The sequence below is a fragment of the Stenella coeruleoalba genome (genome assembly GCF_951394435.1).
Source record: "Stenella coeruleoalba genome assembly, chromosome: 17".
In the NCBI taxonomy this organism is placed as follows: Eukaryota; Metazoa; Chordata; class Mammalia; order Artiodactyla; family Delphinidae; genus Stenella; species Stenella coeruleoalba.
Window position 1 is genome coordinate 56,891,352 of NC_137163.1, and position 288,358 is coordinate 57,179,709.

General features: G+C 41.5%; 1 protein-coding gene across 1 annotated transcript; it reads left to right on the forward strand.

Annotated features, from left to right (window-relative positions):
- The first annotated feature begins 17,708 nt into the window (after window positions 1-17,708).
- ZNF704 (zinc finger protein 704) lies at window positions 17,709-231,594 on the forward strand. The gene is made up of 9 exons (XM_079902202.1): window positions 17,709-18,329; window positions 62,458-62,699; window positions 186,618-186,721; window positions 191,512-191,744; window positions 204,922-205,022; window positions 212,577-212,844; window positions 215,020-215,124; window positions 222,730-222,827; window positions 223,540-231,594. The coding sequence occupies exons 1-9, from the start codon at window positions 17,826-17,828 to the stop codon at window positions 223,649-223,651; spliced, it is 1,767 nt and encodes a 588-aa protein (XP_079758328.1). The 5' UTR covers window positions 17,709-17,825; the 3' UTR covers window positions 223,652-231,594.
- Window positions 231,595-288,358: the final 56,764 nt, after the last annotated feature.

Below are 288,358 nucleotides of genomic sequence, written 5' to 3' on the forward strand. Positions count from 1 at the left end.
AGAAAGCGCACAAAAAATGAATGTGTTTATTTGATGCCAATGTATAATGGAGACTTTTCCACAGATAATGATAGGATGATAGGCACATTCTTCCGCATGAAGAAAAAAGCATTTAGGGCAGTATACCTGGCACGTATGAGCACCCACTTATTGTTGGTGACGCTGCTGCTGAAATCAGACAGATCCTAGCTCTGCCTGGCTCTGCCAGTGCCTTAATTTTCTCATCTGTAATGTGGATGTGATAATAGTACCAATCTCATAGGACCACTGAGAGGATCAAGTGAGATAACTCATGAAACTGACACCTGGCAACACTCAGTAAGTGTCAGCTATTATTACTATCTTCAGCATCTGATGGGTGATCATTCTAGAAATTATGGCTTGGTGCTAGACTATATTTTCCTTGTAGTATAATTTAAGGACAGGAGGAGAATGAAGTTTTCCTTAGGAACATGTCCCATCATGTCTGTGCCCCTCTTCCCTTTAGATCTGGGTCCTCTCTTTTTCTCTAGGCTCCTACTGCCCTTTCGATGCCCCAGCTGCCCAGGACTCTGCATTCTGACATCAACCAGACCTTTCCTCTCTGTAGCACTTCTTTTTTAAATGCTTATTTTGAGATCATTGTAGATTCACATGCAGCTGTAAGAAATCACAGAGAGACCCTGTGTACCCTTCACCCAGTTTCCCCCAATGGTAGCATCTAGTACAATAGTATAATATTACAACCAGGATATCATCATTGATACAATACACCTTATTCAGATCTTACCAGTTTTACATGCAGTTGTGTGTGTGTGTGTGTGTGTGTGTGTGTGTGTGTAGTTAGTTCTATGCAATTCTGTCATATGTGTAGATTTGTATGATCACCACAACAGTCAAGATTCAGAACAATTCTGTCACAAGGGTCCCTTGTCTGCCACTCTTTTTACCCTAGACCTTCTCTGATCCCACCTCCCCACCATTTTCACAAAACTTTTCTCTCCTGAAGTCAAAGACCTGCTAAGAGTGTGTGTAACCCATCACAGATAAATTCTGGCTAGGGGATTATTGGATGATAACTGTTGAATGGAGCATACCCCCAAGATCATTGTATTCTCAGAGAGAGCTTCAATAATTTTGCTCTGAGCAGTAGGAGAATATCAAGGGAGAAAGCAGAAGGAAAATGGGGTTCAGAATTATCAATCGACTTTTAATGTGCATGAAAAAGGTTGGGGTGGGGAAGAAACATAGAAGTCTCTTATAGGACCAGAAGTGTACTAGAATGATCCATCTAAATGGAAGCTAACACACACACACACACACACACACACACACACACACACACACACACACAGTCTTAGTCTGTTTGGGTTTCTACAACAAAGTACCATAGATTGGGTGGCTTACAAATGGCAAACATTTGCTTTTCACAGTTCTGCAAGCTGGAAAGCACAAGATCATGACACTGGCAAATTCAGTGTCTGCTGAGGACCCACTTCCTCATAGACAGAGGTCTTCTCATTGCAACCTCACATAGTAGGAAGGGTGAAGGAGCTCTCTCAGCCCTCTTTTATTAGGGCACTAATCCCATTCATGAGGAGCCTGTCCTCATGACCTATTCACCTCCCAAAGCCCCCACCTCCTAATACCATCCCCTTGGGGGTTAGGTTTCAACATATAAACTTTGGGAAGGACATGAACATTCAGACCATAGCATACATCTTTAAAATGAGGTGTCTTGGGCTTCCCTGGTGGTGCAGTGGTTGAGAATCTGCCTGCTAATGCAGGGGACACGGGTTCGAGCCCTTTTCTGGGAGGATCCCATATGCCACGGAGCAACTAGGCCGGTGAGCCACAACTACTGAGCCTGCGCGTCTGGAGCCTGTGCTCCGTAACAAGAGAGGCCGCGATAGTCAGAGGCCCGCGCACCGCGATCAAGAGTGGTCCCTGCTTGCCACAACTAGAGAAAGCCCTCACACAGAAACGAAGACCCAACACAGCAAAAATAAATAAATAAATTACTAAACTCCTACCCCCAACATCTTCTAAAAAAAAAAAAAAATGAGGTGGCTTTCAGAAACTTCTCCCCTTCACCACCACCCTCATTACCTATTGGAACAAATAAGAAGTCTATTTGCTGCAGCTCAAGAACTGAATCTCTTTCCTGTTCCCTCTGAATAGCACGGGTCAGAAGTTAAACAACCAGTCAATGCCTAGACTTGCAATCTCCACCGCAGAGCCCTGTTTGATTGCCTATGGCCAACCACAGCCTTTAAGTGCTGGTGACCCTGACATATTCTACAAGGCACAGAAAGCACTGGCTTAAAGCCTGACAGAGTGTGAGGGTGAAAAGCATTCCCTTTACAAATTTTGACATAATTAGAATGCATAATTTTCTACAAGTATTTTTTTTTGTCCCACAGACTTCTTTCAGAATCTGACTACAGCGCAAAACCCGGAGAGTGAGAAGTGGAGGCCTTGGGCTTCGTATCACAAAGATGCCCTTCTATCGAGGAGCAGAGCCCAGGCACAAATCCTCCTGGCTTTCTGTGATGCTACTGGCAATTGCAGAAAGGGTAGTGGGGTTGGGAGAGACAGGTGAGAAGGAGGGACACCGCTGGAGGGGATGTCTGGCGCAGATGTCTCTTATGTTCTGAAACTGTGGTACCTGTATCAGCACCACCCCCATCTGCGGAATCAGAGACTTTGAGGCTGTGTGCCATTAACCTGTGGGGTTTTTTTTTCATTTCCTTCCCTGGTGGCGCAGTGGTTGAGAGTCCGCCTGCCAATGCGGGGGACATGGGTTCGTGCCCCGGTCCGGGCAGATCCCACATGCCGCAGAGCGGCTGGGCCCGTGAGCCATGGCCACTGAGCCTGCGCGTCCGGAGCCTGTGCTCCGCAACGGGAGAGGTCACAGCAGTGAGAGGCCCGCGTACCGCAAAAAAAAATAAATAAAATAAAATAAATTAAAATAAATAAATAAATAAAATTTTATTTTAAAGAAAACTCAAGCATTAAATCACAGTTCATACTTTATATGGAGATTCAAAGATATACAAAATTCCAAGTATAATTAAGTACTGGTTTTACTAATCTCAACTCCTACTTATTACTAACCCATTATGTTTGTTTGAACCTGTGTTTTAATAAACGCTCCGGGTGCTTCTGAGGCACGGCTGAAGTTTGAGAACCACTGAAGCTTACCACAAAAAGATGCAAAAATCAGTTTGTCAGCTCACTAGATTGGATAATCGTTCTTCTAGGGATGGAGATGGAAGAGTCGAGTATGACTTTAAATTCAGGAAAGAAATGTTTGAGCATCTACAAATGCTAGGTGCTATTCTAGCAAGATTGATGATGTCTTAACCTCACGGAGCTTGTCTTCTAGCTGCTGGTAATAAGTGCTCTAAAGAAAAAAAAAAGCATCAGATTTGGAGGGCGGTTTTAGCAGGGGGGTGAGGAAAGGCCTCTTTAAGGACATGACATTTGAGCAGACGCCTGAGTGGAGTGCAGGAGCCAGTAGCCAAGCTAAGATCTGAAGGAAGGGCACTCTGGCAGAAGGGACTAGAAGAGTGGACAGCCTGACATGAACATGAGTCTGGTGTGATCAAGAAAGACTGAGAAGGCTCTGTGGACAGAAGGGAAGGAGAGGAGAGCAGGTGAGTGAGAGGTGGGATTCTACAGGGTGTTCTAGGCCTTTCAAGGATGTTTCTATTTCTTCTGAGTCTGATGGGAAATTATCGGAGGTTCTTGGATAGGAGAGAAGCGTACTTTGTTTTCTGTACTTAAGACCATTTGGCTGCTATGTGAAACCCTTTCCCTCACCTGGGTACACATTAGGGTGCCCTTAGCCACACTGAGTGGAGAAAAGAGATTGTCAAATGTTTCCAAATATGAGTATTCACATTTCTCTGTGGCACTGAAATCATGGTTCCCGGATTGAGAAGAGGAGAGGATGTGGCAATGGAGGGGTTCCTCCGCAGACCATCTAACACGTCTTGATTTCCCCGCTCTGGACCGTTGGTCCTTGTGTGAAGTGAATGATGGCAGTGCCGCTGCCACTGCTGAAGGCTTCCATCGGGCAGCTGAGCCACAAACCTGCACGGAAAGAGTTGTGCTCAAAAGTAAGACGACATAGACTTTGGAGGGGAAACATCAAAAAGAACTGTTATTTTAATGAGATGTGTCCTGGCATTGCCAAACATGTATTCCCATCCCCTGGGTGGAGTTCCTGAATTTTCTGTGCTGCCCCTGTGCCTCTGCCTCCATGCTGCCTCTCCCTGGAATGTCCTTCCTGCCACTTCATCATCTGGTGGATCCCCACTCACCTTGTAACACTTGGCTTCAGCAGGACCTCATTCCACAAGCCTTCTCTGACCTACCCTGCCCAGACTGGCTTCCTCCTTCTCCATCATCCCCAAATACCCTTGTAGACCATGCTTATGTCTTTACCAGAGGCACTGTACTAATGTGATCCCGTGGCTGTGTCCTCCGTTAGACCAGGAGCTCCTGAGTGCAGTAACTGGGTAATGGTCTGGGCATCTCAGAGTCCAGCAAAGACCTTGGCACACACAGGAGACACTCAATAGCCTTTTTTAAAGGATTGGCCTTCATGGCTGCATTTGGTTCGATTTGGTTTCATATTTTCAAATCTTGGTCTCGTGTAATCCATGGAAGGAGACAGAATGTGTACTATGTGGTGTCATTTGAAATGTGTGGGTATATGGTGTCAGGCAGGGTTCTTAGCCTCCCAATGTGACATGTCCCCTACCATCTAAACTGAACCTGAAATTACTCCATTAAAAGTCACCCCTTAATTTAAACTCCACTGGCTAATCTATAAATACCCCTCGAGAGCATAAACTTCCAAGTTCAGTGCTTCTTAACGAAACGTGCTTACAAACTACCTGGGGATCTTGTTAAAACCCAGATTCTGATTCTGGGGGCAGGAAGGTTAAGATTCTGCATTTCAAATTAGTTGCTTGTCTGCAGATCACACCGTGGTGGCCATGGTCTAGGCAGTGGTTCTCAAACCTTAGAGTGTATCAGAATCACCTGGGGGGCTTCTTAAACCCTGCCCCCAGATTTTCTGATTCATTAGGTCTAGGGCATAGCTTAAGATTTTGCGTCTAAGAGGTTTCCGGGTAATGCTGCTGGTCAATGGAGAACCACAGCACACGTCAAATGTGTTTGCCTTCTTCACTCTTACACCAGCTCTGAGAGAAACTGGAGAACTTCCCACAGTTCAACAGTGGAAACACCATTTGTGGGAGCCAATTTCAGCTGCTGCTTCCTCATGCCATGATTTGACCCTGACCTGTATCTGCTATTTCTCCCATTCTCCTGAGGGACCAGTGCTGATTTCCACCACTCTTTGGAAACCCACCAGCACAGAGAAAATAGAAGCCCTTGGGTTTGAACTAAATCAAATTCTTATCTGGCCTCCTACTTACAAAAATATCTGCAATCTATATCATTCTTGAGGTTCTTTCTCTCGTATGAGACAAATAAGTAACCCTCTACTAATGCAGTCAGTTTATCCACTGGGCTCTTAGGGTCTTTTGTCTTCAGTTACTCCTCTTAATTCCTATTTCTTTTCTATTTTATTCTAATCATATCCAAGTCTTTCTCATCTTCAAAAAATCCTCTTTATCCTATCTCCTTCCCTCCTTCCTTTAAGAGTTAAATTTCTAGAAAACAATAAAAACCTGAAATGTACACTAATTACTTCCTTAATTCTCAGCCATTTTTTAAATCCACTGCAATCTGACTTTCATTTTTAGGAGTCCCCTGAAAAATGCTCTTGTTAATATCACCAACTTGTTACCAAACTCAATTGGCAATTTTCAGTCCTCATCTGCCATCACAAAACATGTTCAATTACATTAGCAAACATCTACATATGCTAATGAGTCCTGTACCAGGCAGGATGCAAGCAGGGAAAGAGAAAACACTCTAAATTTTAATATAGAAGGAATTTCATCCCCCCTGGTGATGGAAGAGCTGAGCAAACAAACAAGAGTTGTTGAGACAACCCAGAAAGTAGTGACTGGAAGCTGCTATCCCCTAGGCTTGAGGGATGACAGGAAGAGGTGGGGCCATACCGTGGTCAATGGTTCTAGTGATCTGGTGAAAACTGGAGCCGCTGGTCTATGTGGGGCAACTGGAGCCTTGGAGGAGACGAGCCCAGCGGGAGGACACCTCTAGAGCAGAGACGGGGGAGGCATTTCCTGGCTTCTGCCTTCTCTCTAATCTCCCATCAATGCCTCTCTTTGGCTAAACCCAGTTAGCAGCCCCTGCAAAGAGTGTCTGAGAGAAACAGCTTGCAGAGATTGACAACCTACAATAAAGAGCAAATTGGGGGAAGAGTGAGGAATGGATCCAATGGCAAATTGGCCAAGGATCAGCAAAGCTCCTAAGTCAATATACCCAAAACATGATCACACAACTTGCCCTGGATGCCCATGAGCACCTCAAACTCAACATTTCCCCAAATGGTACTATCTTCCCCACTAAGCCTGCTTCCCTCTGCTCCCCTACCCACTGTGACTCTCACTAGGCTCAACCTAGTCCCATGCGTTGGAAACAAACAATTTTTCTTTGTTCCTTCTTCTCCCGTGTTGACCAATCCTATTGGTCAAGAGGTTTTGTTGATTTCTGTTTTGCATATTTCTTAAAGCTACCCTCTCCTCGCTTTACCCTGTGGTGCAGCTTTAGTTCCAACTGTCTTTGTTTCTCACTGGACTAAGGAAGAACTCCCTGCCTCTACGACCATTCCCTTCCAGTTTATGTTCTGGGCTGCTGCCGGAATAACCTTCCTAACATGCACATTGAACTGCATTCCTCCTCTGCTCAAAAATTCTTCAGTGTCCCCAACAAGCTCCCAAGTCCTCCTAGAACAGGTAGGTTCTGAATCTCCCACAGGCCCAAGCACAAGATAGCTCTCAGTTCCTAACGCAGAATTCTCCTTCGCCAAGGAAAGAGAAGAAACTGGAGAACAGGAAGTGGAAGAAACCATAAGTGTATTGTACCCACCCCTCCCAGTGTCACAGGACTAACCTGGAAATGGGGCTCACTTCATGCACTTGCCGACTGTCACCCAGGGCCCCATGCTTAGAAGATGCCACGTTTGGTTTAGTGCTCTGCTGTCTGTCTTGAAATTTATGGTCATTTTGAGCAAGGAGCCCTGCATATGTATCTTTCATTAGGCTCCGCAAATTATGTAGCTAATCCCGGCCAGGAATATCTACAGTCCTAAGTAACACAAGCTAAATGCTCTTCTAAAAGGTGACAGCTCATATACCCAGGGTGATATCTGATTTTAGATTCTAGAAGATAGGGAATGAGTGATGATTTTCAAGGTATTAAAAGGAATACAGAGGTCATTGAGAACAAGAAATTGAACATGAAGTGAGAATGGGAGAGAGGTATTTAAAGCTAACAAGAAAACAGTATCACTAACAGAATAATACAGAAGTAGTGAAAAAAAAAAACCTCATGAAACAACTTGGGTGAAATGACTATGGCATCATGACTGAAACTCTGTATTGAAAACCCATAGGGAAAGATTTTAAAACTAGTAAAGATCATTATTTTTATTTTTATTTTTTTTGCGGTACACGGGCCTCTCACTGTTGTGGCCTCTCCCGTTGCAGAGCACAGGTTCCGGACGCGCAGGCTCAGCGGCCATGGCTCACGGGTCCAGCCGCTCCGTGGCACGTGGGATCCTCCCAGACCGGGACACGAACCCGCGTCCCCTGCATCGGCAGGCGGACTCTCAACCACTGCGCCACCAGGGAAGCCCATGATCATTATTTTTATATCCAAGGTCCCAACTAGCAGTTTTTTCTTTTCAGTGAGAATTGAATAAGGGAAATTAGCCCTAATTTTCTGAAGGACACACTTAGGCTAAATAGAAGAAAAACTTTTATGTGTGGATTTTTATATATAACATAGTAAATTACCAAAGATCCAAGACTATTCTCATAGTTTTTGCTGCTCACCCTTCTTGTCCCTGCCTCTTTTTTCTCCTTCCTTTTCTGTTTCTCTTCATTTTTCTTCTCTTCCCTTCCCTTAACTTCTGGAAAGGAGCAAGAAACAACAGTATTTATACCAGGTTTTGTTTGAAATTTCAGTTTAGGCCAAAGGTCTTGGAATCAGCTTTGTCGTGTGGAAGTAACATATCAAGTGGCAGTTACTGGCTGTGACTAGGTAAGGATGAAGTTACTGGGGGCATGCGGATAGCGGGGTTTATATATAGAAGGTGGTGGGACAAGAAGTTTTGCCATCGCTTTTAAAGAAATGACAGAAAAAACTTGCAAGTAATCTCTGCATCCCTAATGAAAGAAATTGAAGACGATAAAGGCTGATACTCCCCACCCCCTGCCCTCCTTCACTCCAGGCATGTGGGCCAGATGGACAGTCTCTATATCTACACTGGTTTAGGGAAAATTCTAGACCTAGTATTGAGGGTATAGAGCACCTAGGAATTTTTAGACAGTTTGCAAAATTCTGTCTTTTATTTTTCATATTAACAGGCATGATATTACCAACAACAAAAAGAAATTTACAACTAGCTTTTAAGAAATCCCAGGGGCATTTATATCAACACGTGTTAATGTCTCATTATATTTTATGGCTTTCAAGACTCTTATAATAGGTTACTGGGGTTAATTCAGGTACTTCTTTCCTTGGAATAGCTTGAGAATAAAATAACAAACATAGGAACTAAAATGGTGTAGATAAAAATAATTCTGGAAGCAGTGGGGATACATTAGGTGCTTTTGATAGCTCACCACCCTTCAACCTGAAAATAGCCTAATTGGAAGCCTGATGAAGGTAATAAATGAGAATTGTTAAATATAAGCTAACAGTTCAAAAACATTAGGTTTTTTTTCCCTTCTCTTTTCTTGCGGTACGCGGGCCTCTCACTGTTGTGGCCTCTCCCGCTGCAGAGCACAGGCTCCGGACAGGCAGGCTCAGCGGCCATGGCTCACGGGCCCAGCCGCTCCGTGGCATGTGGGATCCTCCCGGACCGGGGCACGAACCCGTGTCCCCTGCATTGGCAGGCGGACTCTCAACCACTGCGCCACCAGGGAAGCCCAAAACATTAGCTTTTTAAAATTAGGTAAGTAGATGAGAAAACACAGTTTGGATTTTAGACTTGCAGCAAAGTTTCATGAGCGTAATTTGTTTCCTTCATTAGCTCAGTCACATTCACCTAAAAATGGATCTGTAAAGTAGAAAATGACCCTTGAAAGGTCTGAGCCTGCACTATCCAACCCCATAGCCACTAGCTACATGTGGCTATTTAAACTTAATGAAAATTAAATGCAATTTAAAATTTAGTTCTTATTTGTACTAGCCACATTTCAAGTGCTCCATTGCTACATGTGGCTAGTGGCTACCATATTGGACAGTGCAGATATAAACCAATTCCATTTTTATAGAATGTGCTAGCAGATGAACCAATTGTATGCTCACATTTATATTCATGTTGAATACTTTAAAGAGGTTAAGTTTAGTATTTTAAAAAACATTACTTATTAGAGATATTATTGTTTGGATGATAATTATTTAAACTTAAAAATATTTCTATTAAAATGAAGGATTGGGTTTCCCTGGTGGCGCAGTGGTTGAGAGTCCGCCTGCCGATGCAGGGAACACGGGTTCGTGCCCTGGCCCGGGAAGACCCCACATGCCGCGGAGCGGCTGGGTCCGTGAGCCATGGCCACTGAGCCTGCGCGTCCGGAGCCTGTGCTCCGCAATGGGAGAGGCCACAACAGTGAGAGGCCCATGTACCGCAAAAAAAAAAAAAAAAAAGAAGGATTAAGCAAGAGTTATTAACTTAAAATACAGACAGGAAGGCATGTAATCAATACTAAGTAAATGAGAATCAAATTTGAAAACTTAATTTTAAGAATAATCAATTAGCACATTCTGTAGTATAAGGAAGTTAGTATGTTGGATAACATATAAACAAAATTGAAATGAAGACTTGCAGCAAAAATAAATAAATAAATTAAAAGAATTGAAGGAAAATGACAAAGGATGAAGTCTAGCAGAGGTTATTAGTACAAACCTCAGGGGAAAACAGTGATAGGAATTTGTAAATAAAATCAGCAAAGAAGGAAAAAGAAAGGCCCATAGATACATCTAAAGCTTTGGGGAAGAAAACATGAAGAAATTTAAAGAGAAAGAGCAAAGCTAGGGAAGTATCTGCAAAAACTATGACGAGAGGACTTTTAATGTGGAGCACTTATACCAGTGGAGCGGAAAACCCAGACTCTTATAGGAATATGGGCAAAGGATAAGAAAAGAATTTGCAGAAGAGGAAATAAAACTTGAACACATGGGGAAATACTTTGTTAATGATCAAAGGAAGAAATTAAACCAAAATGAGATTTGATGGAACATTTATCAAAGTAGCAAAGAGAGGGAAAGATGGAAAGAATGAGATATGATATGATCAAAGCAAGGGAGAGTGCAGAAAATCGGCCACTTTCCCATGGTTGTCAGAATGTCAATTGTGGTAACTCCTTTGGAAAGCCATCTAGTGAAATGTATCAAGAAAATGTGCACACCCTGGGACCACTGATTCCACTTCTGGCTCTGATCCTAAGGAAGGAATCCAGAAGATGTATAATGTTTTCTGTACAAAAGTTGGCAGTGCCCTGTTGAAAATAGCAAGACATGGTGAAATCATAGCACAACAGCTGGACAGAATATTCTGTAGTAAAAATTATGCTATGAAGAGTTTTTACTCTTTATTTTAAAGTGACCTATATAATATCTGAACACAAATTCAAGTTTATAAAAAATCCAAAAATACAGAAAGTAGGAGGCCTCCTTTACCTCTTCCCTCAGTCCCGTTCACCTCTCCCAGGGCTGGGAGGTAACTTTCAGTCACTTTCCCATCTATCTATCTACTTTTCCATCTGAAATCACATTATGTAGAGTGTACATTATACTCTGTGGGATTTTGCTTTAAACACAAATGAGATCATGTATAAATATAATTTTACATCTTGCCTTTTCCATTTAAAACTTTGAGCCTCTTCCCTTTTAGTACAGAGAGACCTCCCTCACTTTTTTTAGCTGCTGCATAGTGGTTCCCTTGTTGTCAAAGGCTTCTTTTTAAACCCTTCTCCTTTTGATGAGTATTTACGCTGCTTTCAATATTCTATTAAAACCAGTGCCCTAACAAGGACCCCCTCTGTGCTCCTTTGTGCTCATGTACCAATATTGCTCTAGGGTCCACAGCTAGAAGTGAAATCACTGGTTTCCAATGGTAAGTGCATTTTAGAATTATGGTAAATACTGCAACAGTATCCATGAGGCCCCATTTCTCCATACTGTCAGTCACACTGAATATTATCAAAGCTTTAACATTTCTACCAGTCTGATAGGTGAATATTATACTTAATTGTTTTAATGAAACTGAATTGTTTGTACTTGGCTGTATATTAATCCTTGATTTTATGTTGAAAACCAACGATCTTTTGCCTTTTAAAACTCTTTAATGGTACTTTTGCCATAAAGTTTAAAGTTTTTTGTGTGTGTGTGATCAAATTTATCAGCCTTTTGCTATGGCTCTGACTTGACATCCTGTTTATAATGGCTGTCATTCCCCAGGGTTTATAAAAATATTCATGCACATTTTCTTGTAATATTTTCACAATTTATTTTTTCCTACTAGCTCACAATCCATCTACAAGTTATATTGCCATATGTGAGCAAAAGCTTAAATTATAAAACCAGGTGGAAAAACAAAACAAAAAAAACATGCATAGAAAATTTTTAAAAAAATACCAAAACAATACCAGTAGTTGTCTTTTGGTAGGGAGATTAGATTAGATGTGTTGTTTTTCCTTTGACTCATTTTTACGTTTCAGATTTTAGATAATATTGGTTATATTTATAAGACATGGTGGCCTTTTATGTTCTTTTTCTGCCCAGGACAGTAACCATCCTTCTTCCCTTTAACCATGTGGTTTGGTGAAGGCTGCCAATCACAGCACTCCACCCTTGGCCACAGACACGGACTCATAACCCAGAGGGCCACCCAGGGTCCTTTGCAGGGATTTCCTTAACTACTGCAGGCAGCAAAGAACTCCTCTCCTCCTGGTCACAAGGCTGATAGGTGTATGGCCAGAGCTGCCTATGACTTGGGTCTAGTCGACCAGATAACGAAACAAGTCACACAGACACACACACACACAGACACACACACACACACAGAAAGATAGAGGACCACACATCACATAAGCCCCGAATCTAATTTTCCCCAAACTGAGGCCCATCTGTGGTTGAGTTATCCAAACTGATAAACCCCTTCCCTCCTTTTTATTTTGGGTGAGTGGGGATTTCGGTTACTTGTACCAGAAGGATCTTAGATGAAAAAAAGCGATAGGAAAAGAAAGATGAGAGCAAAACTGCAGAGATATGAAAATACCATTAGTAGGAAGTAAATATACATCTTGGGTGGAGGCAATCCTCAGTTTCTAGAAAGAGATGTTAATACAAATAATACAAAATAGCAACTACTTGGTTTGTAGTCATTAGGGCAACTTATCACCAAAGAGATAACTAGTAAAATAAGATGGTAGCAAGTGTTTGCACAGTTTCAAAATTTTGCATTCCCAGCAAAGCAGCGAGGGCCAATGAAATTAAGGGTGAGGTTGATAGGAACAGAGACGGCAGTCCTAAAATACAGCATGTCACATTGGGTTAGAGGGGATGTCTATATGAGATCCTACATACATTTGTAGGTATACATGTTAGACTCCATTCGTGGATTTTAATAATGGGCATTTGGCTTAATCTCAAACTTAAATCATACTCCGGGTCCATATCTTACATAATGGATCGCGAAAGCTGAAAGACCTTAAAGACTACAACTCGTTAATCTTACAGTGGTGAACCCTGCCAAGATTAGGGGACTTAACTATTCATATGGCAAGTAATCCTCAGATCTGGATTCAAACTCACGTCTCTGGGATCCCAGTCCAGTGTTCTTTCCATTGCCTTTCAAGTGCCAATATGAGATGACTAAAATGATCAGGAAACAAACAAAATCACTCTCTCGTCTACACACACACACACACACACACACACACACACACACACTCCACACCACCTCAAAATAGCAAATGTGTCACATAAAAAAGAAAGTAATTCTATCAGTTTTATGCTCACTAAAAAAAATAATAAATTGAAAAAACAATCCAAGTCTCTGGGAGCTATTTTAAAGAACTGTGTAGAAAGTACATTGTATTGTTAAAGAGGGTTTGAGTTAATTGCTCATGGAAGAAACATTTATCTGGGTGGAGGTTTATGCTTGACTTACACAGGCTTTCAGCCTGAAGGGTGTAATAGCTGAATGATTCTCTAAACCTTAATCTATTTTTCATACGGTGCGATGACAGTCATCATCTGAAATCATTTTTACGTTTCCCAGAAGTGTGGAAAAGCTAACTTAATCTTACTTTTATAACTTGTTTAAAGGGCACCTTTTTACTTTTAGTTTTAAAATAATTTTTGAAAGGAGCTGCCACTCTCAAGGAATCCATCTATTTAAGGTTCTCAAGGACATAAATGAGCTCTTGTGGAAGGGTAGACATTTGTTATATTTCTGCCGCGGTTATGGTTATCCTTGATGATTTGGGGAGTGTGATTATTCTTTTTCTGACTCTCGAATTTTTTTTTTTTTTTTTTGCGGTACGCGGGCCTCTCACTGTTGTGGCCTCTCCCGTTGCGGAGCATAGGCTCCGGACGCGCAGGCTCAGCGGCCACGGCTCACGGGCCCAGCCGCTCCGCGGCATGTGGGATCTTCCCGGACCAGGGCACGAACCCGTGTCCCCTGCATCGGCAGGCGGACTCTCAACCACTGCGCCACCAGGGAAGCCCCTCAACCAACTTTTACATTATGATCCGTACTGTTCGTAGGTTTGTTTTAATATATTTATTTATATTAAATATAATATGAAATATATATTCGAGAAATACATAATAAATTTTAATAAATATAATTATAGATCATTATCAATAAATATAATAAATTACAAATAAGAAATTAAATAAATATTAAATATAAATATTTACTTCTTTATATTAAACTTCCAGCACTCTCTACCCCTCTTGTGCTTTATTTTCCTCTATAGCACTTATGGCATCTATGAAATCATAGAGTTCACTTATGTTCTTTGGTGGTGTCTACTCTCCTCCCAGTGAGGGTTATTTTGTTCACTGCTGCACACCAGTGCCAAGAACAATGCGTGGCATTTAGCAGGGCTCAATAAATACATATTGAATGAATTGGTGGCGTGTTGTAAATGATGTTAAACCAGATTCTCTGGAAGACGTGCCTTCTGTGTCCCATGACTTAGAGGCACACCTCATCCTCAGTGACAATTGTTCCCAGTACTAGAAGTAAAAACATGTTACGTTTGGAGAACAGAGGAGAGGGAAGCAACACTGGCTCCTCCCCACGTGCCTGGCATCACGAGATATTTCTTGATTTCTGAGCCATGAGTTCCATAAGCAGTGCTCCACGAGCCCATGTAATGACATATTTCTTGATTCCTGATGAATCAGGTAATTTGAGTTTATTTCTCGCTATACGTGCTCTGATTTCATGAGGTTGGTCTGCAGTGGCCTGAATTTGCCTGGATAATACTGGTCTCCCTGCCCATCTAGATCCTTCTCTTCTCTCAAAGCCCAGCTTGCACCAAACCTCTTTTGTGACATTAGCCTTAACTTAGTGGTCCCAATATCAAGGTCAGTCTTTTTCTCCTGCTCAGAGGGCAGCATCTTGGGCCCAGTGAAGCCAGGGAATGGATGTGTGTGGGCTCCACTGAGGTGGCCTGAGAGAAAGAACAAGTTGATTTCAAAGTACACGTAGCAATTTTGAAAGAAAGTACAATGGTGTAAATTAGTACCTCCTCCACTAAACCACAAACACCAATCAGGAACTCATTTTACTCCTCTGTCTTTCCTCTCAGTTTTCAGGAAAACACTTACTTTCCATCATCTATGACAGTTTTAGACATAAAAAGCTTACCTTTGGCCTGCCCATAGCCCCTTGATAAGATGTAGTCAGGCTTTAAATGCAGGTTCTTGTAGTCACTGACAGTTCTGAGCTCGCTAAAAGACAGCTACCTTGTTATTCTTTGACAGCACCCCAAAATACCTTGTTTATACACCACCATCAATACATTTAATGTAACAAGCCCTTATATAGATCTTCCTTGTGCCAGGCACTCTTCTAAGATGATTACACATATTAACTCATTATCCTACAAAACAACTTTACTATTAGGAAGGTTCTACTATTATCCCCATTTTACAGATGAGGAAACTGAGGCACAGAGAGGGTGAGTAAAGCCATATAGCTGGTAAATCCAGAACTGGGATTCAGACCCAGGTACTCTGGCTCCTGAGACCACGTGTTTAACCATTAGTCCACTTGTCTCACCTTTGTTCTTCTCCACCAGCCTCCCTGTACCTATCAGCCAACCCGTTGCCACTGATCTTTTCTTTGCGGTACACGGGCCTCTCACTGTTGTGGCCTCTCCCGTCGCGGAGCAACAGGCTCCGGATGCGCAGGCTCAGCGGCCATGGCTCATGGGCCCAGCCGCTCCGCGGCACGTGGGATCTTCCCGGAGCGGGGCACGAACCCGTGTCCCCTGCATCGGCAGGCGGACTCTCAACCACTGCGCCACCAGGGAAGCCCCTTTGCCTCTGATCTTTATTCTTCCTGGTCAGAGAAAGACCCTGCGGCCTTTTTCTAAAATCATCCCTCAAATGGACCAAGGTAAATTTCTTGCAATTGAAATCATTTCAGTGACCTTCATTCTTCACAAACACTCACCGATGCTGATTAGTTTACTTCTTGGCTGACCCCTGCTTTTCCATGCTTTGATCAAACACAACCATCTCTTAAAATGCTCAGACCATTTTCTTTTCTCTCTCTGCATTCTCCAATGAAATGTTGGCAAATGGAAAGTTCAACCGGAAAATGCCTTGATCTGAATGAAGTTTGGGGAAGATGAATCCAGTGCTGATGGTTGGAGGGGGTCAGGGCAGGGTGTGTTATTGAGAAACTGGGTGTAGAAAGCTTGTTAGATAGAAACTTTAACTTTTGTGGTCATGAAATTCTGTAGGAGCTTTGGGAATGGAAAGGAAGGGGTGGATTCAAGAGGCATTTCAGAAAGAACAATGGATTGGACTTGTGGGCAACTGCCTCTAGGAATAAGGTGGAGAAGGGAGTGAACATGATACCGCTATTTTGGGCCTGAATGATTATAATGAGAGTGTCGTTACTTGAAATAGGTCTATCAGGAAGCTACTCTGATTCAGGAAGAAGAAAAAGTTCATTTTAGAATTTTTGTCATCATCCCACTGGAAATGTTCAACAGTTGGAAGACACCATAAGTGAGCATTTAATGAGCTGCCTTCAAGTGTCTAACAGGGCACATGATGTTAAATCTCTTACAGTAATTACCATGAAGGGGAGCTGAGGGTGAGGTCACCTTTTACACTGGCCTCATGGAGGCACTTGCCAGAGTGTGTGGTGAGTGAGATCCTCTCCAGCTCTCAGCTACAGAGGTGGAATTTGGCTTATGATTTGAATGTAAAGGACACGGCTTACCATACAGCCTAACCCCAAACAGTAGCAAATGACTTTTCTTTGTCACACCTAAAAATCCTTAGAAAGTGACAGTGCCATTAGTTATGTGGCAAACTGGTTCTGTGTTTGATCTTACTTCGTATTAATTTTTACAATAACAAACTCAAGTGATCTTGAGCCCTCGCCCCGGTTTGTTTCTCCAAAGGCCCGGACAGTGCCAGCAGTCTACACATTGAATGGTGAGAACCGAAGGCTTCTTGAAATTTAGCCTTATAATCAGGCACTCAAGGTAAAAATGCAGAAATAAAAGCTGCAAGTCTTAGCATAGCGCCAAAAGAGCTCAATAGGAAGGGCCTAGAATGGTGTGTTCAAGGAGACGGAGAGATTGGCGGGCAATGTCCTGAAACAGTACCTCAACAATCCAAAGGAGTCTGATGATTCAGGTTAGGAATTAACGCCAAATCTCGGGTTGGTACACCCTCCCCGATTTCATATAAGCTCAAGAGTAGTCGCCTTGCCCGGCAGAGACCATTAAATGACTTGCGGCAAATCTCTTCCTTCAAAAGTCTGACTTTGACCGCCAACCTTACTTCCAGCCAAGTCGATCCTCCTCCCTCCAAAGGGGATAAGCGGCCACGGGTTAGCGTGGGCCCTCGCGGCTGGGCCGACTGTTCGGAAGCACCCGATTTTCGGAGGCTGTGGGACGGAAAAATAAATCCAGTCCGGGTTTTGTCTGCGCGGGGCGACCGGAGGGCTGCGAGGAATGGCTCGAGAAGAGGGGGGCGGTAGTGGAAAATACACAACACAAACAGCTCGCGCCGGGGCACGGCAGCTGCAGGCCCGGAGCGCGCGGGCCCGGTAGCCGGCCGCATGGAGCGAAGCGCGGCCCGCGGCTCCGGGGCGGCGGCGGCGGCGAAGGCGGCAGCGCGCCGCTCGCTCACACCCACCCCCGCCCGCGGCCGCCGCGCCGCCCCGCCGTAGCCGCCGGCCGCCGGCGTCCCCACGGGCCGGTCCAGCGAAGGCGGCGCCCGCGCCTCTGCAGCCAGTGGCAGCCGGCGGCCCGGGGAGGCGGCCCCCGCAGCCCCCCGCAGCCCCGCGCCCCGGGCGCCTGCGACCACAGCGGCCGCCCGGGGAGGAAGAGGAGGAGGAGGAGGAGGACGAGGGGGAAGGTGACAAACTCCGGCTCGGCGCGGCGGCAAGCAGCCCGCGGTCAGGCATGCAGGCGCGGCGTCTAGCCAAGCGCTCCAGCCTGGGCAGCCGCCGGGGGAACGCCGCGCTGCAGCCGCCAGGCCCCGCGCCCGCCCGGGAAGGCGCGCTGCCCGGGCTCCCGCTTCCCGCCCCGGCCCCGGCCCCGGCGCCGGCCCCAGCCCCGGTCCCGGAGAGCTGGAGGCCGCCACTGCCGCCGCCGCGCAGCGCCGGGACCGGCCCCCCTCGGGCCGCCGGGGCCGCCGCCGCCGCCTCGTCTCCGGTGCTGCTGCTTCTGGGGGAGGAAGACGAGGACGAAGAGGGCGGGAGCAGGCGGCGGAGGGGGCTCGGGCGGGTGCAGCCGAAGCCCCGAGGGGGCGCGGAGGAGGAGGATGACGACGAGGAAGACGAGGACGAGGAGGTGGTCGTCGAGGTGGTGGACGGCGACGACGACGACGAGGACGGCGAGGAGCGCTTCGTGGCCCTCGGCCCCGGCCGCCAGCTCCCCAAGGGCCCGGGCCGGGGAGCATTGAAGGTGTGTGCGGGTTGCGGGGACTAGCGCGCGCGGGACCCTCCTGCGCGGTGAGGGGACGGGCCCGGGGGCCCGGTGCGGAGCGGGTTGAGGCCGGTACCGGGGACCGCAGAGGCCGGGCCGGGAGGGGTGTGTCCGGCGGCTCGGGTGGCCGCGCGGGCAGAGCCAGGGGGCTGATGAGCTCACCGCTCGGGCCCCAGCACCTTCACCGGGCGGCCGCTCCCTCTTTCCTCCAAGGCCGAGGCCGGCGTGCTGTCTGATGTGGGTGCGGGCAAAGGACGCTTCTCCCGAGCGAGGCGGGGAACTTGGCGATGGGACGAGGTAGGCGCCGGTCTGCGCCCGGTGGGGACGGGCGAGGTAGGGAGGCAGTGAGGTTGTAGTCCTTCCCGAGGAAGCACGAGTGGCCCCCTTCCCCTTATTCTGAGGACTAGTCAAGCTCATAGGAACTAGCAAACAGCTTGTCTTCTCAATCTCTCAACCCCTCCTGCCTCCAAGAACAATTGTGGATGAGTTTCCGTCAAAAGCGCCTGTGAGGGAACCGGTAAACCCAGAAGAGCAAAAAACCAAGTCCCGGTGTATACATGCATTTTGCTGGCAGCTTTTGGCAATGCCGCCCCGCCCACCCCGTACCCGCGGCTTAAAACTCGACATTGTTTGGCATTGGGGTTTTTTTCCCCTCCTCAACATAGCAAATGGGAAAAAAAAATAGGAAACCAGAGAAAGTGGGGGGGAATTTGCCATTTAAAATAGACGTGAGTTTCTGCGAGAATTCAAGCAAAGGCCCTTGTGTACTGAAGCACCGAGAGATCTTTCCGTTTGTATATCTTCAGGAGATAAGGGCTTTATTATTACACAACTGACTGGCTGGGCTTTCAGGCATGTGATTGGCCAACGCAAACCACGTTGAGGTTCTTGCACAGTGTATGTTGCTAAGAAGTTTTGAGGGCAGCAAGTGGGAAGCAATGGAGAGAGTGATTTTTCTGAAGAGTGGTGCTTAAAATCAACTGGATAAAACTATTGATCGGAGTTTTCAGAAGATATTGGTATTTCAGGAAGAAAAACACATAAACAAATGAGCTTACTAGTTAGAGACTATGAAAAAAAAATCTTCAGGGGCTTGCAGAAAAAAGTCAGCTCCTCAAAGCATGAAATTGCAGTTCCAAAGAAATATTAAACGTCAGCATTTAGAATAGCCCCAGAGTAGACATGGGCACAGACTTCTTTCCTAGACCACCCTGGAAATACCAACTCTGGGAGTGAGAAATTTTCAGCAAGTAGTCGTTTGGGATGATAGTTTTTGACAGTTGCTTGTTGGAATTCAGACCATGACCACCATCATTACCGTGGTCTAATAAAAAGCCTGCATCGTATGGCTACAGGATATAGCTGGGTTTGGAATTAAATCACATGACATCAGTGACATTAAGGAACAAAAGTAGGACTTCTTAGCATTTTTGTCCAGAAATACTGAAAAGATGTCTTGTGGTTTGGACGGTGGTTGCACAGCTTGTGATAGAAAAGTTGATTATAATTTATGGTCCGTGCTCAAAGCAAACTCAATGTAGAAAAAAAAATCAAATATATAAGAATAAAAGAACTAGGGTGTGATCATTCACACTATCAGAAAAGATTTTTCACATCTCCGAGCAAATTTCTGCTTAATTCTTTCAAAAGGGGCTTCATTTTATACTGTTGTTGTTTGCCCACAACTTTTCAGGAATTTATATATTGAGTAGCTTGAGGTATAATTTTTATAATCTTTTCCTGCTTTAAAGCCATCTTGACACTGCATCTGAAGAGGTTTTTCTGATGAATAAAATAGTATCATCTTATTCGAATGCATAGATGAATGTCAATATCTTATATATATTTAGGCATTCATTTATTCGCATATTTATCGAGCACCTAATATGTGTCAAGGACTATTCTAGAACACAGCAGTAAGCACCTTCCAGATGCCCACATCCAGCAAGAGAAGCTGGAAGCAGAGCAAGAAGCAACCAAACAGACAAATAAATAAGCATGGTGCTTGAGATTGTGATGCATGCCATGAGGGAAATAATGATACCTCAGTGTCTAGGAGGAAGGAGACAGCTTGTAGGGAGAAGGCCTCTCTGAGGAGGGGACATTTGATCTGAGATTTGAGACATGCAACTTGGGAAGATCCTTCCGGAATAACAGTTGCAAAAGTCTTGAGGTGGGAAGGAGAAGAGGATGAGTATGGCTGGATCTTGCTGGAGATATGTCAGGGAGGCAGGTAAAGGCCAGCGACGTAGAGCCTGGTGGACCTTTTTAAAGTAGAGTAAGAAGTCTTTGGAATGTTTTAAACATGCAAAATGTTTTGTATTTTTAATAAGGTCACGCTGTGTGGAGTATAGAGGACAGCAGGGAGGAGCAGGGGTCCAGTTCGATGGCGATCGTTGAAGTCCACGTGAGAGGCGAGGGCACTTTGGACTAGGAGTGGTGTTAGAGAGGAGGGAACAAATTCAGGATCGATCGTGAAGATCCACCTGCAATAACTTGCTGATGGATTATGTGGCGGGGCGGGAGGGTGACAGAAAGAAGGGAATGCAGGATGAGGCCCCAGCGTAAAGGTTGGCCAAATGTGCCATTTGCTGAGATTGGGCAAACTGGGAGAACAACAGGTTTTTGCGAAGAGAAAAATCAAGTCTTCTCTTTGGGGCCTGTTAAGTCCGAGATGACGCTTAGACACCGGCATGGAAACTTCAAGTAGGCGGATGGCTGTAAGGTGTGGAGCTGAGGGGAGAGGCCACGGCTAGAGAGAGAAATTTGGGAGATGTGTTGATGTCATTTAAAGCTGGGGATGAGAAGGAGAGTACAGCAGGCCAGAGGAGAGTACAGCCTTGGGCCGGACTCTGGGGCACAGCACTGTTTAAGTTTGGGTGTGGGAGGAGAAGCCAGCAAAGACGATTGAGAAGCAGCAGCTAAACATGTCAAAGGAAAACTAGAAAATGGAAAGTCCATTTAGTTCCAGAAGTAGGGAGTAATGAACTGTGTTGAATACCACTGGGATATGCGTAGGATAAGGACAGAGACATGTTCATGTGGATTCGATAATATGGAACGTATGGGTATCCGTAACCAAAGAATGTGAAGTCAGGGATGCGACCCAAGTGGGCTGAGCAGTGAGTAGAGGCAAGGACATAGTGAAAAACTCTCTTGTTGGAAAGGAGAACAGAGAGAAGGGGGAGAGAGCATATGGTTTAGATTGTTTTGAAGATAGGATACTGTAGACTCTAATGTGACTACAGCATGTTGGGAATGATCTGTTGTGTGTGTAGGAAGTGTATTTGTTTTCTGTCGCTGTGTAACAAAGCACCACAAACCTCTTGGCTCACAACCATCCTCCCGGTATCTGTGGGTTAGGAGTCGGGGCCAGGCTTGGCTGGGTCTGCTGATGAGTCTCACAGGGCTGCAGTCAAAATGTTGGGTGGGCTGTGGTCTCTTTGGGAGGCTTGACTGGGGAAGAATTCACTTCTCAGCTCCCTCAGGTTGTTAGCAGAATTCATTCCCTTGCATCTGTTAGGTGTGAGGATCCAGCTTCTTGCTGCCTGTTACCTGTAGGCTGCCCTCAGCTCCTAGAGCCCCTCTCCCCCAGCCACTCTCCCCCACCCCACCTCTACTCCTGCAGTACTTTATTACATGGTTTCCTCAACATGGCCTCTTACTTCATCAAGTCAGCAAGGAGAATCTTAGCCCCTGTCTGCTGGCAAGATGGAGACTCATATAAGGCACTGTAATCACAGGAGCAGTACTCCATCATCTTTGCCATATTCTATTGGTTAGAAGTGAATCATGGGTTCCACCCACACTTAAGCGGGGGAGATATGCAAGGGCATGAATACCAAGAGGTGAGGGTCGTCAGGGGTTACCGTGGGGAGGAACCGAAGATGCAGAGAAAAGAGGGATAAGTTCAGGAGGAAGGTCCTTAGAAAAGTCATAGGGCAGGGGACCTGGAACCCAAGTATAGGGATTGGTCTTTGACAGAAGCAAAGACCCTTCTTCCATTAGGGAGAAGGTAGAGAAAGTAAATCCAGATGTGGGTAGTTGTATATTGGATGGTGGTCAGAGGAAGTAGTATTCACCTGATGGCTTCTGTTTTCCCCCTGCAGCAGGAGGGAAGGCCATCAGCTGAGAGCAAAAGAGATTTGGGATAAGAGCTAAAGAGATAGTGTTGTGGGAGAGTGGGAGAGCAAATGTACCAGGGAAATCAGATAGAGTTGCTAGACGGTATCAAGGGCCCATCTGATGTTTGTGGTTCTACTTGTACAGTGTAAGCAGTCTGTCTGGGTATGTGATTTTCCCCACCTTCATTCCATTAGCTCAAGCATAGAGTGATAATAACAAACAGAATGCCAGCTAACGTTTATTAAGTTATTTAATTACCATGCTAGTGCAAGTCTAAGTGTACGGTCTCATTTAAACTTCATTACCTATCCCTGAGTCAGGCATTGTTATAGCATCCTCATTTTACTGAAGTGATAAGCAGTTTACTTAAAGATACACAGGTGTGAGGTGGCAGAGCAAGGTTTTGAGCCCTGGGCAGTCTCACTCCAGAGCTAGTACCATGAGGCCTTACACTTCACTGTCTCTTGGAGACAAAGCAGAGAGCTGGATTCAGCAGAGATGCAGTTTAGCCAGGTGGGTGAGCAATGACAAGAGAGAGAACACACTGTTGACGAAGTTGGCACTGCTGTGACTATAACGATGGACTATGGGATCTAAGAAAAGTAAGGACAGGAAGGGGCCATGGGCTGGTAAAAAAGTCAGGGGTCAGTGGATTGGAGAAAACAAAGAGGAATCAATAAAATCATTAAAAGAATGGGAATGAAATGCAGGACAACTTGGGTTCCAAGGTAATGTTAATATGAATGAATATTTGCTGAATACTTATAAGCCAAGAGCTGCACTAAATGCTTTCTATGAAGGAGGATCTATGAGAAATTATGGTTTGGGAATCAATATTCTCCAGCTGAGTATACTGACTTGGATGTGAATTAGCACACCTGAGGCTGTATGGGCACAAGCAGAGCCCTGGTTCACATCCATAGCCTGTGCTTTTAATCTCCCTCTATTTATTTGTGATGTTTATGCCCACTTATATCCAGGAGTATTTGGGAAGGCTGAAGAAATAGAGGAATAGATGCTACTAAGTATCTGAGATGCTTGATTACTGTAATGGCTGCTAATTTGGGCTTTAAATGAGACAAGAAGACAAACTGGGTATTACACAGTTTTCAATTTCTGATCGAGGAAGCTTACATATTTATGGGCAGTGATAAGATTCCACACACCCCCAAAAAACAAAAAAATAGCCTCCTGGGCCCTTGAATGAGGAACACCAGGTAAATAATGTCTCCAACCAGAGCTTAATAATAAAATTTTAAAAAAAATACAAGGACACTGTCAAACGGAGGAAGGATTCTAAAATAAGTTGCTACTCAGTGGGCAAAACAGTAGGGGGCTGAGATAACTAGGCTCAGAGCTGTGCTCTGCGATGCTGTGTATTAGTTATGGACAAGAGCCAGAGAGTCTGAAGGGATTGATAGTGTAGTGTCATAATAAGGTTAGGAGACACCTGGACCTGAAAGACCGCTATTAGTTCTATCAAGAGTACATCTGTTGGAAAACTGGGAAGAAAGTTTGTTTTTTTTTTAATTTTTAAATTTTTAAAACAAATTTAGTTATTTATTTATTTTGGCTGTATTGGGTCTTCGTTGCTGCGCGCGGGCTTTCTCTGGTTGTGGTGAGCAGGGGCTACTCTTCTTTATGGTGCGCGGGCTTCTCATTGCAGTGGCTTCTCTTGTTGCGGAGCGTGGGCTCTAGGCACCCAGGCTTCAGTAGTTGTGGCACATGGGCTCAGTAGCTGTGGCGCACGGGCTTAGTTGCTCCGTGCGGCATGTGAGATCTTCCTGGACCAGGGCTCGAACCCATGTCCCCTGCATTGGCAGGCAGATTCTTAACCACTGCGCCACCAGAGAAGTCCAAGGGAAGAAAGGTGGTTGTTTTTTTTTGCGGTACGCGGGCCTCTCACCGTTGTGGCCTCTCCCGTTGCGGAGCACAGGCTCCGGACGCGCAGGCTCAGCGGCCATGGCTCACGGGCCCATCCGATCCGCGGCATGTGGGATCTTCCCGGGCCGGGGCACGAAGCCGTGTCCCTTGCATCGGCAGGCGGACTCTCAACCACTGTGCCACCAGGGAAGCCCGGAAGAAAGGTTTTTAAGTGAGATAATATATGTCAGAGTGCCCACCTTCAGTGCTTAATAAATATTAACGGAGAGGAATCTGTTTCATGTGTGCCAGCTCTTTGGGGTGGTTAGCACATCTATTAGACTGTCTCTGGGCTATCAGATGGCTTTAAGAAGCCTTTGGCAGGGACCCGTGCAGCAAGCACTGAATTCCAGTTTGCTGATAAGTATGTGTGTTGCAAATGGTCTGCGTTGGCTCGAGGGGAAGGCATGTGCATCTGATACCAGGCAAAGTTGTCATTCACTGAATTGTCGACTGCCAGACTTGGAAGGGAAACAGAGATTATCTGGTAACCTGACACCCCCTTTAGACTGCTCAGGACACCGGGACTAGGGAAGGTGAAATGCCTTGTCTGGCTAGGGCTGCTTAGCCACTTAGGTGGGACCAGGATTAGCACCCTGGTCTGCCCAACCCCAAGTTCTCGCCCTCCTTGCTGGGTTAGTCCTTTGTGCCTGGAATGATCTGCGGTTAGTTCACTGCCTTAGAGTTGTGGTGAGAGAAATCACAGTTTCCTGAAGTCATCTACCACTCACTGCTTATCAACTTCTATTTTCGGAATGCTCTTCCTTCCTAAAGTACCTCAGGGAGAGGTGGTCTCATTTCTGGCTGTGGGAGGTGGGCAGGACCCTCTGTGAATCCTGTCCAGGTCAGTCCCCCTCCCTGTGCAGTTCCCAGGGGACACGTGTGCCCAGAGGATGATAGAGAATGGCAAATGAGCCCCATTTCATCGTGAACCGAGTTCCCTTCATCTCTGGCTTGGTGTGCCTGGTAGACTGGCCTGGAAGACGTAGTTTATACTCAGCCCTTAACTAGGGCCTCTCCTCCACCAGATTTGACTGCTGGTTGGGCCTGCAGTGCCCCGTAGCACAAGGGTTAGAAAAGGAGGAAAAGCGAGAAGTCAACCCTGCCTGGAATCCCCTCACCTGAGCTTAGTGAGGAGGCGCCAGGGAGCTACCGCTGGGATGTCCTTGATCTCTGAGACCCCCCGGAGCCTATTCACTGGTAAATGGGCCCTGGTCACATTACCCTGTCTTCCTGCTCATGGGTGCTCAAAGGGAAGAAGAGTGGGAGCCTCTCCCTGCCCACTGCAGTGTGCGCAGTCAGAACTTCTGGTCTGCACACAACAACCAGTCTTGTACCATGGCTTGATACAATGTCTGCTAAAGCTGAGGAAACTTGACCTTTAATTGTCCTGTCCCATCTCTATGAAGGTAAATGCACGGTTTCCATTAGACTTTCTGAAATATTTGAGAATACTTAGAGACCCTTATAGCCAACCTTCCAGCCTAGTCGAATCTCTGAAATAAGAATGATTTTCTTTGGGTTTGCTCTCCATGTTTCTGGTCATTCCCTCAGGAGATGTTTATTATGGGCCATGGCTTGCCATGTTCCTGATATGCATGTGGGAAACAGCAGTCAATAAGGCCGACTTCCACTTCCGGGGAGCCTACAGCCTGGCAAATTCCTGCCAGATTGTCGATAAAGAAGTTCAAAGCCCCTTTTCCTCTTTATCCCCAAGATGAAGGTTACATCTGCCAAGAGACCTTGCTAGGCTACCACAGTTTGGGATGTAATTTTGATGCATATCCTAAAACATTTGTAGCCAGTCTATATGAAGAAGATTATATGGGCTGGCCAGGAGGTAATTCCTGAATAGCTAGTCAAAGGATGAGTTTAGATCACCAAATCTGGCACATAACTTCAGTTGGTCTCATTTACTGGATGAAGTGGAACGGAATATAACTCTGAGATTCGTGTAGTGGAATTAGAGTGATTCAGTTCTCACACTTCATTGAAGATACTATTTGGAAAACCCAGTGTTATAATTTATACATAGGGGAAATAGGCTTGGCTCTAGAGGTTTGAAGGAGAGTCTGTAGTTTTAGGGTAAGAACTTTGCAGTAACATACAAGAGGGGATTTCATCTTGCAGAAGACCATGGAGCCTTGAGGTGCAAAGAATTAAAAGGATTCTGCCTGTCCATGGCTCCATGAGGACTAAGAGTGTATAGTCTCCATGCTACACGTGGCAATTTCCAGTGACACACTTGCTTTCCTTACGTTCTTGTCATAATGGAAGGCTGAGCGAAAGTAAAGCCTCACTGATGCGAACTAATTGGGGATGGCTGGTCTCTCCTTGTGGTGATGGAAGTGTTCTGTATTTTGCCTGTGGTGGTGGATACACATACCTACATATGATAAAATTGCATAGAACTAAATAATATGCACTTGCACACATACACAAGTGAATACACGTAAAACTGGAAAAATCTGAATAAGGTTGGTAGATTATATCAATGTCAATTTCCTGGTTGTAATATTGTACTATTATTTTGCAAGAGTTACCACTGGAGGAAAAAAAAAAAAGTGCTCCAACATTTTAAATTAAATCCAATTTTTTCAAGGCAATGTGCCTTGAAATATCATTTAATAAAACGTACAGACAGGATAATTTTAGTCCATTAATATGACCTGTGTAGTGGGCTTGTTAGTAAGATGGGAGGGAACATGGTTGAGTCAAAGCAGATGATTCCTCTATCTGGCCCCCTCCCCACTATTTCCTCTGTGAGGTAACAGGCCCTGGGTTCAAATTCTGGCTTCTCCCCTTGCTAGTTGCATGGCCTTATCAAGTAACTTGATGTCTCAGTGCTTTAGTGTTAGCAAAGGAAATTGGTATAATATTGTTCTGTCTTTGCCTATTGTTATTAAATATGGCCCACAGACCTCCTGCAATTAGACATGGATGGCAATTTATCGCCTTTATGGTTCCAGAAAAGAATCCTTTGTAAAACTTCGTTCAAGGCTTCAAAATCCTACAGTTAGTTTGACCGTTACAACCGCCTGCTTGTTCCACACTACCAAGGTATTTCAGAGAGCTGCTTCCTGAAGTGACTTCGTTCATCTGAACTCTGGGGTGTTCCATTGTATCGGTGGTGAGCTTGAATCTTCCCTTTCATCTCAGGAAGCTGTGAGTCATTTATCTACTTGTGCGAAGAGGACAGAAACATTCTCGCTCTCAGGCTCATCAGTCTGTTCAGATCTATAGCTCTTATATTGGAAAAAACCTGGCTAGTAGCCATACAGGTGGGAAAAGGCTTACCACGCACGTTGAATTATGTGTCTATGTGTCGTTGAAGCCTGCGATGGAAATACAGTGATGTCACCTTTCACCTCTAACTTGCATGTGGCTGAGAACCCCTGAGGTGTGAATTCGCCCTTTCCATCCTCCTCTGCACTGGTGTCTACGACCTGTTGTGCTTTTGTTTGGTGAAGAACTCACTGTTCTTTGGGTAGATGGGGATGCAGAGCCCAAAGTATACTTCTAAACTCTTGTAAATACTTGCTTCTACTATTGGAAGATATCTAGATGGAGGAGAAATGGACTCTGGTTAAACAGCATGGGGAAATTCCAGTCAAAAAGAGAGATACAGATTTTTTTTTAAGTTATAAAATGTTTTAAACATAGAGGAAATTGAATGAGTAGTACAACACCCATATACCTATGAAGAAGTTATTGACTATAGATGCCAAGGGCCATTTTGAATTTCTAAGAAGGTGAATATAGATTGTGGCATTCATGTATTTATTGGACTACAGAGACTTTTTTTTTTTTCCTAGAACGTCTTTCCCTTGGGATACATTTTGGGAAATACCAGTTTAAAATTATTTTTCTAAATGGGAAACCCATGGATAAGTGGCTTGTACTTGGGATAACTTACTAAAACTACATGATTAAAGAAATAAATTGTCATACGCACAGAGAAAGGTTAAAATATTGTTAGTGGGTCCAGCAAGCTTTGAAATATTCTTTCTCATAAAGCTGCTAATTTCTTCAGTATCAAGTTTCTAAAAAAAAAAAAAAAAAGGAGTATTTTATGTGGTGAATTTTCACTTGTGTATCCGTGAATACCATTCCTGTGGGTGAAATTTAAAAACCGGTAGCAAACCCTACTTCTCTTGGCAAATCAGGCTCCATGATGGGTCTAGTGGAGGAGATAGGAGGTATGGGAAGTGCTATCATGACAGAATTACAAGGTTCCCAGGGAGCAGAAAAACACACGGTGCTGATACTCAGGCAGGTATATTTAATAATATGTTTTCCACATTCTAGAAGAAAAAAGATTGAAAGTATCACAATTGTTTAAATGAAGAGAATGTATAAATTCAGTAGGAGACTAGGATTGACACATTTTCTGTCAACAACAGTATGACTACTGCAAATAAAGGGGTTAAGCATTTGTGAACACAGTACCTTGTGTAAGGACTCTTTACTAGCTATTGTTCAACATTTATTTCAGTATTACCCAACATTTAATGCATTATAATTTTTAGGGGGCTCTCATAGCTAACTTGGTAATCTTGGAAGGTGGATTTTATTATCTCCATGCTATACATGTGGAAAATAAGTGTTGGAGAAGAATGGAGCAGTTTCTGTGGACAAAAAAATAGAGAGAGAATTTTTTTTTTTTTACCAAATGACATATTTGTCAAACATTTCAGAAAACATTTGGGGCCAACAGATTTAAAAAATAATTGGAATTGTTACCTAAGCAACAATGGAAATTTAAGGAAAGAAGGGCTTTATTTTGCAGTAAATTTTAAATTAAAAGAACATGAAATACAATTTTCGTAGGTTGCCATAATCACTTTCATGTAGCTTATTTATTCTTTGAAAGTCGCTACAAGTGCTTGCTGAAGAACAAACCTCACTAATATGTATCAGTTTGGGTTAGGATCCAAAGTTTAACCTAAAGAACATTTTTTTTTTTAAATGTAAGCTTTTGACAGTGTTTCAGTGAACAAGTTCGTATACTTACAACTCAAAACTAGTTTAACAAAATGTTAGAAAAATAGTAGAAATATTAGCATAAGGATCTTACGACTTACAAAAAAATGAATATGTGGAGAGTATCTGAAGGAAAAATTGTCTTTTTCATCAGATATTACTTGCAATAAAAATTATCTCAGAAAAAGGAGGAAAATGGGCCTCTGAGCCTATGTAAGCATCCACCGCACACTATAGCATCTTAGAGTGGGAAAGAGGAGGTGGACAGTATGGGAGGAGCCACTAGAAGGTTTGAAATGACCCAAGGTAGGGTTTATGGAAAGGGAAGAGGAACTGCCATGCCTGGTGGATGTTTATGAGGTTCTGAAAATGTGCTCTTAGCCATCTGTTGGGTGACAGCAATATTCTTCAGCTCTTTATTCTTATTCTAAAAGAGAGTTCTATTCAAATAGGTCTCTCAACTCTCTGTATTGATTTTGTCACTTGAAATTTTCTTGCAATCTAGCACAGAGGTTATAAGAGAAAATTCTTTTTACTTTAAAAACTATCATAGAAATAATGTAGTTTTCACTGCTTGTGAACTATGGCTATCTTTATGTGTTAAAATTGAGTTATCTCAGAGATCTTCTTTAAATTCAGTGACAAGTTAATGGTTTGATTGTTTAAAAAATTTGCGTGGCAGGTGGTTGCTACTTCATTCAATCCCATGGTTATTTCATTCAACAACTATTCACTGAGCTCCTACTCTTTGTCAGCTCCAAGGACACAGGAGAGAAGAGACGTCGGAAGGGTTCCCGTTCACATTCTAGCTGGAGAGACAGACAGTAAACTTTGCGGACGGTTGTGCGTTGCTAAGCTCGGAACGCATGGAGGAAGAGAAGAGTTGGGTTGGAAAGGGGAATCGAGTTCTGTCTTAACTATGTTAAGTGTGAGATGCCTGTAAGACCCCCATGTGGAGATGTCAGGTAGGCTGGAGGTAGGTGGAGAAGACAGAACTAATGATAAAAATCAGAAGTCATGGGCACATGGACAATATTTAAAGTGATGGGATTGGGTGAGAATACCTACAGCGCAGGTAGAAAGAGAAGGTGCCAAGGACTGGGCCCCGGAACGCTTCAAATGTAATTCTCCATCTCTCTATTTCTCTCTCTCAACACCTTTCTTATGATTTAATTCAGGTAACATACCATATAATGCTCCCTTTTAAAATACACAAGTCAATGTTTTCTAGTACAGTCAAAGAGCTGTACAGCCATCACCACAATCAAATTTTGGAATATTTTGTCACCCCAAAAAGAAACACTGTACCCATTAGCAGTCACTACTCCGTACTGCTTTGTATGCACCTATACTTGTGTTGTTTTACTTTATTTTTCAGTGCCAGTAAGTCTTTATTCATTCATTGTGCTTCTTCAGGAAGAAAAGAAAGCAGGAGGGAGAGAAGGGTTAACATGCGTTAGAAAACAGTAAGAGGAGGGAGAGAAAAGAAAAATCCAGTACAGCAAACTCAACCATTTAATGAATAAACCCCAATGATGGGGTCACCACAGCCCAAGGGAGTCTAGTCTACTGCAGTTCAGGAAAAAGGGGAAAGGAATCAGAGAAAGGACACAGACAGGTCCTCATTTTCCTCCCCCACTCTCTTCCTTCTTGTAAATTCCGGATAAAACTTTGGTTTCTAGCAGTAAACATGGAGTTGAATTACATCCAGTCTACATCCTATTAGATGATCTTGCATTCACTTTGACATCGGATTCTTGCATCAGCAGAGGAGTCCCTGAGTGCATTGGATAGACTTTCTTTCCCTTCTCAGTCTCCCACTCTGAGTTTCTATGGGGAAGCCCCTTGCTATGGGTTGGAAATGAGGGCTAAAGAATTCCTAGTTTATTCAGGTTTTATGCAAGTCTTTTAGGGTTTAGAGTCATCCCGAGAATTAAATATGTATGTGTGTCTTGTTGTTTGTTTTGGCTAAAGGTGGGACAGGAGGCAAGTTTTCAGGACAGCAGAACTTGTCCAAAATAGGAAGTAAGGGAAGGAGAAGGATGAGAAAATGGGCAAGGAAGTCCTGCTTTGTGAAAAGTGGCACTGAGCTTATAGTTCACATCTTCTGGCCTGGTGCAGACTCTTTTGACAAAAATGCTTGGATTATTTTTCTTTCAATACAAAAAGAAATGTGTAAACAAGAAAACCCCAAAACAACATAAGAAAGACCAACATATTATATTTACACAAACTAGATCACATAGCAGTCACCAAACCAGCCACTGGTGATGTCCTACAAAGCTTGGATAAATCCAGAAACTGGAGAGAGCTCGATTTTGGAAGACTGCACCCAGGATGATACACCTCGCCCACTGTTTTCTATTACATTTGCCATATTTCAGCACACAGTGCTCGGCGAGGTAGGTCTGTGCTGCTCTCCCGATTTGTCAGTAGAGTTCTCTTTTCTCCATTAGCTACCCGGGCACTGTTGTTACCCCTGCAGCAGGGGACACTGGCCCTGGAACCACAAAGAAGCTCTTGTTTAGAGGACCATCTGGAAGCCACACAGAAGTACAGAGTTTTGAAAGGTTAAGGATTCTAAATTTTGTTCCAGGCATACATCCCAGGCAGCATGGGAGAGTACAGAAGTTTCATTCTTAAAATCTTGCTTACCTAACACTATCTTGAGATTTTTATACATGCAAGAGTGCGTGTGCTTACACACACACACACACACACACACACACACACACACACACACCCCTACACACACCTTTGTGTAGTGTAGACTTAGCTTAATCCAACGGAAGATAAGATCTCATGTGGAAAGTGAGCCAGTGTCCCAGAATTAAAGGTTTGGTCAGGAATCCTTAAAAAAATAATACACACACACACACACACACACACACACACACACACACACACAGGCCTTACTCTTTGTTTTCACTCAGACCCTTTGGTCAACTCTGACCTGTTTTAACCTCTCTGTGTCACCTTCCTGTTCAGGGCTGATTTACAGTCATCCGGTTGTGAGGTAAGTCAAAGTCGTTCTTTAGAGTAAAGTTATTCCTGCTCTGGAGCCCTGAGATTCCTCCTATACCTGAGAACACAGTGTGCAAATGAGGGCCTCTCAGAATAGTGTATTCAAAAATACAAAGCCAAAAGAGTTATGTTAAGAAAAATAAAGAAAAAGATTTAAGTACACAACAAATGTCATTCCTACATAGCTAGTACTTTGGCATCCTGAGGGGAAGCATGACCCAAGTTAGAGTTATGAGCAAAGAAAATTGTAATAGATCAGAATGGCAGGGGAGTGAACCCTCGTGGCAGCAGGCCTTCAGGTGGTCCCCCAACACCCTTTTTTCTACTATCATAACCCGTGGCTTAGGATAGTTCCTAGAACCCTGTACCAACAGTGGGTCATAGAGGAGACAAGACACGGAAGAACCCTGCCCTACCCCGAGAGAGTCCCTATCACACAAAGTAGTAGCTTCTTGAACCTATTAACCTGGTCTTAACGTTTTATCTTTTTATTGACACTTTAGCATAGGACATAGATCCCTCTTCAAAAGGAAAACAGCTTCCCTATCTAGGCCATTTTCTAGCCTAGAACCTAAAACCTATGATCAGAGATAAAGGAGAATATCTCATAAAGTTAAAAGAGTCAATTTATCAAGAAGACATAAAACCCTAAATATTTATACACCTAATACAGCTTCAAAATATGTGAAGCAAAAGCCTACAGAACCAAAGGGAGAAATAGACAAATCTACAGTTATAGCTGAATATTTTAATTACACTCAATTATTGATGGTTGGTAGCAAGAAAATATAAGAATATAGAATATTTGAACAATATTGTCAGCCAACTTAACCTAATTAACATTTATAGAACACTACACTGAATAATTGAAAAATACTGCTTTTAATTGTATAATAAATATTTACAGAGATATACTGTATACTGGAGGGAAAGCCAAGTCTCAGTAAATTTCAAAGGATTGAATTAAACAGAGTAAATTCTTTAACCACAACGGAATTAAATTTAAAAATCATTTAAAAAGTCACTAGAGGGCTTCCCGGGTGGCGCAGTGGTTGAGAGTCCGCCTGCCGATGCGGGGGACACGGGTTCATGCCCCGGTCCGGGAGGATCCCACATGTCACAGAGCAGCTGGGCCCGTGAGCCATGGCTGCTGAGCCTGCGCGTCCGGAGCCTGTGCTCCGCAACGGGAGAGGCCACAACAGTGAGAGGCCCGCATACCGCAAAAAAAAAAAAAAAAAGGTCACTAGAAAATCTCCAAATATATGAAAGTTGGTCAGTATTCTTCTAAATAATCACTTGGAAGAAAGAAGAAATCACAGTGGTAATTAGAGCTTTAACTGAAAATTAAAATGCATCCTATCAAAGTTTGCAGAAGTTAAATCACAGCTTAGAGGGAAATATATAGCTTTAATTCAGTGATCTAATCTGCCATCCAAAGAAGCTAGAAAAAGGAGAGGAAAGAAATAAAAAAAGGTACGGTGGGAAATCAATGAAATAAGAAATAAAAAACAATAGGGAAAATATATGAAACCAAAAGCTGATTCTTTGAGAAGGTCAAATCCTAGTTATACCGATTTTATAAAGAGAGAAAGCACAAACTGCCAAAATCCAGAATGAAAGAGAGGATGTCTTACAGATCTACAGACTTTAAAAGCTTAATTAGGACATATTACTTTATGTTAGTAGAGGACTTTATGCCAGTATGTTTGACAGCTTGGATGAAATGGGAAAATTCCTTGAAAAACCTAAATTAACAAAACTGACCACCAGAAGTAACAGGATGTTTGAATAACCTACCATCTGTTAAAGAAATGGAATTTATAATTGAGAACCTTTGCACGTGGAAAACTCCAGGCCTGGATGCTTCACTAATGAACTCTATCAAATACTTAAGGAAGACATACGTAATACTAATCTTACAAAACCCTTTACCAAAAAAAAGGAAGATGGTATATTCCCAATAAATTTTATGAGGCCAACATAACCCTAATACTAAAAACATACAATGACATTACATATAAAGAACATTATAGAACTTTAATATACATAGATACAAAAATACTAAACAAAATATTAGCAAATCAAATCTAGCCATATAAAAATGGATAATACATTATGACCAAAGTTTCTTTTTTTTCTTCCAGGAATATAATTTTTGTTAAATACTTGAAAATCAATTGGTGTAATTAACTATATTAATTAGATAGAAAGGAAAAAGCCACATGATCATGTCAATAGATGTAGAGAAAACAAAGTTCAACACCTATTCGTGATTTAAAAAAACAAAAACCTCTCAACAAATTAGAAGTAGGATGGAAATTCTCGAATTGATAAAGAGCATATATAAGAAACCTATAACATCACACTTAACAGCAAAAGACAATTTCCTCCACCAATATTAGGAACAAGACAAGGATGTATGCTCTAACTCCTTTGTTCAACATAGTGCTAGAGGTTTAGCCAGTGTGATAAGGCAAGAAAAATAAATGAAAGGCATAAAGATTAGGAAAAAAAGAAAGTAAAACTGTCTCTATGTGCAGATGATATGATCATCTATGGAGAAAATCCTAAGGAATAACAAAACTACCAGAAATGATGAGTGAACTTAGAAAGGTCACAGTATACAAGGTCAGTTTAGAAAAATCAGTTTCATGTACCGCATTGAAAAAATGAAATTTAAAAAAATGTGTATAATGGCATCAAAATCTAAACATTCATGGATAAAATTAATGAAAATATACAAAAAATATGTGTGAAATCTATTAGACAGTGATGGGAGTAGTTAAAGAAGACCTAAACAAATGAATTGACCTACCATGTTCAATTAGTAAGCTCAATATGGTTAAGATGTCAGTTCTTCACAAATTGATGTATAGATTCAGTGCCATTTCCAGTGAAAATCTCAGCAGGACTTTTTGTAGTAATTCACAAGCTAATAGAAAATGTCTGTGGAAATACAAAATATCAATATATAATAGAAAAATAAGAACAAAATTACAAGACTTACTCTACTTGATTTCAGGACTTACTATAAAGTGAGAGTTATCCAGACATTGTGCAACTGGTGCTACAGGATAGAAAGGTAGAGTCATGCAACAGAATAGAGAGGCCAAATACAGACTGACATAGAAATGGCTTAACAAAGTCACCAAAGAAATTCAGTGGAGAAGTCTTTTCAACTAACGGTCATAGAGAGAAAAGAAAAAACCTCTATCCCCACCTTGCACCATACACAAAAATTACTTCAAAATGAATCATATATATAAATATAAAAGCTAAAACTTATAAACTTCTTGAAGAAAATAGAGGAGAAATCTTTTCAACCTCAGGGTAGGTGAAGAATTTCTAGACAAGAAAGCACTAACTATAAAAGAGAAAAAATTAATGAATTAGATGTTATCAAATTTAAATATGTATGACCATCAAAGGACACAATTAAGAAAATAGATTAATAATTAAATAGATTTCCTCTCTTATTACTTTTACCTGGGAATATCCAAACATTGCATTGATTTTTTGCTTACTCTGTACCAGTCCCTTTGCTGGATGCAGAGGATATACTGTTGGACAAGAAAGATGTGGTCCTCATGGAACATTCAGTTTAGTGGGAGAAATAGACAACCAAATAAATAATTACAATATGAAATGACAACTGCAAGGATGGGAAAAGTATAAGACTCATATTATGGTTTTCATTTTACAAATGTAGAAACCTGGCAGTGGTTAAGAATTTACTAAGTTGCAAAGGCAGTCTTAGCTCATACTTGCTGACTCCTATTCTCCCCCTTGCCCTCCACCTTTTTTTTTTTTCTTTCCATTCTAAGCAAAGGGAGCAGAATTTTAAACTTAAGCTTAGTGGCCAGGATCAAGTAGCAAATGGTATTCACGCTTTTAGTATACTAGGAAGAGAAATGGAATTGTAGCTATTTAAAGAAATTCCATTTCAATGTTGCTGTTTTAAAGCCTTGTTTTAAAGTTAGTTTTTCAGACTATGACGTCGACATCAAAGTTAGGCAAGTTTCTCAAAGGATATTCTCTTGCTGTATAGTGCCCAGTGAGTTGCAAAGGAGAGCTCTGTGCAGGCAGCCCGTCTGATCTTTGCTTTGGTAACTAGTTTTGGTGTATCCTTTTTTTAAAAGTTGGCGAAGTTAACAGGAAGGTGCTGGGAAGCAGAAGTAGAGAAAAATATAGGACTTGGAGCATCTCACTTGGGAGAGAAGACTTTACGTTTTAAAGTAAATGTGTAATGGGAAATGCATGCTTTTGTCCTTCTTTTTACCCTTGCATTTGTGACAACAAAATATTTATTGTGTCTTGTGCTCTTACAGTGCTTTGTACTCTTTAGAATCATTTCACATACAGTACCTTTTGTATTTCTTATGTTTTTGACAGTCACCATCATTTCAGTTTAATCATGAGGCAACCCTGGGCAGAGGTTAAATGGCTATTTCAGGATGACTTCATAAACAACTTTGAATCCTTTCTTTCTGATTTTCCCCCTGTTTTTGTCTCATCTGCCATATATTTGTAGATTTTCATGTTTCATTATGACTCATTCTTGCTTTAGTCTTCTGTTTTCCCATGTCGAACTAGTGATACTTATCTTGTCTCCCAGTGACTTCCAAGCCATCATCGTCTTTCCTTCCTCCAAAAAGTCGTATTATTCTGACTTTCTCCATTGTTAGTGGTACCAGACCCCATTAAAGATACTTGAGTAGGAGTGATTGCTCAATAAACGTTTATATGCGTAGAAAATGAAAGAACAAGCATGCCATTGTACATTTTCTGTTGATTTTCCTCTACCACCTTCCTTCTCTGTATCTCATTTATTACCAAGCCATATTTATGTTTTCTACCATGTTTTTTTCTTCCCTAATAATTACTCTCTTTATTCCTATAGTATCCTCATTGCGTACTTTCTGCTTCCATTCCCTCCTCATTAAAGTCTGTTTTCCACAAACCTGCTAAAATAATCTTGGGTTTTATGTAACTTTTTCATATCATAGAAGTAATATTTGTCCTTATAATTCACAAGTCCCCATAAGAAGAAGGAAGGAATTAATAATCACCTAGAATTCCACTCAACTTTCACCTTGCTGTGTATATTCTTCCGGACCACAAAAATGATATCATTTATAGGGAGATCACTTATCTGGCAACCTCTATTCTTGGTGACCTACCTTAAAAGAAAATTAAGCTAACAATGCCTGAGGAACTGAAATAGATGTAAAAATACAGCTCATATGTGTTTAATTCAAATCGGAAAACATTTATTTAGGGCCATGGTATACAAAACACCATGCTAGGCACTTTGAGGGCTCAAAGGTAGCAACGATTATTTATTTTCTAGGAATAGTCAGTCCAGTGAGAAGTGCCAGCCTGTTGCCTTATTCACGCTTAACACTCAGTCCCAACAAATGTGGTTATGTGGTTTCTTGGCCCACAGCAAATGAAAAGTTGGGAATGAGCAGAAAGAGAATACATCTCTCCATTAACCGTCAGTGTCCTGAGAGCAGCAAGCGTAAAACTGATGTTGATGGAGCATATGGAACCTATATTAAAAACACTGTGCAAGAGATCATATGAAATAAAAAGTTTTAAAACTCTGGATCCGTTTAACATAGTGGCAAGGAGTTCCTGAGGGCATATCACTCTATGTTACAGTTTAATAACCTTTCTATAACATTGTACCATCAAGCGAAGTTTGTTATGCTCAGTAGAGAAGCAAGAAAGCAACTAATACATTTCTGAGACATTTACAACAAAAATTATTAAAATTTATCAGCCAAAGCAGTAGAAACTTCCTCTATTAAAAATTGATTTATGTGGCATAAGTGTACTAACATTGTTAGGCTTCTCATTTTTACCATGAGTACATCAGTATGGAGGTACGTCCCCAAATAATTTCATTCATCCCCAACAGTTGTCTAAGGGTCCTTGTCACCAAAGCCCCATGTTGTTTCCCTGCCCTTCCTTTCCAGGTGCAGATCTTAAAGATACAAGAGGTGATATTCTAACCTTAGTGTCCAGAGTACACTGGACATATAACATGGAGTGCGTTTTTTCAAGAGGATCCCTATTGACTGAGGGCACTGGATTTCTTTCTTAGCTATTGCTTCCCAAGTTGTATTGCCTTCTAGATTCACCTACCAGAAAAGTAAGTCCCACCCTACATAGCTACTAGCATACAGGATTCTGAACAAGCATGGCTTTTCTCTCTCAGCTCTTACTTCTAAATGGGAGTCCTGACAGATCCCTGCCTGGGTCAGCTGGAAAAAAACAAAAATGTCCCAGCCTGTGTACTTGGCGCATGCCTTTTTCCTAGATCATGAGAATAAACTTGCCCCTGTTTTCCAAAAACGAAACAATAGCCTAATCCATCAGGCCAATGGTTGGGGCCAATCAGGAAGCAAGCCTGCTCAGTGTGTCACCTGCTTTATGTCAGGCGCTTTCCCACGGTCCCCACCTGAGGTGTTTCTGTCAAATAGGGGAAACAAACATGTTTGCGATATTCACAGTCCAGCCTTTTGAGTTCTGTAAGAACAAGCTCAGAAGCGTTCTGGGAACACAGAAAGGGGGAAATGACTACTCACGGGAGTCCATGAGGGCTTTGGAGTAAATGATGTTAGAACTGAGTCTAAAGGGTGAGAAAGAGATTGTAAAGTGAGAAGGGGGAGAATGCCACTCTAGGCGAAAAGCAAAGCAAAATAAAACAACAGCGGGAAGCACAGAGCAAGTGCAGAGACCAGGGGACAGGAAGGAGCCTGGTGGAAGGACAGGGTGAGGGTGGCAGGCCTTAGAGCCAGACTGCATCCGTTTTGCTGACTTTACCGGTGACATGCCATCATCTAAGAAGCATTTTGAGGTTATAGGGAGATTTTTTTTTTTTTTAAATTTTGGAGGGAGGGGGATGCTTAAGTACTTTTTATCCCATGCATGTATTATACATGATTTTTAAGTTGTGTTTCTATAAATACAGAAATAATGAGCCGTGGAAAGATTGTGATAGCCTGTCAATTCTGAAAAAAAAAAAAACCCAACAATGTGCAAACAGTGAAGTTTCTATGTTAGAGGATACAAACAGAAAACAAACAAACAAACAAAAAAACCCTCATGGTGTGGTGAGTTTAATCCCATACCATGCATGTGATATAAAGCAAATAATGGGGCTGTAATTTAAAAGCAAGCCACAATAATAGTCAAGATTAAGAATGAATTTCTATCCAGTACATGATTGAAAAGCAAATATAAAGGTACAAAGTCAGCAAAGTTACCAAAAAAATGAGTAGGAACCTGAAAGTTACCATTGAATATGAATGCAAAAAAATATTTCCGAAAAAAAATATTTCAGGAAAAACTGATGTGAAACACAGCAAAACAAACTGAATGGAATCCTGGTATGTGATGCTCATGGAACAATAAAAACACATATTTTATCGGGCAAGAAAAATTGATTTCTAAAAAGAAACATATTTCAGTGAACTTTAAAGCTATATAACAAGCTCCTAAAATGGTAACAGAACTATCATAAAAGTTTTAATCTTCATCCTCAGAGCTGAAAAGTCCATCATCTTCAGAGCCAGGTAAACAGAGCCTGAAAATCCACCATCATTACCAAAATCCAAATCATTATTGGAACTCACTGCAGTGCAAAATTAGTCAGCCCCCTATGCAGGTTACCACTCTCCAGTTCCTTATAGTGTTTTGTTGCAAAGTTTCTACTGTTAAGATGGAACTGAGTATTATAGTAATGCCTTTGTCATCATCTTTGGGCCACAGATTACAATAGTAATAAATTTAAATCTTAAGTGTGAGGGAAGTAATTAATTCCACCTCAGATGAGCTGGACTTATTTGTTGCATGTGGCTTATTTCTGTGAAGAAAAGGACCGACCTGTGTCTTTCCTAGGATGTTTTGTGTTGCTGGGCTTGCCACTGAGGAGGGCAGGGGCAGGGTAGTGCAGTGGTGTCTGGTAACCAGTAGCTGGTGATTACCATCTCCTGTGGCGGTCCACCTTCTGCCCATAACATGGTATCCTAAGCATAGAACATATTTGGAGGTAAATCTGGGCATCTGAATAGAAGTCTCTTTCATACGTGTTATTGCATATAAATGAGGTTACTTGCCTTGAATTTGTTCAGATTTGCAGAATTGTGTGACAAATATAAGTCTGTACCTTTTTTCTCTGAGTTATTATATTCTTCTTATTATATATATTCTTATTATATTTAAGATAGAACCGTATAATACTTAAATGTAGTACTCACTTATCCCCTTAATATTATTCCATGTATCCTCGACTACAGTTTTAGCTGCTTGAAGGTACCTTTATTATTTTAATCCCCCAGTATGGGGTGGGACAGTAGTGATTGATTATTTTATTATTTGTGTTAAGGACTGTGGCATAGTGGGAAATTCAGAGGCCTAAATCTTATTTTTAACCTAGCTCTTAACTAAAAGATTACACTGTAATCTTGAGTAAATTTCTTTACTGCTTGTTCCTTTGTTCACCTGTAAAATGGGAGTAGACTATATATTTTTCTTTCTTACATTTTTTAACTTTAAAAAAAGCTTTAAAAGATAATTGTAAATTCACCCACAGTAGTTCTAAGAAATAATACAGAGAGATCCTGTATATACTTCACCCAGTTGCCTCCAGTGGGACCATCTTGCATAATTCCAGTGCAATATCACAACCAGGAAATTGACATTGATAACAGTTCACTGACCTTATTCACATTTTACCAGTTTACATGCATCTGTGTGTGTGCGCAACATTGTCACGTGTGTAGATTCATGTGACCGATACCACAGTGAACATAAGGAGCAGTCCCATCACAAGGATCCCTCTTGTTGCCATTTATTTATTGATTTATTTAGGCCATGTGTGGTCTTAGTTGCGGCACGTGGGATCTTCATTTGTGGCATGTGGGATCTTTAGTTGTGGCATGTTGCCCTTTTATAGCCACAGCTACCTCTTTCTCACCTCTAAATCCCTAACCCCTAGAAACCACTAATCTGTTTTCCATGTCTATAACTTTATCACTCAAGAATGTTATATAAATAGAATTGTATAGTCTGTAACCTTTTGAGATTGGCTTTTTTCATGCAACATAATTCCCTTGCGATCCACCCAAGTGTTGGAGGAGGTCATTGAGAGGATGTGACCACCGGTTGACCCCAGAGTTGGACCTGGGCCATTGGAGGCTCCTCACCCCCGCCCCTGTCCTTGGGATGTACATTCTGCCCACTGTTTGCACACTAGGAGCTGTTTCAAGAATGCAGCCTTAAGAGAGAAAGGTGTTGCTGAGACCACCTGGACTAGATAGTGGCTGAACCCAGTTAAGGCCTCTGTACAAGCTCTTAAGATTCTGGTGGGTGTGTGGAGATTTAGTCATCTTGCAGTCGCCCAAGGGAAGCCTCCTGTGTAAGTTTCCTCGCTTATTAAAACCACCACCCAACAATCTGGAGTGGCTGCCTCTTTCTTCTGTCTCTCCCTGCCCTCTGTATATGGGGACCAGTTCCAGATTTTACCTGGGAAGCCCCCAAGGTTTTGAACGAACCCCAAGTAGTTGCATGTATCAGTAGTTTGTTCCTTTTAATTACTGAGTGGTATTCCATGGTACGGATGTATCACAGTTTGTTTAATTGAAAGACATTTGGTTTGTTTCCTGTTTTGGGCTATTATGTATAAAGCTACTGTGAACATTCATGTACACATTGAATTTGGTGTACACTTTGCTGTATACCTGAAACTAACACAACATTGTAAATAAACTATACTTCAATTTAAAAAAAATTAGGGACTTCCCTGCTGGCGCAGTGGTTAAGAATCTGCCTGCCAATGCAGGGGACACGGGTTCAATGCCTGGTCTGGGAAGATCCCACATGCCGTGGAGCAACTAAGTCCATGCGCCACAACTACTGAGCCTGCGCTCTAGAGCCTGTGAGCCACAACTACTGAAGTCCGTGCGCCTGGAGCCCACGCTCTGCAACAAGAGATGCCACTGCAATGAGAAGCCCATGCACCACAATGAAGAGTAGCCCCCGCTGGCCACAACTAGAGAAAGCCCACACGCAGCAACGAAGACCCAACGCAGCCATAAATAAATAAATTAATTAATTTAAAAAATTAAAAAAAAAAACTTTGCTGGGATTTTGATAAACCTACATTGACAACTTTACTAGGTTGGGTCTTCCAATCCACTGCCTCAATATGTCTCTGCATATATTTATGTCTTCCTTCATTTCTTTCAGCAGTGCTTTTGAATTTTCAGGAAACAGATTATTCTGTATATGTTTTTGCTAGATTTATATCTAAGTATTTCGTTTTGAGTGATTGTAAGTGTAACTGTGTTTTAAATTTCAGTTTCCATGTGTTTGTTCTAAGTATATAGAAATGTGATTGTTTCTTGCATTGTTAATCTTGTATCCTATGATCTTGGTGAGCTAGATTTGGAGTCCTTTTAGCTCTGAAAATCTAAAAGTACACTGACTAATTATTCTTCATCTCCAATGAAGATGGAATGAGTGGAAACCAAGTTGAGTTTCTCTGGAGTGGAAACCAGGTTAAGTCCAACCAAAGAAGAACTTATTAACCAAAAACAGGACCACTTCAATAGACCACCTAGAAAATGCCTCCTTCTCTGAGAGTTTTGACAGCGCTATAGTTAGCTTTTCATGGAAGACATACTGCTTGGCTTTAGATAATCTATTTAGTTCCCCAGTAAACCCCAAAGATCTCTTGATTCCTTTAAAAATGGTCTGGTAACAGTATCCTCAAAGTAGGAGAATTAAGACTTGAATATGTATGTGTGTGTGTGTGTGTGTGTGTGTGTGTGTGTGTGTGTGTGTGTGTGTGTGTATTAGGTCTCTTTACTTTAAAATCTGGGTTACTCAGTAAGTCTGGAATGTTTTTTAGTTGTACCCTCCAAAATAAATATCAATTATATTTTAAAGTTTCTGCTTAGGAAATAAATAGTTGCTGCTGGAAACTACATGCACGTTTCACTCACAAGCACCTGCTAAAAAACACCAGTGAAGAGTATGTAAGTCGTTGTCCATGAAACGAGTCCCTCAGTATGGCCCTGGATTACTTTGGTAGGGATGCAGATCTCTGCAAAACCAAAAGGCTGAGCTAGTCATGCATGATTCATGAACAGCGTTTCCTGATAACAGTCCAAGGTAGCTTCGTCCTGTCCTTCAAAAGCTTGAACATCCAACACATAAACCCAGCAATATAGAAATCAACAAGACATTCTTTATTTCATTTATTTAGTATTACTATAAACGAATAGTGCAACACAGTTTTTGGTGTCGCAGAGGTTAGGGGTTCAGGCATTTGACTTTAGCAATTAAAAAAAAATCTTCTAAAATTAAAGCACATACTTCCCTCCCCACTGAGAATGAACATGCTGACTTAGGAATATCAGGTACTGGGGTTTTAATGTGGAGACTCTTATGTCATTCAGAGTTATTAACATCTGAGTGAAATGGCCCCTAATTGCTAAATTTTGCAGATTTTTTTTTGTGTGTTCTTCCTTTGGGGGTATTTGGTTGTGCCTCTTCTGCTTCAAAATCTTACTTGATAATCAAGTCTAAATTCATGATTCTGAGGATGGTTTCTTATCATCTTACTAACAGTAAAGCCCACAGTCTTGAAGACTGATGGTTCCTTTCTCAATGCTGAGAGACCTTCCAAATTCTTGGTGATGTTTGTAGAAGTCTGTGTCTAGACGTGTGGCGTACTTCTGTCCTTAAAAGAGGAACGCAGAGTATTGGAGTATACCAGCTCTTTTTTGTTCTGATATAAGCTAGGCAATTAGTGAGAGAGACGCAAACAGCACAAGTCACATCAGCACCACTTTTAATCATCAAGTGCTTGAACTTCCTAAGTGTAGCCAAGACCCTTCTTATCAGCAGGGTCAGCTTCCGGTGTGAGGAAATTGAAGTGCAAGTGCAGGAAATGACCTGCATTAGATTTGGCATCGAGAAGGCCCTACTGATGACTGTGTTTGCCTAGAGCTCAGTGGGATCAGAGTCACTGCAAAAGCGAGGAAGGGTGTGGCATAGGTGCTGTAGGGCTATATATTATGAAGTAATATGTGTTCTTCTATGTATATTAGGTTTCGGTGGTCTTAAGAGGCTAAAAGTTTATTGAGGAGAGCATAAATATATGATAAGCAAATAGAACAGAAGAGAAGAATATAGGTCCTCTGTAGATTCCATTTGTAAATCTTTATGGTAAGCACCTCAGGGGCTCCAGGCTTTCTTGAAATCAAAGTCAAGAAATATTTCACATGCAGAAATAATTTTTAAACTGAGGGTTTTGATCGTCTCCACATAAAATTTTAATAGCCTATTTAGCTTGGAGGTAGCATTTTAAAATTTAAACTCCAAGATGAAGTAAAATGAGAAAAACAGCTTTTGTTTCCTGCCTTCAGATCTTTAAATGCCTTGTCAGATCCCTGACTCCCAAAGTGGGATGGTAGAGCCACCGCTCTGCCCGTATTTGGAGGTTGTAGGAGGGAAGTAAAGAACACAAACGCTTCTCACTGGTTCCCTCTCCTTCACTTCTCCCCCAAATCAAACCCGGCACCCACTCCTGTTGATTTTACTTCCTGAGTATTTCTCAAGTCAGTCTCCTCGCCATCCGTGCCATCACTATCCAAGCATCTCTCCACTAGGCTGTTGCCTACAGCCCCCTGGCTGATCTCCCTGTGTATTAGGGTTCTGCTGCCATTGTAAGAGGTTACTGGACCACAAGTTTAGTGGCTTAAACCAACACAGATGTATTCTGATTTGGAGGTCAGAGGTCCACAGTGGCTCTGACTTGGGTAAAGTCAAGGTGTTGTCAGGGGTGGTTCCTTCTGGAGGCTGTAGGGGTTGCAAGATCCTTAATCCCATCTGCAGTTACTTTTGCCGTATAAGGTAACATTCACAGGTTCCTGGCATTAGCATGTGGATGTCTTTGGGGGCCATTATTCAGCCTACCGTATCTTGCATCCACTTCGCCTCTCTGCTGTTCACCTTGACACTGCAGCCAGAGCAAATGGCACATCTGATCTATAACCCTTCCTCTTCCCAGTTTAAACCCCATCCATGAATTCCATGATCTTAGGATCAAGACCATAGTTTTTACCATTCCTTGCTAAGGCTGCCATAACCAAATGCCATAGACTCTGGTACTTAGGCAACAGAAATTTCTATTCTCACACTTCTGGGGGCTCGAAATCCACGATCAAGGTTCTGGCAGGTTGGGTTTCTTCTGAGCTCTGTCTCTCCTTGGCTTGAAGATGGCCACCTTCTCTCTGTGTCCTCACATGTTCATCCTTTGGTCTGCATGTTTTCTCTGTCCCAATCTCCTTTTCTTAGGAGGACACCAGTCATATTGGATTGGGGCCCACCTATAAGACCTCATTTTGTATTAATTACCTCTTGAAAGGCCCTGTCTCCAAATACAGCTACATTCTGAGGTACTAGGAATGAGGATTTCAACATATGAATTTGGGGCATGGGGGGACACAATTCAGCTCCTAACACATGGTCTAGCCCCCTCTCTCTCGTGTCCTCATCTCATACTCCACACCATGCTTTACTCTGGTCTCCAGCCTTACTGACTCTCTTTCAAGTTCTTAAGCTCGCCGTGCTTTCCTGACACAACCACCCATCACCTGGTAGCTCCACCTCTCATCAGACCTCAGTCCATCCGTCACTTCCTGCTATGGACTGAGTGTTTGTGTCCTCCGCCCCCAGCCCCAAATTCATATGTTGAAGTCTAATACCCAATGTGATGGTGTTTGGAGATGGGACCTTAGGGAGGTATTCGATTTGGATGAGGCCTTGGGGTAGAGCCCCATGATGGAAATGATGTCCTTATAAAGTCCGGCGCTCTCTCTCTCTCTGCCACAGAGGACACAGCTGTCTATGAACCAGGAAGCTAGCCCTCACCAGGTAGCAAACCTTCCAGGGACTGGATCTTGGACTTGTCAACCTCCAGAACTGTGAAGAATAAATGTTTGTTGTTTAAGCCATCCAGTCCATGGTATTTTTGTTATAGCAGCACAAACCGACAAAGACGCTTTCTCAGAGTTGTCTTCCCAGACCTCTCTGATTTTTCACCTTTCATGTGCTCATAGCTCATATACTTCTCTATCAGAGCATTTGTTGCAGTTGTAATATTATTTATGTTTGTGTGGTTCATTTATTTCTGACCCCCCTTCCCACTGATCTCAAGCTCCATGGGTATAGCGACCTTTGTACTTTTTTAATGTATGGATATGTGTATTTATCACTCTTATCTCTTGTGCCTACAGTACCTGGTAAAAATATGTGTTAAATGAATGCCTACTTTTCAAGCAAACACTCTTCTCAAAGGTCTACTAAAATACCTTTCTTTCTTATTATCACTAGGAAAAAGGAGATGGATTTATGTGTGGGTTGGAATAAATATTCAAGCTTTCGAATTTTTATCTCCTTTAAAATCTTTTATACAACCTCTTTTAGAAAGTGTTCCAGGAAAATGATCTTTAAATAAGAAAATTAAGAGATGTTTTAGTTGGGAATTAATGTATTAACATATACTTTAAAATTGTGTGTTATACAGAGATACAGAAGGTGTTTATATAGTGTCTATCACTGGTCTGCTGTTTTCCTGGAAGAATGTACATGCTTCTGGCTGTAAACAACTTATTTGCCTTTTGAAGCTAGAGAATAAATTGTGGCTTATTCATATTTTACCTTTTTCCTTTAACAGAGTATCCTATAAATAGCTAACATATGAACAAAAGAGTTCAACTTTTAAAAACCTGAATGTGTGCTCTTTGACATTTATAAACATATGACATATGAATCATTTGCTCTGTGTAGGGTCCTGTGATAAGTAGTATTTGGCTGCCAGCCAAGTTTCATTTCTTCTACTAGGGGTGTCAGGGCCACATGGTTGTGTTTATCAGGTGAATTTTAGTATACCACGCCTGTCAAACTACTTACAGAATCCCACCGTCTACAAAGTCTGTCTTTGAAAGTAGTAAATTAGATGCCACCATTCTAGAATATACGTTCCTCTTTCATTAACTTAGTAAAGTTTATACTAACACAAAGCTCCTGTTTTTTAAAAAAAAAAACTATAAATTGAATTAATCCATAGGCTAAATATTTTTAAAAAATTTTCTTCCATATGATTTGCAGCAGTAAACAGCCATGGATACGTTTTAATATACGAGATACGTTTTAGCAACAGCCAAAGTAGAGTTGTCTTTTTGCTCATTTCTTGAGTTGAAGATGAAAGCAGATGTCTGCAGGTGAGAAGTGAACCTCTATTTGGCATGTTTTCTAGCTTGTAGGCTTGCCCTCTGTGTCTGTTAGGGAGACTCGTGCAGGATCCTGTTGATGTGAAGAAGATTGCTACTGTTGTTGAACAAGGTTTGGGATGTAGAGCAGAGCAAGGGATGATGTGCTATCACTGAACACTTCCTCTTCCTTCTTCCTGCCCTTCCTGTGCGTTCCTGAGTAAGGTTAGAGTTGAGGAAGTGGGATGGTTTGGACCATATGGTCAGAGACACTGATGGCACCCCACTGGGCTCACTCCAGGCAAAAACTTTTAACGGAGAGATGGGTTTCGTTATCTCTTCCTGGGTTGTTTTTTTTTTTTGCTATTTCTATTTTTCTTATGACCCGTTTCCCACTCAAGGCTCCCAGAAGCCTTACCTACCTCTAGCTGCCCCTGGTGACCCAAACTCTTCTCTCTGAGCAGAGCCCCATCTCCCCCACCGGAACCTCCTGTTTTTGTATGTTTGCGTGTCCTCTGATGCACTAAACCTGTGTCAGATTGCTACAGTACTTTGTCTTTCACTTCCCAGCACACTGGATATTAACTAGTCTCACAAACTAATTCTCAGTAAGGTATTGCCAGAGAGAAATGATGTCTATTTACCGTGCATCAGTCACTTTACTAGATATTCCCCTTTGGTCCTTTCTACCAACCTATCATCCCTGTGTTATAGGTGAACACCAGACCTTGAAGTGCAGACAGGTTAATAAACTTTCCCCAGATCAACTACCTAGCAAGTGGCAGGACTGGGATTTGATTTCAGTTGTACATGATTTCACAACAAACGTAGACTCCTTTTCCTGGTTTAGTTATAGTTTAACCAAGGATGCTGGGTTAATGATATAATGAACCCTATGATTTAACCCTATTGATAATATTTCTGGCATTCTTAGCCATTGGAACGTATATCTCAACCAGGTATCTTTATGGCATCTTCAAGTTGTATCACATAGGTAGTTGCCTAATTAAATGATGTTTTTAAAAGTTTTATAGCTATAATTAAGAACACTAGCTTATTAGCATTAATTTTTAAATGGTATGTTAAAATTATGAAATCTTCTTTCTTATTTTATTCTCTCAATAACATTCTGAGGAGCTAAGAGTAGAAGTGGGTAGATTAGACCAGAAGTTATTGTAGTAGTCCAAAAAAAAAAATGATGGTGGCAATAAAAACAGAGAAAAGTACATAGATTAAAAATATGTGTTGGGGGTAGCAGATAGAGGCGGCTGCAAAGAAAAAAAAGAAAGAAATCCGGAAACGTGTGGTGGCATGGCAATACTGTACATTGGCTCGTTCAACACCTCTGTATCCCCTTCGTATATTATTTTTCTGTGCTGCTGTGGCTGGAACTTCCCAGATACCTTGCAGCTAGAATTCTGTGTGACTTAGGTTCTGTCAAAGCAATGCACCCACCTGAGGCATGTGACTAGGCACAAATAAGGCAGTGAGGGGTAGCCATGTACAGAATCGACCTTCTGGCAAAACACAGTGTCAGAGTTTCCTGGCGCTGCAGAAGCATCTGTTGTGGAAGTTGTAGCTTTCGGTACCTGTTGTCGCGTGGTACTTCTGCTAGTTCAGACTTGGGATGTGGTCAGACCTTCCTCCCGGCTCTGTGCAGTTGAACATCCCAGCCTGACTCTCCAGGGTTCTTAAAGAGTCTGTTGTCTTGCTCTGCAAATAAGAATTGGCACTGGGGCTTCCCTGGTGGCACAGTGGTTGAGCGTCCGCCTGCCGATGCAGGGGACACGGGTTCGTGCCCCGGTCCGGGAAGATCCCACATGCCGCGGAGCGGCTGGGCCCGTGAGCCATGGCCGCTGAGCCTGCGCGTCCGGAGCCTGTGCTCCTCGACGGGAGAGGCCGCAACAGTGAGAGTCCCGCGTATCGAAAAAAAAAAAAGAATTGGCACTGGTCCTGCTATCATAAAGCCAAGAGAAGATGATGCTTCAGGGAGGCTAGTTGTGTTTAGTACTGAGAGAATGGAAATTTTAAAGTATGTATTTATTACATTTAGTGATGTACTCTGTATAGTTCACTGTGACTCTAGCAAAAGCATGCTTTCTTCTTGTTTTGGAGGAAGTAGAAATCAATGACAATAAGCTGAAGAGTAAATAGGAGGCAGGGAGTGAAGACAGCTCATGTACACATCTCTACTGATAACTCGACTTCAACAGGGCATACAGCAGAGGTGCAGTCGTTGAGGAGGATCAGAGGTCCAAATAAGGTGGGTTCTTTTTTTAAAGATAGGGGATACTGGAGAATGGTTGACTGCTGATGGGAAGTATCCAGGAGAGAGGAGAGAGCAATGAGGGCAAAGACCTGTGAGACCTCGAGTCAGTTACGTAGTAATTTTAGTTTTAGTTTTCTTATCTATAGTTTTCTTACCTATAAAGTTTGGTTAATAAGATCTTCCTCTTAGGATATTTTGGGACTGGAATGAAATAATGTATATGAAGAAATTTTAATGCAGTGTCTTGTACTTAGTAAGGGTTTAATAAATGTGGCCATTGTTATTATTCCTACTACTTTTGCTGTTGTTATTGTCTTCTGTATACTTCAGAGTATTGTGAGTATGGAATCACTTCTGTCTCCAGATTTTACAAGTCTTCCTTTCGGCTCCTATAGGCTGGCCCCATTGCTGTCTTATCATCACGTAATTACATTAGTTAAGCAAACATTTACCAAGCACCTTGAATGTGCCAAGTGTGCATACATCAGGTGTCTGGGATACAAAACTGAGCAAAACTTGTTCTCTGCATCCAAGTAGCATCTGGACCACTAGAGGAGAGGTCTAGGGGAAGCATGACTACCTTATACAAGTTTTATATTGTATCAGTCAGGGTTCTAACAGGAGCAGAACTGCCAGGAGGTATGTGTGGGTGTGTGTATGTGTGTTGTATTTTTTCATTTGTACGTACATGCATGCACACACACATACAGGCACACATTTGCTTATTTATTATAGCTGGCTAAGCAAGCCTGAAGTCCACGGCCAGCAAGGCAGGAAGGAAGGATCGTGACCAGACTGAAACCCCACGAGCACACCTTTCTATCTTAAGGTCTTCCTAAAGCTCATTGTCATGGGTTAGCCCAGCTCTTCCGTTGAGCCATCTACCTTCTTATGAAGGACTGTGTTGAAGTGGAACGTATTTCTCTCTCATGTTCCCATCTACCCTCTCATACACCTGTTGGACCTTTATTCTAAAGAATTAAATTTATGATAAGCAGATTTACAGATTTATTCTAATATGTACTGTTTAATTTCTTGAATACACTCTAGCTGCATTTATTAGCAGATTTTATTTAGTCATCTGTGCAGCTAGTAGAAGTAATTGGCTGTCTGTGAATTAAGAGCCACATGCAATCTAAAATGTGAATTCATTAGCTTTCAACTTGAGTTCTTAATTTCACCTGCTGTTTACTGCGCAAAGGAATGACAAATTGTATTTAAATAAAATGTATATTTAAGGAAGAACACTTAGCAACTGACAATTCTTTTTTACTTAAAAGCTGCTTCTTAATCTGCTCTGAAAATTAAAGAGGTTGTGTTAGCCTGTGGCAACCACCGATGAACTGGAAATGCTGCATTTATAGTTCTTATTGCCAGAGGAATTCAAGGCATTGGGTTAGTTAGTCCAACTCTTTTTGTTGCAAGAAGTTGAAACCAGCTCAGGTTTTGCAAAAAAAGAAAGGTGGGGTGGGGGGGGGGCGGAGATTCTGATAATGAGGTGGGAGATGCAGGTGTCCAGGCACAGAGGCGACCTACAGACAGTCCACTCAGGCTCAGGGTGGACAAGGACTTGGGGGGCGGGGGGATGAGGCAGCTGTCAGACGCCTGGTCTGTCTGAGGACCTTCCTGCCCTCTGTTCCTATTTCTCTCCAAAGTGTTCCTCACTCTTTCCTGGTTTCCTCTACTTTCTCACATGCCCGTGGCCTGACCTGGTCACCCATGCTGTCACTCCCAGCCACTAGTACTAATTGACATCAGTTTCTGGTCTCTCAGATTAGGTTCTTGAAAGAAAGGATTTTCTTGGTCCTGTTTGTGCCCAGAGAAATTGTGCATTGTCCTTTTCGAGAACTGATTTGTCCTTTAATTTATACGTATCAGGAGTACATTCTCCAACTTACCAAAAAGTTCTGTTCCTACCACTTCTGGGAAATGTGTGGTTTGGTCAGAAAAATCATGTTTTAAAGTCTCATTTGATTCCCAGGTCAATGGCAAACAACCATATAAACCCATGAAGAAAATGAACTCAAACACATTGCTTGAATTGCCAAGAATCTCTTCTTTTTTGCTGTGTATGTTTGTGCCTAGGATTCAGGCCAGGTGGGGACAAGGTTGCTCAGAGACCCTCAGTAGGGGAGGAGAGGAGACTTCAGGGAGATGGGGATGGGCTCCAGTAGGCGGCCACAGAAGAGGCTCTGTGAAGTATACAGTCTCCAGAGTAGCTCTCTGTTTCGTGTGATGGGCAGAGGAAGGTTCCAGTGAGAGGAGACTGTGAGATTCGCCTGGGGCGAAATTACAAAGAGGAAAGGTCAGAGACAGTGATGCCTATTTTGTGCCCAGGGGCCCCGGTCCTCCTGGCAGTGGTGGTGGGCAGTGGCAATCGTGGGCTCTATGTGGCAGTCATAGCAATTGATATGGACAAGTCTTCCGTAGGTTAGCTGCCCCTCAGCAAAACAGCTGTCTGTTCTCCTTCAGAAAGAAACTTCTAAGAAAATACTTCAGGTGGGACCCAAACCCTATCAGCAGAAATAGTTACTATGAACCAAATGTGGAAGAAATGAAAGATGACATTGAATTTCATATTGTTATTCTTTTTATTTTTATTATTTTTTTTGCCGTACGCGGGCCTCTCACTGTTGTGGCCTCTCCCATTGCGGAGCACAGCCTCCGGACACGCAGGCTCAGCGGCCATGGCTCACAGGCTCAGCTGCTCCGCGGCGTGTGGGATCTTCCCGGACCAGGGCACGAACCCGTGTCCCCTGCATCGGCAGGCGGACCCTCAACCACTGCGCCACCAGGGAAGCCCCATATTGTTATTCTTGACTATAAATGTTAGAATTGACTGGGAGAATAAGTGGCCTGGATTTGCTATGAGCCTCAGATAGGTGTGGGAAGTGTTTCTGGGCATCCCTGGGGACCAGACTGCTCCATGTCCTGCCCCTTATAGGAATCTCCACTCCCCAGGAGTTTTGAAAATTATAGAACTTTCTAACTGTGACTTGGTTGTGAAATTCTGCCTTATCTCTCTACAGGTTTGTCCTGGATTAACTGGGCGATATTTGTAGAAGGAAAGTTCAGAGTCCCTTAATTTAAAAGTAAAACAAACCCTATTTTCTTTATAGATTTTATTATACAATAAAGATCGCATTCCTGGAGATAAAATCCTCCATGAAATAAAATTCAACACTTGATAAGGAAAGGAGTAATATAGGCCATCCTGTAATTACTTCTCACCTCTTCTCCAAATTATAGCACAATTCACTCTTTCCTTCTTGGTAGCTTAGGAAATTTCTATTGAATATGACCCCACTCTTTGCAGGTCCAGGAACTTGGCATCCATCCTCCTCAGATTTTATTAGTAGGTGCTACCCTATAGCACATATAATCACCTAAAAATGCATTCATTTATTGACTCCCTAAATGCCTATTGAGGGCACCCTCTGTTTCAGATACTCTTCCAGGTACTGGAAACATCAGTACACAAAATAAAACTACCCTCGTAGAGCAAGATTCTGGCAATGCAGCCTGGACAATAAACATAATAGATAATAAATTATGCAGTTTGTTGTAAGTGCTGTAGAACAACAGTAGAATAGAATATGGGAGATGAAGAGTGGGAGATGCACACTGCAATTTAAATAGGAGGGTCAGAGTTGGCTTCACTGAGAAAGAGATGTTTGAACAAAGGCTGAAAGGGTGAGGAAGCCAGCAGTGTGGATGTATTGATACGAAGGAAGAACAGTCCTGGGAGATGGGGCAGCCAGTGAGAAGGCCTGAGGCAGGGGTGTGCCTGGCCTGCTCAAGGCCAGCAAGGGTCGAGGGAGAGGTAAGAGGGGAGGCAGGAAGTAGGAGAGGGTAAAAAGAAGGATTTGGGGGGGCCAAACCAAATGGGGCCTTGGAGGCCATCGCCAGGACCTTGGCTTTTATTCTTTGTCAAATGGGGAGCCACTGGAGGGTGCATGATCTGACTCTGGTTGGTAAGGGACAAGGTGGCTACTGTTATTCAGAAGGAACTGGGGGGTGGGAAAGGCATGGCAAGGAAGGAGACAGGGATCCAGGGAGGAGACTATTGTACACATTCAGGCAAGAGATAATGGTGGCTTGACCAAGATGGTAACTGTGGAGGTGATAAGAAGTGACTGGATTCTGTATATATTCTGAAGGTAAAGGCCACAGGGTTTTCACATGATTGGGTGTGATTGGTTGAATTAAACTCTGACTTATGTAAAATAAATGGAATACCTAATTACTGTATTAAGTTCAAAATTCTCTATACTAAAGTTAAATCCAGTGAGGTAGATCCCTATTGATATTTCCTCTCTCTCCTTACACCTGGTTGGAAAAAATACACAGGTGACTTTAGCCCGGCTTGAAGTTAATATTGAACTTTATAGAAATAGGTATTTCCATTCAGGATTGTAGAAAGGATTTTTTAAAATACGCAGTTTGTTCTCACTTGCATCATGTTAATAGAAGGCTTGAAACTTCAGCCAAGTAGTCGTCCACCAAAAATGTTTGCAATAACTTTCCTAAATGTGTGTCTGACTCATCTGCCATTAGGCAAACCAAGTCATGCTTTGTTGAATATTAAACTGTCAAGATATTAGAGGTGAAACGTGCTGTAGTAAACCCGGCGTTAACAACACTGATCGCTGCGGTAGTGTAGCTGTGTGGCTGCCATCACGGTGAGGGTCTCGGCACTGTCGTGCTGAGTTTTACTTCTCGCACCATCATCACACCAGCAAACCAGAATGATTTTCACCAGCTAGTTACTCTGTCTTGGTATAGAGAGATAATAAACTTGAGGGTAAAGCAGTCAAAAAACACTTCATTGTTTTCAGAGGGCTAAGGGAATAATATAATCAAGGGACTAGCAATTGGAAGCAATTATTTTTAAAGTGTTTCTACTACAGCTATTCATTAGGACTGGATAGATTTGCCATCCAACTTATTTTTCTGTGTACATAGCATGAAATTTGAAGCATTTAATTTGAAGTGATGAGTAAAGTTCTGTTGACTGTTTTTGGACACAGTCTTTGTCAGTCGACTCAAGAGTCTGGTCTTTCTTTGACCATGACCCTTAGTAGTAATATTTTAAATTAACTTAAAAATCAATTATTCCTATTATTAACATAACCTTTGCTGCTTTTGTAGCATGTTTCGAATTCTGGGAGTCTGATTACGTGCTCCACACTGTAGTTGGCGTTTCATTGTCATCTGTTACTAAATATGTATATTTATGTGTTTTGAAAGCAAGTTTAAAAAATAAATCCTAAGGTGGGGAAACACAATCTGAAATAGGGAAAATTCTCTTATAGTTTGTCAGCTGGGACTGTGTGGTTGCCTGGTGAATGCAAGAGTCTTAAAGCGTTGCTTGGCCAAATGGACCATTCACTTGCCTCCCGTGGCTCGCTCTCCGAGAGTGGTTTTTGCTGTGGCCTGAATTTCATTTCCTTTTCCAAAATTTCTATACTACTTTCTTACTATTCAGAAAGCCCCAGAAGGCAAATGGGTTGACTTTTTGCAGATTATTCCTGGAAATCCAGTTAATCTCCAGAGCCAATTCCTCAAATCTTATTGGGTTGAGATGAGTAAGTGAGGACAGTTTCCAAGAGTGAGTGTTGACACATGCGTTTTGGCATCTTATTACCGTATATTCATGGGGAGGGTGTTGGGATTAAGGTAGCCTGGAATGCACTTGAGTGTAGACAGAAGGAAGGATTGACCAAGCAAGTGGACTGATGCTAGAAGCCATTCTGTTTTCTGATGTGCTGTTAGAATCCTCCTATGGAAACCAGATGTTTTTGTATTGAGAAAAGCTGACGAGCTTCAGTCCAGTTTACAAAGGACACCATTTAGAGAAATTCAGGATTGAAATAGATACTGTTAACTTCTTGTTTAAAAAATTGCAATTTTCCCCAGTATATCATATTTACAGTTAGGCTGTTTATCTTCATTTAGGAAAACAAAAGCTGTTCGTTGGAATAAAAATTTTGAGTTTTATTTGTCAGTTAGCTCAAGCTTTGTCCCCTTGCAGGAAATTACACTGGATAAAGCGTGTGTCTGTGATGTGCTATTGAAGGGCTTCTGTGTTGGGTAGGAAGAAGGAATTCAATGGTAGTGCTTGTAATACAGGATAGCTGAGAGGTGCTGGTAAGCAAGGAAAGTAATAGTGCAGTTGGATGGATCATTTTAAGTAATTCATTTTTCCCCTTTAGTATGTGCATATATACTAGTAACTGAAAGCTAAGTAGAAGAAAAAGGTATTAGTTATATAAATGCCAGATTCTTGAGAAACTTAATTATGTAAAAATGATGTGTATTTTTTTTAGAACAGAATAACTTTATAAATTTTAAAATACCAAACTATACACGAACATTGTAAAAATTGCAAAATTGGACTGTAATTCTGCTTCCAAGGAGAACCATTCTTAACATTTTGGAATGTCCTTTCAGAATTGTTTTCCTCTTTATATATATACATCCCTCCGCCCCGAGATTATATTGCATAAACTCATTTGGATTTCCTTTTTTCAATTAATGTATTAAATGTCTTTCCATTTCAATAAATAAAGAAATATATCTTTGTTTTTAACTATACATTTTATTTGTTCATATTTAACCCCAAATTTATTGATGGATGTTTAGGGAATTTGCATTTTTTTAATATTGTAAGAAATTCTGTGCTAAATATTCTTGTGTGCTTTTCTAGGTAATTTTTTTCCCCTTAGATGTAGAATTGCTAAATCAGAGGGGTGCACCATTAAATTCGCTGCCTTTTGCCATGCTGTCCTCCTTCAACATGTATATCCCTACCAACAGGTGTTGAGAGTGCCAGTTCCCTCATATGTTGACCAGCACGGAGGATTATTCCTCCTACTTTTTGTGAACCTCTAAAAAATTCTCTTTGTATTAATTTTTAAAATTTGAAAACCTTAAAAAAGTAAAAAAATCCCCCATAATCTCACCACTTGGAAGTTGTGTGTGTGTCTGTATGTGTGTACGCGTGTATCTAATTATACAAGAAAAGAAGTAGAAGAACCTTCTTGGCCCAGAAGGTGTGTAGCTTTTTAGCAAACTACTTTGTTTTTGAAAAGCAGTGAAATCACGCCTAACATGCTAGTCTGCAACTTACCTGTTTCTCTTAGTAGATCATGAGCAAAAGTGTTCCTCTTAATAGATTGTGGATTTATTCTGATGCCCTTCTTTTTAGTGACTTCATGGTTAAGTCCATTGTATGGGCGTTCCATAGTTTGTTCCCCCATAAAGAAAATTTTGGTTGGTTGAGTCAGCAATTCGAACCTCCACGTTTTCCTACAAAAATGCTTGCACAAGTATAAAGGTACATGCATACATACAACAAGGATATTCATTGTGGCATTATGTTTAACGATGAAAAATTGAAAAATACCTCAATGTCTGTGAGGAAGGGATGGGTTAAAAAATATGATCCTGTGAAATGTTATAGTATTCAAAAATTTTTAATATAGTACAACTAACATGAAAAGATGCCCATGATTTATTGTGTATTGCAGAGCAATACATGCAGTATAAGCACATTCATGTTTAGACACTCCAGACAGTATATATACGCAGATAGGTATTTAATGCCTTTTAAGTAAGTTGAAGTTTTGCAGTAAATTGTTAAAAGCTATTCTTTCTAGGGGTTAGACCTGAGGGTGGGGAAGAATAGAAAACTGTCCCCATTTTATTTTATACACATTTTTACTGAAATTTTAACAACAAGCATATATTTTGTAGTAAATGAACATTTGAAAAAATGAAAAGTGCATTCAGATTCTATAGGAATAGTGCAAAATAAAATGTTTATGTGAGACTAGGTAGTCTCTGAGATTCCACCTGCTTAACAGATTATGAGTCCATGAAATCACAGTCAAGTAAAAAGTAGTAAATCTTTCTTATAGATACAAAATGTCTCATTCACAGTGTGGTGGAAGAGTGAGAAGAAAAGAGGAAGAGAGAGTAAACCATAAGGTCAGAATGCGGTCAGCCAGAAGCAAGAGTGGGCACCACTGATCCTGGTTCCGGAGGAGCACGGAACTCAAATTCCTCTTCAAAAGGGCTCTAACACGTATTTAAGAGAAGCTATGGGGGCCTTAAACCTTCTGTTTTTTAGATGAAATATGCCCAGATTTCTCCCAATAAGATCCTTTGTCATCCTGATCACCCTGCTGTGTTTATTCCGATTTGTCAATGTCCATCTTGAAATTTGACAACCAGAATCATATTCTACTGCCTTCCAATTTACAGTCTTGTCACTGTGGGATACAGTCAGATTAACCCTTCCTCATGCAGGAGACACTTTAAAAAAAATCTAGACTAAGATTACTCCCAAACCTCTGCCTTGTATTTTCTCCTCGAAATTCCTGGTTAAGAGTTTTGCTGTTTTTTCTTCATTATTTGCCACCTAGGGCTTCTAGATTTGGGGCATTTGTTTGTTTTCTCTGGTTGTCTTCTATTGTTGAACCTTTGCCTCCCCTTGAGCTGTTTCACAAAGAGATTTCTCAGATTTCCCCAACTTTTCTTTTAACAAAAATATCAGCTCATGTGAGTCACATCATTAATTGATACCGGTTTCAAGGAAGGAAGCTAACTCGGCCCAGGCCCTGCAGATCACCAGAAGGGTTTCCTTTTGTCACCAGGGCATTGTGCAAGTTGGGAAAAAAATAAGTAAGAGTGCCCTCTCTGGGCAGATGAAGTACAAAAAGTTCTTCTCCGGGTGGATGAATTAGAAAAATGTCCCTTTTCCATGGGTGAAGAGGCCTGGGGACCTGGCTTGAGTGGGGACTGGATTTTAGCTGATCTTTCTTGTGTGCAGGGTATAACAGCACAGCTACTTGCAGCAGCCTGGGTTGTCAAGCACCTCGTGGCTGCCTCTTTGTGGCACCGTTTCCCAGTTTCTGGTCCAGGTGGTTCTTGGGGAATATACTTTCTACACCAGTTACTCCTGGTTTGGTTCTTTCCTCCTTTCCTTTTTTTTTTTTTAAATCAACAGTACTATCGAGGTATAATTTACATACCATAATATTCATCCCATTGTAAGAATACAGTTCAGGGATTTTTGATAAATTCATAGCATTGTACAAATCACTACAGTCTAGTTCCAGAACATTTCCATCATGGCAAAAAGTTCTCCGGTGCCCGTTTGCAATCAGTTCCTGCTCTCAACCCCAGCCCCAGGCAATCCCTGGTCTGCTTTGTGTCTTTATGGATTTGCCTTTTCCGGAAATCTCATATAAATGGGCTCATATCTTCCTTTATCTGCTTTCCTCAGCTGATCTGCTGGAGGTGCAATGGCTGCCCCCTTTTACTCCTCCTCCAAACCCTCACTCATCCCTTCCTTTCCATCCTGCCTCAGCATTCAAATGGGCTCTATTACCTCCCATCTTAGAGCATTCTCCTTTGTCCAGCATCCGACCCAGCCACCACCCTATTTCTCTGGGCCATTTCTGAGCCCATGTCTTAAGATTTGACTTCATATACTTGCTCCATTCTCTTCTCTCCGTGTACTCTCCTTTTAAAAAATATTTTTAAATATAATATCTGATATGAATAAAAGAACATTAAAAAGAAACTATAGGGGCTTCCCTGGTGGCGCAGTAGTTAAGAATCCGCCTGCCAATGCAGGGGACACAGGTTCGATTCCCTGGTCCGGGAAGATCCCACATGCCATGGAGCAAGTACACCTGTGCGCCACAGCTACTGAGCCTGCTCTCTAGGGCCCCAGTGACATAACTACTGACCCCGCATGCTGCAACTGCTGAGGCCCACGCGCCTAGAGCCCGTGCTCCGCAGCAAGAGAAGCCACCGCAATGAGAAGCCCGCGCACCACAACGAAGGGTATCCCCCGCTCACTGCAACTAGAGAAAGCCTGTGCACAGCAATAAAGACCCAACGCAGCCAAAAATAACTAAATAAAATAAATTTAAAAAAGAGAACATGTAATACACATACACATTTAAGGCATAGTGATATAATGAACATCTACACCTGTGACCCACTCCTTCCACCAGCCTTACAAACAGTGGAACCTATGACTCAAAGTATCTAAAGTCTCTTGCTCACCTCTACACTTTTTTCTCTTCTTTGATCATTTCTAACTCATTTTAATTCCACTTTTAAAAAGGAGTCTGGGCTAAGTAGTCTTTGAAATTCATTACATTGCTAAAATTTCCTGATTATTATTGAGAGATTAATTTTATGTTTAGAATGTATTATGGAAGATTTATAGCTTACATTGTTGAATATTACCATAATTTATTTTATTATGAAGTCTCAGCTAAGAGCATGACATACAATTATAATATCATTTCTATAGGAAGTTTATTCTACTTTGTATTAATTTGCTTTAGATGCTGGCTTTTTTCCCCAAATATTTGGAGCTAAAAGCTAAACTTTCTGTAATGTTCTCCCTCAACCCTCCTCTCTTTGGATTGAATTCATTTAACCAGTCCAGTTGACCCCAAGGGAGGTATGGATGTCAATTATTGCTACAACTTAATACTAATGACTACTTAAATATTTAATTACCGTAACACTTGACACTTAGGGAGAAACTATTTATAATCATCAAAACCACGCCTTTGTTTTCATCTTTCATGCCTGGCGTTTGGCATATTCCTGTTGTAACATCGCTGGGAATGAGCTGCTCTAGAGGTGGAAAAAATGCCTCCCTCTCTCTTCCACCTCCAGGCAGAAGAAGTTGCACTGAAAGTGATTAGTGATGGATATTTTAAAAATTTATAATTACATTAGTCAGTTTTCCAAACTACGTTTTTATTGAAAATTTATTGCATTTTAGAAGTGTGAAATATTTTCTTATTCCTTTCTATTGAGTATCGATGTCATTTAAACAGTTAGCTCTTAAAAGCACTCATTTTTCTTGGACTCTTACTTTGCTTCATTAACTAGTGCATTCTAAGAAATATGGTAACTCTTTAATGAGTTGCAAGTAGACCCAGGTGGCTGACCATTGTCCTGTGGAGCTGGGGCTCGGTCTGGCAGGAACACCATGGAAGATACTCTCTTTTTCCTGACAAGTGCAGGCCAAGGAGAGCAGGGAGCTCAGTTTAGGGCTCTGTGTTCTTGTGAAAGATACATTCCAGCCAAGGCAATCCTGAGGCACAAGTCATCCCTGGGCTCGGGAAGAATACATATGTGAGCAGGTCCTGTGACTCCCAACACACATATACTTCAGAGTTTTCCTTTAGTCTGAGAGTTTCTAGTCATTAATACCATACTTTGCCAGTCTCTGCTGTTACTGGGCCCACATATTCTCATTTTATTCTGAAGATGCTGTATGTTTATGGCTTTAGCTCCTATTATTCTAAATCTGTTTGATCACATGCTTTGTGCTTTTCCTCCTAACTAAAATTAAAAAGAAACAAATAAGCATATCCTCTATTTAAGTGGGCGAGTGAAGCTTTACTGACTATGTACACTGACTTCATGAAAGGGAGAGACTGTCTCTGGACCTGTGAAATGTCTTATAGATGCACATATTTTGAAACATACTCTGCTGATGAGTGAGGCTCTGGGTTGCCAGATAGTCTGGTTCTTCTTTGTATACTTAGAACTTTAACAAGTTCACTCCAGACCTCATTTACAGCACCAATGACATTACAAAATCCTTTTTCTTTTTTAACTTTAGTCTCCTTTTTCAGTCATCACAGTCCTAAAATCTGAAATGTTCCTTTTCTACCGATTCACTTTTTGTAATTAGAATTTCATTTCTTTTTTTATGAAATCAAAAGTATCTTCTCTAGAAAAATACATATTTTTCTATTCTTCTACCAAATTTGTCAAACTTTATAAAATTATAGGCCTCTTTATTTTCCTTAACCAGTTTTAATTCCTTGAGGTCTAAATTCATATTAGTCTTAAACTTTAATCACCATTGCATTTAGTAAAAAATCATAAGAAAAATTAATATGACTTTTTAATTGTCATACTAATGAAGGATTTCATTAAGATCTTAACTGCTATAAATAAAGGATAAAAAACAGTTCTTCACTAGATAAAGAGTGTGGTTAAGATCAGTATCATAATCAAAGATATAAGGCTTGATTTTATATATATAGCTCTCTTCATTAAACGTAATCAGCATGAAATATTTAAGAATTTATTTACTTAATTGAGTTTTCTCAGTTGTAGAAGAGAAAACAATAATGTTTTAAATTTTTAGATTTTTCTAAGTCTCACGCTTTCAAGCCTTCGAAGCTTTTGCACATCTGAAAGGCTTTTCTCGTGCTTGCGATGCTTCTTGTTTGCATTATGACAGGTGGTGCCTCAATTGTGCATTACTTTGTAATGTCAGTTATTTGATTTCTGTGTGACTTTTTTCCCATTTAAACTATAAAATCTTCAAGATGAACAGGGACAGCAGAGTCTGTGGTCTCCCGTCATGGCCATCTGCACATAGTCATGCAAAGCTGATATTTTGGGTGACTAAGAATTTTTGCATTTCATTTCACAGGTGGGGAGCATTAAGCGGGAAATGGCCTTCACATTTCAACCAGAGGACTTAAAACGTGACTCTAGTAAAAAACTGTCTCATCAACACTTGTTCCCCTTGGCCATGGAGGAGGATGTGAAAACAGCAGACACCAAAAAAGTCAACCGAGTCCTTGACCATGAAAAAGAAAACACTCGCTCCATCTGTCTCCTTGAACAAAAACGAAAAGTTGTTTCTTCCAATATTGACGTTCCTCCAGCAAGGTAAGGGACCGTTAGACCTTATATGTGTCTGCTCCAGGAAGTCAGTGGAGAGCATGTATAGTCTCCGCCGTATCTCTCTAAAGTATAGACTTAGGAAGGTTTTTCTGCCAAGAACATTTTTCTGTTGCTTGTGTGAAATAGAGCAGGTGGCCGTGCTCTTCAGAACTGACTCAGGCTGTAGTAGTTGGAACTACTGTGGCTCTAGAAAAGAATGTTTTATTAGATTTTGGCAAATGAACAACAAGAGCAAAAGAATAAATATAAAAAAATAAAAGAAACATGAAATGTATGACCGAGCGTAGCCACTTAAAAGCAAGAATACTCATATCTTTTGGTCAGGTGTTGGAGAGCTATGGCTGTAGGGCAGATTCAGCCCCTGGCCTGTTTTTGTTTGGCCTGCCAGATAAGAATAGTTTTACATTTTTAAAGGGAAAAGTAAGTGTAGAATATGGGATATAGATCATAGATGGCCTGCAAAGCCTAAAATATTTATGTGTGACTCATTATAGAAAAAGTTTGGTGATCCCAGGTTTATATCATGGTAATCCTTTTAAGACAGATCTAGCTTAGAACTGGGCCAAGAGGGTTTATCTGAAATATTAAAAGGCTTTTATTACATTGTAATTCTATTTAAACCACATCCAGCGCCATTGAACCAAAGGACAACATTATGGCAGAATGACAGTGGAATAGTAGTAGAATATACATGCTAGACCTTTTACTTATTTTCTTGCCTGTCATTTATCTCACCTAGAAAGTAAGTTCCATGTTGGCCGTGATTTTAGTCCATCTTGTTCAGTGGTGTAGCCCTGGTATTAAAACCATGTTGAATTATATATTAAGAGCTCAATAAATATTTGTTGAATGAAGAAAAGAAAGGAGATGCTGTAGCATGAAAGCTTGCTTATTTTTAATATGTGAAATATATTTTGTTACCAAAAAACATCTGTAATGAAACGTTATAAGCAATTGTTTGAGAAGTTCTGCGTTTGTTTGAGTGGTTTCTGATAGCTAACTAGGAAAATAGTATCTTTAGAAAAGGAATAAATGTTCCTTTTCTACTGATTCACTTTTTGTAATTAGAATTTCATTTCTTTTTATATGAAATCAAAAGTATCTTCTCTAGAAAAATACATATTTTTCTATTCTTCTACCAAATTTGTCAAACTTTATAAAATTATAGGCCTCTTTATTTTCCTTAACTTTTAATTGAAACTTTTCATATATTCATTACCTCTGTTTAACTACTTGGAATTATTTGCTTTTCTCATTTATTCATATAAAATACATGCTGAATTCTTTAGGATTAGTTCCTTTAACTGGGGGTTCATTATGAAATGTCTTATCATGCCCTGAACCTGGTAGGCACCTCAGTTCATATCCGTTATTTGGTTGACTCATAGGTAAAATGACATGTAATTTGAAATGTGAAGAGCTATGGTTTTATTTTTTTGCTAAGCCTGTAGGACAAGAATTAGACTTCCCAATATTACATAGTTTAGGGCCAACTTGCAATTCTGTAGAACTTACTCTACATAAAATTTTCATTAGACCATTTTATATGTTGAAAGACCTGGAATTCATAATTTTAACTTGTCATCGATGGTTTTAGGTATATCTTTAGTCGTTAATTTTTACCCACTTGCAGTAGTTTCTGGGGAAAATAATGAAGAGAGGAAGAAGAAAAATGTTTTCTGCCTTTTCTGGCTCTGTTGTGTGGAATATTCTTTCTTCCGTCTCAAATTCACTGAGTGCACTTAAAAGTCAAGCCAGTGTTATTATGGAGTTCTTTAAACAATATTGGGACATTAATTGGAAACCCAGTTAATGTGCAGCAACAATTCCCCAATGACAAGGTATAGCTTAGATGTGTTAATCTATTATGGGAAAGACTAGTTAAAGCTTCATTGTTTGAGATCTCCAGTGATACACTTATTTTCATTGCTGTAGTAAGAGTTTAATTATCACAAATATGCCAACAGTTGGTGAAATAAATTACTCTTTTTTAAAGTGATGATGAAGGAATCAGAAGTTGTGGAGTTCATCTAACTCTCCACTCTTTCTGTTCTATTTTCTTTTACTGTTATCAAGTTATTTTGTAAATGTAAACTTTCCACTGTCATCTAAATAGATCAATATTTTGTTTTAAAGAAACTCCTTTACTGGACATGTAGGAAGATACAGGATTTTTCTTTTTGTTTTTTTTAGAAGAAATCGTTATATCTGTTGGCAGTACGTAAATAATGAGACTTGAGTAAGTCTACGGGTATACGGGAATATTGGTATGAGTAAACCTTTATATCTATATCTTATATAGTATATCATATATAACACACGTGTATTATATATACCCCATATACATATTCTGTATCGCTATATCTAGCCACATGGTTATTGCAACTTATTACTCTTCTAAATCCAGACATTAGGTATTGGCCAGCTCTTAGAAGGGCAGGACAACGATTTTAGGTGAATAGAGTATGACTGGTGCAGAGCTCCTCATTGGTTTAAAATCAGTTCTCTATAATCTTTCTCACTTTATATTTTGCTTATTGCCACTGTAGCTAACAGGATTTTTGTTGAACTTCACTTTCTGTGGTTTGTAAGATGAAATATGAAGTTTTTTCTATGGTTTGTGTAATGAAAACAATGGGTATATTTTATATGTTTTTTCATATCCCTAGAAAGTTCTGAGAACCACGCCCCTCTTTAATCACTGTACCTCACTGCAATTAAGCATCACTGATTTCATCTCCATTCAATAGACATTTATTGAGTACCTGCTATGAACTCAGTACTCAGTAAAAAAGTGAATGAGGCAGCATGCTAACCCTCCAGGACCTTACCGTCAGAGAGCCAGACACCTAAGTGGTTAATATCAAATAACTTGCTCTCTTCTCATTAGAACTGGGTGAATTTGTATGTAATGGAGAATCTCTTAGTATTAGGAAAGTTGTTAGTGTGACACAACTATTTAAAAGCCTAATTTCCTTTTATTAATATCTTTTTCAAGATGGGGATAAAGGAACAGAGGAGGAACTCTGTATCTGAGATCTGCATTACAAAATCCGTTTCTTTACCCATTTTCTGAGGACGCACTTAAGAGCTGCTAGTTTCAGGAAAACATAAATTTAAGTAAGTTATTAATCCAGATGTGTCAGGCTGGGTCATCTGAGAAGCAAATGCCAAGATAGGATTGAACGTGCAAGTGTTTTATTAGGATAAACACCTGGGGTGGGTGGAGGCAGGGAAGGCAGGAGGTGCGAGTCAGACTAAGGTGCAGGTCTGAGCCCAGTGAGGGAGAGGGGTGAGGGAAGGCTGGATGGAAGTGTCTGAGACTGCCTCGCAAGGCCACCGGGACTCCTGCATTATATTAATTACATGAGTTATATTAATGCAAGAGAGTCCACTTACCCACGGGATGTTGCTTGATTGATTTCAGGAAGAAACAGTGTTTTTTTTCTTTTTTTGTTTCCCGGTGGGGGGCAGGCGGGGGGTGGTGCAGAGGGGTGAATGCATTATAAGGTGAGGTCCTCAAAATATCCCTTGAATTATTCCAGGTTCTTCAGGGGAGAAAACTAAATAGGAAGAGCACAAGAGTATGTAAAAGAGCATGCGAATGAGCAGTGTTCGTCTTTGGACCTAAAGATCTATCATTGATGGAAAAAAAATTCTTTCCAATTTTAAAGATGATGGAGGAGGAATAAGTTGGTGGGGCGTGAGGTGACCTGTACGAGGCGTGTCAGTGCTAACAGTGGGGACAGCAGCCTTTAAATGACTGATCCCTCTCTCTGAAGGTTTCATCACTTATTCATTTAGTAATGTCTGGTTATAAAAGATAACAGCTCCCTCCGAAAGAGACTGTGAATTGAAAATGAGGAGTTACTAATTATAAACATGTTATCTTAAGTATTTTTTAATCTTCAGGGAAAATACTAGCTTTAGTGATCTCTATGGTGAGTTAGGAAAATGAGCTTTAAGAGGATAAGGAGAGGAATACAAAGAGACGGGGGTGTGAAGAGTTGAGCCAGAATGAAAATCCAATACTGTAGTTTGGCCCAAGAAGTGAATAGGAGGCCAAGGTCAGTAAAGACAAAGGCCAGTCAGAGATTTCCTGTGGGCAGAGCTCAGTGGTCCATTAGCCAAGACAGTATTTTAGCCTTATTGGAAAAAGATGATGAGCCTGGGCCCAGATAATCAATGAAACATGCCCAGTTTAGTGGTGGAAATTTGGGGAAAAGAAAGAAAGATTTGAAATCCAGAGTAGGGAATTTAAAGATTTTTCCAGGGATGTAGGGCGTAGAACTAGTCGGAAGGAATTGTTCAATTCTTGGGATGTGTGCCAAGCTATTGCAGTAGCACGAGACTTCTGTGAATTGGCCTGACTGAATACCGTTGGTAACACCAAATTCTTTCAAAGTCCAAGTAATGCTCATTTCAGTGTTTGACCTGTCCTGATGGGTAAACTAGGCATGTTGGTAAAGCCTGTAAGTACCAGAAAATAAAACATAAAGGACTCAGGAGAGCCACTTTTGGAGGAGAAATTTTCTACTCATTTTAACTCTGCCTGGTTATAGGTAAGGATTGAGGTTTCTTTTTATTTTCCCATATGGATATCCAATTGTTACAGTTGTTGGACAGATTAGCCTTTCCCCATTGCATTACCTTGACATCTTTTTCAAAATCAACTGACCATATATGTGCGTGTCTAGCTCTGGACTCTCCTCTGTTCTGTATCTGTGTGTCTATCCTTATGCCAGTACTACAGTCTCTTTTTTTTTAACATCTTTATTGGAGTATAATTGCTTTACAATGTTGTGTTAGTTTCTGCCGTACAACAAAGTGAATCAGCTATAGGCATACATATATCCCCGTATCCCCTCCCTCTTGCGTCTCCCTCCCACCCTCCTTATCCCACCCCTCTAGGTGGTCACAAAGCACCGAGCTGATATTCCTGTGCTCTGCAGCTGCTTCGCACTAGCTATCTGTTTTACATTTGGTAGTGTATATATGTCAGTGTTACTCTCTCACTTCATCCCAGCTTACCCTTCCCCCTCCCCATGTCCTCAAGCCCATTCTCTATGTCTGTGTCTTTATTCCTGTCCTGCCCCTAGGTTCATCAGAACCATTTTTTTTTTTAGATTCCATATATATATGTGTTAGCATATGATATTTGTTTTTCTCTTTCTGACTTACTTCACTCTGTATGACAGACTCTAGGTCCCTCTTGATTGCTGTAGTAAGTCTTTTTTTTTTTTGTAGTAAGTCTTGATAGTAGGTAGTATGAGTATGCCAACCTTGTTCTGCTTTTTTAAACATATCTTTCTAGGTTTGCTGGATTTCCATATAGATTTTAGAATATTCTACCATTTTCTACCCTTCAAAAAAGCCTATTGGAATTTTAATTGTTATTACATTTGAATCTATAGGTCAGTTTAGGGTGAATTGATATCATAAAAACATCAAATCTTCCAATTTATAGACAGAATGTCTTTACATTCACCCAGTTCTTTTATTCTTCTCAGTAGCATTTGTAGTTTTCAGTGCTTAGATCTTGCATTATTTTGTTAACTTAATTTGTAAGTACTTTATGTTTTTAGATACTGTTCTAAATAATATTTAATTTTTTTTGGTAATCTTTTTTCTTCCAGTTTTATTAAGATATAATTGACATACAGCACTGTATAAGTTAAGATGTACAGCATAATGATTTGACTTACATCATGAAATGATTAGAAATCTAGTGATTAGCACAATAAGTTTAGAGAACATCCATCATCTCATATAGATACATTAAATAAATATAAAATTACCTTTCCTTGGGATGAGAACTCTTAGGGTTTGCTTTCTTAGCTTTCATATATAACATACAACAGTGTTAATTATATTTATCATGTTGTACATTACATCCCTAGCACTTATTTATCTTATACGTGGAAGTTTGTACCTTTTGATTGCCTTCATCTAATTCTCCCTCCCCAACTACCTGCCTCTGGGTAACCACAAATCTGATCTCTTTTTCTATGAGAGAGTTTGTTTTTGAAGTATAATTGACCTACAGCACAATGTTAGTTCTTACTACATGACAGAGTGATTGAATATTTCTGTACATTTCAAAATGATCACTGTGATAAGTCTGGTTATTATCTGTCACCATACTAAGACATTACATAGTTTTTGACTGTATTCCCTACACTGCATATTGAATATCTGTGACTCATTTATTTTGTAACTGGAAGTTTGTACCTCTTATTCTCCCTTACCTATTTCTTTCCTCTTCCCCCCGGCCCTGCTCTGGCAATCACCTGTTTTTTTCTCTGTATCTATAGCTATTTCTGTTTTGTGATATTTGTTCATTTGTTTTGTTTTCTAGATTTTACATATAAGTGAAATCATACAGTATTTTTCTTTCTCTGTGACTTATTTCACTTAGCATGATACCCTCTAGGCCCATCCATGTTGTCACAAATGGCAAGATTCCATTCTTTTTTTATGGCTGTGTAATATTCCAGTGTGTGTGTGTGTGTGTGTGTGTGTGTGTGTGATCTTCTTTATCCATCTATCTATTGATGGGCACTTATGTTGCTTCCATATCCTGGCTAGTGTAAACAATGCTGCAATGCACACAGGGTGCATATATCTTTTTGAATTAGTGTTTGTTTTCTCATCAGAAAAATACCCAGGAGTGGAATTACTGGATCTTATGGCAGTTCTATTTTTAATTTTTTGAGGAATTTCCATACTGTCCTCCATAGTGGCTGTAACAGTTTACATTCCCACCAACACTGCACAAGGGTTTCCTTTTCTCCACATCCTTACCAACACTTGTTATTTCTTGCCTTTTTGATAATAGCCGTTCTGACAGGTATGAAGTGATATCTCATTGTGGTTTTGATTTGCATTTTCCTGATGATCTCTGATGTTGAGCATCATTTCATATGTATGTTGGCCATCCGTATGTCTTCTTTGGAAAAATGTGTAATCAGTTCCTCTGCCCAATTTTTAATAGGGTTGTTGGGCAACTTTTGATACTGAGTTCAATGAGTTCTTTGTTTATTTTGGATATTAACCCCTTGTTGGATATATCATTTGCAAATATTTTATTGGCATATAATTGTTCATGGTAATCTATTATGATCTTTTGTACTTCTGTGGTGTCAGTTGTAACTTCTCCTTTTTAATTTCTGATTTTATTGACTTGGGCCCTGTCTCCTTTTTTCTTGATGAATCTGAGTAAAGGTTTATTAATTTTGTTTATCTGTTCAAAGAACCAGCTCTTAGTTTTTTTGTCTCTATTTCATTTATTTCTGCTCTGATCTTTATCATTTCTTTCCTTCTACTAACTGGGTTTTGTTTGTTTTTCTAATTCCTTTAAGTGTAAGGTTAGGTTGTTTCTTTGAGGTTTTCTTGTTCCTGAGGTGGGCTTGTATCACTGTAAACTTCCCTCTTAGAACTGTTTTTGCTGCTTCGCATAGATTTGGGATCATTATGTTTTCATTTTCATTTGCCTCCAGGTATTTTTAAATTTTCTTTGATTTCTTTAGTGATCCGTTGGTTGTTTAGTCGCATATTGTTTAGCCTTCATGTGTTTGTGTTCTTGCGGTTTTTTCCTTGTAGTTGATTTCTAGTCTCATGGCATTGTGGTCAGAAAAGATTCTGGATATGATTTTTATTTTCTTAAGTTTACTCTGTGTGGCCAGGGCCCAGAGGGTGTTGGGGCTGATGCCTTGTCCACTGGTGGGTGAGGCTGGTCCCAGGGCTAGTGCCAGCCCATTAGTAGGTGGAGCCAGGTTGTGGGTCCATTGTGGAGCCAGGGCCCTGTGAGTCCAGGGGTTGGTATCAGCCTGCCAGTGGGCAGGGCCAGCTGTGGAGATGGCTGGCTGTGGGACCCTGGGGGATTCTAGGCCTAGTTTCAGGTCTTGGGCCCTCTGGTGGACAGGGCTGGGTCCTGGGGCAGCTGTGGGTTCGGGGGTCTTAAAGAAGCCCGCCTGCTTGTGGGTGGGGCTCTGTCCCTGCCCAGCTAGCTACTTGGCCTGAGGTGTCCCAGTACTGATGCCTGCAGGCTGGTGGGTGAGGCAAGCAAGGTCCTGGTGCTAACATGCTCGAGGGAGGATTCCAAAGTGACACTTGCCAGCCCCAATGTCCTTTTGGTAGAATGAGCTCTCAGAATGGTTGCTACCAGTGTCTGTGTCCCCACGCTGAGCTCTAGATGCCTCCTGCCTCTCAGGGAGTCTCTCCAAGATCAGCAGGTAGGTCTGACTCAGGCTTCTTTCAAACTACTGCTTCTGCTCCGGGTCCCAGAACGTGTGAGATTTTGTGTGCGCCCTTTAAGAGTGGAGTCTCTATTTCTCCAGCCCTCTGGCTCTCCTGAAAGTAAGCCCTGCTGGCCATCAAAGCCAAATGTTCTGGGAGCTCATCTTGCTGGTACCGGAAACCCAGGGTGGGGAGCCCGGTGTGAGGCCTGGACCCCTTCCGCCTTGGGGAGAACCTCTGCAGTTGTAATTATCCTATCATGTGTGGGTTGCCTACCCGGGGTTATGGCCTCTTGACTGTACCACATCTTTGCCCTGCTTACCCATCTCACTGTGGTTCCTTCTTTATATCTTTAGTTGTAGCAGATCTTTTCCTCTTTTCTTCTGGTCATTCGCATCAATAGTTGCTCTGTAAATAGTTGTCATTTCGGTGTGCCCGTGGCAAGAGGTGAACTCAGGGTCTTCCTGCTCTGCCGTCTTGGCCACTCCCCCACCAAATGATATTATTATTATTATTATTTTTTTTTTTTGCGGTACGCGGCCTCTCCCGCCGCAGAGCACAGGCCCCGGATGCACAGGCTCAGCGGCCAAGGCCCACGGGCCTAGCCGCCCCGCGGCATGCGGGACTCTCCTGGACCGGGGCACAAACCTGCGTCCCCTGAATCGGCAGGCGGACCCGCAACCACTGCGCCACCAGGGAAGCCTGATGATATTATTTTAAATGTCAACTTCAAGTTATTCATTGCTGATACAGAGAAATACAATTTATATTTTGACCAACTATACTGAAAACTTACTAAACTCAGGCATTAGGTTTTTTAGTTTTTTTGGTAGATTTGTTTTTAGGAGGGTCTACAAAATGATCATGCTGCCTGCAAATAAAGACAACTCATTACTCTTCCTCTCCCGTATGTATACCTTTCATTTATGTTTTGTCTTTTTGCACTGGCTTGCACCTCCAACGTAAGACTGAATATAAGTGGCAAAAATGGGTATCCTTATCTTGTTCTTCAAGGGGAAAGCACTCAGTATATTTCACTGTTAAGAATGATGATAGCTGCAGGATTGTTTTCTTTCTTTATGAGAGCATGGAAGTACTCTTCCATTTCTAATTAGCTGATGAGAGTTTTTATCATCAATAAATGTTGAATATTGTAAAAAAAAATGCATCTATCTACGTGAGCATACTTAACAATTATTTTAATGTGTCGAGTTACATTGATTGGTCTTCGACCATTGAGTCAGCTTTGGATTCCGGAGCTAAAACCCCCTTAAATATCAAAGGATCAATTTTTGCTAAAATTCTATTAAGGATTCATTCATTTCCATCCACTGACCTATCATTTTATTTACTTGGATATTGTTGTGTGGTTTTGATATCAGTTTAATGATGGCCTCATAAAATGGGTTAGGAAGTGTTCCCTCCTCCTTGTTTTCTGAATTTGTTTTAGGACTGGTATTACTTCTTCCTTAAAGGGTAGGTCTACTGATGAAGCCATCTGGACCTGGAGTTTTCTTTATGGGAGTGTTTTTCATTACAGATTCAATTTTTAAGATTGATATACAGTTGACCCTTGCACAGCACAGGTTTGAACTGTGCGGGTCCACTTATACACAGATCTTTTCAATAGTAAATACTATAGTACTACATGGTCCACAGTTGGTTAGATCTGTAGATGTGGAGGAACCGTGAAAACGGAAGGCCGACTATATTATATGCAGGTTAACCCCCTCGTTGTTCAAGGGTCGACTGTAGTGCTATTCAGCTTTCATGTTTCTTTTTGAATCAGTTTTGGTAATTTGTGTCTTTCAAGGAATTTATCCATTACATATAAATTGTCAAATTTGTTAGCATGGAGTTGTTCATAATATTGCCTTTTTAAAAAAGATAGAGAATCTACAGTAATGTTCCCTCTCCCATTTCTGATATTGGTCAGTGTGTCATCTTTTTTTTTTAACCAGTCTAACTAGCAGTTTATCAGTGTTATAGCTGTTGTCAAGGAGCCAGCTTTCACATATATTGATTTTCTCTATTGTTTGTCCATTTTCTATTTCATTGATTTCTTCTTTTATTATTTCCTTCCTTCTGCTTATTTTGAGTGTAAATTCCTCCTCTTTTTCTAGTTTTTTAAGGTAGAATTTTAGACTGTTAATTGTAGACTTTTCTTCTTTTATGTTATAAGGATTTAATGGTATAACTCCTAAGCACTTCTTTATATGCACCTCCCAATTTTTGTTAGGTTGATATTTTAATATTAGATTTTTTAATATTAGATTTTTAATATTTTTATTAGATTATTAATATTTTTTAATATTTAATCTTTTTATATTAGATTGTTAGATTTAATATTTTTTATTATTAGATTATTTAATATTTTTAATATTAGATTATTATAATTAGATTTTATTTTAAAAAGTAAGAGATACAAAACATTTTTCATCTTATTTATAATTGAGAAAATAATCCAGAGAATAGAAATATAGAGTATATTCTTGAAATAGGATATTTTACTCACTGTATTCATTATAGTTACTGATATGTTTAGAATTTTTCACCATCTTAATTTTTTTTTTCCCCCCGATACGCGGGCCTCTCACTGTTGTGGCCTCTCCCGTTGCGGAGCACAGGCTCCGGACGCACAGGCTCAGCGGCCATGGCTCACGGGCCCAGCCGCTCCACGGCATGTGGGATCTTCCCAGACCGAGGCACGAACCCGTGTCCCCTGCATCGGCAGGCGGACTCTCAACCAGTGTGCTACCAGGGAAGTCCTTTATTTCTTTTTTTTTTTTTTTTGCGGTACGCGGACCTCTCACTGTTGTGGCCTCTCCCGTTGCAGAGCACAGGCTCCGGACGCACAGGCTCAGCGGCCATGGCTCACGGGCCTAGCCGCTCCGCGGCATGTGGGATCTTCCCAGACCGGGGCACGAACCCGTGTCCCCTGCATCAGCAGGTGGACTCTCAACCACTGCGCCACCAGGGAAGCCCTCTTTTTTTCTTTTTTAAACCATGCTTTACTATGTTTTCTTTTTCCTACCTTTTGTTTTATTGATCTAGCTTGATTAGAAAGTTACATATTCTGTTTCTTTTTTCTTTTTTTTAAGATTTGTTCCTCAATACCTTATTTTTTAAAAGACTTTATTTTTCAGAGCAGTTCTAGGTTCACAACAAAATTGAGACGCAGTTACAGAGATTTCCCATATACCCTCTGTCCCCACACACGCAGAGCACCCCTCCTGTTATCAACATCTGTCATCGTTTTTGTCCTCAAGTTTACTTCCCTAAATGTTAGTGTTGTATATTAAATGGGTTTGGACAAATATATAAGGACATGTATCCCTCATTATAGTACCATCCAGGGTATTTTCACTGCCCTAAAAAATTCTCTGTGCCCTGCTTATTGATCCCTTCCCCTACCCTGAACTCCTGGAAACCACTAATCTTTTTACTGTCTCCATAGTTTTGCCTTTTTCAGAATGTCTATAGTTGGAATAATATAATATGCAGCTTTTTCAGATTGGCTTCTTTCACTGAGTAATGTGCATTTTTTTAATTTATTCAACATCTTTATTAATTAAGTGGATTTTATGTGCCAGCTACTGGAATACAAGGTAAAATAAATAGACATATTTCCTGCCCTGGTAGAATTGAGGAGAGAGAGAGATTCTAAACAACACAAATATAAACACATAATTATACATTATAATAATTTTAATAGATGGAACGTACAGGGTATTATGAGGTCCATAAGTAGGAAGACTTATTTTAGAATGAGGCATAAGGAAAGGCCTCTTTAATGCAAGTACACTTTAGCTGAGACCTAAAGAATGAGGAGGTGTTAGACAGACTGACTAGAGAGGAAGGTATTCCAGGTAGGGGAGAGTATGCCTGCAAGCCTCAAGGTAAGAAAGAAGGCCAGTGTGGCTGAAGCACAGAGAATGGGGGAGAGCGGCAAGAGATGAGGTTGGAGAGGCACCCAGGAGGCAAATCATATTGAGCTATATTGATTGTGTTAAAGATTTTTAAAGTATATATTTAGATCAATTAGAAGAATTTTATGGAGAAGAATGATTAATGTTCCTTTTGTATTTAGGACTGATCACATTAACTGTTACATGTACATTGGGTTTGAGAAGGACAAGGTGGGTGCAGGGAGACTAGTCGGGAAGCTGCTCCTTTAGTGCAGAACAGATGTCATGGGAGTCTGGACTGCATAGAGTGGTGACAGCTGAGATGAAGACAAGTGGACAGACTTGAGATGCATTTTTGAAGTAGACGTGAGGCTTCTTGGTTGTAAGCAACAGAAAATGACTAGCTGATTTAACAAAGGATGGAGTTTTCTGAAAGACTTACAGAGTTTCTAGGGAGGCGGTTAGAAAGTGGGCAGGAGGGTGGGGAGCTAGAAACACAGTTATGTTCATTCATTCTACCAGGGCCTGCAACTGAGCTTTTTGGCTTCTAAAGCAAGATGTGTATGTGTTTGGAAATTCTCCGGGCACTGGAAATAAATTCAGGCATTGGAGCACAAATTTAACAAACGACAGACCTAAGACTGGGAGGTTTCTGACCCCAAGTGAATTTTTGTTTCTTATTACCATCATTAGTGTTTATCAGAGAACATTAATTTATTGTCAGTTGCAAATGTGATGCCTTAAAATACATTGATAATTCTAATATCACTTGCTGTCCAGACTCTAAAAAACAATAAAAACTCAACTGTTAGGAAAACATTATTAGATAACCTGGATCATTAGAGCATGGCATTTGTTATCCTCTTTTTGCCAGACATTGTTTTTTTGGAAGTACTGATGCTTAAACGGGTTGGATTTCACCCAAACAGCAATTACAATTTGATTACGCAAAGTAGAAACTGTCTTCTAATTATAACTCTAAAGCTAAAGAAATCTATTAGCAAACCAGTTGTAACAAGGGAAAAAGAAAAGTTTGGCCAAAAATATTCCTAACAACAATTTATTAGAATACTCCAGATTGTTAGTTTGCTGTTGGAAAAAAATTGAACCATACGGCACTGTTTGTTTTGCAGGGTTTTAAAATATAGTGATGTCATATATATCACTTGCTGGGTAAAATGAAGTCATCTTCTCCTTATAGAATGCCTCTTTGGGAACTGTATCGTTTAGAAAGAACTTGAGAAACTCATTAACCTTTGAGTTCAAAGTTAGGAAATGACCCGAGCTTCAAGCAATATCTCATGTTGACAATGGAAAATTGTGAACTTATTTGGGCTACCATTTTCAGTGGTCTCTACATTTTCTCCTTTGTCTTTTATGTACTATATATTACTTATAGAAAAGTCTTTTATGTCAGACTTGGAATTAAGTGAGAGATAAGGCAAAATTGGTATCATTATTTCTGAATCTCCAGAAGCATAGCAGTTTCTGGAGCAAATGTTTAATGTTTAAATGTATTAAAAACTTTTTAGGTCACAAACTCTGTAACCAATATGAAACTACTGAAAAGACGGAAAAGTTTAAAAGGTCTCTAAGCTTATCTCATTGAACATTTTCTTTTTAAAAAAATATATTGGGGGCTTCCCTGGCGGCGCAGTGGTTGGGAGTCCGCCTGCTGATGCAGGGGACACGGGTTCGTGCCCCGGTCCGGGAGGATCCCACATGCCGCAGAGCGGCTGGGCCCGTGGGCCATGGCCGCTGGGCCTGCAGGTCCAGGGCCTGTGCTCCGCAACAGGAGAGGCCACAGCAGTGAGAGGCCCGCATACCACAAAACAAAACAAAATTGGGAGGGCAATATATATGTACCTACCCGTGTTGGAGAAAGACTAATACTATGTAATTGTTAAGAACCAAAGCAATCTCCTCAAAGTAGCTATGAAGACCATCTTTTCCAGGAAACTTTTTATTTTATTTTATTTATTTATTTTTTGGCTGTGTTGTGTCTTCGTTGCTGCATGCGGGCTTTCTCTAGTTGTAGTGAGCAGGGGCTTCTCTTCGTTGCGGTGCATGGGCTTCTCATTGCGGTGGCTTCTCTTGTTGCGGAGCACAGGCTCTAGGTATGCGGGCTTCAGTAGTTGTGGCTCGCAGGCTGTAGAGCGCAGTCTCAGTAGTTGTGGTGCACAGGCTTAGTTGTTCCGCGGCATGTGGGATCTTCTCAGACCAGGGCTCGAACCTGTGTCCCCTGCATTGGCAGGTGGATTCTTAACCACTGTGCCATGAGGGAAGTCCCCTCCAGGAAACCTTTATCCACTTCCATCCCTTCCCATCCTTTTAGTAATTCAGGTCAGCAAGTAACTGTTGTTCCTGTTTTCTTGCTTCAGTCTGTCTGTTTGTTACACAGCAGCCAAAATGATCTTCCCAAAGCACAAGTATAATCATGTGGATAGAGGGACGGAAACAGGAAATTGCTAGGAACCGACATAATTGACATTATGACTTAATGAAACACATTGTGCCATCAGAACACAATCAAGTCACCTCTTGCTGGGGATTTGATTCTAAAGTCAACAAATAAATCAAGATTCAGTAGAAACAAAATTATTATTTACAACGTCTTTGATCACCTGTGAGTCCAGAACCCACTATGAAAGACTTGAGATTGGAAACCAATTGAAAAAAAGACAATTATTCTCCCCCTTCCTACTCAGAATTTCATTGAACGGAATGGTGGAATTTATGCCTTTTTTTTTTTTTTTAGTAAAAGAATAGATTCATTTATTAGCATCTGTAAAAGAGACGTACAACTTGAATAAAAGAAGGATGAAACCATGTAACATGATGTTCCGAAGTATTTGAAGCTTGCTAATTTCTTTTCTACTTCTAGAGGCAAGAACCATGAAGTTCTAGATTAGAAATGGTCTCTCTTCTAATGTTCTGTCCATTGTAAGTCTGAGCTAAGAATGAGAAGACATGGTAGGATGCTGATGAAGTTGATCGTTTTTATGCTGTCTCTTCAACTTACTATCATATGAACTTCTAGTTCTTGGCAGAATCTGGGGCAGCCTTGAGCCATAGGTCTCTGGGGATGAGGTTCAGTCTAAGATTTCCCTCGGATTGTTTCACTCCTCTAATATCTCCTCAATTTAAATCTTGTATACCCTGTTACAGCCCCTGAACTAAACATCTTAGTGAAGTTCTAGCAAATAATACTCATAACCCTCGCTCTGAAAACAGTCCAGGACTGAATAAGATCTCAGATGAAGACACGATCTTAGCTCTGCCACCCACACCCCACCTCTGCTTATGGAGACAGTTATACGGGGGGCCCGGGGAAAGCACCAGGGAGGAGAGGCGGCATACCATCAGTGCTGACCAAGAGTTCACAACAGGAAGTGGACGATCAGAGCACCTTTAGTTTACCTGTGTTTTCAAACAATTAATAACGTAACGTAAGGAAGAAGTGAATTAGGGGGAAAACTTGTAAATATCCGTGAGACTGACAAGGCCCATGTTCTCCAAAGGATGTTTGGGGCCATAAAGCTGAGAATAATTATTAAAGCTTTTTAAAAAATATATAGGTATCTGGTGTTGAGGTAGGGGAAATTTTCCCCTTGACCTCTCTTGAGTTTTTGTGACTGAACTAATATTAAAATTTACACAAGACAAATTAACAAGAGAAAAAGAAATAATTTTTAATTAATGTGCACAGAGGTCTCATAGAAATGGGACCTAAGAAGTGGTCAAAGCAGGGAGCTTTTATACTTTTTAGACAAAGAAACGATACATTTGAGAGGAATTGATAGGACAAAGAAGCTTAGGTTTGGGGTGCTGGATTCGTGAAGAATCTAAACAGAGTTTGGGCCTGAGGTGGTAAATAAAATAAGTAACAAGGTTTGTTTATATAGGCTTCTAAGCCCCGAATTCCCTCTCTCTGGCAAAAAGGGTGTCCTTCTACCTCCAGATGCAAGGAGTATACCTCTCATGTGCGAGATTTATTTCCTACTTTCAGGAAGACAGAAATATACATGGAAAAGAATATGAAAAAATATGAATAAGGATATATCCTTATTCATATTTTTTTCCATTATGGTTTATCACAGGATATTGAATATAGTTCCCTGTGCTCTACAGTAGGACCTTGTTGTTTATCCATTCTATATATAATAGTTTGCATCTGCTAACCCCAAACTCCCAATCCTTCCATCGCTGATTCTTAAGTAACTTTAATTCAAAATAATCAATATGCCATTGTGGCATATTTAGGGGCAGCCCCCCGAAGCCCTAACACTGGTATGAACCTCCTTAACAGTGTCCCTTTTCTTAAAATCATTTCAGAGAGATGGGAAATGACCAGATTCTCAGGGAACAGCCTTGGCATTTGGCTTTGTGTAAAGAAGTCTGGTGAGTGGAGAAGAGATTTTTCCTGCAACCATAGGCCAGGAAAAGTCCCTACAGGAAGCTCCTTGGTGTTGTTCCTGGACGCCTCCCTACCTTTAAGGAAAGACAGGAGGTCTGTTATGAGTTATAGCCTTGAGACCACAGTCTTACAGAACATTCATTAACAACATCTTGTCTCACAATGTTTTACACACAGCTATGCATCAGGCTAGAGAGCAAGTTACTTACTCCTTTATTTGGTCTGAGGCCAAGTGACCCAGAGTTAAGAATTGAGAGAGACTGAACATGGATAGAAAGTCGAATCCCTGTTGTTTTTTTAAAGTTCTCTCTTCCTGCCAAATGCTTATAGTTGAATTTCTATAATTTAAATGCACATATGCTACAACTCTACTCTCATAATATTCTACAAAATTATTAAGGAAGTTGGGGGGGATGGGAGGGAGATCCAAGAGGGAGGGGATATATGTATACATATAACTGATTCAATTCGTTGTACAGCAGAAACTAACACAACATTGTAAAGCAATTATACTCCAATTAAAAAAAAATGATTCAAAAATTATGAAGGAAGTTAATAAGGTGAGTCAGAGAACCAGCAGTTCTAAACCAGCAGTTCTCTTTCCCGTACTGACACCTATAGCATTGACTGACATTATCTTTATTTTCTTAGTGATAACTTAGGAAAGCTTGTGTTTTGTGACATAAATTTGGCTCAGTTAGTTTATGTGTGTGTGTTTGAGAGAAAACTTTACACACTTGTTTGTGTTGACTTTATTTTTTTTATTGGAGTATAATTGCTTTACAATGTTGTGTTAGTTTCTACTGTACAATTAAGTGAATCAGCTATATGTATACATATATCCCCTCCCTCTTGGATGTCCCTCCCCCCTCCATCCCACCCATCTAGGTCATCATCACAGAGCACCAAGCTCCCTGTACTATACAGTAGGTTCCCACTAGCTATCTATTTTACACATGGTAGTGTATTTATGTCCAATTCATCCCACCCTCCTCTTCCCCCCACTGTGTCCACATGTCCATTCTCTATGTCTACGTCTCTATTCCTATCCTGCAAACAGTTTCATCTGTACCATTTTTCTAGATTCCACATATATGCGTTAATATACGATATTTGTTTTTCTCTTTCTGGCTTACTTCACTCCTTGTGACAGACTCTAGGTCCATCCACATCTCTACAAATGACCCAATTTCATTCCTTTTATGGTTGAGTAATATTCCATTGTATATATGTGCCACATCTTCTTTATCCATTCGTCTGTTGTTGGACATTTAGGTTGTTTCCATGACCTGGCTATTGTAAATAGTGCTGCAATGAACACTGGGGTGCATGTGTCTTTTTCAGTTATGGTTTTCTCTGGGTATATGCCCAGTAGTGGTATTGCTGGGTCGTATGGTAATTCTATTTTAGTTTTTTAAGGAACCTCCATACTGTTCTCCATAGTGGCTGTATCATTTATATTCCCACCAACAGTGCAAGAGGGTTCCCTTTTCTCCACACCCTCTCCAGCATTTATTGTTTGTAGGTTTTTTGATGATGGCCATTCTGACTGGTGCAAGGTGATACTTCATTGTAGTTTTGATTTGCATTTCTCTAATAATTAGTGATGTTGAGCATCTTTTCATGTGCCTTTTGGCCACCTGTATGTCTTCTTTGGTGAAATGTCTATTTAGGTCTTCTGCCCATGTTTTAAATGGGTTGTTTGTTTTTTTGATATTGATCTCCATGAGCTGTTTGTATAGTTTGGAGATTAATCCTTTGTCCGTTGCTTCATTTGCAAATATTTTCTCCCATTCTGAGGGTTGTCTTTTTGTCTTGTTCATGGTTTCCTTTGCTGTGCAAAAGCTTTTAAGTTTCATTAGGTCCCATTTGTTTATTTTTATTTTCATTACTCTAGGAGGTGAGTCAAAAAAGATCTTGCCGTGGTTTATGTCAAAGAGTGTCTTTCCTATGTTTTCCTCCAAGAGTTTTATAGTATCCAGTCCTACATTTAGGTCTTTAATCCATTTTGAGTTTATTTTTGTGTATGGTGTTAGGGAGTGTTCTAATTTCATTCTTTTACGTGTAGCTGTCCAGTTTTCCCCGCACCACTTACTGAAGAGGCTGTCCTTTCTCCATTGTATATTCTTGCCTCGACATTTAAAATTCACCTATTTCCAATCATTTTGTTTTATATCCCTTTATTATAAGCACACATTAGTACCAAACTAGAATGTACCACCTGTTTATAATTGCATTTTGAATTTTGGTTATTAATATGGATTTTTAAAATAATAATTTATGTCACTTTGCTATTAATAAAGGATATGCTCTCTGCTTCAATTGGGTAGTATTGAATAAAATACTGAAAGTGTAACCCAGAGTATATTATGCTTACTGAAATAAGTCAGACAGAGAAAGACAAATACTGTATGATATCATTTATATGTGGAATCCAAAAAATAATACAAATGAATCTATATGCAAACCAGAAACAGACTCACAGACATAGAAAACAAATCTATGGTTACCAAAGGGGAGAGGGGAGGGGGATAAATTAGGGGTGTAGGATTAACAGATACAAACTACTATACATAAAATGGATATAAAACAAGGATTTACTCTATAGCACAGGGAATCATACCCTATACCTTATAATAATCTATCATGGAGTATACTCCTAAAAGAACAAAAACAAAAAACAAACAGAATCACTATGCTGAACATATGAAACTAATCCTGTATTGTATATCAACTATACTTCAGTTTTTAAAAAGTGTGACATTCAGGCATTTGCAGGCATCACTTTCAGAGAGTCTTTGGATAGTTAATAAATGCTCTTCCGTCTAAATCATTTATGGCAGCAAAATGGAGAAAATTTAACCCCCGAAACTTCAGGTGGACCAGTAGCTCTGTTGTGCTACAGTGGACCGCTGACTTTGTTGCACAGGTTGGGTATATGGGGATATTCCAGAATGCTTAGGAGTGCCATTATTCTGCCTTCCCGACGCCACTGGTTGCCTCTGAAGAATTGGTTTATGTTTAGATTTTACACATCTTTTTTTCTCTCTACTTCTGTTCAAAATTTAAACAGGTAGTAGAAATAATTGGATTTCCACTACCTTCCACTCCCCACCTCCTCCTGCCAGTATAAATTCTATATTCTGCTTTTATCACAGTAAGGCAAATAATAAACAAGATGTTTGTCATTCACTTATTTCAAAAGAATCACGTTTGAGCAGCGTTTTACAATACAAATTTAATGAGCTATATATGTAATTTTAAAATTTCCAATAGCTGCTTTAAAAACAGGGTAAAGGGCTTCCCTGGTGGTGCAGTAGTTGAGAATCTGCCTGCCAATGCAGGGGACACGGGTTCGAGCCCCGGTCTGGGAAGATCCCACATGCCGCGGAGCAACTGGGCCCGTGAGCCATGGCCGCTGAGCCTGCGCGTCCGGAGCCTGTGCTCCGCAACAAGAGAGGCCGCGATAGTGAGAGGCCCGTGCTCTGTGATGAAGAGTGTCCCCCGCTTGCCACAACTAGAGAAAGCCCTCACACAGAAACGAAGACCCAACACAGCCATAAATAAATAAATTAATTAATTAATTAAAATAACAGGGTAAAGAAACAGGTGAAAATAATTTTAATACTGTATATTATTTAACTCAACATATCCCAAATATCATTATTTCAGTTAATCAGTATAAGGTAGCCAGAATGGTTAGTGACGACTGTTGAATGGTGCAGGTTCAGAGTAAAGCATCGGTTAATTATACATTTCAGTCCAGCTTATCATTTATCCCTAAGACGATGCTTTCTCTTTTTTTCTGCTCTGACGACACACGTGAAGAAAATGCCTCACTCACACTGATAGGGTGGAATAGTAGCTTTCTAAGGCAGTGTTTCTTAAGGGTTAGGGAGGGAGGAAGGAGTATCCCATGTAAGGAGAGAGACATTTCAGCATCTGTGGGTCAGGAAAAAATCTACAGCACAATTCCAGGATGTGTCCTAAAAGGAAAGTCAGTCCCACTTGTGAATAACTGATGTTTTTGTACAATTATAATTACTATGAAGATGTTTAAATTTCATCTAAATAAAAGAAAGGTTAAAGTGATATAGCCACAGTTCTCGTTTTTAAAAAATATGAAAGCAGCTTCATTTCCAGAATTTGAAAGGGCCTCTTTACTTGTTACCAGATACTCTGACATTCCTTACGGTAGCAACTGTTACCAGTTTTAACAGGCCAAGTCAAGGACTTTAGGCTTGGACGTGGGTTGTCACACTTAATGCATTTCTTATGTTTTTTTATATAGTAACAAAACAGTTAATGAATACATGCTACTTGTAAAGTAGGAAATGCAACAGATAAAACATTTTTTAGAAAGACTCCTAGGAACAATGGGTTTACTTTGTTTCTAGCTTAAACTGTTATTGATTCTTCTTCTAAATATTAACCTATGTTCTTCCCCACTCCACACCCCAGCCTAAATAGAGTTTAGAGTAGAGGGTGGGGAAGTGTTAAGGGATAAGCCTGGAGAGTTAGGCTTAACTTGGAATACTTTCAGAATTTGATTTTTATCTGTTAGGTTATGGAGAGCTATTCAAGTGATAACTTAGACTGACATTTCAGAAAAGTCTTCTGGTATCTGTGGAGATGAGGAGGTAGGGAGGATGTGTATATCAGTTTTGACACCAAAGGCAGAAAGAAGAAGAGGCAGATGTAGAAATCTGAGAGAGATCATTGTGAAACCTTTAACTAGTACAGAAGCATCACAGAAGAGGGCTGTGTTCAAGAGAGTGTGAAGTGCAGATTCTACAGAACTTGGGGGAATAAAGCAGATGGGAAGCTCAGTAAGTACTCGGGATGGTTCCAGAATTTCTGGCATGGGCATCTGGATGGATAAAGTGGTTGGTAATGCTGTTAAAAAAAAGAAGTAATTCAGAAGTAATACAAAAGAAAATAGATTGGGTGGAGGGAAGGGGTTTGGTTTTAGACATGCTAAATCCAAGTTGCCTTTAGAAATAAAACTGTAGTAACAAAGACTTGCACGCTTTAAGCAAAAGTCATATGCATAATAAATGTGTTTATGAATAATGGTATATAGACCAACTTAAATAGTCAAAACATAATCATAATGTAAACACATTACTAAAAGTGCTTGCTAGTTTAAGAAATTTTGTTTTAAAATAAATACTACCTCCCTACATTTTGATTTATATATATTGGCTTTTCTTGAGGCGAGCTTTAATTGTACAGCTTAATCCCTAAATGATGAAAAGATTTTTTATTAATTTATTTATTTATTTTTGGCTGCATTGGGTCTTTGTTGCTGCGCGCAGGCTTCTACTCTTTGTTGCAGTGCACAGGCTTCTCATTGTGGTGGCTTCTCTTGTTGTGGAGCATGGGTTCTAAGTATGCGGACTTCAGTAGTTGTGGCATGCGGGCTCAGTAGTTGTGGCCCATGGGCTTAGTTGCTCCGCGGCATGTGGAATCTTCCCAGACCAGGGCTCAAACCCGTGTTGCCTGCATTGGCAGGCGGATTCTTAACCACTGCGCCATGAGGAAAGTCCTGATGAAAAGATTTTTTTTTTTTTTTTTTGGCAGTACACGGGCCTCTCACTGTTGTGGCCTCTCCCATTGCAGAGCACAGGCTCCGGACGCTCAGGCTCAGCGGCCATGGCTCATGGGCCTAGCCGCTCCACAACATGTGGGATCTTCCTGGACCGGGGCACGAACCTGTGTCCCCTGCGGTGGCAGGTGGACTCTCAACCACTGCGCCACCAGGGAAGCCCCTGATGAAAAGATTTTGATGGCTCTCCCCCACTCAGGATTTGTTTTGACTTGATTTGGCAAACGTTCACTTCTTCAGTGGAGCGCATGAACTCCCCTTTCCTAAATGAACCCTCAAGTTCAGTCACATGATAGATTTGCCTAATTTCACTGCCCCTTGGTAAGAAGAATATCTCATAAGGTCATCTGCTATTTTCTATATCCAATTTGCGACCACATACTAAAAATTAAATAAAATGTGTCTTTCATCTTCAGAAAGTGAGATTTCATCAAATCACATTAGAAACTTTCATTTTTGTTCCCTGGGATTGATTACATCAGGATAACTCTCATCTTTAATGTTACTTGGATGTGACCAGACTGTTCCAAGTTCTGCGAAAGCCACTGAATAAAACACAACACTGAATCTTAGACACTGGTAATTGTGAGCTGTTTTTGGAAAAACTGTATTCTCTAACCACAGTTGGTAAATACATTAACCATGTGGTTTTCAAAAATATCACCTCAGTTCTTTGCACATGCAATGTAATTTCACAAATACTAAGCAGGTAGCGTTAATGATCATACAGAACTATCACTGGCAAAAGTGCCAGACAGCTGCACCACATTTATAAGGAGGGCTGGGGGCATGGGGAGCATGGCATTTAGCCTGTATTGTGCCTCGTAACCTTCATAGAAAGTATTACCCCCATTGAAAGCTATATTTAAGAGTTGTGTTCCTCACATGTTTAATTTTCAGGGCTAATAAGCTTCCCTTTTGATTCGTTCCTAACAACTAAACTGTGCCATCATATTTTCCACATATCTGCAGATAATGACACAGAGTGAAAATTAACATTTGCATTTGTAGAGGAACTGCTACAAACCTAAGAAGAAATGAATTTTTGTGATTTGCCACCAGTATTTTATCTCAAATCCATCTTCACATTCAATTAATAACTCTCCCTGTCTCTGTAGGCCATTTAAACAAAATAAAGTAAAATTCTCAAAAAAAAAAAATCTGCCGTAACTTTCAGATCACTTTGGGAAGAGTATAATTTTAAGGAATAAGAGAGTTCTTGAAGAGCATACCTCAACATAGTAAAGGCCACATATGACAAACCTACAGCCAACATCATACTCAGTGGTGAAAAGATGAAAGCATTTCCTCTAAGATCAGAAGCAAGAGAAGAGTGTCCACTCTTGCCACTTTTATTCAACATTGTATTGGAAGTTCTAGCCACAGCAATCAGAGAAGAAAAAGAAATAAAATAAATTCAAATTGGAAAGGAAGAAGTAAAACTGTCACTGTTTGCAGGTGACATGATACTTTATATATAGAAAAACTTAACACCACCAAAAAAACTATTAGAACTAATAAATGAGTTCAATAAAGTTGAAGAAATATGTTGTGCTTCTGTACACTAACTAATGAGTTATCAAAGAGAGAAATGAAAAAAAAAATCCCATTTACAATTGCATCAAAGAGAATAAAATACCTAGGAATAAATCTAACCAAAGAGGTGAAAGATTTGTACTCGGAAAACTAAAAGACATTGATGAAACAAATTGAAGACGACAAAAACATTGGAAAGATATACCTTGCTCATGAATTGCAAGAATTAATATTGTTAAAATGGCCATACTCCCCAAGGCAAGCTACAGATTCAGTGCAATCCCTATGAAAATACTAATGGCATTTTCCACAGAATTAGAACAAATAATTCTAAAATTTGCATGGAAACACAAAAGACCCTGAATACCCAAGGTGATCTTGAGAAAAAAAAAAGCTGGTCGTATCATGAGCCCTGATATCAAAATATACTACAAAGCTACACCAATCAAAACGTATGGTAACATGGTCAAAAGGCACATGAAAAGATGCTCAACATTGCTAATTATCAGAGAAATGCAAATCAAAACTACAAGAGGTATTATCTCACACCAAATCAGAATGGCCATCATCAAAAAGTCTACAAATAATAAATGCTGGAGAGAGTGTGAGGAAAAGGGAACCCTCCTACACTGTTGTTGGAAATGTAAATTGGTACAACCACTATGGAGAACAGTATGGAGGTTCCTCAAAAAACTAAAAATAGAGCTACCGTATGATCCTGCAGTCCCACTCCTGGGCATGTTCCCAGAGGAAACCATAATTCGAAAAGATACATGAGTTCCAATGTTCATACCAGCACTATTTATACAATAGCCAAGACAAGGAAACAACTTAAATGTCCATTGACAGACGAATGGATAAAGAAGATGTGGTGTATGTATACAATGGAATGCCATGCAGCCTTAAAAAAAAGAATGAAATAATGCCATTTGCAGCTACATGGTTGGACCTAGAGATTATCATACAACTAAGTCAGAGAAAGGCAAATATCATATGATATCACTTATATGTGGAATCTTAAAAAATGATACAAATGAACTTATTTACAAAACAGAAACAGACTCACAGATATAGAAAACAACCTTATGGTTACCAAAGGGGTAAGGTGGGAAGATGGATAAATTAGGATTTGGGGAATAACATATACACATTACTATATATAAAACAGATAAACAACAAGGACCCACTGTATAGCACAGGGAGCTATACTCAATATTTTATAATAACCTCTACGGGAAAAGAATCTGAAAAAGAATGTGTGTGTGTGTGTGTGTGTGTGTGTGTGTGTGTGTGTATGTAGGTATGTATAACTGAATCACTTTGCTGAACACTTGAAACTAATACAACATTGTAAATCAACTATACATCAATAAAAAAATTAATGAGTTTTTTAAACTACAAAAAAACCCACAACAGTATGGTACTGGTACAAAAACAGACACATAGTTCAATGGAACAGAACAGAGAACCCACAAAAGAACTCATACTCTATGGACAGTTAATCCGTGACAAAGGAGGTAAGGATATACAATGGGGAAAAGACAGCTTTTTCAATAATGGTTTTGGGAAAACTGTACAGCTACATGCAAAAGAATCAAACTGGACTACGTTATCACACTGTGTACAAAAAATAACTCAACATGGATTAAAGAGCTAAGTCTAAGATGTGAAACCGTTAAACTTCTAGAAGAAAACACAGGCAATATGCTCTTTAACATCGGTCTTAGTAATATTTTTTTGGATCTGTCTCCTCAGGCAAGGGAAACAAAAGCAAAAATAAACAAATGTGATTACATAATGCTAAAAATGTTTTGCATAGCAAAGCAAACTCTAAACAAAACAAAAATCCACCTACTGAATGGGAGAAGATATTTGCAAACAACATAACTGATAAAGGGTTAATATCCAAAATATACAAATAGCTCATACAACTCAACATCAAAAAACAAACAAACCCAAACAACCCAATTAAAAAATGGGCAAAGGACCTGAAAAGACGTTTAAGAAGATATACAGATGGCCAGCAGGCATACGAAAAGATGCACATCACTAATCATCAGGGAAATGCAAATCAAAACCACAATGAGATAGTACCTCACACCTGTCAGAATGGCTGTCATCAAAAAACAAAAAATGACAAGTGTTGGCAAGGATGTGGAGAAAAGGGAACCCTTGTGCACTGTTGGTGGGAATGTAAATTGGTGCAGCTACTATGGAAAACAGTATGGAGATTCCTCAAAAAGTTAAAAATAGGGCTACCGTATGATCCAGCAATCCCACTTACGGGTTTTTACCCAAAGGAAACAAAAGCAGTATTTGAAAAGATATGTGCACCCCAGTGTTTACTGCAGCATTATTTACAATAGCCAACATATGGAAGCAACCTAAGTGTCCATCAGTCGGTGAATGGATAAAGAAGATGTGGCATATATACACAGTGGAATTTTGTCAGCCATAAAAAAAAATGAAATTTTGCCTTTTGCGACAACATGGGTGGATCTAGAAGTTATTACGCTAAGTGAAATGTCAGACAGAGAAAGACAAATACCACATAATCTCACTTATATGTTGTATCTAAACAAACAAACAAAACAAAACATAAACAGAGTCATAGATACAGAGAACAAATGCCTGGCTGCCAGAAGGGAGGGGTAGGAGAGTAGGGAAAATAGGTGAAGGGGATTAAGAAACACAAACCTCCAGTTATAAAATAAATGAGTCACAGGTTTGTACTATACAGTATAAGGAATATGGTCAATAATATTGTAATAACTTTGGGGATAGATGGTTACTAGACTTACCATGGTGATCATTTCATAATATATGCAAATGTCTAATCATCAAGTATTACACCTAAAATTAACATAATATTATACATCAATTAATATATTTCAATTTTTTTAAAAAAACACACTTTTCTGCACTGAATAGGTGTTCTGTAGGAATCTGATTAAGTGGGCTCTTATCCATTGCTCTTGGCCATGAGGGCTCCCTGGTCATTCATCACATCATGGCAAACTCTACTTAGCAGTGGCAAAGAGTAGCAGCCACTGAACCCACCTGAATGTGCCACCCAGGGACAAGGTTATTGCCTACTCTCTGGACAAGTAGGAGGCCAGGGCAACACATCCAGTAAGGAACAGGTTTCCACAGCTTTTCATTGATGTTTTTGAAGTTTCCGGACTCAGCATTTTCTATATGTACTGAATCATTCCTTCTGTTACCACCCTTGTAAATAGAGGGAGGCACTCTTACGCTGGAATTATAAAGCTGCTTGCATTTCCTTCGGAATCATGCCCCGCGGAGCTGACTGAGTCTAATGTTGGCTTCCTTTGATCTCAAATGTGAATCCACCAGTTTGCAAATTTGCTCCAGCATCCATGGCAAAAAAAATGTAACTTCTGCTTCAGCCATTCCTTCAGTGTATGGTGAAACTATGTGCAAACATGGAAAACAATTTCTTTGTGTGTCTATGGCATCAAGCTGATGACAGCATGGCCCTCGGTAGCAGTTGTCACATCTGGAAGTTACCCAATGGCAGAGGTGTTTGCCGAGAAGGGCATCACTCTACTTGGTGTCAGTCTTCTTCTTTCTTAGCCCCAGTCAAAACTGGCAGAATTCCCTGCATTTGCAGGGATCTGTTGGTGGCAGAGGGACAGTTCCCACTCTTGGTTATGGTGTTTTGTCTTCACATTATTGAAAGTTCACGTGTCCTATTTGGCTTCAGAGAAACTGACCTTAATAGGGGGAAAAAAACCTTCTTTCAAGAACAGAAATGAAAAAACACTAAGTTTTTCTGAGTCTATAGCTGAAACTTCAAAGTCCAAATATGATTGTTGCTTGCTCTTTATTTCCCAGACTCTGAGTACTTTAATTATATAAATTCTAATTATCCACAGAAAGCGAAAACACAAGCCCTTTATTCTGCCTTCCTGGGCTAGAAATGAAATAGGCTATTTCGTCTGGATGATACCTCTAAAACGTGTCAGGCATCTGCACTGTATGTGCCAGAGTAGTGCTGTGTGTGATGGTCATCATGGTATGCCAGGATGTTGTCACAAATGTCAGGTTTTCTATCTCACAGAGCAAAAAGATGTATGCGCATCTTGAAAATCATCTGGTCTCTCCACATTATTTGAAAGATGGGAAAACCGGTTAAAAAAAAAAAAGCTCAGAGGTTGGGTTTGAAAAATGGACTGAAACACTTTCTAAAAGCTGATTTTTCAGATTTTGCCACATTTTCATTTGTGAGGCAGCACTTAAAATTCATCGAGCATGACTTTATTTGCTGATGTGCTAATAGTCTTCCTTCTTGTTTGAAAGGAAGAGATACTACTTTCTGCTCCATCCTCTGAAACACACCACCTGCTTTACCAAGCTGGAATGTGGTATTTTTCCACTGAGGAGGGCACTTGTTTTTGCAGTTAGAACACAGCAGTGCTGTTTGAAGACTACACTGTTGATGGCAAAGGATCAAAGGTGGGAGGCGATAGCAGGTGGCAGCTTAAGGGGTGATCAATGCAAGCAGTGTGATGCATTGCAGCATGCAGATGCACGGGAGCCCAGCGAGAATCCTAGAGTAAAGGAGAAAAGCTGAAAATCAAAGGCAGGCTATAGTTTCACGTAAATCTGATCATTCTAGGTAATATTAAAAAGGCCACTGTTACTCTACTTAGAATTATGATCCATCTCTTGGAAAACGGATTGTTTAAGTCAATGGATAGAACACTTATCTTTGTTCTCTTATTCCTGTACCTTTGGACACTAAAAACAAGTGAAACAAATTTTAAAAATTCAGTGAGAAAGAAAAAAATTTGTAAACCTATAGGGAGAGAGATGGAGTATCTAGGTTTTTTTGGTTTTATTTTGTTTTTTTTAATTGAAGTTTTAAAAATTGATTTACAGTGTTAGTTTCAGGTATACAGCAACGTGATTCAGTTATACATACATATATACCTGTTCTTTTTTTTTTCTTTCTTTCTTTTTTGCGGTACGCGGGCCTCTCACTGCTGTGGCCTGTCCCGCTGCGGAGCACAGGCTCCGGACGCGCAGGCCTAGCGGCCATGGCTCACGGGCCCAGCCGCTCCGCGGCATGTGGGATCTTCCCGGACCGGGGCACGAACCGGTGTCCCCTGCATCGGCAGACGGACTCTCAACCACTGCACCACCAAGGAAGCCCTATACCTGTTCTTTTTCAGATTCCTTTTCCTTATAGGTTATTACAAAATATTGAGTATAGTTTCCTGTACTATACAGTAAGCCCTTGTTGGTTATCTATTTTATATATAGTAGTGTGTTTATGTTAATTCCAAACTCTAGTTTTAACGTTCATTCCTTTTCTCTCGGGGACTTTCTTTCTCTTAGTTAACTGAAATTACTCCCAAGAAACATTTCCTGTGTTATCTAAGAGGAGATGTTAGATCAAGGCTAGGTCCCCCATGATTCCACTAAAGACTCTGCTGTTGAGTTGGTGTTGGTCCCAGGTTGTAGACTCAGGAACGCAGGGCAGTGTCTTTTCAGAGAGCGGGGAGTTCCTAGCTCCACTTTGTTTTCCACGTTCGCCAGAGCTGCACATCACAAGCCAAAAGTGCTGAGGAAAAGCATGGGATGACTGCTTCAAAGGCAATGATAATTTAGTTAAATGACAAGGTAGATCCCCAAGCTTGAAACTTCCACAGCAGGCAACTGGTCTGTTGAGGAAGAATGAAATTTTATATACCTAGACTTGGCCTTCTTCAGTGGTAAGATATTTAATTTTTATTTGGTCACGTACCGATAGTTACATCCCAGTAGCATTTTTAAAAGAAGACCTAATAAACCTTAGTGGTCATTGACTGAATGCCTGCAATGGGGATCAGAAATAAGGAACTGGTAAAATAATCAAGTGGTATATTGGAGCCTATACACACTAGTCCATGATGAAGTTTTCAGCCTAATGGGCAGTCTTTTGTGTAGCTGCTACATTTTTTGGTGTTAGAATGGCTTTTCTTTTATGAAGTCATCATGATAGGTGACAGGGTGTTTTTCATCTTTAAACTGTGGACAACTTAGTGACCTCTTGTTAGTTTTCAATTTTTTTAAATATCGTGAGGTCTTGAAATCCCAAAATTTGCAAACGAAAGGAAAGAACTCCCCTAAAAGTCAAGAGACTTGGATTCTTCCGTTTTGTTGATTGCATACCCTTGGCTTATAAGAACCTCCACTTTGTCACCTGTTTTTACAGATGTCTTAGGCAGTTGGACCAGTTGAGCTCTTAAAATCCCTTCCAGCATGGAGAGTCAAGAAACATCAGGATTCCTTATTAAATACTGTCTTGTTTCAGGAGAAATCAGCCTTTACCTTATGGTTCAGGCCTATAAATTAAAAGATAAATCCAATTAAACTCTAAAACATTTTATGATTGAATACTTCAGCATAATGCATTATTATAATTATTCCTTGCAAATTTTATACGTATTATTAGAAGCCTACAATTTGGAATGTTAACAGTATTTCCAGGTTTTATTTGGTTTCTAAATATGGATCCACTTTTCAAAGAAGCAAATGGTTATGCCAGTTAAAGAACACAGATATCACAACAGTCAAAATCAATTGTTTTCGATAGGTGATTATTGTCATCCCTACCACAAAACCTCATTCCACTCAGGAAACATTTAGAAATGTTTAGGAGGCAGTTTTGGTTGTGCAAAATAGTCCGGCACAAGGAGGAATTCTCTTGCCCCAAATACCAGCCCACCCTCACTGAGGAACATTGGTTGCTTTCATATTTATGACGAAATGGTAGAATAACAGCTGAATATAATTTGATTATGAAATTAACTGCACAAAATACTGAGCATAAAGGGTAGTTTATTGTCAGGTGAGCCTTGCTGTGAATCAGAACACAGATGCAGTCTTTTGAGACATTTCATTTTTTAGCTTAACATAACGTAAAACTGTGCTTTCCATGTTCCAGTCAGTCCTAGATATATTTGGCTGATAGTTTGAAGAAATAAAATCTTCCTGCAGCCTTCAGTTATTAAAATAGAACCAACCACCCACTCATTTTATTACATTCTGTGGAATGTTTTTGAATGACAGTCTAAGTATTTTAATTGGTCTCCCGCTGATTTATAACCCCTTGTTTTCTGTTTCACATTTTATATCTCAAAATTACAAGTTACAGTGCCATTTTTATACTGTACCATTTAAACAGAGCGAACAGCATTTTTTAGAAAGAAAAAGTTTCATTCAGAAACCCAAGGGTCATTCATTTGCATTGTCTGTCTTTTCTGGTGCTGGTGCTTCTTGGCTGTCCCAGCTGCTTATCTCTGGCTGCTATTCATGTAGGTTCTCCGTGTGTGTTGGGGGTTAGGGGAAAGACAGCTGGATCCTCTCTACATCCGGGAAGTAAGATATGTCACTCATTTCCCGGTTTTGAATGCAGACTCGCTCAGTTCTGTGTTCACCCTCTGCAGTTCTGTCCCCATGCGATGCTTCATGTGCCATACATTTATGCCGTGGTTCCTCACTTCTGTTTTCATAAACTTGCATGAAAAAAGTTCCTTAGAATTCTACTCATTGGACCATAGAAACCAGGCAGGGAAAATAATCCTAAAAATTTTCCTCCAGCCCTAAGCCTTAGTTACAGTTTCATCATTTTACATGTTTACCATCAATGGTTCACTTATTCAAAACTTATTCACATCCACTTGTTGGTTTGTACCCAGACACAGCTTTGTGTGTGTCTAAACAGAAGCAGAATCTGTAATTAACTCTGCATTTGTTTGCAAAGACCTTGGTAGTTTTAGTGTTTGAGTTCCTTGGTCTAGGAGCTGTTGTTTCAGGTTCATAGCTTTCTCCCTGAGAATAAGGGAGACAGGTTGGGAAATTAAAATTACTTTTTATACTCAGCCATAAAAAAGAATGAAATAATTCCATTTGCAGCAACATAGATGGACCTAGAGATTATCCCACAAGTGAAGCAAGTCAGACAAAGACAGATATCATATGATATTACTTATATGTGGAATCTAAAAAAATGATACAAATGAACTTATTTACAAAAGGGAAATAGACAGAAGACAAAGGGGAGAGAAGGGGGAGGGATAAATTAGGAGTTTGGGCTTAACAGATAGCTACACACTACTATATATAAAATAGATAAACAACAGGACTTACTGTATAGCACAGGGATCTATATTCAGTATCTGTAATAACCTATAATGGAAAAGAATTTGAAAAAAAGAATATATAGATACACACATATATATATATATGTATGTATAACTGTACATAGTTTGCTGTACACCTGAAACATTGTAAATCAACTGTACTTCAATTTTTTTAATGCAAAAAAAAAAATAACATTTTAGTTTTTTTCAGTGTGATATCTTGCTGCCCCAAAGAGTTGATTTGTCTCCTGAAGAGTTTTTTATAAATTTATTTTATTTATTTATTTATTTGGCTGTGTTGGGTCTTCGTTTCTGTGCGAGGGCTTTCTCTAGTTGCGGCGAGCGGGGGCCACTCTTCATCGCGGTGCGCGGGCCTCTCACTGTCGCGGGCTCTCTTGTTGCGGAGCGCGGGCTCTCTTGTTGCGGAGCACGGGCTCCAGACACCACAGGCTCAGTAGTTGTGGCTCATGGGCCCCGTTGCTCCGCAGCATGTGGGATCTTCCCAGACCAGGGCTCGAACCTGTGTCCCCTGCATTGGCAGGTGGATTCCTAACCACAGTGCCACCAGGGAAGCCCCTGAAGAGTATTTTTATATTGGGTGGTGGTCTTTTTTATGGGCTGTTTCCTAGAAAAATTTTTGAAATGTTGAGCTACAAAATGAACAACAGTTTTCTTTGATAGTTAACTTGATCTAATACTTTTCTTACATAATTATCATTAGAATCAAACTTTGAATGATTACTGTATGGATATATTTTTTAATAAGGCCAATAGAATGGAAGAAACTCAAGTTCCTGCCCTAAAATTACCTGTATTCTGAAGAAAGAGATCAGCCAGGCCCCCCCAAAAAAAAAAAATCAAAACAGTATTAAGATTTCCTTAGCAACAACACATTTCTCTTCCTCTGTGGTGTGTACACATCTTGTCTATTTGTATTTGCACTGCCTGGTTCCTCTCATTTTTGTAACTTTGTTACCTCTGTTTTGTCCAATTGATGTCAATTTTCTTATTATTTATACCATGTATCAATTTTAGATGTTGTCCATGTAATCCTATCCATTTGTAGCAATTATGATGTCTCTGTAATATTCTTTGAAATTCTTCTATTTCTTTGTTTATATTATATACCATCAAGTACATCCAGCCAGTAGGAACTAATCACTTACCCTTCTTCCACTGATTAAGAGATGATGCCACATTGTCTTAGTTAACCAGTTGTTTCTTTCCGGCCAAATCAAATCAAATAACTCTTCTCAGTTTTCACCGTGGCACATAGAAGGCAATCAATAAAAAGAATGAATGAAACGTCCTTAATTTATCATGGTATTCTATGTTTTTGATGATCCCCATTTATTGTTCTTTTCCTCTTACTCATACATTTAATTGTGCTTTTTATTATCATGCAGTCCACAGTCATTTTAAACAATTTGTGAGTATAGATAAGCAGAAGAAAGACAACCAAAAAACCCAAAACACGCTTAAGGCAATGATTTGATGATAACTACTATTAACACCTTTCTATGTATAATTCTACTCACTCCTTTATATTTGCACATATATAAAACATTTATTCCAAATAATGGTTTTGTGGCACAGAATATTTTGGACTTTTAAAAAATATAATGAATACACTGCAGACATATTTCATAAGTATTTATATTCGTCTATAGCATAATTTTAATAGGTGAATTATACCATATTTGTATACTTTTTTATTCAACCAATACCTGGTCATTTTGGTTTATTTCCATTTATTTCTTATTACAAATAGCACTGTAGTTAACTCAGTTATCTATTGCTGCATAAAACATTACTCTAAAACCTATTGGTTTAAGGGAACCCACAGTTTCTGTGGGTCAAGAATCTGGGCATGGCTTAGCTGAGCCCTCTGCTTCAGGATGTCTTACAAGTCTGCAATTAAGGTGTTATTAGAACTGAGTCTTATCTGAAGGCTCAACCAAGGACCCATGCACTTCTAAGCTCATGTGATTGTTGCACAGTTCACTTCCTCAAAGGCTGCTGGACTGAGGACCTCAGTTCCTAGCTGGCTGTGGGCTGGAGGTGGTTCTCAGTTCCTTGCCGTATGGGTCTTCCCAGCATGCCACTTTGCTTTAGCAAAGCCAGCAAGAGGAATCCTTCTTTACCCTGGACGTGTTCAAATGATAGCATGCACTTACTGTGCTGGGGAGAGTGAGAGCAAGATAGAAGTCACAGTCTTACGTAGCCTAATCAAAGAAGTGATATCCCATCCCCTTTGCCGCATTCTCTTTGTTAGAAGCAAGTCACTAGTGCAGCCCCGAACTCAAGGGAAAGAAAGGTATTTTAAGGGTGTGAATACCAGGAGGCGGAGATCATTGGGATTCATCTTAGAGCATCCCAGCCACGTTAACTATTCTGTAGCTAAGTCTTGTGCATGTTCTTTCATACTTCCAAATGAAAAACTCAAGAAAAAATATGCCTGAGTAAAAGCTGTGCATACGTTGGGAAGGTTTTGATGTCTGTTGCCAGATGGCTTTGTAAACGCTGTTCAGGCTTACATCCCCGGCAGCCATTGCACTCCCCAAAAACCTGAGCGGTTCTCCCTAGTGACAATCTTTATCAATCTAATAAGTGAAAATGGGACTACCCAGAATTACTCCCCTTGACTTTCATGGTGTTGAACTTTCCAGAAGTCCCACCCACTGACCATCTCCTTTCCATCTCTTTTCTTTAACTCTTCTTTCTACTCCCCCGCCCCCCGCCCCCATTAGAGGTGCCCCGAGGCTCATCTGCTCCAGTCATTCAGCAGATGTTTGAGGGCCCACAGTGTGCTGTGCCTGTAGTAAGCTCACCCACTCATGGGACAGGGAGCCCCCATTGAGAGCAGATTCCCAAGCAGAAGTCCAGCCTGGCCCTTCTCCTGAGCTCTGCGCCTATTATTCCGACCACCTACAGCTGTGCCTGCCTGGATGTTCTGGACATACCTGGCCTGTCCCCTGCTGCCTTGCTGACAGGGCTGTCACCATTCTTCCAGCCCAGGTAACTGCACACAGAAGACAGCAACAGGGTGGGGGTCGGGGGGCCTCAGCAGATTTTCCCTGCAAAGAGTAAGGAAGTGTTTTGAGGTTTAGGTAGGAGTCCCTCTTGGGGTAGGGGAGTTCAGTGAGCCTTGTAGGCCTGTGAATCAGTCTGCTAATAAGACAGTAATGGGCTCCTGTGGCTGAGGTTTCGTGGTCACCTCCCCACTAAGAACGCCCATGGGTGAGCCACCAAGCGCCCTATCATTTCCTGCCCCTGGAGTGGCCTTCACCTCAGATAATTTGTACTCTGCATCTCGCACTTATCACCTGCTCTGGCTGGAGATGAAAATCTCTTTACCCTTTTCAGGGAAGATTCTGTATTTATTTCTTCTTAAGGATCTCCAGGGACAGGGATTGCACTAACTAATGACACACTAATTTCCCGCTTCACCCCTATACATGCTCCTCTCTCACAAGGGCCGAGCATGAACAGAAGGTCCTTGTTATCTATCTCCTTCCACCCCAAAGTGCAAGTAAGTTTGCACATGGAAAATATTCTTTTACATCCCGTACTCTCATCTTGATTCCATTTCACCTGTATATATTGGGCAGAGCAATCGTTTTTCACTCTCCATGAGCTGTAAGATCTCATGCATTTACCAAACCAGCTCCACTCCAACCTGTAATTCTTTGCTGGAGTGCCCACTTTTCCCTTCCCACCCCCAACCTCATACAGCATCTTTAAATACTGTGTGGGCTCTGTTCCTTCATTCACCCTCCCTCCCCGCTGAGACAGGGTCCTTGCAATGTACAGTTTCTTTTTCCCTTTTCACAGGGTTCTCTCAACCTGGATTTTTGGTTCCCTCTTTCTTAGTTGTCTGCAGCTCCTTCAATGGCTCTTTTCATTTTGTTCCTCCCCCTTTTCCTTTGGTGTCCCCAGCATCCTCCAGTGATCTTGGTTCCGTGCCCCCAAAGGTTCTTTTCTCCAGGTTACCCACTCTGCCTAGTTTGCCCCCGCTCAAGTCATTCCACCTGGGACGCTGCTCTTCCTGCTACTGTATCTCTGCACTGGCCCTAATCCATTATGCTCCTCGCCCTACTATTGTTGTCACCTGGTCACTTCCTTTCCCAGAATTTTCCATTTCCTACCACTGTGGTTTTTTTGTGTTTTTTTTTGCGGTACGCGGGCCTCTCACTGCTGTGGCCTCTTCCGTCATGGAGCACAGGCTCCGGACGCGCAGGCTCCACAGCCATGGCTCACGAGCCCAGCCGCTCCGCGGCATGTGGGATCTTCCCGGACCAGGGCACGAACCCACGTCCCCCACATCGGCAGGCAGACTCCCAACCACTGCGCCAACAGGGAAGCCCCCTACCACTGTTTTTAAAAATGTCTATGAACTGGTCCCATCTTACATATGTATGTATCATATGTATTTTTTATTTCCCAGAACTTTCTAATACACTCTCTCCACTGTTCATCACTGTTTTTTGCCCTTGGTCATTCCTTCCTCCATCCCTTTTCTATTTCCCCTTCTAGAATACTCATCTTCCTTCTCCCCACTGATCTATTGTGCTGCCCATCCCCAAGGTCCAGCTCAAGGCCCATCCCCTAACACTCCAGCCCAGGGAATCTCAACCCTAACTGACATCAGAATCACCTGAGGTGTTTTTTTAAATAATATTTTACCTGGACTGGGTCCTGGAACAGTTGAAACCTGAACTCTTGTGTGGGATGCAGGCATCTTTGTTTTTGTTCTACATCCCCCCCCAGGTGATGCTGACGCATGCTCAGGAATGAGAACAGCAGCTTCCAGCTGATACAACACGCTGGCAGTGCTGTGGCATTTATACGCAGCTCCACGCAGCCCCACACTGATTTTTTTCCCCACCTATTTACCTTTATTCTCCGACCAGATGCTGAAGTGCCTACTTGTCAGTAAATATCTGTTGATCGACATGTTGATTTTAACATACAGATAACACATTTGTGAATATCTAGCCTTCCTCTGACTATTTCTTCTCAACCATGTTTGTTGAGTCTAATAATCTTTATCCCCATCAAACAGAAGCACAACCTTGGGAGAACGGCAGAAGCTTGGAGGACACTTCATTGTATTCGTCCAGCATTAATTGTTGAACCTGAACCCCAGGGCTTGGTTTTGGTTATTATATATGATCTTTGTAGTGTTCTTGGTGTTTGCCATCTTTAACAATCAATTTAATTTAGCCCGTTACAGTACTTCATCTAAATTTACAGTATATTCTATCTTTGTTGATACGCCAATCTAAGTATGATAACTAAAATTAGACGGGATAATCAATAGCTAGTTCCTGTCCCACCAAGAACCTGACGCAGTTTCGCTGAGACCCTCTCAGAAGCACGTGTTGATAGACACACAGTGTAACTCCCCACAAAGTTAGGCCAGTTTTTAATTGTCTCTTCACTTTAAAATGCTCATCAAAAATGCTGTGAAACACAGCATTTTCTTTCACAGACTCATTCTGGTTTCTCCCTAATGAGTGTTTTTGGAGTATGTTTACTGATGTTTTCTCTTGGGTTTAGCATCGTGTCATTGTATAGGAAAAGCTCAATAACTGAAACTAATTACTGCACACATAACAGTATTTCATTTTACTTGAAATACACAGCATTTCACTGTGTAATGCTTTGGCACACATCATCCCTCAAACAATGACAATTTTAATTTTAAAATATTCTTAATGGAAACAGTACATTACTTTCAGGAGCACATATTTATTCAAACTCAGCCAGCAATATTTCAGAGTAGAGGTCCTCAGGAGATCTGCTGTGAGAACAGTTGGGTAGTGGTTAGTCTATTAGCTGCTTTCAAGTGGGTATTTTTAAATTACTTGAGGGTGCTCGGCATTAGCTTTATAGTTAAAATTGGTTTGGCAACATGCAGTAGAAATCTCACTAAGAGTGGCTTAAACAAATTAGTTTTTTCCCCCTTTCATGTAATAAGACATCTTAAAGAACCACTACATGGTTTATACAATAGCTCAGGATGTCATAGGAGACCCTTGCTTCTTGACGTCGCTCTCCACCTTCCTTCCTAGGTGGCTATCATCCTCCTAGACTCAAGATCCTTTCTGTAGTTTCCAACATTGAACTTTTTTCCAGGCAGAGACAAGGGGAAAGGCAGAGAGCAAAAGGTGAAAAGTTGAGCTTGCTCTTTTAAACAACTTTCCCTGAATTTCCCTTCCCTGAAGGCTACCCTGTGCCTTCCAATTACATCTCATTGGACAGAATTGTCACTTGGCCACTTCCACAGCCTGGGAAATGTAATTGTTTAGCTGAAAACATTGCCGTCTCAAATAAGCCAAACATCCTGGTAGTAAGAAAGAAGGGCAGACTGATTATAGAATTGGTAGCTGGCAGTGTCTTCTATTTCATTGATTATTTTAATTTTTCTATCATAATTTGTTGCTAAAAGTTATGAACTTTATCATCTTAAAAGAGTTATTAACTCAAGACTGGCATTTGCTAGATTTTTATAAATTATAAATGAGTTGGGTTCAACTGCGTAGAGTTTTACTCTATTCGTTTTCCTTTTTTCTATGTTTATAGAAGTATCCAAATACTTTAATTGTTCCAAAACTTTTTAAAAATCATGTCAACTGCATTTGTACATAATTCTGATTATCGTCATGCATGGAATTTTATTAATAAAAATAAAATGTGTCATTAAATTCATAGTGCCTGGTGTTTTGATTTTGAGATTTGAAAATATTCTTGAAATCCCTGCTAATATGGGAAAATAGGAACCTGCTGAATCGTTATGGCTACAATACGGCAAAGAAACTGTTTCTCTCCTTTCAACAGAGTGGGCATTTTTAGATGGAAATCTATTGTAGTTAAGATTTTATAAAAGATCATTTTTTAAAGAAATAAATTTCTTTATAGTTTTTTTCTTCTCTCATTACAACATACTGGTGGTACCCATGGGCCATTTTCAGTCGCAAGCTCCATTGTGGCCCTTGGACCCCAGTTATTGGAAAGATGGAGAGTGGAACTGAGTTTGTCACCACAAAATATACTGGGAAGGGATGAACACGAGGCAATAAAAATTTGCCTTGCTGTTAAAAAATTTAAAAAGAAGGAAAATTAGATGAGTCAGCCATTCTCATTGACTCAGTTGAAGTACTTTTTTTTTTTTTTCATTTAAATTCCTGACGACTTCATCCTGCATAGTTCATAAGGACATAGGTACCTGTGTAAATACAGTTACCCTCTACATGATGCCATGGCCGTGTTTACTGAAAGCTTACCTTAGGAAGCTCTTTCATCTCCTGTTGTAGGGTTTGTGTTATTCTTTTCCTGAATAGGAACATCTGGGTTGCTAGTGATGTGTTGGTGACATGATTAGATCTTTATCACTTACTTAAGGAGAGTGAAAGTGTATGTGTGTGCCTGCGCCTACACGTGCTCCCATATGCGTAATTTTTGAGGAGGAGGAGAGGTAAAGAGAATAAAAAAACCTGGCAGCATTTCTGGAAAAGGTGTTCAGAATTACCTGATTTCCTTGGATGCTCTCCCAGAAGCTTCTCATCAGATGAACTAGCACACAGCGTACAGCAGATGTAAAATAACGCTTGAAATCTTTTCTCTGCATGAGGTTATTGCAATGGTTCAAATATTTGCTGTAATCTTAGCAATTAAAGTACATACTATCCACCTCTACTTCAGTCACACTTATTCAATAAAAACAAGCCTCTTCTGTTCTTTAGCATATTTTACTTCCATATTTAACAACTAAAGGAGACTTACTAAAATATGGGGGGTTTTTTGTATAATAATAATCAGGAGTTTCATTTATTCATTTCTTGATAATAAATCTCAATCTTTGGGGATTAGATTTTGGTCTTAGAATTTAACACCATTTTTATAAAAGCAGCTCTTATTTTAAGACTCATGGCTCTCAGTGAGTCCAGTATATGCCCAGTACCAGAATCTCCACCATAACGTCCAGGACAAGCTAGTGGTGATCCAGCCTCTGAGCACATCTATTTATACAGAGTTTATGACTTTCAAGACCAGCTCATTCCTTTTTAAAATAACGTTCTGATTTGTACATATTTTTTCTTAATGTTAACTTCAAATTGTCTTCCATGAAAAGCTTAATGGTTGGTTCTGGTTCTGTCCTATGGAGCTACCCCACATGATCTCTCTTTTATGCAACACTTACTCAGATATTTGAATGCAACTATTATATCTTTCTAAATATTTTCTTCTCCAGACTGAAAATCCCCATGGTGTTTGAAGCAAGGGAGGAGTAGCGTGTAGCAGGGCATTTTTTCAAGTAAAGGCCAGTAGGCTTAAGGCAGACACAGAAGCTGGATCTCTTTAGAATTGACCAGGTAATTGCATGTGACGCAGCACCTAGGCAGCTCACATGAGAAGGCGGTTTAAATGCAGATGCCACATTTATAGATATGTCTGTATACGTGAGTGAGTAGACACACATATATTTCCTTCTTCTGTCAGCTGAGATGGCCGAGAGGCAACAACACTCCTGCAGCAGCAAGCACACCGCACACTCGGATCTTGGTTTTCAATACTGTTCTCTCCTAAAAGGAACAGAGGATTGGAAAAATGACCAATGCTAGGACTGAGGCAAGAAATATACCAGATGAGCCTGGAGCCTCTCATCATGCAAGAAGGTAAGAAGTAAAAAAGAAGCAAACAAAAAACCACATTGCTAGGTACACGTTGAAGAGCCCAGATGCAACAGAACGTACTTCCAACGTCCAAAGCGGGGCTTCCCTGGTGGTGCAGTGGTTGAGGATCCGCCTGCCGATGCAGGGGACACGGGTTTGTGCCCCGGTCCGGGAAGATCCCACGTGCTGCAGAGTGGCTGGGCCCGTGATCCATGGCCGCTGAGCCTGCGCGTCCGGAGGCTGTGCTCCGCAACAGGAGAGGCCACAACAGTGAGAGGCCTGCGTACCGCAAAAAAAAAAAAAAAAAAAAGCGGAAACAATTTAAACAGCAAAATAAAGCAGAGTCAGATGATAACCCAAAGTATTGGCTAAATATCCATGAGCCTATATATATATAGAAACAATTTGATAAATAAATTACAGGGGAGAAATTAAACAAATCTCTTGGCAGAAGAATTCCAAAGAATTTATGTAAATACTCCCACCTCAAGGACATAGAGCATAATATACTCTTCCATTCCTTCCGTATAAACTGCTTAGAAGGTGACTTCCTTGTAAAGAGTACAGTATAGAAAGGAGGAAAAAGAGGTAATTGGTGGAGAAGACTAACAAATACAGTTCAGCCAGGTTATCAAGGTCATCGTCAACAGGGATAAGTCATGTTATGCATACTGTACACTTGATATGATGTGACGAAAACGGCATTTTATACTTCTGTGGTCTTCTTCCCCCAAACCAATAACCCCACTATAATCATGCAAAAAACATCATACAAATCCCAGATGAGGACATTCTATAATGTACTTGACCTGTATGCCTCAAAACTGCAAGGTCACCAAGAACAAGGAAAGTCTGAGAAACTATCACAGCCAAGGGGAGCCTAAGGAGACGAGACTGTATTCAGTGTTGGTATCCTGGATAGGATCCAGAAAAGAGAAAGGACATTAGACAAACTAAGGAAATCTGAATAAGAATTATGGACTTCAGTAAATAATAATGTATCAATACTAGTTTATGAATTGTTCCAAAAGTATAATACTAATGTAAGTAGTTAGTAATAGGAGAAACTGGATGAGGCGGTTTAGAGGAGCTCTGTACTATCTTTTCAATTTTTCTGTAAATCTCAAATTGTTCTAAAAGGTAAAGTTTACTTAAAAAAATATTAAAAGATTCCTAGGAGAAAACCTGGAAGATCTTAGGTATGGTGAAGCCTTTTTAGATACAACATCAAAGGCATAGTACGTGAAAGAGATCATTGATAAGCTGGACCTCATTAAAATTGAAAACTTCTGCTCTGTGAAAGACAGTGACAAGAGAATGAGAAGACAAGCCACAGACTGGGAGAAAATATTTGCAAAAGGCACATCTGATAAAGGACTTTTATCCAAAATATACAAAGAACCCTTAAAACTCAATAATAAGAAAACAAACAACCCGATTTAAAAATGGACAAAAGACCTTAGCTGACCCCTCGCTAAAGAAGATATATAGATGGAAAATAAGCATATGAAAAGATATTCAACGTCATATGTCACTGGGAAATTGCAAATTAAAACAACAATAAGATACCACTACACATCTATTAGAATGGCCAAAATCTGGGACACTGGCGACACCAAATGCTGGCGGGGTATGGAGCAACAGGAACTCTCGTTCATTGCTTGGAATGCAAACTGATACAGCCACTTCAAAGACAGTTTAGCAGTTTCTTACAGAACTAAACATACGCTTACCATATGATCCAGCAAACACACTCCTTGGTATTTACCCAAAGAAGTTAAAAACTTGTGTTCACCCAAAAACATGCACACAGATGTTTATAGCAGCTTTATTCATAATTTCCAAAACTTGGAAGCAACCAAGATGTCGTTCAGTAGGTGAATGGATAAATGAACTGGGATTCATCCAGACAATGGAATATTATTCAGCACTAAAAAGAAATGAGCTCTCAAGCCATGACAAGATATCACACATACTGTGTGATTCTGACTATAGGACATTCTGGAAAAGGCAAAACTGTGGAGACAGTAAGAAGATCAGTGGTCTCCAAGAGTAAGGGAAGGATGAATAAGCAAAGCACGGAGGATTTGTAGAACAAATCTGTACTGTATGATACTACAGGGGTGCATACGGGTCATCATGCAGTTGTGAAAACCCATGAGGAATGTACAACACCAAGTGTGAACCCTAATATAAACTGTGGACTTTGGGTGATAATGATGTGTCAGTGTAGGTTCATCGATTGTAACAAACGTACCACTGTAACAGGGGATGCCAGTAGTGGGTGAGGTTGTCCGTGTGGTAGGATGTGGGGTGGAGGGTATATGGGAACTTTCTGTGCTTTCCACTTGGTTTTGCTGTGAGCCTAAAACCATTCTAAAAAATAAAGTTTATTCATTTTTCAAATAAGCAGTGTATTACATTCTCTCCTGGTAGGCAAGCTGAATCAAGGTCATATCATCCCCGGCTTAACCAGGTTGCTAGAACATGGAATAAGGACAAGAAGAGACTTAAGTTGTATGATTTAAATTGTGAAATGACTTCAAACCCCAATAATAGAATGTTCTCATCTTTCTCTGACGGACAGACCTTCTCTCCCTGTGCAGTGCAGGATGGGCAAGACGAGTGTCTGCTTCTGTGGCTCCCTTTTGCTCCTGCCTCCTGGTAGACAGCCACACCTCTGCTGGAGCACACATTATGTTCTACCTTGTACCTTCAGGTCTGCTTTCCAGGAGCCAAATGGATAGACTTTATGCATTTATGGCTTTGACCCATTATGCTTTGATTGTGTAGTTTAACTTTCAAAATGTGATGTTTCTTTTGTTTCCAAATATTTCCAAGTGCTTCCTCAAAAGCACTGCTGACAGCTCCAACCCCTTCAAATATTCTCAATGAAATATATTTTTCAGTTTCTCTCTTACCCTATTCTTCCTCCTTTGTTTACACTCCTATTACTAAATACCTTTCCTACTATTTTATTTTAATGTTCCTTTTAAAACCTAATGCCCAGCATTGCCAAAGGACTCTACACGTCATCTGATTACTTCAGAGTACAGTGGACTCTTGTATTCATCTGGACATTGTAATTGCATTAATGCAGCCAAAAATTATATTAAGTACTTTAGCAGCCCCATCTCACTAGCTCTTGTTGAGACTGCAGTTAAAAACATCCCTGAGGCCTTTATCCTGTGAACTGGTGCATCACACAGCTGCTCATAAAGTCTCTCCTCCAACTTGTGCTTTTATAATCAAATCTCTTTAAATGTAAATGCAGACAATTACATTGGTCCTAGTTAAATTTCATCTTATTATTTTGAGCCGGGAGTTTCAGCCTGTTGAGATCTTACTGAATCTTCGTTCGGTCATGGATTTCTGTTCTGTTTACTTGCTTCTGTCTACAACCCGTATAGAGGAAGTTTGCAAAGAAATCTATGCAGCTGGACTAACTCAAAGCCAGAGGAACAGAGAGGAGACAGCAGTGATGATTGCCCAGGAAGGGAGAAGACAACCTGCCTTCTCTAACAAAGTAGCAGTTCTCTAATATTTTTAGTGACAGGTTACAATTCGACATTGTGAAATATATTGAAAGTCGTTTGTTGCTAATTGCATTTAACAAATTGAAATTTATAAAGGACTTAAAAATTAGAGTGAACTTGGGACCATCTCTGTCATCCCTCCTACTCCCTTGCATTCTCCAAGACATTCTTCAATGGGAGAGAAAGGTGGAATGAAACCATTGGAAACCAAGCTTTCTCATGTAGGCTCCAGCCTGTGCGCTGGGTTTGCCCATCACTGCTCCAGCACAATGGCCCTCAGTCTATTTTTAAGTCCATGGCACGCCTGGAGGATCATGTTCGCATGAGTGGCACCCTTTCTCAGTGTGATTGCACATCACGGCTGCTGCTTTAGCATAGGCTGCCAACATGCTGGGGATGATCCTGGTGCATCAGATGTTCACCTCTCCTCTCTCTCCTGCTGCTTCGTGACATGCCACTGGCTAGAAAAATCTCAGCTCTAACATTTAAAGCAGCAATTTGCCAACTACAGCATGTTAAAGCTGGGATTGGCAAGCTGTGGCCCATGGACCAAATCTGGCTCACCACCAGTTTTCGTAGATTGTTAAATGGTTGAGGGGGAAAAAAAATTAAAGAATAATATTTCATGACACATGAACATTATATGAAATTCAAATTTCAGTGTGCATAATAAAATTCGATTGGAATGCAGCCCCTGTCATTTGTTATATATTGTCAGTGGCTGCTTTTGAACCACAGTAGCAGATTCAGGTACTTGCGACAGAGACGTTATGGCCCATAAATGCTAAAATATTTACTATCTGGCCCTTCATAGAAAAAGTTTGCTGACTTCTATGTTAAAGGATCATTTGCGTCAGACTCACATGGGATGCTTTTGAAACTGTATTTCTGAGCCCACCCCTGACCAAAGGGATCAGAATCTGGAGATATGGGGTCCAAGAATGTGCCTTTAAAGCAAGCTCATGTATTGCACAGCTAGACGAACACTAAGGCAAAACTAATGATAATGAACTAGGATATGGGGAAGGAAGAGATTCTGCCCTGCTTTTTCTGCCCAACTTACTGTCTCATCCTATGGGCCATATTTTTTCTACAAACTGTGTAAATCATATTGGTCAGTTTTTAAGCACTTCTCAAAATCAGCTCTCTTCCAGACTTTTCTATCTTATAGTAAGAATGCTTTTATTCATCTCCTAGGGCCACCATACAAATTACCACAAATCGGATGACTTAAAACTACAGAAATATATTCTCTCACAGTTCTAGAGGCCAGAGTTCCAAATATCCAGCAGACCTGTGTTCCCTCTGGGGGGCCTCAGGGGAGAGTCCATCCTTTGCCTCTAACAGAGTCTGGTGGCTGTTGGCATTCCTTGACTTGTGGCCTCATCACTCCAATCTCTGCCTTCATGGCCACCTTGCCTCCTCTTCTTCTCTACATCTTTTCTCTCTGTCTCAAATCTTGCCCTGCCTTGCTCTTATAAGGGCACTTATTGTTGGGTATACGGCCCACACAGATAATCCAAAATGATCTCATCTCAAGATCCTCAACTTAATTGCATCTACAAAGACATTTTTTTCCAAATAAGGTCAGGGATTAGGACATGGATGTATTTTGTGGGGACGCCACCATTCAACCCAGTACAGGTGCCATTGTCCTCCCCTCCCCCCAACAACCATTCAATTTCCAAATCTTGAAGATTCCGTCCCACCTTCTCCAGTACCATTATGATTCCATTCTGTCAACAGGAATTCCTGACTTCAAAGTTTATAATGGTGTCCTACTGTTTGCAAAATTCCAGATACATTTCTGAGCCTGGAATTAGGAGCTTTCTGCAGTCATGTTGCCAGCGGTATTTTCCATTTCCTTCTCCCTCTTTTTCCCTATGTGTCCCTTAACTGCCAGCCACACTGTGCTATTTGCTGTCACCCTCCCTGCTCCCGCCCTCTTCCTGAACTCACCCACACTGTTCCTTCCTCCTAGAAGACTGGGAGACCGGCTCTTCCTCCATCATCATCACCACCCTTGCATCACCTAAGACCTAAGCATCTTTTAAAGTCCATTTGAGGTCCTGATTCCCCATGGGAGCGTCACTGCTTCTTCGCACTGGATGTGAATCTCAGAGCCTTCTGCACCTTTTATAGTATTTAGCTTATCCCGCCTTATGTCATAGTGTCTGTACTTGCATTGTCATGGCTTTAGATGTAAACTTCCTCTAGATTAAACTCCTTAGGTCAGTGACTGTGAGAGACAGTCTTACTCAGTGGTTAAGAACTAGGGCTCTGAGTCAGACTGCCTGATAGACCTCCAGTCATTTACCGCCATGTATCCTTGGGCAGGTTTTTTAAGGTCTTCTTGCTATAGTTTTTTCATCATAAATGGGGATAATAATAATAACTCCTTCCTGGGATTATTGTAAGGATTAAATGAGAAAATGCATTGTAGAGTACCTGGAATACAGTAAACATGCAAAATTTAGCTGTCATTATTGTCTTATCTCTATTTCCTGATGCTAATACAAGGACTTCTCTAAGTAGGTACTGAATAAATGCTTATAGAGTTTAACTGATAAAATTCAAACCTGAGACCAGAAACAGTGACCTGAGTTCTTCTGTTTGAACCCCATCTCTAGGTATGACATGTCTTTAGCAAGAACCAACATAAATAAACCAACTTTCTGTCTTTTGCTGGATATGAGTATTCTTAAAATTCTGTTACGATGTTCTTTTTGATGCTCTTTCTTTTCAACAAATGGATAGTTGGTGGTTAAATATGGTTTTCATTTTTTAGTGATCTCTATCATACAGCCTAGTTTGTAGCCAAACAACAAATAGCCTGAAGTAACCAAAGGGTAGAGACTTTCATTTTTATGAAGTTCTTTGATGGGAGCAAGTGCCTGGGAAAAGGAAAGGGACTGTGGGCCTATGATACCTGCCAGTTACTAGTAATGTATAGATTTCTTTTCAGCCTTGTAGTGATACTCATAAGGAAGAGTGCCCTTGTAGCAAGTCCCACTAAATATGGCCCTCGAATACTGCACTTGCTTCATGATTCATGATCTAACAAGCTCTTCTGTAGGACAGGGGTTCCAGGTAGAGGACACTCCTGGTGGCTGCAGGGGGTGCCCAGCTCTGGCAAACCCTGGGGCCGGATGAGTTTAGAAGGTGGCTGGTCTTTAAGACTTTTAGCCTAGTTGATGACCATGGTTACAAAGAGGATTTAAAATTTGTTTTTCAAAACATCAGTTCTGGGTGTCATGGTCGGAAGTAGTAAAGGAATGTGGGCAGAGCTGTGGCTTAGAACCAAATTTTGAACACATTTTGGAGGAGTTGCTCTGATTATAGAACTTGGCAATACAGTTGGATTGCCAAGGTCAATCTGCCCCAATACGAGACTGCAGTTTATAAAGAAAGGACCTGATTAAGCTGATACTGGGTTCTGGTGTTGGGCTTTCTGGTTTCACAGGATTTTGCTCTTTGAAAGTTCTCTGGAATTTTACTGAACAATCCTATTGCAGGCCCTTTTAGATATTATTAAACTTCTTTCAGACATACATAAATTCCCCAACAAATGGATTGTCCTTATTTATGAATCATTTATTATGGAATTCAATGTATGTTTTTCCCATGGAAGCAAAGTTATTAAGGTCACTTCAAAGGATAATAAAAAAAAACAAAACCATGTTTAACCCATAATGTAGCCAAAATGTAATACACTGGCAATAAAATGTATCCTTAAAAACATACTATTGGACTTCCCTGGTGGCGCAGTGGTTGGGGGTCCGCCTGCCGATGCAGGGGACGCGGGTTCGTGACCCGGTCTGGGAGGATCCCGCGTGCCGCGGAGTGGCTGGGCCCGTGAGCCATGGCCGCTGAGCCTGTGCGTCCGGAGCCTGTGCTCCGCAAGGGGAGAGGCCACAGCAGTGAGAAGCCCGTGTACCGCAAAAAAAAAGAAAAAAACATACTATTTGTCAGTCTTTCCCCACCCTACCTATCCACAGGGAGGATCTTGCCTCTTGGCAGGAATCTCACCCCTCAGAAACCAGGGAAGAATAGACAAGTAGATAATTTTCAGCTTTCTCTCCAACTCTCTCCTTGTACTGGGCTCTGGAAAGTCTGTTGGTTAAAAACTAAAGCTGTCGAGATTTTAGGGACAATGTCCCTAAAATAGTAGCTTCGTTTGCACAGTTTGTGCCCAGGTCTGATATATGGCGTTTCTCATTCAACCTGGAAACTCTGTGCCTAAAGAATAACTATTATATGATTTTAGAAATAATAACTAATACACATATAGCACTTACTCTACACCAAGCATGGTTCCAAACACTTTACATATGTCTCTATGAGATTCATTTAGTCTCTACAACTCTATGAGATTTGTTTTCACCATTTTCTGGATATGGGAAACCAAAGCACTAGAGAAGTTAAGAAAGATGCTAAGATCAAACAGCTAACAAAACCAGATCCAGGATTCCAACTGAGGCCATCCATCCCCACTGTCCAAGCTCTAGACACTGTCTGACCATCACTCATTCCTCTAGGCAACCTTAGATGCTTTTTTCTAGTTACTGCTGTACTCTGCATATAACACTCTGACCTCAGGAAATGAGCTGTACACATGTTCCGTTCCCGGGGATGCCCCACTGCCCTCCACTGCATTACCTGGAGCTGCCATTGGCCTTTGCATTGCCCTGCCCCTTGTTTGTACGTGACTGGTGATGTTGCCCCTTTCCCAGAGCCGCTGCTTTTGCCATGGACTTTCCAAAACTCCAGCTTCTCCTATTTGTCCCTCGTCCATGTCCATTTTCCTCCCCTCCAGGCCTGTGTCATGCAGGTGATGATGTGGTGTCCCCTAGCCCTTCTGATACCCAAAGCTGGACCAGTTTAATACCACTTATTCAAAGAAAGCAAAACAGCACAAAGAGCTAAGAAGATGAACTTTCCTACTCTTTTTTTTGGCTGTACCGTGCAGCATGCAGGATCTTAGTTCCCCGACCAGGGATCAAACCCATGTCCCCTGCATTGGGAGCACAAAGTCTTAACCACTGGACCACCAGGGAAGTCCTGAACGTTCCTACTCTTGATGCTAATAAGGAAAGAAAAACGAGTTTAACCAGAGGAACATGTAGGGTGAGAATGTAGGGAGGGATTTGTGAGAGTCAACAGGAAACTTAGTTTTTTTCAATGACATAAAGCTTCAAAGAACTGAAGCTTTATTAGATCTCATTTCACTTCATTTCTTATAGTGCAGTCTTCTCAGTACTTGTCTTAGTGAGCTGAGGAGTGATTTTCGTGAGATACATAGGAAAGCGTGGAAGCAGAACCTGTGTGAAGCCCTTATGCCCTGAGTAACAGCCTCTTGTGATGACTTTGATGCTTTGTGTTTGTTGGAAGGGAAAACATGGCTTGTATATGATCTTTTTAAGGTAGAAAAAATGGTGACGTAAGGAAGAGAGGTGTTGTGGCTTGTGTGGGATTCTGGGGCAGCAGTGCTGACAGGAGAGGTAGGGCTGGGGTAGAGCAGGGATGGGGGTAGAGATGGCCGTGTGCCAGGCAGCTGCTAACACTTGTTTTGTCAGCAACTTGACTTACACCCTGGGCATTGTCTATAAGTACGTACATCTGATTATAGACACAAAGTAATACAAAATACTTTGTTTTCTCAGTGCATGCATTACTTTTATTTTAAAAGTTCTTTGAAAAAAATGTGCTGGATTGCGGCTAAAATAGACATATGAAGTGTATCCAAAATTAAACGTTTAAACAAAAAAATACAAGAATTTATTCCATCAAAGGAGAGTTGTAAATTAAAATACTGGTATGGTTATTAAGTAATTGTAATTCCTGGCTTTCAGAAAGGCTGCTTTTGTTCAAAATGTTTTTCGAATTCTTTTAGAGGCATCTTTTCTCAGTGTCTTTAAGAGAGAAGAACGATCACTATCATATTCATATTTAATACTGTTTTAGAAAATTTTGGTCACATAGATAATATGTATATGAGAAAGAAGAGATAACATTATTGTTATTGTAAACAGATATTTTGATTGCATACCTAGAAAAATTTAAATAATAAGAAATTAATAGAAGTAATTCTAGAGTTTAGTAAAGTGCCTGCAAATAAGATAAATATAAAGAAGAAAGCAGTCGCCCTCTAGTTAGAGGGTGACTCCAGTTCATAACTAGTAAGAAAATATAACTTTAAAAAATTCTCAATAGCCAAATCATGTAACTAATGTTACAAAATAATACTACTAAGTATGTGATCTATATGAAGAATTTTAAAAATTTTTTGAGTTACAAAAGAAGATGTAGAAGAAGACTTTTAAATTATATAAAAATACCCATTCTTCATAAATTTGTTGTTAAGAGTCAGTGCAGTTTTCTCTGGACTACTTCAAAATTTTATTTATATAATTACAGTAGGATCCAAATTCCAATAGGATTTTGAAGGTAGAATTGCACATGAAGAGAGGAAAAGATGAGACTGGAGCTTAGAATAATTCCAAAATTTATTAAAAATAATACTCAAGTGAGGACATTGTCAGAGAAATCCAAAGTTTAAAATATTCTGTGAAACAGCTGGCCTGGACCTTTAAAAAATGTCATATTATGAAAGTTAAAGAGAGAGAGAGAGAGAGATGGAGAGAAAGAGTGAGAGAGAGAAGAAGGTAGAAGAGAAGAGGAGAAGGGAGGGAGGGGGAAAAGAGTGAGGCAAAGAGAGAAAGAGAAGAAAGATGGTCAGAGGACCTGTATTAAAAGAGATTAAAGAGACATGACATCAACTAAATGTAATGGATGATTCTTGGTCAGATTTTTTTTAAGCTGTAAAGTTACCTGTGGATGAATTGAGGGAATTTAAATATTGACTGTTTAGTGGATAATGATATTGAATATAATAATGTATTGTGGTTATAAAGGAGAATGGCTTTGTTCTTAAGAGATGTATACTGAAATATTTAGAGATGAGGTGTCATGATGTCTCCAGGTTACTTTCAAAGAGTTCAGAAAAATAAAAAGTGTATTTACATGTACTGTTGTATACAAATATGTAGAGAGAAAATAAAATGTGACAAAATGTTATTAATTGTTGAATCCAGATAAAGGGTATACAGGTGTTCATTGTAGCCTTCTTTCAACTTCTCTGTAGATTTGAAATTGTTCAAAATAAAATGTTGGGGAGGGTGGAGACTAACACACATGAGAGAGAATATTAGGGAAAATTCTTAAACATTAGTGATGAGGGCTACTAGCCCTGTCAGATTCTATATTCATTGAACAAGTAGTCAGTGACTGCATGCTATGTTCTGTATTGCTGCAGTAGTTAAAACAGTAATGGCTCAAGGTTAAATAGGGATCAGTGGGCCGAAATAGACAGGCAGAGGACTTGGCAGAACTAAGAATTTCTCACATGATAAATCAAGAATGAAGGGCAGGATTATTCATGAAATCATAGTGAGATAAATTCTTAGCAATTTTCAAAAAACACTCCATCAGCTTTGCCCTTCCATTCAAAACAAACACTTAACTAGATTATATTGGATAGAAAGTTTAAAACATACATAAATATAAAAAGAAAAAGAAGAGCAGAATTATAGTGAATGACATTCTAAGCCTAGAATAAACTGAACAAATCGCAAAGAAAAGAATCAGAAATTTTAACTTTATAGAAATGAAAACCTTATTACATTAAGAAATATTAAAGACTGATTTGGAAAACAATTTTCAGGTTAATATTTTAAGTATTATAAAGAATTCATTCAAATCGATTTAATATAATCCCCAAATCCGAGGAGATGAATGGCAAAGGCCAACCACAGATATTACACAGAAGAAATAAAACTAGTAAACAACTGCCAACTCAAGCATTACAAATTAAGCAATTAATATTTCAACTCTAAAGTCACTTTCTGTTTTTCAATAACAGTGACTTGCTGGAAAGGATGCAGACAAGCTCCTCTTCTCTTAACATTGTTGGTGGTGTTACAAAGCCATTCAAGTCTGTTGGGAAATAATTTAGCAGTTCTTATTATGAGTCATAAGAACCATCATACCATCAGTTCAGTAATACTATTTCATGGGCTCTAGCTTAAGAAAGTAATCCAAAGTAGTGGGTAGGGTGAAAACTATGTACAAAAACTTGCCACTCATTTTATTATTTATAAAAGTAAAATGTTGCAAGTGAGTTAAATGTTTAGCAATAATGGACTATTTAATGAATTATGATACGCTGCCCAAAGGAATATTGTGCAGCTATTAAAAATAATGATTATACAGATTGCATGAAAAAATTATTTTGAAATGTGAAGTTTTAAAATGTTGAAAAATTACATGTATAATACAAATGATATTTTTAAAGCCAACTTTATGAACTGCTCTTTATCATTAAGATAAATCTTCATTCAGCTTACCAAAGTTTTTCCCTAAAGGTATATCTTTTTCCCCAATCAAGGAAGAAAAATAATTCAATGAAATCTCCCACGTAAGTCATTTATCTATATATTAGAGCAAATTTTTATCACTTGCCATTTCACGCTAGAATTGTCCAGAAAGATAAGTGTTCAAACGACTATATTTTACTGTCACTCTTGCTGTATAATTTTCTCATCTTTCCACCCTATCATTTTTACCACACTCTGAGTAAATCAACAAGCAGACTGAGGGAAGATATTCCCAGAGAATGATATATTTGGAATATTCCACTAAATAAGGGTTACTATTCTAACATTTTTGCCTACCATAGATTTGGCCCCATCTGTGTACAGACTACACAGGTCTACCTATACAGCTGAGTATAGTCTGTACCAAGCTACTCTGTAAACTGAAAAATAACTTGTTGAAAACAACTTTATGATTTATTTTGCCTTCAAGCTCTTTTTGTGGCTTCTCAGGTGCCACTACTATACATTTAGAAAGGCAGAATGATAGAACACCCAAATCATTAGCATCCATGCTTTTATCTAACTGTAGGTAGAGAAGTTTATATTCTAATTTAAAAACTATTCTATGTCATGTAAATAGAGAATGAAGCAAAGATCACAAAACCCAAAATCTTCTCTACAGATATTGTCAGTAAATTCTTTGCAGTTAATCTAAGAAAAATCATGTTTTTATAAGCAAACTATTTGATGCTTCATAATTATGGCAAGAATATCAACTGATTTGTTGGGATCCAGTGGTGGGTTTTTTTGTTTTTATTTTTTGGGGGGTTTTGTTTTTTGTTTTTTATTCCTAAGGTGACAAAGTAGTTAAAAAAAAAAAATAGCTGAGTGGGAGTCCAGCTTTCCAGAAGATGGGGTAAATATACTTTTGCCTATTCCTTCTCCTAAGAACAGCTAAAACTTCTGGACATTTTATATAAAACTAACATAAAGGTGAACAATGGAGACAAGGCAGACTGGCTAGAGACCTCTGGACCAGAGGAATAATGGGGGTGAATTCCCTGGGTTTTCTTTTTGCTTCATATACCCCAGACTTGCTGCTGAAGAAGCTGGCAAACAGGAGATGCCAACGGCACAGACAAAAAAAGCTCTAGCAAACAACAAAAAAGCCGCTCTCTCTTAGCCCAAAGACAGGAAAGGGACAACCTAGGAAGACAGAAAACTTTTAGACAATAACCATTCTACTTCAGCCGAACACCACAGAAAAAACTGTGGGCCCAGCCCCACCCACACCAACACAAGGACAGTGGGGAGTCTAGACCTCCACCCTCGTGAAGCTATGAGGGCCCCACCGGGGTGTTCCAGAGAAGACCAGGTAGGGGGCCTAGATTTTCATCCCACTGGGCAGTAATGACCCCCCGCAGTGGAGCCCAAGTGGAGAACTGAAACTCCCACCCCCAACCAGCAGGAGCCTCCACCTCAGATGTCAACAGGCCCTTTGGGGGACCTTGACTTCTGCCTCCACTTTGCAGTAACCAGACAGGACCTCCCCACTTCCCTCGCCAGAGGCATGCCAAGAAAAGCCAGTTAAAACAGGAGGGTTAAATGACATCCAGAGTTTCATCACACAATACAAAAATGTCCAGGTTTCAATTGAAAGTCACGCATACTACAAAAAAAAACAAGATCTCAAACTGAATGAAAAAGGCAATCAGTAGAGGCTAACACCAAGGCAACAGAGATGTTAGGATTATCTGACAAAGATTTAAAAGGAGTCATGATAAAAATGATTCAGTGAAAAATTATGAACATGCTTGAAACAAAAGAAAAATAGAAAGCCTCAGCAAAGACATAGAAGATATAAAAAAGAACCAAGTGGAAATTTCAGAGCTGAAAAATACAATAACCTAAATAAAAAGCTCAGTGTATGGACAGAAGAGCAGACTGGAGGGGTCAGAGGAAAGAATTAGTGAACTGGAAGGTAGAACAATAGAAATTACTGAGCCTGAACAACAGAGAGGAAATAGGCTAAAAAGAAATGAACAGAGCCTCAGAGACCTGTGGTCCTATAGGAAAAGATCTAGCATCTGTGTCATCAGATCACTGGAAGGAGAGAAGAGAGAGAGGCTGAATAATGGCTAAAAACCATTATTGGCAAGAGACTTAGCCCTACAGCTTTAAGATACTCACCGAACCTCAAATAGAATAAATCTAAAAAAATCCATGCCAAATGTATTAGTTAAGGTTCTCCCTCCCTCCCTCCCTCCCTCCCTCTCTCTCCCTCCCTCCCTCCCTCTCTCTCCCTCCCTCTCTCCGCTTCTCTCTCTCTCTCTCTCTCTCTCTCTCTCACACGCACACACACACACACATCCTATTGGTTCTGTCTACCTTGCAGATTTTGGACTTGACAATATCCACAATAATGTAAGCCAATTCCTTAAAATAAATCTCTCTCTCTCTCTCTCTTTCTCAGAGCTACAGAACTAATAGAATGTGTGTGCATTTATATATATATATATTTTTACATATATGTGTGTTATATATACAAGTATATATAACACAAATATATATGTGTAACCTATATGCATGCATGTATATGTGTGTATTATATATGTAACACACACATATATACACATACAAATACATATGTATATATAATACACACACATAGAGAGAATACATATACAACATATACACATACACCCGTACACACACATCCTGTTGGTTCTGTCTCTCGGAGAGATTTATTTTAAGGAATTAGCTCACATGACTGTGGAGGCTGACAGGTCCAAAATTGGCACAGTAGGCCAGTAGGCTGTAGACCTAGGGAAAAGTGGATGTTGTAGTTCAAGTCTGAAGGCAGTCTGCTGGCAGAATTTCCTCTGCCTCAGGGGAGGTCAGTCCTTTTTCTATTAAGGCCTTCAACTGATTGGATAAGGTCTACCCATCCAATCAGGATTATGGAGGATTATGGAGGCTCATGTGCTTTACTCAAAGTCTACTGATATAAATATTAATCTCATCTAGAAAAATATCTTCACAGAAACATCTAGAATAATATTTGACCAACTGTCTGAGTAATGTGGCCTAGCCAAGTTGACAGATACAATTAACTGTCACATCAAGATATACCATAATTACACATCTGAAAGTTTTCTTTGTCTGAGACAAATCTTGGAAGTAGCCAGAGAAAAATAATTCCTTACCTATAGGGGAAAAACAACCTGAGTGACAGTAGGTTTCTCAGCAGAAACCAGTAAGAAAAAAATGACAATATATTCCATCTCTTGAAAGAAAAGAGCTATCAACCCAGCATTTATACTTAGCAAAAATACCCTTCAGTAATGAACTGAAAATCAAGGCATTCTTAAGTGGAAGAAAACTAAGAGAATATGCTGTGAGCAGATCTACCCTAAAATAATGGCTAAAAGAAGTTCTCTAAACAATAAATGAAGGAATCTTGAAACATCAGGAAAGAAGAAAGCACATGGTGAGCAAAAATATGTGTAAATACAATAGGCTTTTCTGCTCTTGAAGTTAATATTACCCAGATACCAAAACCAGACAAAGACAGTACAAAAAAAGAAAACTACCAAGCAATATCTCTCATGAATATAAAATTGAAAGTCCTTAGCACAATATTAGCAAATAGAATTCAGCAATATATAAAACAAGTTTTACATTATGGCTAAATGGCATTTATTTTAGGGATGCAAGGATGATTCAATGTTTGAAAATCAGTCACTGCAATCTACCACATTGACAGTCTAAAGAAGAAAAATCATATCATATCAATGCAGAAAAAGCATTTGACAAAATTCAGCACTCATTCATGAAAAAACTCTAAGAAAAATAGGAATAGAGGCACCTTCCCAAACCTGATAAATAGCAACTAATATTATATATAATGGTGAGAAACTGCTTTCCCTGTAAAATTGGAAACAAGACAAGGATGTCTGTTCTCAACACTCTTATTCCACATACTGCTGGAAGTTCTAGCCAATGCAATATGGCAAGAAAATGAACTAAAGACATACATGTTGGAAAGGAAAAGAACTGGCCTTATTTGCAGATGACATAATTGCCTATGTAGTACATTCCAAGGAATCTACACACACACACACACACACACACACACACACACACACACACAAACCCTCCTAGAACTAACAGGTGAGTTAAGTGCAATCACAGGATACAAGATAAACATACAATTGTATTTCTGTATGCTAGCAATGGACCCTGAAATTAAAAATACAGTATCACTTACAATTGCTCAAAGCAGAACATGTATACTTAAGTGTAAATCTAACAAAACATGCATAGAACTTATGTCCTAAAAACTACAAAACTAATGAAATAAATCAAAGAATATCTGAATAAATGAAGAGATCAATTCTCCCAAATTGAGATACAGGTTTAACATTACTGTCAAAATCCCAACAAGATATTTTGTAGTTGTACATAATAGTATTCTAAAATTAAATGGAAAGGCAAAGGAACTAGAATAGCTAAAACAATTTTGGAAAAAAAAAGGATCAAGTAGAAGAATAAATTTCAAGTCATATAGTAATCCATATGTGTCTATTTGCAGAGAGATGGTCACATAGATCAATAGAACAGAATAGAGAACCTAGAAATAGACATACACAAAAATGCTTGATTTTTGAAAAAGGTGTAAAAGCAATTCAATGTAGGAAAAGATAACATTTTCAACAAACAGTGGTGGAGCAATTGGACATCCAAAGGAAAAAAAAAAAAAGGACCTTAGCCTAAGTCTCATATAAAAATTAACTTAAAATGTCTCATGAATTTAAATGTAAAATATACAACTAGAAAAAAATAGGGGAAAAACTTTGCAATGTAGGGCTAGGCAAAGAGGTCTCAGATTTGGCCCAAAAGTACAGTTAATAAAAGAAAAATTGTAAATTAGACTTTATTAAAATTAAAAACTTTTATTTGCAAAGGACTCTGTTAAGAGGATATAAAGGCAAGCTAAAGAGTGGGAGAAAATATTTGCAAACCACATACCCAACAAAAGGCTAATATCTAAAATATATAAAAGTTTTCAGCACTCAACAGTAGGAAAAAAACAAGTGATCAGAGTAAAACATGGGCAAAAGACATGAACAGACCTCCTTTCATTGAGGATATACAGATAGTCAAATAAACACATGGAAAGATACTCAAAATCATTAGCCATCAGGGAAATGCAAATTAAGACTGCAATAAGATACTACTATGTCTATCAGAATGGCTAAAATAAAAAATAGTGACAACACTGAATGCTGGAGAAGATGCAGAGAAACTGGATCATTCATATATTTGCAGATGGAAATGTAAAATGTTGCAGCCACTCTGTAAAACAATTTCTTAAAAAACTAAACATGTGGGACTTCCCTGGTGGTGCAGTGGATAAGATTCTGTGCTCCCAGTGCAGGGGCCCAGGTTCGTTCCCTGGTCAGGGAACTAGATCCCACATGCATGCTGCATCTAAGAGTTCTCATGCCACAACTAAGGAGCCTGCAAGCCATAACTAAGGAGCCCACCTGCAGCAACTAAGACCCGGCTGAACCAAATAAATAAAAATAAATATTTAAACAAACAAACAAACAAAAAACTAAACATGCAGCTACCATGTGACCCAGCAATTGTACTAAGAGGCATTCATCCCAGAGAAATGAAGACTTATATTGACCCAAAAAGCTATACATGAATGTTTTATAGCGGTTTTATTCATAATAGCCAAAAACTGGAAGCAGCCAAATAGCCTTCAGTAGATGAATGATTAAATAAGCTGTGGAACATCCATACCATGGAATACTACTCAGCAACAAAAAGGACTTGCCAGTGAATTATGCTGGGTGAAAAAAAACGCCAATTCCCAAATGTTACACACTGTACAATTCCATTTATTTAACATTTTTGAGATGACAGTACTACAGAAATGAAAAACAGACTACGTAGTAGTTGCCGGGGGTTAAGGAGAGGGTCAGGGTAGGAGGTGAGGGGGTGTGGCTGTAATAGGTCAACATGAGGGACTTGAAGTGATGGAAATGTTGTGTTTCTTGATTGTATCAGTGTCAACATCCTGGCAGTGATATTGTGCTATAGTTTTGCAAAGTATGATAAAGTAGTAAAGGGCAGTGAATAAAGGATACATGGAGTCTCTCTGTATTCTCTCTTACAACTTCATGTGACTCTACAGTTATCTCCAAATAAAAGTTTAATTTAAAAAATAGCTGAGTGAGTGTGCCACGCTATTGTTAAATCACCAAATCAAATATTTCAACAGTTAGTCTTTATACTTTCAAAAAAAAGGGCATATTTTTTTGGATTCCATTTCATTGTCTAATAGAGTTTTTTAGAATCTGTCAAGATTCTGACACCATCAAGGACTATCTAACTCAGCTGGGATAGACTAGAATTTTAACTGGTCCATACATTTTAGTAAACTAAGCTATAAGCTGTTTTATGGCACAGACTGTAGGTTGTCTTTGTACCCTCAAAGTTTATCACAAGATCTAGCTTGCACACATTAGACTTCAATAAAAACTTGTTAGATGGATGGATGAATGGATGAAAGCCGTGTTTTGTTGGTAAATGTTTAATAATTAGCACTCCAGAAGAAAAAGAAAGCCCTGATTTGCATCATTTGCTGATTTCTCTGGTGTAAATACTCCTACTTGGCCATTTTCAGCCAACTCACAATCTCTAAACACGAAGTCAGGAAGAGGTGTTAATGATCGCCCTTCATGAGCCAGTATGAACTGGGTGGAACCGAGTTGGATAGTGTGTGATGCTAAGTGCCCTTATTTTCTGATGTCAGCCTTGTGTCGTCCAGTTAAAATTACAGAGAAAACTGGGTGTCAGGTTATTGTCTAGTCTCTTCCACAAGGATATTACGTTGGTTTAAGAGATCCAATGAGAATTAGTAAGTAGTTGGCTCAAAGTAAACCTATGATCTCCACCTAGCAAATAAAAATAGAAAAGAACATGGCTTATTGTTGGTGAATACAGACCTTTTCATGATGGATAGGATGTTTGAGTGGAGAGCTGAGAAAGGTGTGAATTACAGCGATTTACACTAGTCCAGCTACGGTGGAAGCAGGCTAACTTTTCCTGCTTAGCCTTTTGATTTCTTCTTGGGGGTGATTACTTATGGATGATGTACTTAAAAGGACATACAATATAAAGCTTTCTGTTTTTAAGGAGTCTAAAAAGGAGAAATCTCCTGTCGGCTCTGTACTGTCGGTTTGTTTCTCAGTATTAAAGCCTTACTTCTAATATTAAAGCCTTACTTCTAACATCTGAGTAATCGCACTTACCTTCTGCTTGTTTTCAGTCTTGTTGAATGTTTCGGAAAAGTGTTTCAGAAACAGTATTTTCTCTTCACTCTGTCCTGCAGCTGCTACCTAATCTACACTCAAAGCTTGTGTTGCATCACACATGCCCTTGGGCCACAGTCTCTGCTTGCTTTGGCATGGTTTATCTATTCCAAAGGTATCTGTACATTGGGGTTGTTATAGAGACTTCAAGTCAGCTAAACTGTCCAAGAAAACCTCAGAGAAGGCAGTTTAGTATCTTCTGAAACTCAAGGTGATTAACAGACCTGGATACTAAAAATTGTGCTTAAAATTTGTGCTGCAAGCAAAGGAACCCATAGCAAGTGTGATTTACTGACACTGGCTTGAGAGGGCAATTTTGAAAGCAGCAAAACAGCTGAGTAGAGGGAAGTGGGAGAATTTCTTTGTAAACACGGTTATGAGAGAACACCCAGGGTGTTGATTAACATATTAAGGTCTGTTTCTTTGGGAGATTGGATTTTAACTGCTCAGTATTAAAAAGTGTATAAAAACTAGCCTAAGAATTACATAATTCAAGGTCATTGCTTATATCAACTTCAGACCTAAGACATGAGTCATTGTTTTCTTTCTGCCTTTCTGTATTTTCGTATTTCCTTTAATATGTAGTATCTTATGATTTAAAATCATACATGATTAGAAAATTAGAAACAGCATTATTGATTATTAAATAAATGTAATTATTCTTATTATTTGTGTAGCAAATATTACACAGTCTAGAAGTGAAATGGTTAAAGTAAACCAGAGTATAGATTAGTAAACACAGAGTCCCTTATATTTAATTAATTTGAAAACTGGTGACCATGTGTTTTTCATGTGGTTAGAATCAGGAATGAGTACTTTTATGGGTGAAATCAAATAAACTGTTCTTAAGTTTTATGTTATTTATTAATTAACCAAGTTAATTACAAGTCTTTGAAAGGTGACAGATTTGTGAGGGAGCTTTATAACAAAAGTCAAATTCTTTAAATTAAGCCTCTATAAAATCTTCAAAGTAATGCTATATGATAGACATCACTCACTGGAATGGGTACAGAAGGTCAAGTTTTAGGAAATTCTGGCATGAACTAACTTTTATCTTGGAAAGTAGCTTCACTATAAAGGAGGTGCAGTTTCCTCCTTTATAAATGGAAATCAGACCATATAACCCCTAATGTCTCTCTCACTTTAACATTCTGTGGTACAGCAATCAGCTGGGTGTGGTGTAATTTAGCAATAGAACAATTATTTTTAGACAAATATGAGGGGCCCAGATATTTGAAAACATCAATAACATAGATCAGGAAAGGACAGTCTGAAACAGTGAAAAATCTTCATCCATGTATTACCTAAGTCTTTTTCAGTGGAGGTGACTGAATCTCAGTGGATCCTTGCTAGGATCTTAGAGTGAGTTTACAGTTAGGTTTCTGTGACCTGGAGAAAGGGCAAGGGTGCAGCTGGACTTCGGGAACTCCATCAGCAAGGACTGGAAGGAACCAGGCTGTCCCTGCCTGTCTCTGCTTCTGAGTATCAGGCTGTTCTCTCCTCCTATAGAATGTTTTCCTGCAAATTGCAGGGAGCATGGCCATTGAGAATTCAAGCTGGTCTCTCACAGCTTTAGAACTCAAGAAGGACTCTCCGTTACTCTCTCTTGCCTCACATGAAAACAAAATCTCGGAGAAAGATTCTTGTTAGCCCATCCTTGGTTGATGAGGTGCCCAACCTTGGATCAGTCACTGTGATCGGTGAAATGAGTTAGATAAGATAAAGACCCACTAGAACAACGTGACTGGAGTTAGCGGAAGTAGCATTTTCTAGGAGGAAAGGTTACGTTTACCAAGAGAAGGGGAGTAGTTAGACAATAAAATGATAAAGTCCACTAACCTTTTTGAAAAATTGTCAAATGAAATGAATATTTAATATTTCTTGTATATGCAGTAACTATACTAATGAGTTCATTAGTATAGTTACTGCATATACAAGAAATATTAAATATTAGCTAATACCATGCTAGAATTTACCTAGTGGGTGCTCAATAAGTGGTAGTGGGTGCTCAGTAAGTGGTAGTGGGTGCTCAATAAGTAAGTGGTAGCTGTTATTTTTCAGATGTAACCAAGACATTAAAATCACAATTGGAATATTTTGGTATCAACTATTTGAGAACATCGTAAAGTTCCACGACACAAAGAAATTTACCTTTTCACCAAGTGTATTAGTTATTTATTACGGCAGAACAAATTACCACAGACTTGGCAGTGTAAAATAACACACATTTTTTATCTCATAGTTTCTGTGGGTCAGAAATCTGGGCACAGCTTAGCTGGGCCACCTGCTTGGGGACTCTCTCGTGAGGTTGCATTTGAGGTGTTGGCCAAGGCTAAGGTCTCATCTGGAAGCTCAATTAGGGAGGGATCCTCTCTCAAGCTCATCTAGGCGGTTATCGTCAGGATTCACTTCCTTTAGGGTTGCTGGATTGTGGACCTCAGTTCCTAGCTGGCTGTTGTCCAGAGGCAGCTCTCAGTTTCTTGCCATGTGCGCCTCCCCAGTATGGCAGATTGCTTCACTGAAGGCAGTAAAACGGAGAGTCTGCTGAAAAGATGGAATTCACAATCTTAAATAGGCTAATCACTAAGGTGACAGTCCATCACTCTTGCCATATTCTGTTGGTTACAAGTAAATCACAGGTTCTACCCACACTCATGGGGAGGGTGTTACACAGGGTGTGAATAGTAGGAGGGGAAGACCGTTGGCGGCCATCTCAGCATCTGTCTGTCCCACCAAAATGTTGATTTAAATAGTACTCACCCAGGGCTTCCCTGGTGGCGCAGTGGTTGAGAATCTGCCTGCTAATGCAGGGGACACGGGTTTGAGCCCTGGTCTGGGAGGATCCCACATGCCGCGGAGCAACTAGGCCCGAGAGCCACAACTGCTGAGCCTGCGTGTCTGGAGCCTGTGCTCTGCAACAAGAGAGGCAGCGACAGTGAGAGGCCCGCACACCACGATGAAGAGTGGCCCCCACTTGCCACAACTAGAGAAAGCCCTCACGCAGAAACGAAGACCCAACACAGCAAAAATAAATAAAATAAATTAATAAACTCCTACCCCCAACATCTTAAAAAAAAAATAGTACTCACCCAGTGTAAGGCTAGGAGTGAGATATTTAGCTAGTAAAAAAACAGTGCTTAGTGGAAAAAAAATAGCCCTGTAAAGGAAGTCCAGGCTTAGATCTGCTATTACTCTAGAGTCCATCAAAAAGGTACTAAGCTAAACATTCTAGTTAACGGCTCAGATACCCACAGTCCCTAGTTAGTCCTATGAAAAGCTGTCTTACTCATCTCTGTACCCCCAGCATTCCCAGCTTGGTGGCTAACTCATAGTGGATGCTAAGTGCTGAAAGAATAAATGTTTATTAAGCCTGCATTTCCATGTGGTGGGAAGCAGTATAGTGTACCAGTTCAGAGCACGAACTTCGGAGCCAGAAAAAGCTGGGATCACATCCTTGCTCTGCCATTTACTTGCTGTGTGAACTTGGGCCAGATGCTCAAATTCTCCAAGCCTCAGTTTCTTCATCTGTGAAATGGGGCTAATCATACCATATTTTTTTCATCTGAGGCACCATGGATTTTAGAATATAGCATCATTTTATGTGTAATTCATAAAGAAAAATTGCTACCAAGTAAACTATGATATAACTGTCTTTAAATTGAAGTATAGTTGATTTATAATGCTGTGTTCATTTCTGCTGTACAGCAAAGTGATTCAGTTATACATATATATACATTCTTTTTCATATTCTTTTCCATTATGGTTTATCACAGGATATTGAATATAGTTCCCTGTGCTATACAGTAGGACCTTGTTGTTTGTCCATTCTATATATAATAGTTTGTATCTGCTAACCCCAAACTCCCAATCCATTCCTCCCCTACCCTCCTCCCCCTTGGCAACCGCAAGTCTTTTCTCTATGTCCATGCGTCTTAAACTGTGATATAACTTGATTGATTATAAGATGTACCCTGTTTGCAAACACATTAGAATATGGAAAAACATGTGTGCTTTAGAATTGATGTATTGTGCTGGTGCTGACCTGATGTGGTTTTTATAAAGTTTAAATGAGATGGCATGCATCAAACACCTAGCAAATGGTACCTTTCATATAGTAAGAGCCTAATAAGTATTAGCTATTATCCTTAGCAATTATGGTCATCTTGCAAATCCTAAAACAAATCATTGTGTGTTGTTTTCTTTTTTAATATCTGAAATCAAGTTGCAGAACATATCTACAGAGCCAGTGTTGATTTTTGCAAATAAGGAGTGAGGTATCAGCAAAATGTCTGTATCAGACCTGTGATTCTGTCCAAAAAGCTTAAGTGTGACACTTGACAAAGGGCTTTTGGTGGGAAGTGTGCTTCCCATATTTCATGTCTTGAACAAAGGTAGAATAAAGGCCCAAATTATGCTTAGTAACTCAACAAGTTGAAAGCCAGCTTTTAATGCAGCTCTGCTCTGCTTGCCTGCTCCTGTGATAGCTGATAATTTGATGACTAGCTGAGCAGTTGCTCCACAGTAAACCACAGGAAGGCCTTTATGCCCAAAGCCAGCAATGCTTCAAATGACAATGAAGAGCTGTTTGAAGCAACATGATATTGATACCAGTTGCTCTGAAGGTAGAGCTATAAGACAGCACCAGAGAAGGACAAAGCCTGGACAGAGAGAGTGTATGTTAAATTGACTGCAGTTATAAGAAACAAAGCCCAATGCACTTCAAGTGTATGGAAGGACAGCTGACCATTCTTTGTCTCCATGGACACCTTGAAAGACTTCATAATACTTGTCCCATCATACCCCTAAGCACACAATTCTTGCTATTTAATTGCCTGTGTGTCTAGCTGGACTCTAAGCTCAGAGGGGGGTGTGATTGTGTCTCTCCTGCTCCCATTCTATCTGCAGTAACTAGCACTCAGAAGGTTCTAAAATCTTCACTGGATAATTGATTGAATACTGTTTAACCTTAAGCAGAGGAGTGAATAATGTATAATGATGCCAAACTCTGTCAAAACTTCAATTGAAAATAAATCCATTTGAATTTGAACAGAAAGGATTCGTCAACATGTATTTGTCAAAATTCTGCGTTATGGTCTACATTAAGGCATGTTCTTTCGATTAAAGCAAGTTCCTGGGAAATAGGTATTGTGACGATGGGAAGAGCAATAGAGAATTGTTGCAAACCACCTGTCCCTCAGCTTTACTCCAGGTGATGGGGCAGATTGTGAACACCTCTGTTCTCCTTGTTCTTCAGTGATGTTCATAGCCATGTGATGGTGGGCAGGTCACTTAAACTTGTAGTCTGAATCGCCTAGTCTCTAAAATGGAAATGATAATAATACCTCCTCATGGGGTTGATGTGAGGATAAAAGGAAACCATATCTTTAAAACACCTAATATTATTCCTGGTGCATAGTAAGCAGTGAGTGAATGGTAAATAACATATCATCATCACAGTGGAAACACATGCATTCATATATCTGGGTACAAAGAGACTTTGGATGTTCTTAGGGGGAGAGAGATTGTATGGTGCCCTTGAATATTCTCTCCTGGTATCCAAAAGACTTGGGTTTCTGATGTTCTTTGAGGGACTCCAATGATACTCTTGCTAACACACCCCATATATCTATAGTGTCCCTTAGCCCAGTTGACTTTCCACCCCGACCCTGAATCTGTACTGACCTTGTGCTCAGAGTGGGACCCCTGACTCCCTGACTGTTAAACAGTCACATACTGTAGTTTTATAGGAATTAGAACTACTGCTTCTGGTTACTCCAGGGATGGAATACTAACAGGATGAGATGACCAATGAACCATGGATTGGGAATGTGTTCTGCTGCTGGACTAGGGGAAAAGTGACAACCCCAGTACCTAAGGACACTCATTTCATGTAACATGAACATGCTAGTTAACGGCACTGTTGTTGGTGTATTTCCTTCTTTCCTGGAATATTTAATGTCCCAGGACTGAAAATAACCAGAGCCCAGAAATGTGAAGCCATGGTTCTCAAGCCGGGAGACCACAGGGGGAGACTGGGAAGAAGTACAGATGCCTGAATTCTAACTGGAACCAAGTAAATCTGAATCTTTGGAGCTGGGCCCAGATGAGCACTCAGTGTTGAGAACATTGGATTTAGAGATTCTAGGAATCACTTTGTTTCTCAGCATTCATGTCTGTTTTCCTTAGCTGGACCCTTTCTGTTTTGTTTTTTCTTAAGTGTTTTATTTGCTTTGAGTTGTTTTTTTTTTCTTTTTTTTTTTTTTTGCGGTACGCGGGCCTCTCACTGTTGTGGCCTCTCCCATTGCGGAGCGCAGGCTCAGCGGCCATGGCTCACGGGCCCAGCCGCTCCGCGGCATGTGGGATCTTCCCGGACCAGGACACGAACCCGCGTCCCCTGCATCGGCAGGCAGACTCTCAACCACTGCGCCACCAGGGAAGCCCTGCTTTGAGTTTCGATAGAGCTGCTAGGAGATATCATAGAAGTTGACTAGCTATGAATATTAAGCTGTGGTGGCTTGGGGGCCCTTGTAAGGATGGACTTGGGTGCCTTCTTGGTACCAGGACCTGTGACACAATTATCTTCTGCTAATTATTATTAATCGTTTCCTCATTTACTATATTGATCAGTTAGGCTTGGTTTGCTGTGGTAACAAGCAACCCCCAAATCTCGTTGGATTCCAACAAAGGTTTATTTCTGGCTTACATGCTTCATGTCCGTCTAGGACTCGGGTAAATGTAGCGAGGAAGAGAGCACAGAGGCCTGAGCACCGGTATTAGAAAGGTGACATGTGTCGCTGCCACTCACATTCCTCTGACCCAAGCAAATCATGTGCCGTGCCCAGCTTCAGGGGGGCAGGGCTTGAATTCCACCCTGGGCCTGGAGGAAGGAGGCCTTGTGAACAGTCCCAAAGACCCAGACACTGAGAGTGTCTTTTTGTTTGACAGCTAGTCAGTTTCCTTTGCATTTGTCCACTTATGAAATCCCAAAGTAGAAGAGGTTTTATATAAAGCTGTAACTTTCAGATGTGTTCACACTTCACATCCAGTGAGCCTATCTTGCATCCATATCATTTAGTATTTTTAAGAAATTGGGGGGAGAGTTTTTTTTAATTTAATACTTATTTTAGTTTTTTGTCATAATATTAATTTTAGGGTGGGAGAATGGCCGCAGAGCTGCAGATCTTCTTTCCTTTAGTATATTTGTTGAAGTCATTAGAGGTGATGGCCCACGCCAACGTGGAGGAAATACTCCCTCAAACCACTGAACGGCTGTGCTGCTTGACGCTGTGTTTATGGACGAGCTCGGCTGTCCTGCTACTACATTTCTAGGCAGCGAGTGCCATGGCAGGATATTGAGCAAAAGGAATTGTTGAAATTAACTCAGTAAATACGATTGTAAGAAAAAATACACTGGAAGAAAAAAGTCGGGAAGGGCCTTTAGGTTGGAGAGAGCTGTTTGCTTTGCTCATTTCTCATACGGCCTGGCATTCCACGGTTTGGAATGGGCGTGGGTAGGACTTGCAGCTACTAGCTCAGGCGGTGTGTATCAAGGCCTCTGCCCATGTCACTTCTCTTCCTGGTAAAGAACCCAGATGGTCCCAAATGCCAGATGTTCCTGTGGCAAAACAGCAGAATACTAGGGAGTGTTTCTCGCTGGGTCTGCATTTGAGGTCTGGAGAGGCCTGGCAAGTTAGCGCTGCATGTTCTTTTCCCATCAGCTCTGCAGCTAGCTTTGGCATGTAACTTTGTGCAGGGGCTAACACATCTTTGGGGAAGTCGACAATGCCAGCCTGGATGATATTACTTAAAAAATTTCAAAACATTCTGTCCTTTTTATAGAAATTTGCTTCACTGCTTCCTTTAGAGTGTAGGACACATTTTACCGATTAGAATTACGAGAAAAAAAGCATTCTTCAGGGCCACATCCAGTACTCACTGCTTTTGAAGAAGGAGTGATGTTTGACACAGAAATGCATCAGTGGGGAAGGGCACATTTAACGTTTGTTGTTTGGGTTCAGCGCTGGAACCAAACCAGTTTTTCTTGTCTCCCCCTTTTTTTTTTCCTGTCTGAGTGGCAGAAAGCCCAGAAATATAAGTTTGCATGCCAAGAGATGGCTCTAAATATAGTGCTGGGTGGGCAGGAAGATTGTTTCCTCATGAATGCAACTGGTGTGTGCTGAGTATTCCTCACTACCCTCCAGTGGGAAGGGGCTGCTTTAGTTGCGCTGCTCTCCAGACGCGGGCTCTTCTTCTGACTGCAGAGGACAGAAACGTGAGCCTGAACAGGTTTGCTTTGCACTCGCATCTCCAGCCAAGGGGTGTAGATCAAACAATCACCACCTAGCTGGCTTCTTTACTCTTCAGGATTGAGACAAGTAATTAAACACGTAACAATGGCCAGCTTTTAGAGACTGGGGAGAAGGTATTGTGGATGCCTTGTTTAAACACAGATTGTTTATAAGAGGTAGAAAAAATGTTGCTTTGCCTGTGTTTGCTTGGCAATACAGGAGGGTGTTGCTGGCTACTGTCTACCAGCCACCTGTGAAACTTGACTATTTTTCTCTTGTTCTCCAGGGTGGCTTTTTATCCTTCCTACCTATTTACTCTTGATGCAGTTGAAAGGAAATAGAGCTAGCAGGATTAGTAGACCAGCTTCAAAGTGCCAACTTTAAAAGATTGTTTTTCAGTTTTCCCCAAAAGCAGAGCAGGTCAGTACAATAAAGAGCTTAGCTCAAAAACACCTCCCGAGCTCTTGCCCTCAGCAATTAAATAAAATATAATTTAGAACCTCAGTTTATAAATCAGATTGCCCGGAGGGAATGGAGAAAACTGGTTTGATAACTGTTTGGGTCCAGTTTCTTGTTAAAGGTTTACTTTATCTCACATTGCTTTTTTCATTTTTCTCTTGGCAGTGGACATAAAATGACAGCTTTGCAGATTAACGTGGACTTGGTTTTTAAAATCAACGTTCATAAAATGACAGCTTGCAGATTAACGTTGATTTCGGTTTTGGTAAAAGCTTATTATGCCTAAGGAAATACTGCAAAGTAGCAGGTACATGTTATATAATGCAATCATCTATGTTGAATGTATTAGCATTGAGCAGTTAATCTCAGCATGCTGTTGTTCCTAAACCAGTGTTTCTTAACCAGAAACATGAACTCAATAACAAAGAAGCAGTGGGAGGTTCCCATCTCAGGAGAACCCTGGCTGACAATGAGCTGTACCACTTGAAGGAGAGCGAAACTGTGATCTGATGCGGACCAACTCGGTAAATAGTCGTTTGTGATGCCGCAAGGCCACACCTCAGCATCAGGCAATTTCACAAATCCTCACACATACTTTTAGATTCCATCAATTGCAGGAAATGCAAGGGAGAGATAACTGCTAGTAATTCATTAATACTTTTACATTAACTTTTATCTTACTCATTATAATATCTTCCATCTGTATTTGGGAAATAGTACAAATACGTGGGAGACAACGTGCAGCCCCTGAAACAGTGCTCACCTCATAATTAGCAGTCAGTAAATCGTTTTGACTGAAAATTGAACATTATACAGTCAAGGGACAATAGTTAGTGTCCAGGCAGACTCTAAACGCATCAGGGCCCACAGGTTGGAAACCAGGATGCAGTCTATTTCTGTGCCACTTTCTGGGGCTCTTGTCTTGCCACTATAAACAAAGATCCAGAAAGAAGCAGTGGGCAGGCTGACGGAATCATCCTTTGGTCAGGGCAGAATGCCCCAGCGCTGAGAAGCATCGTGCTGCCCACTTCACTTGGCAGTTGTGATCATTATTGTGCTTGCCAGCTGAAAGTTTAAAAAACGTCCTCAGCTTTGCCACTTCTCAAATGTGTCCAGATATTAAGATTTTAGTGGCTGAAAAGGCGCACAAGTTTCACAATAGCATTCTTTTGTCCAAATAAAGTTAGTAATCAATGTTGCAAAAAATAGTTTTCCACACGGAATTTATTAGAGCTATTATTTTGTAAACACTTTATTTTTCCTAAATTAATGTTTATACAAAAATTTATCTTTGAACAAGATGTCCTGAGAGATTTCACTAAACTCCTTAGAGCTGAGCTCTCCAGTACAGTTGCCATGGGCCTCAGTGGCTGTTGAGTTTTGAGACGTAGCTGGTCAGAACTGAGATGTGCTCACACAGTGGGTTCTGAAGACTTTGTAAGGGAAAAAGGATGAAAAATATCTCAGTAATTTTTATCTTAATTACATGTTGCAATGACAATATTTTACATATGTTATGCTAAATAAAATACATTATTAAAGTTAATTCCTCCTTTACCTTTTTTTTGTAATGTGACTGCTAGAAAATTCAAAATGATGTATGCAGCTTGTGTTGTTTTTCTATTGGACAGATGTTTACTGAATGCTGCCTGAGAATATGAGGAGACCCCCCACCCCAAGTCAGTGAGAGTGAGGAATAATAGCTGGCCCCCAATTCGACACCACTCAGCACTCGTTGCCTCTTCTAGGAGTAGACTGGGTGGATCTAAGTGACCCCAAGGGATCATTTCCTGTGCCAACCCTGATGAGTGTCACAGCTGCCTGAGGGGTGTGTTGGGGAGGAATATGGGGCCATACCTTGGTTGAGCGGGAAAGAGCGCTCTGAACTCCTAGCCTCAACTCACTTGCCCACCCAGGAGGAGTTCTTGATCCGCCTAAAGGATTTTTTTTTTTTTTTTTTTTTTTGCGGTACGCGGGCCTCTCACTGTTGTGGCCTCTCCCGTTGCAGAGCACAGGCTCCGGACGCGCAGGCTCAGCGGCCATGGCTCACGGGCCCAGCCGCTCCGCGGCATGTGGCATCTTCCCGGAGCGGGGCACGAACCCGGGTTCCCCGCATCGGCAGGCGGACTCTCAACCACTGCGCCACCAGGGAAGCCCGCATGTAAATTTTTTAGAGTATTCTGTGTACTAATATTATAAGTTTAAGGTATCGCCCTCATTTAAATAAACTTTGGCTGCCATGGGTGGTCGACATATTAAGATACTGGACATTATCAACACACAGTGTTATTTGTCCTGGAAGATTTTATGCCCATCTGTAGTTAGACTGCTCTTTAGAACAGTTTTCTGGTGCTGGAACTTAGCTGCATAATTGCCACAGCCCTATCAACCGTAACTAAGGAATTTCCCTCTGTGCTCAGGGGATTCTTTGAATTGAAATTTCTCTTTTTATCTTGATTGTCTTTGAAATTTAATACAGTAGATAATAACATTGAAGAAGTAAGGGATGCCATCAGAAATATAATGTTAACACCGCTTTAAAATTCCACAGGGGCTCAAAAGAAGTAAAATTATTTAGTTCCTTAATTATTAATTTGGGGATTTTAAATTTTTTATATTAAGTATGTTGAGATGGTGATACCTATACTTAAATTATATTATGGAAAAATCAGAAACAGAATACTACATGCTGTGATTGATAGGAATGGAAGAGATGGGTCTCCTTTAAAAAAAAAAAAACCCACAATTTTTATTCTAAACTTAGTTACACCTTTTAAAAGTTAACCATTCCAAATGTAAATGTTTTTCTTAAATGATTGACCATAGATTTCGTTAAAAGAGAGTTTGTCAATGCATACAGGGGCTGTTTCTTTTTGTCTGTTTGTTTTGTATTGTTTTGATTACTTTTTATAGCAATTTACTACCACAAGGGAATAAGTTAAAAGTTTAGGAGCTACTGAGTTTTGAGGGTCCCTCAAAAAGGGAGATGCATCTGTTTATCCTCTAGTTCAAATAAACCATGTAATTAGCTATGTGAATATTTAATATTGGTTAGTCCATGTGTGTCTGCCCATTACCTCTAGCCTCCCCAACAGTAAAAGGGACAGTCCCTTAGTTAAGCACATTATTTTAAGCAAAGATAACCCTTTCCCTGGCTCTGTGCATAAATAAGTGTATTTGTGTCAGTTGAGTGCATTTGTGGATTTTGATAAAAATGTCATGCATTAAATTGCAGCCAGATTAGATCAAGACAAATATAGCAGGGATGACAAGAACATTTCTTGAATGGATATTTGAAATTTTCCGTGATTTGAAAGTCCCTAAGCTCTTTGCTCTCATAAGTGATTACGCACTGCAACAGGGGAGACTATATTTAATGATTTGATAAGCAGTTTGTGCATATTTGGCTTCATGTTCCCTTGTAATTGAGTTACTTTCAAGCAGTATCTTAGGGAGATGCATTAACTCTTACATGGCCGAGGGTATAATTCATTGAAGTATTTCTCTCAATGCTATTTCAGTGTTCTAGAATGGCTCAGTCCAAAAATATATATTGCAAGACACATACGTAATTTTAAGTTTTCTGGTAGCCACATTTTAAAAAGTGAAAAGAAACAAGTGAAATTAACTTTAATAAATTCTATTTTATCTAACCCAACATGTCCAAAACATTATCATTTCAACATGTAATCAATATTTTTAAATTATTAATGGGATGTTTTAGATTTTTTTTTTTTCAAAATGAGTCTTCAAAATCCGGCATTTATTTTATACTTACAACACACCTCCGTTTAGGCTAGCCTCATTTCAAGTCTAGAAAGATCTCCCTATCCTGCTGCGTGGAAGCCACTCACTTGGTTTTGTCCTGAACATTCCTAACTTTTTTCCTTAATTTTCCACATTTCACTATCCTGAAGTCTTAAGATCATTAGAAAGGGACGTTTTGATAATTATACAAGCCATCACATACTGAACCATCCACTGTGCTAATAAGCATGTGTTGCATTAATTAGTTATCTCATTTACTCTCATGTGACCCTATGCAGTTAGGCACCGATATCGCTGTGTTACACACGAGGAAACTGAGATTCAGAGAGATTGATTCACCTGGCTAAGGTCACCTGGGTAGTAGGTGACAGGGTCAAGGTTGGAACCTCAGTATGCTGGGCCCTCCCCAGCTCACTGTGCTGACAACGATGGGCTGGAGAGGAGTCTCCGGGCTGATTGAGCTACCAGGAGCCCTCAGATATCCGCTAGAACGGAGAGGGTGCAGAATGGCACAGCACAGCTGAGCGAACTGCTAGGTCAGCTCTGAAACCTACCAGCTTTTCTGAACATCCCTGGGCCCATGCTTCTCTCTGTCCAGACCACGTTTTAGTTCGTATTTACTTAGTGGGACATGGAAGGACATTTACCCACTAACATCATAGAGACACGTCCTTAAGCATATTTATAAATTCTCCTCAGTCCTCACACCCCACATTGTTTGGTGGAGAGGCTTTTTCTCTTTCTCTGGAGTCTGTTAGTATGTAGACCTGAGAGTCTCTTAACTATAGACGTAGGCGAGGAAGTAACCTCCCCCTCCTTTTCTCCTGCTCCAGGAGAGAGAGAGAAACCAGACGTGGCTTCTGAACATACTTTCCTGCTAAAAGGCTGAAGAGAAGGAAAACATTTTGCAGTGTAACTGATCTGATGAACTTCCCTAAGTTCGTTAGCACGTTAACCATATCCGCAGCTGGCCCCTTCCTTTGGACTACTTCCGTTTGTCCATCTACACAGCAAACAGGACAAGGTCAGGAAGGATGGGGAGAGAAGATTGGAGCTTTGCTGCCTTCCTCTCCAGAGGAAAGGTTCGCTTCTGCATCCCAGGGAGACAGGGTGTTCCAATTAAACCGAAGTATGGGACACCCACCCACCTGAGCCATCTGGATACCTGCCATGTAAGAAAGGTTGACAGAAAGACTAATGGTTTCCTGGAATCTAGACTCCCAAATACCCAAGATTTGGAGAAAATGACTTATTATGTATGACCCAGAAACATGATTCCTAATCCTTGGTGGGATGAAAACAATGCCCTACTATAGAAACCCCAAAATTATACTCATAGCCTGAGTGGATCTCTGGGCTGAGCATTCGTTAAATAACCCAAATTGGTATCTGCTCTCATCATAATTGCTCATTAAAGTAGCAACAGAAAGAGGGAAAACTTTAACATTTGCGGCTTTTCCGACAGTTCTAGCCTGATCCCCAGGTTCTATTCAGTCCTTCTGGTGTGAACCTGTCGTATCTCGGCTCTTAGCCCTGGGTCTGGGCATGAAGGGATCAACCACTGTGAGTTTTGGTGTCTCCTGGTAGCCACTCAAGACAGTGTGGGAAACAGTGAGGAAAAGGAGTCACTTTCTTTTCAGGCAGGAAGTATTTCCTGAGTACCTGTGTATTAGGTGCTCAGGGGAGACAAAGTATATAAAACTATGTCCCTGCTTTCAAAGTCTGATTGAGAAAGTCAGACATACATCAGGGAAACAATATGCAACAAGATATAAGCAAGCAAGCCCTGTATTGCCCTTTCTAACAAGTTCTTGGGAATTTTGTAGAATATTAAAAATATGTTTGAATGGTACTAAAAACAAGTTCTTAGTAGTGCAAAGTTTAAGGGGCTCAGTAAAAGAACGTAGACTCTGCAGTCAAACCAACCTCATGTTAAAGGCCAGGTCTTACTAGCTTTGCACACCTGCATGTGCACACCTTTAAAATATGTCCACCCAAATGTTCTCTACAAAGAATCCCAAATAATTTAGGTAGATACCCCTCCTCCAGGAGGTAGATGTTAACTCCCCTCATTTTGAGTATGGGCTAGACGTAGTGATTCACTTCCAAAGGAGAGAGCATGGAAAAGGAAAAATAGTAAATTTACAGTGGAGAAGCCTGGTAGATACCCCTTTAACCAAATGATCAAGGCTGACATGATGAGAGAGACGTCATGTTGATATTATCTCCCTCCTGAAGGGGTGTGATGAGAAAAGCACTTTACCTCTGTGGTAATCCCTCCAAAAACGCATAACCGCAGTCTAATCATGAGAAAATACATCAGACGAACCTAAATTGAGGGACATTTTACAAAATAAATGACCAGTACCTCTTAAAACCAGTCAAGGTGTTGAAAAACTTGGAAAAATTGAGAAACCATCACAGGTCAGAGGAAACATGGCAACTAAATGCAATGTGGTATCCTGGATAGATCTTGGAAGAGAAAAAAGACATTCATGAAAAAAGTCGGGAAATCCAAATAAAGTCTGGAGTTTAGTTAGTAGTAATGTACTAATGTTGGTTTCTTAACTTTGACAAACATACCAGAGTACTGTGAGATGATAACATTACGGGTAAGTGAAACTAGGGGTGTACGGGAAACCTCTGTATTGTTTTTTTCAACTTTTCCATACATCTATTTGGAAAATTGTTCCAAATAAAAAGTTAATTTTAAAAAACATATGTCTGTTTATTTTATGCAAATATATAGAAAGGCCTCATATCATACATGGTGCTCATTGATAATAATGGTCACCTGGAGGGAAGGGCCTGGAAATTAAATGTGATGGTGAAGTAAGACTTAGTTTTATCATAATATTTGCATATTTTACAATGAGACTACATTTACATATTCACTATTATTTGTATAATAAAACAAAACTTTAACATATTTTGGCATGTTTAGACTCAGCTGGAATGGGTTTCAGGAGGTATCTCTATCCAGCAGCTTAGCTAGTGTGGCAGACAGAATAATGGTCCCCCCAAAATGTACATGCCCTAGTCCTTGAAACATGTGAATATGTTACCTTACATTGAAAATGGGACTTTACAGATGTGCTGATTTAAAGATACTGAGTTGTGAGGTTATCATGAAATATCTGGGTGGGCCCAATGTAGTCATAAAGGTCCTTATAAGAGGGATGCAGGAGGGTCAATCAGAAGCCGATGTGACAGTGGAAGTAGGGAGAGAGACTGGAAGATGCTACACTGGCTGCTGGCTTTGAAGATGGAGGAAAGAGCCACAAGCCAAGGAATGTAGGCTGCCCGTAGAAGCGGGAAAAGGAAAGGAACCGTGTTCTCCCCTAGCATCTCCAGGAGGAATGCAGCCCTGATGATGCGTTTTGAACTTCTGACTTCCAGAATTATTATAATTAACAAATTTGTGTTTGTTTTAAACGTATATATATCCACAAATTCTTGGATACCTCCGAGTTTGACTGCCTTCCCCTTGGGTGGACTGTATTTAGTGAGTCACTTCTAGCGAATAAAATGTGGCATAATTGATGATACGTAATTTCCAAGACTACGTCATAAAAGGCAAGTGACTTCCTCCTTGCTGTCTCTAGGATCACTTGCTTTGGGGAAAACCAGCTGCCATGTTGTGGAGTCACTCAAGCAGCTCTGTGAAGAGGCCCACCTGATAAGGAACTGAGCCCTCCTGCCAGCAGTCATGAAGGAACTACATTTTCCTGCCAACCCCCTTGCCACTGAGCCTTTCTATAAAAGGGCTGTCCAGCCCCAGTCAGGCCTTCAGATGACTGCAGTCATGGCTGATATCTTGCCTACAACCTCAAGAGAAACCTTGAACCAGAACACCAAGCTAAGTGACTCCCAAATTTCTGACCACAGAAACTGTGAGACACAAATGCTTGTTGTTTAAGCCATTAAGCTTTAGGGTCATCTGTTATGCAGCAATAGATAATTGATATAGTATGAAACATGGTTAACATGCTGCCTGGTATACATATATAAGTACTGAATAAATTATAGTTTTTATTCTTATTGTTAAGAAACTTATTTTTCTTCCCCTGTTATTCTAGTCTTCCCATTTTCTCTCCACTTGGAACAGTGATCCTTAACCATAACTGCACATTAAAATCAAAAAACAAAACAAAACAAACAAACAGAAAAAAAAACCAAAAACAAAAACAAAACTAAAAAAAGCCATAGGGCCCAAAGCCTTAGGCCAGATTAATTAAATGAAAAATTCTGGATGGGCTCACACATCAATATATTTTGAAAATTAACTGTAGCAGTTTTCATGGACAGGGAGGGTAAAGGGCCACTGCTATAGAAACAGTAACATTTAAATAAGGACTGCTAAAATTCTATGACCTCTGAACTTAAGAGCATAAAGTTGTATTTCTTGCTAATTCATCAAAATAGGCTTTACACACTGAGGAAAATGTGTTGCAAAAAAAAAAAAAAACAGTTTAAAAACTGTCCACTGAAATAACATGTGATCTTATAGCCAGCCTCCTTTGAAAGGAATGAAGCAATCTTTAACTAGAGGAGTTTATCAACTAGGCAGAGAGACCACAGGATAATTCTGTTGACTTTGCAGCAGCAAAATGGACTATTTGTGGATTGTATTCCAAAGGACAGTTAATGTTTTCCTTGGTTAATGTGCTGAACTGGAATTCCTTCTTTCCTGTTTATATTTTCTTTCTCTCTGTCAAGCATAAGTACCAAAGAAACATTTGCTGAATATGAATTATCTGCTTAAGGCATCTAGGAAAAAATTAATTACAAATTTGTTTAAATATCTTTTAGTTGATAAAAAAAAAAGGTCTGCATATTTCATACTGAAAATACGGAGCCACGAAATAGGGAATCTATAACATAGAAGAGTTTGTCATTTCATCCCCTTGCATAACCCAGGGAAAGAAATAATCCACCAGGAGTCAGGTCTCTACCAAAATGAGTTTTTACCTTTCTATCTTGTCATCTGGGTAGCTCATTGGCAAAGGAGTGAATCATATGGTAATTCCTGGGCTAAGCAGGCTCATTATGGTCCAATGAAAGTCTGTTACTAAGATTTGCACACTAAGTTGCATATATTTAAAGGCATTTTGTTGAATGTAGATTTTGTGGGTGGCGCTTTAGATTATGAAGATTCTGCCCCTGACTCAGCAGGTTTGCAACACCATTGACAAAATGAAAGTTGGTATGTAATGCACTTCAAGTTTTTGCATTTTAAACCATGAATAAAATATAATTTCAAAGAAAAGGATTACAAGCATGGATCAAATTTGATAGAGTAGGTAAGTAGGAGAAGGCAGTATTTGGTTCTAATAAGTAAGAGTGCTAGGTCCTTGGTATTTGATGACCAGATCATGATATAGTTGGAATAAATAAGGAGAAAGGAGAGCATCTAGGCTGGAAGAGAATCACAAAAGCAAAAATAAGCATCACGTGGGGAGTAGTGAAATGACTGACTTATATAAAGTAGAAGTTTAGTTGAAAAGGAGTAAGGAATAAGGAGACCAAGACCATATGATGTTGAAGCCTTGAAGACCAGGCTGAGTACCCAGAAGTCACTGAAGATTCTTGAACAGATTGAAATTGGGGGGATGTGTACAGAGAAGAGGGTAAGCGGAGTAATCAATATGCTGGATGATTTGGAAAGAGTAGAAAATTAGAGAGAGAGAGAGACAAATCTCAGACATGGTAGAGATGAATCAAGAAACTTGACTTGCTGATTAATTAGATAAATAGTCTCCCTTTAGTGGGTATGTTTTACTCTGAGGACCAGCTTCATGTGGCCAGTAGCCATCAATAGATAGTGATGGAGATAAAAATATAATCAACAAATAATTTACTTTGTACCACATCTTCATTATCCATTCCATTCTTTATCCATATCCATGGAAGCAACATGGTTGCTTCCATGTCTTGGCTACTGTAAGTTTTTTTTGGGGGGGTTGTTTGTTTTTTGGCCATGCTGCACAGCATATGGGATCTTAGTTCCCTGATGATCAACCAGGGATCGAACCCAGCCCCTTGTATTGGAAGTGTGGAGTCTTAACCACTGGACCATCAGGGAAGTCCCTGATGTCTTGGCTATTGTAAACAGTGCTGCAATGAACATTGGGGTGCATGTATCCTTTTGGAGCATGTTTTTCTCTGGATATGTGCCCACGAGTGGGATTGCAGGATCATATGGTAGCTCCATTTTTAGTTTTTTAAAGAACCTCCATACTGTTCTCCATAGTGGCTGTACCAATTTACATTCCCACCAACACTGCAAGAGGGTTCCCTTTTCTCCACACCCTCTCCAGCATTTATTGTTGGCAGATTTTTTGATGATAGCCATTTTGACTGGTGTGAGGTGATATCTCATTATAGTTTTGATTTGCATTTCTCTAAGAATTAGCGATGTTGAGCATCTTTTCATGTGCTTCTTGGCCATCTGTATGTCTTCTTTGGAGAAATATCTATTTAGGTCTTCTGCCCATTTTTTGATTGGTTGTTTGTTTTGATGATACTAAACCACATGAGCTGTTTGTAAATTTTTGGAGACTAATCCCTGTCGGTCACATCATTTGCAAATATTTTCTCCCATTCTGTGGGTTGTCTTTTCATTTTGTTTATGGTTTCCTTTGCTGTGCAAAAGCTTTTGAGTTTAATTAGGTCCCTTTTGTTTATATTTGTTTTTATTTCCATTACTCTGGGAGATGGATTGAAAACGATATTGCTGCGATTTATGACAGAAAGTGTTCTTTCTGCCTATGTTTTCCTCTAAGAGTTTTATAGTGTCCGGTCTCACATTTAGGTCTTTAATCTATCTTGAGCTTATTTTTGTGTATGGTGTTAAAGAATTTTCTAATGTCATTTTTTTACATATAGCTGTCCAGTTTTCCCAGCACTATTTATTGAAGAGACTGTCTTTCCACTATTGTATAGTCTTGCCTCCTTTGTCATAGATTAATTGACCATAGGGGCATGGGTTTATTTCTGGGCTTTATATCCTATTCCATTGATCTGTATTTCTATTCTATTACTCAGCCATTAAAAAGAATGAAATAATGCCATTTGCAGCAACATGGATGGACCTAGAGATTGTCATACTGAGTGAAGTAAGTCAGACAGAGAAAGAGAAATATAGTATGATATTGCTTATATGCGGAATCTATTGATAAAAAGAAATGATTCAAATGAATTTATTTACAAAACAGAAACAGACTCACAGATTTAGAGAATGAACTTATGGTTACCAGGGGCGGGGGTGGGGGGAAGGGTGGGGAGAAGCGATAGGGAGTTTGGAATTGACATGTACACACTGCTATATTTAAAATGGAGAACCAACAAGGACCTACTGTATAGCACAGGGAACTCTACTCAATATTACGTAACAACCTAAATGGGAAAAGAATTTGAAAAAGAATAGATACATGTATATGTATAACTGAATCACTTTGTTGTACACCTGAAACTAACACAACATTGTTAATCAACTGCACTACAATATAAAATAAAAAGTTAAAACAAAACAAAGAAAAACCAAATAACCTACTTTGAACATTTGAGTCACAAATCTATAAATCAGGAGTGTGATTCTGTAGTCCTGTAATTCTTGTAAAATCCTGTAATTCAGTTGGAATACATGGAAAAACTTCCAAAGACATTTTCAGTAAATGTCCATCTTTCTCTTTTAGATGAACTATATTTCAGCAGAAAAAAAGGTTTCGACTGTGATACATACTTAAAATATTCCTTTTAAAATGACATTGTTACATGTAGGAATTTGTTTCCTCCATTCCTAATCAAAAGTACCTGACATTTTAAGTTCTAGTTTATCTTGTTTGATCTTATACTAGACATCTAGTACTCTAAGTGGGAGGGTTGGTCTAAATTTTGTCCCTTACAAGAAGTGTATATTGTTATTAATAGTCATATTACTATAAAAATAAGATTTCCTTATGTGTTTGAAACATTTCTTTCTTGCTTTTGCTCAGTAACTAACTTTTAGGTAGGCTTTCTGATGTAATGATAGTATCAAATGATCCAGAAAACAGTGGGGAATATTCTCAGTGGCCTGTAGGCCTCTCCATAGTGCTGATTGAGTGTCCTCACAACATGGCTACTAGGTTCTCCACAGAGCTAGAGCCTATGCCCTTTTCTGAAGGCTAAATGTAAGGAGCAATGGCCTCCCTGTCTAGTGATTTGGCCTTGGAGGAATTTGCTTAACATTCTCTAGAAACGGTTTATTTCTATCAATAGGGTTTTTTTCATATTCTGTTCTGACCAGCTGACTTGTCATAAATGAGTGGATTGGCAGCGTTTACAACTTTATTTAAAGAATACTAGTTCCTGTAGTATGAAAGTGGTTTGACGAAGTAATGCTATTAGACCCTTAGCAAAACAAAGTACATCTTTTGTTTTTGTTTTCTGATGTAACTGTATCCTAGATTAGCTAATAAAACAATGCAAGAACTTCCACTTCTCGTAAGGGTCAAAATTTAGGCCAGTCCTCCTACTGAGAACAATAAAAGCTGGACAAAATATACTTGCTTGGAATTGCTTGGAGACATCAGAGATCTAACAAGGCAGAATTATGGGAAAGACATAGAAAATAAGAAAATCTAGAGAGGTGAGCCTGCCATAAGGGGCCACTTTTTCACTCAGATGTCTGCTGACCCCAGAAAACATACCTGAAAGGCTGAGAAACTGAACAGGGCTCCTGACAGCCCTATGAAATAGAGGAATAAAACTGGAGTCTAGAACCCTCCAAAGCTGGGGTGAGTCTGGTAAATACCCCAGGCTTTGGATTGAGACACTGCATAGCTACCCACTAGGAGTAAGAATGAACTGTAAGTAGACTGTCCTCTCAGAGCCTAAAGCTCAACTTCAAGTCAGTTTTAATCCTTGAAATTGAATCAAGCTGATCTCAGGTTGCTAGTTTCTAAACCTGCTGATAGCAAAGTCAAGTCTCTCTCAAGGAAGAGAATGTCATCAAGGTCTCAAATTATTTCTACAAATGTTCACATACCATGTCCACTATTTTAATAATAGTCAGGCTCATGAGGAGATAAAACAGGACGGATGAAAAAAACAATAAAAATAGAAGGTAGTGGAAACATGGGGCTCCACATAATAAATTTAGCACACACAGACTTTTAAAAAATACTCTTAACATGTTCTGTGAGATTTTTAAAAAGACTGGAAATTTGTGAAGAGAACTAGAAACGATACAAAATGAACCAACTGAAAAATTCAAGAACTGTATTTTAAAACTTGATTGATGGGTGGATTAGCTATTTATTGCTATGTAACAAATCATCACAAGACTTAGTAACTTAAAGCAGCAATAATCACCTAATCTTTCTCATAGTTTCTGTGAGTCAGAAATTCAGGAATTCTCTTATGAGGTTTCCATCAGTTATTGGCTGGGGGACAGTTATCTAAAGACATAACTGGGGCTGGAGCCATCTTGGGGGGGTTCACTTATATGGATCGGAAGTTGGTTCCTTTCAATGTGAGCTTCTCCAAGGAACTACTCGAGTGTCCTCATGACATGGTGGCTGGTTTTCCTCAGAACTAGAAATCCAATAGCATGAGGCAGAAGATGGAATGCTTTTGATGACCTAGCCTCAAAACTCTCACACCACCACTTCTGATATACCCTATGATATTCTATCATACCTATCTGGTCATATAGATCAGCACTGATCTAACGTAAGAGGAAGCTACCCACGGGTGTAAATACTAGATGGTGAGAGTTTTGGGGGTTGGAGGGCCCACTTGTTAACTGGCTACTGTGAGTAGACACAGCAGAAGAATTAGTAAACAGGGAAAGGGAATTAGTGAACAGACTAGAATACAAAGAAACAAAAGGATAGAAAATCCAGAAGAGGGGGTATGGATATGACATGTAATTGGATTTTCAGAGGAGAGGAGAGAGACTAAGGCGGAAGCAGTATTTGAAGAGATAACAACTGTGAATCTCCCAAAACTAATGAAAGATATGAAGGTACAAATTCAAGAAGCCCTATGAATTCCAAGCAGGATAAAAGTGCAAAACCATTGTCTCTCCCACACTATATGCACATATAATTGGTCTTTGCTTAAAATTTTTAGCCTCTATTTGAAAACATTATTGCTGGTTTGAATGCGTTGTTCATTTTTATAATTTTGGAAGAGTCCTGCCTTAATATGATGTGAGGGTTTGGTATTGTTTGTATTTCATTCTTAATTGTTCCTAGTCCTTGGTTATTAGCCTTTGGATCAGCCTGAAGCACTATATAAAGGGAAAATGTACATTATGACAAAGAATAAAACTCTCATTAACTTGATGTTATCTAGCTATCTAGCATTCAACTATTACTAACTGGTACTTTCATACATGTAGAAAGCGGTGACAGTTGAAATTTATGAAAATGATTTTGAAGTATTGAAATCCCATCAGAATCTTTCTTTTAACATTATGATGCATTTATTATATTTGGGAGGTTCAATACATCATCATGTAATCCAGTTGGTTAGAAATTGACCGTATGTATAACTTTAGTAACTGAGTATCTGAATAACCACAGACACCGTTCCTTGGCCATGCTGTATCAACAACAGTTAACTTGCTATATACCTGACTCTTTTGTTTAGAAACACTGCTACTCTTGCTTCTACTAGTTGTTTTCAAATGGCAATTATTTTAAGTGATGGCAAGAATTTAACAATAGAAATTGATTAACATCAAGCCCCCGAAATGTTGGGGGGATTGATACGGAGTGTCCATTTAGAGGATGCTGTCCATTTTGAGATGGCATCTGGTTCTTGTTCATGACAGGTAGGGATGGCTATTCCAGCTTAACGAGTAATTTGGTGGCTGTCATAAGGAAGCAACTACCTTAAAACAGATTGGATTTAGCCCATTATCTCCTAGACTGGCCTCTCTTTCATTCAAAAAAAAAAATCCTCAGATGAACTTGATTTTCTCTAAATATAAGAGCATTTAAAATAAGTGTCTTAAGAAGTCAGTTTCCGTTATCAAACTATATGATTCTATTTGTTTCTTCAAAGTTTAATAAAAAAACTTGGGCATATGAGGCATCCATATTACACCTTTCATTTCCCAATTTGTAACAAATTCCACTCATGTTGTTTGACGGCTTTCAATTTCATTACAAAGAATGACTTCATCCTAGTATAAACCACCAGCTTTACTGTACCAGGGCAAAGTTCAGAAGTAATGTTGTTTGTAAACATCCAGTTTAAAATAGTGGGGAAGGAGATGCTCCCACAGTTGGAGAAAATAAATCTAACCTTTGTAATTAGAAATTAAAGTACATTTTTTACTGTTGGTAATTATTATGCTTTATCATCTGAGACCACAAATAGCTAAATCCACAACTGTTATGAAGGACTGCCAAACCAATACAGCATGATTTCAGATATCATGAAGTGTACAAACAATATTTTCTGGAAGGGTGTGTACTTCTCCTTTTAAGTGTAAGAGAAGAAATGCTTTCATAGGAATTACATTTTTTAAGTCTACTTCCTCGCCATGTGACTGAAGTTTAAAGTTCCTTTCTTAGTGCATCTCCCCAGGAATGTTCTGTTTCTGGCACCCTGTGGCACAGATTTTGGTGCTGTTAAAAATCAAGCTGCCTAATTAGTTTAATAGGTGTTAGAAGTGGTCATGTAATTTTATAGACAGATATCTTAGGCACAGATAAGAAGTCGCCCTCCAGGTGATTCTGTGCTATAGGGCTGATCAGAAATTTGATCCTGGCTCTGGGTGGGTTCCCATAGTAATCAAAATCTATTCTCCATGCGTGAGATTTCATTATACCTAATCAGCCCAGATTTAATGAAATCTCACACATAGTGTATAAATTCTGTATTCCGTTGGAATCCCCCAGAGCCATGATTGCGCTTCTGATCAGTGATCAGCTCTACAGCTGAACTGAAGTGCTCAGTTACCTGCCAACTGGGTGATGCTTCCACACTGTAACCAGTGTTGGAACTAAAATGCTTGGAAGAGAGTGGGCTGGGAGTGAAAGTGTTTCTGGTGGAAAAAATCTTCCCCCAGATTCACAGAAAAGTGATCGGTTCCCACTTAATCCAGTGAAACATGGTTACTCTCTGCGAACCAAGAGGACACCAGGTTTCCAGCACCAAGAAGGGGATTCTAGGTTTCTACCCTTAGTCATCCTGCCCTGCTGTTTACTGAGCACACCAGGCACTAGGTTCAGAACTGTGCTTTATCTTTTTTGATCTTCACAATGACACAATGAGGAGTGTATTATCACCCCCATTTTACAGATAAGAAAACTGAGGCTCAAAGCCTTTGAGTCTATTGCACGAGGCCACCGAACTTTTGTAGTAGAGCTTGTACCCAAACCTAAATCCTCCAGACCCTCAAACCCTACACATAACCATTATGCCACATCGCATTTCCTCTCCTTTCAGTAGTTTTCATCCCACCTTCTCTGTCTACTCTTCCTTCTCCTCCACTGGCATCTGAAGTGAGGCAAGGGGCTCAGTCACCCAAGATCGCCCCCCTACTTCCAGCACCAATCACAAGTCTAGGTTTTACCTGTACTTCTAAGCAGTCAGCTACAAATCAAAGGTTCCCACAAGCCCTTCCTCAGGTTCCTTTAATTTGCTAGAGCAGTTCACAGTCCTTGGGGAAAACAGTTTACCTACTGTTTACCAGTTTATTATAAAAGGACCAGGGGAGGGGGTTGGAGGAGGGATGGAGTGGGAGGTCGAGGTCAGCAGAGGCAGGCTTTTACATATGAAATGGATAAGCAGCAAGGTCCTACTGTATGGCACAGAGAACTATGGTCAGTATCCTGTGATAAACCATAATGGAAAAGAGTAATTTTAAAAAGAATGTAGCTAAAAATAAATAAATAAAAGGATCAGATAAAGGATACGGATGGAAGGGATGCACAGGGCAAGGTGTGTGGGGAGGTGTGAGGAGCATCTCCATGTGTTCATGAACCTGGAAGCTCTCTGAACTTTGGGGGATTTTTATTTTTATTTTCACATAGGCATGATCAATTATTAACTCCGTTTCCAGCCCGTCCCCTCTCTGGACACTGGGGGGTAGGGCTGAAATTTTCAAGCCCCTAATCATCGCTCGGTCTTTCTGGTGACCGGAGCCCACCCAGGAGCCCACCAGGAGTTACCCCATTCGAGCAAAAGACACTCCTATCACCCAGAAAATTCCAAGGGATTTAGGAGCTCTGTGCTAGGAGCCAGGGGCAGAGATGAATATATATTTTTCCTACTATTTCACAGTAGGTTCTTAATAAATACTCCTCTCCCCGCCGTTCCCCTTTACAAGATGGGGTGTCTAATGAGGTGAGAAATGCCAAGCATGGCAGATACCTCAGCTTTGGCCTGTGATTTCTTGGGAGAAACAATCCTCTCTTCTCTATTTTATTGAGTTGTTATTACACAGACCTGTCCTGGGGCCTACAGAGCAAGGTAGCATAGTGATTAACAATATGGGCTTTGGACTGGAATCCCTTGGCTTTGCCAATTGCTGCTGTCTGACCTTGGCAAATTACCTACCTCTCCAGGCCTCCGTTTGCTCATGTTTAAAGTGTAGGGAGGGAGGGAATGGGGGATATGCCTACTTTGTAAGGTTGTAACAGGGACTAAATTAAATAACATATATAAAACATTTAGTACGGTTCCCAGTATACAGTGAGCTAAATAAATGATAATGATTATTACTATTATTTAATATTATTGCTATGGTTATTCTTTTTATACTCTTCGGCTAAAATAACTTTAAAGAAATGCCGAGACTATCTCTTGCCATTTTAATTGGACCCTGTTTTTGAAGAAAGCCGCTTACCTTCCTAGTCTGATAAGGGCAGTAATCAGTGACTTATTTACTGATAAGCTCTGTTTTCCTTTGGCACAGAAGCTGATCCTAACGCAGGCAGTGTGTTCTGTTTCCCACGACACCTTTGAATAAAATGCCATTTCCTCAGGAACAGCTAGAAATACCGATGCTAATTTTTCCTGAGCTCAGGAAAAGCAAGAGCGCTCCCACTGTGGTGGGCTGAAGGAGCTCTCCAGAAGCATTACGTCATCCTAATTTGCACTGCCAGGGGATGAGCTCATGGGGCGGGGTCTCACGGGGCTGCAGCTGTGCCGGTTCCTCACTTGCGGGATGTGCGTCCTCCAACTCGCCTCTCCCTGCTGCCCGCCCCACCCACCCACTGCCGCCTGCGCCACACAAGAGGCACTGCGTGATGAATGATTTAAAACGGGAGGTGAAGTCCTGCAAAATACACTCAGGCATCAGAAGGCACAAAAAAGGCAAACTGTGCATTTTCGTCATTTTGTATTACTTTAGAAAGAACACACACACAACTGCAGAACAGTTGTCAGTGAGAAGAGACTTGTGTTGGTTGTCTTTGCTTGTCTTTGTCTAGAGCAGCATCTTTCCGCTTTTCTGCTTCACGCAACAGCTTGATCTATGGCTGAACCCAGGCTGGATCTGAGAGGATCACAAGTCTGGCCCTGAGCCATAGCTGTGGCAAGGGTGAAACATGCGAGCCATTTCCCCTTCTTTTCATTATTATATGTATTGTGAGTATAGTTATACTCCTGCTAATCTACCTGGCAGTATAGGGAAGGGTTAAACACACAGACTTCAGAGTCAGGCAGCCTGAGCCGGGATCTCAATACAGACACATGCACTATCTTTAGGACAGTGAGAACTGTCACCTCTGCAAGCCTCAGTTTTCCACCTGCAAAATGGGGATAATAGTGAAGACTAGATCAAAAGACTGCTGCAGATATTAACTGAATATTGCATGGTAATCCCTAAGCACAGTGCCTGGTCCGTGGAATGTACTCAGTGAATTGTGAGTGATCATTAATAAGATAAACATGCTCAACTGCTCTATTAACTAGTCACTGCAAAAGTATATATATATGTACAAATATATATATTTAAAATATAGATTGGAAGGTGGATGTAAATGTATTACAAGATATACTTCCAAGGAAATTATTCATTCATGAAAAAGACCTGTTTTTTTACCTTTTATTATAGAAATTTTCAAACATACACTGAAATCGAATCATATACTCAACCCCTCACATACCCGTCACCCCAGTTCAAAAATCATCAACATTTTGGCAGCTTTGTTTCATCTACTCCCCACCCTTTCTTTTTTTAAAAAAACATTTTTTTAAATTTATTTATTTATTTATTTTTGGCATTGGGTCTTCGTTGCTGCACGCGGGCTTTCTCTAGTTGCAGAGAGGGGGCTACTCCTTGCTGTAGTTCGCAGGCTTCTCATTGCGGTGGTTTCTCTTGTTGCAGAGCACAGGCTCTAGGCTCACGGGCTTCAGTAGTTGTGGCACACAGGCTCAGTAGTTGTGGCTTATGGGCTCTAGAGCGCAGGCTCAGTAGTTGTGGCGCACGGGCGCAGTTGCTCTGCGGCATGTGGGATCTTCCGGGACCAGGGATCGAACCTGTGTCCCATGCATTGGCAGGCGGATTCTTAACCACTGCGCCACCAGGGAAGTCCCACACGCTTTCTTTTCAAGTGGAGTATTTTAAGGGCAAATCCCAGATATTATATCATTGTACCTATAATACTTGAGTGTGCGCCTCTAACAGAAAAGGATTTTATTTTTGATTTAACCCTACAACGTAAAATACTTCCTTGTTATCATCTAATGTCCGGTCCATATTCAAATTTCCACAATTATTCAAAAGTGTTTTCTTCTACCTTAAAAAAAATCACAGAAAATGTTCCTCAATGCGTTTCTAAATATGTGAATTCTTGGCTTTTTCAGAGCTATATTTCAAACATTAATAAACACAGATATTGATATTCATGCAGTAGGACCAAAACAGATTACTAATTTGCTTTTGTTAATTGTTAATCTGAATGATTTGTCTTAAAGTAAGAGGCTCTGTGTTGGTTAGAATGACTAAATAAATAATGAATATGTGTTAATTTTTTAGTCATTAATTTTATATCTGTGATTCAGACGGCCAGTATTTTAATGTGCTCGTTATCTAAGCATATGACTTTAAAATCTTACTTAAACCAACACTTAGTGTATAAACAAGATCATAATTTATTCTTTTTGCTGCAGATACTAGCTTGTTTCATCTTAATTTAATGTCTGTGAATCACTATACAGTAGAAATTTATTTGGAAGGTATTTTAACGTTCAGATTGCCAATAGCTGTTCTTGATTAAATGTAAACATTTAATTTAACTTTCAGAAAATACATCTTTTTCCATTTAAGGGGAAGCTCTGTATGACTCCTGATGTGTTTAAAATTCATATAGTCAGTGTTACAGTACATCTCCAGGGAGGCATGAGTTATGTCCACAAAAATTTATGTGTGTGCTCTATTTTTCATAAAGGATAGAGTCTCTCACTGCTGAACATAAGTTCCCAGGATGACATCATATTCTTTGACAAGTCAAGGTCACTCAAAGCCTCTGTGATCTGGCCTCATTCCTTCCCTAGCAGTCTCCCGCATAACTTCCGCTTTCCCCCATCCCCCATATACCTAAGGCTCCAGCTGTGTTGGACAACTGGCCTTTCTCTTTGTGCTTTTCCATCCCTGCTCTCTTCTCAAGCTATTCCACATACCTGAGGCAGAGTTACCAAATGTAGTAAATAAAAATACAGGAGGCCCAGTTAATTGTGAATCTCAGATAAACAATGAATACATTTTTAGTGTAAGTATATCCCCAGTATTGCATGGGACATACTAATACAAAAATGTTATTTGCTGTTTATCTGAAATTCAGATTTAACTGACAGAGTCCCGGGTTTTGTCTGGTGATGCTAACCTAAGGAAACTTTTCAAGGGCTGGCTTTTCTTCCAAGTAGCCTTCCTGAGTGCCACCCTGCTACCACAGCATTTTGCTGGAACCTCTAATTACATATAGAAGCACCCCAGTATTTTTTAACTAGTCGTATGTATGTGTGTCTCCTTACCACTTTATAACACAAACACCGTGTCTTAATCCTAGAGTTCTGGGATTTAGCATTTACACCCCACTCCCCCTTCCTGCTCCAGAGGTTGGATAACATTAACCCCTCACAGCATTTTTCCCAGAGCTTTTGGGGTTTTTTTGTTTTGTTTTGTTTTCTTCATGTAAATCTGTATGGCCTATATTCACCATTATTGATTCCTAACAATGTACCAGGCACTGTGATAAGCAGTGGACGTAAAGAGGCAAATTAGATAAGTTCTGACCATTAGAAACTCACAGTTCATGGTCTCAAGGTAGAAGCACATAACTAGATAGGTATTTTGGTAGGTATGATGTATTTGATAGATATTTATTAAAAACCCAGTATATGTCAGGCACTGTTCTAGGCACTGAGCGTGCAGCCAACACAAGGAAAGCCCATGTTCTCCTGGAGTTCATTTCCTGAAGAAGGACTATCCAATGGCTAGATGTGAGTGAGAGTTTCCAGGTAACCTTCCAAGACTTCTCATGAATAGCTGAGTCCTAAAGTAAAGTAGGAGTTTGCTAGACAGGTGAGGGGTGGGAAATGAGCACTTCAGGAAGAAAACTGGACAAATGCAAAGGAATGGACTAAAAAAGCCCAGAATAGAGCCTCTGTAAGGACAGGGACTTGGTCATGTCTGCACTGATATGTCCCCATGCATTGACTTGTGATGGGCACAGAGGAAGCACTTGATAAATAGTTGAAGGAATGAATGAAGGCAAGCATGGTGTACTCAGGGAAAAGAAAGGGGATTGGAATGACCCAGGGCTAAAAGCTGGGAAGTGTCACTGTAAAAGCAGACAATGGGCAGATGATGAAGGGCTTTATAAAACATACTTAGAAATGTGAATTCAAATTATAAACATTGGCAAGACACTGGAAAATTTTCAGACCTAGAGTGGCACGATTCCATTTAACTTCTGAAGAGGTTGCTTGGATGGCATTGGGGACAATAGGTTAAATGGCATGGAGACCAGGGAGACCAGCTAAGTGGCTATTGTTTTGGGAGGATGGACAAGGGCCAGTATTAGGCGGTGGTGGTGAAATATCAAAATGGGAGACAGATTTTAGGGTTATTTCTAAAGTAAAATCAACAAAAGGTTGGATCACTTGGGTCTAAGGGGTCAAGAAGGGGGACAAGGCCTGGACAGCTCCCACATTTCTGGCTTCTACAACTGACTGGACAAAAAGGTTCCATTAGGGCACAACAGGAGTACAGTTTTAGAACATCTGGACAGGAGATATTGGGGGAAATCATCAGTGACTATTGAGAGTTTAAGCCATGATGATGGATGAAGCCAGCCAGAGAGAGTATATAAAATTAAATTAGAAGGGGGCCTGGGGAATGCCATTTTGCAGATATGTATTTGTCATGTACACACACACACACACACACACACACACACACATATGTGTGTGTATATATATATATATATATATATATATATATATATATATATATTTATGTATTTGCATATGGTTGAATGAGCCCAAACCTAACATCAGCTTGGAAAGGGAATAGCAAGTCATTAATATGGCCTTGCTATTCTATATCCAGAATGTTTTTATAAATAGGAAGAGTCATTGGTTTTATTCGATTTACTGTTGACACCATCTTTGACTTCCTATGGAAAGATCACTTAACCCCTTTCTGACTACCTCCTACATATTTCATCAGGCTTTGTTAAAGACGGATTGAATACAGTCTACAAAGTACTTTGAATAGCACGGGAGAGAAAAAAATGAAAATTCCAAAATCATAAGATAATTATTGATGACGATAAAATATTATTTAAAAGCAATCCCTTCTACGAATCTTCAAAGCAGCCCTATTTTTATGTACATGCAAAATATAATACAGTTCCACCTAAAGGCTTGTAATGGCTTTGGAAGTGTAAAAGCTGATAAGAATCAGGGTGTGAGTCACCACCAAATAGCATTTCCCTCATTAATAACTAAGTAATGATGATAAAGGTCTTTTGAAACTTTAGAACTGTAGAATGTCTTTGAACTGACTCCCTGGATTAACCAGTGTTTTTCGTTCTGATACTGAAAACTCAAAGCTGACAGGCTACTCTCGGGATGATCGTCTACAAAAGTTCTTGCTCATGAATTCTGAGCAAAGTCTAGAGAATGTTGAAAACTGTGCACCCTTCACACATTTTAAAGGTGACGTCTTAAATTGTGCATAATAGATTTAAGTAGGAATTTAATTTCATTTCATTAGTAATTTAAATAATAATATGGATATTTTGATTAAAAAATGGTAGCATGACTTTTAAAATATCCAATAAAATCTAAATACCATAGAGATTTGATTCCACCATCATCCATTTTTCACAATACACGAATAAACTTTTTAACTGGCAGAAAGTCTACTTGTTCCTTTTCTTTTTAACTCAGTTTCCATTCCACCTTCTCCACAGAACTTTATCCTAATGTAATATATTTATGCTTTAAAGGTTTTTATTGATCACCCTACCATAATTCTCTGCAAAATATATATATATATATATTTATAAATTGAAATTGAAATAGTTTACATTTCGTGTGACTGTATGATTCTGAGTACTTAACATTTTGTCTGGTATAAGCTATACTTAAAATTATTAGTAGTGCACACTTGACCAACACAACACACTAAAATTTTGATAAGCAAGTGAATATAAAAAAAGTTTTATTAAAACTCTATCTCTAATGAGATACAGGATTTTTTTAAAAATTATTTATCTGCTTTTAAATATTACATATTACTAGAATGAGACACTATTCAGCATCATCTTTAGTCCCATTTTTCATTTTTAATGTGAACACTGAAAAAACGCTTGTACACACAGGTAGATGGGAAGAAAAAGGGTTTCATTATATCAGTGTCACTCAATGAATTGAATTGCTTTCAAGTGAGATAAGTGGCAAATATCACAGCACTGTATCATCAAAAACTATTTTTAATGATCTAACTTGATTAGGTTCTCCTTCAGTTCTCTTGAAACCAAAGAACTGGAAACCACTTGAATTGTAAAAGAACTTTTTAAATCCAATACACAGAGTCATTCACTTTTTCTGACACGGACGCTAATTTTTCTAATTGACTCGAGTCGCCACCTAGGAGGTCTTACCACACTGAAAACAGATGAAAAGTTGCCTTTTTTCATAAAGTGAGAGAAGGCGCTTTGGGGTACAGACAAAAAGAACTCACCCTTCCCAATAGCAAATATATTCTCAGACCAGCTGTAGAAGACGTACATACAAGTTAAGGATTGTAGTAACAAATCACTTCTATAAAAACGAAGTTGATTGCTTTGAAAAAGGCAAGTTGCTTTAAAAATTGATGACAAACCAGGTGCTACGAAACGTTATAGAAGACTGGAAAAATCTTTAAATTAGGCACTTCTCTTGCTTGGTAAATGTCTTTACATTCTTGTTTCCCTTTAAATCACAACAACATATTTTATACAATGCATGATTTATGCAACTATAATTAACACTTATTACGAGGTTACCATGTGCCAGGAACTGTCCTAGTTAATTTGTTTGTGTTCATTATGTAATCCTCACAACAAACCCATGAGGTAGATAGCTTTTCAGTCCCATTTTACAGGTAGGAAACTGAGATGGAGAGAAAGTCACTTGCTCAAGATCTCACAGCTAATAGTGATACAACCAGGCAGTCTTGCTCCAGAGTCTATGTTCTTAATCAGCAAGCCTCAGCGCAGAGATCTTGATTTTGAATTAAAAATAAAATGTATAAGGTCCATATATAGCACTTTTGTGATTTTCCCCCTTTTTTTTTTTTTTGTTTCTTGTTTTGTTTTGGGTTTTTTTTGGCGGTACGCGGGCCTCTCACTGTTGTGGCCTCTCCCGTTGTGGAGCACAGGCTCCGGACGCGCAGGCTCGGCGGCCATGGCTCACGGGCCCAGCCCCTCCGCGGCATGTGGGATCTTCCCGGACCGGGGCACGAACCCGTGTCCCCTGCATCAGCAGGCAGACTCTCAACCACTGCGCCACCAGGGAAGCCCGATTTTTCCCTTTAATAAGCTTTCTTGATTAACTGATCGAGCAAGCATGTTAAGTGGTTCTCCACTGGACCATAAATATTAAATAATAACCTATGGTTATTATTTTAGAAACTGCAAGTCAGGAATGATGCAGGGCATCTCTTAGTGTCCCAAAACTGCTTAGTCAGTTTGGTTACAACAGCATAATAAATCATTGTATACATGGTGAAAATGGATATTAAAGTATTTTCTGCAACTCTGAACAAGTTCTCCTAATTTTTGCCCAGAGTGATATCTATTCCTCTCATTTTAGTGTGCCTTTCGAAAAACTATTCTCAGGGTACCTTTAGGCACATCACAGAGTATGGTTGACACTGTAAATATCAATATATTTTAATTAAACAGACAAACCCCAGTGCAACTTCTAATACAAAGCATCTGAGACCACTTCTTTCCTCTTCTACTCCACCTTCCATGCCTTCCCTAATTCCCTGCTTTCATTTAGACTACGATATTCAGACTGTAACATCTGCATATTTCCTTCCTTTTTATATTAAGGAAGCTCAAGCTTCCTCCTCTTTCTATTTCCTTAAAGTTACATCATTCCAAGTAAATTTAGTTTCTGCAAAATTTAACACTTAATTTGCAACTCTCTATTCAAGCATTACCTACAGGCCAGACTCTGTTAGGTTCTGGATATAGAGCAAGGAACAAAAAAGAAAGTGCTTTGTCCTTCACAGAGCTTATAGTCAAGAAGGTGTGAGCAACTGAGCCACAATCAAATACATGAAAACTGGTACAAGATGGGTAGTGGGCATACCTTGCGAAAGGTGCCCTGGCAGGGCCTAGAAGATGAGGCATCGAATATCAGCCTTTGTGTTGTAAATGCCTGACCCCTGCCTGGCCCAGTAGCATCTGACTGCCTGGTTGACTGACTGATGAGTTCACTAACTCCCTTGTTGACTAGTTGGTTGACAGAGATTGATGAGACTAACCAAAGGGCAGTGGCTGATTAACCTTTGAATGGCTCGTTGCAGGATTTTGGTCCCAGCTTTTAAGTTTTCCCTTCTGGATGAGAACGTAGGGCTGACGGAAGCTGTCCTTCTACTTCCTACTTTGCCATTGAGGGGAATGAGAAGAGCTTTCTGCAGGTTCCTCTCCTCCCTCATGGCTTTGGCAGCTCTTACTGCCGCTGCTACGTGTGGCTGAAAGGAAAAGGCCACAGACAGCAGGAGAATGACTCCTTTCCTCACGCAGACACTTAGCCTCCTCCATGCTGAGTTACTGAAGTGGAACATTCTGAACTAATGCAGGAAGAAATTTATATAGAAAGTTCCTGTGGCCACAGCACAGAGACTATTAACTAGTCTTGAAAATGCACCTCGTACTTTAGCATTTCCTATGTACAAACATGTATAAAAAGGAAGTTCTCTCATAACCTGCATGATCTTGGCTGTGAAACTTTGAGAACTGGTAGGAAAAAGGAAGGAAAGACAAAGTGGCTTGGTGGCTGGGTCTGAAAGACTTAAGGGCTGATTTCCAGTGGAGGTGGAGCACAGAAATATACATGTCCTTGTAGGGGGCTTGAAAACCTCAGAGACAACCTGGGCTGAGGCTGCTATCCAAGGAGTCACATCTGGCGATAGAAGAAGGCACCAGGGATCACAATGGGAGGCAGTGGTGTCCTGGGAAGAGCGTGGGTTTTAGAGGCAGACAGACAGACTTGAATTCAAACCCAAGCTTTACCGTTTAATACTCATTCATCCTTGGATAAATTAGCATCTTTAAAGCTCTTCCTGGGGCTTCCCTGGCGGGCCATTGGTTAAGACTTCACCTTCCAATGCAGGGGATGCGGGTTCCATCCCTGGTCTGCGAGCTAAGATCCCATATGCCTCATGGCCAAAAAGCCAAAACATAAAACAGAAGCAGTATTGTAACAAATTCAGTAAAGACTTTAAAAATGGTCCACATCAAAACAAGAAAATCGAAAAAAAAATTAAAAAAATAAAGCTCTTCCCTTTTCCTATGGTATTAGGGTAAGGATGAAATGAGACGGTGTATATAGAATACTAGACCAATGACTGCATCCCATCAGTACTGGTTTCCTCCACATCAAGTAAGCTAAGAGATTTCCTGAGTCAGTTGGTTCTATGGAAGCCAGTCTGCGCTGGAAGGCAGACCCAGTTCTCAGTCTGGAGTCGGCTCATTGCTCAAGTACTCAGTAACCTACTTCTGTCAGCTGCAACGGTGACCTGCTTTCTCCCAGCCCTCAGCACCTAACACATTTCCTAAAAACAAAGTGGTAAACAGACCTCTTTTGAGTTAAACAGCCATGAACTAGCCAAAATCCTTGGTGAAAAGGAAGAAAATGCCCACCAAAAAAGATCTGTGGAAGCTAGAAACCCTTTTGAGCACATGTCAGAGACCCCCAAATCTGCAATTTATAAGACCAGTCGTGGCTTCTTTGTCCCAGCTCCTTAAAGCTTTGTGATAATTGACCTATGTCACACTGTGAAAAGAGTAACCCTGCCATTATTGGCCTAGCAACTAAGAGTTATTTGTGTACTAATCAGTAGTTATTGTTACTTTGATCTTTCCTGGAAGCGTTCCATGGAAGCTTGTCAGATTGTTTTGGTACCGCCATGCGGGGCACACTAGGTAGTCTTTGATGATAATCAAGACATCACTAACCAGTAGCTCCCTCTGTTGATTTTAAACCTTAATGAATTGTTTGTTCTCTAATTGAAACCGACAACAATGTATAGAATGCCCACTGGGTGCAAGAATCTGAGTCGCTAAAGAATACAAAGATGAAGAGTGTGGTTCCTGCCTACCGGAAGGAACAGACCTGTGTACATGAAAAGCTAAAATACAAAAACTATATCAGCTAGCTGTTGGCACAGCAATACCAAAGAGCAAAACACCCCAGAGTCAGTGGCTTGAAACAACAGTTGTATATCCTCACTCATTCGTATGTAAGTTGGCTGGGGGTCCGTTTGTCTAGACTGGATTTGGTAGGGCTGGGCGTCAGTGTGCAGGTTGAGTTCAGGTTTGTTTCACATGACTCTCATCCTCTTTGGACCAGCAAGTTAGCCAGAGCGTGTTCTTCTCACAGCGATGACAGAAGTGCCACAGAGGTGAATGGAAACGTGCGATGGCCCTTGAAGCCTAGGTTCAGAACTGACACACCCAAAACAATGGGGTGAGGAAGAATGCTCGACCTCTAGAGTAAGGAAAACAGGGTCAACTCAAAAAGGGCATGGACACAGGGAAAAGCGAGGGACTGGGAAGAATGTTGCAAACTATCACAATAATATAAATTAAGTTCAAAGTGTCAGGGGGCATAATAGAGAGAGTAATTAATTCTAACTGGGGAATCAGTTGTCACTTTCTGAGGAACATGGAATTTGAGATAACCTTACAGAGTGGGTAGGATCTAGATAAGCCAAGCTGGGGGTGTGTGCACTCCAGGTAGAGTGGACTCCATGGAGAACATCATAGGTTAACACTGACTTTAATAAGCAAATGAAAAATCTTTTGGGGGTGGCTAGAGCAAGGGATCATTGGAAGGTGAGAACAAAGACAAGGCAGGCACAGTTTAGCCATTTGTAAACATTCCAAAACCCAAGTTCATTTGAGAATTTGTTGTTCATTGGTCCCTACCATGTGCAACTTTGTGCATGCTCTGAAGCATTATACTAGAAAAATGCACATAATGCACTCTTAAACGTATGCAAGTTCAGCCCTATAAATATGTGAGAAAGAAGGAGACAGTTCTATAATGTGCAACAGGATATTTGAATCTCACAACGCTAAGTAATAGCCCTGCTGTTAAGGCAGGAATTATGGAATGATGGGTGGACTGTAGTTGGACTTAAGACATTGCACATGTATTTTTTTCTGCTTAAACCTTTCCCTGCCAAGGAGGCTTTCACATTAGCTAAAAGTATTCAGAGAGTCTTTAACTGCTGGAGTTATTTAAAGAGTATGGAATGCCTTTGCAACTTAAAAATGGATGTGTGATAAAGTTTAAGCAGTGTTTTAATTGGCCTTTCTTAGTTTTCCCTGAGGCAGATAAACCAAACCATCAGAAGAAGCTGACAGTGAATAACAGCAAGTAATAAATCTCGCTGATCTGGCACTTAGGTATTGCTCCTGACAGCACAGGCCTACCATGTAGAATTTAATATAAAGCTCCCTCAGTAGATAAAACTGATGAATATTGTAATCCCAGTTTGAATAGACTCTTGAGTTCTTTCTTGTTTTCAGATTTTAGGAACAGACGTGCAGTCTTAAGGATACAGAACAGAGACCAGTGCCAAAAATGTAGCTCTTTTGCTTGAAATTGCTAAGTTATGAGCAAAAACAGATTAAATGACTCAAAATGGATTAGTTGAAGTTTTCTGGACATGCAATTAGACATCTGTCCCAAAACTCCTCCTGTGAATCAGGTCCTGACATAGTAAGTTTCCTGAGAGCAGTCGGTATCAGCTGTAGTGTTTAAGGATGGTCAATGTCTTCTTGAATACTTTGGCTCCAGAGGTTAGAAGGCTAAGGGAAGACGTCTTTGGGTGATCCAAGGGTAGAGGGTCTCAGACGAACTAAGATGTCTTCTGTGAGTCACTGCTTTCTTTTTAATTGATCTGATTTCCTTTGACCCTATCAAGGGGAAGAAGTATTTTTTTTAGAAAGCAGGCTGGGCAGAAGGATATGGATACTGTTAAGTATTGGAGAGAATCCTAAAGTTTTTTGACCTATAAGCACCAACAAGGCCTTTGCAATTAAACTCCCATAATTCCAGTGTGTCACGTGACTTGGTTTAATGCTCCTATTCCTGTTTATAATGAAAGAGGAAAGAAATGATATCAAGAGAGTCCCTCTGCAAGGAGTTGGTAGAAGTCCCCAGCCCCTTGTCATGAGGATTTCCTCATCTGTTAACCCCTGAATCAGACTCAGTAGTTCTTAACCTAAGCCACACATTAGTCTCCTGGGAAGTTTTAAAAGTGTCAGTGCCCCAAGGCCCACCCTAGAGATTCTGATTTAATTAGTCTGGGATGGAGCTGGGCATCTAGACAAAGGAATCTAATGTGCATGAAGGTAAGGGGAATGCAGGATTAGATCAGTTTTATAAGCAAGACTCTGAAAGGTGGGCATGGATGAACCTCTGACCTCACCCCCTCCCTTGGGCCTTATGCTCCCCTGTAACCCCACATCCCCCAAAAACAGAAGCCTGAAGCCACAGTACCGAGGGCCTAGGAGTGTGCCACTTTAATCCAAAGAGCAAAATCACTGCCATAAATGAGCTGTTGCCTGGGGATATTGTCCCCAAAATACTGTGCCCACAGGAACCTGTTCTGAAGCCCACAGAGCCCTCCTATGGGGTCTCAGTGCCCCTGTCTTAGGGGAGCACAAAAACGTGCATCTCAGACAGTCTCATGGAAAACAAAGGACAAGGTCAAATTTAATTCACATCTTGTGTGGGCTTAATAAATTAATAGTGATCCTAGAAATGCATCCTGTACTGCTGCCCATGAGAGCAGGGGAGTGAATTCTTCTTTCGTGATATTATCTCATTCCCTGCCCTGATAGACATCAGTACCTGAATGCAGGGTATGCGTTTCTGGCCTGTATTTTAATGAGTGATTTAATTTGATGAGTCAGAATTTTGGTTTTCGCAGCCAAGAAGTATGATCAGCATGCATCCATAATTCTTTTTCATCTTAGAAATCACTATTGTTTCCATGGAATCCGTTGAATTGATGAATATTAAATCTGACTTCTCCTTGTGTGCATGGAGGCAAAATGGCAGAGAAGAAAGATCAGTGGCAATAGAGAGATTTTCTGTTAAACAAAATATATACTTACTGAAATATCACAGTCGTGGCTCTATCAGCCTCCTATTGCCATCCACTTTATGTGACCAATAGTGGGACCGGTATGTTATTCACAATTGCGCTTTATGAGATGACATCAATCAAATGGAAACCAGTGGTTGATAAGAGAAACTCAGTTCTGGAGCCCTCTTTTCTTGCAGAAAACTGCTGATGTAAATATGTGAAGCCAGGAAGAAAAAGCTCAGAGGTACCCAGAGGAGACCATTAAATAGCATCCAGTAATCTCACGGAAAGAGACTGTCTAAAGGTACCAAAAGCTCCCAGACAGTCACTAATACCCTCTTAGAGGCTTGGGAGTAGTCAATGGTCCATTAATCAAGAAGGAATTTAAAAACAAAATTGAAAAAAAAAAAAAAAAACAGAAAGCTTGATACTCAGATGAACTTTTAAAAAGTCTCATGCGGGGCTTCCCTGGTGGCGCAGTGGTTGAGAGTCCGCCTGCCGATGCAGGGGACACGGGTTCGTGCCCCGGTCCGGGAAGATCCCACATGCCACGGAGCGGCTGGGCCCGTGAGCCATGGCCGCTGAGCCTGCGCGTCCGGAGCCCGTGCTCCGCAACAGGAGAGGCCACGACAGTGAGAGGCCCGTGTACCGCAAAAAAAAAAAAAAAAAAAAAAAGTCTCATGGGAACCCTCCTACACTGTTGGTGGGAATGTAAATTAGTACAGCCACTATGGAGAACAGTATGGAGGTTTCCTGAAAAACTAAACACAGAGCTACCATATGATCCAGCAATCCCACTCCTGGGCATATATCCAGAGAAAACCATAATTTGAAAAGATACATGTACCCCAATGTTCATTGCAGCACTATTTACAATAGCCAGGACATGGAAGCAACCTAAATGTCCATGAACAGATGAATGGATAAAGAAGAGGTGATACATAATATACAGTGGAATACTACTCAGCCATAAAGAAGAATGAAATAATGCCATTTTCAGTGACATGGATGGATGTAGAGATGGTCATACTGAGTGAAGTAAGTCAGACAGAGAAAGACAAACATCATGTGTATCACTTATATGTGGAATCTAAAAAAATGGTACAAATGAACTTATTTACGAAACAAAAATAGAGTCATAGATGTAGAAAACAAACTTATGGTTACCAAGGGGGAACGGGGTGGGGTAATTGGGTTTGACATATACACACTACTGCCTATAAGATAGATAACTAATAAGAACCTACTGTATAGCACAGGAAACTCTACTCAATACTCTGTAATGACCTATATGGGAGAAGAGTCTAAAAAAGAGTGGATATATGTATATGTATAACTGATTACTTTGCTGTACAGCAGAAACTAACACAACATTGTAAATCAACTATACTCCAACAAAAATTAATTTAAAAAAGAAGTCACATGAACGAGAACCTACAGAAGAGGCCAAAGTTTTGAACCGTGCAGAAATTTTCCTTGATTCCCTCGCTTGTTCAACAAATATTTGTTGAATGCATCAGGTATTATTTTCAGCTCTAGGGACAAGGCTGTTACTCTTCAGTACTGATAGACTTTCATCCCAGACGTGAGAGAGGTTAGGAGTAGGTTTTCCCTCGGTATATCTCATTTGTATTAGCTTCAGTCGGACTTCCTCCTAAGTCGAATATTATTCTCTGTTGACTCTGCAAACTTCCCGCAAAGTGGTATTTTCAACAGAGAGGAAGAATATGCTTGTAGTGTTGTGGTTGCCTGTGAAAAAATTTGGACCAAAGCTCCAGTCGGCTAGTATCATTTATCCAGGAAAAAGTGGCAGCAGTGTTATCAGGCCCTCTCTAATATAACGATTTGAAGGAGTCATTTTAGGATTGCAGTGTATTCTTCTAGAATCTGAAACAAGACTCTGCTGAGTGAGGCTCGTGGACCAGCCATCCCTGCCATGTGCCCTTCTGAGTGATACCAGAGAGGATATTCTCCTTCATATCCGCATCAGATACAAGGAAGGCCTTCTCAAAGTGCACCACTCTCTGAAATGAATCTTAAGCAATGGCATTTAGACATGACTGTCTCCTAAGATGATAGCAGAGACATAATTGCAACCAAAAGCAATTGTAAATTAAAGAGATTCCCCTAAATGACCCCTTACGGAAGAAGCTCACTATTTGAAATTATCTTGTTAGTTTACTTCTGTGTTATCTGTCTTCTCTATGCCTCCTCCATGAGGGCAGGTACCTTGTCTTCTTCACCAACCTAGACCAGTTGCCTGGTAAGAACTTTATTAAATATTCCATGACTGAGCTGAATAACTGATGATATAGAGGATACAAACCTGGGAGGGACATCAGACTCCACATCGCAACGCTCTCAACTTAGTGGAATGACCAGCTGAAATGAAAAGGTGACATTTAAGAGCAATAAAGATGAAGTCTCTCATCTGGGCCCCAATTTCCATCTGCACAAGGGCAGCATGGGGGAAGCCTGGCTTAACAGCAGTACCTATGAAACACTTACAGGAATTAGTTGACAATAAACTCAGTATGAGTCAACAGCATGAAAAGCAAATGTCCAATATCGTTACTAGAAAATGAGCCCCCCACTGCAGTCAACTGATTTTCCACGAGGGGGCCAAGGTAATTCAAGAATCGTCTTTTCAACAAACGGTGCTGAGACAGAGTATCTACATGCAGAAGAATAAAGTTAGACCCATACCTCAACCATATAAAAAAATTAACTCAAAATGGTTAAAGACCAAATGTAAGAGGTCAAACTAGGAAACTCTTAGAAGAAAGCATAGGAGTAAAGTTCATGACCTTGAGTTAGGCAATGGTTTCTTAGGTGTGACACCAGAAACACACGTGACAAAAGGAAATTAGATGCATGGGGCTTCATCAAAGTTAAAAACTTTAGTGCTGCAGAAGACACTATCAAGAAAGTGAAAAGACAGCCCACAGAATGGGAGAAAATATTTGCAAATCATATATCTGATCCTGGTCTAATATTGAGAATTTATAAAAGCTCTTACAACTCAATAATAAAAATACAACCCAATTAAAAAGGGTAAAAGACTTAAATAGACATTTTCCAAGGAAGGTATACAAATGGAAAATGAGCACACATAAAGATGTTCGACATCATTAGTCACTTGGGACTAATCAAGGCAAATCAAAAGTGGTTTCACACCCACTATGATGGCTATTATCAAAAATATAGGGCTTCCCTGGTGGCGCAGTGGTTGAGGGTCTGCCTGCTGATGCAGGGGACATGGGTTCGTGCCCCGGTCCGGGAAGATCCCACATGCAGTGGAGCGGCTGGGCCCATGGGCCATGGCCGCTGAGCCTGCGCATCCGGAGCCTGTGCTCCGCAACGGGAGAGGCCACAACAGTGAGAGGCCCGCGTACAGGTAAAAATAAATAAATAAATAAATAAATAAAGATAATAACAAGTGTTGGGGAGGGTATGGAGGAATTGGAACCTTCATACATTGATGATAGAATTATAAAATGGTCCAGCCAGTGTGGAAAACATTGTCATTTCCATTTTGTCAGAAGGTTAAACATGGAGTTACCATACAACCCAGCAATTTCACTCCTAAGTACATACCAAAGAGAATCGAAAACATATGGCCACACAAACACTTGGATAGGAATATTCATAAAAATATTATTCATTATAGTCAAAAATTAGAAACAGCACAAAAGTCTATCAGCTGATGAATGGATAAATAAAACCTGATATATCCATACAATGGAATATTATTCAGCAATAAAGAGCAACAAAGTTCTGATACAGGTTGTAATGTGGATGAAGCTTGAAAATATTAGTCTGCTAAGTGAAAAAAGGCCGTCACCAAATATCACATGTTATATGAGCCCATTTATGTGAAACGTCCAGAAGAGACAAATCTATACAGAAAAGATTAGTGGTTGCCAGAGTGTGGGGAATAAGTTGTGACTGCTAATGGGTATGGGGCTTCTCTGGGAGGTGATGCAAATGTTCTGGAAGTGGTAATGGCTGCATAACTCTGTAGACATACTAAAAACCACAAAAAATACTGAATTTTACATTTTAAAAGCATGAATTTTGTGGCATATAAATTATATCTTAATAAAGCTGTTATACAAAAGAGAGTCCCCCGGAACAAGGTCCCCTTCATAGAGCACTTGTCACATCCTGCCTGAAATACTGAATTCAGTCCTGGGCATAGGACAGAAGCAAAGTAAAACTATCTGACCAATGGAAAAGCAGCTTCAATAATTAGGACATTTAGACTTGTTCCGAGCAAAACATTGAAGACATACCGGATGTTTAACCTGTTTAAAAAAGAAAAAAACAGCAGACACATGCTAGGTCTTCAAATTTGGGTGACATTTCTGTGGGAGAGGAATCAGAATTGCGCTCCGTTATGCTGGAACACTGAGCTACCTAAGGAAAAGGCTGGTGTTGCCTCAACACGAAGGAGAACTTTTGAAACATTGAATTGTCTGAATGAAGAAGGGGCTCCCTCTGGGCATGAGGAGTTCCTCACCGTGAGAGCAAGGGGTCAGAGTTCATGCGATCAGGATGCTATGGAAGGTGGCTGCGGCTTCAGATGACAGGTCGGACTGGCTGACCCCGAGATAATTTTCCTTTGAATGGATTCTATCATTTAATCCCAGGAAACTCTTGTGGGTTGTAACTGATCGCTCAGATCTCATGTGCCTGGAAGTTTGTGATACTTTTTTTTTCTGAATGCATTTATTACCTTGCAGTTTCTCACATTCACATGTACCAATGTTTTTGTCTATTTAACATAATCTTAAAATATCTTCTGAAATCCATCCTTGTCAACTAGAAGTCAGGATCATCAGCAAATCCAAACATTTTTCTGTGCCCTCATCCAGATCATTTATAAAATGGTCTAAGCAGCAGCTTCACAGGAACGTGGTTGTTAACATGTCTCCACGCAGAGAGGTGTCCATTCATTTCCACCTTGTTTCCTGTCTGTAAGCTGGTTCTCTGTTCATGACAAGGCTCCCTCAATCCCCTGATAACTCCACTTTTTAAAAATAGTCCGTGAGGTGGAATTGTACTAAAGGCTTTTTTTTTTTTTTTTTTTTGGTGGTACGCGGGCCTCTCACTGTTGTGGCCTCTCCCGTTGCGGAGCACAGGCTCCGGACGCGCAGGCTCAGCGGCCATGGCTCACGGGCCCAGCCGCTCCACGGCATGTGGGATCTTCCCGGACCGGGGCACGAACCCGTGTCCCCTGCATCGGCAGGCGGACTCTCAACCACTGCGCCACCAGGGAAGCCCTAAAGGCATTTTTAAAGACTGAAGGGGGGGTTACCTTCAGCATCTTTACTGCCGCCAACTTGAAGTGGTTTGGAAGCCGTGTGGGGTCTAACCCACTAGATACTATCGCTAAACATCAGTAGGGAAGATGGAGGGCTGTGAATTATTACCTTCACCGCCTCCCCTCTACCCATGTGCATATTCATCTCCTCAAGGATTTATAACAGGTGCATCAGGCATAATTTGCTTTTGCAGAAGTCATGTCATTTGCTTAGGGTTCTGTGGCCGTCCTCTTTTACTTTCACCAGCATAAAAGATAAAAAAGCTGACCCTCAGTAGTCGGTGGTTTCCACAACCCCCAGGACTCCTTCTTACAAAACAGTTATACTAGTATTCTGCCCTTTAGCACAGGGCCAGTTAAAGACAGGTTATATATCTTGAGCTCCATAGGTTCTCTCTTAAGTTTCTTTAAACAGTGAGTTTTTAACCTGCTGGAGGCTGTGGATCAATTTCAAGGAATCCATCGATTCACTGAAATAATATACAAAATCTTGTGCACATGTATATATCCCTTTTTCTTTCCTGATGCAGAGTGTACACCTGACCTGCCATTCACAGTGGATTTCTCTATTCTCATTTAGTCCCACTATCCACGAGACTGTGGCTGTTTGCCACTATTCTCTTCTGTTGCCACTGCTGCTACTATCAAAACTGTCACTGTCATCAGGACTGTTGTCAGTTTCCATCTTCCCAGTTGCTTATAGTCTCTGACATCCGTCACTAGCAGGCTAGAACATGCACAGCTCTCGAGGCAATTCAGATTGTGGCCAGAAGTACACTGGGAACCACCATTGGATGGTACCAGGAAGAGTTGTGTTTGCCCTGGCCTAAGATTCCAGGTGCCTGCCCTGCAGTGCTGCCGTGCACCCCGAGCTCATCAAGGTGAGCCCTTTCCCTCCCTGCTGCCAAGCTGGCCCAGCTTGTACAGTGAGTGGTCACTGGTCTCCAAATTGTGGCACACTGCACTCACATGTCTGGCACCCTATCCACTTGAGGTTTTGCCAACCCTTTCCCTAGCATACTGGGTAAAAACACTGTCTTAGCTCAGGCTGTGCAATATCGTAATTTATAAGAAATATACATATTTGGTCATTCAGATGACCAAATATATATGTTTCTCACATATATTCGGTCTTCACCTACTGTTCCTGACTCACAATGCCCAGAACCCTTGGAATTTCCTGAGCAGTAAGAGCAATGGAATAATATTTGGGCTGTCATCCTCACTTCCTGAAAATGCTTCAGGAAAGATGACTTTTGGATCCTAGCAAAGGATGGGGGCTGGCTTCCAGGAGAACCAATTGTGTGATTAGAGAGTTGAAACTTTCAGTCTCACCCTGTCCTTAGGGAGGGGAGAGGGCCTGGAGGTTGAACTAATCACCAAGGGTCAAAATTTAATCATTTGTGCTTATGTAATGAAGCCACTATAAAAACCCAGAAGAATGGGGGTTCAGAGAGCTTCCAGGTTGGTGAACACGTGGAAACTGGGGAAAGTGTCACACCTGGAGAGAGCATGGAAGCTCTGTGCCCTTTCCCCATGCCTTGCCCTATGTGTCTCTTCATCTGCTGATTCAGATCCTCTAATATCTTTGTAGAATAAATCAGTAATCTAGTGAGTGAAAGCCTTTTCCTGGGTTCTGTGAGCTGTTCTAGCAAATTAGTCAAACCGGAGGAGGGGGTCATGGGAGCCTCCAGTTTGTAGCAGGTTAGTCAGAAACACTTGGTTAGTCAGTAACTACCTGGACTTGCAGTGGGCATCCTGAGTTGGAGGGGTCTTGTGGGACTGAGCCCTTTACCTGTGGATGCTGATTCTAGCCCAGGTAGATAGTGTCAGAATTGAGTTGAATTCTCAGACACCCTGCTGGCACCTGAGAACTGCCTGCTGGTGTGGGGAAGCCTCCACCTTTACACATTGGAGTTGGGTCCAGAAACCCCTTTGCAGGCTGCTTTAACAAAATACCAGAGACTGGGTGGCTTAAACAACAGACATTTACTTCTCACGGTTCTGGAGGCTGGGAAATCCAAGCTCCAGAGGCCAACTCATTCAGTTCTTGGTGAGGGCCCTCTTCCTGGTTTGCAGATGGCTGCCTTCTTGCTCTTGTGTCTCTTTCTCTTATTATAAGGACGCTAATCCCATCATGGGGCTTCACCATCATAACCTCTTCTAAACCTAATTACCTCCCAAACGCTGTGCCTCCTAATACCATCACATCGAGGGTTAGGCCTTCAACATAAGAATTTGGGGAGGACACAAACATTCAGTCGGAAACACAGACGATGGTGTCCAACTGCCTAGATGGGAATGCAGTGTCCACCGCTTACTTTGCCTTTCCTCTCTGTGCCTCAGTTTCCTCATCCCTAAAAATGGGGGTAATAATAGTATTGACCTCATAGACTTATTATGAGGATTAATGGAGTTCATGAAAGTAAAACCTAGAGCAGTGGCTGGCATATAGCAACTGCTACATAAATGTTAAATATTATGATTTATTTAAGGAGGTAGGTTATACCCTGGGTTTGACCCTGTAGGGCCACAATCCAAAGGAGTTATAATAAAGGTAATTTTGGGGCAAATATCAGAGTGGTCTTTGGACAGTTCTGGAGACAGGAAATCCTCCCACATGCTTTATTTAACTTGAATGTCTTTTTCCTCTGTACCATGACAGCAAGTGTAACCCATGCCAGGTCAGGAAAAACACATAGGTAGACAGCTGGTCCTCAAGGAATGTATCTCAGGGAAGGTGTCCAACCTGGGGATTTTCGAGCTTTGTCTGAAAGCAACAAGATCCCTGTGTTAAATTGCATAATCACCAAAAAGAAATAGTACTTGTGGAGGGCATGGAAATACACCACTCAGATCTTCTTTCAAAATGAAGCTGCAGCTGCAGGGAGCACAGTTGCCGGCCAGCGTCTTGCTGCCACTACTTTGAATCCGCCGCACCTGGTAAGATCATGCCTCCCCCTGGGCTGCTCGTCTCCAAGGACCCGGCACAGCAGGGCTCCTAGAACTGGGTCATTCTGCCCGACACGGGGCTTCTCTACCGAGCAGCCTCTGCTCAGGGCGCCATCAGCTTGAGCTGAGACTTTCTTAGAACTGCTCCAAAGTACTTCCCAGCCAGTCCTTCTGTCCTCACTCCTTCCTGACAGGTGTCAGACCTGGCGGGTGGCCTGCAGGCTCCCCTGCCTTCTCGAGCTCCCACCCCCTCTCCCTTCATAGGCATCTTCCCTAGTAAGTCACTTACAGAACTGCTCTTGTCTCGGTGACCGCTTCTGGGAGGACTCAGACTGACAGAGCAGCTATTACTACCTCTCTGAACTTCTAGAAGATTTACCTGCCTACGAATGAAAGCGGGTGCTTATTTCTGTCTGTGCTGGTTGAACCTTCATAGAAATAGCATACCAAGTGAGAAAAGAAATGTCCATGAAGTAAGTGACGTGTCATACTGAAAGGGTTTTTCTCTACAATTTTATAATCATTTTAATTGGCTCATTTTCTCATCAGATTTCAAATAAACCCAGATTCTTAGTCCGTATGCATGTTAATTCCTTATCATAAGATTATTGGTTCATTTCAAGTATGTAGAAAAGCAAATGTATAAGCCTTCCTAATGATTCAAAAAAAAGGAAAAAAGACAGATAGGTAACCACTGAGCTGTTGACTAATAGGGGCCTATTTGTATGTGAAATATTTAGAACTTCATAATAACACAGAATTGAAAGATATATTGAATGGGTAATTCCACCGTAGTTTAATCAACATGCTATTACAGTAAGTGCACCTATAAACTGCTGCTGTGCTCGTATGACAATTTAAACGAGTGAAAAATTACCAGCAGAGGTGGAAATTATTATTTATACCTGATAGCTATACAATTGTTTTCAGTAATGCTCTTTACATTAAATATTAATTCCAGCATCCTAGGCTTATAAGCCATTTATATTGTTTTCAGAAGAAATGTGAAAGAGTAGCTACAATGCTTTGCTTCCCCTGCACTGTAGACTTCTCTTGGCTTTAGCCTAAGCCTTGTTTGGCATTACTAACCTGTATTCATCCACCTCTTATTACAGGAAACTGGATATGCCCTGGCCAGTAGCCATCCAGCCATGTTACTGATCTGCTGTTATGTCCAGCAGTAACCTTTGCATTGTGTTCCTGACTGTATCAGTTTCTCCTGCTTATTCCTTTGGGGAAGTCATGTTCCTTGTACACAGAGTAGACACAGCTGAATGTGCAGTTGTTCAGCCTTTGGGTGTTCAATAAATAGGTTTGATTTCATAGTGCTTAGATTGTACTGTTATAAACACTTTAAGAATGATAGAGTTACCATTTTCTAGGGACAAGATACCTAACTGACAGTTTGAATTGATCTGTCACCAAATAATAGCTGTATGAATTGACAGAAACATATAACCTTAAGATGGTTAAAATATAAACGAGAGAACACAGGAAACAGAGCCACTGATGTTGGGGTGTGTGTGTGTGTGTGTGTGTGTGTGTGTGTGAATGAGGATCCTCTGGAGGGCGGTGTAGGTGCTTCCACTCATCTCCCAGAATCTCAACATTCCAAGTGTCTCATGTAGAACATTGACAAGGTATGGGGCAAGGAATTCTGCCTAAAGCAGTACTTTGCACATAGTAGACATTGAATTGAAGCTTGTTTGAATTATATTAACAGGAGATTATCTTCAATAAAAGCCAACTCCAGAAATAAAATTACCCACAGTACATAACTCAGGAAAGAGAACCACTGTCTGGTTCATTGATCTGAAACAATCAATTTAAAAGGCTAGTTTCTAGCCTTGAAACTAAAGATAAATGTTTAATAAGAGCAAATATCAGATTGAACCATATGAAACTACCACTTTTGTAGATTAAATAAAGAGTGAATATCAGCAATTTCATATGGTTTAACCTAACAGTATAAAACAGGTATTTATTTGGGTAGGGGTTACAATTTGGGTAGATGAGTTGAATTGAAATTTAATCATTCAAAACATTTTAAGAATATTGTAAGAATTCTATTTAAAGAAAATCCATAGAGAATCTTTTTGAAAGCAAAACACTTTTTTTAATAGGAGTAAAAAGCTTAAATTCAATCTATTTTTGTCGACTTCAACTTTTATATTCTATGTTCTCATTAATGTGGAATCGCCCATGTATATAAAAGAAATCCTTTTCAAGGATTATCTTAAGATAATTTTTTTTTTTTTTTTTGCGGTACGCGGGCCTCTCACTGTCGTGGCGTCTCCCGTTGTGGAGCACAGGCTCCGGACACGCAGGCTCAGTGGCCATGGCTCACGGGCCCAGCTGCTCCGCGGCATGTGGGATCCTCCCGGACCGGGTCACGAACCCGCGTCCCCTGCATCGGCCGGCGGACTCTCAACCACTGCGCCACCAGGGAAGCCCAAGATAATTTCAAGTGTAATACAGAAAAAAAATGTATATTCTAAAACATACTGCATTAACTTCACAAATATATTTCAATTATAGAAGATGACAAGCATGTCTTGAATTTAAAACAAGGTTATAAAGAAGACCATGAAAATGGCATTAGTGTGGGGTGTGAAGACCCCACTGGGTCACTGGAATAAGGTAGGGCTAGCAGAATGGCCAAGTGCTCTTAGGAAATTACCAAAGTCTCCACATTTGTAAAATGGGGCAGTAGCATCAATAAATTTAAGTGACAAAATAATGTACCTACAGCATCTGGCGTTGGGAATGCTCAATAAATATTAGCTATTATTAGAAAGAAGATGCAGTTTTTTAAAAAAGTATTGATTACATGTTTTCTTTTTTTAAGCCAAATCTGGAACTTGAGCAGCTTAAAAAGGAGTTAATTCAGTTACACCCATACCAGTTGGTCCCCTCTTTATAGCATAAGACAGTGGAGGCACCAGTCCTGCCAAAGGTGTAGCCGAAGTCTGCAAGCAGGTCCCACACAGGCTAAACATGAAATAAACCAAAATTTTAAAATATAACAACAAGCCCTAAATTCCCCCTTAGCCTAGAGCAGGGGAGCAGATTAGCCCATTGACTTGCTAACAGCTCTCCTCTGCCTAGCTTGAGCAGCCGCCCCTGGAGGGCAGGGCACGTACCCCAGCGCCTGCAGTACGTGGGCAGTGATGGCTCCAGAGCTGCTTTCTCCCCACGAGGGGGCTCCCTCTCTCACTCCCAGGAAGCCTGCTGGGGCAGCTTGCTTGGGAACAATATGAACCTCTGTCTTTGGAAAAACAGGTAAGATGGCAACAGCGGTCACTCCTAGCCCACGTTTAGGCCTGTTGCCAACATAAAAATGTCACCATAGTAATGTCACCATAATAATGTCTCCATAATGAAAGAGGAGAAGTAACAGAAATAAGAAAGTCTTTTTTAACCTTATTTTTAAAAAAAAAATCTAGAGAAAAAAATCACCTCTTTTCCCCTTAACTGGCAAAGCAGAAAACACTAGATTTGTTTTCTCCCAACTGCCCTTGTGAAATAACTTTCATCACCATAAAGATAGCTAGAAGTTCTTTACATTATTGAGACCTAAATGGATTTCAGGCCTCAGAGCAATAATATAATTAAGCCCACCAGAAAGTCTGGTATGACCCGACTTGGACATAAAAGTAAGAGTGAGAGATGCAATTGTGATTACAGTTTTCTTCTTGAGGGCAGCTGTGACGTTTGACCTGCAGCCTGTTAACCTGCAGATGGCCCGAATGACTCGGGGCTTCAACTCCATTAGCCTGGGCCCCACTGCCTCTGCACACAGGGCAGGCCCCGCCCGACGAGTTGCTCCCCAGGGCTCAGGGACTGACCAGCTGACGGCCCACAGCAGCCCAACCAGAAGCTGGCTGAAACATCCATGAGCCCTTTCCAGACAGTCTGACTACCTTGCTTTGGCCATTGCTGAGTAGCAGGCAGGTGCTTCATGGGATGTAAAGGGTCGGCAAGGACCTTGCCATTCCGGAGGCCAGGAAGAAAGAGACCAGCAGGCCCTGGGCAGGAGACAGGGTCTGGGGCCATGGTCATCTGCAGCTCCCTGCATCTCCTCCTCTGTGCACAGAGTGCACATGAGTCCACATGTAGACACTCACACACAGACCCAGACACAAAGCTACACAAACACACACACACACACACACACACACACACACTCTCACAGACACACAGAAAGACACACACTGACCCACACAGGACATCAACCCAGGCAGACACAGACACGGAGATAAACACACACGCAGGACACATACACACACATTCACAGACACACAGAGATATTCACACAGAGACATGAAGATATACACAAATACACGTACACATTTGCAGACACGCAGAGACATTCACACACAGACCCACACAGGACATCAACCCACACAGACACGAAGATACACACACACATACACACACAGGTTCACAGATACTCACAGACACACAGAGAGACACTCACGCACAGACCCACACAGGACGTAAGCCCACATAGTCACACACACACACACATACACACAGGTTACAAGAGGGGATTTGATGTGTGCCTCTGGTCTTCTATCATCTGCTGCCTAAAGGGCCATCCCAGAAGGGCACTTCCATGTTCACAGAAGACTTTGTGTTCGGAGAAAACTGCGTGGATTTAAGACCAGACTCGTGGCTCCCGGGAGAACATGTTGGCTGCGATCAAAAGCGCCAAATCTACACAGAAAGAAGGCCAGCCAGGGATGTTCACGACGCTTCACAGAGCTACACTCCGCAGCTTACTCACATCCAGAAGTCCAGCTAATCCCACAGAATTGTTTTCAGGGGATTTGGAACTTATTATTTAATAATGTTATTGCTGCCGTTCCAGAGTTCACAGATGGGTCTGTGAGCCTTGGTGAATACAGGAGAATGAGCCCAGACACTGGAACCACATCAGTTCTGCAGAGATAGGCCAATATCTTGTTAGGACCAGTAAAAAAAAAAAGAAAGAAAATTCATGTGAATGATTTATTTAATAGCTGAATTTTTGAGAAATTGTTTTCCACACGAGGAACTGAATGCATTACCAGGTCTAATGAGCTGAGGGAGAGCGGACAGAAGAAATCTGCAGAAGTTCTTCAGATCTGCTTTCTGTGCTGCTCCCTGCCAACCCTCAGCCGCTGCCGACCGCCACTGCTTAACGCCAGTTTGTCCCAGAACCCTTCAAGAATTTACTTTAGGGCTTCCCTGGTGGCGCAGTGGTTGAGAGTCCGCCTGCCGATGCAGGGGACACGGGTTCGTGCCCCGGTCCGGGAAGATCCCACATGCCGCGGAGCGGCTGGGCCCGTGAGCCATGGCCGCTGAGCCTGCGCGTCCGGAGTCTGTGCTCCGCAACGGGAGAGGCCGCAACAGTGAGAGGCCCGCGTACTGAAAAAAAAAAAAAAAAAAAAGAATTTACTTTAAGCAAGGTTTCTGCTAGATGTTGGAAACAGATGCCAGACTGAGTCGTGATGCACGGGGGAGGAGCGAGCACAAGCAACTCAGACGACACAGCGGGGCACCTGGCATGGCTGGGTGGGTATCAGCAGGCTCCCCGGGAGTGGGACGGAGCTGCTGACGGCAGGGTGAGGAGAAACAGGCCAGGTGGAAAGGGGAGGAAGCTTGATCCAAAAGCAGAGGGCGTAGCTTGTGCACAGGTACGGAGAGGAAGGTGCGTCTTCTTGTGGAGAGCTGCTACGAGTGGGGAGCTGCTCTGCAGGGCACCTGTGCTGAAATGGGGGCAAGATGGGGAGACTCCGCTAGAGAGGGCCACGTGCTTCCTGTACAGGGCTTTGAATCTTATCCTGAAGGCTGTGGGAACCTCCCAAGAGCGTATGTCTCCACGTCGCCACTGCTGTCCGCAAGCTGTTACCTCCTGAACTCTCTTGTGAACCTCCTGCTGCCCCTCCACCTATCCCCTTCCTTGACTCTCCAGACATCCTGGTCATTCACCCTTTATTAAAAGCTTGAGCCACCTGCTCACAGCTTTCCTATCCTGGATGACATGAGTGACCGTTACATACGTGGCCTCACCATGCACGATGCAGTGACCTCCACCCCTCCCCCGCCTCTGCCCTCTCCTCCTGCGGCTGAGCCTTGGCCCTGCCATCTCCCAGGATTTTTCTGTCTCTGGAATTCCATCTCTGGGATTCCCTTCCTGCTCAGAACCTCCTGTTCTTCCAGCTCTTTCTCTCTTTTGCTCCCACCACACTTGTGTTCAGACCTCAATAAGATCTCTGGTTTCTCCCCATTTGCTCTCCCATCTTTTCATCCCCTCCAGCCTTCACTCATTTCCTAAGCCAGCCAAGATCCACGACACTCTCTCCAAATGCAGTTTTACCAAAACCTCCCACACCTCTTCGTTGTCCCCCAGGAAAAGCCAGCGGCTGCTCCCACGCATCCCAGCTCCAGCTCTCAGCCCCCCATCCTGCCTCCAGTCACCATCATGAGAGGATCAAGGTTTCCAACCTCAGCAGAGCCTTCCCTGCTGCCTGTCTTTGGGTGTCCCGTTCAGTTTTCTCTCCCGTTACCCCTAACAGCGATGTCAAACCTTCCGCCCTCCAGGGTCCCCTCCCCCACTCCCCACGGAGAAACGTGTCTGCTTCTGAGGAAGGAATTAAAGCAGAAACCTTCAAAAAGAGACATCGTCAAGTGCCCGAGCCCCACACCTACTCATGTGCCTACGCCCAGGCCACCTCTGTTCTCGTCGTTCCAGTTATAGGTGACTGATGCCCCTCCTTCTGTGTAAAGTGAATTCCACCTGAGCCCAGGACCCCGCTCTGGGCAGCCTCAGTAAAGACCTTGTCTGCTTATTGTCCATCCTCTCCTGGATCTTAAACCTCTCCGTGCCACTGGCTCTTTCCTGTCAGCATCTCAATGTACTAGAGTCCCATTCATTTGAAGAAAAAACAAAGACCGTCTAACTTCTCCAGGAAATACAGTCTTCTTTCCATCATGGCCAAGCTTCTTTAAAAAGTCGATTACGATCCCTGCCTCCAATTTCTCACCTCCTAGTAACCATTCACTCCTCAACCCACAGCAATGCCACTTCCTTTCCTGCTAAAGTTTCTGCTACTGCCCGGCGACCCGCTGGTCCTGATGGGCTTGGTGTCCACCTCCTTTGATACTGTGAGCCTGTCCCTCCTTGAGAGTCTCTTGTCTCTTGTGTTCTCCAACCACTGCCCTCACTCCTGTTCTACCCCTGTCCATTCCTGTTCAGTGTCCCTGAGCGCAGGTGGGAAGAAACACTTAAGCATGTTAGGGGACTGAGAAAAAGTGAAGTGGGCACAGGAGAAGGGGCAGGATGAAGAGGGGGATGAAGTTGGTACAGGTGGAGGCATGGCTTCAAGCAGGAAAAGCAACACTTGAACCACCTGTGAGGCCGAGGAAAGGAGGTGAAGAGGCAAAGTGTGAGAGAGGTCCTGCCTGTGGGCCTCAATTTGCTCTAAAATGTAGGAGGTTAGAGTATCTGCTGTTTACTAAAAACACTAATTCAAAAAGATACATGAAGCCCAGTATTCATGGCAGCATTATTTACCATAGCCGAGATATGGGAGCAACCTAACGGACCATCAGGAGATGAATGGATAGAGAAGATGTGGTACATAGATATGACGGAATATACTCAGCCATAAAAAAGAATGAGACTTTGCCATTCGCAGCAACATGGATGGACTTGGAGGGCATTATGCTAAGTGAAGTAAGTCAGACAGAGAAAGACAAATACTGTACGATATCATTTATATGTAGAATCTAAAAAATACAACAAACGAGTGAATATAACCGAAAAAAAAGAGCAGACTCAGATATGGAGAGCAAACTAGTGATTACCAGAGGGGGAAGGGGCAATATACAGGTGGAGGAGTGGGAGGTACAAACTGTTGGGTGTAAGATAGGCTCAAGGGGCTTCCCTGGTGGCGCAGTGGTTGAGATGCAGGGGACGCGGGTTCATGCCCCAGTCCAGGAAGATCCCACATGCTGCGGAGCGGCTGGGCCTGTGAGCCATGGCCACTGAGCCTGTGTGTCCGGAGCCTGTGCTCCGCAACGGGAGAGGCCACAACAGTGAGAGGCCCATGTACCGCAAAAAAAAAAAAAAAAAAAAAAGGAAAAAAAGTTAGGCTCAAGGATGTATTATAGAGCATGGGGAATATAGACAATATTTTGTAATAACTGTAAATGGAGTGTAACCTTTAAAAATTATATAAAAATTTTTAAAAACTTTTTAAACCGTGTAGTATTGGCAGAAAAAAGAGTATCTGCTATATGGGTTTGCAGGAGTTGAACCTTGAAGAGAGAGGTAAAGATAGAGGATAATCCTGGGTGTAGATGGAGCGTGTGCTGACCAAGGACAGATGAAGGGCCTGTTGAGGAGAAGCACAGGTGGGATCTATGCTGAGGCTGGACCCACTCAGCAGGGTCTCTGGTGGTTTCCATCAGCACTTGGCTGCCCCAGGGAGGGAGTAAAAAGCAGCCAGGGAGGATCCCACCAGGGTTTGGTTCTTCTGGGCCAGTGAAGCAAAAAGGCTAGAAAGGCCAGGGATTCAAGGATGCTGATGAAAGACGCGTCCAGGGCATCAACTAGTGAACCCAACCGTAGGGAAGGGGTAGACAGCGGCAAGCTGGTAACCTGGGGGAAATCGGAAGAAGCAAGAGACCGGCTGTCTCTGGGGGCAGAAGAGCAGGTGCGGTGGCAGTAAGGCAGTGTGAGCTAGAGAGCAGGGGAGTGTGAGGCTGGGGGAGAGAAATAACAAATCGTGGCCCAAATCCAGGTTTGTGTTCTCGTTTTTGATTTGTATTGTGGAAGTTTCAAATATGCATAGAAGTAGAGCGAATGGTCTAATGAATCCCTCAATACCCATCTCATAGCCTCAACAAGTACTAACATTTTGCCCGTCTTATATCACTTTTGGGGATGGGGGAGAGGGAGGCTGTAGTATATTAAAGCAAATCCTAGTTTCCGTGTTATTTCACCTATAAATACTTCAGTAGGTATAATTCAGGTTTTTAACCTGAGAAAAGTTCACTGAAATAAGAGTTTGGATAAAGGATAATGATAATAATAATTATTATTCACTGAGTGTTTAGTATATGTCAGGTATTTTACATAAGTTATTTAATTCTTCCAAAACGCTGTGAGGTCAGTATTATTATCATTCCCATCTTATACATGAGGAATGAAGCTACACAAAGCTACGAGATTTGCCTAAAATCACTCAGCTAGTAAATGGAGTTTCTGGGGATTAAACCTCAGTCTCTCTGACTGCAGTGTCTTTCCCTCAAGTTCAGCCAGCACTCTGCTGCATGTTTTGGGGGCTAAGGGGCCAGAAATTAGGATAGTGGGTGCTTTCAGTAGATCTCCTAGGATTGTAATTCCAGGCAAGGTAAAAATAATGGCTATAATTTATGTGCCAAAATATTCAATGACTGTTAGGTGACAGAGGTGCCGATGGAAAGGCTGGTGATGGCTAAAATAGGAAGAGGGAGAGAGAACTGCACAGCCGAGCCTCCGAAACCCAGGAGTTTTTGCGTGAGGATGAAGAGGGATGGTCTCCTAGGGGGCAGGTCAAAAGCCAGCATCCTCTCCTGACATCAGTAGGGGGTGACAGGAAAAGTAACCCCAACGGAAAAGAGGAGTAACTTCAGAGGAGAGCCCACGTACAGTACAGGGGAGAGGGTGAGGGATCATCGACAATGGGATGCGGGGCCCAGGGTGCAGAGTGACAACGGCCGAGAGAGAGAGAAGTCGGTGGTGGGAGGGGCCCAAGAGGAGCAGAGCGGCAAGTGGGGGACAGAGGGACAGGACTGGATGCCGTCTTTTCAGGCAAAGTGAGATGAACATCAAAGCAATTGCCTAGTTCCACGTACTCAACGTGCAGTCCATGGACCAGTGCCAGTCTGCACTCCGTTACCAGCCCGCAGTGAGCTGGGTACGGAAATCGAGAGGAAGCAGCAGTTTAGAAATGTACATAGAAATTTAACGTGGCCACATCTTCCACAGCCCATTTTTCCCTTGTATTTTACGGAAGTATTGATCCATGACAGATTAGAAATTTCTTAAAAATGATCCTTCCCCACAGGTCGTCTCAGAAGTACTGGCCTGTGTTGCCTTACCTATTATGATGTGTTTGCTCTCATTTTTCCATCTTGTTTAATCAAGGCCACTGGACACTTTAGTGCACTGGAGGCAGCTTCTCTGATCTTCCCTATAGTCTTAAAGGAAACAACAGCTGAAATGAAATTGGAGGAGGTAACACTGACCACTTTTGCTACAAGATCCCTTTAGAAAGAAAATGAAGTTTTTGTGCTTAATCACGTTTAACAGTTACTGAATCCAGTTTTCCAAACTCTCAGGAAAAGCTTTCCCAGAATTCCAAGATTGGGGATGTCACTGTGGCCTTTCTAGGGAGAGAGACTTTATTTTCAGACTTTACTCCTTGTTTGAAGGTTACCACAAGTTTTAAAAGTAGTTGAACTCGGTCTAGACAGCAGATTTTGGTAGTTACTAAGGAGCTGGATCGGTGCTAATCTAAGAAATGTATTCTTCATTTTTATTTCCGTTTATTACCACCACGCTTTAATTGCAGTTAAATGTCTTTTATGGCTCTCTTGGGTGTAAAACACTTCTCTCTTAGCTGGTGGGTTAGCCAGGGGAGACCGTATTTGTATGCACCCTGCAAGCAGATGGCATTCAGGCATGAAGTGTTATCAAAAGAAGAAAAATGCTTCTTGTGGCGTGAACAATAGCCGGGCTTCTCGGCGCAGGCCACGGCCGAGCGCTCGGGGCCACACCGGCAGCGCCCACCCATGCGGGAGACCCCGGGCCCGGGGCCGTGTCCCCTGCTGCTGCACACCCCCGCAACTGCCTCTTTATGTCACAAGTGATGTCCTTCTGCAACCTGCTGCCACAGTCACCAGGCAGTCAATTCTTCCGATAACAGATCGGTTGTCAAACCCCAGAAACTCATTTTCCACATGGCAACCAGAGTGAGCTTTTTGAAAAGCACATCTGATAGCATCACCCCAAGCTGACCTGACCTCTCCCAACCCCACCCCACTTGAAACAATTCAGTGCTTCCCAGGGCCTTTAAGATAAGGGCCTTACACAACTTCACAGGCCCTACCTGTGCAAGGGCCACCTCGCTCGGCCTTGTCATTCCTTTGACGGCAGCCTGGCCTGCACTCTCGCACTGCCCAGCCCCGGGCTCGTCCACGGCCTCAGCAAGGCAACACCAATGCCCCTTCGAGCCCCCCTGAGCCGGGAGTTCTCCCCTTAGCCAGGAGCACCGAATCCATCCACTCCTTCCTGGCATTTGTCACGTCTGTAAGTTTACATTTATTTGTGTGTATCCGATGAAAGTCTGGTTCTTCAACAGACTAGAGCTCCGGAGGGCAGAGACTCTGCCGAATTTTCTTGAGACTGTCTTTCCAGGAACTAAAGGAGCTCTGAGCACACAGCTACTACCGCAGGAGTGAGGGTTGAAAGCAGAAAGTTTTTCAAAATTAAATCCAAACGGGCACTCAAGGTTTTGGCAACTTGTGGACCGTCCTCAAGAGCCATGATGTCATGAGCTGTATCCTTGCCAAGGCTCCAGTGTGAAGCTCTAGCGAGGGACCCAGCAGCTGCTCTTCCCCGCGCCAGTGTTACCACCTCTTACTCTTGTGAAGTTTGTGTCTTTATGAAAAATAACACCACCAGCACAAGCCACCCTACCCTACCCCCGCAAAAAAAGAAAAGTAGGGCTTCCCTGGTGGCGCAGTGGTTGAGAGTCTGCCTGCCGATGCAGGGGACGCGGGTTTGTGCCCCGGTCCGGGAAGATCCCACATGCCGCGGAGCGGCTGGGCCCGTGAGCCATGGCCGCTGAGACTGCGCGTCCGGAGCCTGTGCTCCGCAACGGGAGAGGCCACAACAGTGAGAGGCCCGCGTACCGCAAAAAAAAAAAAAAAAGAAAAGAAAAGAAAAGAAAAGTAATAACTGCTAGTGTTGGTGGTGAATAGGAAGAGCAAGTGAAGTAACCTAACACTTTCCTCTTTGCTGTGGGGTTATGTGCTATGGGCGTATTCATGAACTTGAAGGTTAATAATAGCTAACATCCACGGAACCCTTACTGTAGTGAGGCTGTGTGCTTGTGCTTGCATACGTTTTCTCATTTAACCTTCTCGACAGATCTATTTTTATCTTCCTCTTTCTAATAAAGAAACAGAGACTCTGAGATGTTAAGTAATTTACTCAAGGTCACACAGCTAGTAATGGCAGAGTGGATTTGAAGCCACATGATCTAACTCATTCCAAAGTCTGTGCTCTTCACCATTACCATCACTGCCTCTCCCAGAGAAGCCCAGGACACCTCTTTAGCAGATATGTAGGGAGTCTGTCCTCAAAGACTAAATGCTATCTGTTCATCGAGCAACAGATGTCTCTTAGTCTATTACTTTGGGTTTGAATTACGGTTTAACTAAAAATAGCTGAACAGCCTACCTTTAGCTTCTTCCCTTTCCATTACATTTTCCATTTTGACCCTTCTCTAAAATACAGATTGATCATCTGTCTCTCCGCCAGTTTCATGAAGGTTCAATGGCTTCCCTCTGCTTACAAGAATACGACAAGCCACTTAGCCTGGCACATGAGGCCCCATGAACTGGCCCAGGCTCTGTGTTCTCATCTCCCATCCTTCAAATAGGACTCCTAAGTGGATTACAAGGCAAGGACTTGCCTAATTCCTTGCCTGAAATGTGATTCTCCCTTCTTGAAATCCTATTCATCCATCGAAGCCAGGTCAGCCTGAGGGGCAAATCACATATAGAGTAACAATGAATATTACTATTTTTAAAAAAAAATTCTAAATGTTATTAAGTCCTATATTACTCAACTAAGTCTGAGAGAAAAGATTAATTGAAAAAGGTCTCAACCTTTTGTAAACACGTGATTAGTAAGGTTTTCAACAGTAGATTCAGTTTCAAATTAGGAGAGAATATGTAGTATCACCTCCAGTGATTTTTTTTTTCCAGCCTCAACAACTCTAAATCTACCAGAAGGCCTTTGTAGCGATTCTCTCAAAGTGTAACAAATTCTACTTTGTATATCATCTATTTGTGTTCAATTATAAGGATTTGAATTTACAGCACCAATGAATCAGTAATTAGATAGTACTGTACCAAAAGAAATTAAAGATAAAAACAAAAACACAGCTCAGCACCAGGCCATATCATCCGGTAATGTTTCATGTAGCAGGATAAAAATACTTCCTGAGAAAGACAAGTTAACTGAATCATTAGCAATGTATTCCTTTGATTTGTTGTTGTTGGTAATAAACTCCAATGCCAATGGGAAACTTAAAGGTAATCCAAATTCAGAAACACTCTGATTATACTAATGTTTATTCCCCTTTCTACTCTTTTTTTTTTTTTTTTTTTTTTTTTGCTGTACGCGGGCCTCTCACTGTTGCGGCCTCTCCCGTTGCGGAGCACAGGCTCCGGACGCGCAGGCCCAGTGGCCATGGCTCACGGGCCCAGCCGCTCCACGGCATGTGGGATCTTCCCAGACCGGGGCACGAACCCATGTCCCCCGCATCGGCAGGTGGACTCTCAACCACTGCGCCACCAGGGAAGCCCTCCCCTTTCTGCTCTTCATCAGAAATACGCTCTATGACAGGCAATAATTATTTTGAAACTCCAGCTTTTGGAAATGCGAAATAAAAATGCATATTTTGTAATGCTATGTGCTCTATTGATCTCCATATTTAAAGAACACACAAATCAGCTTTTAAGTTAATTATCAGTGAGTCTAAAACAAAATGTGCATGTTAGATGGGAAAAATCAAAAAAGCTACAGAGCAGATTGAGGAAGGAAAAATGAAGGTCCCTGAAACCAAGAGAGGAAAACCATGACTGCATAGCAGGTCCCATTAGGGATCGGGGCAGGTGGCAAGGGGACCTTCTCCCTACAGAGTCATGCCATTTCCCTGTGCCAGGCTCATGGGCCTCTTTCCCAGGTTCTTACACCTTTTGTTAACAAAAGAGAAGGAGAAGACTGACAGTGGGAAAGAGAAGTCAGCAGCTCCTGTAATTCAGTCTTTGAAGAGATGGCAGGACAGCCTGTTCAGGTGCGTCCTCCCCCGCCCCCGCCAGCCTGGAGTGATCCTGACAGCTGGGCTCTGGGCCGGTGGCCGGTCAGAGGAGCCCCACCATCTACAGAACAGTCTCTGTAGCAAGCCTTTCTCCTTCAAGGCCCCCAAGTAACTCAGTCCCCCTGTGACCATGACTACATGGGAAGGTTGAGCCATAAAACACTCCAAGTTACCTTAAGGTGCTTTAAGTTCTTTCCCTGGCTGTTTCAGGAGCCCTCATTTCTGGGGGCAGGGGGGAAATGGCATCACTTTTACTCCCAAGTCCAAGGATCTTATAAATTGTGGGTACTGTAACATCCTTTCATGGTATGCCAAATGAGTGACTAGTTTCTTCCCTAAGTGTATGAAACTGTCTTGAAAACTTCTGTGCAATAAATTTCATTGTGTGCTCCCAAGCTCGCTTTCTAGAAGTATTTTTCTCTGAAACAAGTAATTTGTCTTTTGATGGATCCGTTGGCCAAGAGCGAGCATAAGTTACTTTGAGAAGAACTCTAGAAGAAAATTTCAAAGATTCCCATGTTTGGTACCTTAGACTGAAAGAGTATGCTTTGCTTAGTAATTCAGCACCTTGGTGAACATCCGAGAGCCAAACCGTAATAATTCTTGTAACTTCATGTTGAAATTAATCCAACCCACCTAAACTGGGAACCATTTGATTTTTCTCCGATTCGGGAATCTCTTTTCCCATTGTTGTTGTGAAGCAAGGCCATAAAGTTTCTCTGAGGGTTCGTCGCTTTTACAAATTGTACAGCACACCTGTGAATGAAAGCCACATTTGTCAAAGTGTCAATTCCTTTGTCGATATGCCTCATTAATCCTCTGGGGCTTCTTCAACTGTTCCCTTATTCGAAATGTTCATCTCTCAGGAAATGGTACAATTTATCTGATGTCAAGGTACTGCATACATTTTTGCCTCTCGATATTAACTTCTTTACTGAAATCAACTCCAGCTGGCTTCAGTTCACTGTGATCATTATCTGATGAACCTTTATTCGGGGTTAACTGGCCAAGATTAATGAACCAGAGTAACCTCTGCTTCTCAGCGGCTCTTCACTTTAACCACACGGTAACTACCCCCTGACCTAGCCTTTCTTTAGTAGAGTGTTGTGAAGCAGAGCACTGGAGTTTATACACCCCTAACTGCGTTTTCCTCCACTCTCTCCATCTCGGTAAATGGCTCTAGTTAATGCTCAAGCCAAAGACCTGGGTGCCTGCCCTTCTTCTCACCCCGCACACCAAGTACAGCAGCCGGTCCTGCCAGACCACCTGCTACTGCCCCCAACCTAGTCCCTGCCACTGTTTCCTCTTGTCTGGACTCCTAGCAATCATGTCCTAACTGGCCTCCCTGCTTCTATTCTGCCTTCCCTAAAATCCGCTCTCCGTGTAGCAGCTTGGGCCATGAACTTAAAAATATTAATCATTTTATGTCACTAGACCTGATTCAAGCCTTCTAGGGACTTCCTGTTGCACCTGGAATAAAACCGAAACACCTTCCATGGCCACACGACCCCACAAGACCAGCTTGGCACCACTCTCTCCTTCTCACACCAGTGGGTCTCTCTTGAGATCTCCGGTGCTGATTGCTGCTGCCTCGCCTTCACACAGCTGTCTCTGCTGCTTGGGGTCCATTTCCCCTTCCCCTCCTCTCTTCACACTTCACCTCAGACATCACCTTCTCGGAGAACCTTTCCTGACCCCAATAAGTGCAGCTGCCCACAGCCATCGTCATGTCAAAATGTCTGTGCCCTACATAGCACTTGTCACTCTCAGAAATTATTCTGTTCCTTTTTGGTTGTTTACTGATCACTGTGTCTCTTCCCACCAGCCTTGTGTGTGGTTTACCATGCATCACCTATGCCTAGAAGTGCCTAGCCCGGTACTGTACTCTCAGTAAACACCTGTTAGATGAATGACCAGTGAATGAAACCATCACTTCCTAATACTGTAGGATTTTTTTAATAAATCAGATTTTTTTAATTTAATTTAATTTTTTTTTTTTTGCCACGCCACGCAGCATGTGGGATCTTAGTTCCCTGACCAGGGATTGCGCCTGCGCCCCTTGCGGTGGAAGCGCAGAGTCTTAACCACGGGACCGCCACGGAAGTCCCCTGACACTACATGATTTTGACTTATGGAGTTCGGCTTCCTTACCTGCACAATAAAACCAACAAAACACTGGGTTTTCATTGGGACAAGCTAAAGGAGTAAATGTGTATGGTAGCCTGTGGTCCTTGGCGTGGTAGGTGCAGAATGAGCACAGTTAACAACGCCCCTCCCTGTTTTCCAGGAAATCCTCAGAGGAACTGGACATGGACAAGGTGACAGCAGCGATGGTACTAACCAGCTTGTCCACCAGCCCTTTGGTTCGGAGCCCTCCTGTGCGGCAGAACGGTGAGGCTGGGGTATGGGGCACAGGGAGGACCCTCTGACCCCGAGAGCAGAGCTTCTCTTTGAGGGGTCTCATTCCCGCCACACGCAGTGAACAATTAACGCTCACCCGTCCGTAGGAAGTGAGGAGAAATGCGGAAGAAGTGGACCCCAGAGCTATCAGCCTCCTCTCCGTCATCCCAAAGACCCCACTGCATCTCATTCATGCGTCCATCCTTTCACTACCCATTTATTGATCCCCATCACCTTTCCAGAACACGTCTTTGAGAACCTGTGTTCCTTTTCCCCCCAGGTAAATGGAGACTGGTCTAATGAAGTTACTTCCCCAGCTTTTTCTTTCTGTTTGGTTGGAGAGGGAGTTGGACCAAAGAGCTCTGAAGATTAAATATTTTGAAAAAGCATTATCCTAGGCTTCTTAATCTGTTCTTTCATTCAGTATATATTTATTAGGTACCATAATAGATGGTTTGAATACATCACTGAAACAGTGTCCATACTCCCAGGTAGTGTACAGTCTCTTTGCAGGGGTGGGGGGGGGGCGGGAAAGATGATCACAGCTGTATTAATGGCTAGCATTTATTGAGCACTTACTATGTGCCAAGTACTAAGTTTGCTTTATCTCATGTAATTCTCACAACAATTCTATGAGATGTTATCACTGTTTTACAGATGAGTGAACTGAGGCACTTGGGGATTAATTAACTTGTAAAGAGCAGAGCTGAAATTCTATTCTATCTTCCTGATTCCAGATCTCCTTAGTCATGATATAATATTGACTTGCATAATTCAATATGATGAATCAGGAGGGCAGTAGGAGATGAAGTTGGAGAGCCTGGCAGGAAATCAGGGGGCCATGTATGCCTGGTTATGAGTTTAGACATTAATCTGAGGCCATAGGAGAGCTATTAAATGATTTAGGCACTAGAAAGTTATAACTGGATTTACAGGGCAAAACAAAAAATAAACAAGAAAATCACATGTGGGTGTCCTGAATCTTGGTGGTCACAGTGTGGATACATATAGGGCATAACTGAGAAATGTGAAAAAGGCAGAATCAACAGGAGTTGGTGATGGACAGAGAGGATGAAGGAGGGGGAGTGATAAGGGTGACTTCTGTGAAGTTGCTGTGCTTCCGCAAGGAAGCGCATTCCCTGAGATGGGGAACAAAGGCAGAAGAAGACACCTGTTAGTGAATGTTTGGAGCAAGAAGTGGGGTTGCTGAAGAAGATGATAGGTCCAGCTTGAAACACGTTTAGTGCGGAGTACCTGAGGATCATTCATTCAAGAGGCAGCACCTGATGGGGATCTGGGCGCAGCCTGGGAGAGAGGTCTGGGCTGATGTGGAATTGGAAGGCAACATTTTGAAGCCATGAGCACAGATGAAATGACCCTGAGAGGGTTGTAGAGAAGTGGAGGGAGAAGAGAAGGTGGCTAAGAGGGAAGTCGTGAGCCTTCTCATCATGGAAGGAAAAGAACCCAGGGAGAGGCGGAGGGAGGGGTAACTGGAGAAGCAGAGATTAGGAGAGTGTGACTTCCTGAAAGTCAAGGGAAAAGCTTGTTTCAGGGAGCAACCTCTGATGCTTCAGAAGGTCAAGCATGAGAAGGACTCAGTTCTGCCTCACAAAGAATTTTGTGGCTTTGGCAAGAGCATTCACAGTGGATGGCCCATGGCAGAAGCCATACTGCACTCCAGTGAATGTAATGTACTGAGACCACCGGATGGAACTTAACTGTCAGGGAAGACCTTCTCTCAAAGACCAGCCTAGTCAATGATGAGCTAGCGCTAGGGTTCACCCGTAATCTGGTTGTAAGCAAGAGGTGTTAAAATAAATTTGTGGAACGTCCACTGAATCCTCACCAAAACTTACTCCAATCCATTTGTAAGTGGGAAGAATGGTCAAGATACTGGGAATTCAGATGAATACCAGAAATCAGGAGGGCCCACCGTCATTATTCACCTCAAGCTGGGGTGATGTCACCTCCTCACACAGAGTAGACACCGTGCTCTTGAGATGAGCAAGATTTCTCCTGATGTCCCTCTCAGCGTGGCAGAGCTGCTAAAGAAAGATGATAGGAAAAGCAAAAGTGAAGTCATCCCCAAAACCTATTCTAGGAAAAAGGAATTACAGAATTTCACGGAATCCTCAGGGGAAAACAGTAATTTTGATGTAATCGTTCTTTTTACCATTGAATATTTTTAATTTGAGAACATTTTTAATATTTCTTTGTATTGAAATGTTAGAATCAAAATAAACCTTTTGCTTCTTCAATACAAAGTTTTCTTAGCATAGTTATAAAGAAAGTGTTCATTATGACTTAAAAAATAACTATCCAAATAGTAATCCCAGATTTCTGATATCTCTCATTTATTCTGCAAAGGGGAGGAAATTCTTAAAAAGGGGAAGCAATTTATGATAATGAAGGCTTTTTTTTTTTTAGAAATAAAAATTATCTCCAGAATGATTGTATATCAGTGAATTTTTGGAAACTGTTGTGATCCTTTGCTGTGCTGGAAAAGGATCATTTTGTTAGGATGTGGGTCGGCAAAGAGGGTGAGATTCAGCGAAATGCCTGTCTGCATTTTTAGCAAACACATGTTTAAGATAAGGAGACACTGCTCCCTGAAAAATATTATGAATTGGTTCTGACTTTTTTCTGAAGAATTTTCTGAAAAATATATTTCTAGATTCCATTGTCCTTCTGATTAAATAGTGTTTGTTTTTTAAATATTTATTTGGCTGCATCGGGTCTTAGTTGTGGCACTTGGGATCTTCAGTTCGGCACGCGGGATATTTCGTTGCAGCGCATGGGCGCAGTAGTTTTGGCACGTGGGCTCTCTAGTTGTGGTGCGCGGGCTTCAGAGCACGTGGGCTCAGTAGTTGCAGCATACGGGCTAGTTGCCCCATGGCACGTGGGATCTTAGTTCCCCAACCAGGGATTGAATCCGAGTCCCTTTCATTGGAAGGCGGATTCTTAAGCACTGGACCACCAGGGAGGTCCCTAAATAGTGTTTCTAAAGGAAATGTCATTCACGGGTAAACAAACAAATTAACTTTTGGCATTGGCATGAAGCAGTGTAACCACACTGTAACAATTGTTGGTTCTCAAAATAATTTCAGTTCCTCATACTTGACATGATTACAGATCTTGCACTATGCACTTGTTTTATTTACAAGTGCATGCTGTGATATATTTGTAAGCCTCCTGGGCCTGCCACGTGAGTTGGTCACACCAGGTAGTATTACCTAAGGCCTTACACTGGGCTCCTCTTGAATTCATGTTGTATTGAATGGAGCTATCAGAGGCAACTTGGGTCCAGGGAGTATATCAGTCTCTGTGGAGACTACAGGGACTGAGATGCTGATTTGGTTTTGTTGCTGCTGTCAAGGTGTGAGCCTGCATAAATGACCATGTAATTCTGTTAGAGCCTGGCTTTAAGGAGATGGTCAACTTACTTCTGCTATTCAACTTAAAACTTCATTCATCTAACTGAAATTTTTGCTTGATATAAGTTGTGGAATATTCTGGAAGCCTATAATTAGGTGAAGGTAGTTGAGAAATTTTTCCATGAATGCTAGTCTGCTATTTGTCTTCTCTTCATTACTAATTACACAGATGTTAACAGCATTTTTTTAATGAGTCATTTTGGGATTTTTTTCCTCCTTGGAGTTAAAATATAGTTTAATATATTCAAAATGTGCATTAATATGGAGAAGAAATTATCCAAAAAGAAAGTCAAATTTATACAAATGCTAATTAAGATTGGGCATTTTGAAAAGTAAAGCACATCTTCTGTGATTAAAATAGCCCCCTGAAGACATTAAACTGAGCAAAGATCTCTCTATATTAGCAAGCATTTCATCATGTTTTCCCCCACAAGTGGAAAGGTAAAATTCAACACCAGTCTTATCAGTAATTATTACCAATAACTTCTTTTACGATATCAGCTTTGCCAGAGAGAAGGGAGGATGCTCACAACACAGGGCCTGCATGCCCTGAAGGAGAAAGAAGGCCAACTGGTATACCAGGGTTTGGGGCCCTGGCCCGTCCAAGTTATATACTAATCATGGTGAAATGGCAAATCACTTAAATTCCTGGTGACTCAGGGTCCTTGTCTGTAAAAGGGGCATGATAATCCTTACCCTGAAAGATATTGTGAGAATGCAGGAGATTGTGTGAATAAGCTTTGTAAGATGTAAAACACACACCAAACGTAAGGCACGATTATTTCTTAGAAAAAGCAGGATGGTAAATGGCTTTAGGTAACTAATCAGAAATTCGTTCTCTTAGGTTCTTAAATCTTAGACTAACTCTTTCTAAAAATGTATTCCAAGAATCACAGTCATGTAAGAAATTCCTTTTAAAGTGTTAAAATGTGGAGGTGTGGCGTGTGGGGAAATACCGCAAATGACTTCTCCCTTAGGGATACAGTCCATAAACGCCGGTCTTCCCAAACTTACGGAACCAGAACATCTTTTTTTCCCCTCGTTTTTATGTAATCTCCACTCTCATCCGAAAGAACTAGTGTTGCACAAAGCAACACCCATCAGAAAACTCTTAGAGAAACCTGTTATCGTGTGGCTAAAATAAATGTTTATAAATTATAATGGGTTTTTTTTTTTTGGAAGTATAAATAGAGTAAAACATACATGCGCAGCTGTTGCAAATTGCCAAGTGGGCTGCAGCTGCCTTCACCGTCATGGAATCCGGGCCCCCGTTTCCCCTCTTACCCATGCCTGGGCTCCCCGGGGTCCGGGACTGGGTACTGACGCTGTGCTTGTGTGAACGGACAGAGGGCCTGAGCGGATCGTGGAAGGAGGGAGGCGGCGTGCCTTCCAGCACGAGCAGCAGCGGCTACTGGAGCTGGAGCGCCCCCAGCGACCAGTCCAACCCGTCCACGCCGTCGCCGCCGCTGTCCGCCGACAGCTTCAAGCCCTTCCGCAGCCCCGCGCCCCCGGACGATGGCATCGACGAGGCGGAGGCCAGCAACCTTCTCTTTGACGAGCCCATTCCCAGGAAACGAAAGGTTGGTTTCGGGTTTCAGTTGCGGGACGGTGCTTTCCCTCCGCCCGCTAAGGGCGGGTTTGATCCTGGGGTGGCGATTTTGCTACTTCTCCAACCCACGCCCCTTCCTCTCTTCCCCTCTAATGTTCTTGAAGTTTCAAAATAAATTAAGGGTCGTGGCTAAAGACAGATAGAAACGACTAAAATATTAATATGTTTCTTCCAAGGACGCATTCCCCCCATCCCATCCCCATGCTCTCCCCTGGTTGTAAGTTGCTGCACTGGTTAAGAGTTAACATCAGATAACCTGGGACTTACCAGTATTTGGAAGTCAGAAAATTGGACTTCAGGCTTGGTTTGGTAATTAACTCACTCTCTTCCTGGCACTTAACTTCTTCATCTGTAAAATAAAATTAATATGTTTTTCTCTTTTCCGCTTCACTGAGCCCTGAAGCGTTGTTGGAAAGAATATTTTGCGTCTTATTTTTATAAAACCAGGTGTGAAACATACATGAAAGCTAACATATAAACGTAGGTAGTATATAAGTAATATACCCCAAATTATACATTTATCAAATTAGAAGTGAAAAAGGAGGTCTAATTAATTGATTTAATAAATTAACTGATTACACTTTTATTTAATCCTCACAGCAGTCCTGTACGGTAAGTATTATTTTCCTGTCTTGAGAGGAGGAGATTGAGGACCAGGGAGACTATACGTTTAAGTCTCTCCTGTCCTGCAGGTTAGGAAGGGCCAGAGCCGCCATTCAAACCAGGTCTGCCTTAAGCGAAAACTCATATTCTTTTCATTCTCTTCACATACATTTAAATCATTATGTTCACTCACAATTTTAAAAAGCATTTCTGTTTCATTGAATAAAGAAGTTCTACTGCTCTATCTAGAAAACATTTTAACAATATTTTTTAAATCTCCGTGTAAATATGAAACTTATTATCTATTACTCTTTTAATTTGCAATTGGCAGCTTCATTATTAATGACTACTCACAAACAAAAATCCAAAGAAAACCCCGAGGACTGCAGTGCAACCTTTTTTTCCCCCAGTTCATTTCAAAGAGAAAAACAAAGAGATGGCACTGATCCAACACCGTCCCTCCCTGCGTCTCTCTTAGCATCACGCAGCTTGTGTAGCAGGGGAGGTGGTGTACGCACTCTCTCTGCCCAGAGAACAGGGCATTAATGTAGTCTGCTATCCTTCCCGGAGGCAGTGGCATGAAGAGTTGCTGTTTTACACTCCAGTCCATGGGGCAGGGGGCCTGGAGTTGTTCCGGCATCCCGTGGGTCCCCACAGACACTGCGTCTTCGCTTGACTAGACGGGGAGAGAGGCTAGCACTTTTATCAGTGGGAACCCATAGGCGAGACGGCTGCGTGGACCTGGAGTCTTGTTGTGTTGCTTCAGGCTGCACAGACTTTCTCTCTGGGGCCTTCAGAGTGTGTGGCCTTGGCTCTCAGCAAGCGTGGCCCAGCCTTGTGGCAAGGACTCACAGCACAGGGAATCCCCAATGCTTGGAAGATGCGCTGCTGAAGGCCCATCACAGCCTTTCCTTTCTACTCTAGCCACGAGCCAACATTCATACTCTTGCACCGCAATTAGGTTGCATTAGTCAGACTCGTATTTAAGGTCTGTAGGCTTCAACTCAATTAGGGGATAGTCAAGTCACCAAGGGAAAAGACAAAAAAAAAAATCATTACCTAGTGGCATTTATTTGAAAGGCACAGACCCACTCTGCAGGAGTCGGGATAGCAGGGATACATGAACGAGTGAAAACCAAGTTCCTCCTTTCTTTACGACTTCTCCCTCTGGATTTCCGCCCCCCACCCCCACCCCGTAATACCAACAGGATGAAGCTAATAGACTCTAATTTTTAACGAGAGGATTTTACATAGACCAAGCCGTTTCCTTTTTTTAATATATATATATATACAGCAGGTTCTTATTAGTCATCAGTTTTATACACAGCAGTGTATACATGTCAATCCCAATCGCCCAATTCATCACACCCGCCCCCCTGCCACTTTAGTCGTTGCCTTTTGAACTTAATGGTACTTTGAATAGTGAGCGTAACAGGAAAGTAGGATGGTTGCAATTCATTTTTTTTAATGTGTTAGGTGAACCAATATTTATTGAGCACCCAGCAAGCACAGTGCTCAATGCCCTGAGATTAAGGCATAGCCCCTTCCTTCAAGGTTGAAAGTTGGGTGGGTGGACACTAATGTGTAAAGAGGCAATAATAATTATGAGTGATAAATGCTGTGCTCACGATGTGGTAGAAACACAGTAACTGTAATGCAGCTATTTTAGAGTTTTAAAAATTATATTTCACAAGATTTCTGAGAGTTAATTGTGTAATCCATTAGGCAATATGTTCTAGTTGGTGAAACTTTCTGAATTCATTTTATTTTCCTCTTCATTCCCTCAGATTCATAATATCCATTTGAGACCATGGGCAGTTGTGATGGTCACGTATCCTGTGGGGATTGTTTGAGAACCTTCTAGATCAGTATTTTCCAAACTGCAGGTCTCAATCCACTAGTGGGTTGTGAATCGGTTTAATGAGCCGTGAACAGCACATCTTTAATGAATAGGACAGAATAGGGTGCAACGTACATAATCAGGATAAGTACTGTTTCTTGACGCTTTGGTTCAGTTGTACACTTACATGTCTACTGTACAAAATGTATCTCTTACTGTGGCTCCTGGTCAAAAAAGTTTGGAAGCCCCTGTTCCTTATTATAAAGAGGGAACCTAGGGCTTCCCTGGTGGCGCAGTGGTTGAGAGTCCGCCTGCCGATGCATGGGACGCGGGTTCGTGCCCCCGTCCGGGAAGATCCCACATGCCGCGGAGCGGCTGGGCCCGTGAGCCATGGCCGCTGAGCCTGCGTGTCCGGAGCCTGTGCTCCGCAACGGGAGAGGCCACAACAGTGAGAGGCCCGCGTACCGCAAAAAAAAAAAAAAAAAAAAGAGGGAACATATAAGTGGTAAATGAAGGAGCCCTGATCGGAAATCCAAAGATCCACATTCTCAACTCAACTTTGCTACCCTGAGAACTTAAGGAAAACACTTCATCCCTCTCATCATCAGCTTCTTAATCTGTCAAACAGGCAAACAGGCATTATCAAACCTCTCTCAAGACAATCACGAAGATTAAGTGTGACCAACCATAAGTAGAAAGGGCTTACAAGCCCTAAAACCCCATGTACTGGAAGGAATGTAGCAACTTTGTAATGGACATTTTAGGACCCCAGAACAAAGGGGGAGGAGGCATACCCTATACTGATTATGAAGCAATGACCCTCATCTTCCTCCACATTATAGAAACTCCTTATCGCTTTTCCTCACTGTCACCTCTTACGTGATCCGTGTTCCACTTGTGTAAAGAGGAAGAGAGACCCGTTGCCTAGACAAGGCGTTATCTCCTACTCTCAGTAGTAAGCAAGCAACAATTGCTGACAATAACTACATTTGCATATTTTGTTACAGTTTACAAAATGCTTTTAAGCGCAGCATGTCATTTAATCATCACAAAAATCCTTGGCCTAGTCATATCCCTATTGTGCAGAAGAGTCTCGCTGAGGTTATGTGATTTGCCCCAAATCCTGTATCTTAAATGTGTTAGAAATAAGATCAGTTTCGCTGAAAGAGCAAAGATGACTCTGGAGGCAAATTAATTGAAGGAATCCACATTTCCCTCTGCCGCCCAGAAGAAAACAACATGGAAAGAAAACAGACCCAGCTACAGCCAACATTACATGGCAGGGCGGGAGCGGGGTGCAAAGGGTTCGCAAAGAAATTGAAGACAGAGAGAGGCACTCCAGGCTGTCTGGTGGGGGGCGCGACTTCCCGCAGGAAGCGCCCATCGCTCTTAACAGGCCCTTCAGCCAAGGTGCGTGGGGTGCGAGGAGGGGAAATGAAAGGCTTCTTTCTCCCGGCTCTGGAGATCAGCCAGTCAACTGCGTCAAGCCCCGTTCTAGAAGAATTTTTCCTCTGGAATTTCAGACTGACAGTACTTCGAGGCTGCTCGGAGAAAAGCCTGGTAGTATGAGCCAGGATTCTGGGACTACGGGGAAGGTGCAGTTCCCATCATGACCACAAGGTGGTGCAATGGCCCTAAATACAGCCGCTCCAGGCGTCTGCGAGGAAACAATTCTCTGGAAGGCCAAGAGTTAACCATCAATTCCTGACGACCTCTGGAAAAATCAAGAGGGGCTGATAGCTAATTACTAACGTGCTTCTTTCCATGTCAGATTCCTAATTCAGTCAGATTTTGGATTTGTCCACTGCTAAACAGGATAAAACAGTTCGGGCTCTGGAATTAGCACCCCAGCTGCCGTACTCGTGTGACCTTAGCAAATCCCTTGACCTCTCTAAGCCTCAGTTTCCTCATCTGTACAATATGGAGAATGATAGCACCATATTGATCATGTTGTTGTGAGGACTGTGTGAGCAGTAAATGCCGGCTGCTAATATTTTGCTTTCCTTTTTACCCGTTTGACAACAGACCGAATGGAATTTGAGAACTGTGGGTGTGGAGAGAGAAGGCTGCCTGCCTCCGTCCTCCATCCTGACCCATCCTGACCAGGTCAGGGCCGCTGCAGCCCTTCGGCCATCTCAGCCACCTTGGGCTTATTTAGGGTTAATGGAAGAGGCCAGACGACGTCAGGTGAGGGGCGAAGGAAGCAATGACAGTGGCAGAAATCAGGGCCATGTGAGGAAATCTGACTCAGGACCCTGCATTTCAGAACATCAGCACAAATCAAAAGCCATCACAACATTCCAGCCTTTGTCATTTTCATTTATTTCACAGGTGTCTTGACCATGAACAACTTTACCTGTGGACTGGAGAGAATCTCGAGTCAGAGAAAAAACAGTTCATTTCACATAAGCTGCTTCGGTCATAGTTGTACAGTAGTAAACAGTAAACAGTAGAATTAATCATTTGCTCCATTCTACGTGTTCCGTCTTTCAGAATCAGAGAGCAGCGAATCACTTTAAATTGTGAATGACTGCTCCGGAAAGAAAACAGACCCTCAAGGCCCTCACGAATACACCTGTTGCCAGTCTCTGCACGGACTTAATTCCTAACCCACTAATTTTGAGCAGAGAGGTGCCTTCTGTGAGAAGAACTGCTGCTCCAGAAATAGACCCGTCTGTTAGAACTGCTGGGGAGAGTGGTGCTAAGAAAAGCAGCTCAGGGTCCCACTGTACGGGGTTTCACGGTGATGACACAGCATTGCCAGCCAGAGCCGGGGAGCTGATTGACCTCAGGGAGGATCAGGGTAAAGAAGAGAGATCTAGGCAATTTAATGACAGCATCTTAGAAGAGTCTGCCGGGCAGTGTGTGGTCCAGGAGCTCGAAGGACTTCAGAAATCATCGAGCCCAGGCTCAACCTTTCCAAGTTACAGGGCCTCTTGATCATGTCTGGAAATGTACAGATGTCCCCAAAGGTGAGATGCACTTTTAGAAATCACTGATCGAGAAAATATATAATGACTAGGGATTTCTATTAATTCAGGAATACTTTTGATGTGGTTTTAGAAATCGTTTTAAATCTACTCTATATTTAGGTATCATTTCCACGTGATAAAATGAACTCACTTTAAATGTATAGTTCAAAGAGTTTTGACTAATGTCTCCACCTGAGTAACCACCACTGTGATCCAGGCCAGCAATCCTTGTGTCCTCTGCAGTCAGATGCCACCCCCCACCCCAGACAGGCAGCCACTGCCCTGACTTCTGTCACTAGAGATTAATTTTGCCTGTTGAAAATGGAATCATACGGTGTGCACTTTTTGGTGTACAGAATACCAGATGTTGGCAACAGGAACCCTCATTCATTGCTCTTGAGAATGTAAAATGGTACAACCACTTTGTAAAGCAGTCTGGCACTTTCTTATAAAGGTAAATATAAAAATAAATACATAAAAATTAAAAAAATTTTTAAAAAGGTAAATATATATTCACCATATGACCCAGTAATTCCACTCTTAGATATTTACCTAAGAGATAAGAAAGGATGTCCACAAAAACACGTGTAGACAAATTTCATAGCAGTTTTATTCATTGCCACCCCAAACTGGAAACCTGTGGTACGTTATAAAATGGAATACTACACCACGATAAAAGGCAACTAATGACTGAAATAAGGAGCAGTGGGTGGATCTCAAAAAAAATTAAGCTAAGGTATAGAAGGCAGCTACAAGGGGATACATTCTGTTATTATTCCATTTACAAAACTCTTTTTGTTATTTTTAAATTTTATTACCACAGAATCTATAAATGGCACATACAGGTGAGAGATGTTTGATCCCTGCTTGGTGCACAATGGAATTTACCCACACACCTCACAGATCCAAAATCACTAATCTTGTTCAGTCCTCTTGTTTTACGAATAAAGAAAGTCCCAAGGTGGTGAGGTGACATGTATAAGGCTGCTCTCCCAGTAAAGAAAAGAATTGGAATCCCTACAACTTCTAACAGTTACTGGTTTTTTTAGGACAGCATTTATCAGCCTTTGGAACCTGCTGAAGGTCTGAGTAGACGTGTTGGTTCTGAAAGAGCCGTTGCAGCCTCTGCCAGGGGCGTGGCTTCCCATAAGTCAGGCTGAGGAAGCAGGTGTGAGGCAGCACACTCACCTGTGCAGAATAATTGGACCCTCTTCTCCCTGGGAAGCCTGGATGCATGAGTGTCCACCCCTCGCCCATCCCAACACACACACACACACACACACACACACACACACACACACACACACCAATTGCCAAATAAAACATACATCAGGGGCTTCCCTGGTGGCGCAGTGGTTGAGAGTCCGCCTGCCGATGCAGGGGACACGGGTTCGTGCCCCGGTCCGGGAAGATCCCACATGCCGTGGAGCGGTTGGGCCCGTGAGCCATGGCCGCTGAGCCTGTGCGTCCGGGGACTGTGCTCCGCAACGGGAGAGGCCACAACAGTGAGAGGCCCGTGTACGGAAAAAAAAAAACAAAACACATCAGGATCTTCTCAGTTGCCTTAGAAAAGGCAACTTGACGTTAACTCCAGGCAGCTGTCTGGTAAACTGGTCATGTGATGCTCAAAGCCATGCTTATGTACCTCCTGGAATATAGCTATAATTGAACTTATCCCTGGACGTGTCATATAACGCTCCAAAATGCAGCTGTGTTTGCACCCTTGGAACTGAAGGTGACCTTCAGCAGTCATCTTGTCAGTCCTGTGTACCAGTCTGGGTTCTATCAGGAAAATAGAAACTACTCCACGTACCCTGAGTATGAAATAATTCAAAACCAGCATGGATGTTTGCCATGGAAAGGGAAGCAGAGAGAAGATGAAGAAGGAAGCCTTGGTCAAAGATCTTTCTTGGCCAAAGAAGGAAACCTAGAGCCCCAAAGCAGTCGGTATGAGAGACATTCTGGAAGCTGCTGCAAAAGTGATGAGTCCCCAGGAAGTTCTTTCCAACCATCGTAGCCCACGAGGCCAAAGTTGGGTGGTTCTAAAGAGCTTTCCGGGTGATGCTGTGAATATCGCATTGGGCATGTGTGAGATTCCGCGAGTCTGCTTGTAAACTGCCAGGAACCTCAGCTTAATCAGGCAGATGTGTGGAGGACCCTAGCACGCTGTGCTTCCCAACCGACAGTGACCTCTCTCTCCCTCGGACATCCCAGCTTTGTGAACGTCTGTTCGAGCTGAGAGGAGAAGCCAGGACTGAAGCACAGAGGGGCACGTTCAGACTTGGAGGCTGCAGCTCCCCCGGCAGCTTTGCTTGGTTTGGCTCTTTGGGCAAGCTTGGATCCATGTGGCACTCTGGGTGTTTATTTAGCTATTTTCTCCCTGTTCTCCTCCTCCCATGGCTGGCTTTCCTTTAGCATAACAGTGAGTAGTCTGTAGACAAAGGATTTGTCTCCATTGGATGTAGTCAGGGGACTTTGAAAAGTACTTAAGCACCGTTTAAGGGGCCTCTGGTTCCACCCAGAGCATTCTTCACCTAGGTAGAGAGAAGTCACTTGATTTCATTAAAGTCAAGGTGCTCATGCTAGTATACTTTCATTCTCCAAAAATGAATCAAGCAAGTGTTACAGGGTGACTTTCATTTTAAATTTAAAATAGGGTCATTTTTATGTTTGCAAATTAATGTCAAAATAAGATACCCTTCCCCAATATTTCTACCATGCAATTTCTACCACGTAATTATTTGTATTACATACCCTCCCAAATATATAATGTTTATATTCTTTTATAACCTACTTTTTCCCCATTTCAATCAAGGTCCTGGGGGCAGCTGGTGGTGTTCTCAAGTGGGGTGATTGAGAAGAGTTTAATGAAGAAGCTCTTTGTAAAGGTGTCGATAGGGCTAGAAGGAATCAGAAGGGATGGTGTGGTGCCCCACGGGCAAAAGAGGAAAGCAGGGAGGAAGCAAAGTTGATCATTTTTCTTCATTTCCATTACCTACTTTTCTTTGGGCAACATATTTCTTTGGAGCCCTTAGCAGGGGCCCAAAAAAGTGTGGGCGTAATTGAGGAGATGACACACAAACACTTGCAATTGGTAGGTCTCCAAATTCCAAGGGATTTAGAGAGGATGTTGGCCCAGCTTCATCGTATTTTGGGAATTCAATACCTCTATACCAGCTATTTCCTCCTAACTAAGGAAAGGAGTTATACCAATGACATTTATTTTTCTATAATCAGTACCAAGCTTTAGTAATCAATTCAAGAAGCAAATGCTTGACGGATTATTGCAAAGACTAGGAACAGAATGTTACACATAATACTTGTTATGGCACAAAAATACCACTGTGATTGTCAGTTCCTAAAACGATCAGCAGTGTGACCCTTTACAAAATTCCGAAGATGTAGAATGAATTTGGTTCTATATGTTGTGTAATACTATTATATTCATTTCCAAAGACTTTATCTAACTGACTAATTGGTAGGAATCATCAAGTGATACTGGATAAGTCACATATCCCTTCTTACACCACTTTCTTCTGTTTGTGCTGGTAATACCACACTGTCTGGATTACTACCACTTTCCCCACCCTCTCTCTCTCTGGCTGCCCTTTCATCTCCTACATGAAATATTGGATCCTGGGCCTTCTCATCATCTCTAGCTGCATTTTTTTCCCTAGAGGGTCTCATCCAGGTCTGTTTTAAGAAATCCTTCAGCTCCTGACTCCAAATGTACATCTCTCGCCCTGACTGCCCCTCAGTTCCAGGCTCATAGATCCACGGTCCTACTTGCCACCTCCTCTTGATCAATAACAGGTATCTCAAAATGAGCATATCCCAAACAGAACCACGACTCACAAAGCTGTAGAAGTCATCTTTAACACCACCCCTTTTAACATTCCTCATGCTCAGCCCAACAGCAAGTACTGTGTGATCTGCCTCAAAAATTGATCTTTTTTTTTAATTTTTATTGGAGGAGAGTTGATTTACAATGTCGTGTTAGTTGCAGGTGTACGGCAAGGTGAATCAGTTATACATATACATATATCCACTCTTTTTTAGATTCTTTTCCCGTATAGGCCATTACAGAGCACCAGAATGGATCTTGAATGTGTCTACTTTTCTCCATTCTCACTGCCTAAACCTCCTTCAGCCGCCCTCTTCTCTGACCTGTGGGAGCATCACACTGGGGACCTTAATGTTCTCTCCCCAGAAGAGAGTGATGTTTTCTTAAAGCCTAAATCATATAATGTCGTTCCCCTCCTTAAACCCCTTCAGTAGCTTCTTTATTTCAGAATAAAATCCAAATTCCTTACCTTCTCCTGCAAGACCCTGCATGATCTGGCCCTCCTTGTCTCTCCACATTATTTCAAACAGGTCACAGCCTCTCTCCTTTCCCTCTAAATTCACTGTCCTTTCTAGCCCTACAATATGTCAAGCTCTGCCCCATCTTCACACCTTTGCATTAACTCTTCCCTCTGCCTGGAAAACTCTAGCTCATAGCATGACTTGCTTCTTCTCCAACCTTCAGGTCCCAGCTCAGAAGTCACTTTCTAGAGGCTTTGTCTGACCTAACGCAGCCCACCCCCATTTCCAGTGACCTTACCATACCTGAAACCATCGTCATTTATTATCATTTCTCTGTCTCTCCCACTAGGATCTAAGTTCCTGGCGCACAGCTTCTTAGATTTCTTTCTGTCACCAGCCACTGGACTATTCCTTGCTAAATAGCTACCTGGTTTAATGAATAAAGGACTACCATCAGCAAAAAGGCTTGGAATGAATCAGAAAGTGTTTTCATCTATCATGACTTCACTTCCAGAAGGATATTTGGACTCTCAGATACCTGTAATTTTGGTTCGAGTCATTAATTCCCTTAAGTGGAGGCTAATTTTTAATAGTATAGCTTCATTGTTTGAAAAACGGGCAGAAAGCATTCCTAGGGTGAGGATTTGTTCATTCATACTGTTAAGTTGTCATATGCTTTGAATAAAAAACACCAAGCAGAATTCTTTTTTGTGAACCTTGGGGTTGGGGTGGGGGGCAGGGCAAGATTTAAACTCTCCCCCTTTGGTTTATCTTACATCTCAGGCGTTTGGATCAGTGGCTCAAGGAGATCAGGGAGCCTGAAATCTGTGAACTGTCTCCTTAGAATAAACACCGACGCATCAGGATCATGTACTTTAAAGTCTCCTAATTCTGTCTCTGCTTCTCAGCTCCCCTCATATCCCTCTCTCACCTTCTGCTCCCTCTCTTTGCTGCTGCAGCTCCTAGGGCTCAGTACTGCCCATCGCAGCGGGGAGCACAGGCAGGCTGTCTGAGATGCCCGGGAGCTACAGTGGGAATGGCTAGGTTGCTGTGTCAGGAATGCCGGCCACCTGGCCAGAGCCCCTGGGACCCCTAGGCCACTGGGCTCATGAAGCCCACAGGAGGCATGGGCTCCTTCTGCTGTCACTAATCTTTCCCAGCAGACTGTGGCCATGTGCCACCACGCTCTGTCCTCCACTTGCCACGCTGTAAGTGACCATTCCCAACACACAGGGTATCCTCACTCCGGGAAGTTGCCAGGTACCTTGTTTCAACTGAAAAACCTAGAGAAAGACTTGGGTGCGGGTGGGTGGCTGGCTGGATCAGGATATTAATCCCATCATAATAGCTGATGAATCATCCTCTAAATGTGTAAATGATTGCTTTCTAGAACAGGGCTTGAGGGCAGAAATCCTACTAGACTTGTAAACAAAGCTACATCAGTTCCGTTGTCAGTTCAAGGAAGGTGTCATGACTACTATGTTGATTGGTCAGGGTAGGCTTACGGTTGAAATAACCCATTCCCAAACGTCAGTGGCTTAACCCCGTAAAGGACTTCTCGTGTCACAATCCAGTCAGGTCAGCGGGGGTGGTGAAGGGGTGTCTCTGCCCCACACAATCCTCCAGGGACCCAGGCTCCTTCCTCCTGGTACAGAGGTTCTTAACCTGGAGTCCACAGGTCCCGGAAAGGGGGTGGACAGAATTCAGGGAGTCTGTGAACTTGGATGGGAGAAGAAGTATATCTTTATTGTCATGAACCTTTTAACTATAATATAGCATTTCCTGCAATTATGATCGAAGACATCAAACCACAACAAAGTTAATGCCACCTGTGACTTTAGTATCAATAGAAATCATGGATATTTTCAAATCACCTTTCAATTTTAGCAGATATCATGAAATATCATTTATGCTTAACACTACTTTGAAATTATGGTAGTTACTAGACTCACTTAAAGATCTTGTTATTTAATGGGTTAAAGAGTACATATATTACCATTTCACAAAATTTTTAAATATTTTGATAGCTGTTTCAGTACTCTTGCAGTTTTTCGTAATCCTATGTATTTTATTTTAAACATTAAAAAACATTATTCAAGAAGGGGGCCATGGAATTTAACAGACTGCCAGAAGGGTTCATGGCAAACAAAAGATTAAAAATCCCTGATCTAAACAACAAGGTCTGACTATATAGCACAGGGAACTATATTCAATATCCTATGATAAACCATAATGGAAAAGAATATTTAGAAAAAGAATGTGTGTGTGTGTGTATAAAACTGAATCACTTTGTTATACAGCAGAAATAAACACGACATTGTAAATCAACTATACTTCAATTTTAAAAATATTGAAAATTTAAAAATCTCTGATCTAGTGGTTCTACTGTCCCCTAAGTCCTTGGGTATCCCCTACCTCTAGTCAGCAGAGGGGGCTTGGGTGACATTGAGAAGTAGTTTAGGGACGAGGCTTAGAAGGAATGTGTGTCACTTCTGCCCATGTTCCCCTGGCCCTGACCCCACCTAACTGCAAGGGAGGCTGGGAAGTGAAGTCTAGTCTGTTCCCAGGCGAAAACGGGATGGGGCTTGGTGAGTACATGGAAGTGATTGTCACCGTGCCCATGGAAACAAGTAGCAAAGAGACAGCAGTCCAACGACAAGCACCCTCCCTGGAGAAAACTCACTCCCTGTCAAATTCACTCCGGGAAGTATAATCATAATAAGACCATAATAGCTGCCATTGGTTGAATAATTACTCCCGTCAGTATTGCGCTAAATGATTCACTTTCATGACCTCATTTAATCCTCATAATAACCTTATGAGACAGGTACTATTGTTCCTACTTGATAAATAAGGAAACCAGGACTTGAGAAAGGCAGTCCAGAATTGGTGCTCTCAATCCCTGTGCTGGACTGTTTTGGAAAACTTCTGAGATCCTTGTAAGAGAAGATGGAACCGTATCCTGGTGGAGAGAGTGGTTCCTGGAACCAGACTCCCAAACTTCGTATCCCAGCTTTGCTGGAAGCTGGCTCATAGCCAGGGCAAGTTTTCCTGAAAGCTTTCCATGAATCTGTAAAATGGTGATAATAATAGCATCCATCTTTTAGGATTAAGTGAGATAAATTCTTAGACTAGCACCTGGCACGTGGTAAGTGCTCAGTGAACGTTAGACACTGTCATTGATGCCTAAATGACACTGTGACCACCTCAATGAAAGTGAACTAAATGTTCCAGCAGGACTCAGTATTCATGAAGGATGCAAGAAAATCTCTGAGGTCACCAAGATCCTCCCCAGCCAGGGGGTTTCCTAGAATGGTGTGCTGAGTTATAGTCAAGAGAATGGGACGCCGCTCCTTTTCTAATGAGGGAAAAAATTAAAATTGTTGGGTTAGTTTTCATTTTAATGTAACTTTCTCTCCCATGTATAGAACTCCATGAAGGTGATGTTCAAATGCCTCTGGAAAAACTGTGGGAAGGTTCTGAGCACTGCAGTGGGTATGCAGAAGCACATCCGGACCATTCATCTTGGGTAAGGCAGCCCTCCCTTCAGAGCTTGGCGTGTCTCCATCAGTTCGATCCAGGTCACTTGCACTCGGATTTACACACCACACTGTGCCTTAAAAATTCTGAACACAGGACTAGGGACTCAGCCAGCTGGATCTTCCTAATCACCATGGAGATGCCCACTGCAGATAACATAGGCCAGTATGGCAAGTGGAAAGAAGGTGACTCACATTTGTAAAGCCTCCCTAATATACTCACTAAGTCAGGGGTCCCCAATCCCAGGACCGAGGATCGGTACCCGTCCGTGGCCTGTTAGGAACTGGGCCGCACAGCAGGAGGTGAGCGGCGGGCAAGTGAGCGAAGCTTCACCTGCATTTACAGCCGCTCCCCATTGCTCACATTACTGCCTGGACCATCCTCCTCCACCACCCGCTCTGTGGAAAAATTGTCTTCCAGAAACTTTGGTCCCTGGTGCCGAAAAGGCTGGGGACCGCTGCACTAAGTGACATTAAACACGTCACTGATTGGAGCCTCAGGTCCTTCTGAAAATAAGGCTAATTATATCAGCCCTGCAGCGGCATGTGTGAGGGTCAAAACTAAAATGTATGTTAGAATAATTTGTAAAAGATGGACCACTAGGGTAGGGTAGGGTAGGGTAGGGTAAGGGGTCCTTGAACCCCCTGAAATTGTCTGTAAAGTTAGATGTGCACTTTTTTCCCAGTGGAGTGTATTCGTGACTTTGAGCCTCAAAGGCAGATATAACCTGAAAAGGGTTTAAGAACCACAGTGACAATCAGTGCTGCTGTTGCTATTCATATGATGCCTGATGACCTGCTCTATCATTTTCTGTTGCCCAAATAAGTCCTTTATTTGTACAACTGACACTTCCTTGTGTTACACAGAAACCATTCTAAGGAAAGATGAAACTAAGTTTCTAGCAACAGGGATTAGGGGGCCACTCCAGAGGGGCAATGGTAGTTCAGTTGCCTTGTGCTCTAGTCTCTGGGTTTTTCTTGTTCAGGAATCTGGGACTGAGAAGAGACCTTGAGAAGCTGTAAGTCATAACCAGTGTGCATAAGGCAAATCCAAATACATAACCAGCCCCCAAAATGCTTGGACACAGAGGAGCCCTTTCAAAAAGATGAGTGTTGAGAAATCAACACGACAGTCACTTTGCCCAGCAAGGGATAAATTTAGGGAATGCATCATCCATTAAAAAAAGTGGTAGAGGGCTTCCCTGGTGGCGCAGTGGTTGAGAGTCCGCCTGCCGATGCAGGGGACACGGGTTCGTGCCCCGGTCTGGGAAGATCCCACATGCCGCGAAGCGGCTGGGCCCGTGAGCCATGGCCCTGAGCCTGCGCGTCCGGAGCCTGTGCTCCACAGCGGGAGAGGCCACAACAGTGAGAGGCCCGCGTACCGCAAAAAAAAAAAAGTGGTAGAAAAAGAAAACAAGAACTGGTTCTAAGGTGATTTTGCTGATTGGTGTGGCTCGGCCCCTTCAGTGACTGGAGAGAAGCAGAGATCTATCTCCCTAACCTGTAGGCTTGGGATGCTGGAGACACAGCCAGACCCTTCCAGGGCACAGCACGTGGAAAGTCACCAAGCGCCGTGGGTGTGGCCCAGCAAAGCAGGGAGTCTGCTCCGCTAGCCTGAGGGTCCACTTCATCCTCCAGGAAACACCACACTGAAACACTGCGCGGCAGAATGCCCTCCTATTCCTAAAGGCTTCGAAGAAGGAGATCCTGCAGCTTCTCCCCTCAAACCTCACTGTCAGCACAGCTCACAGAGTAAATAGCTCAGAGTTCTTTAAAGGTTTAGCTATAATCTGGAAGCTATAATCAGGACTTGGGGTATTTGTTTTAAGGTCCCTCTGCCCAATGATTCGAATCCTATTCAGCACTACACAGAAACACATGCCACATGTATGTATTTATAGACTAAAAACGGCATCACAGGATTTTCCTTTGAGCTTCTGGGGTGCTCTCGTGGTGGGTGAAATTCAGCGTGCAGCTGCTGTATTCACTGCCCTGGGATTCCCTTTTTACTCTGTGTGCTTCACATCGCCTTGGTGAATTAGGATTCACATCCCTGCCAGCCATCGCCCAGGAATGGGCCTGCGTTAGCAGGACTCCAAGGCTGCTCTGTCTGTATGTGAAGCTCTCATGGACCCGGGTAGGGTTTGGAAGGGGACCGCCTTTGCCTTAACCCATGTCCTCCATGATGTGACTGTAGGAGGATGGGGCATTTTTAATGAGTGTTGGCTGTGGGACCTAGGGGAAGAAGGGGGCATTCCAGACCCCCAAATATGTGTCTTGCATCTGATGTAGCTGCAGTGCACACCATGTCAGTATAAAAAGTACACTGTTTTTCTCTTAAGTCTCACTCCACTCTTATACACCAGGGGCTGAGCCTGATTTATCCCCGTGTAGGACACACAGTTTCCCCCAGGCCTGTGTGTCTATTAGTGGCACTCAGGCAGCCAGTAGCAACTCGGCCTGCCCTTTACTGGAGAGGAAGTGGGGACAGGAATAGAACAGGCGCACATTCTTCAGCCCACTCTCTGGGGTCTTCCGTGCTCTGCTTGTAGGAAAGCCAAGCCCAGCCTGACCTGGTACAGTGCAGACACCTCCCTAGACGCCTCCGCCTGAGACCTCAGGGGAAACGGAACGAGGCTGGGAGAAGCCCCCGATGTGGCTACACCGAAAGGCCGAGGAGAATGGGAGACTTGTGTTTTAAGTTCTATACAGGGATTGTAAGTGGGAAAAAAGTTTATTCCGAGTCAGTGTCCTGCGCCTGCTGGATGTGGTCAGAAATTTGGGGATGCCCCAGGGAAGGGAGATGTGCAGAGGCTATCCCATAAAACCAAGTGGCCAGATGTGCACCATTTCCCTAGAAATTCATAAATCCAATGAATGTTATTATTTACTCGACAGTTATTTTATGCAAAGCTTTCTGTGGAAAAGTACAATTTTCCATGTCTCAGGGAGAAAAACTGCGGAAGTACTAGAAGATATTTTTCCTGGTGATAGTAAACATTGAGGCTTTTTTTTATACATATAAATTTATTTATTAATTTTTGGCTGCCTTGGGTCTTCGTTGCTGCCTGTGGTCTTTCTCTAGTTGCAGCGAGCGGGGGCTGCTCTTCATTGCGGTGCGCAGGCTTCTCATTGCGGTGGCTTCTCTTGTTACAGAGCACGGGCTGTAGGCGCGCGGTCTCCAGTAGCTGTGGCACGCAGGCTCAGTAGTTGTGGCTCACGGGCTTAGTTGCTCCACGGCCTGTGGGATCTTCCCGGACCAGGGACTGAACCTGCGTCCCCTGCGTTGGCAGGCGGATTCTTAACCACTGCACCACCAGGGAAGTCACAACATTGAGGCCTTTTAACATCAGCCTTATTTTTATTTAATACGCACTCAGTGCTTATTATGTGTGCGGTACACTTCTAAGCACGTATGCAGTAGGCCTCCATACCTGCAGCTGCGGAACCCACAGATATGGTGGGCCAGCTGTGTCATTTTTTTTTGTTGTTGTTTGTTTGTTTGTTTGTTTGCTGTATGCGGGCCTCTCACTATTGCGGCCTCTCCCGTTGCGGAGCACAGGCTCCGGACGCGCAGGCTCAGCGGCCATGGCTCACGGGCCCAGCCGCTCTGCGGCATGTGGGATCCTCCCGGACCAGTATGTCATTTTATATAAGGGTGCAGGCTGCCAAAATCACACACACAGCTAGAAGCTGTCAGGATTTGAACCCAGGAGATCCGACTCCAGAATTCATGCTGGGAATCACTGTGCTATAACATCAGCTTCCTTCGTTCATTCATTCAACATTTAATAGGCACCTACTGTAGGCCAGATGCGTTGATATGTGTAGTGTGACACAAAGATGAACAAGACATAGCCCTAGAGAATCAGTCTTAGGGAGGCGACAGGGGTTTTAAAAAAAATTGCAGAAATGTCATTACATAAAGTGAATTAAATAAACTGAACGCACCTCACAGGGAGCTCAGAGGATCTAACAGTTCGGAATTAAGTCCTAACACCTAACGTGCAAAATACTTCCCCGATTTGAGAGCTCAGGTCACTTCCGCCTCCCACCTCTCGCCCGGCCACTGTCAACTGCTCCACAGTCTGCTTGCTGGCCTCCCACCCCTCTTGCCCTCCTCTCCTCTATTCTCTCTCCAGACAATTGCCAGAGTGATCCTTTTTAAAAGTCACTTATGAGGGCTTCCCTGGTGGCTCAGTGGTTGAGAGTCCGCCTGCTGATGCAGGGGACACGGGTTCGTGCCCCGGTCTGGGAAGATCCCACACGCTGCGGAGCGGCTGGGCCCGTGAGCCATGGCCGCTGAGCCTGCGCGTCCAGAGACTGTGCTCCGCAACGGGAGAGGCCACAACAGTGACAGGCCCGCGTACCGCAAAAAAAAAAAAAAAAAAAAAAAAGTAACTTATGAGTCTATTTCTGTTTTGTAAATAAGTTCATTGGTATCATTTTTTTAGATTCCATATATAAGTGGTAGCATATGATATTTGTCTTTGTCTATCTTACTTCACTTAATATGAAAATCTGTAGGTCCATCCATGTTGTTACAAATGGCATTAGATGGCATTAGAAAACAAACTTATGGCTACCACAGGGCATAGCATGAGAGGGGGTGAACTGGGGAGAGATAAATTAGGAGCTTAGGATTAACAAATACACAGTACTGTATATAAAACAGATAAACAACAAGGACTTACTGTATAGCACAGGGAACTATGCTCAATCTCTTGTAATAACCTATAATGGAAAAGAGTCTGAAAAAGAATATATATATGCTTTATATATATATATATATATATATAAAATAAAAATATATGTATGTAATTACTTTGCTGTACACCTGAAACTAACACAACATTGTGAATTAACTATACTTCAATTTTAAAAAATAAAAAAATAATAAAAAGTAACTCAGAGTCCTCAAAATCCCTGGAAGCTTCCATCACATTCAGGACAAAATCCCGTCTTTCCCCAGGGCTACAAGGCCCTGTGCGATCTTGCCTCTGCCTTCCTTGCCACGCTTCTCTCCTTACTCTCTGCCTGGTGCCCCGAACACCAGCCACCTGCCTCTCTGCCCTTCTTGGAAAGTGCCAGGACGGCCCACCCCAGGACTCTGCATTCTTCCCACATGGTTCCCACATGGGTTTCTCCCTCACCTCATATAGACGTCTGCTCAAATATTACCTCCTCGGAGAGTCTTCCTCTGAACACACTATTTAAAATAATGCCCCCGTCATTTAAGCTGATTAAGGACGCTCTTAATGCTGCTTAATTTTTCTTTCTGGGATGTATCACTACCTGATGTATTAAATGTCTATTTCCTTATGGGTTTACTTTTTTTATGAGTTATAGTCAATGTACAATATTTTATAAGTTACAGATGTACATTCTGGTAATTCACAATTTTTTAAGGTTATACTCCATTTATAGTTGTTACAAAATATTGGCTATGTTCCCTGTATTGTACAGTAATATATCCTTGTAGCTTATTTTATACATAATTGTTTGTACCTCTTAATCCTCTACCCATATACTGCCCCTCCTCCCTCCCCTCTCCCCACTGATAACTACTGGTTTGTTCTCTATATCTGTGAGTCTGCTTCTTTTTTGTTATATTCACTAGTTTGTTGTGTGTTTTAGATTCCATATATAAGTAACATCATACAGTATTTGTCTTTCTCAATCTGACTTATTTCACTTAGCGTAATACCCTCCAAGTCCATTCATGTTGTTACAAATAGCAAAAACTTCATTCTTTCTTAATGCCTGAGTAGTATTCCATTGTGTGTGTGTGTGTGTGTGTGTGTGTGTGTGTGTGTGTGTGTCTCTCACATCTTCTATATCCTTCATCTGTTGATGGACACTTAGGTTGCTTCCATATCTTAGCAGTTGTACATAATGCTGCTATGAACATTGGGGTGCATGTATCTTTTTGAATTACTGTTTTGTTTTTTTTTTTTTTAGATATATACCCAGGAGTGGAATTGCTGGGTCATATGGTAGTTCTATTTTTAGTTTTTTGAGAAACCTCCATACTATTTTCCACAGTGACTACACCAATTTACATTCCCACCAACAGTGTACAAGTGTTCCCTTTTCTCCATATTCTCGCCAACATTTGTTATTTTTGTTCTTTTTGATGATAGTCATTCTGACAGGTTTAAGGTGATAACTCATTGTGGTTTTGATTTGCATTTCCCTGATGATTAGTGATGTTGAGCATCTTTTCATGTGCCTGTTGGCCATCTTCATGTCCTCTTTGGAAAAACGTCTATTCAGATTTTCTGCCCACTTTTTAATAGGGTTGTTTTTTTTTTTAATGTTGAGTTAATGAGCTATTTATATATTTTGGATAGTAACCCCTTATCGGTCATATCACTTGCAAATATTTTCTCCCATTCAATAGGTTGTCTTTTTGTTTTGTCAGTGGATTCCTTTGCTATGCAAAAGTTTTCAAGTTTAATTAGGTCCCATTTCTTTATTTTTTACTTATATTTCCTTTGCTTGGAGACATATCCAAAACTTATTGCTACAATTTATGTCAAAGAGTGTTCTGCCTATGTTTTCCTCTAGCAGTTTTATGGTGTCATGTCTTACATTTAGGTCTTTAATCCATTTTTAGTTTATTTTTGTGTATGGTATTAGGGAGTGTTCTTATTTCATTCTTTTACATGTTGCTGTCCAGTTTTCCCAGCACCACTTATGGAAGAGACTGCCTTTTCTCCATTGTATATTCTTGCCTCCTTTGTCGCAGGTTAATTGACCACAAGTGTGTGAGTCTATTTCTGGACTCTCTATTCTTTTCCGTTGATCTATGTGTCTGCTTTTGTGCCAGTGCCATACTATTTTGATTACTATAGCTTTATACTGAAGTCAGGGAGCATGATTCTTCCAGCTCTTTTCTTTCTGAAGATTGTTTTAGCTATTTGGAATCTTCTGTGTTTTCATACAAATTTTAAAATTATCTGTTCTAGTTCAGTGAAAAATACCATTGGTATTTTGACAGGGATTACATTGAATCTGTAGATGGCCTTGGAGAGTGTGGTCATTTTAACAATATTAATTCTTCCAATCCAAGAACACGGTATATTTTTCCATCTGTTTCTTTCATCAGTGTCATACAGTTTTTTGAGTACAGGTCTTTTACCTCTTTAGGTAGGTTTATTCCTACGTATTTTGTTCTTTTTGATGTGTTCCATTATGGGTTTCTTGTCTGCCTCTCCCCCTAGACTGTATGTTCCATCAGGGCAGAGTCTATTTATGTTTTGTTCACTGTAATAGTGGGACTCTAAAAAAAGAGCCAGGACATAGTAGACTCTCAGTGAATTGTTGTTGAATAATTGATTGGTTGGTTAATTGCTTTAGGAAGTTAAGGAAGGCTGCCCTGGAAGTGGACAGTTGAGTGTTGCAGGATAGGTAAGAGTTTGCCAGGCAGACAGAACAGAGGAAAAGCATTCCAGACAGAAGGACCAGCATGTGATGTGCCAGATTTCAAGGCAAGAAAATGGCTTGGGTGAGTAGGATTGTTCTGCTCTCTTTTGCATTAGGCGTGTTGGGGAGTCTGACTACAGTGATGGAGAAGAAGACTTTTACTACACTGAGATCAAGCTCAACACAGACTCGGTGGCAGACGGACTGAGCAGCCTGGCCCCGGTTTCGCCCTCCCAGTCCCTGGCTTCGCCTCCTACTTTCCCCATCCCAGATTCCAGCAGAACAGAAACTCCTTGTGCCAAAACTGAGACAAAATTGATGACACCCTTGAGCCGCTCTGCTCCCACCACCCTCTACCTCGTGCACACCGACCACGCTTACCAGGTGACTGGCAAGGGACCGTGAGAGTAATCACTTTACTCCTGACCAAAAGCAGTAGCATTCTGACTCTTTTTCTCCTTTTAAAGCCAGAATCTCGCACAGGTGAAACCCTGTAGGTCCTTGGACTTTGCAGTACTGATTGAAGATCTGATCCCTGAGACGCTGTTATGAGAATTAAAATCCTTAATACTGTAAAACTCTCAGAAGGGAGCCTGGCACATGATATAAGTGCCTGTTAAATAAAAAATAAAATAAGTGAAAAGATGAGCATTGAAAAGTGCTGACACAATGCCACTTTCGTCCTGCACCCCAGTCTGGGACTTAGTGCACTCCCTTCTGAATTGGTAACTCACTCTCTCAGACTGGAGCTGTGGTTGTCAGTGTTCCCCAAACCAACAGTGTCAGCATCACCTGGAAACTTGTTAGAAATGTATATTTCTTGGGTTTGCCCCAGACCTGTGGGACCAGAAGGAGGGGTGGGGCTGAGCAGTCTGTGTTTAACAGACCTTCTAGGGGATTCTCCTTCACTCCAAAGTCTCATAAGACCTTAGAGACAAATCCTGCAAATACAGGACACAGCTAAAGCGCCTTTTCCCCCAGCAATTATGAACTCTTTTAAGTGTTGATTTAGTAAGATTTCAATACACTCAGCTTTTTTAGAAAATTTTCCCATAATTATCAACCACCTTATGTAACTTTTTAGAAGAAAAATCTCCTGTACATATTTGTAATTGTGTTCTCCCACCCTTGTTTTATAAACACTTTCCATAGAACTGAATATATAACCGAATTCAATTAAATAAAAACATTAAATGGTTTTAATCATTCTTTTGTTAGGGATCTACTTTTTAGTCTATCCAGCTTTTTAATTGTCATTAGTAAATCTACAGAGGATACCTCTGTGCCAGTAGCTTTATTTTTTCCTTAGATTTCCAGAAGAGTAATTATTGAATCTTAGGCTATAACATGAACAGCTATGTATTGCCAAAATACTTTCCAGTGGTGCCAGTTACAAAACCACTGTCACTAGCAGCTGTACGTATAAAAGTAGAAAAACTAAAGCAGTAGAGGAAGAATTCAGCCATGTATTTAGTAGACTTCAACTCAAGAGCAATGGAATAGAGCTACTTATTAAATTAGTTGATGCAATAGCTTTCATTCCTGACTCTTCTTAACGGCGGTCAAAAGAATTATTCATTCCTTTGTTCTTGTTTGTCAGTGTTGCATTTAGGTCCGAAATCGTGGGCTTGAACCAACTTAATTAAATTATTTTGCTTATCTGTATAATGAGAGTTGGAACACACACTAAGGGGTCTAGAAGTTCCTTCCCAAACCATATATTCACAGTATTGGGATTTTTCTGTTTACAGATATTATAAATGCTCAGCATAAAAATATTAGAAACATAAGCAAAGAAAGAAAATCCATCCTTAGTCCCAACAACAAGAAAGCCCCTTGGTTCATATTTTTGGTATGTCCTTCAAAAGTATTCTATGTGTGTATGTATACTCATTTTTAAAAAAAAATGGAATCTATTGTAGTACTGTTTTCACTGTGCTTTGTTTTTTCCACTTACTATCCCATGAACATTTTCCCACGCCAATGAGTATTCTTCAACAACATCATTTTTAATGGCTCCGTGGCTATATCATGATATATCTACCCTTTTCCCTATTATTGGACATGTGTTTCCAGTTTTGTTAAATATAATACATAGTTCTGCAATGAACATCCTTATATCCATTTCCTGAGGATAAATTCTAGAAGTGGAATAGCTAACATACAGAACGCTAAGAATTTTTATATGTATTGCCAAATTACCCTCCCAAAGTGTTGTAATTTACAACCTACCATCACTGCATAAAAAAGTGACTCCCCAACTTGATAGTGAGGAATTGTATACCACAGATGTCCTAAAATAGGTATATGTATGTATAAGCAAATTTCTTTTCAGAAATCAGTAGTCAAAAACTTTCTCCTTTTATACCTTCATTTGCTTAGATAGATAAAAAGTTTATCTCTAGCTACTCTCTTTGACTGTGTTTAATTTCCTCCTATTATAATTTAGTCATTAATATAGCTGAGATTAGTTCTGAGGCCCTACTTTGGAAATGACAGCTTAAGACTCTGAGGTGAAATGTTCTTTCATAACAACTTCCTCTGTTTTCTATTTGACAGGCCACGCCCCCTGTGAACATTCCAGGATCGGCCAAGTTCACCCCCAATGGCAGCAGCTTCAGCATTTCTTGGCAGTCTCCTCCAGTTACCTTCACAGGCATTCCAGTAAGTAGAAAAGCAAAAAGCCAGAAATCTGGTCAAAGCCAAACGTATATTTAGAGAACAAATTGTAGAAACATGCAAGAAAAAGATGAAAATTGGAATGCCAGAAGAATGCTTTTTTTTTTTTTTAAATGATATTTGTAAACTCAGCGAGGTGTCTCGTGGTCCAGACAGGCCCAACTTCTTTGTAAAAAGGTGTTTTGACTGGAATTTTAGAAACTAAAAGACAGTTTCATCTGTTGATAAACAACTTGTTGGAAATATATCAAGATATTTTGTGTGGGTGGCGTATTTGTATGTTTCCAAAAGGCTTTATAAAATTAATAACTGAACTCAGACCCTGAACATAAAAGAAAGAGATCCTATACGTAAATGGCATTTATCATTATGAGTAACTTTATAAGATTTGACTTTGAAATTATTGTTTGTGGGTATGTCATTTTGCAAGTTCAAATAGTAAAAATTGAAATCACTTTTTTTCTTCCAAAGCCTGAATATCCCATGCTGAGGGGTAATTTGCAAATAAATGAGTGCTGAAATATGCCATCGGGTTTAAGTAGTATATAAGAATTGATTTGATATGGTAAATGATTACTGTCTGAAAACTCAGCATGAATGTGCTTGATTCTTAACTATTCATTTCAAAAGATATCGGGTCTTTTATAGCTTATCACAGAATATCCATAGACCCCCATACCGCTGATGCTCAAGGGGGTTTATAACTCCTGATAAGGTTCAGGAAAGTGGCTTATGATGATAGACATTAACCTTATTTTCTCCTCTCCACCCCTCTCCCTATGGACCTCACAAAAGCTGCTTATTGCAACCACTGGCAACTCCCAGAGGTTTCCAGCAAATACCAAGGCCTCCTGTGGAGCTGATAAAAATGAAAGTGGCTCAGTCAATTACGCTGTGCTCTGTCAATGAATATTTATTAAATTCCCTAGAGGAATAGTCAACAATAAAAAGCATCCTGCTGGCAGCAATTCGAGAATTTGTGGCTTCCAGAAAATACTCCTAGAATAGGATTTTTAAACAGGATCATGGATCTGGAATAATTATGAAAGGTGCCTCCTTCACAAAGAGTGGAAGTGCTGGTTGTTCTCAAAAAGCAAGAATACGATGAATGCCCTGTTAGTCAACATTTAAAAAGAATAGCTTAGACATGTAGGTATTAGTTTTGTTTCTGGCAGGAACAGTGATCCCCTAAGGTGGGTGTCAGAGGTAAACAGTCAGCCCTTTTGGGGACTTTTTTTTTTTTTTTTTGGATAGACATAAAAAGACCCAGAGTGGCTCTGGACATGACATTTGAGACAACTCTTCTAAGCCAGCAAGGCAGCTACAATCGCAGAATGACAGAGACCTGCTATTCTGAATTCCGTTCCTTCCCTTCTTTGATTTGAGCAGAATTTTCAAGAGCATCCCCCTAAAGCTCGTCTGGTGTAAAAACAAGTATAGTGTGTAGACAGAACAGCCCAGTTCAGACTTCCTTTCAAACTACCTCTATGACCAGCCCAAATGGAGTATTTTCCCCTTTGTTCTATTAATTAAATCATCTCCTTCTGAAGTATAGTGTGACATCATGCCGTGTGGTTGTTTTTTTTTTAAACTGGGGTATAGTTGCTTTACAATGTTATATTCGTTTCTACTGTACAGTGAAGTGGAGTTCCTTGTGCTAAACAGCAGGTTCTCATTACTTATCTATTTTATACATATTAGTGTATACATGTCAATCCCAATCTCCCAGTTCATCCCACCACCACCCCCGCTTTCCCCCCTTGGTGTCCATACATTTGTTCTCTACGTCTGTGTCTCTATTTCTGCCTTGTAAACCGGTTCATCTCTACCATTTTTCTAGATTCCACATATATGCGTTAATATACGATGTTTGTTTTTCTCTCTCTGACATTTCACTAGTTCCATGTCCTCCAAAGTTCCTAAATGTCTTACACGGTAGGATACCAGCCAGGATACCTCCTCTTGTTGGTTTTTTTAACAGTGAAATTTTAAAACTCTTCTCTCTGTGGACACTGTGGACAGAGTCCCTCATTTTGCTATCGATTGGTTACCAGGGATGTTCTGGACTAGAGCTTTGACAGAAAGTACATAGAGTAACTGAGTTAACTAGGTATCCCACTAAAATCCTATGTGAGCTTCTAATTTATCCTTTCGCCAGAGAATTCCCAATCTATCTGGTTTTAGACTGTTTCAGCAGTTAAGCTTGCCATCGCTATCTAAAAATAAAGGTAAGGGGATGGAGGGAGCTGCCATTTTCGAAGGCTTTTGTTTAATTCTAGAAAGAAGACAAGGAGGCTTACTACTAAAAATGTTCTTCATGTTGCCCTACTCTCTATCAATGCTTTTTTTAAAAGAAAAAAAAAAACTGGCTGTTTGCTGTCCGCCCCCTTCTACAGGGGGCTGGATCTCGCAACTCCACACCACCCAGGCATAGGACTGTCACATGTCCACTGGCTGGGTGCCAGCAACCATCCCTGAATTCTCCAGGGGTGCTAGTCCCGCCTCTAGAAGACAGGGAGCCAGGCTGACTCTGAGAACATGTGAATCCCCACCTCCTAAATTCGTGTAATAGGATTTTCAGACAGAACCTCTAAAAGTTTTAAATGATAAGGTACTAGTATCCGTGGTGGCTTCAACTTTATCCCAACTGAAGAACAGAGCAGTTGCCATTTTATTAAATCCTCATTAAAGAACACATTTCTTGTTGTACTCCAAAGCAAGTACTCTGAGGTTGTCAACCCCATTTAAGGTTTCCTTTTCTCCCATGTCTTTGAGACCTGGTATTGAAGAGGGGATGCTTTTGTATGCTTCCTAGAAAGTAGAAATAATCTCCTTCTGCGAAATCCCAAAGTTTGAAGAATTTTATTTATTCATTTGCCTACACTGGACTTCCTGAATTTGGGGCTTTAATAAGTTCCCTGGGTAAGACCTCTTCCCGGAGGTGTATAGCCCAGAAGGTCGACCTGCATATTCACCAATGGAACGTTTCAGTCTTTACTAGCCCAAGGCTATGGACCTAGGGGTAGGGAGAAGACCATGGTTAATTACTGCTTTCTTTGACCTGTTTTCCCCCAATGACCCCTAATTATCTCCATTTCTTTCCCTCTCTTTTCATGGCAGAAAGCTGAGAGCTCTTGGCCCTTGTGTGTTAGTCTACCATAATAGACTGGGTGGCTTAAGCATCCCACATTTATTTTCTCACAATTCTGGAGGCCAAAAGTCTCAGATCAGTGTGCTAGCTGATTCAGTTCTTGGTGAGGGCTTTCCTGCTGCCTTGTCAGGGGCCAACTTTTTGATATGTCCTCACATGGCCTTTTCTTTTGGGGGGTAGGGAGACAGAGAGAGAGCCCTTTGGTGTCTCTTCTTCTAAGGGCACTAATCCTATTGGATCAGGGTCCCACCCTTTGGACCTCATTTGTCTTTAATTACTTCCTTAGAGACCCCATCTCCAAATACAACCACACTGAGAATTAGGGCTTCAACATGTGAAGGGGGGTGGAGCGGACACAAAATCCAGTCCGTAATAGGCCCCATGCAAGCAAATAGGAGCTAATCAACCTGCTATCCAAGGGCCATTCCAAGAGGCTTCAGGCCAGAAAGACAGTCTCCAGACCTAAAATAGTAGTGCTTAATTGTTAGCTCTTTAGCTGGTTTGTTTTTTATTAACACTTTGATGGAGGGTTCAGAATATTATGTTAGAAGAGATTAAAACCAAGACAAGGGGCTCTTTTTCTTTTTTTTTCCCATTTGGGAGATAGAACATCACAAAGAAAAGAAATTTCTCCAACATCGTTACAGAAGGACACAACCTCTGTATTACTGCTCTGGTGTGAGGCAAGTCCTGACTGGGATTTACAAGCCGTGACCTCTAGCCGGTCACAGGACCTCTTTCAAGGAATGCCCTCGACTCAGCTCTACGACAACCACCTTGTATCGTTGTATTGTTGAACACAGTGCCCGGCACTGGCTGACATTATGTTGTACTTCCTAGTGTTGTTATCTGTGACATGTCTCATTACTGTAAAACCGGGGGCAGAGAAAGTGGATTCTCCCTATCTGGGGTTGACTCATATAACACAAATATACTCAACATATGGGAAAAATTAGCCACGATTTTTGCAGACTATGATTTAGAATTCCTTAAACTCTTCTGAGGTCACACCTAATCAGGAGACAAATTACAGGCATATAGCGCATTTTAGTTATTTAGAAATAATACCATACAGCACTCTCTCTAAGTGTATTATATGCCTTATAAACCATGTCCCCAAATAGAACTTAAAAATGGTTAAGATGTAAAACAAATAACTCTGGAATGTGGAGGCCAGTGGGAGAAAGAGCCGAATCATGTTTTCCAGGGCTTTATTCCAGGGCACACAATACTGCCATCAGTTACGAGGCAGGATGGAAGAGAGAAAAAGCAGGGCTTTGACACCATTCAGAACCAAGTTCCAAGGTCGGCTGGTGTCAGACAGCCCATATTCAAATCCCGGGTCCGCCATTTACTTTTTGCGTGGCCTCAGCAACTTCCTTAACTTCTCCATTTCCTCATCCATAAAGTGGAAGTGAGGGCTTCCCTGGTGGCGCAGTGGTTGAGGGTCCGCCTGCCGATGCAGGGGACGCGGGTTCGTGCCCCGCTCCGGGAAGATCCCACATGCCGCGGAGCGGCTGGGCCCGTGAGCCATGGCCGCTGAGCCTGCGCGTCCGGAGCCTGTGCTCCGCAACGGGAGAGGCCACAGCAGTGAGAGGCCCGCGTACTGCAAAAAAAAAAAAAAATATCCAGGAAAGCTCCCGATCAATAGCCGGAGGATATTGATCCTCCCACAGAACTAAGCCGTACGCTGGTGTGTGAACAGGGTCCTGGCTTCCACTATGCTGCAGCCTGTAGAAACCCAGGTCTGTTGTAGAACGGGAGGGGCTGCCATCAGACAGGACTAGACACGAAACACGTGTGCCCTCAACTCCAGACTTAAGAAAGCCGTTAGCAGAAATGAAGAAGGTAGAGAAGGGTTCTTCCTGCAGTGGGTCCAAACCTGCCCCTTATTCCTCCCCTAAACCTATGAGGTCACCAGTTTTCTAATTTCAGTTAAGTGGCACCCTCATCCCTCCAGCCTCTCAGGCCAGGACCTAGGAGGCATCCTTGATTCATCGAAAGATTTGTCCTCTTATTTTCTGTCCTATATCCCATCTATCAGCAAGTCCCGGACTCTGCCTCTACAGGATACGAATCCAGCCCCTTATCTCCACCACTGCCACACTCTCATCTAAATCACCAGTACGTTTTTCTCCTGAAACAGTGCAAAAGGCTCTTAAGCGGTCCTCGGGGTTCCTGTCCAGGCTCTTGCTAACCCATTCTCCAGGGAGCCAGAACGATCTTTGTAAAGTGTTAACCAGATGTCTCACTTTCTTAAAACGCTCCACTGGCTTCCTTTGCACTTAGAATCACCTTCAAATTCCTCATCACAGCTCCAAGACATGACCTGAACCCACCACCTCCCGTCCTCCCGCCTTCCTCCTGCCTCCCACGCATTGTCTCCCGGCCCCACTGGCACTCTGCACCTGGGAGGCCTTGGCCCTTGCCCGCCCCCTTTCCCCGGAGTGCTCTGTAGATCAAAGGTAACCTCCCCAAGAAGCCTTCCCTCACCACCCTGAACAAATATGTCCTCTCCTTCCATCACGCTTGGCCTGGTAGCCTATTTTATTTTCTTCAGGCACTTACCACTAAAATGCCCTTACTTGTTTTTGTAGTTATTGTCTATCTCCCCACTAGAATGTACACTCCATGAGGGCAGAGACTTTGTCTTGTTCAGTGCTGTATCCCCACAATCTAGAATAGTGCCTGGGGCATAGTAAGTATTTAATAAATATTTGTTGAATGAAGAGCATTTTATAATCTCATATCACCCCACACAAAATTGACATATGCAACCTTAGAACCTTCCACGTTATCCCTGGCTGATGGAAACAGTGTCACTGTCGTGTCACCTAAACATTTCCAGTTCTCTGACTGAATAAAGAGGTACTCTTGGGATTCTACAAGTTCTACAATAATTTTTAGAACAAAAATTTTTTTCATTGTCCTGAGCACTTAAAAACAAGTCATATGAGGATATTCTAGATCATCTACAGTGGTAGTGAACTCTGAAGCGTTCACGCCCTCTACTGTGCTAATACGCATCCTGGTCCCGATGGGATGGGGGATGCGAGTGGGAGGTGGGGATTCTGCTTCTGGAAGAACCCACATCAAATGCAGACACTGAACTCCAAAGCTTTGGTTTTTAAAAAATTATGTATGTCACTCACCTCTGCTGGCCCTCAATCCACCTAACTTTAGCAAAAAGTAAAGACCAATGGTACAGAATAAATGAGACTCATGGCAATAATGGTTTAAAATGTTAGGGTTTTTTTTTCTTACGTGTTTAATTTTTTTTTAATTAATGACTAGGAAAATAACACTTATGTACATTCCTTTACATTGAAAGAAAATAGAAAATACTGGTCCCTGTACTAGAGAAAATCAATTCTATGGAATGTTCCCATGACTGTTGGTTGGTACTGGTATTTCTGTGGTCATGTTGGCTTCTAAGTGATTAAGTTGATCAATTTATTAGATGTTTGCTCTTTTGTATATGGCAATATTGTATATTTACTTGAAACATCATTTATCTTTTGTTATAAAATTAGTTTTGTGTAGCTTTTGAGAATCCCATTTGCTGGGAAGATATTTAGTGCTAGGTGAGCATGTGATACAAAGAGAGTAAGTGAGAAATGCAAGAGGAATGGAGAACAAAGGGGACCCTCCCATCATTATGACTGAGAGGTGGGGCATAAGGGGGTTAAACACATGCTCTGACATCAGGGAGAGCTCACTGCAGCCCTGGCCATTGCAAGTTCCATGACCTGGGGCAAGTTATTTAACCTCCCTGTGCTTGGTTTCCTCATCTATAAAATAGGAACAGTGAGTACTTATCAGGTGGAGTAGATGTAAAAGTAAAGCTGTTGTCAGTGACCCTGGCACATAGTGGATGCTCACTAAGTACTGCAAGGTTGACATTCATTCTTGATTTGCTCGGGATCTTTGCTTCTTGCCATTATCCCTGTTCAGACCCCAGAGTTTGCTATATGGACGTCTTATGCAAGAAGCCATTTATTTACTGGCTGCGAATGACCTAACTGAATAAACAGAAGGCGGAGATCCACATTGTGTGTTGCCACTGACTAGCTGTATAATCTCAGAGAATTCTCTTAACTTCTTTTCTTCTTTAAAAGAGAGACGGATGAGGCTTGGAATAGGAATTTGCTTTAAGGTTTAAAATATTCAAGTGAAAATGGGCAACTGGGAATGCAGAGATGTTGTGAAGTCATGAAGATTTGTAAAGTATTCATTGTTGCTGGGTCTTTTCTGCTGGGGGATGCCTTTAAATTCCACCATGAGCATCACCCCATCCATTTTAACATGTGGTCTCTGTGAAGGAAGCACAGCCTCTCCGTGTCTGATGGTTGGGTACCCCTGCCCACGTGGCAAAGGCTAACGAAATGCACGGTGAGGAGAGCCTGCCCCGTTAACTTTGTTTTCCATGTGCTTACTAGGTGTCACCAACCCACAGTCACCCAGTGGGCACAGGAGAGCAGAGACAGCACACTCACACCGTCTTGTCCTCCCCACCCAGAGGGACGGTCAGCCTAAGGTATGACTGCTTGAAACCCCACAATGCCTCCTCTCCAGGGAATTAGCTGAAAAATAGAACAGCGAGGAAAAGAGAAACCAGAGATACAATCTTCATAAAATTCCCCTGAAATGGATGAAACACCCTTTCTTTTGTTCCCATGGTTTTCCCCATCTATTAACTCTTGATAAAGATTTGTTATTTTTCTGGGGTCACAGTTTACAGTAAATTTTCTTGCAGAATAGGTAATGCTGATTACAGGGTCTCTTTAAAGCCGTGTTGCATTAACGTCTGTATGAAATGAAGTACAAAATACGAGTTTTTAATCCAGATCAAGGAGGTCCTCGCCAGGATTCCCTTAACCAGAAGACTAGAAATTTGAGAAGCAAGAGAGCATTTGAAAGTACATATTTAAAAACTTGAAAGAATTATGCTCTCTACTGGTATTTCTTATATTTACTTATTTAATTCAGTGTTATGAAGATGCCCAAATGGACATGTCTACAAATGGACAAATAGAAGCTGAAGAATACTGGAAGTACTATAAGTAGCAAATTTTAACAGTTCGGTGTAGTGGCTGTGAAAACATCCCACACAGGTTAACGGCCGAACCTAGAGAGACCCCCTACTATGTTTCCTAACTTTTTCTAGATTTTTCCAGGGATTTTGAGCCCCGCAAAGGATGCCCATTGAATCCCTCACACTGAATACTGTTTCCTGGCCTGTCTTACAGGAAGCCCCGGGGAGAGGGCAAGAAGTGCCGGAAGGTGTACGGCATGGAGAACCGTGACATGTGGTGCACGGCCTGCCGCTGGAAGAAGGCCTGCCAGCGGTTCATTGACTAATGCACAGACCCCTGATCGTCGCCCAGACACTCCTGCCCTTGACTTGTGCTGAGGGTGTTGGAAAGCGCTTTTCCTTCTGAATAAAACACACTTGAAACCCAGGGAAAGCACTTCCGGGAACCTTGGTGAAATCACAGCAAAAAACAAAAAAAGGTCACCACCCTCACTGTTCTTGCTGAGAACCCAGCCGAGAGCAGCTGTAACTACTTTTTTCCTTAAAAAATCAACTTTTTTTTTTTTTTTTGCTGTATGTCTAGCTCTGAAAACTATGGACTTCTGTAGCAGTCAAACCAACCAAGCCCATTTTTCCTGGAAAGGAGGCCTATTTTGATAACCTTTCTGGATAATGCCGTTTCTGAGGTTTTTTGGTGTTTTTTTTTGACACTTAAAAAAAAAGCTACATGTTATTCAGTAGCATTTGTACAAAGAGCGATACCTGTTTTCATTGTGAATAGTCTTTTGCCTGTTCTCCATCGGACTTCTGGGAGCAGTACACATCACGATGTGTTGCCAGGAAACGGCAGCACTCTGGGTATCTTTTCTATGTCTTTTTTTGTTTGTTTGTTTTGTTTTAAAGAATGGCCCCAAACGGAACCACGGTAGAGCCATTAGCTTGAAGGGCCCAGGAGGGCATAAGCTTGAAAAGAGACTGACAATGGACATCACCAGCAGACTTCAGCCCCAGCTGAGTTCAGGACATCCCGCTGTCACTGTTGGGAAACGTCTGGGAGTCTTCCTCGGAAGCCTTCCCTGAGGGGTGGCCTGGCCCACTCTCTCCCGGCCACAATGCACTCAAGACCTGGCACGCATTGCCATCTGGGTAAGCCTCAAAGCTTCCTTCAGGGATGCGACGCCAACCACAGCTCGGATCTCTTCATCACTGCTTATCTGACAGTTGTTGCCAGGTCAGTGGCTCATCAGGCCTTCCTTCCCTCAAAACGCCACCACTGACTGTTTTCAGAAAAGGTAGAGAACTCCAGACCATCCCGGCGGGCGTGCTTTATTCACACAGCAGAGCACAGCCTCCACGTACCTATGTGTTCAGAAAGTTATGTGAGGTCAGCATCCATTCTGAGTGCACTTTTATAGGTTTTATGCTTTAGCATGTCTGGGAGATGGGTTAATGAACAATATAAAGATTATATGGGGAAAAGGAAGGTCCAAACCTTTATTTTTCTTATCAAAATATTGGAGCTATTCATTAAGAATTTGCTCAGAAGGGAAGATACAGAACACCAAAAGGAAAATGCGTGTTGGTATAGGAATCTCTCAATTTAATAGGACCAGGGCTTGCACTGTGTTCCATTTATTAGACTTTCTAGCGTGGTATTTGTTTGTTTGTCTGTCTTGGTGGTAGTGGTGCGGGGACAGGGGAGTAGTTGTCAAGCCCTATGAATAAGCTCATTCTCTGTCTACCCTACTCTTGATTGCCCTGCTAAAGTTATTCCTCCTATACCTATGCAAAGAAGTAAGAGCACCTTATAGGATGCACTGTGTCGGGACGGGGGCCTAGGATTAGCCATAGGAATGTTAAATGAAATTGCACAGAGCAAAGTTTAATATATTTAGAGATTGTACATATGCTTTTTTGGAAAGAGTAGAAAGAAGTCATCTAGTCATAAGAACTGTCCTCTTTTTTTTTTTAATAAGCAAGGGAAAAAGAAGGAGGTTCTACAGTGTAACATCTGCAATCTGTGCATTCGTATATTTTGGCGATTTTATTTTTTAAACTCTCACGTGACATTTGAAGCATTATTCCTTGAAAGAGATCCTGTTTCCCTCCTTCATTTATTTTTTTCTTTAAAAACGCTTATTTTAAGAGCAGAGAAAGAGCTTCATTTAATATCACATCGTGATTACCGATCAATACAGCACCAGCTATAATGTATGTTTGAGCACTAAAAGTCAGCCAGGAAAGGGTTTTTTAAGTGCAGAAACGTATTTGCATCCTCTACCCCAGCCTGTCTTTTCTCCTCCCTGGTGTCTTGTAGCTTCACCCACAAGCGTCTCTGCTGGGAGGTGATGCTCTGGCCTGGTCCAGATGGCCCTGCACTGTGGCTGGATTGCCCAGTGGCCACAGTGAGTCCAAGGCTGGTCAGCCATTTCAGCAGGCTCACCGTGGACTTCAGTGATGGTTGGGGTGCAGTAGTGGAGCAGAGGGTTTTCTCTTCAGCAAAGTTCCATGGCCCTTGATCCTTGGATTAAGTCACTAATCAAAAGAGATTAAAGTGACGAGGGGCTCAATCCATCCCCTACTCCCCGAACTTTGGGACACAAGGAGGGAGAGATGGAGGCTGTGGAGCAGTCCTAGAGTGAGGCTCTGTGGCTCTGACCCCAGAGGTACAGCCCATGACTAGTGCTAGGCTCTGGCCTGGTTGCCTGGGTATTAGCCAATGCACCGATACAAGCAAAGGGTAGAACTGGATGCAGCTTCCTTGGGATTTCTTCTCCTTTCTAAAGCCTTCTTCACACACACTCTCTGCATCTCACACTCATGCGGGGCTCCTTTCTGCTGGCCAGCCCGGGGCTCTCTGTGTCCTCTTCTCTAGCTCTGAGGTGGGCACAGACCCTCAGTACTTTCTGCACACAGACACTGATTCCCTGTACCAAGGCATGTAATGACTAAGGAACTACCAGGCTTCACCTGCCTGGCCTTGAAGAAAAGGGATGAAACTTCTTTTAAGCCACCCAGAAAGCTACAAATTGCAATATAAAGCACTGATTATAAATGCTAAAATTAAAAAAAAATGTAGAGCTATTTTGTTACATTTTGGAAAGTTAAGTCCAAGATTTGTTTTATGCCTCCTCTTTTTTTTTTTTAAAGATTTTCTGATGTGGACCATTTTTAAAGTCTTTATTTAATTTGTTCAGTATTGCTTCTGTTTTATGTTTTGGTTTTTTGGCCCCAAGGCATGTGGGATTTTAGCTCCCCAACCAGGGATTGAAGCCACACCCCCTGCATTGGAAGGCAAAGTCTTAACCACTGGACCACCAGGGAAGTCCCTGTTTTATGCCTTCTCTGTGGTACCACGTTCTTTTCTGTGTTCATTTGGCAGGGGGAGGGGAGTATGGGTGGGAAGGGAAGCCCCAGGGCATGTGGCTGCTTAACCGAAGCCTCACCCATCACGGGCACCTGTCTGTGCAAAAGGAACGGCAACGCAGTGGGTTCTGGTCCCAGAGTCTTTCTGAAGAAGGCATGTGGTAGCCTTTGACTTTTCTCTCCCCGTTACCCTTTCCTGTTTCTCATCTCTCTCCAAAGAAGGCATTTCCTGGTGATGGACAGGCTTCTCCAGATAGCTGCACAGCAGAGAACAGTCATTTTAAGCCTTAGTTCTTCCCAGAGAACGTGCAACCAGTTTATGGGAGGCAGTGTGACAACCGGGAGGAAACACCCGGGTAGCAAGTGGGTGGGGAGCCACAGAGGAGATACAGGAGGGCTGTGGACACCTGGCTCGGGCTCCCCATCCTAGAGCCGATCAGCTGGTGGTGACTGTCCCTGGGCACCTCCGAGGGAGCTGCCAGGTTCCCGCTCTGGGAGCAGCTGATTGAAGCAAAGAGAGAGCTCCTTTGCGGGAAGCACTCAGGCCAGGGATGCAGGACTGCTGTGCGCATCTCGGGTGGGCACAGACTGCTCTCCTCCTCACTTGCTGGGAAGTTTCCTCCCTTGTTTGGCAAAAGCCAGTGTCAGGAAGAGGGCAGTGGGCAAGAATGTGCATGCCTGTCAGCAGCTCTGTGCACCAACAGGGTGGGTGCCCTTTATGAGACGATTCTTTGTCCAGGCATAACTGTGTTGCAGATGAAAACTTTCAATACGATGTGTGTTACAGTTCTTGGGCTTTCCAACAAAACTTTTACAAAAATAGTTACGTGTATGTTGCAAAAGATTTCTGAAACTGACATGCCCTCTATGAAATTTCAAGATCACTTAAGTTGAAGTCCACTGTCGCCGGTGTCACACTTAGCCACACTTGAAAGCAGCCCTGGGTTCTGAATTAGCCGGCACTGCTAAAACCCATTTCCGCCTTCGTCCGACTTCAATAGAAAAGGAAAGCGCAGCATTCACTTGTGAATGGTTAGAGAAAAGTGACAGAACCTGTACATATGGGAGAGAATACCTTGAGAATAGTAGCAAAATACTGTAAAAAATATTCTTTTCCTCAGGGAAAACTAAAGGGTATGTGAAAAATAGATCTGGAGGATCCTAAGACTAGAAAGGTTTTTATGATCTCCAGCATCTTTTCTAGTCAGAACAGTTTTTGTTTGTTTGTTTGTCTTTTACTGAACGTGATACCATTTCAAGGCAAATTGCCATGAACTGGACAGTACCGACTTTTTGAGGTGTGGAGGAATGCTCTTTGAAGCAGAACAGTTTCTTTGTTTCTTAGACCTGCGTTCTAAGGCTGACATCTGAACCACAGCACAGTCCCTGGTGGGTTTTTACAGACTCATGTCAAGGCTGTTTGTGAATGTCATTATGAATATGACACCTTGGTGTTCCCTTTTATAATCAGCCGGTTGGATGACCGGTTATTAGCTGTACACAGAATTCTATAGGTGAGGGACGTGAAGGACGTGCATTTTACTTTAACAGCAGGTTAAGGAGCAAACTTCCGTGGACTTTTGTGGACAAGGTGCTGCTTTTTCTCATGACCCTGTAGAATTTCTGTCAACCACATCAACTGTAGCTCTGACCTGTACGAACGCAGGGAAGAATTTGTGCATACAAATGAGTAGAAACAGAGCACGATTCATGAATATGGATGAGGATGTGAATCATTTTGGAGAAAGCGCTGGGCACACGGGTCAACTGGAAATTTCATTTCTCTAAGAAAATAACCCAACCAGCAGCATACACGCTTTCCCTGTTCCCCATACCTGTGGGAATTCCTCCAGAGTGGAACTGCTTCCTTGTGTCTTTTGCATTGTAACTAGTCAAACCGAAAGTCAGTACATAAAAACGAGCTTAGCACTTTTAGGCACCAATTGTATCACTAAGTCATGCACACCACTAGAGCAAGAAAGTGTAAAATGCATTTAAAACCGACGGGTTTGCTTATTTTGACTGACTTTGAAAAAGTCCAGATCCAATCAATGATATACATGCTTTAAAAGGTGTATCTATCATAGGACCAGAAATCAAAATGGGAATTTTACTTTTGGTCCTGTTTTTGTAAATAGTTCCTTTTTTTTTTTTTAAGACAATCTCATGTTTTATAACTTTTCTTGTGAGTCTGAGAATCACAATGGTAATGTGTTATGTCAAAATGTAATCTTAAATACCATAATAATTATAACGTAATGTTCCAAATAAGACAAGAAATATACTGCATAGGCTTCTACAATTCTGAGAGATGTGACACTTTTATAAATAAGCATTAGTACTTCTCAAGTTAACAGAACTGGAAATATTTTACAAGATGCAGTGTTTTGTAATCACAAAGAACATGAACATTTTGTGGGAAATGACCTTGGTTTTATACATTGTAGCTTATTTTTTAAAATACAGTAATTTACCAGACAGGAAGTGTTAATATTATAAGCAATTCCTGCTCTCCAAACAAAGGGCTATGCCTCTTTTAAGCAAGTGTTCTGATGCATATCTTTTCAATTAACCCTCTGCAGCAAGGGTAGAAATGCAGATCAGTTGGAAGATTATTACAAGAGAATCAAGATGGCAACAGCTACTCCTTTTATCTTTACCAGTGTGTTTTCAAAGTACTTAGGGGGGAAAAGAAAACTTTAAGAATCATCTTATGTATCTTAAATATTTAAAATGTTAATAGATATGCTTATAGGCAATGGGAGAAATGTACTTGTAAATTCTTTAGTGTAAAATGATAGATTCCTGTCACAAGGACAAACTTATTCCTCAACCTAACCAGAACCACAAAGCTGCTTTTAACCGGCAAGTATCATTTGATGGAAATTTCTAAAATCATGGTGTGTAAAGCCCAAAGATAGAATTCTTAGGTGATCAGCGATGTTTAAAATAATTTTGTCCTCAGCACTAACTAAATAACTTGAAATTCCTTACCAGAACAAGTGCTTGATTTTTCACATGAAGAATTCAGACAGGCAAGTCTGAGATCAGAAAGTCACTGTATTCCCAAGAGTCGGGAAACAAGAAAGGCAGCCGTGGAGAGTTGATTAACCATACAAATAATTTTGAGCTTTGCCAAAACCATTTCATAATGCTCTACAGTTTTTTCTAGCCCACTCACTGTTAAAGCAAGAAAGCATCTTTTCTTTCTAAGATTTTGGTAATTCAAAAGCTAGACTAATTAGTCAAGTATGCAGATAGCATCAGAAGAAAAGCTGGGATAGAATGGTCGTCCCCCCGTTGGGCAGCCCCTATAAGGTGGTCAGAGGGTCACTCTGACTTTGCTTTCTAATAGGCTTTAGAATCTGCACACATGAGGACTAGAAATGCACGGAGTTAGGGGAAGATGTATACAGCCTCATCTTTGAGATGAAGCAGCCCAAATCTCTATCTTCATTCTCTTGGAATATCTCTAATGTTGGCATTAAAAGTTCCCAAGAAGTGTTTATTGCTGCATGGTTTTGAACCAAATGAGTCTTGCTTCCTATTTAAATAGAAGCTTCCTAATCCTTTCTAAGCAGACGCCTTGGAAAGAACAGGCAGATTCTGTAAATGAGCGATTCAGATCAGGCAGAAGAAGGACCCTAAAGAATGACGGAGATCATGGTGAACCAGAGGACACACACCCCCTCTAAAGGGGCATCCCAGCTCTAGACAATCAGAACCATGCAGAAATCAGGCCTGGGGCTGCTAGATCTTCTGACTTGGAAATATAATGTTACCTGACACTTAAGCTAAACTCAAATTCTTGGCCAACCGTGTGCAGACCAAAGAGAACGTGTATGTGGGCAGATGCAGCCTTTGGCCACCAGTTTCAACTGTTGGGAAAAGCAGATTTCACCTTCCAGAGCCATCAGGCCAAGTTCTTCCATCAGCCCTACAAACTCACCCATGGGTACCATCTGGGCAACTAAAATCAAAGAAGGGAAAGAGGCCAGTTCTCCCCAGAAATCATTCTCATGGAAGACTTGAAGATAAAAATACAATATCCTTAAACTAGCCTTGCCTCTGATCAAAATATACGGAAACATTATTCAGCTGTCACTCTGCCTCCTGGCGTGCCCAGGCCAGGCCCCAAAGCATGGAATGACTGTAATCCTAACTTGCTTACTGTTTTCACTGCCGTGACCACTGTGATGAGGGCTGGCAAAGAACAGCCTTGTGCCTTTGGAGAAGGCAGCCAGGAGCCCCTGCAGTTTAAGATAGCGCACATTGCCTCCTTGTGCCAAAGCCCGTCGCCAACCCTTCCACACCCTCTCCCACTCCATCCTGCCTCGTGAGTTTGCATCCCAGGATAAAAGTTCCTTTGTTTCACCTCTGACGTGGCAAAATCCTTGCTTCAGAACTGGTAGGTACTTAGGTATTTTAGAGTGTCCAGTAACCTCGAAATGGAGTTTTTCCACGTAGAAAACCTTAACACCTTTCCCTGAGGGCAAAGACAAAATGGGAATAAATGTGTCATGGAAAAAAATTAGACGTTGCTTCCTTCATTTGGATGAACTAAGTTATTTTAGACTGTGTCTTACACCAGAGTCCTGACGGTGTTGGGATAATCACTAACCCTTTCACATATAAAAGACAGTATGTCTCCTTCAGATACATGACTTCATTTGACCTTCCCTAGAACCCAGTGTAAAATAAGAATATTTAAGATTACCGTCACCACCTCCAAGGCCAACCTGGTTCAAGTGGTCTTCAACCTGTGACTCGGCCCCATTACTGCCTGGAGGGAGGAGGGAAAGGGCGTGTGAAAGAGCTCGCTCAGACCTCAGTCTTCCAGAATGATTCTAGACCTGAGAAGACCCAGGGACCCATGTTCTTCACCCATCCTTACAGTCCAGGTACTTCAGCATAGAAATAAAGCCCACTCCTTCGCATTGTCAAATGCACACTCAATCACCCCCGAATTTATCCCTTCAGCGTACCTACCAGACCCCTATTCCCTAAATTCCAACTATCTAAGTAATTAATTATACGAGTTGATTAGCTGGTGCCATGTTCTGAGTAAAACTTTTGACTCCTTGGAAAAAAGTTATTTTGCCACTAGCATTCGACATTTGTTATCCATGTAAACTTACACTGATGCCCCCAAATTTGAAAACAGCTCAGATTTACAATTTGTAATGATCACATTGCAAACTACTGTCAGCTCAATGTTGGAAACACCCGGTAATATGGTTAGGTCAAGTTTAAATATGGATACAGTTTCAACAACATGGGCAGTGCCTGAGATTTCTGTCGTTGTGAGTGATTAAAAGGTTGACCAGTCCATGAACGGATTTCATCTTCCCCTTCTCCCATCAGCTCCCAGGTGTCACATCCTGAGTTTAGGGTAAAGTCCCTCCCAAGTTTAGTCATGGGGCCTAAACCTTTTTGGCCCATCACCTGCTTCATTAACAGGCTTTTTGATAAAAGATACTTTTATTACGTTTCGGAAGCAATACAGTACTAGAGGAAGGAGCAGTGAGCTTTCCTCCTCGGCTGGAAAAGAAGCCCGTTTTGCAGTGGTAAGCACCAATGCCATGACAGCGGCAGGACTTCAAAGGACCCAAGGTCTAGGGAAGAAGAAAGAAGCTACCACTCAAAAAAAAAACAAACTATAGATTTTTGAAAGAAGGTGGAGATGATGAATTCAACACTTAAACTGTAGTCCTTGTTTCTTAAAAATATTCTTTCCTATTGAGCACCGTCCACATAATTATTAACTGCGAGCTTCCAAAGGAAAGATCCCCTTTACTTATATTATGAAAGTGTTAAAAAATTAATTCTCAAGTCTGATTAACCGTTACATTTACATACTTACTAGGGGCAATTCTCTCAATTTTTAATTCAGAAAAATTAGCCAGGGGAGCAAGTAACAACTCCTGAAAAAGGCAAGGGCACTATCATGAAAGAACATAATTTTATTAAAAAATTAAAAAGTGGCTCATTTATGTTCTTCTGAATTCTCTTTACGTCTCCGATTAAGAGGAGAAACCAGCATTCAGAAGAAGAAATTGAGCGTTAAGGGAGAGAAAGGACAGTTCCCGTTCTAGTTACTAGTCTTGTTTTCCCATCTTGGCATCCACCTCGAATTCGCTAGTAAAATGTTACCCTCTCCTCTTTGCTTTTATCCACCCAAGCCAGAGGCCATGCTGTTATGTATGTTTGCTTCCAGAAGCGCTGGATGAAACGTTTTCGCTTCTGTGTTCCCGATTTCTCACTCTTCATTAAGGTCCAAGGGAATGAATATTACCGGGACCGGTATGTTAGGCGTAGCCTATGAGGCTATTCCCTTCCTTCCAGGAAATGCTTCCATTTGTCTGAACAGTTTTGGGTGATCATTCAGAGAGCAGGTCGGTCAGCAGGCAACCTGCCACACTCATCACAAAAGATTTGGTCAGACTAACTGATAAAGAATGACAAGGCAGATACCTAATCCTTTCACTTTGACTCAAAGCCCCCCTCCCAAGTCCCCCACCCCACCAGTCCCCTCCAGAGCAAAGCCAATGGAGTGATCAGGGCAGAGGAAGAGAGCTTCACATTCATGGCTCTAGGCCCTGACCTCTGCCCAGGATTACAGAGCATGAAAATGGAATTGACCTTTATTATGTGAAAAGGTAGTGGCTCCTGCAGGGTATAATTGTTTTACGTTTATATTTATGCAAAGAGAAAACTCATCCAATCTGCTCGTGTTGTGAAGCACGTGTCTCTCACCCTGGTGGAGCCCCCTTCCCGTGTTTTGGGCACAGATGGCCAAGACAGAAAGGAAAGAGGCAGAGCTTTGGGGGCCAGTGGCTCCAGAGATGGGATTACCCCTCAGGGATATACAGTGTAGCATAATCCATAAACTACTCCCACCCAAGGGAAATTAAAAAAAAAAAACAAAAAAACGGATGCATCACGGGGTGTACTTCCCTGGCGGTCCAGTGGTTAAGACTCTGCTCTTCCAATGAGACATGTGTTCGATCCCTGGTCCCCAGTTGGAGAACTAAGATCCTGTGTGCCGTGCAGTGCGGCCAAAAGAAAAAGGTGCATCACTTTGCAGATTACAAATGCTTGCTTTGCTTATGCCTTTTCCCCTACACTCTGCTAATTGGAAAGCAATGACTGTGAATTGACCAAGCCCTGTGATGATAGCAAAGCTTCTTCTTCCAAAGTATCCCGACTGTTTGGGGGAACTTCTGTGATCACTGGTAGAAAGCTTTAGAAAAGATTTAGATTTTTAGGGAAGAACTCAATACCCCCCCCCCAAATATACTAATTCTGTGACTTCAATAACTGAAAATGTCCTGGGTGTAAAATAACCCAGGCGTGCGGATCATACACGTTTTTTAAAAATGCCATTAATCAGTATTTTCCTACAACATGACCTTAAATTCCTATTTTTATAATGAATGGTTGGGCGATAGTCAGCCATTGAAACATAAGCTCTCTGGAATAACCAGACACTAGTGTAGTTTCCAAAGTGTTTCATATATCAAAATCTATATACTTAGAGGAAGAACTCAGGATAAGAAAAAATCGCTAGGTCCCAAAGGGTTTGTGACTATCATCAAATACAACAGCCGAGTGGCCAGCGGTCATCTTTTTCAAACGAGGGAGCCGGGGAGTGAGAGAACCACAGTCAATACAAAACCTCTGTTGCCCTTCATCCATGATAGGGTTTAAAAACATTCTACTTTTAAGAATTAAGCCATCTTTCAAATTGTCTTCTACACCAAATCTAACCTATTAAAATGAAATTATAAAATAGCTAAAATGGGGTATTTAATGGAAATTGCTGAGAGTAGAAAGCGTTGCTTTTTAGTGCCTGCTAAACAAAAAAGAGAAAGACAGAAGCAGCAGCCCTTCCTGTACGATGCGGGTGTTAACATGACCGGCATTAACTCGGAATCGGGCACTAATTCAAAAGCAATGAGACAATGCTCTCCAATTTTTAGAGATCTTTCAAAATGCAATCTTACCACCATTTGGAGGTAAGTACTGGCTTAACAAAAGACTTTAATATTAGTGAATGAATGTAAAAAGTTACAAACTATGCATTTTCAAAGAGTAATGTTATTTTGTATCCAATCCAAGTCAGTTTTTTTCATAGAGACTTACCACAACTGAAAATTGTTCAAAACACACTTGAATGCATATCATTATGGGGTTGTAGGACTTCCATCTATATAGTTCTAACTGATGTTTTTAAAGACAGTGCATTGAAATTTCAGGCTCTAAACAAATTCAGCCATGAAGGTGAATAAAGGAGAAACGGTTTATACTTTACTTCTTCAGCAGAAATGGGAAATGTGGGCTGTTACAAAAATGGGCCCAGTTCTTTTAGAGGTGACTGTTCTAGTAACACTGGATTAACAAGCAAACAAAACTACATGAAGTTAATGAGTATTGCCTTGGATGAATATAGCATAGGTTGTGTCTATTGTGTTTTAAGTCGCGATCTAAGGGAAAAAACTATTCTCCAAAGGGTTTGGATTATATAGTTTTGAAGAACAAAACATCAAAATATTGTCCAGCAAAGCAAAATCATTGGTCTTTTTTTCAAAATTATTTGGAGATCATTACTTGTATTTTTTGGAAAGTCCATATAAAACATACACACATTTCTTCAGCCCTCTTTTAGATTTTGTATTTCCATGAAAACTTTTTCGCTAATAATTTATCTTTGCTCCTTAATCAGTACTTTCCTACATTACTCAGCATGAAAAAAATTCCTTCCTTCATCTGGCAATGTTGAAATAAAGAACTCCATTTCCCTGCCATTCCGGATCTCTTCTGTGTCCACTGAGATATTTTCTCAGCTGTTTGTATGTAAAATATGGAAAAACACACTTCTACACCTGGTACTTGTGGTTATACTGGATATGTTCGCTACCTATTTAGAAGTTATTGGGGGTGGGGATGTGTCTTTTTATATGATTTTTAGCCAAATTCAGATGTTCTGATACTACGTTTCTGAATACCTATCCGACTGTAAATACAGCCTGACGAGGTTCAGGTTAATAAACCTTTCATGTGACTGTTCTTAGCCATGCTCCTTGCCAGCTCTGGGCACCTTGTACATAGATTTGTCGAATGTTTAAATGATGTTGTTTTTCTAAATGCTGTTCTCTAAAACAACTTTTTGAATGTTTTTTGCTTTCCATTGTTTGGGACTTTGTGTGTTGGTTAAACAAAAAAATGTTTCCTAAATATTTAACACCAGGAAAACTATTTCAAATAAACTGGTGCTAATTGAAAGAGAAGAAAAAGTTCAGATGGAAGATTGACAATATAAAATGTTGACACCAGTTAAACTAAACTGCACTTTCCCAAGGGGACAGCTGGCATCTACCTGCAGTGGGCATCACGAGGACCACTGAATGTTTACAGTTTCTGTGGCCCATTTAAGCATAAAATATAGAAATGGTGCTGTCCCCCCAGAGTTGAGGATTTGCTACGTCGGTCCTATGGAAGCATTTAAGTAGAGGTAAAAGTCTGTAGTAAGAATCACTTTAGTAATAGTCTTCTGGTCTTTGGACTTTCATGTTCTGTAATGCTTAGCTGTAACAATGAATATGGTGTTGCAATCTAGTCTGACGTCATCGTTGCCCTGTATTTCCTGCGTGTATGGTTCTACCTTGGGTTGCACTGGCACGTGCCGAGCCAGAACACTGGACTTTCAGGAAGACCATTCTGACTTCTACGGTGTCCACACACATGCATTTAAATGCACTTGTAACTGGTTAATTACCATGAAGTCTAACTTCCACTTAATAAAAGTTTTTGTGTATCTGCTTCTACTTGGGGGCTGTTTATTTGAGTAAAGGATAACTAACTGGTATCCAAGAAAGGTTCACAGGGGTTAGAGGGTTTGAGGCTTTACCTACAGTTGTAAAAATAATTTAAAACCAAAGGGATATCTTCCCCATGTCAACTGCTCGCCATGAAGGCTGTTTTTAGAAACCGGTTGTAGGTACATCTCTCATCTAGAGCAGTGGTCCCCAACCTTTTTGGCACCAGGGACCGGTTTCATGGAAGACAATTTTTCCACAGACAGGGTTGCAGAGGGAGGGGGTTGGTTCAGGAGGTAATGCGAGCGATGGGGAGCGGCAGATGAAGCTTTGCTGGACCCCGCCACTCACCTCCTTCTGTGCAGCCCGGTTCCTAACAGGCCGCAGACCGGCACCGGTCCAAGGCCCAGGGATCGGAGACCCCCGGTCTAGAGTTCAGCCCTGATAATTACAACTCAAACCCATTCCCTTGGCAACGACTGCCCAGATGCATTAGCTGCTCATGCAACGCCGCTGGTCCTGTTGCCTGGGTCATGTAAACACTAGCTGGCAAACAGAGGAAAGGCAATGTCTATTCTGATGCCAAGCCAGCCTGGAGACCCTCCTCTAGGCCAAGGCCATGTCCACTAGAACTTGACCTATTCACCTGCAAAGACCAAGCATATGTATTTGTGTAGCAAGGCAGCAGGCTTTGGAGTTCAACAGTCTTGGACACAAATCCGAGTTTTGCCTCTTGCAAGATAGATAACTGGACATTTGATTTAACCTTTTTTAAGTCTTGTTTTTATATTAGGAATGATAATACAAGAGATGAAAACTAATTAGTCGGGCTTGGACAATATCCTAGTCCAATCTGCCTTAGCTGGGGTTAGGAGAGCTATGACTCATGGTCTACTGCCTGCTTCCAAGAAGTTCCTACCTCATGCGGCTATTGTGAGAATTACTTGAAATAACATGTCGTCACTCACAGAGAAGAATTCCCCAAATGGAAGCCAAAATACTCAAATACTGGAATTCTCAGAGATCCAGGATGAGTGCTTTCAAACTCATGAGCGCCTTCAGAATTTTTTCAATTTCTTAAGCAGATTCTTTAAGATAAAAATGTCCGGCCTTAGTAAGTAGCTTACATACTACATCTGAATGATTTCTTGGTTACACCATTATTTCATCAATTAATAGACTGGGCAGTGGAGACAGTTTCACAGCCCAGCCTATTCAAGAACTAGAAGATTGTGCAGTTGGACACCCTGCTTTCTTCCACGCCAACCCCAGCCCCAGCCCATCTCCCCATCATTGAACATCTGTGATTCCCTTGTATTCGGCACAGGGTCCCTGAGCCCTTTGACCTTTCCTGAGATGCAGTGGGATGGGAGATAGGACTTGCTTTGCTCCTACAGCACAGTGCCAGGCGATGTGCCGGATGCTTCCATGTGATCATATCATTTACGCTCACAGCAGCTCTGTGTGGGGAAACCACTATCCCCATTTTATGCAGAGCTTAGGCCAAGGCCACAGAGCTTAGGATGGAAGTGGACATCCCCCAGGACACCGCCCAGTAGACGTTCTGTGTTTCGAGGGGCTATCACCTGTGGGTCTGCTGCGCGTGATCAAAGGCAGCTCTCCTCTCTGTTCCTGCTGCTCGTTGGTTTCCTCCACCTTTGAACCAGGTGAGGGCTGCTCTTCACCCCAGGCCGCCTTCCCTCTCCATCCTGTCCTCCTGCCTCTTTGCCGCTGTCCATTCTTATCACTTCTTTGGCCGGTTTCTCCCCACAAGCAGGGAAAGCACGGCCCTGTATTCATATCCATCAGTAAGAGTTCTTTCTCCCTGTTCTTCCCCCGGCATGTCTGCCAAGCCTGCGACCACATCAGATGCCTCATCTTTCCCCACAAAGCACTGTCATCCTCAGGCCTGAGGGTTCTTGAAGATGATTGCTGGACAGTTGACTTTTAGTGCCCACATGTTTGCCAGGAAGGAGGATGGACGTAACAACCTCTATGAATGGTGTTCAAACTGCACATTCCAGCTTCTTCCAGGCCTTCCTGCCAAGGTCCCAGGAAGTTCAGCTCCTCGGAGAGTCACCCAGGAAGCTGCATGGCCCTTAGGGGTAGGGAGCAGAAGAAGATATTGGGAATCTGGACTGGTGATGTTGTCCTGCAAAGTTGTGTATCAGTCATATTTGCAAAACAAGTTTTGACCAAATGCCTGCTATCTGAAGAGACGCTGCAGCAAACATCTAATGAAGTAATGGATTTTTTTTTTTTTCTTTTTGCGGTACACGGGACTCTCACTGTTGTGGCCTCTCCCGTTGTGGAGCACAGGCTCCGGACGCGCAGGCTCAGCGGCCACGGCTCACGGGCCCAGCCGCTCCGCGTCACGTGGGATCTTCCCAGACCGGGGCACGAACCCGTGTCCCCTGTATCGGCAGGCGGACTCTCAACCACTGCGCCACCAGGGAAGCCCTATAATGGATTTTTTTTTTTTTTTTTTGGCCACACCTCGCAGCGTGCGGGATGTTAGTCCCCCGACCAGGGATCAAACCCGTGCCCCCTCCAGTGGAAGCACGGAGTCTTAACCACTGGACCACCAGGGAAGTTCCAGTAATGGATTCTTTTAATGTAAAAAAATGAAAGCTACCTTCCCCGCAAAAAAATACCCTCCAAGATCTTACACTTCTTACACCGGCATGTAGTATGTGCTCAAAAACTTTTTAAAAATAAATTTACTTACTTATTGATTTATTTTTTTGGCTGCGTTGGGTCTTCGTTGCTGTGCACAGGCTTTCTCTAGTTGCGGCGAGCTGGGGCTATTCATCATTGCGGTGCGCGGGCTTCTCATTGCGGTGGCTTCTCTTGTTGCGGAGCACGGGCTATAGGCACGTGGACTTCAGTAGTTGTGGCACGTGGGCTCAGTAGTTGTGGCTCGTGGGCTTAGTTGCTCCGTGGCATGTGGGATCCTCCCGGACTAGGGCTTGAACCCGTGTCCCCTGCATTGGCAGGCAGATTCTTAGCCACTGCGCCACCAGGGAAGCCCTGCTCAGTAAATTTTTAAGTGAATGAATGAAAAACTGTTCAGATGGATCATTTCTTCAGGCTGTAGATACACTCTCTGCTTTCCATCTACCATTGCCTGAACAAAGCACAGAGGCAAGAAGTGAACATTCTGAAGCCTGGCATAGACATTTATTTGGTCTTAAGTGGCATTTTTAAAGTTTCTTTAGAAGATGTACATTCTCAAAATCACCAACTCCAAATGACTCTATTGATTACCTAGTAATTAGCTCATATAGGACAAAGTGTCCAGTTAACATACACTATTTTTATGTAGAAGTTCCTTGCACATAGCAAGAATTCAATAAACGGGTAAGTGAAAAAGAAATGAATGCTTCTAAACGAAATAAATTGCAGCATAGGTCTGTGCCATTAAAATAATGCAGAGTAAACAGAACAAGGCCAATAGGATTTGAGTCAATAACACAGGAGAGAGAATCTAGGCTGGCACTAAAAAATAAACACTATTTTTATGATTGGGATCTGGGTATGATAGTGATTGCTTGTATCCAGGTAATATATGTACACAGTAAAAAAAAAAAAAAAAAGTCAGGGCAGTAAACTGCTTGTATTGAAAGCAAGCCCTGCTGCTCTGCCCCTTTCCACCCCTTCATCACACTCCCAAAAGCAGCCACTTCTAACTCATTTAACTTGATTCTATTTTTTCTGAATTATATGCAAGTGCTGTCGGGCAAACAGAAAGACCAGCCCAGGCCGAGGCAGCAACGGTATCAGAAACAAGAGAGACAAGGCCTGGCATGATGCTGCAGGAGGCACAGGGACTGGCAAAGTGCCCGGCACAGGTCAGTGCCTCTGCTCCGAGGGGGTCTCTGCACAGGGCTCAGTTGCGATGTAAAGTTCTGAGTAACACATACTTCTCTCTTCCTGGACACCAAGACGCTGCCCTACTGGATGATCCAGGGATCTCTCACGAGATGGCTATGAATCAACCCCCCCAAAGCACGGTGAGCCCTGGGTAACCTGAAAACAACCAAGAGTCCTCGGCTCCAAGTTAAACCTGCAAACTAGCCTTGGACCCCTGACCAAAACCTTCAGCCAACAAGCTGGCTAGTGGATCCCTTGCCATCTCTTTTAATACCATCTTCACTGCCACTTCTGGCTCTCAGTATGTTCCTTATTCTGGTTGATTTCATGATAATGCCCAGATCATCACAGGAAAACATGTCAAGTCAGATTTTGCAAAAGGGCTCGGGGACCAGCTGCACACATGTGTCTCACATGGCTGGAAGCAAGTAATAATCCCATTCGAACTATATTAAGCAAACACAAGTGGAGGATTTATTGAGACAAGGTCTCTCATAGGATCCAAGGTCAGACAGTGTTGCCAGACCTCGTGGAGTCCTAGAATCAAGATCAAGAAAGCCATTGGGAAACAAGAAAGCCACACTCTCCACCTTGTCAGGCCCGTCCCCTCACCCAGCCTCCTTGGGGTGGCAGAATCAGGATTCCTCTCTTCTCTGTAACAGGTCTCTTTTCTTCTCTCTCTACATAGCTGCCTTCTTTGCTTCTCTAGCACATGGTGAAAAATGGCCACGAGAGGCCCACATTGAACTTGCAGCACATGTGGTCGAGTGGGCTAGATTCTTGGAGCACCAGTTCCGAATTCAGGAATCATTGGCCAGGCTTGGGCGAGATATCTTCCCCTGCTCCCATCAGCTAGGCTTGGGGGAGGAGTGGTGTCAGGGGTCAGGTGGGAGGGTCTCTAATAAAAAAGTGTGAGGTTCAGGGTTTCCCTGGTGGCGCGGTGGTTGAGAGTCCGCCTGCCGATGCAGGGGACGTGGGTTCGTGCCCCGGTCCGGGAGGATCCCACATGCCGCGGGGCGGCTGTGCCCGTGAGCCATGGCCGCTGAGCCTGCGCGTCCGGAGCCTGTGCTCCGCAACGGGAGAGGCCACAACAGTGAGAGGCCCGCGTACCGCCAAAAAAAAAAAAAAAAGAAAAATAAGCATGGGTAGATTGCTGCATTTTTTTCAAACTATTTCCATGCATATTTATTTGCATAGTTGTGATCACACTGTATATATAATTTAACATGTTGCTCTTAACCGCTTAACATTATAGCATATGCATTTTCCCATGTCATTAAATATTTTCAAATGCCTGTATTTTAATGGCTGGGTAATAGTACAGCATGTAGATATATACTGGTTTCCTAAAATAGTCCCCTATTTGGAAAACGTAAGTTATTTCCAATTTTAAACTCTTTGAAACCCTTAATCCAGATTGTCAAATTGCTCTCCAAATGATCTGGCTCAATTTTCTCTCCCATCAGCAAAATGAATGTTTTCCTGTATGCTCAACTGAAATGAGTATTATCATTATTTAAATCTTTCCTAAGTTAACAGATATTAAAAGGCATGTCATTGTTGTTTTAAGTTATATTTCTTGGACTTCCCTGAGGGTCCAGTGGTTAAGACTCCGCACTTCTACTGAAAGGGCGCGGGTTTGATCCCTGGTCGGGGAAGTAAGATCCTGCATGCCCCACGGCGAGGCCCCCAAAAATTTTTTTTCAATTAAAAAAATAAAATTAAAAAAAATAATAAAAATAAAATTAAACTAAAAAAATAAATTATATTTCTTGAATACCAGCTGATGATATTAAACATTTTTTCTAAGTCAACCCTTTACATTTTCTATTTACAACATGTTAGTTCATGTCCTTTCCTTATTTATCATTTGAAATCTTACCCTTTCCTTATGTAGTGGCATTCTTTAGATTGTTAGGCTGTAAACTTCTGTCTTATTTGTTATAATAGTTTTCTCCATTTATGTGCATTTTTGATTGATTTATAGTTGTTTTACAATATTGTGTTAATTTCAAATGTAGTGCATAGGGATTCAGTATTTTTGCAGATTATATTCTGTTATAGGTTATTACAAGATAATGGGATAATTCTCTGTGCCATACAGTATATCCTTTTTGCTTATCTATTTTATATACAGTAGTTTGTATCTGTTAATCCCATACCCCTAATTTGTCCCTCCCCCTTCTTTCCTCCCTTCAGTAACCATGTTTGTTTTCTATGTCTGTGTATCTGTTTCTGTTTTGCATTTACATTGAGTAGTAGTATTTTTTAGATTCCACATGTAAGTGATATATAGTATTTGTCTTTCTTTGACTTATTTCACTAAGCATAATGTTCTCTAGGTCCACCCACATTGCTGAAAATGGCGGTATTTCATTCTTTTTTATGGCTGAGTAATATCAAATTTCTGTGCATTTTCAATTCAGACATTTTTGCTTGCAAATTTTAAATCTTTATATCATTAAGTCTGTCAATGTTTTTCTTTAAAATTTTACCTCTTGCTTATAGCTTAGATGGGCCCCTCACGTTCAAGTATCAGGAAATACTCCCTTATATTTTCTTTCAGGTTTTATTTGTGCTATTTTTTCCCTTGCTATCTAGAATTATTTGGGTATAGGTAAAGGTTAAAATGTATTTTTTTCTTCCCAAATAGCTGGCTAATTATCCCAATCTCATTTATAATTAACCCATCCATTCTCCAGATCTGATTATCATTAGCTACAGAATTGTTATAAAATCATGGATCTTCTCAAGGCTCTTCTATTCCTGATTAAACTCAGTTAACCCAAGTTATCCCTGCCTCCTTTCTCTTTGGACATTTGCACATGATCAGGCATGAAGATGGTGAGGTGGACAGTTTCTGGTCCTGGAAAGTCATGTGCTGTTTTCTGCTAATTCCGTCTGGTCTTTGGACTCCTGTCTCTACCATCCCATCATCCGCTCTGTTTTTTTTTTTAATACATATATTCTTTTTCATATTCTTTCCCATCATGGTTTGTCACAGGATATTGAATATAGTTCTCTGTGCTATACAGTAGGACCTTGTTATTTACCCATCCTATATACAATAGTTTGCCTCTGCTAATCCCAACCTCCCAGTCCTTCCCTCCCCCACCTCCCTTCCTCCCTGGCAACCACAAGTCTGTTCTCTATGTCTGTGAGTCTGTTTTTGTTTTGTAGATACTTTGATGTGTATCATATTTTAGATTCCATATAGAAGTGATATCATATGGCATTTGTCTTTCTCTTTCTGACTTACTTCACTTAGTATGATGATCTCTATGTCCATCCGTGTAGCTGCAAGTGGCATGATTTCATTCTTTTTGACCATCATCCACTCCTGACTCATCATCCCATCATGACTCTGCTGTGGACTCTAGTTGACACAGTCCACGGTTCATCTACTGACAGTTCCCCATGTCACTCCCTCCAGGACCCTTCCAGCCTCCTGGCCTTGTTACAACCCCTCTCCCTCTCTCCTGGGGTCCTGGGAGACTGGAGGGCTGTCTTAAGCTAGCCCAGGCCTTGGCATGCCACACTACCTCCCTTACATAGCCTCTCTGGTGCCATGATGGCTGATGTCTATCTGCAGCATCCTCTAGAGAGCAGGGCACAGGCCCACTCTACTTTGAAATCTCCCTAAATGTATTTGGTGTTGCTCACACCTCCCACTCCTATAGGACTTCTGGTGAGACTGCACCAGAGCTTTGTTTCTCACTCTCCTTTCTGCCTCTTTGGAACTCTTCCTCTTCCCCTCCCCCAGTTAGACTCTACCTTATAGTGTCATATGCTTCTCCCAGCCCAGGGTCATCTTTGACACCACCCTCTCCTTTACTCCTTGTGGCAAATCTGTTCCCAAGTCCATTGGATTTTACCTCATAAATATCTCATAAATATACTCAATTCTGTTTCCACTGTTCTCACCCAGGTGGAAGCCCCCATCCTCTATCACCTGTACTTGCTCAGATCTCCCTCGGCCACTTTTACATCCTTTCAATGCATTCTCCTCGCATAAGCCACTGAGATCTTAAAAACACAAATCTGATCGTGTAACTCCTCCTTTGTGCACTTTGGCAAATTTCCTTTGCCCTCACGATACAACTCCAGATCTTGCCTGGGCTGGCGCATGTGAGTCCCTGCCCACTTCAGCCGTATTCAAAGGCACCCCGCCTACCTGCTGGCCCTCCAGCCCCTTACACACACATCCTGTCTCCCATCCCAGCGCCTTTGCCCTTGTTCTTCTCTCTGCCTAGAGAGCTTCCCCTAGGCTTACTGTCCTTTTCCCTGCCCTCACCTCCACCCACACCCTTTCATCTGGCTAATTCCTCACCATCTCCTCAGGGAAGCCTTCCGCTCATGCCAGAGGTTAGGTCTCTCTTAGTCACTGCCTAAGAGCTCTGTGGAGGCAGCAACTATGCTGACCTTACTTGGTACTTCTCTGGTAGGTAGCATACAATGGGTCATGAATGAATGAATGAATGCAAAGGAAGGATGCAGGAGATCCAGGTGGGAAACATGAATTAAGTCTTAAATACCTGAAGTGTTTGTCTCTAGTCAATATCCGATCATCCGTTCTTATATGTTATTTTCCCAAATCAGCACCTTAACTTATGACACTCAGCTGGTGGTTGATCAAAATTTCTAGTGGTGAATTGGGCACATGTCTTGCCTTGTGGACATAATGTCATAACTTCTGTCTACCTACTCTACCAAAAGCAGAAATGGACGTGTAAATTCCAAAGAAACTTGGGAGGAAGAGACATCAAAATGCACTTGAAAGTTTATTAAATGAATAAATAGAATAAAACTGCAAGGCTACTTCAGTCACATGGAGTCTGATCTTCCCTCGAAAAAATGGGTTACAAAAAAAGAAAACATGAAGAGCAGCTTCTCCCCTCTAAGTTTTTTTGAGGGGATAGCAATGGAAGGAAGATGGTTTCCTGAGAAAACTCAAGCAACAGATGTTTCTGAACAGAAGCTTAAAGCCTAGAACTTTTACAATCTGAAAATCATTTGGAAAAACTGCATTATCAGCATACACCCTTGGCATTGCCTAGAGGAAAGGAATAGCCTCTTTCCTCAGGCAAATGTTTGCCATCTTCTGCACTATATTTTCTAGCATATCTCATGACCCCAAATTTTTACGTAAACCACGGTACCTTAACACGAAATTACTTATTTTAATAATAGGAAAGTTATTTTTGACTGCAATGAAACTATAATTCTGGCCTGTTTTGCTTCACTTCATTTGTTTGGATGGCCATCTGGCAAGATTATTTAACACAGTGCAGACGCTTCCCCTGTACAAGTCAAATATTTTCTATTTAAAAGTTGATGTTGTGCCGAAGCCTGAGCTGTATTTCTTTTTTCATTTTCTTTTCTTTGCTTTTTATAGCTAAATAAACAAAGGATCTGACTTTTAGAACTTCTTCTACGTCTCTATTCACCATACAATGATAAAGTAATAAAATTGCTTCCAAACGCCACATTCGAAAATCAGTGTCATAACTTTAGAGAAACCAGAACCGACTGTAGATATTTCTGCCCTCTGGGAGAGAGGGGTCATTCATCTCTAGGTAGGTAGGTCTTTGGTTTTGAGAAAAACACCTCAGAGTGCATTGATAGTTCTTTTTAGTAGAAAGAAAAGAGGCCCTTTGGGCAAGCCTGAATGGCCAAGTTTTCTACATAATAAACGAATGGAATCTGCACAGTTGAGCTGTGTGTGTGTGTGTGTGTGTGTGTGTGTGTGTGTGTGTGTGTGTGTAAGTGAGTGGAGACCTGGGACTAGGAATGGAAGTAGGGAGATATGAGGAGAGAACAGTGCTGTCCAACAGAACTTTCTGAGATGATGAAAAATGTTCTACATCTAAAAAACAAAGAAAATGTTCTGTATCTCTGCCATCCAACATGGTGGCCACTAGCCACATGTAGCCACTGAGAACTTGAAATGTGATGATATTACCAGGGAACTGAATTTTTTTTTATTTAGTTTAAATTTAAATTTCCACATGTGGCTAATGGCCACCCTATTGGACATGGCAGAAAAGAGGCCCCTTCACATCAATCCCTCCCCTTCCCCAAACTTGAGCCATGAACAGCAGTGTATGACCTGAGGAAACCAGAAAGCTCCCAGGGTAGGGATGCTAAAGGATTTTCAGGAAGCCCATGAGTGAGTGAGAGTCGAGTTTAAGTTGTTGCTTGCCCTGTGTTTCCCTCCTGTTGTCCACAAACCTTCAGGAAATGCCTCCTATACTAAGGTAACCATTCATCTCAGCTGGCCTGGGACTGCCACTTTGTGTGATGCCCTGGTGTAACTGGTAAGAGGCCCTGCTTCACTCTCAAAAGTGTCCCACTTGGACGCCCCACCTAAGCACACAGCCTTGTAGTCACAGTACCATAGAGATTTAAGGAGAGGAATGTGCAGAGAAGCTCGGACTTCCTGTCGCCTCTCCCCAGCAGCCTCGTACAAGAGCTGGGGAGTGGGGGGTGGCACAGAGCCAGGAGCAGAGCAGCCAAAGAACATGGTAGAGCCTTCACATGGGCCTGGCCAGGACAGAAGCGAGATCAAACTGTCTTTCCCAAGTACACTAGAGAAGGGTGAAAGAGGCGAGACAGAAGAGGTGGGAGAGAGCCGGTTACAAAAAAGGAAAGAGAACTCGAGTTTTTCTGGCATTTTCAAGCATTACTAATAAAAATTGGACTGATTAAAATCTTCCCAGTTTCCTGTGCTTGATAAAATGCAGTATTAGTATGCAGAATGCTCTACTGCAGTTAAGCCCATAACAGCGCTTGTAAAATTCTTCAAGGCATAATTAAAGTTTAGAATAAAATCATCTGAGATTTCCACCAGTATATAATAAAACCAAACTAGCACGTGGAAGATAAGGTGAAACTGAAAAGTCCTAAATCCTGAGCTTTTCTCTGAAGTATAAAAGTTAGTCATTAATTTCTAACTTTGGATACAACATTTTGTTTATTCTTGTGTATTTTTGTCGCACGTGCGTGCGCGCGCGCGTGTGTGTGTGTGTGCGTGTGTGTGTGTGGTGAGAAGGCTTAAGATCTACTCCCTTAGCAAATTTCTTCTCCCCCTTGTCCTTCTCCTTCCTCCTCTTCTTCCTTTTCTGCCTTCTTCTTTTAACTGAGATCATGCGGTATTTGTCTTTGTCTGGCTTATTCACTTAGCGGACTGTCCTCCAGCTTCATCCAGGTTGTCACAAATGGCAGAATTTCCTTCTTTCTTGCGGCTAAATAATATCCCCTTGTATATACTTACCACACCTTTATCCATTCATCCATCCATGGACCCTTTTAAGTTCTTTTCGTATCTTGCCTGTCATGAATAAAGCTGCAATGAACTTGGGATTGCAGATATCTCTCTGAGATACAGATTTCATTTACTTCTGATACATACTCAGAAGTGGGATTGCTGAATCATACGGTAGTTCTATTTTTCATTTTTTGAGGTGTGAGGTAATGTCTCATTATGGTTTTGACTTACATTTCCTTGATGATTAGTGACATTGAGCACCTTTTCATATACCTGTTAGCCATTTGTATATCTTCTTTTGAAAAATGTCTATTAGCCATTTGTATATCTTCTTTTGAAAAATGTCTATTCAGGTCCTCTGCCCATTTTAAAATTGGATTATTTGTGGTTTTTTGCTTTGTGTGTGTTTGTAAAGCCCTACACAGGATTTTAAGTGATTTCCCACTTAGCAGTTTTGTAAATGAGAACTAGACCTTTTCACTACATCGGTCCTAAATCCACTGTACATATGAAACATTTGAAGAATAATTGGCTTTACTTTACTTCTAGACATACGCAAGATGTGGTTTTGTCCTTTTTATGGCCCAAGCAGATAAATGCCTAAAGTATATTTCACTGAAATATCACTGAAGTGATGGCAGCAAGAAGCAGAATGGTGGAGTGATTAAGGTGGGATCTACCATAAAAAAAAATGAAATGATGCCATTTGCAGAAACGTGGTTGGACCTAGAGATTATCATACTAAGTGAAGTAAGTCAGACAGAGAAAGACAAATATATGATATCACTTATATGTGGAATCTAAAAAAAAAAATGATGCAAATGAACTTATTTACAAAACAGAAACAGACTCACAGACATAGAAAACAAACTTATGGTTACTAAAGGAGGAAGGGAGAGGACAAATTAGGAGTTTGGGATTATCAGATACACACTAGTATATATAAAATAGATAACCAACAAGGACCTATTGTATAGCACAGGGAACTATATTCAATATCTTGTAATAACCTATAATGGAAAAGAATCTGAAAAAGAATATTTATATATACATATATATCTACACGTATGTAACTAAATCACCTTGCTGTACACCAGAAACGAACACAACATTGTAAATCAAGTATACCTGAATTTTTTTTTAATGGATTAAAAAAAAAAAGAAGCTGGGCTCTGGAGTCAGACTTCGGGTTTTGAATCTTGGTTGACCAACTTAGTTTTCTCATCTGTAAAATGGGGATATTTTTAGTAATTACCTTATAGGGCTGCTATGAGGATCCAGTTAGATAATCTGCATGAAGCCCCAAGCACAGGTCCTGGCAGATACGTGCTCAGTAAGTGCGAACTATGTAGAGGAGGAAGATGACAATGATTAGCAAGTATTGATGTCAGTTATGCAACAATTATTGACCGAGCAACTGCCATGAGACCAGCACTGACTGTGCTAGATGCAAAGACATATACCCGGGTCACTGTTGGGGTTCAGTGGAAGAAAATGTTGCTCACACAAAGGCAGAATATTCTTTTAGGGGCAAAAAGAAGAGATTACGTTTTTTGCATGTCACGTATAAATAAATCCAGTCTTTGCTTCCTGCAGTGTCCATTCTTTGTAGTCTTAGGCTCAGCTAAGGGAACTTAAAACAGAACCCAGGAAGCCTCACCTGATGCTGGCTTCAGTAGGGGTCCCTGCGCGGGAAGCAGCGTACTGGTAGGGATGCTCCCAGCTGACCAGGGGCTGGTATTAAGGGTGTACTTCACAGGTCAGAGATGAGAGCCTAAGAACATGCGGGTGGGTGCAGAAGCCCCATATACATAAGGAACCATTTCCACTGTAACAGTCCTAGAGCCACAGCTTCCCGGTCCCAGTGAGGAGAAGCCCAGAGCTGTGCCCTCTCACCAGGCAGTTATATTCATTTGCAGACTTCCCAGTCTATATGCAGCTCACCAACCATGGGTCATTCTTACCAGAAGCGGTGTTGCCTGGTAACACAGCTAGCATTCACTTCTGTCAGACTTCCCGGCAAACAGCTAGAAAGGTAACCCAAGGTCATTTTTTTCATAAAGAAGAACATGCTTTGTTAACCTTTTACTCACTCACCCCCATTCTTGGCCCCTCTGAGCTCCCCAAATCTTATCAGAAACCACCAATGAGAAGTCTCTGATGCACCCTAAACTCAATATGTACAAGACCCATCCACGTAATTCTCTCCTGTCTCCCTCCCTGGACACCTTTTTTTTTTTTTTTTTTTCCGGCCACACTGCACAGCTTGCAGGATCTTAGCTCTTCGACCAGGGATCGAATCTGGGTCCATGGCAGGGAAAGTGCTGAGTCTTAACCACTGGACCGCCAGGGAAGTCCCTATGTTCCCGGTTTTGATTAACAGTCATCATCCATCCAATCACCCCCTGCACGGCATTCTTCCATGGTTTCCATCCCCAATTCCTGAGCATAACAATGAGAGTTCTTCCGAATCTAGACGTGGTTGGCCTCCAGCCTCTTCCACACACCCGACCCTCTAGACACAGACTGTTAGTCATTCTCCCACGTGCCATGGTTAGAAAATACCAACAGCCTTTGTCCAGACCTGGAAGATCCTTCCACTGACTGCAGCTGGTCAACCAAGCCCTTCAAACCCTTGAAAAACCAACTTAAGCATCCTGTCAGCGAAACCACAGTGTCATCCCTGGTATGAACTGGTCTTCTCCTCTCTCTCTTCCTGAAGCACATTCGCAGCCTCCCTTGCAGCACTGGCCACGTGGTCCCCATCACCTACAGAGCTGCTCAGGGAAGAAACTGAGCCTTATCTGTATTGTCCACCCCAGGGCCAGGCCTCCATGGGTGCTTCCCTGCACACAGAGGACCCTCAACGTCTGCTGGCTCTAATGCAAATGGTAGCACTGAAGCTGTGCCTTAAGAAACTAGTAGAACTTCTGAGGACAAACAAGCAGAAAAAGGCCCAGAAGCAAGAAAGTGGGAGCGCATTTAGGAAATAGTCCAGTTTTCTGACACATGGGTCCTTGGAAGAAAATAGACGTTTCAAATTCAGCAGGATCCCGCCCCAACCAAGAGACTCTGTCTTTATCCAGTAGGAAATGTTTGTGGCTCACTGTTTTTATTTTTATTTTTGAAGTGGTATCAGAATACTTTAATTTATTTTTTCCTCTGTTTTATTGGGATAGAATTGGCATACAGCACTGAATAAGTTTCAGGTGTACAGCATAGAGATTTGACTTACATGCATCATGAAATGACAGTCACAAAAGTTTAGTGATCTTCCATCATCTCATATAGATACCAAATTAAAGAAATAGAAAAACTCTTTTTCTTTGTGATGAGAACTCTTAGGATATACTCTCTTAACAACTTTCACTTACAATATACCACAGGGCTAATTACCTTTATCAGGTTGTACGTGACATCCCTAGTACACATTTATCTTATACCTGGAAGTTTGTACCTTTTGACTGCCTTCATCCAATCCCCCCTCCCCCATCTCTGGTAACCACAAGTCTGATCTGTTTTTCTATGAGTGTGTTTGTTTATTCATTTGTTTTTGAAGTATTATTGACCCACAACACTATATTTGTTCCTGTTACACAGCATAGCGATTTAGCATTTCTCTATATCTCAAAATGATCACCATGGTAAGTGTATGATCTGTCACCATACAGAGATACTGCATAGTTATTGACGACATTGCCCACACTGTACATTTCATACCCATGGCTCCTTTATTCTGCAACTGGAAGTTTGTACCTCGAAATCTTCCCTCACCCCCCTCCGCTCTGGCAACCACCTCTTTGTTCTGTGTCTTTATTTCTGTTTTTTTTATGTTTGTTCATTTGTTTTGTATTTTAGATTCCACATATAAGTGACATAATACAGTATTTGTCTTTCTCTGACTTATTTCACTTAGCCCAACACCCTCTAGTTACCTATGCAAGGACTTAAAAAAAATTGAGAGGTTATACCACAGTAAGTCTCTAGGTAAGATTAGTTCTAAATGATAAAATTCATAGATATTTTGGGAACAAAAAAAAAGATTCCTCAAGTCAATGCTATAAAAGCTAAACAAAGGATAAAATGTAAAAAGTAAATACTACAATTTTTGCATGTGATTTCAATACATGCAAATGTATTGAAATCCTAAAACACAATCTTTAAGGTGAAGGACCATCATCAGTGCTCTATAGCACGGAAATGCTAGACCCACATGAATGTCATCTTTGACTTCTGAGGATCCCTTTATACCCTGTCATCACAGGGCATCCAGTCATAATAATGAGATTATGAACACCTGCCAATTCGAAGGCACAGCTCACTGTTGAGTGACAAATGAAAGGAGCTGGGACAACCCACAGGCCAAAATAATACAAGGCTTTTGAGGTCAGTTTCAAGTATTAGAAGCTGAGAAAAGTACTAGACAAGTTGACCCAATGTACTCTTTCCATTTCTTGTTTTCTGGAAATGAATAAAACAAATTCCTCAATGTGATTATAATCCTTCCTTCTCCTTCCTCACCAGGAGCAGACTAACATTCCAGCCAATCAATCCCAGAATGGTTACTTTTTGTTTTGTTTTGTTTTAAATTTTTTAAATTGAAGTATAGTTGATATTTGTTTCAGGTGCATAGCAAAGTGATTCATTTATACGCACACACACACACACACACACACACACACACACATATTCTGTTTCACATTCTTTTCCATTATAGGTTATTACAAGATATTGAATACAGCTCCTTGTGCTATACAGTAGGTCTTTGTTTTTTATCTATTTTATATATAGTAGTGTGTATCTGTTGATCCCAGCTTCCTAATTTATCCCTCCCCACCCCTTTCCCCTTTGGTAGCCATAAGTTTGTTTTCTATGTCTGTTGAGTCTATTTCTGTTTTGTAAATAAGTTCATTTCTTTAGATTCCACATATAAGTGATATCATATGATATTTGTCTTTCTCTGCCTAATATGATAATCTCTGGGTCCATCAATGTTGCTGCAAATGGCAGTATTTCTTCCCTTTTTATGGCTGAGTAATATTCCATTGTATATATATATATATATATATATATATATATATATATATATATATATATATATATATACACCACATCTTCTTTATCCCCAGAATAGTTATTAAACACCTAGAATGTTGATGTACTCCCTCTGACACTATGAGGCAAAAAGGAAAAGGGAAAAAAAAAATGAAGTTCCTGCCATTGAGAAGTATGTCACTGGGGAAATAAAATTCAAAAAGCTAAGCCATAAGATATGGAAGATTTCCAAGATGCATTATTGAACATAAAAAACAAGGTATAGACTAATGTCTATATAATTTGCTCCTATTTGTATGACATATACATATGCCTATGTAAGCATCTTTCTGCACGAACATTTTCTATACCAAAAAATCATTGCTGGTGGTTACCTCTGGAGGGTGGATCTGGTCTGTGGGGTCAGAAATACATTTTTTTTTTTTTTTTTTCGGTACGCGGGCCTCTCACTGTTGTGGCCTCTCCCGTTGCGGAGCACAGGCTCCGGACGCACAGGCTCGCGGCCATGGCTCACGGGCCCAGCCGCTCCGCGGCATGTGGGATCTTCCCGGACCGGGGCACGACCCCGCGTCCCCTGCATCGGTAGGCGGACTCTCAATCACTGCGCCACCAGGGAAACTAGAAATACATTTTTAATCATGCACCATCTTATACTGTTTGTTTACCATGTGCGTGAGTTTCTTTAATTTTTAAAATTGTAATAAGTTAAGCAGCACCACAAGACAGATACAATTGCATAGCACGTGAATAAAAGAAAAACCAACTTTCACTGACTAACGTCTATGAGCCAGGCATACCTCCTAGCCACCTCCCAGTCACTACTATCCCAGGGGTGTGGCTCTGATGTTTCTGGCCCCTGGGAAGCAGGCTGCAACCTCTCCTTGCACTATTCTGCCACCTCAGTCAAACCCACAGTTGGCTTCGGCTCCGCGCTTTTTCTAGCATATGGAATGCAGCCAAATTTGGATGGTTTCCCAGGGAGGGTAAATAGTGTGTTGGAGTTTGAGTTAAAACAACCAAACTCCTTTTTAGCAAGCCAATGGGATCAATCCAGCCCTTGTAAAGTACCACCTAAATTGTTTTTAGTTCCTTTGATTGCTTTTTCATCTTGAAAACTACAAAACAAACACACCCTCTTCAACCTAAGATATGTTGCTTTAAGAACCATTTACCCCATGTTGAAACCAAGCATGCATAGCTTCTTCAGTTGTGCTGCTGAAAGCAAGATAAGTACCTTCTATTATTATTGCTTAAAAAACAAAATTCTATGATATCTATACACTGTGAATGTATATATATTTCTATCAAACCCTTATCAAATGCTGCCCTCTAGCGGAATATTCATTTAAACCTCCGCTAACAATAGATGTTTAATTAAGGCTCAGATGTGTTTTAAAGGAGAGAACAGGAGTAGATCCACATCTTTTGAACTTAAATATTCACCATCCAACAATAATTACCTCTATCTTTTATAAAATGTTGACATTTTCATCATTTCCTTAAATATTTGCCTTGCTGAGAAATTTTTACCTTAATACACAAATATAGTCTATTTTCCTAAGCTGACCTGAGTTGACTTCACAAACATGCCAACCAAATGTTTAAATATACACTATTTCATAAAAAGTTACTTCTAGAACTGTCTAGATATGCACAACATTTTAAAAATCATATATCAGCAACACTGTTCTGAGTCTTAATATTGTTAAAACAGAACAAAAGAGGAGTAACTTTCACAACTTAAGGACATTTTAGCTTATTTAGAAATAAGCAGTAGGGGCACCTGGATTTGGTGTCCTTGCTCTAAACATATTGGCAGCCACTTGGAAGCTTCTCTCTTGCCTTTCTGACTCATTGCCTGGAAGTCATTCATCACTTAGTTTAATAAAACTCAGGACCCAAAACACATACATGATGCCAAGTTTTCTAAGCTTTAAAAATTATTCTTTTCCAGCCAGGCCAGACTTTGTATTTATAGAATATTTTTTCCCCTCCCTAAGAAGCCCAGGATGGTTTGTCCAGACCTCCACAGAGTGATTCTTAATCCAATTACGTACAAGCAAAGGATGGGGGAAGAGAGACAACAGGGACCAGAGCAACCTTTCAGCGCCTCGGGCAGAACCGCTGCATCTGATGACAACTCCCTTTCCCGGGCCTCATCTATCACGCGGCTTTTATATCTACCCATCCAGACAGGAAGAAAAATACATTTTAAATGTCAGAGAACCTGCGTTTTTCACAGCAGGCCCTACTCCACCTACCTTTCTAAACCGCGGTACCTGGCTCCCTGCTGCCCGGAACAGCTCAGAGCAGCGACAGCCAACATGACTGTCACTTGGCGGCCTGGCTCAGGTGAGGCCAGCGGAGGATGAGGTCCCCCCACACGCCATCCTTGGGGCGAGGAAGGCGCTCACCGTCCCCCGTCCCCCCCCGCCCCACCCCCCACCCGGTGAGCCCACCCTCTGGGTCGTGTTAGGAGGTATGGTCACGGTGAGAACACAGCTGAGCTCAGCTAATTCCTGAAGGTCACCCTTACAGCCTTACACCCGGCTCAGCCACCCGGTTTCACACTCCAGCTTCAGTGGTACTTACCCTCTCTCAGCTGACCATCCCCTGTCCTCCTTACGGTCCATATTTAAAAGCATAAGTAGGGCTTCCCTGGTGGCGCAGTGGTTGAGAGTCCGCCTGCCGATGCGGGGGACACGGGTTCATGCCCCGGTCCGGGAAGATCCCACATGCCGCGGAGCGGCTGAGCCTGTGAGCCATGGCTGCCGAGCCTGCGCGTCCGGAGCCTGTGCTCCGCAACGGGAGAGGCCACAGCAGTGAGAGGCCCGCGTACCGCAAAAAAAAAAAAAAAAAAAAGAAAGAAAGAAAGAAAGAAATACCTTGCATAGGTTTGGCTTAACGAAAGAGGAGAAGGAGAGTGGGAGAGGGGCAGACGGGGGAGAGAAAACCTGTCTTCATCTCTCATCAGGACACATAGAAATAAAAACAGAAACACCAGCTCCCTTCCTATGTAATTTGCACACTGGCTACACAACTTGCAGGACTTAGTACAAAAGAAAAATGAGGAACCCTTTCTTCAAATGTTATTAAGACTTTCAAGTGACGACAGTAGAGTATTATACCAAGCATGGGCCCTCCTGAGTGTGGGGATCTGTGTGACTACACTACACCAGTCACATACACGAGAAGCCAGCTTTGTCCCCTCCCATAAATCAAACAGCAGTCTTGCCATGCTAGCTATACTGGGGGGTCTTCTTCATAATGGTCAGCCCCTGCTAAGGTGATCAATTTGGCCTGCCTTGTTCTAGACTACCAGAGGTTTAGCACTAAAAATCCCACATCCCAGGCACCTCCTTAGTCCCAAGCAAATTGGGACAGTTGGTCACCGCCCTCTTCTCTGAGGACCTATCTAGTGGCAGAGGTGTCCTCTGGGTTTCTACTGGTTTTAATTTCTTGCTCTGAGAACTAGTGGCAATCTGGAGCCAGTCCCCGACTCTGTGGTGGTGTGTGAAGCTATTCCAAATGTCCCCAGATTTATTCCCCAATTTCTCATGTCCCCAGAGAGAAGCCTGCTGAACCATGATTCTGACTGCTCCTGTGGGTCAGAAGTAAGCTGGAATGTGCTTACATGTAGCAGAACCTGTTGGAATTTCTTGTAACTCTAGAAAGAAAATTGCATTTCAAGATTTGGTAGTTGTACACTTGTTGCATTATTTTTTAAGGTGTGAGACTCCAACAATGTATGAAGTATTATTTCCATTAAGACAATCACATTAAATAATGCATGTCCATGAAACAGAGTATTGTTTTAATTCATTAAAAGTAACAAAAAATATAACCACATAAAAACTAACAAACTGTGATTTTGTTCCAGGGGGACCATCTAAACTACAAATCAAACTTCACATGCTTGTTTACTGTTAAATGTGAACTGAACATTCACTAAGCACTTTTCTGGGCCTGGAGACATCTTGATGAATTTAGTGCCGTAACCCCCTGGAACTGCTTTGCGTTTAATATTTAGATGTTCTTAGTAATGTACTAATACAAAGATTAGTCAATTAACTCCTTAAATAGGTATCAACCCTGCTTGAGTCTTCCTATCATACCCTGGTACATATTACACTCCCCTGGGATATTGGACATGCCTAAATTATTTCAAAATTTCTCCTCACTTAGCTAATATCCCTCACGTCAGTTAATCCTCTTGCATATTCTTCACCTGAGAAAATAGAAGCCACTGGACAGAAGCTCCTACAGCCTCCTCATAGCAAATGGGCCAATCTACCTTTATGTGCACCCTGTCTCGCTGGGCTCTTTCCTGAAAGCCACAAGGCAGTGCCCTGGTCCTATCAGAGTCCAACCCTCACCGATACTCTGCAGTCCATCCCCTTTTGTCTCCACAAAGACTTGCTGTCCATAGCCAAATGACTTTTAAATATTCTTTCTCTTTTATGGATCGCCTTCCAACTGAAAAAAACATAGCCTAGGATAACGGTTCTCCAAGTGTGGTCCCTGAACCATCAGTATCAGCATCGCCTGGGATTCGGTAGAAGCACAAATATTTGGGCCTCACCCCAGCCACACTGAATCGGAAACTCTGGAGATGGGACCCAGCAATCTGTGTTTTAACAAGCCCTCCAGGTGGTCCTGTTACACACTAAAGCTTGAGACCCACTGATCTATAGTTGACGCTCCTCAGCTTTCCTCCACACCAACTCACACCTCTGTCCAAAGACAAGGTGGACAGATCACCAGGACCCCAAAGAAAGAGCTCTCTGGAGTAAGCTGGAGACTGCTGTCCTTGGCCCTCTCCCGCTCCCATTTTTATTAATGATGGATGGAAGCACGGATGGCACACTGATCTCATTAACTGACGATAGAGAGCTGGATGGGGTAGAGATGTTGAATGATGACATTGGTACCAAAAGACACAAAGTGCTGGTCCAAATCTCTCAAGATGAAACTTAATAAGGTATATTAACTAGGATTAGATTCAGCTTTGAGTGACAGAAAACCCAAAATAGCATTGGCTTAATAAGAGAGACATGTATTTCTCATTCGCATTAATGAACTCTGGAAGTGTCAGGCCAGAGTCAATGGGGTGGGTCCACACCCTGGAATTCCGAGGACTCAAGCTCCCTATCTATCCCATTCCTAAGGTATGGCTTCGTCGTCAAGTCAAAGACGGAGGCATCCATGTTTCAGAAAGCAAAATGGAGAAAGGATGGAGAAAAAGGGCCTGTTTTTTGCTGTCTTTTAAGGATTCTGGATCCCATCACTTTATCCTGCTTGCATCCTACTGGCCAATACTTAGTCTTAGGGCCATAGCTGCAATGGAGTCGAAGAACTGTAATCTTTATTTTTCTGGGCAGCTCAGCTAGAAATGTTATGCTATGGAAGAAAGGGAGAAGAAATATTGGGACCCAATGAGTAGTCTCTGTCAACCAAAGCAAAAACAAAGTCCTTTATAGAAGGTCTAGAATGTGAATGTCCCTTGAAGATTGTTGACAGAGAAGGTGGAAGTAGGGAGTAACAGCCATGGAAGCAGCCCTCTGCTGTCTCTCTATACAAAAGCAGAAAACCCAAGCCATTCTGGCTTAAGTAAAAAGAGATGGTGTGGGGTATAAAACTGGAATTCCCAGACACAGTGCTAGCTTCAGGATTGTCTCAAAGGATGTCATCAAGATTTGACCCTCCTTCCTATCTCGGCTCCCCATTCCTCCGTGGTGGGTTTATGCCTGTGCTTCACATGGTGGCAAGATGTTTACCCACAGGTCCAGGCCCCTATCCCCTGAACCTGCTGGTGGGCCAGGAGAAACTCAAGTTCACTCTGCCCCACCCACATCTCCACCTGTTTCTCAAGTCAGCTTCCTCTAGCAAAGTGGTTCTCAACCCTGCCTACTCATTGGAATCCCCTCTGGGGCTTTTAAAATCTCCTGATACCCAAGCCTCTCTTGGTAAATCTGATTTTATTGGTCAGGGTGGGACGCTGGCATTTTAAAAACTTCCCCAGGTGATTCTCTTGTACATCGAGAGTGAAGAACCCCTGACTAGCACGCCGTGGGAGAGCGGAAGTTTTGCCTCTCAACTGTCTCTGGAGTCAGGTCTCCAGACACGGTGTGTGAGTGTCACGTGTCTCCTCCATCAGGTTCTGTTTCACTGTGGGCTCCCCCTTACTGCACCGCTGGGCACCCCCTGAACCTCCACACCTGTGTTCCCTTCATAGGATCCCATGTCTCCCTGTGGGACCTGAGGAAGGGACCCCTTGACTGCCCTGCTTTTCTGTCTCCCCAAGATCTCTACACATGGCTGTCAAGGTTGACTTTCTTTTACTAAAGGACTGGGGTGATTTTAAAAGGGAAACACCAGTAGGAAAGAAAAAAATTAAAGGTCTGGGGAACCATCTACTCATAGACTATAATTGAAATCTAAGACCGAGACCTGAAGAAGGTCAACAATTAAGCTCCGTAGCAAGGATTAGCTGATCAAAGAAGCTGGAAAGGATTACCCAGAGCGGTCACAGGAAATCCACAGGAGCATTGGACTCTGGGAGCCTAAAGAACAGAGGCTGAAAGTACCAGGAACAAGCTTACCCACTTTACTCTTTTGTCTACTGACCTCACCTGGTATCGTCTACTCTGATGACTTCTTCTTTCAGTGAAATGTGAAATATTCAGAGCGATGGCCACAATGCTCCAAATTTCACTTGAAGCTCAAGTTACTCCCCTCGGTTGTGTTGTCAATAGACACTCGATTTTTCTACAAAAAAACCCAGAAGCTCATATAGCACAGGGAACTCTGCTCGATATTCTGTAATAACCTAAAAGGGAAAAGAACTTGAAAAAGAATAGATACATGTATATGTATAACTGAATCACTTTGCTGTACACCTGAAACTAACACAACACTGTTAATCAACTATACTCCAATGTAAAATTAAAATTTAAATAAATAAATAAAATAGAGACTTCTCAAAAAAAAAAAATACAGAAGCTCATGAAACGTTAGAAACTTCCCGAAAGATCTCCAAAATAGTGCTCCTCAGATCCTCCCAAATATCAAATCAGCTCCAAACCATGTGCGCCCAAATATTAAATCAGAGATCTAGAGCTCCAAACCACGTGTGCTGAGGTGGCCAGGGTCACAGGCTGTGAATCAGGTGGGCCTTGCAGGAGGCTTTAAATTTTTGAGGGAAACACAAGAACATCTGTCGGGCGCCATACAAATTACTGTCAGTAAGTTATTTGGACCTAACTACTTAATCACCTATAATGTTATACATTTTTTGGCTCATGAATAAATGACTGAGTTGACTATAACCATGAGCCCAGAAAGTTTGGGGATGTCCGAAACAGGTAAATAATTGACTCCAGCAAACCAAAAGCACTCTCTCTTCCTCATATTTACCATCGCTGCAGTTGTCAGCCTAAAAATATGACACCCCAAGGGTTTAAATATTTGTTTATTACTCCAGCTCTAAGGGAATTAATTGTTCCTGTTCAGAAATTATAAACAACCTACGGGTTAGGTGAAATTAGAATTGACAGTAGAAACAATTTAGGTAGCATACTAAGCTGAAATATTTTATTTCAAACCCATGGAATATCTGAAGAAATCTGATTCATATTCAGAACATTTTCAGTTTTATATCTTTGCTTTCAGCCCAGGACTTTGGGGTGAGTGTTATAACAACAAAAAAGCAAATAAAATCATGAAAATCATAGACAACATCCTAGTTTATATCAATTAAGTTTGTTCAATTCAATGGCCAGAGAATAAATTTCTAATTCTGGTTTTATATATGTATTATTCAGGATAGTCTTGGCTAATGTTGCAGTAAGTCCTAAAATGGCAAGCTCTAAAACTCAGTGGTCTAACCACCACCACCCCCAAAAGCTTTATTTCTCACTTACCTAAAGTCTGATGAGGTGTGGGTGTCTTTTTTCCACCCTATAGCTGTGTCAGCTGAAATACCTGGCATCCAAGTTCCTGAGACAAAGAAAGAAAGAGATGCAGGAAGTACACCAGCTCTTAATTGCCTCATTCCTCATCCCTCATAGCCCATTGGCCAGAGCTTGTCACATGGCTACAACCTCTGCAAAGGATGCTGGGAAATGTAAGGGGGAGCATGGACATTTGGTAAATGCTGTCTCTGACACAATCCACTTGGTTACAATGACATCAACTGAAGATATAAATTTACTAATTCATTCATTCACTCATCGAAAAGTATCTAGTGAGGACCTATTCTGTGTTGGGTGCTGTGCTTACATCCTGGTGGAGAATGCTACATAATAAACAAGATACCAAATAAATGAACAAGAAGGTAATTGCAGATTGTGGCGTGAATCTTCATTCGTTCACTCATTCATTCATTCATATAGTGTTTATTCATTAATTTATTCAACAAATTCGGGTTGAGTGCTGATTTTGTACCAGATATAGCTCTAGTGCCAGTGATATAACGATAAACTAAATAAAGCTTATATTCTTGTGGGGAAGATAGACAACTCACAAGCAATAAATAAAAATAGTCAAGTGGACGGGACTTCTCTGGTGGCACAGTGGTTGAGAATCTGCCTGCCAATGCAGGCGACACAGGTTTGATCCATGTTCTGGGAAGATCTCACATGCCGTGGAACAACTAAGCCCGTGTGCCACAACTACTGAGCCCGCATGCCACAATGACTGAAGCCCACACACCTAGAGCCCGTGCTCTGCAACAATGCCACCACAATAAGAAGCCCGCGCACCACACTGAAGAGTAGCCCCCACTCGCCACAACTAGAGAAAGCCCGCATGCAGGAATGAAGACCCAACACAGCCAAAACTTAATTAATTAATTAATTGATTTTTAAAAAAGAGTCAAGTGGAAATAAGAGCTATGAACAACAATAAAGCAGTAGATGTGGTGCCTCTGCTGTAGTGATGTTTGTGTATTTTTGGGTTCCATGTGGATGCTGATGAACCAACACTAAGCCTATTTGCTATTTACCATATCTCCCCTAGCTCCCATTACTGGACCTCAACGTTGAGATTCCATCTGATTTTATTTATTAATATGCAAAGATTTTCAAAATATGTTAAATTAAAAATGTTAAAGTCAGGTTAAAAATGGTATGTATATAATGATCCCATCCCAAGGACTGGACTATAAAAGGGAATATGGAAGTCCACACATTAATATGCTGACAGAACAAATCCTGGATGTTGAAATTATACATCATTTTGTTTCCTTTCTTCATATATGGATATTCCTACATATTTTCTAATTCATCTGCAATAAGCACTGATTATTAATACACTCAGGAAAATAAAATGTATGAAAACTCTATATGGGTTAAGAGGCTAAATAATTCATAGGTTATATAAATTTTCCTGAGAAAGCAAAGGTATCGTTTTTGAATGTCCTCTTGGGAGAGTCAAGAAGGCACCCGCATTTGAAACTTGTGGAGGTATTCTCAGAGTTAGAATGCTTACTTCAAAGAGAGAAAAAAGAGATAAGTAGTACTATGTATGTAGGAAGAGAGAATATGACCACTGTTCTAGGGTAAAGCAGAGAGGCTTTTTACCTCTAAGTGCCTACTGCACAAAATCATCAGTACTGGGAGGTGCTGTGCCACTTACCTGTATGAGGATGAAATCCAGGGCAAGACCTAGAGATGTTGGAAATCAACCTGCTCCAAGAGATTCCAAGAAAATGGGAAAGATCAGAAAACATAAGATGAGCTCAGTCACTGAGGGAGATGAACATGGGTCAATGAGAAGACGGCTTGGAGATTCTGGGTACTAGAAGAGTCTTACCTACTGTTATCATCACCATCACCATCATCATCATCATAATGATGATGCACAGTTATAGAGTCTTAATAGAATGCCAGGAAATGTGTTACATGTGTTATTTGCATGATCTCATTCAATATATTGTGTACAAATTCATTTATATTTGTGTTGTATCATATATTCTATTATTTAATATCTGGACATATTCTGTGCTAGAGTACTCACAAGCAAGTTCATGTTAGGAAGAAGAACACTTCAAGGCAAGTAACAATTTCCAGGTGCAAAGAAGATTCCTGGAGGATGGGTGGGGAGCTCGTGTGGCGGGCGATGCCGATGCTGTGTTAATAACAGAGATAGAAAATGATTTACTATTTCTGGATGGGAAAAAGTTCTGGATGGGAAAGAATTCTTCTTCTCACTTGGGAGTTCTCCACTGAACTCTAAACAAAGACTCAAGAAGTAGAATCATAAAAGAAGGCAAGTGGGGAAAGATCAAGATGTGGCAAGTTACCCTCGCTCTTTTTTGCTCATCCTACTAAGCACTTGTTCCATTCCCATCCCATTTTGGGGCACAACTCTGGTATAATGGAAACATCTGCTGTAAGCCAAAATCGAGTGTCAGGAAGTGAAAACATTAAGAAGTATCTTGACTGACTGTTTCTTAAGTCCTGGACGATAGAATATATGTGAAAGGAGAGCCAAAAAACTGCCCGAAATCAAACACATTAATATTTCTGCACCAGACATAGAAAACAAACTTATGGTTTCCAAAAGGGAAAGGTGGGGGAGGGATAAATTAGGAGTTTGGGATTAACATGTACACACCACTGTACATAAAATAGATAACCAACAAGGACCTCCTATATAGCACAGAGAACTATACTCAATATTTTATAATAACCTATAATAGAAAAGAATCTGAAGAAGAATATACATATGTATAACTGAATCACTTTGCTATCCACCTGAAACTAACACAACATTGTAAATCAACTACACTTCAATAAAAAAATAAAATTAAAAAAAATTCTTCAGCAGAAAAAATAATCTTACTAAATAGAAAAATAAAAACCAAAATAGCTTTATGTCGGTTCAGAGCAGGTTTTGTGAGTACTTTTTACGGTACCATCCACATCTAAAATTCTCTTGTTCTTTGTAGTCCTGGCTCTTATGTGGTCTCTGTGTCTGCACCATTAGACTAGCGCACCCCTTCAGCTGTTCCAAATCACCTGTGTGCTTTGCCTACACTTTAGGATTTTCCTTCTTAAGAAAACCAAAAAAAAAAAAAAGATTTAACTTTAGTTTTCAGAACTTGAGAATTTAATTTTTCAGAGTTTAACTTCAATTTAAGGGATTGTAATAGAGAGCGCTAAAATTTTTACTATTGTACTTTTTCAGTAAAAATATTAATTTTTAAACAAAGTTCATAAAACTAAAGAACTGGTTTATCTCTAGTTTCTGGCTATGTCTGATAGCCATACTGTCTAATTGTCTTTTATGTAGGTTCTAAATGAACAAGCTATAGTCCTTTAATTTTTATTTATTTATTTATTTTTGGCTACGCAGCATGCGGGATCTTAGTTCCCTGACCAGGGATTGAACCCACGCCCCCTGCAATGGAAGCATGGAGTCTTAAGCACTGGACCGCCAGGGAAGTCCCTATAGTCCTTAAATTTAAATTTCTTTCTTCTGTTTGTTTCCTAGACTACATCCCATTCATCTGTTCTTCCGTCCTGTTTCCCCTGAAATGACCTGAGTCTGGAATGTGCAGATACCTTAGCCGAGGCCTGCCTGTTGCGATTTTTCATCGTCACTTCTATTAGGATCTGTGTTTACAGTTACCCCCTACTCTTTGTTTCTGAACTGCAACAAAGTGTTTTATGGATTTTTTTTTTTTTGGACATCTTTATGTATCCAAAAAAAATGACCTTTCTCTTTGGACACTGATTTCTGTCTTGCGTTTATGATATATCAATCTTCCTTAGGACTAAAGAGTTTTATCTTTTCGCCTGCAGCATTTTGCCTTATGCCCCATTCCTTGTTTGTCCTTACGTCCCATCAGTAGCCACATTCTACCTCTAAGACTGCCCCTGAAATGTTTCTGTCCCACTTTTGCCCCCTTAACACCAATCGTATTTTCCCTCCCAACTATTTGATTTAATTATTCTTTTACTTTGCACAGGGATTCTCAAATTCAGCAAAAACTCATCCATGGAATACTACCTTATGTCTGAAGTTGTAATGACTGGTATATTACTCAGGGGATTCCAGAGAAACAGAACCATGGGAAGATTATATACATATATTTTTTATTTAATATAAGATATTGTCTCACATGATTATGGAGGCTGAGAAGTCCCACAACCTGCTGTCTGAAAGCTGGAGACCCAGGAGGGTTGATGGTGTAGTTTGAAGGCCTTAGAGCGAGAACCAGTGGTGTAGATTCCAGTCCAAGTCTGAAGGTCTAAGAACCAGGAGCCCCTGGGACAGGAGATCAATGTCCCAGCTCAGCACTCAGGCAGAGAGAGAATTTAACCTTCTCCTCCCTTTTTTTTTTTAAATTAATTTATTTATTTTGGCTGCACTGGGTCTTCATTGCTGTGTGTGGACTCTCTAGTTGTGGCATATGGGCTCAGTAGTTGTGGCGCATGGGCTTAGTTGCAGTACGTGGGATCTTAGTTCCCCAACCAGGAATCGAACACGGCCCCCCTGCGTTGGGAGCGTGGAGTCTTGACCATTGGACCTCCAGGGAAGGCTCCCTGCTGCCTTTTTGTTCTATTGAGGTTCCCAGCAGATTAGATGATGCCCACCCACGTTGAGGAGAGCCATCTGCTTTACTCAGTCCACCAATTCAAATGTTTCTTCCAGAAACACCCTCACAGACACCCAGAATAATATTTCACCAGTGATCTGGACATCCCAAGGCCAAGTCAAATTGACACATAGAATTATCACAACCAGATATATTAAAGTAAGAGCACTGGCCTTGGAGATCAGAAACCAGGCTGCTAGGCCCACCTGTGCCTCCTACCACCTCTGCGAGAATGGGAAAGCCTCAGAGACCATCTGGGATCTGCTATGGGGAGGCTTGTCCAAGTCTTCCTCAACACCTTCCCATGCTCAGCTAAATGACCATCTCATAAGCAACAGGGTCCTACTGTATAGCACAGAGAACTATACTCAATATCCTACGATAAACCATAATGGAAAAAAAATTTTTAATAGAATATATATGTATGTATAACTGAATCACTTTGCTGTAGAGCAGAAATTAACACAACATTGTAAATCAATTATACTTCAATTAAAAGATATATTGGGGCTTCCCTGGTGGCGCAGGGGGTGGGAGTCCGCCTGCCAATGCAGGGGACACGGGTTCGTGCCCCTTTCCTGGAAGATCCCACATGCCGCAGAGCGGCTGGGCCTGTGAGCCATGGCTGCTGAGCCTGCGCGTCCGGAGCGCGTCCCGCGTGCTCCGCAACGGGAGAGGCCACAACAGTGAGAGGCCCGCGTACCGCTAAAAAAAAATAGATAGATAGATAGATAGATCAAAATAAATAAATAAATAACTATCTCTGAATTTGTCTACCCAAGGCACGTGGGCATTGATAGAGGGGGTCCCATCAGCAATTTTCCATTAGGGTTCAGGGGCAAGAAAGGCCCAACTTGCCAATTGAAACAAATTTAGGAATATAAGATAGGCAGAGCAGGAAGTAACAGAACATTTTTCTGGGAGAGAGGTCTGTACTCTTACAGACAAAATCAAAGGAGAAATGAAAATCAAAGTGAACAACCTGCTCAGGCCTTGGTTTCCTCAACTGTTGTCTTTGCCTGGCCAACATCCATGCCCTTTCCTTCTGGTACCAACACTTTGAGTTTGCTTTGAGAAGTACCCTTCCACCACTGTGTCCAGACTTGGTATGACTGTCCAAGAATCCTTCTCTCCCCTGGCCAAGCCCAGCTAAGCCAATGATTGAAGCTAATTTATCCTGTGAGCCCAGCACCAGAGACTGTCCTGGGCTCAGTGAGTTCCTGCTCGCTAGCTCTCTAGAGCTGCTTTTTTTTTTTCTTCAATTTAATGTTTATTGTTTCAAACAACTTCAGTTACAAAATAAAACCACTGAATACATATTTTTATTTCAAAGAGATCATGTATTCTTCTTCTTATGTATACCAAGGTTATTTTTCTTTTTAAACTTGATGTATTTATAATATCTTGCTCTATCTTTAGAATGTAGAATCTAGCTATAGTTATCAAATATATTATTACTCTTTTGTGTAAATGTATTTGATTGCATTCACATTTTTTAAAATATAAACTAGTTATCGTGCATTTCTAGTTGGTTCCATGTTTTTTTCTCTCTAAGCATACAGCTTTTTCATATACACACACTATACAAAATTGAGAACCAACAAGGACCTACTGTATAGCACAGGGTGGAGCAGCTCTTCTATGTGCCCTCTCTGGGTCTAGTTCATGAATTTATTTTTAAATCCTGTGACCTATATATACATATCCAATACTTAAGTTATCCATAGTTGGTTTCTGTTGTTTACATCTATATAACCCTTACTGTCCATACAGATTCTTCCATGGATAGGTTTCCAGGAACCTCTTTTTTTTATGTTCTCCCCACTTCTTCATCTTTTTAAAAAATTTTCCTTTTTTTTCCCTCAGCATACTTGCTTCTTCTTGCATTTTCCATAAAATGCTTAGTCTCTCCAACCTGAGAGGTCAGAGAAGGTTCTCATCATGCTTCTTGGGAGAAGCTTTGAGCATTAATATTCTTTAGAGGGGAACATCTACTGGAAAAACAAACCTTTTTCTTCCTAATATTGACCACCTCTCATAGCAAAATTTTGAAGTATTATGAGCCTCTCTTCACTCTGTCTACAAATATCTTCTCTCACGAAAGATGACAAGAGAAAGAAAAGATGGATTAATAAGAGAGAAAAAAATAGAGATAATTTTGGTGTCCAACAGAGTTGGTTAGGTAAAGTACAAGAGTATCTACTTACTCAACAAAGCCATTAAAAAGAAATTATTATACCATATATCAGATAACTATTATACCATAACCAAATAGAACCCCAATGTATGCAAAATAGAACACTTTGCTATCATAGCAAGAATCCCCCAAGGAAAATAAGTAAATGTGAGATGGAGCATGAAAAACCTTCCATGAGCAAAAATGGCTACCTGGGGTAGCACACAACAAAAAGCTGAAAACCCCTTTACAGAAGGACAAAATATCTTTCCCACAGAAGGGGACTGCCAATAGAGCTATTAAAATCCATGAATAAGCAAATTAATTCTTGAATTCTTGAATTCCCCTTGTAGATTTTGTTTTTATCTGCCCAGTCCACTTTGTCTCCACTTTTTCTAGAAACAAACTTTACCCCCTTTCCATAAGAAGGTACACACATGACCCCAGCTTGAGTGTCACAGAACCCTCTTCCTGCCTGTAGTGATTGGTCCAGAGATGGACATGGGAACGCAACTGGAACCAAGTGAAGTCCTCGGTGGAGATTTTCTACTGAAGCAGGTGGGAAAGCCTGTTCCCTCTTTGACCGTGAACAGCACTCACATAATAGCTCAGTCAGCATCAGGCCCCACTTTCCTTGGCGAAGCCCGAGAGGATGATAAGGGATAACCCAGCCCTAAGTGCCTGGAGCTGCCCTCAGCCTTGTAGTCAGTCTTCAATTCGGTGATACCTTCCAACAAAACCTCCTTCCTTAAACTGGATGAGGTTCCTGCCACAGGGTCCCACCTGGAACCATCATTCACCTTAACAAACGGTGACCAAATGCATCTGTGGATTTGCTGTCATTTGCACGGTGTTTTACGTGACTTTTTGTACCAGTAATCCCTACCACGGAGGTTGTCTAGAGTGACTCACCTACATAGCAGTTCAGACAAGCCAAAGCCCAAATCCAGAGAGCTACCAGGGACCACGTACAGACATCCTCTTCTCTCTCTTTGGGCCATGTAGAACCACAATAGCTTCAGAGTCTTGATTACACAAAATTACCTCCATACCATCATACGGGAATCACTTATTTAAGAAATAATGCACTATGGGCTTCCCTGGTGGCACAGTGGTTGAGAATCTGCCTGCTAATGCAGGGGACACGGGTTCGAGCCCTGGTCTGGGAAGATCCCACATGCTGTGGAGCAACTAGGCCTGTGAGCCACAACTACTGAGCCTGCGCGTCTGGAGCCTGTGCTCCGCAACAAGAGAGGCCGTGATAGTGAGAGGCCCGCGCACCGCGATGAAGAGTGGCCCCCGCTCACCACAACTAGAGAAAGCCCTCACGCAGAAACGAAGACCCAACACAGCCAAAAATAAATAAAATAAAAATAAATAAATAAGAAGACCCCAAGATCACTATTTAAAAAAAAGAAAAGAAAAGAAAAGAAATAATGCACTAAAGAAAAAGACCTCAAAGTCAATAGGTGTTAATCCCCAAGATAGCTGTCCCATTGCCTTCCCATGGTCTGAATTTGTCTTTCTGCATAGCAGAGGCCACAACTAAACACCTGGACACAGAAGTGGAGGCAAATGGAGCAGTGAGGAAATCAGACTAGCAATTCAAAAAGAGAGTAAAAAGGACTTTTGACTGGCCCAGACCTTGAAACGTGGGTTCAAGCCAAGTTGACTTAAACCCCTAAAGGGAGCAACGTGGACAGTAAATGATGATACAGTCTGCTTTCAGCTACAACTAGCTCTGAAAAGGAATATATATATATATATATATATATATATATATATATATATATATATGTTCTAAATCACTGTGCTGTACACCTGAAGCTAACACAACTTCATAAATCAACTATACTTTAATTGTTTTTTAAAAAAGTTATGATTGTCATAAATTATTTATTTAATTCAGATTTGTTGTTAACAGAGCAGGGTATGAGCAATTGTAACAGCTAAGAGGTTGCACTAAGAGTTTATATTGTCTGGGACTTCCCTGGTGGCACAGTGGTTAGGAATCCTCCTGGCCAATGCAGGAGACACAGGTTTGAGCCCTGGGAGGGGAAGATCTCACATGCTATGGAGTGACTAAGCCCGTGCACCACAACTACTGAGCCTGCGCTCTATAGCCCTCGAGCCACAACTACTGAAGCCCGCACTCCTAGAGCCTGTGCTCCGCAACAAAGAGAAGCCACCACAATGAGAAACCCGTGCAGTGCAAAGATGAGTAGTCCCTGCTCGCCACAACTAGAGAAAGCCCGCATGCAGCAACAAAGACCCAATGCAGCCAAAAATAAATAAATTAATTAATTTTTTTAAATGTTCTCAATTTATTAAAAAAAAAAGAATCCTCCTGCCAATGCAGGGGACATGGGTTCAGTCTCTGGTCTGGGAAGACCCCACAGGCCCTGAAGCAACTAAGCCCATGTGCCACAACTAATGAGCCTGCACTCTAGAGCCTGTGAGCCCCAACTACTGAGCCCACGTGCTGCAACTACTGAAGCTTCCTTGCCTAGAATCTGTGCTCTGCAACAAGACAAGCCACCTTAATGAGAAGCCCATGCACGGCAACGAAGAGTAGCCCCTGCTCACTGCAAATAGAGATAACCTGCGTATAGCAGAGAAGACACAACAAAGACAAAAATAATAATAATTAGTTTAATAATAAAATTAAAAAAAAAGAGATTACATTGTCTGAACACAAGTTTAATGCAAAGTTCAGGTGAGGGGGTGGGGAACCAGAAGAAAAACCCAAAGAGTTCAATTACATTTAAAATGAGTAATGAGGGGGACCTTCAAGATGGCAGAGGAGTAGGATGTGGAGATCATCTTCCTCCCCACAAATACATCAAAAGTACATCTACATGTGGAGCAACTCCTACAGAACACCTACTGTATGCTGGCAGAAGACCTCAAACTTCCCAAAAGGCAAGACACTCCCCACATACCTGGGTAGGGCAAAAGAAAAAACAGAGACAAAAGAATAGGGACAGGACCTGCACCTCTGGCAGGGAGCTGTGAAGGAGAGAAAGTTTCTATGCACTAGGAAGCCCCTTCACTGGCAGAGACGGAGAGGGGCGGCAGGGGGGAAGCTTCAGAGCCATGGAGGAGAGCACAGCAACAGGGGTGCAGAGGGCAAAGCAGAGAGATTCCCGCACAGGGGATCGGTGCAGACCAGCCCTCACCAGCCTGAGAGGACTGTCTGCTCACCCACCGGCCAGGATGGGTGGGGCTGGGAGCTGAGGCTCTGGCTTTGGAGGTCAGATCCCAGGGAAAGGACTAGGGTCGGTGGCATGAACACAGCCTGAAGGGGGCGAGTGCGTCACAGCTACCCAGGAGGGAGCCCGGGGAAAAAGTCTGGACCTAACTAAGAGACAAGAGACCATTGTTTTGAGGTGCACAAAGAGAGGGGATTCCTTCCCTGTCTGCCCACACAAGGCCGAGCACTGCCTAAACGAGCTCCAGAGACGGGTGTGAGCCACGGCTCTCAGCTCGGACGCCAGAGACGGTAATGAAACGCTAACGCTGCTGCTGCAGCCACCAAGAAGCCTGTGTGCAAGCAGAAGTCACTATCCACACCTCCCTTCCTGGGAGTCTGTGCAGCCTGCTACTGCCAGGGTCCTGTGATCCAGGGACAACTTCCCCGGGAGAACACACGGTGCACCTCAGGCTGTTGCAACGTCATGCTGGTCTCTGTCACCACAGGCTCGCCCAGCATTCGAGTTATAACTACAGTACCCCTCCCCCCAGCATGAGTGAGCCAGAGCCCCCTAATCGGCCACTCCTTTAACCCCGTCCTGTCTGGGCAGGAACAGATTCCTGAGAGCGACCTACAAGCAGAGGTGGGGCCAAAACAAAAGCTGAACCCCAGGAGCTGTGTGAACAAAGAAGAGAAAGGGAAATTTCTCCCAGCAGCCTCAGGAGCAGCAGATTAAATCCTCACAATCAACTTGATGTACCCTGCATCTGTGGAATACCTGAATAGACAACAAATCATCCCAAAATTGAGGCAGTGGACTTTGAGAGCAACTGTAGACTTAGGGTCTGCTGTCTGTGACTGATTTGGTTCTGATTTTTATGTTTATCGTAGTATAGTTTTTAGTGCTTGTTATCATTGGTGGATTTGTTTATTGGTCTGGTTGTCCTCTTCTTTTTTTATTATTATTATATTTTTTTATTTTAATTTTTTTCTTTGTTTTTTTTCTCCCTTTTCTTCTGAGCCATGTGGCTGACAGGATTTTGGTGCTCCGGCCAGGTGTCAGGCCTGAGCCTCTGAGGTGGGAGAGCCGAGTTCAGGACATTGGACCACCAGAGACCTCACAGCCCCACGTAATATCAATTGGCAAGAGCTCTTCCAGAGACATCCGTCTCAACGCTAAGACACAACTCCACCGAACGACCAGCAAGCTCCAGTGCTGGACGCCCCATGCCAATCAACTAGCGAAACAGGAACACAACCCCACCCATTAGCAGAGAGGCTGCCTAAAATCATAATAAGGTCACAGACACCCCAGCCAGATGTGGCTCTGCCCACAAGAAAGACAAGATCCAGCCCCACCCACCAGAACACAGGCATCAGTCCCCTCCACCAGTAAGCCTACACAACCCACTGAACCAACCTCACCCACTGGGGGCAGACACAATGGGAACTATGAACCTGCAGACTGCAAAAAGGAGACCCCAAACACAGTAAGTTAAACAAAATGAGAAGACAGAGAAATATGCAGCAGATGAAGGAGCAAGGTAAAAACCCACCAGACCAAACAAATGAAGAGGAAATAGGCAGTCTACCTGAAAAGGAATTCAGAGTAATGACAGTAAAGATGATCCAAAATCTTGGAAATAGAAAGGAGAAAATACAAGAAACATTTAACAAGGACCTAGAAGAACTAAAGAGCAAACAAACTGATGAACAACACAATAAATGAAATTAAAAATACTCTAGAAGGAATCAATAGCAGAATAATTAAGGCAGAAGAATGCATAAGTGACCTGGAAAATAAAATAGGGGAAATAATTACCACAGAGCAGAATAAAGGAAAGAGAATGAAAAGAATTGAGAACAATCTCAGAGACCTCTGGGACAACATTAAACACACCAACATTCGAATTATAGGGGTCCCAGAAAAAGAAGAGGAAAAGAAAGGGACTGAGAAAATATTTGAAGAGATTACATTTGAAAACTTTCCTAACATGGGAAAGGAAATAGTCAGTCAAGTCCAGGAAGCACAGAGAATCCCATACAGGATAAATCCAAGGAGAAACATGTCAAAACACATATTAATCAAACTATCAAAAACTAAAGAAAAATATTAAAAGCAGCAAGGAAAAAGCAACAAATAACATACAAGGAATCCCCATAAGGTTAACAGCTGATCTTTCAGCAGAAACTCTGAAAGCCAGAAGGGAGTGGCAGGACATATTTAAAGTAATGACAGGGAAAAACCTACAGCCGAGATTACTCTACCCGGCAAGGACCTCATTCAGATTCGATGGAGAAATTACAAACTTTACAGAGAAGCAACAGTTAAGAGAATTAAGCACCATCAAACCAGCTTTACAACAAATACTAAAAGAACTTCTCTAAGCAGGAAACACAAGAGAAGGAAAAGACCTACAAAAACAAACCCAAAACAATTAAGAAAATGGTAATAGGAACATACATATTGATAACTACATTAAATGTAAATGGATTAAATATTCCCACCAAAAGACATAGACTGGCTGAATGGATAGAAAAACAAGACCCATATATATGCTGTCTGCAAGAGACCCACTTCAGACCTAGGGATGCATACAGACTGAAAGTGAGGGGATAGAAAAAGATATTTCATGCAATTGGAAATCAAAAGAAAGCTGGAGTAGCAATTCTCATATCAGACAAAATAGACTTTAAAATAAAGACCATTACAAGAGACAAAGAAAGACACTACATAATGATCAAGGGATCAATCCAAGAAGAAGATATAACAGTTGTAAATATTTATGCACCCAACATAGGAGCACCTCAAAACATAAGGCAAATGTTAACAGCCATAAAAGGGGAAATCGACAGTAACACAATAATAGTAGGGGACTTTAATACCCCACTTTCACCAATGGACAGATCATCCAAAATGAAAATAAATATGAAAACACAAGCTTTAAATGATACATTAAACAGATGGACTTAACTGATATTTATAGGGCATTCCATCCAAAAACAACTGAATACACTTTCTTCTAAGGTGCTCATGGAACATTCTCCAGGATAGATCATACCTTGGGTCACAAATCAAGCCTTAGTAAATTTAAGAAAATTGAAATCGTATGAAGTATCTTTTCTGACCACAATGTTATGAGACTAGATATCAAATTATAGGAAAAAACTGTAAAAAATACAAACACATGGAGGCTAAACAATACACTACTAAATAACCAAGAGATTACTGAAGAAATCAAAGAGGAAATAATAAAATACCTAGAAACAAATGATAATGAAAGCATGATGAACCAAAACCTGTAGGATGCAGCAAAAGCTGTTTTAAGAGGGAAGTTTATAGCAATACAATCCTACCTTAAGAAACAGGAACCATCTCGAATAAACAACTAACCTTGCATCTAAAGCAATTAGAGAAAGAAGAACAAAAAACCGAAAAGTTAGCAGAAGGAAAGAAATCATAAAGATCAGATCAGAAATAAATGAAAAAGAAATGAAGGAAACAATAGCAAAGATAAATGAAACTAAAAGCTTGTTCTTTGAGAAGATAAACAAAATTGATAAACCGTTAGCCAGACTCATCAAGAAAAAAAGGGAGAAGACTCAAATCAACAGAATTAGAAATGAAAAAGGAGAAGTAACAACTGACACTGCAGAAATACAAAGGATCATGAGAGATTACCACAAGCAACTCTATGCCAATAAAATGGACAACCTGGAGGAAATGGTCAAATTCTTAGAAAAGCACAACCTGCCAAGACTGATCCAGGAAGAAATAGAAAATATAAACAGACCAATTACAAGCACTGAAATTGAAACAGTGATTAAAAATCTTCCAACAAACAAAAACCCAGGACCCGATGGCTTCACAGGTGAATTCTATCAAACATTTAGAGAATAGCTAACACCTATGCTTCTCAAACTCTTCCAAAATATAGCAGAGGGAGGAATATTCCCAAACTCATTCTACAAGGCCACTATCACCCTGATGCCAAAACCAGGAAAAGATGTCACAAAGAAAAAAACTACAGGCCAATATCACTGATGAACATAGATGCAAAAATCCTCAACAAAATGCTAGCAAACAAAATCCAACAGCACATTAAAAGGATCATACAAAATGATCAATTGGGGTTTATCCCAGGAATGCAAGGATTCTTCAACATACTCAAATCAATCAATGTGATACACCATATTAACAAACTGAATGATAAAAACCATATGATAATCTCAATAGATACAGAAAAAGCTTCTGACAAAATTTAACACCCATTTATGAGAAAACCTTTCCAGAAAGTAAGCATAGAGGGAAACTACCTCAACATAATAAAGACCATATATTACAAACCCACAGCCAACCTCATTCTCAATGGTGAAAAACTGGAACCATTTCCTCTAAGATCAGGAACAAGACAAGGTTGCCCACTCTCACCACTATTATTCAACATAGCTTTGGAAGTTTTAGCCACAGCAATCAGAGAAGAATAAGAAAAGGAATCCAAATCAGAAAATAAGTAAAGCTGTCATTGTTTGCAGATGACATGATACTATACATAGAAATCCTAAAGATGCTACCAGAAAACTATTAGAGCTAGTCAATGAATTTGGTAAAGTAGCAGGATACAAAATTAATGCACAGAAATCTCTTGCATTGAGCTTCCCTGGTGGCGCAGTTGTTAATAATCTGCTTGCCAATGCAGGGGACACAGGTTCGAGCCCTGGTCTGGGAAGATCCCACATGCCACAGAGAAACTATGTCTGTGCACCATAACTACTGAGCCTGAGCTCTAGAGCCTGCAAACCACAACTACTGAGCCCACGTGCTACAATTACTGAAGCACGTGCCTAGAACCCATGCTCCGCAACAAGAGAAGCCACTGCAATGAGAAGCCCGCACACCACAACAAAGATTAGCCCCCACTCGCAGCAACTAGAGAAAGCCTGAGCAGCAACAAAGACCCAATCCTGCCAAAAATAAAAAGTAAATAAATTAAAAGAAATCTCTTGCATTTCTATACACTAATGATGAAAAATCTGAAAGAGAAATTAAGGAAACACTCCCATTTACCATTGCAACATAAAGAATAAAATACCTAGGAATAAATTTACCTAAGGAGACAAAAGATCTGTATGCAGAAAAGTGTAAGACACTGATGAAAGAAATTAAAGATGATACAAATAGATGGAGAGATATACCATGTTCTTGGATTGGAAGAATCAACATTGTGAAAATGACTATACTACGCACTGACTATACTACAGTTTCAATGCAATCCCTATCAAACTACCAATGGCATTTTTCACAGAACTAGAACAAAAAAAGTTCACAATTTGTATGGAAACACAAAAGACACCAAATAACCAAAGCAATCTTGAGAAAGAAAGAAGGAGCTGGAGGAATCAGGCTCCCTGACTTCAGACTATACTACAAAGCTACAGTAATAAAGACAGTATGGTACTGGCACAAATACAGAAGTATAGATCAGTGAAACAGGATAGAAAGCCCAGAGATAAACCCATGCACATATGGTCACCTTATTTTTAGTAAAGGAGGCAAGAGTATACAATGGAGAAAAGACAGCCTCTTCAATAAGTGGTGCCAGGAAAACTGGACAGGTACATGTAAAAGAATGAAATTAGAACACTCCCTAACACCATACACAAAAATAAACTCAAAATGGATTAAAGACCTAAATGTAAGGCCAGACACTATCAAACTCTTAGAGGAAAATATAGGCAGAACACTCTATGACATAAATGACAGCAAGATCCTTTTTGACCCACCTCCTAGAGAAATGGAAATAAAAACAACAATAAACAAATGGGACCTAATGAAACTTAAAAGCTTATGCACAGCAAAGGAAACCATAAACAAGATGAAAAGACAACCCTCAGAATGGGAGAAAATACTTGTAAATGAAGCAACTGACCCAGGATTAATCTCCAAAATACACAAGCAGCTCATGCAGCTCAATATCGAAAAAACAAGCAACCCAATACAAAAATGGGCAGAACACTTAAATAGACATTTCTCCAAAGAACATATACAGATTGCCAACAAACACATGAAAGGATGCTCAACATCACTGATCATTAGAGAAATGCAAATCAAAACTACAATGAGGTATCACCTCACACTGGTCAGAATGGCCATCATTAAAATATCTACAAACAATAAATACTGGAGAGGGTGTGGAGAAAAGAGAACCCTCTTGCACTCTTGGTGGGAATGTAAATTGATACAGCCACTATGGAGAACAGTATGGAGCTGCCTTAAAAAACTACAAATAGAACTACCATATGACCCAGCAATCCCACTACTGGGCTCATACCCTGAGAAAACCATAATTGAAAAAGAGTCATGTACCACAGTGTTCATTGCAGCTCTATTTACAATCGCCAGGACATGGAAGCAACCTAAGTGTTCATCGACAGATGAATGGATAAAGAAGATGTGGCACATATATACAGTGGAATATTACTCAGCCATAAAAAGAAATGGAATTGAACTATTTGTAGTGAGGTAGATGGACCTAGAGTCTGTCATACAGTGTGAAGTAAATCAGAAAGAGAAAAACAAATACCATATGCTAACACATATATATGGAATCTAAAAAAAAAAAAAGGTTTTGATGAACCTAGGGGCAGGACAGGAATAAGGACACAGATGTAGAGAATGAACTTGAGGACATGGGGAGGGGGAAGGGTAAGCTGGGACGAAGTGAGAGAGTGGCATGGACATATATACACTACCAAATGTAAAACAGATAGCTAGTGGGAAGCAGCTTCATAACACGGGGAGATCACCTTTGTGCTTTGTGACGACCTAGAGGGGTGGGATAGGGACGGTTGGAGGGAGACGCAAGAGGGAGTGGATTGGGGATATATGTATACATATAGCTGATTCACTTTGTTATACAGCAAAAACTAACACAGCATTGTAAAGCAATTATACTCTAATAAAGATGTTAAAAAAAATAAAATGAGTAACAAAACATACACTTTATGAATTACCACTAGCTCTAATTCTAGCCATAGTTTATGACTTTCTAGAAGTTTCAAAGATATGTTTTATATATACAAATGGTTAATTTTATGTGTTCACTTGCCTCAACTGTGGTGCCCAGCTGTTTGGTGAAACACCAGTCAGGATGTTTCTATGCCAATATTTTTTATGTTATTAACATTTAAATCAGTAGACTTTGAGTAAAGTAGATTACTCTCCACAATGTGGGTGGGTCTCATGCAATCAGTTTAAAGCCTTAGGATCAAAAAGACTGACATCCTCCAAGAAGGAAGAAATTCTACCTCCAGACTGTCTTTGGAGACAAGACTGCAGTGTTAACTCTTGCAGAAATTTCTAGGCTGCCGGGCTGCCCTACAGACTTTGGACGCCAGCCTCACCATTGTGTGAGCCAATTCCTTAAAGCACCTCTCCCTCTCTCTCTCTTTCTCTCTCTCGCTATATATATGTATAATATGATATGTATATATCCTGTTGGTTCGGTTTCTCTAGAGAACCCTAATATATTTACAAGTGTGTATGACTCTGTGTGGGTGTATGTGTGTGTGTGTGTGTAAAGTCAGGCTCTGGGGTAAAATAATTGGACAGACTATACTGAATTAGGAAATACTATGGAAAGAAGTAATACGGGATAGGGGTTAAGAGATATTTACATTTAATCTTACTAGAATCCTTTACTTCAGCCTAATGCTGGAATGTATTTATTATATTAATAGAGTTCCAAATGATCTGCTTCTTAGTTTCTCTTTAATTAAAGCTATTTCTGTTCTTAAAGGGAGACATATTACTAATTTTTGTTCTGCTTCTCATTAAAGGAGCTTACATTTTTCTATTTCCACAGCAAAGTGATATTTATTTGGGTAATAACTGGGGCTTCTCAAACTTTAATGTGCATATGATCACCAGGGATCTTTTTAAAATGTAGAGTGACTCATTAGGTCTGGGACAGGGATGCTAAGATTCTGCATTTTTAACAAGTTCCCAGGCGATACCAATGCCTTGGTCTGGGTCCCACACTTTGAGAAACAGGAACTAGAGTGGCGGTTCTCAAGCTTCAGCAGCATCGGAATCCCCTGCAGGGCTTGTGAAATAACACAGTGCTGGGTCCCACCCCCAGGGTCTCGGATGCGGGGGGAATCTAAACTGGGACCCCAGAACCTGTATTTCTAACAAGTACCCATGTGGTACTTATGCTGCTGGTCTGGGGGCCACACTTTGAAACACACTGAGCAAGTAATAGTTCCCTAATAATGGGAATCACCTGGAGCGCTTTTAAAGCTAGCGAGGCCCACGCGCCTCTGTTAGAGTCTGATCCAGTAGGTGCAGGAGGACCCAGCATCTGTATTCTCAACAAGCAGCTCAGACTGTTCTTAGGATAGTGAAACCCTGAGCCAAGAAGTTCTCTCCGCCCTTGACGTTCTTCAAAACGCTGCGTCAATACAGAAGTGTGAGCCCAAACCAGACCCCCTGGATCCCACCTCTGGAAGTGGGGTGAAGCAGCTACACGTTTTGAACAGTCACAAGTGATACTGATACTCACAGAGCTCAGAACCACTGAACTGGAGCCGTGGCCCAACTCTGGCTCACATTAGAGACTTTTTGAAGTATTCATTCCCTTTGGTATCACCATCCCAGCTTCTGATTTAATTAGTCTGGGCTGGGAGCCTGTGTTTTAAGAAAAATACTCCCAGTAGCTTCTAAAGTTCAGTGAAGGTTGAGAACTCTGAATTGGAGTTTCAGCCTCAGATTGGCTTCAGGATAAATTTAAAACTACAAGTACCTTCTTCCCTAAGCTCTGGAACAGGGTGAGCAAAGCAACCCTTTCCGCACCTCCTTCCCCCTTGTGCACACATGGGACACACTTGGTCTCCTAAGGGTGAGACTCTACCCCAGCAAGAGGTGTCCCTGGACCCTGTCTGACTACAGCATCCTCCAAGAGAATGAAAAAAGTGGCCTCCTCCATTTTAAAGTCAGGTCTAAGCTCATTCATTTATTCATTCATTCAAAATATTTATTATGTTCCTATTATCAGCCATCATTAAACTAGAAGTTGCGAATATAATTAAGCAAGTTGTGTCCCTGCTTTTAACGAGCTTATGATCTAGTAAAAGAGTCAAGCAAATATGGCCAACAGGCACATGAAAAGATGCTCAACATCGTTAATTATGTCACACCTGTCAGAATGGCTATTATCAAAAAGATAACAAACAATAAGTGTTGGTGAGGATGTAGAGAAAAGGAAACCCTTGTGCAGTGTTGGTAGGAATGTAAATTGGTACAGCCACTATGGAAAATGGTATGGAGATTCCTCCAAAAATTAAAAACAGAATGACCATACAATCTAGCAATTCTACTCCTGGGTATTTATCTGAAGAAAATTAAAACACTTATTAGAAAAGATATATGCACTCCTAAGTTCATTGCAGCATAATCTACAATACCCAAGATATGGAAGCCCATCAACAGATGAATAAAGAAGATGGAGTACACACACACACAAAGAAGATGGGGTACACACACACACATACACACGCACACACACAATGGAATATTATTCAGCCATAAAAAAGAATGAAATATTGCCAGTTGCAATAACATGGATGGACCTAGAGGGTATTATGCTAAGTGAAATAAGTCAGAGAAAGACAAACACTGTATGATGTCACTTAAATGGAATCTAAAAAACAAAGCAAAACAAATAAAAAACAGACTCATAGATACAGGGAAAAAACAAGGGGTTGCCAGAGAGGAAGGGAAGGGAGGGAGAAAAGAAATAGGTGAGGGAGATTAAGAGGTACAAACTTCTAGTTGCAAAATAAATGAGTCACAGGTATGAGAAGTACAGTATGGGGAATATCGTCAAAAACCATGCAATATCTTTGTATGGTGACAGATGGTAACTAAACTTATACTGGCAATCAATTTGAAATGTATAGAAATATTGAATCACTGTGTTGTGCAACAGGAACTAACATAGTGTTGTAGGGCGATTATACTTCAAAAACAAACAAACAAATATAGAAACAGAGATCAGATTTGTGGTTACCAGAGCGGGGGGGATTTGGGGGAAAGGGAGCTGGAGGAAGGCAGTCCAACAGTGCAAACCTCCAGTTATAAGATAAATACGTTTTAGGATGTAATGTACAACATGATAAATGTAATTAACACTGCTGTATGTTATATATGAGGGTTAAGAGAGTAGATCCTGAGTGTTCCCATTACAAGGAAAACATTTTTTTTTCTATTTCCTTGATTTTGTTCTATGAAATGAGATGAGATGATGAATGTTCACTAAATTTACTGTGGTAATCTTTTCCTGATGTCTATAAGTCAAACCATTATGCTGTATACCTGAAACTCATACAGTGCTGTTACGTCAGTTCTAGCACGATAAAAGTAGAAGGAAACATTGATTAACTAATTAAAACGATTTTTTTAAAGATTCAAGCAAATAAATGGTACTCTGATTCATATCAACATTCCTATTCCCTGGGATTTAGGTGACAGAGGGAGGAACTTTAAACTTCCCCCTCAGAATAAGATGAAACACAAGATGTATGACCCACACTGTCTTCTTCCAGGATCGGAACCCCACACACCACAGTGGGCAGGGGCCGCATCATTTTGCAGCTGCAATAATCCGATGTGTCCTTCGAGCGCTCTCTCAAAAAATAATAAAACAGCAGAACTGGAAGTGTATTTTTGTTTGACATGGACAGTTCTGTTTTCTACCATTTTCCATAAGCTGAAATGCCCACAAGAGGAGTTGCTGCTGTATCCCAGAGCACAGATGACCCTGGTGATCGGTCTAGAAAAGACCAAAATTCACCCAAGGGGCTGGTGATCCCTGAGCCAACTGCTCCTCCTTGCTGCCACTCTCAAGACCATCTTTTCATCCTGTACATAAGTCAGGAAACAACAGCATCGTGCTGGAGCAGAACGACCACAGCTGAGCAATTGCCTCTCATGAAAACCTCTCGTCGTCTCCTTGTGGATTCCTGATAGGAGAAGTCATCAGTCAGCTGTTTTCATCATTTTTGGTTAAAAGTAAATAAAATATTTCTCAGTGTTTCTTGTCCCCTCTTATTAGAATGTTATGAAACATTTCCACTGATTACCCACAGTCCTGTTGTCAACCGGGCCACAGTCTGCTGTTCACATCTGGAGGGGAGGATATTGGTAAGGAGAATTTTAATTTAGTTAAGAGTTTTCTTTAATGAATCTCATTTTGGCAGGAGGAAGTCGTGACAGGCATCATAACGCCATCTAATCTGCCACAACTGTTTTCAAGTGGCTGTTTTTCCCTTTCCTCAGTCAAGCCCATTATTCCTTTCCTTTCAGCATCCCCAAAGGGTCAAGCCCCTGTAGCTAGAAAAAAATATTATATTGAGTGGCTACCTTTCCTTTAAATGAAAAATGTTTCACATTGCTTCATCTTAATTTAACTGGGGTTTTTTTTTCCCCTCTAAATTGTACAATTTGTGTCTGGCTAAAGGTAGACTGGATCTAGCTTACTTGTAATATTTAATATAAACAGCCCTAAAAGCTTTGCTGCAAAGCAAATTAATTTTTCCAAGGAAATTGACAAGGTTAGCAAGTCTCCACTGAAGCCAGTTTCCAATAAGCAAAGCTGAAATCGGTTACATAGGTCTCTTGGCTTCTTCAGCTCATTTCTGGGTTGGTTGAATTTTTTGTGTGCGTGGAAAAAATTATCTTTTTCTAGAAACGGGGTTTCCTCAGATAGAAGAGTAAAATCAATGGTATGCTTTAAATACCACCCAGCTGCTTGCTTGCTGTAAAACCTGGACAAGTTGCACAAGCTCTGTAAACCTCAGTTCCTCACTAGTAAAATGGGGCTAAAATAGTACTGACGTCATGGGGCTATTGTGAGCATTAAAGGACAGCAGATCGGTATCAGTCTGAGTGCCACGCTCGACCTCAGAATAGTCATTCAGTAAGGTTGCTGCTGATAGTTTATTATTATTATTCTCTTTAGAACTAATCAGGAAGGATTTGGATTAAGTAATATACAGGCAACTGTTTACTTTTCTCTCAATATTTTTTATCCTAAGCTGTCAGATCCCAGCGATCTGCTTACATGTAGGCTCTCTTCAGTAACTAGATTTTTGGGTAAGTTAGTATGGTGGTTCATATGTACACAGGCTTGCTTTGCCAATATAAGAAAGAGAGCTATTATTCAGGGAAATGTAGCAGTTCATGCACTGGTAGCACGTCATCGTACTTTACATCAAAACAGAAATATTCAAAAAGAGTCATGTACCAAAATGTTCATTGCAGCTCTATTTACAGTAGCCAGGACATGGAAGCAACCTCAGTGTCCATCATCGGATGAATGGATAAAGAAGATGTGGCACATATATACAATGGAATATTACTCAGCCATAACAAGAAACGAAATTGAGTTATTTGTAGTGAGGTGGATGGACCTAGAGTCTGTCATACAGAGTGAAGTAAGTCAGAAAGAGAAAAACGAATATCGTATGCTAACACATATATGTGGAATCTAAAAAAAAAAAAAAAAAAGTCATGAAGAACCTAGGGGTAAGACGGGAATAAAGACACAGACCTACCAGAGCATGGACTTGAGGATATGGGGAGGGGGAAGGGTAAGCTGTGACAAAGTGAGAGAGTGGCATGGACATATATACACTACCAAACATAAAATAGCTAGTGAGAAGCAGCCGTATAGCACAGGGAGATCAGCTCCGTGCTCTGTGACCACCTAGAGGGGTGGGATAGGGAGGGTGGGAGGGATGGAGACGCAAGAGGGAAGAGATATGGGAACATATGTATATATATAACTGATTCACTTTGTTATAAAGCAGAAACTAACACACCATTGTAAAGCAATTATACTCCAATAAAGATGTTAAAAAAAACAGAAATATTGTTTTCTTTAATCCTTTCTATAGAAGCAAAATAACAATGTTGAAGCATAAAAGTATTGTAGAAAATGTCACCACTTAATCATTTAACAATGTCCCCTAAATGAAGGGAGGAGAGGGATGGTCAAGGAGCATGAAGTCCTGGGCTTCCCTGGTGGCGCAGTGGTTGAGAGTCCGCCTGCCGATGCAGGGGACACGGGTTCGTGCACAGGTCCAGGAAGATCCCAAGTGCTGCGGAGCGGCTGGGCCCGTGAGCCATGGCCGCTGAGCCTGCGCGTCCGGAGCCTGTGCTCCGCAATGGGAAAGGCCACAACAGTGAGAGGCCCGCGTACCGCAAAAAAAAAAAAAAAAAAAAAAGGAACATGAAGTCCTGAGTTTGAATTCCATTTCTGCTTCTAATTGGTGACCTCGAGCAAGACTCAGGACTCCACCATTTGGGGGTGAAAAATTGTTTACATTTATTTAAAAGACCTTTATAAATTTTAAGTTATAATATTGGAAAGAAAGGTGACTTTCTTAACAAATATAACAATTTGCCCTTGCCTATAAACGCTATTTTCCATGTCGATGTTGTCCCAGATTTTTACGCTATATTTCAAGATGGCTCTGCTGTGCATAAGACCGTGATGCCCAGGGTTGCCTAAGCTATTGATCCAAGCAGATGGAGAAGAATTAATGGACTCTCAAAGTCAGGGTCACAACTGCAGGTGTCACCAGGAACTTCTTCACTGCTGCCTAAAGACAGGGACAAAGAAAATAAAAGAGAGAGAGAGAGGGGCAGTCGATCCTCTTAAGTCACCTCCTGGGGTCAGATAACCTGAGTGCAAGCTGTTAATAACATCCCCTAGGCGGTAGGACTGAATTTGTGGATTTGTAAGGAGTGTTACAATGGAACTCCCCCAACCCAATTCAAGTTTAGCTATAATAAAATAATCTCTCTCTAATTATTTTTGCATCATTTAGACTCACAGATATCTGTGCTTCTATAGCAGTTTCTCTATTATTTCTTTCTTTAAAACACTCTTCACTCATTATCAAATCTCCCTTAGGAGTATATGTTGGCTTCTTAAAGACATTTCACAGACAAGGTCAATGTAGTTGGGCAATCTGCCTCCCAAACTCTCGCCTAGAAAGAAAATTTTTCCATAAAAAAGAAAAAGGAAAATTCGTCCTGTAATTAGGTCTAGAAATTACAGTGTTTTAAAAAATAATATCAAACATTTTGGGTTTCTTCCTCAAGGAATGAATATTCCATGCATTCAGTTTGACCCTAAAGAAAATATACACTGATCCATACAGCCAGATAAAAGTAGTCTATGTGCACCTGTAACTTGTATAATATTGTACATCAACTATACTTCAATTTTTTTTAATGGTTAAAAAAATAGCTTATGTGGAAAAATGACAGAGCGTAAAACTGATGGTCAGTCAGAAAGATCTATATGTGTGTACTGTAACCAGTGGGCAGCCAGACCTCAGGCCCAGCTGAACCAAAGCAGCTGACCAATCATGTGGCTTACTGTCCTCACATCTCCCAAGCCTAAATATCCATATGAGGTCCTATTAATATTAATTTCAAATGACAGTGGCTCTTAGCACCCCCAGTGTGACGCCAGGACGCTACTGCTCCTCCCAAATCTTCCCTGGTTATTTCTGGGAGTCTCCAGAGTGACATGTCAGGCATGTCCAGTCACAAATCTACCCTTGTTTCCCTGCTCCTGCTGTCCCTTGAGGATGTCATACCTGCCTTTGCTGCTCCCCTGCGTGGGAGAAAGAGGAGCCGTGTCAAGACCTTCCCCAAACCACAATCTATGAGATGCCGTGGCACTGCTGGGTCCTGGGGAAAAGGGGGGAGCATAGCCTTTTCCTGATTTCCGGGCACCTCCTTGTCACTCAGGTCTAAAAACTTATGGCAAGATTCTCTGAAAATCACTCATGAAAATGGTTCTTTCATCTTCCAGCTCAACTTCTTTCTCCAATGGGACTTCCAACTAGATCAAAGCCTTAGAGGGAAAACAGACACACGCCAATGCCACCTCTTTCCACTGCCCTTGTTTTCATCCCCTCCTTTTCCCTCCATGAAAGAAGCAAGAGAAACAGACAAAAACTCTCTCCACCTTCAGTTAAAAAAAAAAAAAAAAAAAGGCTCTAGAATATCAACTCTATCAGTCAGCATAGGCCACACTATGCAGCAGTAACAAAACAAAACTGACAGTGGTGTAGCAGCAAACGTGTATTCCTTGGGCCTCCTGTGTGTTCAGTGCAGGTTGCCAGGGGAGTTCTCTGCTCACCTGAGAAACCAAGCTGACGGAGGCTCCATCTTAACATGCTCCCATGGCTCCTGTGACCAGGCGGCTTCTTGATGTGAAACAAATCACCTCTAAATGCATTTCATCAGCCAAAGAAAGTGTCATGGGTGCGCCTGAACTCAAGGCAACAGGAAAGTACAGTCTTACCATGTGCTTGGAAGGAAGAGAACCAGAACACTTGTGAACCACCCCCCTGCTACCGAATAAACCCCTTCAAATAGTATTCAACCCCTGCCAGGGGGACACACAGCCAAACTCTGAACCCAGTTTGGGACTCAGCCAGAACCCTTGCCATAGTTAGGAGAATGGTAAAGTCACTTACTTTGGAAATTCAAGGTGTCACCCTGACTGTGTAGGTGCCTATTCTGTGGGCCCTATATAACCGCTGTGGGACCCAGAGGCTCACATGAAACTGGGAAGAGAAATGCTGCCATATTCAAAAGCTCATGTTCAATGACCCCCCTAAAATATAGATGTTTAATTAAAAAATAAAATTTTATGCAGAAAAAAATGATGTAATTTTTACTTCCTAGAGCATGCAGTGAAGCCGCCACACCTAGACTCATGAGTTATCACACAGTCCTCTATCATCTATCAAAGGCCAGGCACTGTGGTCCAGTCTTTAATTATATTGCCTTTTATCCCATTGACTGCCCTCTAAGACAGATACCCCATTTTGCAGATGAGAATCAAGGAAATTAATAACTTGCTCATGGGGAGTTCCCTGTGGCCTAGCAGTTAGGATTCCACACTTCCACTGCTGTGGCCCAGGTTCAATCTCTGGTTGGGAAACTGAGATCCTGCAAACCATGGGGTTTGGCCAAATATAATAATATCATATATTATTATATAATGTTATATACTAATAATTTGTTCATGTTCACCATTTCATGTCTTTCTTCAGTTTTCCCTCATTGATACATTTTGTCCTTCAATGAGCCCCATTGTTGTTCTTCTTTCTTTCTCCTTTGGTCTCCTCATTTTATTTGTTGTTGCTCTTGTTTGTTGTCCAGAGAACATATATCCCAGTCAATCCCAAGCCTCTCTCCTGATTGGCATTTTCTTCTCAGGCCTTGCGTGTCTCCTGTTTGACTCCACCCACCTTCATCCTAACACTGCAGGGAAAGTTGCCTTCTTGCTGTCTCAGAGCTGGTCAGCCCCAGATCCACCAGGCTCCCTTCTGTGTCAGCGGGACATCTAAGGTACAAATACTTGAGGTGAGCAGGTACAAACACAAATGTCTAAGGGGGCCAACCATGGATTTATACATTTATTTATTTACTTATTTATTTTTGGCTGCGTTTGGTCTTTGCTGTGGCGCACAACCAGGGATTTAAATGACTATCGGGTTGTCAGTGGTGAGGACTTGGTAATGGGGGCTGTGGGGAGCTCTGGCGAGCCAACAAGTCCACCAAAAGGAGGTAAGACTTGTTGCTAACATAATAGGAAATCTGGACTAATGTTGCCAGATTTGACTTTCATGAAAAGTCATAAACCCAGATCTTTATATAGGAAATCCCCCAATCGTTAGATGTCAACTTAAATGTAAAAAATTTTGTACACGTCATTTTGGAATCTGTACCATTGTCAAGGGTTACTTGTTCAAAATAAGTGAAACAGTATTTTAAAATATGTCTGCGAGAAAATGTTTGGCTCTCCAACTTTCAGTCTGCAGCCTCTCTTTTTAGCAGTGAGCAAATTATGGAGTATACATACGCACACATGCACACACACTTGGAAACATCTAGAGCAAGAAGTCGCTTAGGACATTTAATAACAGAACAGAGTTTTAAACATCACCCACTAGAAAAGGAAGTAAAATAAAAGTTGAGGTACAAGGAAAGCCATTTCACACAAAGGAATAAGAGATTAGAAACTCAGGAGCCAGAAGCGTGAATGCTGAACCTGCCAGGACACTGTGGGACCATAGAGAAGTGGCAGGATCCTAGTTCCTCAAGGTCTTCATCTTGAAACAGATATTTTTTAAAAATTAAGACCAACCTGCCATAAGGGGTTCTGCAAAACGTGAATAAACTTTATAGGACTTTCACATCAAGCTTCCTCAGATTGACTACAAAACCAACAGTTCTTGCAGTTAGAGACTGTTAGGGGCACAAGGTCTTAGAAATCGTCCTGAACCGCGTCCTCATTTTATACTTGAGGGATGGAAGGCCTGGGAAGATCTGGACCAGTTCACACTGCTGGAAACCATGCAAGCCTGGCAGAGAGAAGGAGCAAGATAGGACCAGGATGGAAACAGCCCTGCAAGAGAGCACCTGGAGACCAAAGTGTGAAGGCAGGTTCCGTCCCCTTACAAAGTGTATACTTTTCAGCTGTCTCCGCTTCTGGGTGTCATGGGAATAATAACCTGCCTGAGCCTGCAGGTAGGGAAACTGCCACGATGAGGGGAAATGAATGCAAAAGGACTTCTGCAAATTGGAA

Excerpts from the sequence above, each read along its gene's own strand:
- ZNF704 (XM_079902202.1), top strand. The coding sequence starts at position 17,826 with ATGCAGGCGCGGCGTCTAGCCAAGCGCTCCAGCCTGGGCAGCCGCCGG. Across the intron at positions 191,745-204,921 it reads CCATTCCCAGGAAACGAAAG|AACTCCATGAAGGTGATGTT; the intron begins GTTGGTTTCGGG and ends TCCCATGTATAG. Across the intron at positions 222,828-223,539 it reads AGAGGGACGGTCAGCCTAAG|GAAGCCCCGGGGAGAGGGCA; the intron begins GTATGACTGCTT and ends CCTGTCTTACAG.